This window comes from Esox lucius, chromosome 13, assembly GCF_011004845.1.
Source record: "Esox lucius isolate fEsoLuc1 chromosome 13, fEsoLuc1.pri, whole genome shotgun sequence".
Classification (NCBI taxonomy): domain Eukaryota; kingdom Metazoa; phylum Chordata; class Actinopteri; order Esociformes; family Esocidae; genus Esox; species Esox lucius.
The window spans coordinates 4,643,886-4,932,243 of record NC_047581.1 but is presented as its reverse complement, the minus strand read 5'-3'; the positions used below and the strand labels follow the sequence as shown (position 1 = coordinate 4,932,243).

The following is a 288,358-nucleotide window of genomic DNA, read 5'->3' as shown; positions in this document are numbered from 1 at the left end:
CCTCTAGTGGTAAGATGTGACATTGACTGGTCTTTTGTTCATCTTATTCTGATATCCCTGGAGCCGCTTTTTCAAAAGTTGTTTACCTGGATTTCACCTCTCCCATTCTGATAGAATTAAATGAATAAGATTTAAACCAACTCTCTATAGCTAACCTTAGCAAGGCTAAGAAGAACCTCGATTTTGAGTTAGCGCTTTTTTTGCAACAGGTAATTACATTTACATTTTTCATTAGGTAATTCTCTATGGAGCCAAATTGAGCTCAAATGTATTGACTGTAAGAAAACAAAACTGAAATAGTATGAAAAAACAAAATTCAATTGTATGAAAAAAAGAGATTCAAGCGTGGAATAAGTGTATGCTAAAATCATTCAATTGATTTTCACGTCCGATGTTAAAATGTCTTCGTTCAAACATGTTTTTTCCACGTTCGCTTCTTCTTATGATTACAATTTCTTCCCACCTTCGTTCGAATCATGTTTTTACAAAACCAAGTTTTGAGCCTCTATTGGCATGGAGGCGGGGCTTTATCTGGGCATTGAATTCTCGCACCCTATTAGCCAAAAATCACACCATTATAAGGTGAAAATCATAGCCTTTCCATGCACTGCTTTCCCAATGCAATCTGTGGAGAGAAGTTTAAGAATTATATGAACTAGGCTAAATGTGTACATTCAAAGGGCTCCTTCATCTGCACCATTCAGTGTGGCGCCTTCACCTGCCTACTTGGCAGAGCTGCAGATATGCTGGGCTGACCACCACTCTCTGTCACAACATAGCATAGATAGTACTTGCTGCTATGCGAGATGCAGACCTCACTAAACGGCCAGCTGTGGATCACTGTATTACATCCCTGCTTCTCTAACCAGATGAAGCCCTTAAAGATGAGGCCCGACCTCCTCTGTCTTGCCTATGACACTGTCGCATCGGCAATTCCTCCTCAGTCTTAATAATGGCTCAAGCAAAGACGCTTGAACCTGAGATTTTGGGTTGTAAGATCTGCAGCATGAATGATGTTACTCTACACGCCTTCGGAATAACAAAGCCGGAGCTGGGTAGGTTGATATCTGGCTGGTTCAGGCCCCCATGTCCGATTACTGTAGTCGGACACTTCTCAACATTCCAGTTATACCGGGCTAGTTGTTCGGACCTGCTGCAGAGTGTGCCTAGGAGTGCAGGCAGCAGATGAACCCACCTCTGCCAGTATGGGACCAGCAGGGCAAAGCAGCTAGCCCAACGACGTTGGAGAGCTTCGCCGTTCTCTTGACATTCACCTTCCTGGACCATCTCAGACTCCACACCAGGGTGCTACATGGCAGTGTCCAAGACTGTAGGACCAGCAGCAGCGTACCCTGGGCCAATGGGGACCTAACCCTAACCCAAGGCTACGAATAAGACCCTTACAAGAAACAGAGGGCCTGGGGCCGGCCATCGAAAAAACATTCGCTGCAGCATCTGACCTACTGGGCAACCCATATATCAGACCCCTGGGTTCTAACAACACTGGCCATGGCTTACTGGTTACAGTTCTGATGCCACCCCCTTCCTTCATCGGGGGTCAAAATGACTGTCGTCAGAGACCCCTTGAAGGCTCAAACCCTTGCTCAGAAGGTTTTCACCCTCCTTTGGAAAGGAGCAATAAATACTCAACATATTTTCTGGTACCAAAAAAGGACAGAGGGTTCTGTCCAGTTCAGTATTTAAGAATTTGTTTTTGAAAGTTCTCCCATTTCACATGCTGCAAACAATCAATGTTCTTCAGACCATAACATCAGGGGAATGGTTCATGTGCCTGGATTTACAGGATGGTTATTTTCATGTGTGCCGGCATGTTCAGAACAGTGTAGGTACCCTTCGTTTTGCTTCCAACGGTTGTTTGCATCAGTTTATTGTCCTTACTTTTGGCTTTTCGTTAGCTCCCAGAGTTTTCACAAGATGCATCAGTGCGGCACTGAGCCACTTTCAGCAGCAAGAAATAAAGATACTGCCATATCTCGACGACTGGCTGATTTGCACAACTTCTTGAGAAAACAAAGTAGCACATACAGTTTTGACACAGACCCATATCTCAGCACTGGGACTCAATAAATTACCAAAATGTTATTTCCTACCAAGCCAACAAGTCACCTTATCGGGATTACAATCGACTCTCAAACCATGAAAGTCTGTCTATCCACAGAACGTTTGAACAACATTCTACACCTCTTCAGACACTTCCAGCAAGGTGCCTAAGTAAAAGGGCAAATGTTGCTCCAGCTAATGGGTATGCTAGCTGCGGTGCCTGCCTTAATTCCTTTGGGTCTGTTGTAGCTACATCCCCTTCAGATGCGGCTCAACAGATTGTACTTGGATCCCAAGAGAAACCAAGACATTACCATCAGGATAACAAAACATCCCTCTCTGTTCTGCAGTCATGGAGGGAGAGCTTTTTGCTGAAAGGAGTCCCCCTGAGCTATGTTTCCTTAAGATGAGAAGTGGTGATGACAGATGCATCACTGGAGGGGTGGTGAGCGGTTTGTCGATCCAGAACGGAGCAGAGTGTATGGTGATCGCCGTGGAGGAAGGAACACATCAATGTTCTGGAACTCTGTACAGTGTACCTAGCCCTGAGACATTTCTGACCTTTTCTCACATCCTCATAAGAATGGACAACACGTCCACAGTGTTTAACATCAATCAACAGGGTGGAACAAAATCCCTGAAATCATTGGAGGTAACTGATAATCTGCTGACTTTGGCCTTCCCTCAACTGGCATCCCTACGGGCCATTCATCTCCCAGGCAAGGAGAACATAGTGGCAGATTTCCTATTGTGTCAGAAACTACCCTCCGGTGAATGGAGATTACATCCTCAGGTGGGGCAGATATGGGACTGATGCGGGAAAGCCAAAGCAGACCTGTTTGCTTCGGCAGAGTCTTCATATGGCATCCCTGTTCCCAGAGATTAAGGCTATACATACGGCTGCTGGAGGGGCAAACCATTGCTAACTGTCTGTGACCCCTTGGTTCTTGAGACTTTACATAATGCAAAGATTAACCTCCTGTGCCCAGTGCACATGCTGCAGTACTATATTAAGGCTACAGCAAGTTTTAGGAAGACAGACCAATTATTCATATGCTTTAGTGGCCAGAACAAGGGTCTAGCCGTCACAAAACAAAGTCTTTCACACTGGGTTGTGGATGCAATCTCCTAAGCTTACCTGGGTGCTGGGCAGGCCCCCTGCTGGAGTGCGATGCCACTCAACTAGGGGCATGGCTACATCCTGGGCAGTCCTGAAAGCAGAGTTTACGCTAGCCTTTTTTTAGTCCAATATGTCTGTTAAAATTCTAGAATTCTGGCCATATAGAACAGCTACCGGTCAAATGTTTTAAATAGCCATATAATAGCCTACATTAAAACAGCAATAAAACACAAATGCTATCCAACATGTTTTTTATTTCAATTAGTCAGCAGAATGAACTATTAAAAATCTTTGTGAACGGAGCATATATGCTACAACTAGGGCTGTCGCAATTATTACATAATAGCCTGACTGGAAATAATTTGAGCCAGATCGCAATTATTTTTATAGACAACAATCCTTTTGCACAGTATTTTGATTCCAAAGTAATGTTTCCAATCTGAATAAGGGATTTTGAGGCCAGTGTTAGAAACGTCTCAACCAATAGGCTACCATGCAAATTATGTCAGTTTCTGTAAGATATCAGCGCGTTTGACAGCTCTGCGGAAAGTTAGCCTATAGGCGCAGATCGGTCTGCAATGGAATCCTTCAGGAATCTGGGAGCCCAACACAGACGCCATCATTAAAAAGGCCAGCAGAGGATGTACTTCCTCCGCCAGCTTAAGAAGCTGTCCATGGAGCTACTTTTACATAGCCATCATCCAGTCTGTTCTCTGCATGTCCATCACTGTTTGGTTTGGATCTGCCACGAAACTGGAAAGGAACAAATTACAATGGACAGTCAGAATGGCAGAAAAGATCATTGGTGCCAACCTGCCCTCCAAATCCAGTCAGTAAAAGGGCAGGAAATATCACTGCAGACCCATCACACCCTGGATACAACCTGTTCCAGCCCCTCCCCTCTGGTAGGCGCTACAGAGCACTGTATGGCAAAACAGACACAGGAACTGTATCTACCCAGGCCATCAACTTCAGACACCTAGTGCCAGGCACAATTCCTGTTTAACAATCCAGTAACTCTGACCCTAACATCCACCTGTCTACTACTTATTTCTTTGTCACCCTGTAATTCAGTGCTGTTCATACTGTATATATCATAACCACCTACCTCATGTTCATTACACCTGCACAAAAATTACTTATTTATTCATTCCAGCATCGTTTGCACTCTGCTCCATTACACTATATACAGTATCTCACAAAAGTGAGTACACCCCTCACATTTTTACAAATATTTGATTATATCTTTTCATGTGACAACACTGAAGAAATTACACTTTGCTACAGTGTAAAGTAGTGTGTACAGCTTGTGTAACAGTGTAAATGTGTTGTCGCCTCAAAATAACTCAACACACAGTCATTCATGTCTAAACTGCTGGCAACAAAAGTGAGTATGTCCAAATTGGGCCCGATTAGCCATTTTCCTTCCCTGGTGTCATGTGACTTGTTGGTGTTACAAGGTCTCAGGTGTGAATGGGGAGCAGGTGTGTTAAATCTGGTGTCATCTATCTCACACTCCCTCATTCTGGTCACTAGAAGTTCAACATGGCACCTCATGACAAATAACTGAGGATCTGAAAAAAAAGAATTGTTGCTCTACATAAAGATGGCCTAGGCTATAAGAAGATTTTCAAGACCCTGAAACTGAGCTACAGAACGGTGGCCAAGACCATACAGCGGTTTAACAAGACAGGTTCCACTCAGGACAGGCCTCGCCATGGTCGACCAAAGAAGTTGAGTGCACGTGCTCAGCGTCATATCTTTCTTTGGGAAATAGACGCAGCACTCATACGTCTATTTCTTTGGGAAATAGACGTATGAGTGCTGCCAGCATTGCTGCAGAGGTTGAAGGGGTGGGGGGTCAGCCTGTCAGCGCTCAGACCATATGCCGCACACTGCATCAAATTGGTCTGCATGGCTATCGTCTCAGAAGGAAGTCTCTTCTAAAGATTATGCACAAGAAAGCCCGGAAACAGTTTGCTGAAGACAAGCAGACTAAGGACATGGATTAGTGGAACCATGTCCTGTGGTCTGATGAGACCAAGATAAACTTTTTTGGTTCAGATGGTGTCAAGCGTGTGTGGCAGCAACCAGGAGGAGTAAAAAGACAAGTGTCTTGCAGTCAAGCATGGTGGTGGGAGTGTCATGGTCTGGGGCTGCATAAGTGCTGCCGGCACTGGGGAGCTACAGTTCATTGAGCGAACCATGAATGCCAACATGTACTGTGACATACTGAATCAGAGGATGAACCCCTCCCTCCGGAAACTGGGCCTCAGGGAAGTATTCCAACATGATAACGACGCCAAACACACCTCCAAGACGACCTCTGCCTTGCTAAAGAAGCGGAGGGTAAAGGTGATGGACTGGCCAAGCATGTCTCCAGACCTAAACCCTATTGTGTATCTGTGGGTCATCCTCAAATGGAAGGTGGAGGAGCACAAGGTCTCTAACATCCACCAGCTCTGTGATGTCGTCATGGAGGAGTGAAAGAGGACTCGAGTGGCAACCTGTGAAGCTCTGGTGCGCTGGAAAATAATGGTGGCCACACAAAATATTGACAAAAAAATACAAAATGTTTTTGCAAACGTGGTAACTGTCTATTAACCGATACCTAAATGCAGGTCTCCTGTGGGCCACCTCTAATGTAAACACGGATATCAACTGACCTGCAGCACAACAAGTCGTTCCTTTTCAACCTTTTTTAGAGAGGAAAGAAAAAAGTGAAGTGGTCTCTTAATTTTTCCAGAGCTGTAGGTTTGCTGTTTATAATAGTCTGTATCTTTTTAAAACAATGATGGCATTTACAGACCCATCATTAATAAAATGTAATAGCTAGGGAGAAAATGTCTGGTATTTTGAGTATTTTCTCAGCATCTAGACTGATTGATTCCTTCCCACACATTTAGAGCAGTGACATAAAATTACTCAAGAATTCAATGACTCAATGATTTGAGAAGATAGTCTTTATTGAATGAAGCAAAATAATAAAATGGAAAGAATCTCTATTCCCTATATGAAAATAAATAAATCATTTGTTTTCTCATAGGCGCATCCAAACAAAGGTGATGTCCTGTTTTTTGTGCTATTTAAAAGAAATACACAGCTAAAAAGAATCCTCTGGTAATTCATTCATACACACCCTCAAACAAATTCAGAATCGTTGAGATTTTTTGGCACGGGATATAGTTCTAGCAAAACAATAGTCGTCGTCAACGGGTGGCGGGTCCTGTCTGTCTCCTCTGGATAAAATCAGCACTATAAGTACGAGAAAGTAGTTACTACATACAAAGGGGCCATGTCATCAGTTCCAGCCTTCTTGCTCTGTACTGCAGTGGGACCACAGAGCTACAGGCCATGGATCTAGTTGCCCAGAATTGTCTCTATGAACAAAATGTAACTTATACCATGAATTTATATAATACGTGTGTGCTACTTCTCACCTATTTGACATGATTTTCCTCATCCAACTATCTTCCACTTTTGCCAACATCAGCACAGGACAGAAAAAAAAGAAGTTTCTCAGCGTCACTATAATGTCACTGAACATAACTGCGGGACAGTGAATCCAGAATATATTTTGTTTCCCTTATTCAACACCTCTTCCAAAAACCATTACAAGAGTGAGTATGTGGATTCTAATAGAAAATTAAATAAAAACACACAATTGATGAACAACTGAAAAGGTAAAGCTGTTGCAAATGTTCATGTCCATAGCACTCACAAAGGGGATAGCCCTGGAGAACGCTGGGGGAGGGGGTCCAAGGGGTCCAAGAAAAGAGGGGAAAGTTATTGCTGTGCTCAGAGCAAACAGTAGAATGAAGCAACAACGTTTAGTTTGCACTTGAAATTCAGTGGTCTAACCTTGGACATAGAACCCACTCTTGGTGTATTTTACCCAGACACTACCAGAAGGTAATTCAAACTGATTGCAGTTCTTTTGGGTTATGTATCAAGCCCTCAAGTGCCTTACTGAATAACGACATAACTGAAACATCAACACAATGATCACTACTGCGGTTAATAAACATATGTGCTTTGGTAACACACACACACACGGCTAAATAAACAAAACCTAAACATTTGTGTTTGTGCGTGGAGTGTTTACCAAAAAATGACAGTTAACAATAAAAAAAAGCAAGCTTTGGATCACAGATCATTTGAGTTTACAGAGCTTTGCTTTTCAATCCATTGACCTACTGGCTGCCTCGCTACTGCTCAGTGTTCCGTGTGGCTCAGTTGATAAAGAGCACAGTGCTTGCAATTCCAAGGGTTATGGTCAGATTCCCAGAGTGGACCAGTACAAAAATGAATGCACTCGTTACGGTAAGTCAATAACAATGTCTGATAAGAGCAGCAGCAATTTTTTTAAAATAACAATAAGAAAAAGTTACATTGGGGTGTCTTATCTGGCTAATGGAAAAGGAGAGACGGAGGTCATGCAGGTGGTCAGATGGAACCGGTAGTTGTTGATGAGTGAGGGTCTTGGATAGAGGGAAGAAGCAGTGGTTTTAAATCAACAGGACTGTTGCTGTTCTGGTCTAGAGGCAAAATACCCTAGCCAGGAGAGAAGGCTTGTTCTTAGCGCTGAGTCCAGGACTTGGGGGTGTGTGTGTGTGTGTGTGTGTGTGTGTGTGTGTGTGTGTGAGAGAGAGAGAGAGAGAGTTTATGGGACGGAGAAAACAGGTCCTCTGAGCTGCAGTGGCTACGCCTTATCCTGGACCGAGGAGAGGCCGGGGCGAGCGGGAGGAGAGAGGAGTTAGACCTGGTCCTTGACGGCGTCCAGATTGAAGGCATTGTCCAGGAAGTTCTTGAGCTCCACCAGGTGGGCCTTCTTGTTCCCCGTAGCTGGGGCGGCAGCAGGTGGGCGGCCGGCGTACCTGAACACAGACCCGATGAGAGTTTAACATGCGTTTAACCAAACCAGGGGGACAAAACGCACATGAAGGGCTTTGTTTACCAGACTGGCTTGGCGCGGTGGATGGTGGTGCGGATGCGGGGCTTGACATAGTCATAGTAGCCCTGGTTCTTGTGCTCCTCCTGGCACCAAACCAGGTCAGCATCTGGGTACTTCTCGCTCTCCGCCTTCACCAGGTCGAAGGGGAATGGGGACAGCTGCAAACAGAAGGACAATGTCATGTATCAATGAAGGCAGCTCAGAGAGAGTGAAGCTTTTAAGGTTGCTACTGGGTTCACAAGTGCATGGAGAACCTTCTGGTGACTGTTTCCTAAAATCACTTTCAAAAAGGGCTGCTAGTAGTGGGCTTTTCTTTGGGGTCATCTGTTCATTTTTGGATGAAAAGCCGGAAATTGTCACAATGGTCTGATCTATAAACACGGAAGCAATAAAGGCATCCCACGTTGTCTGAAAGAAATCCGATTTAAAATTTAACAATATTCCCTGGACTTCCCAATGTAACCTACAGTATTGTCATTCCTTTTAGCTGAGAGGAATGACCTTTAAATCAAGCTCTAGATGTTTAAGCAGGTTTTTGTGTGACTAACTACCTGCTCCATACGGGTGATGGCCACTGTGTCCTCCATGCCTCGTGCGCTACGTTCCTTGGTCAGCTCGTAGTACACCTTTCCGGTACAGAAGATGACACGCTTCACTCCGGATGGGTTGTTGGCCGCAGGGCCCTTCTCCGGTATCAGGCGCTGGAATTCTGTGCCTGGAGAACAGCGTGGATACATGGCAACAGTCACCATGTGCCAGACATCCAGAATGCGTAAGCAACAGCTGTATCCTTCTCACACACACACAGGTGAAGGATACAGCTGTTGCTTACGCACGCACACACAGCAGCTTACACACACGGCAGCTTACACACACGGCAGCTTACACACACGGCAGCATACCTGGCAGCATCTCGTCAAAGTTGGACCGAGCCTCAGGGTGGCGCAGCAGGGATTTGGGGGTGAAAACGATGAGCTGGAATAGAGGGCAGATCAGAGGACAGTGAGCTCCAATAGACAGCTGTAGGTTGGAAAGGGTTCGATTTTGAGGGGAACTCACAGGCTTCCTGAATGGCGCCAGAATCTGCCTCCTCAACACGTGGAAAAAGTTGGCAGGGTTGGAGCAGTTGACCACAATCCAGTTGCAGTCGTGGAGCTGGCGAATGGCAAAGTCGTCTGTGATGTTCTGGGAAGGAGGAGATTGGTCACGTTTTCTTCCAAGTTCAGCTAGCACCTTCACCGGTCACTAGGGATCTCGCTTTACCTACCCCATGGCGCCAATGTATGTGCGCTACTACACACGTCCCAAAGTCAGTTCAGACTGCTTGGGTAGCACTACTGCCTTAAATGTTACCACAGAGAGGAGTTGCCCAATCACAGAATACATCTTGTTTTCATCCTCTCCTCTGATGTGGAAAAACATTAGACCGGGGACACATGTGGGTGCATTTAACTACCAGGCATGAACAAAAAGCCACACTGCCATAAAGAATGTTGTGGATTGTACCTTGAGGAAAACGTCTCTCTGTGACCAATGTGTACTGGAGTATGTGAAAGTAAGTGATAAAAGGCATAAAAAGGCAGTCCAGAATAAATGAGGGGGGGGTTGACATACTGGGAACACGTCCGGATCATCGTTGCACATCTGGAGGAACCTCTCTGGGCGGGCAGAGGAGTGTTCTGGACCCTGTGAAAGAGATTGGAAGTAACGCTAAATGAAAGGAAAATGAGACTGTGGAGTACGACGGTGAAGAAACTACAAGACCAGCCCAAATAACCTGCCTAATGCATTTTAGTCAACGTGTCAAATGCTTTGTGCAAGCATGTGTCATAAAAATGACAGAAATAAGAATTTGTTTGGGAATGGAGTGGTGCTCTCAGATGAGTCTCACCATGCCTTCCATGCCATGGGGCAGCAGTAGGACGATGCCATTCTGACGGACCCACTTCGCCTGGCCGGGGCAGATGAACTGGTCAATGATGCACTGGGCAGTGTTATGGAAGTCTCCGAACTGGGCCTCCCACAGCACCAGGGCGTTGGGACTGGCCATGGCGAAGCCCAGCTCAAAACCTGACCATACGGACCCATAGGGAGAGAGACGGAAAAACAGACAGGGACATTGAAAGACCAGAAAGCAAGAGAAGCTAGAGGTTCCAGACTCTGAACACAGAAAAGCCACCAAGATGTTTCCTGAAGGGCGTGGCAGTCCAAACAGCGTACAGTGGTTGTTAGAACATTGTCGAGGCTTGCTAGTGAGAACGGACTCTTTCAAACGGCTGTCACGTTGCAGAAATGTGAAACGTTTGAATGTTGGTCGTCAGCTCTCTTGTTGATGACCACAAGTCATAAGTTTGTAAGTATTTGGATAGTGACAAGTTTTCTAGTTTGGCTCTGTAATCATTGCGTTTGGAATGAAAGAATGACTAACATATTTTTGAGGGAATTTACATAATAATTGTGAACTGTGTAGGAATGCAGCGCTTTGACACATATGCCCTTGACTTGCACTGCAAACTTTTTTCCCCTTTTGTTCAGACACCAGCAACTGACTCATACTGCAAAGCTTAGACATTGACATCTAAACGCAGCTGCCCCATAAAAGACAGCTGCGAAGCCCATTGACCAAATACTTACTAGGTCTGCACGATGTATCGCTTCAGCATCGACATTGCGATGTACGCATCCCCAATAGTCACATCGCAGAACGTGCGATTTAGTAAGGTAAACATATATCAGGCTACACTATATATATACATATATATTTCAAATGGATTCTGTCTGATATAAGGTAATTTACTCAGATTTATGGGTTATTGGTTACACAGTTTATTATTATTATTTTAAACACGGTTCGTTGCTGCACTTAGTTGACATGCAGGCTCTACTTGTGCGTGATGAAATGATGAGCGAGGAACAGGCAAAAGACAGAAATGTAGAATTTAGTTGCAAAAATAAAATGCATCGTCAATTACATTATATTTTTCGGCTACAGGTAGGATGATGTTGACCAAAAATAGTTATTTGTCAAGAGTGCCTTGCAAGGAGTCCTACATAAGTCTGACAGTACACTTTATTAATGAGGACTTCCACCTGAAAAGTCGCTGTTTGCAAACTGCATTTTCCCAGAGGATCAAGTGAGAACATCGCAACAGGGATGAGAGAAGCTTTAGCTGATTGGGGCCTAGATGAGAGTCGTCTAGTCTGTATAACAACAGACAATGCCATGATCATGGTGAAGGCTGCACCTGAACAAGTGGACCAGATTGCAGTGCTTTGGCCACAGACTAAGTTATGCCCAGTTAAGTTATGCCCAATTGCGCATTCTATTTTACTACTGTTGCTATTGCTTTACTATTACGGTTACATATTATTACCTAGCAACCTGTTCTGAAATATAATTTTCATGAGTTTCATACATTTTTATTGTAGTGGATGGGGTTGGGGAAGAATGAAGGATACAGACTCTCAGGTTGATAGCCAAAGCTCTTTCTGAAGACATCCTGTATTTTTTCATATCGCAATATATATCACATAAAAACAAAATCATCGTAATGTCAGTTATTTCCAATATCGTGCCACCTTAATACTTACGGTACCCTCAGAAGGATGAAAACATACTGTCGTTTCTAAACTGTCCATCTGATATGGATGAAAATAACCCTAATTTCAGTGGTAAAGTGCTGCAGTGGTCTACATTTTTTCCGGGGCTGTATGTCGCCAGCTGTCTTGCCCAAATGCGTGTCCACGGTTGGCGGCAGTTGGAGATGATCATTTGAATGAGCTTTCTGGTAATATTTCAAAGCATCACTGATGTCACTTCCACAGAACACGGAGACACGTGAGTGACTGTGTGTGTTAGAGGAAGAGAGAAATAGGCCAGTCTTAGCGGCAGGCAGGCCCCGGATCTTAATGCACAAGCTCTTACCTACTGGGAAGTACATCATAGGCTATAAACTGTGCAGTTGGAAGAGCAAAGGGTACAGTATGGACAACCGCACCTTTTCCTGCCCGAGATAAAGACAGGAAGAAAGAGAAACTGACCCAGCACGCCGTACTCCGACAGGGAGCTGTTGCAGACGGTGTATGGGGCTTGATTGGGGGCCACGTGATTCATGGGGATGCAGACCCTCTTGTCCACGTTCTGGTCGTGCAGCACGTGGTGGCGGTGACTGGCGGGGGGGAGGAAACAACACTGCGTCAAATGGCTTCTCCGTGGCCTACAGGGTAATGCCCTAACAGGGAGTCTTTTGGCCTGCGGTCACAAGTTCGACCGATATAATCCTTGTTTGTCTAGCTCACCTGAATGTGCCTCTCTCCACATCCTGGCCGCTGAGGCGAACATGGATGCCCTCCTTGAGCAGCGAGCCGAAGGCCATGTACTCCCCCAGGGCCCAGTCCACCATGCGGTTCTTGATCATCTCCCCCCGGGCCTTCAGAATACGGCTCAGACCTGCGGAAGACCAGCACAAACGAGTGATCGGGGAGAGAAAAAGGTTATTGCACATAATCACAGTGTTGTTTGTGATGAGATCATATAGTTTGGATTAAGTTTAAATGTTTCTTTTGCACTAGCTAGTGCAGCCCTCCAGTCATTTTCCTGTTGACACTTCAGCTCCACAGCTTGCATCATGTTGCCTTCAGCAATGTGACCATCTGCCTGCGACACCAGAAACCCAACGAGATCGATTTAATTTGTGCGTCAGCCAACAGAAAATTGAACTTTGCGATTTGTGAAACTTGGCCACCGCCAGTTTACGTGACAACATGAGCAGTATAGCAGCTGTCACTGGTTTCCTTAACAGCAGATGGTGATACTTGAAGGCTCTAGTGTAGCAGTGCTGTTAGCTTGCATTAAGGCATTGGCTTCTCGGCATTGGAACCTCAGTTACCGTTTTATAATAGGAACAAGGGCACCTCAGGGGCTGACACCAAATATAAGCTCTCTAGGCACTCTGTGTTACAGGGGGCAAAGAAAAGAATGTTGGTTCTTCCGCCCTTGGGCAAGGCACCTAAACTGCTCCATTTAGTCGCTGTGGATAAAAAGGCATGCTAAACATCAAGTCTCATTTCATTCTTTAATAAGAAGAGCTTTCTTAACCTCCGTGAATGGTGAAGTCTTCCACTGGCACCGAGGAGGCCACCTGTCCGATGTGAGTCAGCTCCTCCTCAGTCAGGCCGGTGGACGGGCAGGTCATGCTCTTGGGCTGGCCATCCAGGTTGAAAAAACCTGGGCAGACACACAGGATCCATTGTATACAGACACTGAGACACACACTAACGAGCACTATGTGTCTGTAAGAGTGCTAGCCCACTTACCAGGCCAGGGGGAGTCCAGCCAGTGCTTGATGTGGAGGATCTTCTCATCCTTGGAGCGAACGTGCGCCTCTTCGCAGATCTTATCGTACTTGGCTATCTCTTCCTGGAGAGTGAGCGAAATAAGGACAAACAGAACAAATGGACAAAAAATAAATAATACAGAGAAAGACAGTGAAGACGGGGGGGCAGATGTGGATTGGTGTGAGTGCACGTGCGAGAGATACGGTGGGAGTGGGCGAATCCGGACCTCATATTCCTGCCTCGTGACGGCGCCCTCTGCGATGAGTTTCTCGCCGTACTTCTGCATCACTCCTTTCTGTTTCTTGATCTGCTTGTACATCAGGGGCTGGGTGAACATGGGCTCGTCCATCTCGTTGTGGCCCAGCCGCCGGTAGCACACCTGCCGACAAAGACATTGGCACCGTCGATGATCACACATGGACACTGGATTGGATGTTAACCCTTGTGCGCCCCTCAAATTTACTACCCTTTGGACACCTTTGTGGACAAAAATGTACATGTACAATAAATGGACAAAATATTTATACATTATTTTAATTTTTTTCAGCTTTTTTCCCCATAAATATATTTTTTTCATAGTAGAGGCATGGGGCTTTGGTGGTGATTAGAGTCTTGTATGTGTCAAAGATTAGCAACCAAATTGATTTGATTGCATTAGTATATTTTAATTAGTGCCAGATAGTCCCTCTGGACACCTTCGTGGACAAAATTGTCCCATTGACTTCCATAAAAAAAAAAATAAATGTATCTCATTAATGCATTCTGTAATGTAAGCATTTCATTTTGAAGTAGTGATATTTGAAATGTTGACTGTATTCATCACACGCACAAAAAGTCTTCTACCATATTCAAGCATTTTCCCATTGTAGGCCAATGGATGAAAATCTAGATGTATTTATTTTTTGCCATGTGACTACCAAGGTGCCCCAAGAGTTTGTGTGCACACTTGTGTGTATGTACGTTTGCACGCGTGTGCATGTGTGTGGTGGAATACAGTAAAAATGTCACTACTTTTCTTCAAAATGAAATGCTTACATTACAGAATGCATGGTTATACACTCACCTAAAGGATTATTAGGAACACCATACTAATACTGTGTTTGACCCCCTTTCGCCTTTAGAACTGCCTTAATTCTACGTGGCATTGATTCAACAAGGTGCTGAAAGCATTCTTTAGAAATGTTGGCCCATTTTGATAGGATAGCATCTTGCAGTTGGAGATTTGTGGGATGCACATCCAGGGCACGAAGGGCAGAAACAATGCTCAGGTAGGCCGTGGCATTTAAACGATGCCCAATTGGCACTAAGGGGCCTAAAGTGTGCCAAGAAAACATCCGCCACACCATTATACCACCACCACCAGCCTGCACAGTGGTAACAAGGCATGATGGATCCATGTTCTCATTCTGTTTACGCCAAAGTCTGACTCTACCATCTGAATGTCTCAACAGAAATCGAGACTCAGACTAGGCAACATTCTTCCAGTCTTCAACTGTCCAATTTTGGTGAGCTTGTGCAAATTGTAGCCTCTTTTACCTATTTGTAGTGGAGATGAGTGGTACCCGGTGGGGTCTTCTGCTGTTGTAGCCCATCCGCCTCAAGGTTGTGCGTGTTGTGGCTTCACAAATGCTTTGCTGCATACCTCGGGTTGTAACAAGTGGTTATTTCAGTCAAAGTTGCTCTTCTATCAGCTTGAATCAGTCGGCCCATTCTCCTCTGACCTCTAGCATCAACAAGGCATTTTCGCCCACAGGACTGCCGCATACTGGATGTTTCTCCCTTTTCACACCATTCTTTGTAAACCCTAGAAATGGTTGTGCGTGAAAATCCCAGTAACTGAGCAGATTGTGAAATACTCAGACCGGCCCGTCTGGCACCAACAACCATGCCACGCTCAAAATTGCTTAAATCACCTTTCTTTCCCATTCTGACATTCAGTTTGGAGTTCAGGAGAGTGTCTTGACCAGGACCACACCCCTAAATGCATTGAAGCAAATGCCATGTGATTGGTTGATTAGATAATTGCATTAATGAGAAATTGAACAGGTGTTCCTAATAATCCTTTAGGTGAGGGTATACTCTAATGGTAGTGAGATAAAAATATTTTTTTAAATGGAAGTCAATGGGACATTTTTATCCACGAAGGTGTCAAGAGGGTGCAAAATTCATAAAACAGAATATGAAAGACATGAGAGTTAAAGACATTGGATTTCAAAAATTGTCCAAAAAAAATAGAAAAATTTAGAAAAATGCCAGAGGGGCGCACAAGGGTTAAACGAGCACTAATTCATACAAAGCCTTTCGAGAGGTCAGTTTAGAGTTTTCTTTACCCACCAGGTCGACCACCACGTCCTTGTGGAAGGTTGCCCTCCACTCGGCTGCCACATTGCACACGTAGACCACGGCCTCTGGGTCGTCGGCGTTCACGTGGAAGATGGGAGCGTTGACCACCCGGGCCACATCTGTGGGGTAGGGGGAGGAGCGAGCCATACGGGGGTCGGTGGTGAAGCCAATCTGGGGGAAGGAGACAAGTCAGGTTTAGCACACCTTTTCCAGGTCAGGGGGGTCTATTACAACCAAGGCTCAATGGGTTGGTGTAATAAATAAAAAAAGTTACATTCATGTACATTAAGATGAGCAAAAAATTGGCATGGATTACTTCAGTCAAATTAAAAAGATCTATTTTGAGCTTTTTTTAAGAACCTGAGGTTCTGGACATATACCACGTAAAGAGGTAGATATGACCAGGTGTTATTTTAATAAACCTACTTCAGTTAGCTTCACGTTCAGGTTCATGGCGTCAACTGTACTATGAGGGTCCACATGATATGCCTGTCCGCAGACATGAGCCTGGAAAACTTCCTACTCAAAGTTAACCTAGGGAGGGACCATGTCATGTGGGTGTGTAACTTGTGATCTCATGATTTTAGTGATTTAACATACAGCAAGGTACAGCATCAAGGGACAGCATTTTAGGTAAACTAACACTTCTATTACATCCAGTCTTGCCCGAGCCAGCCACTTCTTATCAATAGCAAATTGCCTTCAATGCTATTTCAGGGTATCTGCAGGTTTCAGCAAGTTACATTCAAGACTTTTTTAATGCCACTACGAATTCCATTTAATACCAATTTCACAACAACACCCCTAGCAAAAAAATACACAAGGACACCAATTCGACTAAAGTAAGGCACCTAAAGACTTTAGTTGTTGATGAGCACTAAAACAAGCAGCTGTTTAAGGTGATTCCTTATCTGCAAGCAACGACAGGGGAACATGACTGTAGCACTGATATGCAATGTTAGTGAAGTAGGCTACTGCCCTATCTCCTTCCAATGTTCTTTAATTCCCTCCAGTGTGTGGACAATCAGTGTTCCCGTCATGAACATAATGGTTTACTTATTGCATTGCCAAAAGGGCATGTGATCTCTGGTTCAGTCTTGTACTAAATTTTGTTCAACTAATAAATATAATAAATAACAATTATAACAATAGGCCTATAGCCTAATATATAATAATAACAAGAATAATATTGCACACATAAATACAAAAAAAATTGGCTTAACTAGCCAACTAAATTATTTAGTGTAATTGTCTTACATTTCTATTTAATTTACAGAAACGGACATCATCTGTAAAGTAATTTTTAGACAACATACCAAGCCTAGATTCAGAGCATTGCTGTTACTATGGTAACCAACGCAAACTCAGCCGCGGTAGCTATCATGAAAACCCCTGCATGGGTGTGTACACGGTAGGCAAGAATTTCTCTGGGTTCAGTTGTCGCTTATCTGTGTGTCTGTAATTGCCAGTACCCACTGTTGCTAGAGCAGTCAGCCTCCTGCTAACAAAAACGTTACGGACTACTCCGCGGGACTATCGTCTGTGAAACGACCAAACAGAACAGAGAAATCCCGGGAGAGAAATCCCATGGTGCCTGTGGGAAGTTTAACAGTCAATATCAACTACACTGAACAAAATTATAAATGCAACACTTTCGTTTTTGCCCCCATTTATCATGAGCTGAACTAAAAGACCTAAGACTTTCTCTATGTACACAAAAGGCCTATTTCTCTCAAATATTGTTCAAAAATCTGTCTAAATCTGTGTTAGTGAACACTTCTCCTTTTCCGAGATAATCCATCCACCTCACAGGTGTGGCATATCAAGATGCTGATTAGACAGCATGATTATTGCACAGCGGTGCCTTAGGCTGGCCACAATAAAAGGCCAGTCTAAAATGTGCCTTAGCCTTTGCTAACTTGGTAATGTTGCGCTAGAGTAGCATACTGGTAGCATTTAGCCTAGCTTATTAGCCTTTGCGAACTTGGTAATATTGCGCTAGGTGGAAGTTGTTTTAGCAACCAGGCACCTCAGCTGTACCTAGGCCCCACCTCTTTGTCCATGGGGTAGTTAGGCAGAGTGATGCGCTGCCAGGATGGCGACGGCTATCTCCGCCAAAAATTTGCTTCAAAACTGAAAACTGTGGGTGATGTCACGGCTAACCCTCTCTCCCCTCGTAAAAAATATAGCATTAGCTTAGTTAATAAAAGTTAATACAGGAGAAACCTGCACCAATCAAACCTTTTTCACAGCAACCCAGGCTGTAAAAATGGTGGGTCATTTAAACAGTAGGAATGGTTTACCTGACGTTGAGAAAACGTTTATATTATTACCGGTACATTTGTTTCTGTGTTATACGCTACACTGATCCCCCATATAACCAACTGTAATTTTGGTAAATTAGCACTAAACTTCAGTTTGGCAATGAAGAATTTCTCCTTCACCTCCCAAACAATTGCATCATTGACCCATCCATCCATCTTCCGCTTATCCGGGGCCGGGTCGCAGGGGCAGCAGTCTAAGCAGAGATGCCCAGACTTCCCTCTCCCTAGACACTTCCTCCAGCTCTTCCGGGGGGACACCGAGGCGTTCCCAGGCCAGCCGGGAGTCCCTCCAGCGTTTCCTAGGTCTTCCCCGGGGTCTCCTCCCGGTGGGACGGGCCCGGAACACCTTCCCAGGAAGGCGTTCCGGAGGCATCCGAAACAGATGCCCAAACCACCTCAGCTGACCCCTCCCAAAGCTCATGACCATTGGTGAGAGTAGGAATGTAGATTGACCGGTAAATCGAGAGCTTCGCCTTGCGGCTCAGCTCTTTCTTCACCATGACAGACCGATACATCGACCGCATTACTGCAGAAGCTGCACCGATCAGTCTGTCAATCTCCCGTTCCATCCTTCCTTCACTCGTGAACAAGACCCCTAGATACTTAAACTCCTCCACTTGAGGCAAGAACTCTCCACCAACCTCAAGTGGGCAAGCCACCCTTTTCCGACTGAGGACCATGGCCTCGGATTTGGAGGTACTGATTTTCATCCCAACCGCTTCACACTCGGCTGCAAACCGTCCCAATGCATGCTGAAGGTCCTGGTTTGAAGGGGCCAACACGACAACATCATCCGCAAAGAGCAGAGACAAAATCGTGTGGTCCCCAAACCTGACACCCTCCGGCCCCTGGCTGCGCCTAGAAATTCTGTCCATAAAAATTACGAACAGAACCGACGACAAAGGGCAGCCCTGCCGGAGTCCAACATGCACTGGGATGTAATTATGTAATTATTTTTATACATCCATTAACCCATTAGTATATTTAAGTAGATGAGATACATCAATAATTTAATTGATAATGACAGTGCAATGGCTTTTGTTATACTGTCCACTGCAGAATGTATATGAACAGATGAGCTTGTTGTTGAGTCCTGCTGGACACAGGTACCTGGCTATAAAGTGGATCACATGACTTTTTATCCAATTTAGAATGAACCTTGCCAACTCCTCTGTCTCACATTGCAGTAAACCCCTAAGAGGTGCTAGATGGTTAGCTCGGCATGAGTGTGTGTTTGAATGGGCACCTGGTTATTGACGACCACATGCACTGTGCCGTGGGTGGAGTAGGAAGGCAGGTCGCTGAGATGGAAGGTCTCGTACACGACGCCCTGGCCAGCGAAGGCAGCGTCACCGTGCATCAGGATGGACATCACCTGGACCACAAACGACCCCACGCATAAAAACACGGCTCATTCACAATGCCCCGTCTGGGGAACACATGACAAAAAGCAGCTGTGTCGGCCGACCAGCACCTTGTGTCCCTCTGTGTCTCCGCAGTAGAACTGCTCGGCCTTGGTCTTGCCCTGCACCACTGGGTCCACGGCCTCCAGGTGGGAGGGGTTGGCCATGAGAGACAGGGTGATGTTCCGGTCCGTCACACGGTTAATCCTCCTGTGGTACATCCCCAGGTGGTACTTGACATCCCCGGAGCCCTGCAGCCGCAAACCCAAACGAAAAGGTCAGAAAGCAGCACGGAGACTTCACACGCTCTTCAAAGTTAGAAGAAATTAGAACAAAGGATCATGGATGACGACACAATTGGGTTAGGTGGGACTCGCCTCGTCAGCAGCCTCCAGCTTGGAGTCAAACTGGCAGAAGATCTGCTCCAATTCCTTGCGAATGACGTTGGCCAGCACGTTCAGACGACCCCTAGGGGATGGGAAGCAGGCGTTAGAAGAAGCGACATTGAAATTGCGTTGCAGAAACTCAAGCACCTCTCCCTGGTTTCCCCGTCACCCACCTGTGGGGCATGCCAATGACCACGTTCTCCACGCCCTTCTCACTGGACTTGTCGATGATGGTCTTCAGGGCGGGGATGAGAGACTCGCATCCCTCCAGGCCGAAGCGCTTCTCTGAAGACCATTTCCGCTGAAGGAACTCCTCGAACCTGCGGGGCAGAGCTCCCGATGTCAGCACACAACCGCATCCTTTTAGAGACTTGGGAAAGGGTTATTTAGAAGTGTATAGGATCAGTGCAATGACTAAAATCTGGGTTGGCACTATGACCGTGGAAACACTGACAGGAATGTTGCTTGGGGAACATTTAATATGTTATTGACTGAACATTGTGGAGCATGGCACTGACCTGGTGGAGCGGACCATGCGGGCCAGCAGGGTCCTCTTCTCCTCCAGGGTAAACTTCATGGCACCAGGCTTCTCAAACTTCTCCCTGATCCATTGACACTGGTCCAGGTCATTGATGAACATGAATTCAACCCCAATGTGCTGGCAGTAGGACATCTGAAACACAGGACAACATGATTGGTCAGCTTCCCAGGCTGAGCCCGGAACTGTACAGCAAACACCGTACAAGGGTTGACTGGAAGCCAATTATTTTGAGAGAAAAAGGAGTGTTTATTCACACGCATGGTTTCATTTTCATACCTCCAGGCGGCGGATGATTTCCCTCAGGGGCAAAGCAGTCTCCGTGCCCCCGATGAAGGTGGTGGTGGGCAGGCGGAACACTTTGTCCAAGTCTGATTCGTCCAGTCCATAGAAGCCTGCTCAGCATGCATGGAGAACAGGCAGTCCAGAACAGCGGCGGTGGTGGTGGGGGCAGTAAGAAGAGGTTGGAGGGGGTTGTTGGGGAGGGCAGATGCAGGAACAGTCAGCCCGGAGGTGAAAATACAAGAGGAAAGAATGTAGGCCACAAAAACATCCATCATGGAGAAAAGAAAAACAATAACAAAACAGATGAGTTATATCAGGATTTAGGGAGAAGAATGAGGGCAAAGGGGGATGGATAAAACACAGGAATAAAAGCAATGTGGAGGCAATGCATCAGAATCAAAAGGATGCAGCATCCCAGACAAACGGACAGGGGTGAAGGCATGCAACAAAAATAGATGAGGTTTTATGAGAAGGTCATGAATGGGTGAGAAGGGAAGCATGGTTGGGTGTGAGCAGTAGTGGTTGCAAAACAAGCACAAGATGTCAAATGAGGTATATTTTTGTGGGATTAAAAAAAGAAAAAACAAATAAGGAAATAATTATAATATTGTAATTAGAGCAAGTGTTAGTACTACTATCAACCTGATTAACTTGATTGATTCAACAGTAAAACTATTAGGCAGCCTTTCTAACAACATGCCTGAGCAATGACTAAGAATATTGCAGGTTCTAGAAGAATGCTTGTGTCTTTGAACTGCAACCCAAAATTTTGCATATGTTCTTCCAAGAAATTAACCAACTCTAGATGGGCACATCAACAACAGAATGCACAGAGTACATATACTTATAAACATCTTTTAGAAAAACAAACATTAACTGGCTAGAGACATATGAACATAATAAAACTTCACCCAACAAAAACAGCTGTAAGGGGAAAACCCTAAACCAGCCATGCATGTCAATGCTCGCTTAATTAGTGTAGATTTCCCCCATTTGTATCTACACTCTATGGAATCCCAGGAATGATGAATGTCAGTAAAAGGTTATTTGACAAGAAAATATTTAAAAGAAAAGAATAGTTCAATATAGGTGTTTAATCATTTCCTTTAAAAATAGAAGATTTACTCTTCCATTTATGATTTACTCACCCCTTATATTTTAACACCTCACTTTTACCATTTTCTCAGTCCTAGAACAGTTGAATAATTGATCTATATTCCTTATGTCATATTATAATTAGAAGGTTGTGTCTAAACTACCTGGGCAGTATCTGATACACCATTGGCTAATCATTGTGCGCAACAAACACTCGACTACTAGTCTTTTGAGAATAATACTACCATAGTCAGCCCCTAGATGTCAGTGAGATTACTTTTAGATCTAGCTATAGTTATCACTATATATCTAGCTATATAATGAATGTCTTGTGATTGTTTGGTAGCCACAATTGGGTCATACACTCAGTGTAACAAGCAAACACTCAGATCAAATATATACTGCGCTAGAATTCTTGAACGTTCCACTTCGGTGGGCTTGCACAACAATGCGCCCAATTTATATAAAATAGTTTAATCAAATGAACTGGTACATTGTATGCGGTGTCAAAATTTGAACACATGTAGCCAACTTCAAGACGTGTCTTTCTACAGTGTAATGTACACTGTACAACAGCTGGAGACTGGAATATGACAAGATAAAAATGTGTTTTGACTGCTCTAGTCGGTTTTCAGTACTGACGGTTATATAACCAATCAATCCCCTGCATGGTTGTAGGTGGTACATCTGAAACAGTTGTGTGAATAAAAAATATGCACCCCTTAGGGTCCCAAGGACCAGGATTAAGAAACACTGTTTTAGACACACTAATTATAATGTGAAACAAGGAAATTAGGAAAAGTCTCATGAGGAAAATAGGAAATGGATTAATTACACTGTGTAACACATTTTTATTTCTGGGTACTAAGTGTTATTACCAAATTGCTCATGCCACAAAAATAAAGAAAATGACATTCCCCACAACCTTTGCTTTTGTGACCAGGACAGTGATATTTTGAAATTTTGAAAACCTATGTTCCAGAACATTCCAGATAGATTCAGTGCTGAGTACACTTGGAGTAACTTCTAGAACTTACCAGCAATATAAATAGTAGTATAAAGACAGGGACCCCACAGTTCAATTTAGTTACAGCTGCCTAAGTGGATACATATGAGAACAGCTGGGAGGTCATAGGACACTTCAAAATGGTGGCATTCTTGATGGGTCTCCAAGGCGGTTTTACCAATTTTCCCTGCTATTTTTGCCTTTGGGACAACAGGGACACCAAGGCACACAACCACAGGTGGGACTGGACACAGTGGACCGAGTTCTCTGTGGGGAGGAAAAATATCAAGTGGGAGCCACTGGCTGACCCCCGGAAGGTGCTGATGCCACCACTGCACATGAAATTGGGCCTTATGAAAAAATTTGTCAGAGCTCTAGATAAAGGAGACATCAGCCTTCGAGTACCTTCAAGACTTCTTCCCTAAGCTGTCTGAAGCAAAGGTCAAAGCCTGTGTCTTTGTTGGACCACAGATACAGAAGATTCTAGAGTGCAATGAATTCCTGAAAAAGCTCACTAGTAAGGAGAAAGCGGCTTGGAACAGCTTTGCCGCAGTGGTTCAAGGCATCCTGGCCAATCACAAGACCAAAAACTATGTGGAGCCGGTTGAGACTGGTGAAGAACTATGGCACAACGGGCTGTAGGATGTCCCTCGAAGTCCTGATATCCTGATAAATTCAAGAAGAACATGGGAACATACTCGGAGGAGCAAGGCAAGCACTTCCACCAGGAAATATTGGACTTTGAATGCCGCTACCAAGGATAGTATAACGAGAACATGATGGGAGACTACTTTTGGGGGCTGATTCGTACACAACTGATTGACGTAATCAACCTATCAACAAACCTGTAGTTTGAATCAGGTGTGTGACTGCCTTGGCAAAAACAAAAACGTGCACCCCTTTGAGTCCCGAGGACCAGGATTAAAAAAACACTGCGTTAAAGTGATTTACATTATAATTGTAAATGTTGAAAAACAACTCACCTCCACCTCCTGTTTTGTAGTCATTTTTGTATTAATTTAGTATAATTTGGATTCATATGTTGTTTCTTTCAGACTTTATTCAACCGAAAAGACCACATAAACCAGGCAAGCCTAGTTCAACCAGACCGGAATAGAAAGTATTGCCCTCTTGAGATCCGAACCCACGTGAAAGGCTGTGTTGCTAACCACTACACCACAGAGCTCTACGTTCGACGGGTGTTTTAACAGCTAATTGGCCATTTGTGAATGATACTGATACAGTTAAACTGACTAATGTTTCTTACGAAGTTTACCTCCACCACAAATAGCATCTATGAACTGTTAGCTTGCCACTAGCCATTTGGACAGCTTATTAGCCAGTAATAGGCTTTACCAGTTTCTACTAACTTACTGGAATAGTCATAGGAATTGAGCAATTGCTAGCGAGTCTGCCAAAGCTATTTCATTTCATGGCATAAGAACAAATTTTTTTCTTTCATGGCATAACATACTTTATTCTTTCATTCGTGAATTACATTGATACAATAACTATCAAGAAAGGTGACGATAACTAACATTTTCATCAACTGAAACGACGAGAGAATTATGGAAATAAAATAAATAAATGGTGTGGTTCACAATAGATTTGAACTTGAGCCTTCCACGTGAGAGGCACTGTCTTTAACCATAACGCCAAGGCATTACGCATTTCACCAATCGCTAAACACTATTGAACATTGTGTTAAACTGACTAACGTTTCTTATTAAGTTTACCTCCACCAGAAATAGCGTCTATGAGCTGTTAGCTTTTGCCATTGGCCATTTAAACAGCTTATTAGCCAGTAATAGGCTTACTGGTATATACTAACTTCTTAGGAATAATCATAAGAATTGAGCAATTTCTAGCGAGACTGAAGATGAATTTTTCCATGCCAGAAACCGTCGCAATATAACCGTATACAATTTCAGGTTTTGGTTTTAGCCAGCAAAGTTTTGGTCAATATGGAATAATTCACAATGCGTACTTCGCTTCGCCTGCAAGGATATACGAACTCGGGAGCTATAGTTCACAAGTCCACTTCTCTAACCACTACGCTATTTAACAAAGGGTAGTCAGTCCGTCAGTAAGGGACATTCGCTCTTCTTATCAGACTCCGCTTACGCGGTCCGTTTTCTCATTGGAATTAGGTACATTTCAAAATATCAATGTCCTGGTCACAAAAGCAAAGTTTGTGGGGAATAATAGCCATTATCCATACTTTCTAGGCATACAAAATAACACTTACTACCTAGGAACAAATTGTTAGTTTTATTCAACTCTAGGACTGGGGTTTTGAAATATATAAAGGTGGAGTAAATAAGTGGAAGAGTACATTTCTTTGTTTATTAATTTATTTTGTTGACTTATAGTAGGCAAAGGAAATACCTAAACACTTTTTTATATTTAACAATCCTTTTAAATAATTTACTCATCAAATAACCTTTTACTGACATTTGTCATTCCCAGAATTCCATAACATTCTTCATTTAGAGATTTTTAAGGCAGTCCAGAAAAAATCCTATTCCATGAGCTGAATTTGGAATGTGGCATCTTTGAACCATGTGAACTACATTTCAATTGCTTGTTGTTTTATACCAGAGGTATTTCCTTTGACTGCCTTAAACAAGAGAAACGCAACAATGTTCTCTAAATTACAAATAACTATGGAGTAAGTAGGACAGTCAATGTAGTAACGTCAAATAAAATGGGTGTGCGCGTATCGTTGATATGGGATATTAAGAGTTTAATGATGTTAGTTAAAACAGGATGGCAGCAATTAAAATGAAGTTAAATAGAAAAGAGAAGAGCTTAGAGAAAATAATGTGTGTTCGTTTGTGCATGTGTGTAACTTGAAGTGTGATTCATGGATGGGGACTTGAGTGACACCAAACAGTATCAAGCAAAGTAACTAAGGGGCAGGCCGAAGCATCAAAAGACTGAACAGGAGACACGACATATTACAGATACCCCCATCAGACTTATAAGTAACAACCCAACAGCATTTAGCTGACCTGGGCAGACAGCAGACCTGTCATTTCAGAGCTTCTCCGAGGACAGGGAAGAGCAGGTTCCAGCTGACTCTGCTCACTGACTGCAGCAGAGTTCTCTTACAAAACCAACCCTGCTGCCCACGCAGGACGACAAACATGGCCGCTCTTTGAAGCCGCAGACAGCAGCAGCCGCATTGATACAGCAACAAATACAGGCTCTCCCAGTGCTTAGTGAAGAGGACGTGTGGCTCCTCAGTGAGCACGCCATTGCTGTTGCTAGCCAGGCACCCATCGTCCATGCTTCAGAGCCATGGGGGTTCAGGGAAGCAATCATCTCGCGTTAGACTAAGCCAAAGCATCGTGCAAAAGCATCAACTGATCGTATCATCGCAGTAACCCGGAGTGGCGGAATCCGGCTACTCAACAGTATATCGTCTCACGATGTGTAACAGCTGTAGTGCACAATCTGACAAATGCGTGCAAGGATGCCAAATAGCATTTGGGTGCGTGTTATGAGGAAGTAGTTGATTATTACCACTCTCCCAATGTTTGTCAGCTCTAAAATGTGACACACAATCAGATTCTGAAACACAAATTGGAACCAGATGAACATGCTTTCGAGAATGTTGGTTTTGCATATAGAACATGAAATGCGTATAATCCTCAACAGTGATCGAGTGGGGATGTTCCTTTAGACAAGGTAAACAAGTTCTACCACAGAGGAATGTTGCGACAGACTTTCCATCCCCTAGTCGCCCAACACTGGCTATGTTGTATTAAATACTTCTGCAGATGGGTTAAAGTATGCCTGTTGCCTGCAACTCCAACACCATAGTGTGTAAAGCAACAGCAGGAAAGCACTTTTAGGATATTGCCAGACAGCAATGTTGAAAGTATACTGGTACTTATTGTATTCAGATGGCTGTGTTCTCCTGCACCCCCACACGGTTGCTATGGAGAGACTTATCTTTCTCAGTCTTTCCTTCAGGGCGGCTGAGCAACTTATTATAATAAATAATCAAAATGTTCAGGAACACTAGCAGTTCACATTGTGCTCTGAAACGCCACAAGGGAGAAAAAGATGTGAGAAAGATAATTTCCAGTACAAACACTACAAAAGCAAGTATTTAAAACAAAGGGGCAAAGCTACAGGTGAACTTGTTACCATACCTCCAACTGTTAGAATACTGAGACGGTCCTTGAACATAGCCAGATCTGGAGGTGGTGTCAGGGGAAGAGAGACCCAAGAATAAGTTAGTGACTCATGCCCCAGCCTCCTTACAGAAATGGAAGCCATCTCTACCACTACTGACCAGCAACACCAAAGGGGTTGGCAAACTAAAGTGAAACTTTGGGTGGTTCTCGAAGCCCTTCTCTTGAATGATCCTCCCTGCAGAGTAGTTATCATCTATTACTCGCAAACCAACATTGATAGTATCCCTTTTGATGGAGATGTATCGCAGCACCTTTGTTGATGACTTGGTATTAAGTAATTTAATGTATATTTTTGATATCCAATGACCAAATATGGCCTTCGGGCCATTGCAAGAGCTCTCTAGTGGCTTTTGGAAGCAATGAAGAATTATTAGTTAGTAAAGGACATTTCCTGCACCATTTAGACCTAGCTCAGATACAGAAGGCGGGACCAAGAGCAGAAAACATTAATATCTGCAAAGTATGTTGGACGACAGCTATGGTAATATCTATCACCTCAAGACGAAACATCCACAAGTATGAGGAACGTTATAGAAGAACTTAACAATTAGTGAAGGAGTGTCATAAGAAAGACCTGAGTGCCCGAGACATTATCCAGAAGCTGTATGTATGACATAACATTTTTGTAAAAAAAAATTTGAAGTATAATACCATGAGTTGTATTGTTTCATGCAGTTCTATCTGGGATTTCTGGCCAGTGATTGGGAAAACTGGTTCTGTTAACCCCCCCAAAAAAATTCCCTTACTTTCAAACTTGAAAATCATGGCTAAGTGAGGTATGATAGTTTTTCTTTGTTTTTAATTTATTATTCACAAATGAAGCAGACGGCATCATTAATGCCAGAAAACTTGAATACTTAATGATTGTTAGGTCTTATCTAAAGCAGTATATCCCAATCCTAATCCTCGGGACCAAAAGGGGTGCACATTTTTGTTTTTGCCCAAGCACTCACACACCTGGTCTTGATGATAGGTTGATTACGTCAATCAAGTGTGTAGGTAGTAAGGTAACATTTGACAGGTATGAGAGTAATTGGGCAAAAACAAAAACGTGCACCCCTTTGGGTCCCCAGGACCAGGATTGGGAAACAGTGATCTAAAGACATTTATTGGTTAATTGTTTTGTTCTAAAGTTGATGACATACACCACAGGTGTCAAACCGGTTCCACGGAGGGCCGAGTGTCTGCAGGTTTTCGCTCTCACCTTGTACCTGATTGATTAATGAGTTCACTAATTGGTTAGTTTCTACCCCCACCTGGTTGTTCAGGTCTGACCTGGGAACCAATTTAAAGGAAAACCCAAAGACCTGCAGACACTCGGCCCTCCGTGGAACCGGTTTGACACCCCTGACATACACCATTACAGCCCAAAGTTCAAAAACATACGGTGATCTGTTTTAGGCTACATCGCACAAACTGAGCTATAGACATGAGTCCTCCAATGCAGATAATGCCAATCTGTTCTACTTGTTACCACAATGTTTGCTCAGCAATGTAGTATTTGTCTGGTAAATATGTGCTTAGGGGACAGAACATTTGTCGACCAACGAGCACGATTAGGCTTGCCGGTACCCAACCTATTAAAAGGAGCGCAACAAGAAAGGGCAGTCCTTTGCAGACATCGTACCCATCCAGACTGCAGGCCCTCTATTTGCCGGAACTTGGGATGTTAACTTATGGCTACCATGATGCATATCTACTGAAAGCAATCACTTAAAAATACTGGATTTCCATACAAAAAAATTATCTAAGGGTTTGTGGAAATAAAAAAGTAAAACAAAATATAAGGAGGATGTGTTAGGATTCTATATAAATATGTCTAGCTTTACCATCACTGTAGAGCTAGGCAGCTAGCTAGCCAACACTAGTGTAACATCTAAATATGAGTTGTTGTTTTTTTTTTTGGTAAAACTTGTAAACTGGGAGCATTAAGTTGCATCCATTTAAATGTTCATAATTTAATGACAATGCTAAAGTACAGCTACCTTGTTCATCAAAAGGTAATGTACAAAAAAGCCTATATATGCCAAATGAATTGCCATGGTAGACACATGGAGTATATTAACCTCATCACTTGACACATCTGCCCAAATACACAAAAGGTTTGGGGGCACAATGCTTCAAACTTTGCCTTCAATCAATCAATAGCAATGTGTGAGAAATTCCTGGCCCTTTAGAAATTGTCTTAATTGACTAGGGGCCTATTCACATTAACACTTGGGAGTTACTGGGATGACATTCCAATTTAAATATTATTATTCTTTATATCTAACGTAGCTGCTGATGGTTGTAGCCAGCGAGGGTTTTTCCATATCGATCCAAAAAGAATGCACAGACGCGTAAATTGACCAGAAATAGTCGCAATATAACCATAAACAGTTTTATTTTAGGCTTACTATAACATAGCTACTGATGGCTGTAGCCAGCCTATCCAGTTGTCTATCCAGAACAAATCCTAATGCATAATTTGTTTTGACGGTGACAGGATTTGAACGCGGGAGCTATTGTTTGCAGGGCCGCTTATCTAACCACTACGCTATTTAACAAGGGGAAGTCAGTCACCAAGTAAGAGACATTCGCTCTTCTTGGCCGGCTCCGCTTACACGGTCCGGGCAAAAGGTATTCAAGACCTCTGCGAACACTTCATAAATCATAGCAACATTTTTGGAAATTATAGGAATAAAAACATACGTTAAAAGTACTAGCCTCATAGCAAAGTGTGGAATAGCATGAAATATTTTGATTATTCAATTTTTCTTAGAACCAGATTTTTTTTGTTGTAGCGAGAATCACCCAAATTTCGACTTCACCACACAAAATCAATCACCGCAGCAGTGTACCAAATGACCTCTGAATTATAACAATTGCACAGCACCTACAACAGGTGGCAAACAAAGCTGAAAGAGCCAATCGCCTCTACGTAATGCCGAACCTGCCAGTCGACAGTGCACAAATGCATCACAGCCTCACCGAAAAATGGCCCATACATGACATGATCGCGTCACGCTCCTAGCAATACTTTGAAAACCACATTGACAAAGGTATGGCGGTACACTCCACAATGCAATGTGTAATTTTGTTTTAATGCCAACAAGGTTGATTACAGAAGAGCAAAAGCTCCTTGATGTGTCCCCTATCCTTTACCAGGAAACTACCAAGGGGTTGAATTGCTGGGATAATTGCTGGGAAAATCACAGCGTCTTTCTCTGCTGTACCCAAGACAGGGTGTGAGTAATGTGTGGGAAAATGTGGTCCAGTCAAGCAAGGCTTAAATTGCAAAGCAAAAATGTTAGTAGATCTAGGAGCTAAGCTGAGAGATCTGGAGGAGATTCTAGAGACGTGTCTTCATAGATAAACGGGAGTGTAATGGAACACTCATGTCATTTATACCAGAGCAGCAACATTTGCCTTAAACTGGGAATCAAGTTCTGTGTCAAATGCGGACTTCCATCTGTATTTGTCAGAAAAGTCACACAGAGCTGTCCTACAAAAAAGTGCTACTAAGAAGCTGTTTTTTTGTATTGATGCTTTTTGGGTAACCCTAAAAAGCATCAACAGAAAAAATATGGCAATTCAGGAAAACAGGGTACAGGGAAATCTTTTAACAAATGGGTACCTGTTCACAGAGAAGGCCGGTGTAGGCCGTACAAAGAACAGTTTCAGGCCAAACATAGCTTGCTTGGCTACCCAGTCCCTCCCAGAGGCTCTATAGCCAGTGGCTAATTCTCCTCACCGAGTTTATCCGAGGATGTTATAATGTCATTGGGGATGTGAGAGTCCAGATCTGCATCCATAATCCCCAGAGGGTCCAGTTGAGCAACATGGTGCCCACGGATCTAAAGAAACAGCAGGTCCGAGTGGAAATGGAACAAAACATCCGACAGGGGTGAGGGGGTGAGGGGGGCATGAGTGTAGAGAGACACACAAGTGTTGAAAGGGGGATTTGAGAGAAAAACAGTAGACGGGAGGAACAAGAGGGAGGAGGAAATGGGAAAAGCAAAATTAACACAAACAAGCTCGTTATTGTCTCGCATGGCTTTGAGGGAACATTTCTCACCGACGTTTTGAACCCCAGTAGGAACTGGGGCGTCATCAAAATTTATACAACTGATGCCAAGAGGATCGAGCTCTGCGTTGTGATGGCCATTCAACTGGAAATAAGGTAATATTAGTCACATGATAAAAACAAGGTACTCAAATCAAATAATAATAAAGTACAATACTGTATTCACATCATAATAGACCTTTCAGTTAACAACATGCCTTTATGGGTTCTTTACGGTCACAGTGGTTCCCAACCTTTTTCAGCTACTAATCCACATACTGAATTTTTGTCTTGCATTGAGTAACCCTGAAGCACCCCCTCATGTTCATATTATCAGAAAGCCAATGGTCTCAAGAACCCTGTGTGAAGAGGCCAAGTAACTCCAGGGATCCTAGTACTGCTGGTTGGGAACCAGTGCATCATGGGATAAAAACAGACTCTCACCTTTGTCCCGGGTTTAAAAAAAAAAATCATTCCAGCACAGGTTTATAACTAAAATGTTAGCATAGTTCCTATCCTTAAGTTGGATGAACAATTATCTGGAAAGAATTAGCTAAGCTTAAACACAACACAAATCTATACAGATCCTCATATATACAGGTAGAGATTAATTAACTAACAAGTAGAGACAATATTGATAAAATTCTTTGTCAACAGTAGTTTGTAGTAAAAATGTCTATCTGGTATAGGCCATATTCATAATATAGGTTTGCAAAACAGCTGAATTTGTTGTAAAGGTTAGACTACATTGCATGATTATAAAAACCTTAATATAATTGTAATTAGGGCCGTGCAGAGTACTCTGACCAAACAAGTATCAAACAATATTCAAATATACAAAATTAATGTAGTATTCGAGAACAATGTGTATACAATTTTGACCCACATTTTCATTTTGCCTATAATGTTTTTGGTTGTATATATATATATATAGACCTGAATATTATTTTTCTAAATACAATTAAATTCCACTCAAATATTTACATATGATGATATACCATGACAAAAAAAAAAAAGTTTTTGTAACATGGGCTCCTTCATGTGTTTGTTGTTTACAATCGTCAATCAAAGTGGTAGTAGTGTGGTGGGGCCCATTCAGTCAGAATGACACAATATATACAGCATAAGCCTACTGTTAGTAAGTGGATTAAAGTTAAGATTCATTTCAGTAAATATATTCAATGTTAAAACACAACGTAAAGTTAGGCTGTGGAATCTAAGGCGGTTGAGAGTGCAAATAGCATATCTGGGTAGCTTAGCTAACTAGCTTTTGTAGACTCCCCATCCAATAAACTCAGTGTTATGAGTTGATAAGTATTGTCTTTTAGTTCTGTAGCCCAGCTTTGCGCGTCTACCACACTGCTTCCTCCAAATTCGCGTTAGCTATTTTGCCACCCAAACAAATTTTGTGTAGTAGTGCTCATGTTATGGCAGTTTTTAAAAACATGTATTTCGGTTAACAGAATATTATTCGAACATTATACTCACACATACTATTCGGAGAGTAAAATCTTGTCCAACGCAAATCCCTAGTATCGATACGGATATGAGAATTTACTGGATACAAATGTGATATCGTTATTTAATGTCATTATCCGTGATGAAAGTTATTGAAAAACACTGATTTCACTCATATTGCAGAATGCCAAATGCTCAATTTGCTGTCAGTAAAGGCACAGGGTGTTCATTGAGCCATGGGCTCCCCGGTTTCCCATAAGTAACGGCTCATGTATATGCTTTCACCTACACATCTCGAGCGTTAAACTCTCCATTTCTTTCTCCAAACATGTGCTGTGTGTGAATCAGAACACCTTGATAGCCAGCCATTAAGTTAGTTATTATTAGCCATTAATCTACATAAAATGGTAATAGACATTCATAATCTGCAAAGAAATACACAAATCATCAATGCAAGCTAAGTCAGTGTGTGAATTCTATTATAACTATTTCAAGATTTTTTTTCAGAACGACAGATAAAGATAAAATTACTATTTTCATAGTAAAAAGGTTTTGGCTAAATCTAGGTGTTAGCAATGTCATGGCACTCTCCAAAGTGAAAGAGAAGGGTGAGATGAGCAAATTTAGTGGCAATTCAATTAAAGGCTATAAACATAAGTCAGATGAATATGCAATTTCAGCTTTGATAGAATTTAAGTACATCCAGCCTATAGTTTCTGCTTGGTTGTTTTAATAAGCCCCCAAACACATTGGCTCCACATTGCTTCTAGCATACAGAGCCTATCATTCCCTCTGCATTATGTTTGGGCCACCCGAAAACATTGAGCCATTGAGCTTGATCACTTTGAAACATTATTTAATAGACAAAAGTGTTTCAGTCGGCTATGTGGCATCAACTCTGATCGAGAAGAGAAAATACACTTGTGTGTTTAAAATATTCTTAAGTGATATTGTAATTCCCATACATGTTTTCTTATTAGATAATGTGCATTAAAATGCACGGATAGTAATATCTGTTATCCCACCGCATTGGCCTATCAACGTTTGAAAATGTAATTGTCATTGCTTTGGGGTCGCATTTAATAAAGAGTGATCGTTAAAACATTGATTTGGTGGTAAAGGTGGAGCTTAAAACCGCGAACACTACAAATCTGAAGAACTGTCTCTGGATCCACAGTGTATTTGTACAATGTTATTAGACATGCACTATAATAGTGGCATAAAATTTACAATATAGACAAACCGTTAATCGCAATTATTTGTTTAATAATTAATCATCAAATGACATGTCAAATGTGACAGCCCCAATTGTTAGTGACTTAAATGTGTTCATTATATATTTTCACACTGTATATTGCATAGCCTATGTAATGTCATTGGGGACAGTAGCCTACATACCCTAATACCACCAGGCATCTTTGACCCGCGAACACTATTGAAAATAAAAAGTCTGACTCTAGTAGTAGTCACCTGAAAAGTTAATATATGTTAAGCAGATTTGATGTAGTTCAGGCATTATGAAGTTTTAAGGAAATATATTGACGTGCTTGGGTGTAAAAGAAAACTATGATCCGCTTGTTTTTCCCGACTTAACACACCTCCGTGATGTCTGGATTGGTTAAGTCCTGTATGCAAAGTTCAACCCGGCCAAGCACATTATAAAAAGCCAAATTGTGGGGGAAACACACTTGGGAACACTGCCAATATGAAAAAAGGAGTTTCCTTCTTCGGTAACATTCACTGCAGTATTTCACTGGTATTTAACATGAGTGCAAAATTATGTTTTACCAATGCAGACAGAGGCTGTCATAGTCACTCTAGCTAATCTGCTGTGGTGGTTGACTGATCTGACCTGGTAGGCACGAATGAGGGACTGCACAGCCAGGTGATCCTCCACCAGCTTCTCCACGTCAGGCTGAGCCCCGACCAGAGACTGGGCTTGGGGAAGCGTGGCCAGGCTCAGGGGCCTCTGGTGGGCCATGCCCGGAGGAGCGCCCGCATTGGCATTGCGAAAGAAAACATCCCAAGACTGCAGGAGAGAGTAAACAATAATTGGGATTAATAAAGGGTGGTTCAAAAAAGAAAGCCAACAAATACAGTACCTGTCAAAAGTTAGAACACCTACTCATTCAAGGGTATTTCTTTAGTTTTACTATTCCACAATGTGGAAAATTAAGTGTAGAATAATAGTGAAAACATCTGAATTAAATCACATGGAATCATCATGAAACCAAAAAAAGTGTTAAACATATCAACATACAGTTCATATGGTAAATTCTTCAAAGTAGCCACATAATATAATGACACAGGCAAGTATCTGACCATATATACAGTTGCTGGTCATATAACTAGAATATTATCAGAAAGTTGATTTGTCAGTAATTCCATTCAAAAAGTGAAACTTGTATATTATATTAATTCATTACACACAGACTGATATATTTCAAATGTTTCTTTTTCTTTTAATTGTGATGATTATAACTGACAACTAATGAAAATCCCAAATTCGAGTTTGCTGGCCTATTAAGAACAGGGATACCATGTTCATTACACCAGGTACTGGTAGCTTTGGCACTGTGTGCAGGTGCCAAGTTCTGTTGGAAAACGAAATCTGCATCTCCATAAAATTGGTCAGCAGCAGGAAGCATGAAGTGCTCTAAAACTTCCTGGTAGACGGCTGCGTTGACCTTGGACCTCAGAAAACAGTGGACCAACACCAGCAGATGACATGGCACCCCAAACCATCACTGACTGTGGAAACTTGACACTGGACTTCAAGCAACATGGATTCTGTGCCTCTCCTCACTTCCTCCAGACTCTGGGACCTTGATTTCCAAAGGAAATGCAAAATGTAATTTAATCAGAGACCATAACTTTGGACCACTCAGCAGCAGTCCAGTCCTTTTAGTCTTTAGCCCAGGCGAGACGCTTCTGATGCTGTGTCTTGTTCAAGAGTGGCTTGACACAAGGAATTCGACAGCTGAAACCCATGTCTTGCATACGTCTGTGCGTGGTGGTTCTTGAAGCACTGACTCAAGCTGCAGTCCACTCTTTGTGAATCTCCCCCACATTTTTGAATGGGTTTTGTTTCACAATCCTCTCCAGAGTGCGGTTATCCCTATTGCTTGTACACTTTTTTCTACCAAATATTTTCCTTCCCTCTCTATTAATGTGCTTGGACGCAGAGCTCTGTGAACAGCCAGCCTCTTTAGCTATGACCTTTTGTGTCTTGCCCTCCTTGTGCAAGGTGTCAATGGTTGTCTTTTGGACAGCTGTCAACTCAGCAGTCTTCCCCATGATTGTTTAGCCTACAGAACTAGACTGAGAGACCATTTAGAGGCCTTTGCAGGTGTTTTGGGTTAATTAGCTGATTTGAGTGTGGCACCAGTTGTCTTCAATATTGAACCTTTTCACAATATTCAAATTTTCTGAGACACTGAATTTGGGGTTTTCATTAGTTGTCAGTTATAATCATCAAAATTAAAAGAAATAAACAAATATATCAGTCTGTGTGGAATGAATGTATACATTATACAAGTTCCACTTTTTGAATGGAATTACTGAAATAAATCAACCTTTTGATGATATTCTAAGTATATGACCAGCACCTGTAAAGACAAAATAGCAACTTTGAAGGTGCTGTGTTATATAATTATAATTTTTTTCCATTTCCTGAAAAGTTGCGATTTTGGTTTCTGCTTGACTACGATGATATGATTGGAAGATTTCACAGTCCATTATTTTACACTCAAAATACTGTTTTGTTAATAACTCTGTCAAACATTGTGAAATCATATATATTTTATCTTGAACTAGCATTATTTGTTACATGTAAAATTAATGACATCAAACATGAAATCCTATTTAAATATGGCCTTCAATTAATAATGTATAATAACTGAGGTGTGTTCAAATGTATTCAACACTGTCTATTTAATACAATCACTATAACAGACTTCACTGCTGTAACCTCTGATTTAAAGAGGTAAATAGAACTATGTTCACACTGTATTCTGAAAACCATTTTTTCCCAACATTCAAAAGCAGAGTGCAGAATGTTCGTTTGTTAAGATCAACCAGAAAATGAACCAGGCAAGCATAGTTCAGCTAGCCCGCAATTAAAAGTGATGAAGTTGCCCTCAAAAGTTGCCCTCAATGGATTCGTACCCAGGTCTCCCACATGAGTGGCTGTGTCTTTAACCACGACACCACGGTACTATACGTTTGCCCAGTGTCGGTAAAGCATCTCGATATTACATCATTTTGTCACGCATTAACATCATGCCAAGTTTGAATATTTTGCTAAACACTATTAAGCATTGTGTTAAACTGACATATGTTTCTTAAGTTTACCTCCACCATAAACAGCATCTACAGAATGTAGCCAGTAATAGGCTTACTAGTATTTTAACTAATTTGAATAGTCATAAGAATTTAGCAATTGCTAGTGAGACTCAAGATGAACTTTAAACTGCCAAAGCTATTTCATGGCGCAACAACATTAGTTTCTTTCATTCGTGAATGTCATTGATACAACACCTATCAATATCGGTGATAACTGACTTTTTTGTCAAGTGAAAAGACGAGAGAATCGTGGAAACCCCTACTTCTTTACTACCCAAAGGGTTTTGATCTAGCCTATATTACCCCAAAAATCATGCATGTATATGTACTTTGAAAATCCACCAGAAATAGTCACAATATAAATAGTTTTATATTAGGCTTACTATAACGCAGCTACTGAAGGTTGGAGCCATCGAAGTTTGTCTGTACAGAACAAATCCTAAAGCATAATTTGCTTTGACTGTGACAAGATTCAAAACGCGGGACCTATCGATTGCAGGTCCATATCTCCAACTACACTATTTAACTAGGGGCAGGCAAGCAGGCAGGCGTTCACTCAATAAGAGACTTTCACTCTTCTAGGTCGGCCCGGCTTATGTGGTCCGGCAAAGCAGGAAAAAATTGACAAGGGGAGAAACAGCAGTAGAGCTCAATCTATATCGAAAAGTGTAGTAATGTCCCTAGAACATAGAAATTATTTGGTTTATGTGAAGCCCCATCAGTTTGAAGCCTACAGTGGGGAGAACAGTGCCGATTTTGCAGGTTTTCCAACTTACAAAGCATGTAGAGGTCTGTAATTTTTATTATAGGTACACTTCAACTATGAAAGACTGAATCGAAAACAAAAATCCAGAAAATCCCATTGTATGATTTTTAAATAATTTGCATTTTATTGCATGACATAAGTATTTGATCAACTACCAACCAGTAAGAATTCCAGCTCTCAAAGACCTGTTAGTTTTTCTTTAAGAAGCCTAACCCTAACCCTCCTGTTCTCCACTCATTACCTGTATTAACTGCACCTGATTAAAAAAAGACACCTGTCCACACACTGACTCCAACCTCTCCACAATGGCCAAGACCAGAGAGCTGTGTAAGGGATACAATTGTAGACATGCACAAGGCTGGGATGGGCTAAAGGACAATAGACAAGCCGCTTGGTGAGAAGGCAACTGTTGGCACAATTATGAGAAAAGGGAAGAAGTTCAAGATGACGGTCAATCTCCCTCGGTCTGGGGCTCCATGCAAGATCTCACCTCGTGGGGCATCAATGATCATGAGGAAGGTGAGGGATCAGCCCAGAACTACACGGCAGGACCTGGTCAATGACCTGGAGAAAGCTGGGACCAAAGTCTCAAAGAAAACCATTAGTAACACACTACACCTTCATGGATTAAAAGGTCCCCCTGCTTAAGCCAGCTCATGTCCAGGCCTGTCTGAAGTTTGCCAATGACCATCTGGATGATCCAGAGGAGGAATGGTAGAAGGTCATGTGGTCTGATGAGACAAAAATAGAGCTTTTTGGTCTAAACTCCACTGGCCGTGTTTGGAGGAAGAATGATGAGTACAACCCCAAGAACACCATCCCAACCGTGAAGCATGGAGGTGGAAACATCATTCTTTGGGGATGCTTTTCTGTAAAGTGGACAGGAAGACTGCACCGTATTGAGGGGAGGATGGATGGGGCCATGTATCACGAGATCTTGGCCAACAACCTCCTTCCCTCAGTAAGAGCATTGAAGATGGGTCGTGGCTGGGTCTTCCAGCATGACAACGACCCGAAACACACAGCCAGGGCAACTAAGGAGGGGCTCCATAAGAAGCATCTCAAGGTCCTGGAGTGGCCTAGCCAGTCTCCAGACCTGAACCCAATAGAAAATCTTTGGAGGGAGCTGAACGTCTGAATTGCCCCGAAACCTGAAGGATCTTCGCCTCTGACAGAACAAAGTAAGCATTAGAAATAAACTGTTTACGGTTGTATTGTGAATATTTCTGGTGGATTTTCAAAAGTACTCATGCCTGCATGCTTTTTCAGGTAATATAGACCACAACCCCTTGCACAGAAAAAGACTAGTAGTTTCCATGATTCTCTTGTCTTTTCACTTGACACTTTTCACCTATATTGATAGTTATTGTATCAATGACATTCACGAATGAAAGTATAACAAATGTTGTTGTACCATGAAATAGCTTTGGCAGTTTAAAGTTAATCTTCAGTCTCGAAGTAGTAAGTTAGTAGACACTAGTAAGCCTAGTTACTGGCTAATAAGCTGTTTAAACGGCCAGTGGCAAAAGCCATACAGTTCATAGATGCCATTTGTGGAAGTAAACTTAAGAAACATTAGTCAGTTTAATGGTGTCTTAATGGTGTCTAGCTAAATATTCAAACTTGGCGTAATGTTAATGCGTGAGAAAATCTAATGTCGAGACGCAATTTTATGATGAGGTAGTATGTCTCAATCGGTCCCTACAGTAATCGCTTCCTAATTTAACGCGTAGAATCCAGTTATACCTGTTGTTGGTTTGGATGTTAGCTAACGTAGCAAACAAATTTTAAGAACCGTGGAGTTTCGTTTAACAATGCACAACACAGAGCTTAGTGGCGTAGTGGTTAAAGACACAGCCTGTCACATAGGAGACACTGGTTCTAATAAAATAAAGTCAACAAGCAAGAGAGACTGGTGTACAGGGAGGACGTTTCATGACCGCCCTATTCATAACAGATACCTACTGCACACTAAAGTCCCGGGATAATATTACCTTTTTCCTATGTTCCCCCAATCTTTTTTGTTGGAGCAAAACATTAGAAGCATGGGAGCACAGCATGTGAGACAAATGGGCCAATGCGCCAGACGGACAAGGTATACTGGCAGCTTAAGCTACGGCTTCACTGTACTGGTGCAGCGTGGGTTTGCATCCCACTTACTGCTCTCTTAGCAAAAGGCTCGATCTTTCACCACAGTCCAATAAAGCAAAAACACCTCTGAATCTTTAAAATAAAATTGAAATTGACACACTTGATGATCCAAAACATTACAACCGCCTGCCTAAGATGCTGTTGGCTCTCTGTGCTGACCTGCCGAGAAATGGCCTCTACAAGACCCATGAAGGTGTCCTGTGGTATCTGGTACAAGAACATTAGCAGCAGAGTCTGTAAGTCCTGTAAGTTGTGAGGCAGAGCCGCCGTGGATCAGACTTGTTTGTCCAGTACGTCCCACAGATGCTCAATCGGTTTGAGATCAGGGGAATTTGGAGGCCAGGAATACCATTGCCATGAATGTGGTCTGCAACAATGTTTAATTAAGTGGCAGGTGTCAAGTTGACGTCCACATCAATGCCTGATCCCAGAGTTTCCCAGCAGAATATTGCCCAGAGCCACCAGCTTGTCGTCTTCCCACAGTGTGTACTGGTGCCATCACTTCCCTAGGTAAATGGCACACACATACACTGCCACGTGCCCATGTGATGTAAACAAAAACAGGACTCATCAGACCAAGCGACCTTCTTCCACTTCTTCAAGGACCAGTTCAGACACTCACATGCCCCTTGTAGGCGCTGTTGGAGGTCACAAGGGTCATAATGGGCACCGACCGGTCTGCGACTAAGCAGCCCCATATGCAGCAGAATGTGTATGGGGCTGCGTTTTGTGGCACATTCTTCCTGTAACCATCATTAACATTTTCTGAGTTGTGCCACAGCAGACCTTCTGTTGGATCAGACCAGTTGGGATAGCCCTCATCCATTGATGAACCTTGGATACCCAACAATCTTTCACCGGTCGGGGGTTTGCCCCCCTTCGGACCACTGCTGGTAGGTACTCAAGCACAGCTGACCAGGAGCACCCCACAAGCCTTGGGATACTCTGACCCAGTTGTCTGGCCATAAAAATGTGTCCCTTGTTAAAGTTGCTCAGGTCTTTACTCCTGCCCATTTCTCCTGCATCCAACACGTTGACAATGAGAACTGATTGTTCGCTTACCATCTTATCTACCCAGTCCTTGACCTGTGCCCTTATTAGGAGATGATCAAAGTTATTCGCTTCACTGTTCATAACGTTTTGGCTCGTTAGTATACAGTTGTGCTCAAAAGTTTGCATACCCTTGGAGAACTGGTAATACATGTACCATTTGTAAAGAAAACGAGTGAGAAGGCAAAACAGGTATTTTATTTCTTATGGGATTCACATTCAACTGTAGGTCATAACAGAATGGCACAATCATAAAACCAAAAAAACGGCAACAAAGAAAAAAAAATGAACTGACCCCTGTTCCAAAGTCTGCATACCCTGTGTTCTTAATATATTGTGAAGTGCCCCCTTTAGCATCAATGACAGCATGCAGTCTTTTGTAATAGTTGTCTATGAGGTCTTGAATTCATGCAGGTGGTATAGCTGCCCATTTGTCTTGGAAAAATGTATCCAGGTCATGCAAAGTCATTGGTCGTCTTGCATGAACCGCACATTTGAGATCTCCCCAGAGTGGCTCAATGATATTAAGGTCAGGAGACTGTGATGGCCACTCCAGAACCTTAACCTTTTTCTGCTGTAACCACTGGAGGGTCAACTTGGCCTTGTGCTTAGGGTAATTGTCATGCTGGAAAGTCCAAGAGCATTTCATGCGCAGCTTTCCTGCAGAAGAATGCAAACTGTCTGACAGCATTTTCTGATAACATGCTGCATTCTTCTTGCCATCAATTTTTACAAGATTCCCATGGCTTTAGAGCTCACACACCACCAAAACATCAGAGAGCCACCACCATGCTTCACAGTGGGGATGGTATTCTGTTCACTATAGGCCTCGTTGAACCCTCACCAAACATAGCGCTAATGGATGTGACCATAAAGCTCTGTTTTGGTCTCGTCACTCCAAATTACAGTGTGCCAGAAGCTGTGAGGCGTGTCAGGCATATTGTAACTTGGCTTTTTTGTGGCATTGGCACAGTTAAGGCTTCTCTCTGGTAACCCAACAATCCAGCTCTTTTGTTCAATTATGGTCGTATTGTGCTCCTTGAAACAACCACACCAGAGCCACACCACAGCCTGTATTTCTCCTGAGGATACCTGTGGGTTTTTCTTTGTATCCCGAACAATTCTTCTGGCAGTTTTGGCTGAAATCTTTCTTGGTCTGCCTGACCTTGGCTTGGTATCAAGAGATCTTTGAATTTTCCACTTCTTCGTAAGTGATTGAACAGTACTGACTGGCATTTGCAAGGCTTTTGATATATTTTTATACCCTTTTCCATCTTTACAAAGTTCCATTACCTTGTTAAGCAGGTCTTTTGACAGTTCTTTCCCGCTCCCCATGGCTCAGTATCTAGCCTGCTCAGTGCATCCACGTGAGAGCTAACGAACTCATTGACTATTTATACACAGACCCTAATTGCAATTTAAAAAGTCACAGGTGCTGGAGATTCTCCTTTAATTGCCATTTTCACCTGTGTGTGTCACTTTTTGTGTGTCTGTAACAAGGTCAAACAATTCAAGGGTATGTCAACTTTTGATCAGGGCCATTTGGGTGATTATTGTTAACATTATGATTTAAGCCAAACAACAGTGATAATAAATGGCTTCATATGATCACTATCCTTAAATAGTTTTTTTTATGATCACTTATTTTCTAAATCAATGCCAAAATATCACAATTTCTGCCAAGGTACACTATGCAAACTTACGACCACAACTGTACATTAAAATAGGGCTGCAAGTAACGGCTATTTTGATAACCAAAGAATCTGTCAATTACTACTTGGATCATACATTATGACATTGAATTTTTTTTTTTTCAAGTAAAACACCAAGTTTGAAAGTGTTTTCCTCAATATGCACACTGCTTAAAAATAAATTCAAACCAACTTGACATACCAGTTGAATTCATCGTTTTAGGATTTATCTGTAATTCCAGTGTACTTAATAAACCTGTAAAATACAGAAATTTATAAGAAATAGGGAACAGGAAAACCACCTAGAATCTTATAGCAGGCAGCTTTAACTTAAGTACACAGACAAATGTATGTATTGACTGCTGGGGACACATTTTCGTTCAAGCTTTAAAATGTAGGGAAATCTAGAATTTCCTAACTCTGACTGACATTATGCATTTTAGGTATCTGGCACTGATTCACCATAAATAAATTCCACGTGCAGACCACCCCTTTGGTGGTGCAGGGATTACGTTAATGTGCAGCTCAACCATGCATTCAAAATGAACAATGTTTCTATGTGGGTCACGATCTTACGTATTAAAATGTTCCTCGCAAATAATTCTAAGTCTTGTTGGTGAGCTTGCTCCATTGATTCTCCCACAATAAGACTTGGGAGAGGCAGAGGTAATGTCCCGATTGCGGAGTGGGTAGAATTTAATTAAGCCAACACGAGCAGGCAGAAGTCGACATTGATACTTACAAAGGAAATCCAGATGTTCAAAATGTATTTATCAAATGCATCGAATAACAGCGTCTACCTGCACAATGAAATTTTTGTGACAACCCGATCCCCGGACACGGAAACTAGCTCTAGGGACGTGGAATGTCACCTCGCTGGCGGGGAAGGAGCCTGAGATGGTGCGTGAGGTTGAGAGGTTCCGACTAGAGGTAGTCGGGATCACCTCTACGCACGGCTTGGGCTCTGGAACCACACTCCTTGAGAGAGGATGGACTCTTCACCACTCTGGAGTTGCCCATGGTGAGAGGCGGCGGGCTGGTGTGGGTTTGCTTATAGCTCCCCAGCTCTGCCGCCATGTGTTGGAGTTTACCCCGGTGAACGAGAGGGTCGTTTCCCTGCGCCTACGGGTCGGGGATAGGTCTCTCACTGTTGTTTGTGCCTACGGGCCGAACGGCAGTGCAGAGTACCCGACCTTCTTGGAGTCTCTGGGAGGGGTGCTGGAAAGTGCTCCGACTGGGGACTCTATCGTTCTACTGGGGGACTTCAACGCCCACGTGGGCAACGACAGTGATACCTGGAGGGGCGTGATTGGGAGGAACGGCCCCCCTGATCTGAACCCGAGCGGTGTTCAGTTATTGGACTTCTGTGCTAGTCACAGTTTGTCCATAACGAACACCATGTTCAAGCATAAGGATGTCCATCAGTGCACGTGGCACCAGGACACCCTAGGCCGCAGGTCGATGATCGACTTTGTTGTCGTTTCATCTGACCTGCGGCCATATGTCTTGGACACTCGGGTGAAGAGAGGGGCGGAGCTGTCAACTGATCACCACCTGGTTGTGAGTTGGATCCGATGGCGGGGGAGGAAGCTGGACAGACTCGGCAGGCCCAAGCGTACTGTAAGGGTCTGCTGGGAACGTCTGGCCGAGTCTCCTGTCAGAGAGATCTTTAACTCCCACCTCCGGCAGAGCTTTGACTGGATCCCGAGGGAGGTTGGAGATATTGAGTCCGAGTGGACCATGTTCTCCACCGCCATTGTTGAAGCGGCCGCTCGGAGCTGTGGCCGTAAGGTCTCCGGTGCCTGTCGAGGCGGCAATCCCCGAACCCGGTGGTGGACACCGGAAGTAAGGGATGCTGTCAAGCTGAAGAAGGAGTCCTATCAGGCCTGGTTGGCTTGTGGGACTCCAGAGGCAGCTGACGGGTACCGACAGGCCAAGCGGACTGCAGCCCGGGTGGTTGTTGAGGCAAAAACTCGGGCCTGGGAGGAGTTCGGTGAGGCCATGGAGAAGGACTATCGGCTGGCCTCGAAGAGATTCTGGCAAACCATCCGGCGCCTCAGGAGAGGGAAACAGTGCCCTACCAACGCTGTTTACAGTAGAGGTGGGCAGCTGTTGACCTCAACTGGGGATGTCGTCGGGCGGTGGAAGGAGTACTTCGAGGATCTCCTCAATCCCGCCGTCACGTCTTCCATTGAGGAAGCAGAGGATATAGGCTCAGAGGTGGACTCGTCCATCACCCGGGCTGAAGTCACCGAGGTGGTTAAGAAACTCCTCGGTGGCAAGGCATCGGGGGTGGATGAGATCCGCCCTGAGTACCTCAAGTCTCTGGATGTTGTGGGGCTGTCTTGGCTGACACGCCTGTGCAACATCGCGTGGCAGTCGGGGACAGTGCCTCTGGGATGGCAGACCGGGGTGGTGGTCCCTCTTTATAAGAAGGGGGACCGGAGGGTGTGTTTCCAACTATAGGGGGATCACACTTCTCAGCTCCCCGGGAAAGTCTATGCCAGGGTTCTGGAGAGGAGAATACGGCCGATAGTAGAACCTCGGCATTCAGGAGGAACAGTGTGGTTTTCGTCCAGGCCGTGGAACACTGGACCAGCTCTATACCCTCTACAGGGTGATGGAGGGTTCATGGGAGTTTGCCCAACAGTCCACATGTGTTTTTGTGGATTTGGAGAAGGCATTCGACTGTGTCCCTCGCGGCATCCTGTGGAGAGTGCTTCGGGAATATGGGGTCCTGGGTCCTTTGCTAAGGGCTGTCAGGTCCCTGTACAACCGAAGCAGGAGCTTGGTCCGCATTGCCGGCAGTAAGTCAGACTTGTTCCCTGTGCATGTTGGACTCCGGCAGGGCTGCCCTTTGTCACCGGTTCTGTTCGTAATTTTTTATGGACAGAATTTCTAGGCGCAGCCAGGGGCCGGAGGGTGTCAGGTTTGGGGACCACACGATTTCGTCTCTGCTCTTTGCGGATGATGTTGTCGTGTTGGCCCCTTCAAGCCAGGACCTTCAGCATGCACTTGGACGGTTTGCAGCCGAGTGTGAAGCGGTGGGGATGAAAATCAGTACCTCCAAATCCGAGGCCATGGTCCTCAGTCGGAAAAGGGTGGCTTGCCCACTTCAGGTTGGTGGAGAGTGCCTGCCTCAAGTGGAGGAGTTTAAGTATCTAGGGGTCCTGTTCACGAGTGAGGGAAGGATGGAACGGGAGATTGACAGACGGATCGGTGCAGCTTCTGCAGTAATGCGGTCGATGTATCGGATCTGTCGTGGTGAAGAAAGAGCTGAGCCGCAAGGCGAAGCTCTCGATTTACCGGTCAATCTACGTTCCTACTCTCACCTATGGTCATGAGCTTTGGGTCATGACCGAAAGGACAAGATCCCGGATACAGGCGGCCGAAATGAGCTTTCTCCGCAGGGTGGCTGGGCGATCCCTTAGAGATAGGGTGAGAAGCTCGGTCACCCGGGAGGAGCTCAGAGTAGAGCCGCTGCTCCTCCACATCGAGAGGGGTCAGCTGAGGTGGCTTGGGCATCTGTTTCGGATGCCTCCGGAACGCCTTCCTGGGAAGGTGTTCCGGTCCCGTCCCACCGGGAAGAGACCCCGGGGAAGACCTAGGACACGCTGGAGGGACTATGTCTCCCGGCTGGCCTGGGAACGCCTCGGTGTCCCCCCGGAAGAGCTGGAGGAAGTGTCTGGGGAGAGGGAAGTCTGGGCATCCCTGCTTAGACTGCTGCCCCCGCGACCCGGCCCCGGATAAGCGGAAGATGATGCAATGCAATGCAATGTTATTTCTATAATACAACCACAACTGCCTTGTGACCATGGTTAGGACTGGCATGCCTGAAGCAGTGACAGAAACACTGCACGTGTGATACATGGAATTAGCCCCACTTTGCGTTATATTGTGAGAATACTAAGGAGAGGACCAAAATTACAGGCCTATTCCCTATATCGCCCAAACTCAGAGTAGAAAATATTTTTATATAAATACATTAAGGCTTTGACAGCACATATCATAAACATGTAAATATGTAGACTTTTGTTTAAAAATGCAGGGCCTTACTAGGCAACCAAAAGTGAAAGTGTGTAATGTATAAAGTTAATTCCCATTGCGATTATAATGACCACAATCTATTGCATTGTTATACAATTTTATTCAAGTTTTACAACACAGAATGTCTACTGTAGGAAGATGAAAGCACTAAAAACTAATTGTGTTCATATACAAAAAGCTAGAAAACAAACTCAAACTGCAACTGAATTTAACATTTCTGGCGTTTCAGAGGAGTAATCTATAGTAAATTTCTAATCTATAATATATAAATCTACAAATAATTTAAACAAAAAAACCTTAAACTAAATCAGGATTAGTTAGTACAGTCAAGTACATACAGTGAGGGAAAAATAATTTGATCCCCTGCTGATTTTGTACGTTTGCCCACTGACAAAGAAATTATCAGTCTATAATTTTAATGGTAGGTTTATTTGAACAGTGAGAGACAGAAAAAAAAAATCCAGAAAAACATGTTATGAATTGATTTGCATTTTAATGAGTGAAATAAGTATTTCATCCCCTCTCAGAAAGATTTGTCTCCAAGGTGTCTTTTATACAGGTAATGAGTTGAGATTTGGAGCACACTCTTAAAGGGAGTGGTCCTAATCTCAGCTTGTTATCTGTATAGAAGACACAGAAGCAATCAATCAATCAGATTCCAAACTCGCCACCATGGCCAAGACCAAAGAGCTGTCCAAAGATGTCAGGGACAAGATTGTAGAACTACACAAGGCGGGAATGGGGTACAAGACAATCGCCAAGCAGCTTGGTGAGAAGGTGACAACAGTTGGTGCGATTATTCAGTCTGGGGCTCCATGCAAGATCTTGAGAACGGTGAGGAATCTGCCCAGAACTACAAGGGAGGATCTTGTCAATGTTCTCAAGGCAACTGGGACCACAGTCACCAAGAAAACAATTGGTAACAAACTACACCGTGAAGGACAAATCCTGCAGCGCCTGCAAGATCCCTATGCTCAAGAAAGCACACTTACAGGCCCATCTGAAGTTTGCCAATGAACATCTGAATGATTCAGAGGAAAACTGGGTGAAAGGACCCCAAGAACACCATCCCCACCGTCAAACATGGAGGTGGAAACATTATGCTTTGGGGGTGTTTTTTCTTCCAAGGGGACAGGGACAACTTCACCACGAAGGGGACAATGGATGGGGCCATTTATCATCAAATCTTGGGTGAGAACCTCCTTCCCTCATCCAGGGCATTGACAATGCGTTGCGGATGGGTATTCCAGCATGACAATGACCCAAAACACACAGACATGGCAACAAAGGAGTGGCTCAAGGTGCAGCTCATTAAGGTCCTGGAGTGGTTTAGCCAGTATCCAGACCTTAATCCCATAGGAAATCTGTGGAGGGAGCTGGAGGTTCCAATTACATTTGAGCCCTTGATATTAGGGGACAATACTTTTGTTTAAAACCCCTTGAATTAAAGCTGAAAGTCTGCCCTTCAATTGCATCTTGGTTGATTCATTTCAAATCCATTGTGGTGGCATACAGAACCAAAATTATGAAAATGGTGTCAGTGTCCAAATATTTCCAGACCGAACTGTAACTATAAAACTAAGCCAGAACTCACTACCGATGGAGTTAAAACCCATCTAAGATGCTACAGTGTACATGCTGTCAAACGCATTTGGACTAAGTACAGCAATGACGTTATGTAAGAGGACTAAAGACATTAGATTACATTAAACAGGTTAATTATGTCCCCAAGTCGGAACCAAATAGAATTTATGGTGGGGGGTTGAGTGCAACTAAACTAAAAACTACTGCCAAGCTGTCTAACAACAGCAGAACAGAGGTCGGATGAGAAACATCTTACATTTCATGAAATATTCAAGTCCGGCCCATAACTGGACACAAGGACAAGAAATCTTTCGAAAACATGCCCACAATATAACCTTCAGCTATGCAGGAGAAGAAATTCTTGTCCCCCCTCCCCTCCGAATCAACTCCCCTCTGGCCCCAACAACTCCCACTGTCAGGAGGGCCCCCAATGACTCACATTTTTTGACCTTGCCTATTTGTGGAAGCAGCCCTCTACCACCCTACTGACAGGCCTTGTGCCTAGCTCTGGTCTATACTGCTGGCCAGCATTCAGTCTTAAGGCTAACCTAATAATAGCAGGACAAGCAAACTTCACATGGTCCAAGATCACAGCGGTCTTAAGACAGCATTCCCAGCAGCGAGTTATTAATACACAAAAGGGATATTAGCAATGTGACCTTGCTGGTAAAAAGGTAATTATGTAGCCTTACAAAATTAATCTGGTGTGGCAATATTACCTTGGCATTGTTTACGCATTATTGGATTAGAAAGTGGGGAAAGCTTTTTGGTGAAAGAGCAGAGGGATTGATTAAAACCCATGCTGCACTTAAAGTAGCTGCTTAGACAACTGGACCAGCCTAGACCGCTGTTTTTAAATAAATATCCACCTTTTGTGTGTGTGCGCATGTGTGAGAGAGAGATATATGAATAAAAATGCTCATGCCACAAAACTGAAGTTAGCATAGTGCGAATACTGTCAAAAAGTATTTTTGGTGCTTTACATTTGCATCTAAAAAACATTTAAAAACATTTGAACCCAAATGGGGAATAAACACTGGAGGCAAATACATTATTACTTTGTACTATTATTTAGTAGATATGCTTTCAGTTCTTTCGCTCCTTATTTATGGAACAAACTGCAGATCAAACTTAAGTTGAATACTCTGGTGTCCCTTGCCCATTTTAAAACTGTAATGGAAGAACTTTATTTTGTCTGTGATTGTTTCTGTTGAATCGTATGTCTTTGTTTTGTATGTTTAGAAATTCTCTCTAAAATGTTTTGTGTGCCTAAAACTACTTCTCAACATGTTTACACAGGGCACAGCCAAAAAAAGAGATCCAGGTCTCAGTCTGTTTTCCCTGTTAAAATAAAGTTAAAATAAATGTATTTGCCGGACGGTGTGAGCGTAGCCGGCCAAGAAGAGTTAATGTCACTGACTGACGGACTCTTGTTAAATAGCGTAGTGGTTAGAGAAGCAGCCCTACAAACGATAGGTCCCACATTTGAATCACAGTCAAATAAATTAAGCATTAGGACTTTTTTGAGACAGACAAAAACTTTGCTGGCTACAACCTTCAGTAGCTACGTTATAGTAATCCTAAAATAAAACTGTTGTTGGTAACATAGCAACTATTTCAAGTGGATTTTTGAAGTACGCATCTGTGCATGCTTTTTGGGGTAATATAGGCTAGATCACTATCCCTTGGCCAGTAAAAGGGGAGGGGTTTCCACGATTCTCTCGTTTTTTTCACTTGAAAGAGTCAGTTATCGTCACTAGGGATGCACCGATTAATCGGCCAGCAATTAGTAATAACAATAATTGGTATCAGCCGACTATAAAATAACTGATTACTTGCGACCGGATTGTGGGGTCTGAAAAGGCATCATGCTTACCTAATTTTTGTAATAGACTAACGTTTCTCCAGTCACGTATCAATGACAGGTAATATAGTGCCAGGCTTCTAAATTGCACACTAAGGTAAAATCTATCTCAGTCAATACAAAACATTGCTTCAAAAAAAACCCACAAAGAATCCCCCCACACATATAAGTATTTTCTTATTCAAATATATGGAAAAATAACTTAAAATGAGGTGAAATTAGAAGCATAATTTGAATTTAATTTATGACAGTGTAGAAAGTTACAGAAATGTAAAAACATCGGTATCGGCAAATTATGTTATATGAACATCGGCTATCGGTATCAGACAATTTTCTTATTGCTGCATCCTTAATCATCACCTATATCGATTGTTATTATATCGATGTCATTCACAAATCAAAGAAAATAAACGTTGTTGTGCCATGAAATAAAATAGCTTTGGCAGTGTAAAGTTAATCTTCAGTCTCGCTAACAATTGCTAAATTCTTATGACTATTCCAAATAGTAAGTTTTTCAATACCAGGCCTATTACTAGCTAATAAGTGGTTGAAACAGCAAGTGGCAAAAGCCATACAGTTCATAGATATGTATTTGTGGTGGAAGTAAACTTAATAAGAAACGTTAGTCAGTTTAACACAATGCGTGATGTTGAAAGCGAAATATAAAACCTGATGTGATGTTAATGTGTTACAAAATGATCTAATGTCGAGACGCTATACCAACACCCTGCAAAAGAGCAGCTCCATAGCGTAGTGGTTAAAGACAGCCTCTCATCTGGGAAACCCATGGTCGAATCCAGTGACGGCAACATCACTTCCAATTGTGGGCCTTTTCTGGTTTTAAAACCTAGAAAAATCTATCTGGGCCAGTTATTGTTGACATGCTAACCAAGGTCAGTGTGGGAAGAGCCCTTGAAATGCAAACTACAAAACAAATCCTTTCAATGTGTGGCAACATCAGTCTTGAGAAAGCTCCCTCCGGTACCCCATTTCTCCAGGAGGAAAGAGCCTTACCTTATGAACACTCTTGGGATTTTCTAGCCATGCATAGTACATCTCCTCCACGTAATTGGAGCTTGTTCCATTGAGGAAAGGCTCTGCAGCCACAGGTGCAGTGTAACACCTGACTGGCTGAAACGTCCTTGGTACGGCCGCGGGCCTCTGCTGTGAAAAGTTCTGAGCAGTCTGAGAGGCCGTTAGCGGCCGCAGCCGTGCAGCACAAGTCCTTAAGCGGTGCATTGCAGTCCTTTAGCACACACAACTCGCCCAGCTCCACACAACGACCACTAGGAGCAGAATGGAGACTCCTTCTACTTCAAACACAGCAGTCAAACGATCCACAGGAAACCAATCTCCAGAGGGTCCTAGCTTTCAACTTGTCAACTGTCTTTCTTTCCTGACCTGCAAAAGAATTGAGAGGTTGTGTGAATATTAGGCAATTCTGAATTAGTGAACAAGGACTGAGAACCACTTTTCAGGAGGAAACAGCCTACATCTCATGGAAAAAAAAACACTACAATGCACAGGTTGATGTCAAACCCACTGCTAACCTACACGCAGAGCATTATTTGCCATAAGGGCATGAACTGTTTAATGAGACATCACTGATCATGCCATGTGAACTCAGAAATCCTATCTGCACAGTCCAAGTGTTGTTAGATTTCCCATTCAAACTTATTTCAGAGCTCGCATTAATAATGTAGAGGGTTGGTAAGAGAGTGTCTAGACTCTGAATGTTTTCTCTATCCTTAGTGATGGTCAATTGAAACTGGAGCATGATTAATGTATTTTTTGATCACATGCTGTTCCAAAGCTGGTTGCAAAATGTATAATTCTAAGATTCTCCAATGACTGGACACCTTTAGCAGTTCAGGTACCTATGATCTAAACATTTGTTACTTCAGTGGTGGCACAGCAAGTATTGGCATGGGATTTAATCTTCTTCAGAGTTTAGAAAATGTTTGCAGTTGAAACATTGTTCTTCAAAGTTTTTATTTTATTTAGTGTATATTACAAAACAAATCAATCATTCAAAACATTATAATGGATGCATAGTAAAGAGATTTGGGGTACCAACCTGAATTAAAACTTATTCTGCAAGTCAATGCACTCCTAATCAACAGCCACAAATTCTTACCTAACATGCCAGGAAAAGAGGTCCAGTGTTTCCCTTTCAGTGCAATAAGAGCAGGGATCTGCTGTGGCTTAATTGTGACGTGCCGCCACAGAAAAACTATTTTAATGAAATACAAGTTGTTTACAGAGCAGAGCAACGTTGTACACGCAACCATCAACATTTGGAGTATAGTGTGCTGCATCCAGTAAAACTATATTTTCTACCCTCTATTTAACAGAGAATGCAACACAGAGTAATATACTGTACATTAGTTAATAGCCAGTTTTTATAATGAGTCTGGGAGGTGATTTACAAACTGTTTAGAGAACAACGGAGACTGATTAATTGAGAGGAAGGACTTTGATTATTATTAGGGAATGATGTTAAGAAAATTGTGAAATAATGTTAATAAAATAAAGTTGACAAGCAAGAGAGGCCAGAGGACGTTTTGTATATATTACAATTTGCAATACATTAAAAACATATTTGAAGCATTTAACACATCCAGCCTTGTGTCATTGATGTCAGCGCCCAGTGAGAGGCACTTTCAAAAGATCTACGGGATAAAGTTATGGAAAGGCACAAGTCAGGGGAAGGAGAAAAAATATTTTAAAAGGCTTTTTCTATCCCTTGGAGAACAGTTAGGACCATTATTAAATGGTAGGTGTATGGCAATACATCAACAGATTCTTGAGAACTTGCAGTCCTATGCGTGAAAGCTGAAAATGGAAAGATGGATCAGAGTTGGAGTTTGTTAGATTTTCTTCCCACTTGGATGTTGTGAGTTACTGTGTAAAAACAAAATGTCTGATTTTGTGTTCTTTTCAGCCTGTGTAAGGCAACAAAGACAGAATATTTTGAAAGGGGGTGGTGACTTTCTATACCCACTATAAATCTGATTGTAGACAGTGAGAGAAGTTTCTTTTTACGTTTTCAGAACATTACCGTTCCAGTGCAGGATTGGAGGTTCTACTTGAGTAAACCAGTGTTTGACAGACTCATTTGAACTGCGGAGCCCTGACAATGGACGGGACAAATAATGATGGAACACTGTTTGGATCTTTCCGTGTTAATCGAGATACCATAGTTCCCTGTTTATAAACCGCACCATTCATTTTAGAGCCTTATGTGTATGCAAACCCAAGCATTAACCGCACCCATATGTAAACCACATTTGACTCATTCATACAGGTGCTGGTCATAAAATTAGAATATCATAAAAAAGTTGATTTCAGTAATTCCAATCAAAAAGTGAAACTTGTATATTATATTCATTCATTACACACAGACGGATATATTTCAAATGTATATTTCTTTTAATTGTGATGATTATAACCGACAACTAATGAAAACCCCAAATTCAGTATCTCAGAAGATTAGAATATTACTTAAGACCAATACAAAAAGGATTTTAAGAAATGTTGGCCAACTGAAAAGTATTAACATGAAAAGTATGAGCATGTACAGCACTCAATACTTAGTTGGGGCTCCTTTTGCCTGAATTTCTGCAGCAATGCGCCATGGCATGGAGTTGATCAGTCTGTGGCACTGCTCAGGTGTTATGAGAGCCCAGGTTGCTCTGATAGTGGCCTTCAGCTCTTCTGCATTGTTGGGTCTGGCGTATCGCATCTTCCTCTTCACAATATCCCATAGATTTTCTATAGGGTTAAGGTCAGGCGAGTTTGCTGGCCTATTAAGAACAGGGATACCATGGTTAAACCAGGTTCTGGTAGCTTTGGCACTGTGTGCAGGTGCCAAGTCCTGTTGGAAAATGAAATCTGCATCTCCATAAAGTTGGTCAGCAGCAAGAAGCATGAAGTGCTCTAAAACTTCCTGGTAGACGGCTGCGTTGACCTTGGACCTCAGAAAACACAGTGGACCAACACCAGCAGATGACATGGCACCCCAAACCATCACAGACTGTGGAAACTTTACACTGGAATTCAAGCAACGTGGATTCTGTGCCCCTCCTCACTTCCTCCAGGCTCTGGGACCTTGATTTCCAAAGGAAATGCAAAATGTACTTTCATCAGAGAACATAACTCAGCAGCAGTCCAGTCCTTTTTGTCTTTAGACCAGGCGAGACGCTTCTGACGCTGTGTCTTGTTCAAGAGTGGCTTGACACAAGGAATTCGACAGCTTAAACTCAGGTCTTGCATTCGACTGTGCGTGGTGGTTCTTGAAGCACTGACTCCAGCTGCAGTCCACTCTTTGTGAATCTGCCCCACATTTTTGAATGGGTTTTGTTTCACAATCCTCTCCAGGGTGAGGTTATCCCTATTGCTTGTATACTTTTTTCTACCACGTCTTTTCCTTCCCTTCACCTCTCTATTAATGTGCTTGGACACGGAGCTCTGTGAACAACCAGCCTCTTTAGCTATGACCTTTTGTGTCTTGCCCTCCTTGTGCAAGGTGTCAATGGTCATCTTTTGGACAGCTGTCAAGTCAGCAGTTTTCCCCATGATTGTGTAGCCTACAGAACTAGACTGAGACCATTTAAAGGCCTTTGCAGGTGTTTTGAGTTAATTAGCTGATTAGTGTGGCACCAGGTGTCTACAATATTGAACCTTTCCACAGTATTCAAATTTTCTGAGATACTGAATTTGGGGTTTTCATTAGTTGTCAGTTATAATCATCAAAATTAAAAGAAATAAACACTTGACATATATCAGTCTGTGTGGAATGAATGTAAACATTATACAAGTTTAACTTTTTGAATGGAATTACTGAAATAAATTAACTTTTTGATGATATTCTAATTTTATGACCAGCACCTGTACATTTTACATTAGTATTAAACATTGGTCAAAGGGCACTAGCAAAATTAATTTGTTGAAGAATAAAATGTTTTTGAAAACCCTGTAACGCCAATTGTATCCTATTGGCAGGAGTACATCCATTTCTGAAAAAGCCACATCAAGCAATCTTCTGTAAAAAAAGTTAGCTAGCTTCATTTCAATTGAACAACAAGCCACTAATAGTTACATAGATTATGAAATTACTAATTATTTTTAAATATATTAGTGTCTTGTTATGATTTACCGGCTGGTAGCACTGGTCCCAACATTACTATACATTCATGGAGTAAGTGGATCCCTGCGTCACGTCACTGACGTCAACTAGAAAACCCATGTATTAAATGAGTGATAATTATTTCTGACCAGCAGATGTCAGTGCTGTGCACCGTTTAAAAGCTTCAAATAATGAACAGCTTTTAAACACATGCCTAACAGGGGTATTCAACTCTCACCTTACAAGTTCCTTAGTCTGCTGGTTTTCTGTACAACCTCAACATTAATGTCACCAACCTGATTAGAGGATTCCAATGAAAAGACACTTGGGCTATACTATGCAGGTGATTTCCGAATGACAACCAGATCAAATCAAATCAATGAGATGTACTCATGTCTCAAGGGAAGTTGATAGCCTTGTAGTAATAGTTGTAATAAACGCATGCAGTATTTTGAGTAAGACAGTTAGGCCTTAGTGACGATTTATCTCTCTCTGGATAAGTGTCTGCTAAATGATTGAAAAGTAAAATGTGGAATTGGCTGTGCAAAATTTAATTGTGGAAATGGGGATTAAGTTTCTCAGTTCCTCTGGAAAATAACTGTCTGTGTCTTGTGTGTTACATAACACTTAAAGGATAATTGATTAAACGGGTAATCTGCCACGGCATATCTGCTTAAATCCACTTCAAACTAAATACAGGAACATGCACACATGACCGATAAAGACAGTTATGTATGCTAGCTATTTGACAAGCTATAGCTGGATAACATGCTAACCAGTTATGGAGATTGTTTTAGATACAACGCTTTATCTGTCAACGGAAGGTTATTAAGAATCCAAGATAACAGTACATGAGGTCCTGAGCATAATTCCTGCTGCTACGCCTAGTATGTTTTGACCTTGTATCTACACGTATTACATTCTCTGCTCTCCTTCACCGCCCAACACCAACCCGCCCAAGATTGTGTTACCAAATACGTCATTGGTTCTCAAAACGAAATCCCACCAGAAAAAAAGGCCCAGACGATACTATTCGATGTGCAAAATGTCAATCACTTCGTCCTTTTGCTAGACATGGATTTACAAAATATCTCATGACTGGCAACACACAATGTTCAAGCTAGCCAAAAGTTTGCAAATGTTGATTTCTAACGGCAACGTTAATCAAGTTAACGTTATAAAGTTAGCAAGTTACCTAAAAAAAACGAAGGACCTGCTTCAATGACATTGTCTCATTCACGCCATGATATACTGTTGCTAATTAGCGATTTAGCTGGCTAACGTTAGCCATACCGCTAAATAATAGCTAACTAGCTTTCAGCCCATAACTACTAACTAGGTAACGTTAACTGTCTAACGTATTATTTATCATGAATACTGTTCACACAACATGTGAATGCTTTTAACGATAATTCAGCAAACTCTTCAGGTTAACTACCTACCAAGCACGAGGGTAATGTTAGCTAGCCAGCCAGCTTCTGTTATTAAGAAAGCCTCCAGACAGACAGTACACTAACGTTAGCAAACTACTGCTGTAGCTAGCAACTTGTAACGACTATGGTCCTCGTCCTAGCAACGACATTTATTGATACACTCCACAAAAGCACATACTTTTAATATCCGGTTGTTTGTAGATTGGAAGCACGGAATATGACGCTAATCCAGCGGCTCCACCTCTGCCGTGTTGCCCTCTGTGTCCTGGATGGAAATGACAGCTATGAACACTATAAGCAATCGCGGAACGTGTGGGAATCTTGGCCTACGCAACGTCATGCGGTGCTGACGTCGATTTTTTTTTTCCACTCATCGCCCGCCAAGAAGACCTGGGATTTGTGGTGAAACATGCAATCCACTTTGAGGGAGCCTTCCGTGCCGAGGAAAAGCACAACAGAATTTAAGTAACACAGCAGCAACGGTTTGGACCAACATGAAAATCACAGCAAGGCTTTAATATCTAACATTTGAGTAAATATAAGCAGACATTTACAATGAAATGAGTTGCAAAGAGTTTACCATCAGAATCACCTTTAATCGTAAATGTCAACATATTTAAAATGTTCATTGATGTAATGGGGCTGCTGGTACAGTGCTTCCCAATCTTGGTCCTGGGGGGCAGTGGAAAACCTTAGGGCTGAGTCAGGGGGGTCCAGTGACACTGTTGCCCTATACAGGGGAGGGCCCAACAGGCATGAACTCAATCCACCCACATTGCCAAGCATCAACCAAAGGGAAACCAACCAACAGCAACGACCCTAAAACAGCAGAGTTCACCCCAATTGCGCAATGGAGAGACACAAAGCCAATGACTCCACCTCCGAATAGCATTGGAGAGAAGGAATCCCAGTGGCGACGAGAGCCCACCTGACAAGACCGCAAGGGTGGACAGTATCAAGCCTTTCCATTTACCTTCATACCTCTGGGCCAGACTGCACTTATCATAGACCATGCTGAAAAGATGAGTCTTTAGTAGACACTTGAAAGTTTGCAATGAGTCTGCATTTCTAACCTTGATTGGCAGATCATTCCACATTAATGGAACTCTATGAGAGAGAGCCCTGCCTCCGTCTGTTTGTTTAGAAATTGTAGGTACAATTAAAAGGCCTGCATCTTGCCATCTAAGGTTTTACGTGTAGGTATGTATGGCTGGATCTTTTCAGCGAGGTAAGTAGGACCACGTCCATGTATTGCTTTATAGGTTAACAATAAAACCTTAAAATCAGCCCTAGACCTAAGAGGCATCCAATGTAAATTAATTTTTTCTAACTAGGATTCTAGCAGCTGTATTCAACACTAATTGATGTTTATTTATTGATTTATTAGGGTAACCGGAGAGAAGAGCATTGCAGTAATCTAATCTAGAAGTGACAAAAGCATGGATCAGTTTTTCTTCATCAGTTTTTATATTAGACTAAAGAAGCAGCCGGCGATCGTACACAGTTTACCGGGGGCAGAACCACCGACGTAGCTGCAAATCTGGGGATGGTGCTAGCGAAGTCTAAAACTGGCAAGTATAGAGAGTACAGAGATATTATTATTCATGTTGGCACCAACGATGTTAGGATGAAACAGTCAGAGGTTACGAAGAAGAACACAGCATCAGCGTGTAAACTAGCTAGAAAGATGTCGGCAAATTGTCTTTGGCCCCCTCCCAGCTAGGGGTAGTGAATTCTGCCCGTCACAGGAGGTAGAGTTTGTATAACTGGCTCTCTTTTTGGGACTCTCACAGAAATAGGGCCAGGCCTGATCTGCTGAAGAGTGATGGACTCCATCCTAGCTGGAGTGGTGCTCTTCTTTTACCTAGGAAAATGACAGGAGTCTCACTCCTATAGCCTCACTATGAGATAGGGTGCAGGTCAAGCCGCAGGTTGTTAGCCAGCCTGCTAGCATAGTGGAGTCTGTCGATAGCATAGCCAGAGTGGTTAGTACAGTTTTACCTATTGTCCACTGTGACTCGTTCCAGGCTGAGAAAGGTTGAACAAGGTGGTGCTAACAATAGCAACCTTATTAAGATAAAGCCTTCCTCCACCTCGGTCACAAATAAAAATTACTGTATCACCTCGCATCTCAAAATGGGACTCCTAAATGTTAGATCCCTTGCTCCAAAGGCAGTTGCAGTAAATTAATTAATATCTGATCATAAACTAGATTTGATTGGCTTGTGTGAAACGTGGCTAAAGCCTGATTAATTCACTGCCCTAAACAAGGCCTCTCCTCCTGGTTATACTAGTGATCATATCCCTCGTGCATCCCGAAGTGGGGGGGGTGTTGCTAATATTTATTACGGCAAATATACATTTTCTCTCAAACAAATCACTGGTTTTCATTCTGTTGAAGTTTTACTCATGAAAGTTAACCAGGCTGATAAATCATTTTAAATAGCTACTATTTATAGGCCCCCCGGGCCATGCACAATGTTCCTCAATGAGTTTCCAGAATTCTTGTCTAACCTTGTAGTCATGGCAGATAGTATTCAAATTTTGGCGATTTCAATATTCATATGGAAAAGTCCAATGATCCTCTTCAAAAAGCCTTTGAAGCCATAATTGACTCAATGGGTTTTATCCAACATGTCTCAGGTCCAACACACTGCCACAATCATACCTTAGATTTAGTCCTGTCACGAGAAATAGATATTGTAGATCTAATAATTTCCCCCCAAAATCCTGGAATATTGGATCACTGTCTTATTACATTTACCATTAAAACAAGAAATCCACTTGCTCCGCAAACAATGAGTTTCAAAAGCCGTACTATAAATTCTCGGACTACAAATAGATTTATTGATATTGTTACAAGCTCGCTCATCAACGACAGAGTAAATAAATCTGCAAACGATCAAATGGAGAATCTAAACTCAACACTGCAAAATAGTTACGATACGGTTGCACCACTAAAAACAATAATAATTAATAAATGCATGTGGGCTAATAATTAATAAATGCATGTGGGCTGAGTCCAGAGTCTATTTAAACTTAGTCAAGGTTGGAAGCATGACCAGATGGACAAGGACAGGTTCAACACAGGGGAGGGGGAGGTGTCAGCACAGTGGCAGCTGAAATCATCAGGTATTGTCTTGATCTGCAACACAACCAAGAGGACTTTGGAAAGGGACAGCAACAGTTCTTTCAAGCCAGGTACTCCTCAGGTGTGGGCCAGGACCTCATGTCCTCCTAAGTTTAAAATGGCTGGAAACAGGGAACATTTTGAAAATGCATTCCTTATATCTACAAGGATTTATAGTGGAGAAGGAGAACTGACCCTACTCCCCCAGCATAATAATATAGCAGCGTAAGGCCCCGGACAGGGCCCAACAGGCAGGAAATCAATCCACCCACATTGCCAAGCATCAACCAAAGGGACACCCACCAACCGCAACCACCCTGAATGAGGGCAGAGTATTGCCAGCAGAGTATAACCCAATTGCAAAAGTGCACAACAGAGAGACAACAACAAGCCAGTGATTCCACCCCCTAATGGGATTGGAGGGAGGGCAACCCAGTGGCGATGAGAGCCCACCTGGCAAGACAGCAAGGGTGGACAGTAACAAGCCTTTCTGGTCACCTTCATGCCCCTGGGCCAGACTACACTTAATCATAGACCATGCTGTAGAGATGAGTCTTTAGTAGACACTTGAAAGTTTGTACTGAGTCTGCATTTCTAACCTTGATTGGCAGATCTTTCCACATTAGTGGAACTCTAGAAGAGAAAGCCCTGCCTCCGTCTGTTTGTTTAGAAATTGTAGGTACAATTAAAAGGCCTGCATCTTGCCATCTAAGGTTACGTGTAGGTATGTATGGCTGGATCATTTCAGCGAGGTAAGTAGGAGCAAGTCCATGTATTGATTTATAGCCTAACCCTAACAGGCAGCCAGTGTAAAGGCTAGTACTGGAGTAATGTGTTAAAATATTCTAGTTAGGATTCTAGCAGCTGTGTGCAGCACTAATTTAAGTTTATTTATTGATTTGTCAGGGTAACCGGAAAGAAGAGCATTGCAGTAATCTAATCTAGAAGTAAGAAAAGCATGGATTTGTTTTTCTGCATCAGTTTTTGAAAGTTTCGAAGATGAAAAAAAGCAACTCTTGAGACATATTTTTTATGTTCACCAAAGGAGAGGTCAGCGTCAAGGGTAACGCCAAGGTTTCTTACATTTCTTTGGGATACGACCATGCAGCCGTCGAGGTTCACAGTGAGATCTGCTAAAAACGCTCTTTGTTTCTTGGGTCCTAAAACAAGCATTTCTGTTTTTCTTGAGTTTAAAAGCAAGAAGTTCTCTGTCATCCACTTCCTAATATCTTAAACGCATGTTTCCAAATTAGCTAATTTGGGCACTTCTCCATGCTTTCATTTAAATATATAACTGTGTGTCATCAGCATAACAGTGAAAATTGACATTGTGATTCCGGATTACATCACCCAGAGGCAGCATATACAGTATTTGATACACTGCTGATTTTGCAGGTTTTCCTACTTACAAAGCATGTAGAGGTCTGTAATTTTTATTATAGGTACACTTCAACTATGAAAGACTGAATCGAAAACAAAAATCCAGAAAATCCCATTGTATTTGATCACCTACCAACCAGTAAGAATTCCAGCTTTCACAGACCTGTTAGTTTGTCTTTAAGAAGCCCTCCTGTTCTCCAATCATTACCTGTATTAACTGCACCTGTTTGAACTTGTTACCTGTATAAAAGACACCTGTCTACACACTCAATCAAACAGACTCCAACCTCTCCACAATGGCCAAGACCAGAGAGCTGTGTAAGGGATAAAATCAGGGATAAAATTGTAGACCTGCACAAGGCTGAGATGGGCTACAGGACAATAGGCAAGCAGCTTGGTGAGAAGGCAACAACTGTTGGAGCAATTATTAGAAAAGGGAAGAAGTTCAAGATGATGGTCAGTCTCCCTCGGTCTGGGGCTTAATGCAAGATCTCACCTCGTGGGGCATCAATGATCAGGAAGGTGAGGGATCAGCCCAGAACTACACGGCAGGACCTGGTCAATGGCCTGAGGAGAGCTGGGATCACAGTCTCAAAGAAATCCATTAGTTACACACTACACAGTCATGGAATAAAATCCTGCAGCGCACGCAAGGTCCCCCTGCTCAAGCCAGCGCATGCCCAGGCCTGTCTGAAGTTTGCCAATGACCATCTGGATGATCCAGAGGAGGAATGGGAGAAGGTCATGTGGTCCGATGAGACAAAAATAGAGCTTTTTGGTCTAAACTCCACTCGCCGTGTTTGGAGGAAGAACCGTGAAGCATGGAGGTGGAAACATCATTCTTTGGGGATGCTTTTCTGCAAAGGGGACGACTGCACCGTATTGAGGGGAGGATGGATGGGCCATGTATCGCAAGATCTTGGCCAACAACCTCCTTCCCTCAGTAAGAGCATTGAAGATGGGTCGTGGCTGGGTCTTCCAGCATGACAACAACCCGAAACACACAGCCAGGGCAACTAAGGAATGGCTCCGTAAGAAGCATCTCAAGGTCCTGGAGTGGCCTAGCCAGTCTCCAGACCTGAACCCAATAGAAAATCTTTGGAGGGAGCTGAAAGTCTGTATTGTCCAGTGACAGCTCCAAAACCTGAAGGATCTGGAGAAGGTCTGTATGGAGGAGTGGGCCAAAATCCCTGCTGCAGTGTGTGCAAACCTGGTCAAGAACTACAGGAAACGTATGATCTCTGTATTTGCAAACAAACGTTTCTGTACCAAATATTAAGTTCTGCTTTTCTGATGTATCAAATACTTATGTCATGCAATAAAATGCAAATTAATTACTTAAAAATCATACAATGGGATTTTACTCTTCAACTCTTCACAGTTGAAAAGTACCTATGATAAAAATCACAGACTTCTACCTGCTTTGTAAGTGGAAAAACCTGCAAAATCGGCAGTGTATAAAATACTTGCTTTTCAGTATTATGCTGTACTATCAAGGCTAGTCTAAATACTTCCAACTTGGTGGAGCGCCACTTTCGCTCCAATTTTCTGGAGACTTGCTAAAGTTCTCTAGTATTATCTCTGTACCAGGAAGCAAGTTTCTTGTTGTGTATTTCTTCAGTTTTTAGTGGTGCAACCATATCTAAAGTACAAACCCGATTCCAAAAAAGTTGGGACACATTACAAATTGTGAGTAGAAAAGGAATGGAATAACTTACAAATCTCATAAACATATTTGATTCACAATAGAATATAGATAACATATTGAATGTTGGATGTGAGACATTTTGTAATGTCATGCCAAATATTGGTTAATTTTGGATTTCATGAGAGCTACACATTCCAATAAAGTTGGGACAGGTAGCAATAAGAGGCCGGAAAAGTTAAATGTACAGATAAGGAACAGCTGGAGGACCAATTTGCAATGTATTATGTCAATTGGCAACATGTTTGGGTATAAAAAGAGCCTCCCAGAGTGGCAGTGTCTCTCAGAAGTCAAGATGGGCAGAGGATCACCAATTCCCCCAATGCTGCGGTGAAAAATAGTGGAGCAATATCAGAAAGGAGTTTCTCAGAGAAAAATTGCAAAGAGTTTGAAGTTATAATCATCTACAGTGCATAATATCATCCAAAGATTCAGAGAATCTGGAACAATCTCTGTGCGTAAGGGTCAAGGCTGGAAAACCATACTGGATGCCGTGATCTTCGGGCCCTCAGATGGCACTGCATCACATACAGGAATGATACTTTAATGGAAATCACAACATGGGCTCAGGAATACTTCCAGAAAACATTGTCGGTGAACACAATCCACTGTGCCATTCGCCGTTGCCGGCTAAAACTCTATAGGTCAAAAAAGAAGCCATATCTAAACAGGATCCAGAAGCGCAGGTGTTTTCTCTGGGCCAAGGATCATTTAAAATGGACTGTGGCAAAGTGGAAAAGTGTTCTGTGGTCAGACGAATAACATATGCTCCCATTCAGACATCGTCTCTTTCAGGGAAGACCTTGCATTTTCCAACATGACAATGCCAGACCACATACTGCATCAATTACAATGTCATGGAAGGATCCGGGTTCTGAAATGGCCAGCCTGCAGTCTTTCACCCATAGAAAACATTTGGCGCATCATAAAGAGGAAGGTGCGACAAAGAAGACCTAAGACAGTTGAGCAACTACAAGCCTGTATTAGACAAGAATGGGACAACATTCCTATTCATAAACTTGAGCAACTTGTCTCCTCAGTCCCCAGACGTTTGCAGTCTGTTATAAAAAGAAGAGGGGATGCCACACAGTGGTAAACATGGCCTTGTCCCAACTTTTTTGAGATGTGTTGATGCCATGAAATTTAAAATCAACTTATTTTTCCCTTAAAATTGTACATTTTCTCAGTTTAAACATTTGATATGTCATCTATGTTGTATTCTGAATAAAATATAGAAATTTGAAACTTCCACATCATTGCATTCTGTTTTTATTCACAATTGTAGTGTCCCAACTTTTTGGGAATCGGGTTTGTAATTTGCAGTGTTGAGTTTAGATCCTTGATTAGATCGTCTGCAGATTTACTCACATTGTTATCGATGACCGAGGAAAAAAGAGCAACAGCAAGAAAATCAAGATATCTATTTGTAGTCTGAGAATTTATATTACAGCTTTTAAAAGTAATTGTTGGCGGAGCAAGTGGATTTCTTGTTTTAACGGTAAATGTAATAAGACTGTGATCCGATATTCCAGGATTATGGGGAATAATTATTAGATCTACAATATCAATTTCTTGTGACAGGACTAGGTCTATGATATGACATTGGAAGTGCGTTGGACCTGAGACAAAACCCATTGAGTCAATTATGGCTTCAAAGTCTTTTTGAAGAGGGTCAATTAACTTTTCTATATGAATATTGAAATCGCATTACATTTGAATAGTACCTGCCATGACCACAAGGTTAGGCAACAATTCTGTAAACTCATTGAGAAACATTGTATGGCCTGTAAATAAGGGCTATGAAAAACAATTTATTAGCGTGGTTAGCTTTCATGTGTAAAACTTCAAAAGAATGAACCAGTGATGTGTTTAAGTGTAAAACTGTATTTACTGTCATAAATATTAGCAACACCCCCCCTTTTTGGGATGCGCAAGAGATATGATCCCTAGTGTAGCCAGGAGGAGAGGCCTCATTTAGGGCAGTAAATTCATCAGGCTTTAGCCATGTTTCACACAGGCCAATAACCTCCAGTTTATGATCAGTGATTGATTTACTACAATTGCCTTTGAAGCAAGGGATCTAACATTAAGGAGTCCCATTTTAAGATGGGAGAAAATACAGTTATTTTTATTAATGACCGAGGAGAAAGAAGGTTGTCTTAATAAGGTGAAGGAAGGTCTTAATAAAGTTGCTATTGTTAGCACTACCTTGTTTAAATTTTCTTAGCCTGGAATGAATTAAAATCTCAATAGGCAGAACTATGCTAACTACTCAGGCTATGCTATCAACAGACTCCACTATACTAGCAGGCTAGCTAACAGCCTGCAGCCTACACAATATCACAACCTTGATGAACAAAGATCCATCATTGCAAACTTCATTGTTTTTAGAGAAGCAGTACAAATATGCACTCACACTTCATTAGGTACACCTTGCTAGTATTGAGTTGGATCCCCTTTTGCTTTCAGAACTGCCTTAATTCTTAGAAATCAGTTTGAGATGATGTGAGCTTTGTGATGTGGCATGTTATCCTGCTGGAAGTAACTATTAGAAGTTGGGTAGACTGAGATGGACATGGTCAGCAACAATACTCAGGTATGCTGTGGCATTTAAACAATGTGCAATTGGTACTAAGTGGCCCAAAGTGTGCCAAGGAAATCTCCCCAAAACCATTACACCCTACTGCCATCCTGAACCGTTGATACAAGGCAGGATGGATCCATGCATCCATGTTATTTACACCAAATTCTGACCCTACTATTCTGACCCTGCCAAGACATAAGGGCAGCTATACCACCTGCAAGAATTTGGGGCCTCATAAACAATAATGACAAAAGACTGCACGCTGTCATTGATGCTAAAGGGGGCAATACATAGTACTAAGAACTAAGGGTATGCAGAAATGTTTTCTTTGTTGCCTTGTTTGGTTTTATGATTGTGCCATTCTGTTATGACCTACAGTTGAATGTGACTCCCATAAGACATAAAAGACATGTTCTTTGCTTGCTCACTCACATTTTCTTTACATATGGTACATATATTACCAATTCTCCAAGGGTATGCAAACATTTGAGCACAACTGTATGTTGCTCTAAAACCAGTATATATATTGTTCAGTATTAACCTTCACAGATGTGCAAGTCAACCATTCCATGTGCACTAATGCATCCCCGTACCATCACAGATGCTGGCTTTTGAACTGTGCACTGATACAAACCTGGATGGTTCCTCTCCTCCTTAGCCTGGAGGATGCAGCGTCCATGATTCCCAAAAATTATTTCAGATTTTGATTAGTCAGAACACGGGAACGTTTTCCACTCCGCCTAGTTTCTGGCTGGTGGTTTCTGGATCATGTTAATGTATGGTTTCTTCTTTGCATGGTCAAGTTTTAACTTGCATTTGTGGATGCAGCGACGTACTGTATTCACAGACAATGGTTTTTCGGAAGTGTTCTTGAACCCATGCAGTGATTTCCACTACAGAATTGAGTCTGTTTTTAATGAAGTGCTGCCTGATGGCCCGAAGATCACGGCCATCTAATATTGTTTATCGACTTTGTTCCTTGAATACAGAGCTTTCTCCAGATTCTCTGAATCTTTTAATTATATTATGTGATGTAGATTATGAGATCCTCAAACTCTTTGCAATTTTGCATTGAGAAACTTTATTCTTAAATTGTACTATTTGCCTGCACTGACTTTCACAGTAGTGAACCCCTCCCCATCTTTACTTCTGAAAAACTCAAACTCTCTGTGATGCTCTTTTTATACGTTATATGTTACTGATCTGTTGCCAATTAACCTAATTTGTTGTGAGACGTTCCACCAGGTTCCTTTTTTGTATTACACAACTTTTCCAGTCTTTTGTTGCACCTGTCCCAGTGTTGCTAGCATCAAATTCAAAGTGGGCATATAGTTTTTCAAGGAACAATAACATTTGTCAGCTTCAACATTTCATATTTGTCTTTGTACTCTTTTTTTATGGAATATAGTATTCTAAATGATTTGCACATCTTTGAAATCTGATTTGAGTTCCATTTTACACAATGTCCCAACTTTGAAACAGGATTGTACAAAACTTTTATAATACTCTGAATTATTTGGCTATTCTAATGAGAATAATATTATCAAAGAAAATAATAGGTTAACAACTATGTAGGAAAACTAAATACTGTCAGTGGGTTAGCATATACTGCAAGGTAATGAGATATGAGTGGTAAGAATATAAAATACCATGTATTTACAATATATTTGAAATACATTCATGTAAATGATCCGAGCTATGAATGCAGTACACTGCAGTGTTTTCACAGTTTGGAATAGATGGATGTTGGTGTAGATCACTTGGAGTATGGCCCTTACAGTGGTTGTGGATTTGATACCAATGTTGAGACCAGTAAGAAAATGTATGTATTCAATATTTACAGCCATTATGGATAAGAGCATTATGTTAATGTCATGGAAGTCCTTGATGGAGGGCAAGAGGCAGGCAGTGAACCTGCTGCCTCTTGTTGACTGTACAATGTGTTGCTGCTTACCTGAGTATAGGACAGATGCAGGCCTGAACAAGATTATGATGGAGGACGTGAGCATGCCTTTTAAACACAAGGTGTTGAGCAAAAGTCTTTTTGGTTGAAAATACATCCCTACCACACTCCAATTCTGAAAAATATGGGTGTTCGTCATTGTTAGATATCTCGATTCCTGGACTGTTTTGGGCGTAATTTGGGAATTGTACAAGGATAATGCCTCAAATCACGTAACCTCATGGTCTCCCTAATTTCAGTGAGTTGAGATTAAGTTAAAATAGGATTATTTTCGATATCATCACCCACCAATATATGCAAAATACTGTCCATTGTCAGCAACCATCAGTCCTGTGTTCCAATTGCTAACCCAAGTGAATCATTTTAAAAGGCCAATTGGTCTTTAGAAAATCCTATAGCAATTATGTTAGCACAGTTGAAAACTGTTTTGCTCACTGTAGAAGCAATAAAACTATCCTTCTTTAGACTAGTTGAGTATCTGGAGCATCTGTCATTGTGGATTTGATTACAGGGTCAAAATGGCCAGAAACAGAATGTTTTTCTGAAACTCGCCAGGCTATTCCAGTTCTGAAAAATGAAAACATTTTAACTACAGTTACTGTAGGTCCAGAAATATTTGGACACTGACACAATATTAAAACTTCTGGCTCTGTACACCACCACAATGGATTTGAAATTAAACAACCCAGATGCAATAGAAGTGCAGGCATTCAGCTTTAATTCAAAGGGTTGAACAAAAATATAATATGAAACGTTTAGGAATTGCAACCATTTTTATACAGAGTACCCTTATTTCAGGGGCTCATATGTAATTGGACAAATTAACAATCATAAATGCCATTTTCATTTTTAATACTTTGTCGAGAATCTTTTGCAGGCAATGAGTGCTTGAAGTATTGGAACACATGGACTTCACCAAACGCTGAGTTTCCTCCTTTGTGATGCTTTGCCAAGCCTTTACTGCAGCTGTCTTTAGTGGTTGTTTGTCTTCAGTAAATGAAACGCATGCTTGATCGGGTTGAGATCAGGTGACTGACTCGGCCATTGCAGAATATTACATTTCTTTGTTTTAAAAAAACTCCTGGGTTGCTTTCACAGAATGTTTTAGGTCATCGTCCATCCGTAAAGTGAAGCGCTGTCCAATCAACCTCACTGTATTTGGCTGAATCTGAGCATTCAATATATCCCTATATTGTTCAGAATTCACCCAGCTGTTTCTCTAGTGAACTAGTGACCCAGTGTCATTGGAAGGAATACATGCCCGTGCAATCACATTGCCTCCACACTTTTAGAGATGATATGGCATGCTTTGGATTATGAATTGTTCCAAGCCTTCTCCATACTTTTTCTTCCCATCATTCTGGTACAAGTTGATCTTAGTTTCATCCGTCAAAGAATGCTGTTCCAGAACTGGACTGGCTTTTTTAGATGTTTTTTTGGCAAAATCTACTCTGGCGTTTCTATTCTTGAGGCTTATCAATGGTTTGCACCTTGTGGTGAACCCTCTGTATTTTCTCTTGTGAAGTCTTCTATTTATGGTAGACTTGGATAATGATATGCCTACCTCCTGGAGAGTGTTCTTCACTTGGCTTGATGTTGTGAAGGGGTTTTTCTTTACCATGGAAAGGATCCTACGATCATCCACTACTGTTGTCTTCTGTGGACGTCCAGGCCTTTTTGTGTTGCAGAGCTCACCAGTGCATTCTTTTTTTTCTCAGAATGTACCAAACTGTTGATTTGGCCACCCCTAATGTTTCTGCTATTGCACTGATGGAATATTTTGTTTTTGCAGCCTAAGGATGGTCTGTTTCACTTGCATTGAGAGCTCCTTTGACCACATGTTATGGGTTCACAGCAACAGCTTCCAAATGCGAAAGCCACACCTGGCATCAACTCCAGAAATAACAAAGCAATAGCCCACACCTGTTCATGAAACAGCTTTTGAATCAATTGTTCAATTACTTTTGGTCCCTTGAAAAAGAGGGGGCTATATATGAAAGATGTAATTCCTAAACCATTTCTCCAATTTGGATGAATACCCTCAAATTAAAGCTGAGAGACTTCACTTTAAGCCCATATTCATTATTTTGGTGAACAGTCAAAATAAAACTTGTGTCAGTGTCCAATTATTTCCAGACCTAACTGTACATCCTGCATATGTTCTATTTTAAATGGAGGGAATTAACTTGAATGTCAAAACATGCTAAATAGGTCATCTTTCAAGTACAGAATGTGACAGTAACTAATGGAAAACTGGATACTCAGTCAGGGCAACACTATGGGTAACATTCATACAAAAACTCTCAGTAAATCTAAGTCCAGGAGGCCTTATAAAATAAATCAAACACAGGACAAGACCCTCCCCAATAAATAACATTGTAGACATGCTTTTAGTACAATGTTAAAAATCTAATTTCTGTCTGCATTCATGTATGTGTACTTTTATTTCATATGCAATACCAAAATCATCAATTAACTCAGTCCAGGCAGATATTACTTTCCTTAAATCACAAAGTCCATCAGCCAGATTCACCATTTCCAGCTAACACAAAACAATAATCAGATACAAAGGGCCTGAAAGATGGAGAAAATATAGTGAAATCAGGCCCATCGATCAATCAGTCACTCAATTATTTTCACTTTACATTTAAGATAAACATTTACACAACATTCTGCAAACATAAAATGTGGCATGTCAACTGAATATGTACATGATTTTTCAAACAAACTACATTTGTTAAAAGTCTACTTCAGCATGTAGCCTACTCAAGTATGGCACGTGAGGACAATTTGCTCTTGAAGTTATTGTAAGTTGGTTGTTTATGACATTTGCTCTTGGTTGCCACTGGAAGTTGGTTGTTATTCGCACCATGAAGGAGGTGGAGACATATTGCTGTAGGATGCCCAAGGAACGTTTAGGAAGGCAGTGGTTTTAAAATGATAGAGACAAAATGCTTCTAAAGCAATGTGCCTTATTCCCTATGTAAGAATAAGCGTCATGTCTAAATATGCAGTAAATGCAACCTCAACATACATTTACTCTAAATGCAAACATGGCATGTTCTGATCACATAAAATGTTACATAGCCCTTAAGGATAAATAAATGTATATGTTTTGGGTAATATATTTTTCAGGAATGCAAGAGAACTACAGTCAAATAAAAACAGCTATACAATAGGTGTCACATTCATGACAAAACAGATTTTAAATAAATTGTTTAATTGACTGTAGTTCTTTGCAATTACACCCTATGGTAACCGCTGAATTGAAAAACAAGTGTCCTATACATTGTAGTGAATAAGAACTGTGGAAGAACTGTAAGTGTGACAGGCTATGCATACTGTTATTGGGTCACCAAATGGTGAAACCACTTGTTTGTTAAAAGGTCCAGGTATAGGATCGCTAACTCATCATACAATATGTTGACGAGGTTGTCTTCGTTTCCAAAACTGGAAAAAAATTAAGATAAAAAATCCAGCATTTTTTTTTAAAAAGCTAGGTTATCTGCAACATGAGTGATGTTGTAATAGCAATACTATTGTCCTATAGTGTAGCCATCAAGACTGCGTTCATACAGGCAGCCAAATTGAGAAATTCTGTTCACTTATTGGCCTTTTGCCCAAACAGACAAGCCCTAAAAAAATATGTAATGTGAAAACATCAGATTATTGGAAAAGTATCAGAATTGGTCTGCTTGTGTAAACGTAGCCTTATAAGCCCAACTAATTCCAACCGGTTTTAATACTGCAACACTTTATATATTTCTTGGTTATCATGACGAAAGGCTGTTTCTTTGCCATTAACAAAGTAAATATATCAAAACAATAGAGAAAAAAGTTAAGTAAAACTTGTGACCTGAATCTGATAAAGCATCTAAAAGAGTGAAAACCGTCTTTAGGGAATTACAGTAAGTACACAAAAATGAATCATACATTAAGATTAAAGGGGAGCATGAACTGCAGGCTGTATGATCCAAAACAAGGTAAAAAAAATTGCAGTCTTAGTCAAGCCGGCGCATGGATTACATTCCCACCGGTACCACCAGGTTTGTCTAAAATGTTCAATAAAAACTAAATAAACAAAACCGAAAAATACATAAGTCTCCACTACAGTCATCAAAGGGGTTGTGGTTCACCTTCTGTACATGTTACAGTGTTTAGCGAGCTGTGAAGTGCAATTGATAGCAGTGGTCCTATCTAGTCCAAACATTGTATCTGTTCTTTTCAACAACTGGTCCAGTTCATTAGATACAGCTCAGGAAGTGCCTCTTGTGTCAAGGGACTGCATTTTGGTAGGTGGATTTTGGCTGACTGTGTTTCCATAGCCGGGTGAGTGTCACAGGGAGCTGGAGGGGCATACCCAACTCTTCAACCCCTAACCCGCTTGGCTAGACTGGGGGTGGTGGTGCAGGTCTTTGAGGCACAAGCTGGGCTGCAGCAGGAGTTGGTCTAAGAAATGAAACAAAACGGTAAATAGCAGGTGGATGATAATGTGAAATCATTAGGATTGGTGTAGATACTTTAGGAAGTGATGTGAAATACATTGGTCAATGCTTAACGTGCCCAATGCTTAACGTGCCCAATGCATAACGTGCCCAATGCATAACGTGCCCAATGCATAACGTGCCCAATGCATAACGTGCCCAATGCATAACGTGCCCAATGCATAACGTGCCCAATGCATAACGTGCCCAATGCATAACGTGCCCAATGCATAACGTGCCCAATGCTTAACGTGCCCAATGCTTAACGTGCCCAATGCTTAACGTGCCCAATGCTTAACGTGCCCAATGCTTAACGTGCCCAATGCTTAACGTGCCCCACTCCACCGCCACTGCAGACTGTTGACCTTTGTTCACTTTTGGCATGGTACGTGACATGATTGCTAGGCTAATCATCATGAAATCCCATGTAGAGAGCCAGGGTGTAAATCACAATTTCTTTAGAAGTACGATATTACAAACACATCATATTTCTAATACTGTAAGTGTTCCCGTCATTAATGCTAACGTTGTGTTTGAAGATCTAGCACCCAATTGTCTCCTATTGAATCCTTTAAGGACAGCTCTCCTCATCCCATAATTACCTATAACGCACTGGGCAGTCCATTGACAACGTCACCACTTGGAATTAGTATGATTTACCAATCTCCTGAAGTTTCCAATATCCCTAAAATGTACTAAGTAGTAGGCTAGTAACAGCAACAAGAACAATCTTTACCTTGAATAGGCAGGAGGTGGTCTGATGGCATACGATGGAACAGAGGCATTCCTGCTTGTCTGCATAACCTGCAACATACAGAATGGTCACTCTCAGCGACACAAGCAACTTCAACAAAAACATTTATGGAGTGTAGGATTGTATGGAGGGGTCGGGAAATGGCAACAGACTGGGTACACTAAGGAATCAGGAAAAACTGTGGGAAGTATTGATGGAAAATGTCACCAAGGTAGTGGGCCAGATTTAAACCCATGCAGACAGAGGTAAACACTGATTTTATTAGCATATAAAAAACATATTTAGAGATGGCATTGTAACCTAAAGGTCAAGAGTGTTGGGCCAGTAAACCAAAGGTTGCTGGTTCTAATCCCAGAGCCAACAAGGTCAAAAACCCTTCTGTTCTGTCCCTTAGGAAGACATTAAATATAAAATGACTAATTGTGCTCAGGGAAATGCTGTAAACAATCTGTTTATATTATACTTACATGGTAAAATGATGTTTGTTTGTTTCCCCCCACAAAGTACATACATTTAAATGTATCATATAAAAACAAGGGATATCGGCAACTCCGTTGTGGTCCCAAAAACAAACAGTGGTGTGTTGTAGCACTAACCGCTAGACCACCACCAGAGATCATAGTATTTCACAAACACTAACGTTAAAAAAACATTTGGGTCGCTTAAAAAAATTATTTTCCTTGAAAACATAAATAGGAAATATAGCAATACATATAGCGAATACAAGGACATTTCTAAGAGATCCCAAACTTTTTAACAGCAGTGTATGTATTTGAACCAGGTCTGGTTCTTTGATTAATATAGGACTAAAAGGCAGGACAAAATAGGACATGTTCCCTAAAGCAGAAAACCGAAAAAAAAAGCCCAAAATAACCCAGAAATACAATAATAAGAAAAGGCTTTTCCAGCAGAGCCCCAATAATATAAAAAAATAAATATAAGAATGCAAGGGAAAGCAAGCAAGGAAGCCTCATGGAACCACTTAAGAGTAAATGTGAGTCATTTACCTCCTCCGGTGGTAATAACTGAGCCTGGTGCTTTATATGAGAGAAGAGGAAAAAGGAGCCTTGTCATTACCAAATAAAGCATAAATCCATACATGACAACACCCCAAATGGATCTAGCCCCGACCAGGATCCAGTGTTCTATTGGGCAATGTGGACCCTGTCCAAAAGTATTGCCCTATGATATTAGGGCACCATTTGGAATTCAGGTCAGGTTTATGACTTTGCCAACTGAATTTCCCCAAGACCTCAACTTAAACCCAAAGAGTAGTTATGGGTGCCAAAAACACCTGAATAGAAGGTACTATAAATGTGCCTTATTGTAACATGCGGAAGCTACCATTTGCTTGCCAAGTAATAAAAAAGGCAATTCTGTAGATGGTGAGACAGGTCGCTCTTCAGATGACCTGGGGCGTACACCCAATTTCATGTTTCTCAATCTAAGGCAAATAAGTAGTGAGATATATGGATACTATCTGCTAGAACTTAAGTCTAGGTAATTTAATTTAGGTTAAATAAATATTTCTTAAAATATGACCATAGGTTAATATAATTTAGTCTGCTTTTAAATAATATATATATATATTTTTTATATAAAAGAGTCTGAAAAATCTGCCTGTAGATGCAATGTTCATAATATTGACCACTGATAGAGATGGGAATTTGGGCTCTCAAAATACTGTTTCCAAAAAAAACTGCTGTTGTTTTTATTAGCAAATTTTTCTAATATGGCATATGCAAGCACAACATTGATGGTGAAAGTGTGAATGAAACTCACTCCGTCTTTGACGATGGCATTGGGGTTGGCTCTTGGAGGAGGGGGGCCTCGGGTGGCATTGGTCTGAGGTCTGCTGTTAGCCCTGTGGCAACAAAAAAAAAACACCTACATTTGAAGGTCTAATATATTGTATTGTTTCAGCTAAATATGTATTTTCTCTGTTGACAAGATTTTGGTTTTGAACATTAGTCTGAAATTCAGCTGCATACTCTTGCTTTTAACACCATTTTGGATGGTACAAATATTCTCTACATTGTACTGCGCTGTTATGTCACATATACTGGAATCAGTCAGCCATTTTTGAAACCACTAAATGATAGTGAGTAATAATGAAATAAATCTGGTCCATTTGGCAATGACTGTAAAGAAAAGAATATATCCAGCATGTATTGTTTATAATGAAACATAATGAGGTCTGAAGTGGTAAGGGTCCTTCCAAAATTGCACACAGTCAATAAAAAACAGGATGCTATTATTTGGTGATTCACTCTGAGAGAACATAAAGGAGACTCACTCGTAGCCCTGGGATCTCTTCCTCCGGCAAAAGCGTCTCTGGAGCTCATTCCTCCTGAAGAAGACAAAGAGGCCCAGCACTATCAGGGGAAGTACCAATAAGAAGAAGACCAGCAGGCCATCCCGGGTGGAGGTGTCCTTGTCTGCAGGAAGTAGGAACCAAGATTTAGGAATGAAGAGTCAGTGGTAGAAACCAACAGTCTCAATGAACCAAGGCACATGCAACAATGCAGTGTGTGAGTGCATCCTGGGCAATAACACAGAACGATTTACAGAAGGACTCGCATCTCAACTGGCTTCAAATACTTCCTTATTGTCCACCTTAAAAATACAGTATCTCCTTTTTATTTCTGGTCAACTGATTTAAATGCCCAAAGGATTTTGGACAGCCCAAATGACAAGTCACAAAATGTCAAATTAAATGGCTAAACCATGTCTTATAAAATGATTTTAAAGAAACTGCATTATTAGATGAATACAAAATGAAAACAGGAAGAGAAAATAAGTTTAAAGGTTATTCATTATCATCGCTGATATTAAAAACTGGACAGGGGTAATTCAAGAGTTAAAGGGACAGATTGTAGAATCCTGCTTCTAAACAATAACATGACTTGTCTCCTCTTCTTCCCTTAACGAAGAAGGCCAGATTTGTTTTTAGCGCAGTCCAGGGTGGGAGGGATAGTACTGTGAGTGAGTATCTAAAGCGAGTATAAGGAGACTACAATGCAAACCAGCAAGAATGTTTTAATGGGCGAATCCCTCAGGCACTTGGATCAATTTTGTTGACATTTATTAGACACATTAACTTCAAATATTAATGGCAGATGTTTACTAGTCAATTTTACTCATGTTTATGCTAGTAGTGCATTAACATATTGCCCCTTTAAAAATTGACTTTTGTGTTGGTGACTCACCATTCCACGTAGGTCCACTATCCACGCTGCCTCCATAACCTTTGGCCTCACAGTTGGGCGGAGCCCAGCCATTGTCGCAGTGGCAGTTCTTGTTGCTATTGCAAACCTAAAAGCAGAAAGGACGATCGAAGCGAGTGCTCTGAACAATGGTCAGCAAACCCATGTCGGCCGTGGGCCAGGGCATGGTTATTTATTAAGTGACGGGTATTTACCCCGTGGCCGTGGCATTTCTTCTGGACGTCACAGTCGTAGTTCAGCACGTCAGCACTCTGGCAGTCATAATTCAAACAGACCTGCGGAGCGGGAAAAGACGCTTAGAAATATGTTGTACATACACTTCCGTTCAAAAGTTTGGGGTCACAAAAAGTCCTTGTTTTGGAAAGAAAAGCTAATTTCTTGTCCATTAAAATAACATCAAATTGATCAGAAATACAGTGTAGACACTGTTAATGTTGTAAATGACTATTGTATCAGGATTTCAAGGGAATATCTACATAGGCGTACAGAGGCCCATTATCAGCAACCATCAGACCTGTGTTCCAAAGGCACGCTGTGTTTCCAATGTTATCATTTCAAAAAACAAATTCATCATTAGAAAACCCTTTTCCAAGTATGTTATCACAGCTGGAAACTGTTGTGCGTATTAGAAAACGTAAGAATAGTTCAGTATCTTCAGCATCAGCGTTGGTGAATTAGATTCAAAATAATCTGCTGTCTGGAGTTAAACTACAACTAACAAAGACCGATGATAGCTGTTAAAATGAACACACTCTGAGACACTTTGCGAACACAATTACTTTTAACAGACTAAGTAATTTAGTAGAAGCTCTAAACCAAAGTGGGTTTCAGGAGTTTTTGTTATGTCACATACAGAATGACTTAGTATGTTACTGACCCCGCGTTTGAATCGGACCTGCAACTTTGGCATTTTACAAGATATGCTCTTACAACCAAGCTACATAGGACCCCTTGTTTGACTTGGTCCTCATACCTTGTTGTCGTCACACTTGGTCCCCTCGTTCACCATGCCTGGGTCAGGGACATCTGACCCCAGCAGGAAGTCCACCCCCCAGCACTTGGTGCCTGCGATGGGCGTCTGGATGATGGAGGGCTCGATGCCGAAGACTGTGACCGTCTGGACGTTCTCACACTGCAGCTTACCACACTTGGCATTCCTGGACAGGTTCGCAAACAGAGGGTGCGCATGTACACGTTGTGAGCACGCAGTCGACATAGTTGCTTGGCAGACAAGAATGCAATACAAGAATGCAAGGCGTAGAATTTGTCTTACTTGCTCTCACACTTCTTGTAGCCGTAGTTCTGATAGCCGCAGTTCCCGAAACGATCCCCTTTGGAGTTGACATCTTTGAAACAAACCTCTGGGGCGGCCTTTGCCTCTGTGGCAAAGAAGAGAAAAACACACTGGTTTGTTTTTGCATTTATTTGTCTACTGCCACAATAGTAGCGGTTGGAAGGGACTACACCAATCCCACCACCAGAGGTCACTCAAATGCAATTTTTCCAGACCCAGATCATTGAGAAAGCACTGCAATTTCTCTTATGGCCAGCGATGGGGTAACTCACTAGGGCCAAAGATAGCCTGGCACTGTCCGTCATAGTGCTGGCACTTCCCATTGTAGCAGAAGGCCTTGTCTTCTTTACAGGGGTGGCCGTTCTGTTTGAACACGTCACTCTGACACAGCGCCGATGAGCCATTGCAGTACTCAGTGAGGTCGCACTCATCGTTGCTGGCTCTACACACTGAGCCACCAGGTAGAAACTGAGAAAGAGGAGAATGAGAATCACAACATAGAAATCCGGTGAAATCATCTTAATGCTAGGCTTCAGAAACATCAATACTATACGTGGGCTTGAAAGTTAGTCAAAAATGTAAGCCCCGTTCCCCCCAAATTCATGTAGGACGCCCTGTGTTCTGTTTAACAGAAACATTTCACAACTGAAATGTGTTTGGACAGAATGAATACAACCCAAAGCAGAGAACATAGATTGTTTTGAAAAATAGAATTTACCTGACAGCTTTTACAGCAAACTCCATAGGCACATTGTGCACCAGACTTGAGCTTGCAGGTCTTCGCTTCACAACACGGATCCTTCTCGCATTCCTATAGGAGGGTACAAACAAAGAACAGTAGGTGAACAGGAGGCCATTGTCACAGACTACACCAGCATCCTTCCAAAGCACTGCTGTACTTCATATGACTAAACCTCCCCCTCCTACACTGGCGTGTTCCCATATCTTTATAACGTTCACAGCTCAGATAATATGCTAGGGCTGTCATCACTGTTCACACTCAACTAAATATTGGTCATTTTTGTCAGGCCGCGTAAGCGGAGCCTGCTAAGAAGAGCGAATGTCACTGACTGACTGACTCTTGTTAGCGTAGTGGTTAAAGAAGCGGACTATATGTCCCAAGTTCATATCTCCTCGCAGGAGAATCCATTTTTATTACGTCCATCAAAAGAATTGAACCCGATCCTACAATTGAGATACGGCGCCAACACAATGGCCGACGATCACCTTGTCTGAGCCACAGTCGCACTCCTCCCCCACATCCACCAGTTTGTTGCCGCAGTAGGGGGCGCTGTAGGCCTCTTCCGGGCGAGGGATGTTAAGCAGGCAGCTGCCCCCTGTGTGCAGGATCATCTTCTCAAAGTCATCGGCGCTGCAGCTGCTGAAGTTCCGCGAGCCACTGAGAGACAGGAGAACACTAGTTAGCATCAGGACAGGTGACGGATCTGTGTCGCCTCTTGATGCTGATCCTGGGTCAGGTTAGCATTTCCCCCTCTCAATGGTTTAGGACCCCAGAGGATCAGCGAAAACTCACGTGGCGCCCGAATTCATGATACAGCTGCTGACCCCGCAATGGCAGTTGCGCCCGTCATCATGGTTCATGCCCAGGTTGTGACCCAGCTCGTGGGCGACGATGGACGCAAATGATGGGATGTTGTTGTTGGTGAACTGGAGATAAAAGTAAGACATGATTCACACAGGTCATAGAAGCTAGATTGTGTAGTCCCAAAGCCCAGATGGATTTGTGTTTCCTGCATAATGCACCAGGGCTCCAGTCAGAAGTAGGGCACTGTCCTATCAAACTGATGGGTGCCGTGTGGGACCGACACAAGGTCCGACTTTACTCCATCTGCATGTAATGCCAAAGTACGTGCAATTCAACTTGCAAAGTCAAGGGGCCAGCTTACCTATTATAAAAGTATGGTAATTATCTACTGAAAAAAGCAACAACAGAAAAGAATGGTTCAATTAAAAACATTTGATCGATGGGAGTTTGTGAATGAAGTGGCACTTGAGATGTATCTATTAAAGGAAAACTGACTTTGTTCATTAGCCCACTTTGAGTAAAATGTAACATTTCTGTACATCAGCAGTCTAGATGTCAAGGAAAGGCACTTTCAGTACAGAGCAAAAACTGTTGATGGTGTGTTTTGGAGATGGCAGAGAAAATTCCAGGCCAGAGAAAAAGTGAGCCACATACTGCGTTGATACCACCCCCATGACTCCGCGAGCAGACTGTGCTGACAAAGGCCATCCCGGCGGTGCCACCAAAACTTTTCTTTCTGGAGAGGCAAACATACCAAGTCATAAAACATTATCAACCCTGTGCTATATTTCTAGTTGGCCTTATCTGTGCCCATCATGCATCTCACAGTAAAGGAGTGGATTGGGTCAATCAGAGGAAAACATAACACTTGGTTATGCTAGTGCAAGAGTAAAAGGTGAATAAAAGTGTAAACATAAAATCTTTACAATTGAAAGGGCAATGCAGATTGTTTTGGGGAGAAAATGGGCTTCATCGTCTATGTAATTCTGTGTGTCGTGCTCAAAACGTCATAAGGGTAAGTTATAAAAATCGAAGTTCCCCCTTGATACAGTTCAAGTATGTGTTGTTCAACTTTCGTCATGTAAAATGCATCACGATGCAACACCTGACTCACAGGATGAGCTGAGCACTGTCATGGCGTCGCCGGGGGACCAGTTCCTTCTCCCTCCATTGAACAAAGCGACTGAGCACCTCTCCAGCGCTGCCCTCCGTGCTGATGGGATTCCCATTAGCCCAAATGTCCAGGCCCACCAGCACCACTCGGATGTTCAGTTCAATGTACATCTGGATGTTACAAGAAGTCAGAATAGACTCTAGTCTTCTTCACAATGACATCTGAACATTCCTTAAAGGTATACATTTAAAACCAAAGCATTTTACATTAATCTTTATAGACATTTTGACTTGGTATGTAAAAACAACATGTGTACATGAAGAAATTACTGTGAAATATTATTTTTATCTGCTCTGGTTTCTTAGTGAAATGAAGCTCTTGCCAATACCCAGCCTAAGGGGATCTGACCAGCAGTGTTTTGTGTCAACTTACACTGTCGATATAGTTTGCCAGATGAACCATCTCTTCTCGCACCGCCGTCTCATTCCTGTTCATGTGGGTGAACTATTGATGAGGGAAAAGAGAGGTCAGAGGTTACTGAACTACTAGGTGAACTATAGAGAAAGAAGAGATTACAAGTTACTGAACTACTAGGTGAACTATAGAGAAAGAAGAGATTACAAGTTACTGAACTACTAGGTGAACTATAGAGAAAGAAGAGATTACAAGTTACTGAACTACTAGGTGAACTATAGAGAAAGAAGAGATTACAAGTTACTGAACTACTAGGTGAACTATAGAGAAAGAAGAGATTACAAGTTACTGAACTACTAGGTGAACTATAGAGAAAGAAGAGATTACAAGTTACTGAACTACTAGGTGAACTATAGAGAAAGAAGAGATTACAAGTTACTGAACTACTAGGTGAACTATAGAGAAAGAAGAGATTACAAGTTACTGAACTGCTAGGTGAACTATAGAGAAAGAAGAGATTACAAGTTACTGAACTGCTAGGTGAACTATAGAGAAAGAAGAGATTACAAGTTACTGAACTTCTAGGTGAACTATAGAGAAAGAAGAGATTACAAGTTACTGAACTACTAGGTGAACTATAGAGAAAGAAGAGATTACAAGTTACTGAACTGCTAGGTGAACTATAGAGAAAGAAGAGATTACAAGTTACTGAACTGCTAGGTGAACTATAGAGAAAGAAGAGATTACAAGTTACTGAACTGCTAGGTGAACTATAGGTGAGAGAACAGAAGTCAGAGTTGGCTACAGGGTTCTTGAAAACAATTTACGACAAGCTATAATCCATGGCAGAGAATTTGTTTATATTGACTGGGTGGTGACATGTAGGTGCTGGTCATATAATTAGAATATCATCAAAAAGTTGATTTATTTCAGTAATTCCATTCAAAAAGTGAAATTTGTAAAATGTTTATATTCATTCCACACAGACTGATATATTTCAAGTGTTTTTTTCTTTCAATTTTGATGATTATAACTGACAACTAATGAAAACCCCAAATTCAGTATCTCAGAAAATTTGAATATTGTGAAAAAGTTCAATATTGAAGACACCTGGTGCCACACTAATCAGCTAATTAACTCAAAACACCTGCAAAGTCCTTTAAATGGTCTCTCAGTCTAGTTCTGTAGGCAACACAATCATGAGGAGACTGCTGACTTGACAGCTGTCCAAAAGACGACCATTGACACCTTGCACAAGGAGGGCAAGATACAAAAGGTCATAGCTAAAGAGGCTGGCTGTTCACAGAGCTCTGTGTCCAAGCACATTAATAGAGAGGCGAAGGGAAGGAAAAGATGTGGTAGTGTACAAGCAATAGAGGTAACGGCACCCTAGAGAGGATTGTGAAACAAAACCCATTCAAAAATGTGGGGGAGATTCACAAAGAGTGGACTGCAGCTGGAGTCAGTGCTTCAAGAACCACCACGCACAGACGTATGCAAGACATGGGTTTCAGCTGTCGCATTCCTTGTGTCAAGCCACTCTTGAACAAGACACAGCGTCATAAGCGTCTCGCCTGGGCTAAAGACAAAAAGGACTGGACTGCTGCTGGGTTATGTTCTCTGATGAAAGTACATTTTGCATTTCCTTTTAGTTTTAGAGCACTTCATGCTTCCTGCTGCTGACCAACTTTATGGAGATGCAGATTTTCATTTTCCAACAGGACTTGGCACCTGCACACAGTGCCAAAGCTACCAGTACCTGGTTTAAGGACCATGGTATCCCGGTTCTTAATAGGCCAGCAAACTCGCCTGACCTTAACCCTATAGAAAATCTATGGGGTATTGTGAAGAGGAAGATGCGATACGCCAGACCCAACAATGCAGAAGAGCTGAAGGCCACTATCAGAGCAACCTGGGCTCTCATAACACCTGAGCAGTGTCACAGACTGATCGACTCCATGCCACGGCGCATTGCTGCAGAAATTCAGGCAAAAGGAGCCCCAACTAAGTATTGAGTGCTGTACATGCTCATACTTTTCATGTTCATACTTTTCAGTTGGCCAACATTATATATCAGTCTGTGTGGAATGAATGAATAAATTAAACAAGTTTCACTTTTTGAATGGAATTACTGAAATAAATGAACTTTTTGATGATATTCTAATTTTATGACCAGAACTTGTAGTCTCCTCATACTTGCTTTATCACTTGCAGTACTACCCCCCCCCAACCCCACCCTAAACCACCATGGACTAACTAATACTATTCCGGTTCAGTAAGGAAAGAGGAGACAAGTCATGCTATTGTTCAAATTCAGTCTTGTAAACGTGACAGGCAGGATTCTACAAAGTGCCCATTCAAAATATATGAACGATACTATTTACTATATACACTGATGAAAAAAACATTATGACCACCTGCCTAATCAGAATCAGCTTTGTTCGCCAGCTACAGTGGGACAAAAAAATGTTTTGTCAGCCACCAACTGTGTATGTTCTCCCACTTAAAAAGATGAGGCCTGTAATTTTCATCATAGGTACACTTCAACTATGAGAGACAAAATGAGAAAAAAAAATCCAGAAAATCACATTGTAGGATTTTTAATGAATTTATTGGTAAATTATGGTGGAAAATAAGTATTTGGTCAATAACAAAAGTTCATCTCAATACTTTGTTATATACCCTTTGTTGGCAATGACAGAGGTCAAAGGTTTTCACACACTGTTGCTGGTATTTTGGCCCATTCCTCCATGCAGATCTCCTCTAGAGCAGTGATGTTTTAGGGCTGTCGCTGGGCAACACAGACTTTCCAAAGATTTTCTATGGGGTTGAGATCTGGTGACTGGCTAGGCCACTCCAGGACCTTGAAATGCTTCTTACGAAGCCACTCCTTCGTTGCCCGGGCGGTGTGTTTGGGATCATTGTCATGCTGAAAGACCCAGCCATGTTTCATCTTCAATGCCCTAGCTGATGGAAGGAGGTTTTCACTCAAAATCTCACGATACATGGCCCCATTCATTCTTTCCTTTACACGGATCAGTCATCCTGGTCCCTTTGCAGAAAAACAGCCCCAAAGCATGATGTTTCCACCCCCATGCTTCATAGTAGGTATGGTGTTCTTTGGATGCAATTCAGCATTCTTTCTCCTCCAAACACGACGAGTTGAGTTTTTACCAAAAAGTTCTATTTTGGTTTCATCTGACCATATGACATTCTCCCAATCCTCTTCTGGACCATCCAAATGCTCTCTAGCAAACCTCAAACGGGCCTGGACATGTACTGGCTTAAGCAGGGGTACATGTCTGGCACTGCAGGATTTGAGTCCCTGGCGGCGTAGTTTGTTACTGATGGTAGCCTTTGTTACTTTGGTCCCAGCTCTCTGCAGGTCATTCACTAGGTCCCCCCGTGTGGTTCTGGGATTTTTGCTCACCGTTCTTGTGATCATTTTGACCCCACAGGGTGAGATCTTGCGTGGTGCCCCGGATCGAGGGAGATTATCAGTGGTCTTGTATGTCTTCCATTTTCTTATAATTGCTCCCACAGTTGATTTCTTCACACCAAGCTGCTTACCTATTGCAGATTCAGTCTTCCCAGCCTGGTTCAGGTCTACAATTTTGTTTCTGGTATCCTTTGACAGCTCTTTGGTCTTGGCCATAGTGGAGTTTGGAGTGTGACTGTTTGAGGTTATGGACATGTGTCTTTTATACTGATAACAAGTTCAAACAGGTGCCATTAATACAGGTAATGAGTGGAGGACAAAGGATACTCTTAAAGAAGATGTTACAGGTCTGTGAGAGCCAGAAATCTAGCTTGTTTGTAGGTGACCAAATACTTATTTTACAGAGAAATTTACCAATAAATACATAAAAAATATGATTTTCTGTTTCTCATTTTGTCACTCATAGTTGAAGTGTACCTATGATGAAAATAACCGGCCTCTCATCTTTTTAAGTGGGGGAACTTGCACAATAGGTGGTTGACTAAATACTTTTTTGCCCCACTGTATGTTTATTTGACTGTGGATTATACAGGCTCAAGATGTGCTTACTCGTAAAAAAACCTACCTTCATGTCCTGTAAGTTGTGAGGTGGAGCCACAGGGGATCGGTATGAAGGTAAAACAGCTACATACGTTTTTTATTTGTAATTTTTTTTGCAACACTTGTAAAAAAGATGCTATATTAGAATTGCTTTTGTAGTTGAAGAAAAGATTTGCATCATTTTAACTAACTTGATATTTGGAATCATGTACCTCATTAATAACACTTGCCAATGTAAAATATGGACACTCAGAGTTGTCACTCAAACTCCATTTTCAACCGGAGATATCCATGAGGTCTCTGATTGGCAGGACAGCATTTCTGACCAATGAAACAGTTTTCACATTTTAACCAATCTGAGTAGATTTTGGAACATGCAGTGTTTCAACTGATTTCAAGGCATGATGATGCTGAGGAAGAACAACATGGCTAGGCACAGTCGGCTTCACGCAACTCCGTTGTTGATAGGATAACAAACCTTTCAGACAATTTCTCCACCTAGCTAGATCAATGCACAAAGTTTGTTATGGTTCACATAACATGTATTTCTACTTTGTCATTCAACACATTTGTTTAATTTGCTAGAGCCTGCCTGCCTGACTGACTAGAGAAACGGACTTGTGAACTATAGGTCCCGAGTTCGTATATCCTCACAGGCGAAACGAAGTACGCATTGTGAATTATTCCGTATTTGCTAAAACTTTGCTAACTGAAACTGTATACGGTTATATTGCGACTGTTTCTGGCATGAATAGTTAATTTCATGTCTCACTAGAAATTTCTCAATTCTTATGATTATTCCTAGGAACTTAGTAGATACTAGTAAGCCTATTACTGGCTAATAAGCTGTTCAAACGGCCAGTGGCAAAAGCAATACAGTTCATAGACGTTATTTGTGGTGGGGTTAAACCAAATAAGAAACGTTTGTCAGTTTTACACAATCCTCAATGGACTCTGAAACGTGTAATGCTGTCACGTAGTGGTTAAAGATAGTGCCTCTCATGTGGAAGACCTAAGTTTAAATCTATTGAGAGTAATGACGATTCTCTTGTCTTTCCACTTGATGAAAAAGTTAGTTATTGTCAGCTTTATTGATAGTTATTGTATCAATGTCATTCACGATTGAAAGAAAAAAATATGTTCTTATGCCATGAAATGAAATAGCTTTGGCACACTTTCTAGCAATTGCTAATTTCTTATGACTATTCCAGTAAGTTAGTAGATACCGGTGAAGCTTATTACTGGCTAATACGCTGTTCAAACGGTCAGTGGCAAACGCAATACATAGTAAGAAATGTTAGTCAGTTTAACTGTATCAATGTCATTCACAAATGGCCAAGTAACTTAAAACAGCCAGTGGCAGAAGAGGATTTGTTCAGGATAGACATAAGAGGCTATACTGACACCCAGCAGCAGTACAGCTCTGTGGTTTAGTGGTAAATGACACAGCCTTTCGAGTGGGCGAATTGGGTTTGAAGCTCGAGGTGGCAACAATTTCTATTGCGGGCTGGCTGAAGTAAGCTTGCCTGGTTTCTTGGTTTATTTCATTGGAATTTCGGCACTAAAGAGAACAGGGCACAGTTTCAGTATGAAAAATCATGCAAAATGGTAGCCAATTCCTAGCTAATTACTATTTTTCCATTTTAGTAATTTAGCACGTTATTTTTACAATAACATATAGTTTTCATTCAAAACAGTTGTTATTATTTTTCACATGGTTTGGTATAGCATCAAAAACGTACGAGTGGGTAGGAGAAGCCGACCATGCTGAGAACCGTTTTTACTCCTGCGTCACCATGAGTGTAAACACTAATGCAGCGTGTTCCAGAATCTACTCAGATTGGTTATAAGGTGAAAACGTGACGCACTCACCATGCACTCAGTTCATTGGTCAGAAGAAGCTATGCCATGCCAATCATAATGCGCATTCTGATCTCGGCTTGCAAACGCTGTAAAACGTACGACCGCAGACTGTCATTTACAAATAAAAAACAGGGTGCATGTTGGGATGTGTGTTGTGACACATTCCTCCTGTAACAATCATTAACATTTTGTGAGTTGTGCCACAGTAGACCTTCTGTCGGTATGGACCAGATGGGATAGATATTGTTGCCCTTGCACACCAATGAGTCTTGGGCGCCCAACACCTGCGTAACAAGGTAATGGAACTTTATAAAGATGGAAAAGGATATAAAAAGATATCCAAAGTCTTGCAAATGCCAGTCAGTACTGTTCAATCACTTATTAATAAGTGGAAAATTCGGGGATCTCTTGACACCAAGCCAAGGACCAGCAGACCAAGAAAGATTTCAGCCAAAACTGCCGGAAGAATTGTTCGGGATACAAAGAAAAACCCACAGGTGACCTCAGAAGAAATACAGGCTGCTCTGAAAAAAGACGGTGTGGTTGTTTCAAGGAGCACAATACGAAGATACTTGAACAAAAATTAGCTGCATGGTCGAGTTGCCAGAAAGAACCCTTTACTACACCAATGCCACAAAAAAGCCTGGTTACAATATGTCCGACAATACCTTGACATGACTCACAGCTTCTGGCATACTTTAATTTGGAGTGACGAGACCAAAATAGAGCTTTATGGTCACAACCATAAGTGCTATGTTTGGAGAGGGGTCAACAAGGTCTATAGTGAACAGAATACCATCCCCACTGTGAAGCATGGCGGTGGCTCACTGATATTTTGGGGGTGTGAGAGCTCTGAATGCACAGGGAAATCTTGTGAAAATGTATGGCAAAATGAATGCAACATGTTATCAGAAAATACTGTCAGACAATTTGCATTCTTCTGCACGAAAGCTGCGCATGGGACACTCTTGGACTTTTCAGCAGGCCAAGTTGAGCCTCCAATGGTTACAGCAGAAAAAGGTTCTGGAGTTGCCATCACAGTCTCCTGACCTTAATATCATCAAGCCACTCTGGGGAGATCTCAAACATGCGGTTCATGCAAGACGACAAAAGACTTGACCTGGAGGCATTTTGCCAAGATGAATGGGCAGCTATACCACCTGCAAGAATTCAAGACCTCATAGACAAATATTACAAAAGACTGCATGCTGTCATTGACGCTAAAGGGGGCAATGCACAGTATTAAGAACTAAAGGTATGCAGACTTTTGAACAGGGGTCAGTCCATTTCAAAAAAATTTGTTGCCATGTTTTGTTTTATGATTGTGCCATTCTGTTATGACCTAGAGTTGAATGTGAATCCCATAAGAAATAAAAGACGTGTTTTGCCTACTCACTTGTGTTTTCTTTACAAATGGTACATACATCTCTGGAATAAATGAAGAGACCACTCCTAATTTTTCTTAAATCAGCATCTCTACAAGTATGGCAGTCATTCCATTCCAGTGTCTGTTAAATTCCAACACAGGCACACCTCATTTTAGTTAATGAGGTACTGATTAGGTGATTACCTAATCAACTAATTTAACGAGGAAACGTATAAAAACCACTGCTGTGGTCATCACTATTCCTCTTGCAATAGGTCAAGCTGGATGGCAAAAGTAGTACCTCAAAGGTCATTTGAAGAAAATAAAAATTCAGCATGACAGAAGAGTTGAAAAGAAAAGCTTTGAGTGAGGAAAAGAAGGGTTCAATTCTGGCTTTACTGGCAGAGGGATACAGTGAACGTCAGGTTGCTTCAATCCTGAAAATGTCAAAGACGGCGGTTCATAAAAACAGGGTCAAGCAACAAACACTGGGGACAACAAAGCTACAGACTGGCAGAGGGCGAAAACTACAACTGTAGGATGACATCAAGTGACCTACAAAAAGAAGGGCAAACAGCAGCTGGGGTGAAGTGCACGGCGAGGACGGTTCGAAACAGGCTCCTAGGTGCAGGGCTGAAGTTGTGCAAAGCTAGAAAAAAGCCCTTCATCAATGAGAAGCAAAGAAGAACAAGGCTGAAGTTAGCAAAAGACCATAAAGATTGGACTGTAAAGGAATGGAATAAGGTCATCTTCTCTGATGAGTCAAATTTTCAGCTTTGCCCAACAACTGGTGGTCTAATGGTTAGACGGAGACCTTGAGAGGTCTACAAGCCACAGTCTCGCACCCACTGTGAAATTTGGTGGAGGATCGGTGATGACCTGGGGATGCTTCAGCAAGGCAGGAATTGGGCAGATTTGTCTTTGTGAAGGATGCAGGAATCAAGCCAAGTACAAGGTTATCCTGGAAGAACAACTGCTTCCTTCTGCTCTAACAATGTTCTCCAACTTTGAGAATTGTTTTTTCCAGCAGGACAATGCTCCATGCCACACAGGCAGGTAAATCAAGGTGAGGACGGTGGACCACCAGATCAAGACCCTGTCATGGCCAGCCCAATCTCCAGACCTGAACCCCATTGAAATGGAATTTGATCAAGAGGAAGATGGATGGTCACAAGCCATCAAACAAAGCCAAGCTACTGAATTTTTGTGCCAGGAGTGTCACGCCCTGATTGGTTTCACCTGTCTCGCTGTTGTCTCCACCCCCCCCACCAGGTGTTTCCTATGTTCCTGTTACCTCTTGTCTATTTATGCCTGTGTTTTCTGTTCGCCCGCTGCCATTGTCTGACCTCTGCCTGCCTGCCAACCATGAGACTGCCTGTTCCTACAATAAACATCTGTGCACGACACCTCCTCTCTGCCTGTGTCCGCGCTTGGTTCCACACCCCAGCCCTGTCAAGGAGTGGCATAAAGTCACCCAACAGCAATGTGACAGACTGGTGGAGAGCATGCCAAGACGCTTGAAAGCTGTGCTTTAAAATCAGGGTTATTCCACCAAATATTGATTTCTGAACTCTTCCTAAGTTAAAACATCTGTTTTTTGTTGTTAAAAAATGTGTGAATTTGTTTTCTTTGCATTATTTGAGGTTCGAAAACATGCATCCTTTTTGGGTTATTTTGACCAGTTGTTATTTTCTACAAATAAATACACTCAATAACAATATCGTTATTTGGAATTTGGGAGTAATGTTGTCAAATAAGTGCACTATATAAGGTGCCTTATAAGGTGCAGAACATTATATATAATATGGCACTACATAAGGAATAGAATTACATTTAGTACTCATAGAAAACGCATAGAAAACATTTCTGGACTGACAAATTGACTAAAATGGGGACTTCCATGGTATTCATTCTATTTCTACATAACTAATCCAAACACAGCGCCTTGAAAAATCACAACAAAAATGTATTCCTAGGTCGGAGCTAGTTTAGGGATGCTTACTCACCCTTTCGCTGTCCACCACTAGCAGGAGCTCTACATAATGTGTCTGATGGAGTACTGCCCGCTTCCTCTGATAGGAGAGAGCATATTCAGAGCATCAGCAGATGGTACAGCAGCACGAAAGCAAAGACACACGTAATGCACGCCCACACGCACACCCACTCCCCAACCCACCCCATGGAAACTCACCCTGAGGTAGTGGCTGACAGGCTGTCCGTGTGTGTCAGACTGGATGTTATCCTGTTCAGATGGCGTTTCTATGTGGGGCGTGCCGCACACCAGCGGCTCAGACACCACATCCTCCAGCCGGTAAACCAGGTGCTGAAAGTCTGAGGATGAAGCCAGCGGCTCGATGCCATAGCTGGAGTTGCCCATGCGGAGGACCCCTCTGAAAGTTTAAACACAAAAAAGGCAGATCCAACCAGGTTCACTTTATTCATTAGAGCACAGGCGTTTCCTTTTGAATCAGTGTAAAACAAACGTGTTACGTGTTAATGTCCATGCAGTTTTTCTCAATGGTTTGTCAGTCATTAACACTACCTTTCTTTTTGTGACTGATCTCAGTTGGCTATGTTAAAAACACCACAGATGTTTTTCCTTCTAAACACAAAATTTTTGATGGGAGGTCAACAGAAAATTTTCATTTTCAACTTGAACGTTACGACAGGTCTTCTTTCCTAAAGACAGCCAATAATCAATCATTACCAGAAAGGAACGCTCCACACCCACATATGGAATGCAATGACCTCACTGCAAACATGTGGCATATCCTTGCTGTGATACGAAAGCATAATCATATAGTGTGTGGGAGGTCAATACGGAGCCTGTTAATTACAATCCATTACATCTGAGAACGGAGCACTGGCCACATTAGTCCTCTGCATCACAGGGTTTTTATTGCAGGTCCGACAGTTATGTTTGTAGTTGTACAGAACAAAATATTTATGTATGAGACTAGATGTAATCTTAAGTGGGAGAAGAGTGCATGGACCAGAGAGGACTTAGTGGCCAGTATATTGAATATAGCGCGTTACTTTAACTCTGGTCAAAAGCAGAGCATTAAATAGGGTTCAAAACATACTCACTCAGAGAAATAGAAGTATTTCAAGTGATGCCATCATTGAATGAGAATAAGGACAACAATTTAATTCATACCTATTTCGAACCGCTCACTGTCTTGAGTAGAGACGTACAGTCAAAACAAAGATTACAGAGATTACCATTTGAAAAGATTTTCTTAAATATTTCTCAACTTGGGTAGCAACTGAATAATTAATAAAAAATTGGATCTTAACCAACATTAACTTGGTGCATTTAAAGAGCACACTGTCCTTCTGTCCAGGGCCTGTGTTCTTTAGCCCATCTTTCTCTTTTCTTTTTATCGACCAGTCAGAGATATGGCTTTTTCTTTGCAACTCTGCCTAGTAGGCCAGCATCCCGGAGTCGCCTTTTCACTGTTGACATTTTTGGTGTTTTGCGGGTAATATTTAATAAAGCTGCCAGTTGAGGACCTGTGAGGCATCGGTATCTCAACCACAATCGTAATGGCACACTCAGCCATCCATATATAAAAGGAAACATTATTTTTAGACCAGGCCACCATCTTCCATTGCTCCGTGGTCCAGTTCTGATGCTCACGTGCCCGTTGTAGTCGCATTCTGCAGTGTCACAGGGGTCAGCATGGGCACCCTGACTGGACTGCAGCTACGCAGCCCCATACACAACAAACTGCGATGCACTGTGTGTTCTGACACCTTTCTATCAGTACCAGCATTAACTGTTTCAGCAATTTGAGCTACAGTGGCTCATCTATTGGATCAGACCACACGAGCCAGCTTTCACACCCCACATCAAATTATATCATGGGGGTGGATTACCCCTTTAACACTTTTCTTACCCCAGAGGGATGTCACCAATCCTCTTACCTTAGCCCAGAGCAGATACTCATGGCTGCAGATGATCCCTCCACATCCTCCACATAGCCCCGGTAATGACAATGATCCTGGGAAAGAGATAAGCGAATCGTGGCTCAGTTTGATAGACCCAATAGCCAAAATGCAAAAACACAGGTTTAGGTGCAGGGCCAAAGGTTTGCATGGACCTCACATGGACAATTGAGGTCAAGCCAAGATCACCTGTGTATCATGCCACTTTCAGCTAAGACATGATTGGGCCTACATCTAACGTATGCAAATATTGCGGTATTAAAGATATTGGGATAAGTGACAATGTCAGTTGAAATGCTTTCCTGTGAACTGCCAGCGTGGTAGTGGTTACGTTTCTATATAAACAACACCATGGTCTGTCTGCGGTCACGCCTTCTATCATCTACAGGGTAATGATGTGTCTCCTATCCCTTTGAGCATTCTTAGCAGTGCCATGCGCTCTATCAATAGCATGAGCTAATTGCCTTAGCCTTGATGCCCAACACATGTAGATAATTAGAACTACTGTCTGGGAGCTGGCTGAAACAAGGTTTCTGCACAGACTTTGAATTAACAGATTAGTGGGCCTAAATGAGACCCCAATTTCTCAAGCAACAGGAAGGTATGGCAGACCAATGTATCAGGCCTGTCTTTTGTCAATATAATTGCATTTATTATGATATTAAAGGGATTGTTTGAGATTTTGGTAATAAGGCCCTTCTACCTCCCCAGTGTGGTGAACTTGTGGATGAATGTGCGTTTAGTTCGAAGGAAGATGCCGTCAATCAGTGGCATTATAACAAATAAGCATTAGCACAATTAGTCAATCCCTGGAATAGCTTGTAAAATCCAGTAAATCACGATCAACAACAGGACAACTGGAATCTCCTCCATGGTTACTGTGCTGGTACAGTGTTGCTTTGTATGGCGTCCGTGCACACGTCAGAGGGAGAACACACGTCAGAGGGAGAACACACGTCAGAGGGAGAACACACGTCAGAGGGAGAACACACGTCAGAGGGAGAACACACGTCAGAGGGAGAACACACATCAGCAGGCTAATTTGCCAAATTGTCACAGGTCATTAGGCTGCAGTGGAAATGCACACAACATGGGCTGAAGGAACCTTTTAGTTCCTTGAAATGTTCGGGGTACCTTTGGTGGAAATGCGGCTTTACACACAAATCTATTCTTGTAAACCTCTGGTCATTGTGCTAATGCTAGCCTAACTACCATTGGTTTGGGAACTTGGTTTTATAAAACTAATATATTTTTAAATGAACAACATGGAAAGTCATGGAACGAGAATGGGATTGACCACTACCCTCCAAAATATACAAACATTTTCACCTGACTGGTGGAGTATTTGCCAAGAAAACAACCTTTATTTGTGCAATTGCTTACTGAAATAGCCTAGAACTAGCCACCAGAAGTGCTGTTTAAAGCTGACTAACAGGCTGCAATCTTCATCACACTGTCCTCTTAACACTAAAACCACCAAACACCTAAGCCAATTAAAATAAACTCCCATTTTGAAAGCTACACCCTCCTCCTTCCTAAATAGGCATATATTACATTGTTCTGTTGTTGGAATTCTTACTGACGAACAGAAAACTATTGAGATTATTTACCTTTTTTTTTTTTTTTACCCTGTTTTCTGACTTAATCCACCAACAGCCCACGCCACGTAGTGTTGGTACCCAAATGGTACCCAGGCGCTAATCACACCTCACTGAATCCATGATGTCAATGGATGAATGTGCAATACTCCCAGATGAATGATCAGACCTTGGTTGAATTTGAATGAACTTACAAGATTTCCATGACCATTCAAAAACTTAATTAGGCTATTATCACACGTTACGGTTTTTCAAGAGGAGATTCTTATTGTGTAGGCTAATTCATCAAGTGTAAGTCTAAAATGTATTATGTTAAATAATTATTCACCAAACAAAATACCAAGCAGGGGCGTAGTTTATGGGGGGGAGGTAACCCCCTCAATATTCAAATCCATCAGTTACAACCCCCCCAATATTTCGACATGAGAATTACAGTAGATCAAATGAAAAGTATGAAGAATTCATATATTTTGTAACAATAATTGTTCCTACTCAAATATGAGTTTGTCATAATCAAATAGGAAAAAAAATAATAGTACTCCCCTCCATTGAACCGATTGGTAACGGCCCAGGCGCACTTTTTCCAAAACAACGCGAGTGGAGAGCACACGAGTCACGACGACGGGTAACGTTCAAAAATGAAGAGAAGCGCTGCACAGCGGACTTTATTTAACTGCTGGTCAGAGAGGGATGTAAAAAAACAACAACCATGTACTGAGAATGAGGTATGAGAATATTGTGTAATAGCTAAGTACACACCAGTGAAACCAGATATATTTTAGCTAGCTAATCTCCATTTCAATGTATTTAACTTATAGCTCACTTATCAGTATAACAAGTTACCAAATCAGCCGTCTGTTTTGCTAGTTCATTTTTCAATAGTGTCTGTAATTATCAATGACAAAAGTATTCACATCAGTGTTTGTTTTCTTCCTAAATTAATCAGACTTTTTAACGAATTGGATGAATGAACGATTTACTGGCGGTTTCTGTACTTAAGGCGAGACACGGTAGGCAAAAACATAGTTTTTTTCACTGGTCAATGTTGAGATTTGGGGCTCTATGGGGGCTATTTGTCTTCAATAACATGACTTCTTTCAGACTTGTGGTGTAAAAAAAGTCAAAAATACACATTAGGTCTTTATTTTACTACATTTCTTGTCTATTTGAGTCTCTTGATTTCGCCTAAATTCATCAAAAGTTGTCGTTCTAAATCAACTTGCTGCTCCGCGCGATCGCTGTTTGTACCCTATCATATCATATATCACTGGAAAGGTCTCTCTCTCATGGTGAGTGCTGTCGGGTCTAAATATGCTAATTTCCTTTTTATCAGCAAGCAATCGTCAAATTAAAATTGGGCATTTTACTCTAAAAGCGGATCTCATTGGCTGATGTCAATTTCTGACAACGTGATTCGTTCAGACGCATCACGTGACATGCTCGGAGTGTGTTTTTGCCTTTTCTTTTCCTATTCTGTTCAGTTAAAGGCTATAAATGCTGTGTTATAAGTGTTGAAGTTTTTTTAGATGGTTTGTATTGTTGATTGCTAATGATTTTATAAGATATTATGTTTGTAAATAGTTTTTTCCACAAAAAAGTATGCATTTTTACAATACAAATCTTTAAAGGCTGTTTTCTCTAAATGGGTTTTTTCTCATACTCTGAGCCAGAAATCTCCACTTCAGCAGCACTTACATTCACCAAATTTTCCATGTGTATTCCTATCCTTATTCTCAAGGTTTTTACAGAGGGGTTTGTTTATATATCATTCACATTCTGATTTATACAACATTTTGTACCTAAAAGAGGGGCGAAAATAGATTTTTTATGGCTGTTGGCAGTTTTTTCTAATTAATGGAGTGATAAAAAGAGATTCCCTCTGTAAAAAGAGGATCCAATAACAATACACATGAAAAAAAAAACAGGCAGCACACAACTTTAAACCCCCCCAATGTTCAAACCAAATCTACGCCCTTGATACCAAGGATAACTTTTACCAGTCACAAAGGTATTACACATTACTGTTTTTATATTAAGAGAAAGGATGTGTATGCGATTTAGTTTCTCTATCATGTCTCTTTGAATTCTCTCAGCTTATTTTACTGAAGATTAAGCATAGCATAGCATAGCATAGCATAGCATTCTTCACGAAATGAAATACCAAGGATATTGTTGACCAGTCACCAATTCAAACGTATTACAAGTTACTGCTTTTATTTTAGGAAAAACCAAATTGCACACATTGTCTGTCTTTGAATTTTCTCTGCTTAGCAAACTGAAGATGAATATTCTACAAATGTATTAGTCTAAACAATTATTCACAATATTCTTTACCACTAGAGCTATGCATTGCATTGAGATCAATTTGATAGCCCCACTTCAACCCGCGAGAGAGACCTGCAGAAACGCACCGTTCACATAGCCTATTAATTTTGGACCTTGTCTGTTTCTGATAACTCCTCTTGGATTGTTGATAATTTATTCATGTCACCTATAGACAATTCATGTCACTTATAAATTGGCTTAGTAATTTTCATTTTGTACATTTGGATGGCCTAATAAATGATTGAAAATAATACAGCCTGTGTTCTTAGAAATAAAAGTTATTTGTATTCTTAAGCTTTGTTTCATATGATAGGACCTTCAATACAAACACATTCTTGTATTCTTCAAATTGCTTAACAATTTTAAATAAAATCTGTAATTCATTATTTTATTTTGTATTCTGTATTCTATATAGTTTCATAACGAACCCAGTAGATGAACTGATGCTCTGTCTGGATGGCGATGCTGCGGAGGAGAATGTCCATGCTAATGAGGACGATTCCAATGCTAATGACGCCAAACAGCGTAAGGCTCTGGCGGATACTGGGGTTCTGAAAGGCCTGGTGGTTCTAGTGTTAAGAACACAGAGCTGACCTAACATAAGAAGTGCCGAGCCCTTAACCAGGGCTCGCCTTCCTTTTCCCATATTGTTGCTGAAGAACTAGTCCAAGAAGAGAAGGTAACATTGTGTTTGAATTGAAACAGAGCGCCTCTTTCACAATATTCTCTGGATACCGTGGTTGCGAGGGAGTAAATATTGACTTTTTACTGTCCTCATCATTCTCATCCATGTCACGTAATGCCTAATCCTCACTGCGGAACGGGTTTCAATGTAAACGCAACGTGTCACCATGGAGAAAAATTAACAAAGGTTAGTAGAGATGGAGTGAGGCCACACTGGAGCAGCATGGAATTGCACCACTGTATCAGGTAATCAAGTGAACACAATATTTACTAAACTGTGGTTAATTAACAACCGATGCGGAATCGCTGCTTGGTTTTAGGTGGATATGTTTCCTAAGAGGAGGGGTGTTTCAGTGTGCATGCAATGGGGATATGAAACTATATATTTACTGTCAACTTCACATTGGATGGGCATTGGACTTCCAAAAGGGCCCTGTCTGCATTTCCAGGGGCTATTTGAAGTTTAACTGAAGTCATGACCAAAAATCATCATGGGAAAGTGTTCCCTCTGCTCTTTTATCTCCGGCTCTGGTCAGCGCCACTTTAAAGGAAAAGTTCAGAATGTCATAACTTGATGTTTGAATTATTCTTTAACCTCAAAGTTTAGAAGTATAAAAAAGTTTGGTTCTGCCATAAACTTCAGTTTGGCTAACTAAAGTTACCATAAACTTGCTTGCAAGCTGAAAATGTCAAGGAAATGAGGAGTTAAATGCGTAAAAACATCCCCTTTAATCACTGCATATGGTAGAGCAAAATGAAATGCATTGTTGCTCACGGGCATGAGCTTGGCTTGCCTGAGCTTTTGTCTGAGCTGCCAGTGAAAGTGGAGCTGAGGAGTTGTAACATAGCCGGTCGCATGCACCGCACTTACCAGTGTTTATTGCTTGCATAAGATGTGGCTCAACTACATTTGTGAGGCTGCTGCATGTTTCAGAGTGGAATTCACACACACACTTCGCATAAGCACTTCCTGTGGTGCGCTGGAGGACGCCTCTTTCTCAGCCTGTGGCTTGGGAACCATCCTTCTTCCCTCTCTTTCCCAGCAGGCCTCTCTCACCATGACAGGGTGAAATGGAATCCTTCTTCCTTGGAAGGAAGTGTCTTATGAACTTTTAATATAAGGAGTGTATTACTGACTGAAGTGTTTCTCTTTCTTTCCGTTCTTCTGACGAGGCATGTGCTGGCAACAATGGCTCTGTAGTACATACTCTGCTTTATGTAAAATGGGATACAGAACTAGGGATGCACGAATTGATTGGCCAGGGATTGTAAATTGTCAGATTTTCAGTTAAAACAAGTGGCAATTGGCTGATCTTCCCCTCTTATGACAACTGGGAGAACCGATCGTTGATGTACAAAATGCCGCTCAAATTATTTGAGTTCTTTGTTGTGAGTTCTTATTGTTGGATACATTTGTAATATAGTAGGCATTTATCAATATTAACGAGAGAATTGTGCTTATGTGACTAACATTTGATTAAACTTTGTGAGGACCTTATTGTCATCCATAGATAAATGCTTGCGCAAAACTGTAATTCACTTAATGTTGCTCATATTCGCTGGCTTTAACCAGTTTAGCACCTTGACTGTTTTACTATGGAGCCATGCTGTTCTAATATGTGCAGAATATGGTTTGAAATCAGAAAGGCCTTCCCTCAAAAAGACATCATCTGGATGGAAGCTTATGTTGCTCCAAAACCTGTATAAATTCTTCAGCATTAATGGTGCCTTCACAGATGTGCAAGTCACCCATACCATGTGCACTAATGCACCCCCATACCATCATGGATGATGTCTTTTGATAAGAAGCCATGCACTGATTAGCCAGATGGTCCCCTCTGCTCTTTAGTCTAGAGGACACGGCATCCGTGAATCCCAATAATTATTTCAGATTGTTTGGTCAGACCACAGGACAGTTTTCCACTTCACCTCAGTCCATCTTAAATGAGCTCAGGCCCAAAGACAGCAGTTCTCGATCTTGTTCATGTATGGTTTCTTCTTCATTTGGTTGAGTTTAAACTAGCATTTGTGGATGCAGTGACATACTGTGTTCACAGACAAAGTCTTTTGAAAGAGTTTTAACGAAGTGCCGCCAGAGGCCACAAAGATCACGGCCACCCAATATTGGTTTTCGGCCTTGTCCCTTGTTTTTAACGAGATTTCACTGGATTATCTGAATCTTCTAATGACATTATGTACTGCTGATGATGAGATCCCCAAAGTCTTCGCAATTTAAGCGGAGAAATGATATTCTTAAATTGTTGCAATATTTTCCCCGCACAGTCTTTAACAGAGTGGTGAACCCCTCCCAATCCTCACTTCTGACAGACCCATACTCTCTGATATGATCTTTTAATGCCCAATCACATTACTAACCTATTGCAAGTTTACCTAATTAGTTGTGTGATATTCCACCTTCTTCTCCAGTCTTTTGTTGCCCCTGTCGCAACTTTTCTGAAAGTGGGCATACATTTTTCAAAAAACAAAATGTCTCAGTATAACATTTGATATGTCGTCTTTGTACCATTTTCTACTGAATATAAAGTTTAAATGATTTTCATATCTTTCAGTTTTTATTTACATTGTGCGCAGCGTTCCGACTTTTTTATAATTGCGGTTGAATAGAAACAAAATATTTTACTAGATGCTAAAATAGTTGAGTATAGGCTATTAAGTAATTTCCATAGCAAATAGGGAGGGTATAATATGCATCCGAGGCGCTATGTTTGCTCTAGTATGAGTCCACAACAGTTTTACTTTACCATGGATGTATGGGCCATGGGACAATACAATCTATAAACAATGACTGACAGCCATCCTTGATGGGAACTATTTCACTATGAAATGGGCATACTGTTATTTCCCTCTCTAATATGATGAAACATACAATAACTATATTGGCTAAATTTAGTTAGATTTTTGATTGTCATTTGTGAAATAATGAGTATCAAAATTTGCATTCAATAAAGATCAATTATGTTTAGATATACCTGGTAATGTTTTGCTTTTTAAAAGATGAACTAATTCCTAATGAGGTCATAACACTAGTACAACAAAATCCAAATTATTCTTTGGAAAATGGATGCAATCATTTCTGCACTTTGCAATGGTCAATTCCTATAAGCCACTGTGAATAAAGTGTCTACTAAAGGGAATTTAGAATATTTGAGAAATTAAAATGGGTTTGGGAGGAAGCCTGGTGTTAAGAGCATATGACCTCTTTGCTGCTGACAGCTAAACACAATTTCTCCCAGGTCATTGCTATGTTCTAAAATCAACTTACCAGGTAAAATACAAGATAGAAATTATGTAAAGAAAAGAAAAGAAAAATCAGGCCATATCAGTTATGTTCAAGAACAAAGCATTAGCAGTGTAAAATTAGCTATGTATAAATGTGCAGGAAACTTGCTTTAAAATGACAACACCTACTCATTGCTGCCAAGTTGAAGTGGTTTAATGTTCCTACCCACTGACATAATTCTGCCTATTGCTGGGCTCACACTCTAAGCAGCTTTTAAAAGGCAAAATTACACTGTAAATCTCTCAAAACAGTTAACAAGAATCTGTACTCAAACCTATTTCGATACATGTTTTGAAGCTGGTGGAATTATATCAACTTTTACTTTTGCTCAAAGACCATGGTTTTTGGGCTGGAAATGTTTTCGATTAAATCAACCCTTAAATTAGGATCTGACTCGAGAGACCAAATTTTGCTTTCGACACCATAAAAAAACATCTCCTTCAGGCTCGGAGTACAGATGAGTAATACAACTTTTTTCTATTTGAGGCATGGCATGGAAATACACAGGAAATGAAGTGGGAGTGAAAAATAAAACACTATTGCTCCACAATCCGAGTGCTTTGACCTCATGACTATCAGGTGAAGCAATGTGAGTATGTGTTACCCTAATTTAACTTGTCTAAATTTCAAGCATGTTGTTACAATAAGCATCATTATTAAGAAGCAAGCACCTAATATTTCACACACTATGTAGAGAAAAGTGCAGAGAGGAAGAGAGCAGAGAAAAATACAAAGGAAATGTGTGACACTCTCTCAAAACACAAATTAGATCTTTGTAGAGAAAAGAACCCATTATATAAACCAGTTGTTTACCAACCCAACTTCAGTTCTTGATTACACCCAAAAGCACACTTTTCTTGTTGTAGCCCTGGACAAGAATACTCAATTCAACTCATTCAGAGCCTGAAATTTACTTCAAAAGTTGAGTTGTGCTTGGCTGGGGCTACTACAAAAATGTACTGTTGGAGGTACTGGAGGACCGAATTTGGTGTAAACAACTGCATATAAAGCAGAATTGTCCCTCTAAATCCATTCAATTTGATTACATACATTTCCATAATTGTCTTTGTACAATCATTAACAAATGTAAGATTAGCGAATAGAAAAGCTAAAACGCTATTATGCAGCTCATTTTGTATTTGCGTATGGTAATGTATTGTCTCATGATGACATTCCACTGATACCGGTCATGGTGCATGTTCAATTGTTTACCCGCATCACATTTTGCAGACAAGACAAGGCAAATCTCCAAATGGAAATGCAGGTGCTTCTGGCTTCATTTACAGTCACATTATTTTCCGTAGCTAACTCCAGTCCTCCTCCAGCATCTGAACTCCTTGCTGGCAGAGCAGTTTAGAGACAGCATCCTATTCCAGCACTACATTTTCACCTCCAAATCCAGTGACTACAATATTATTTCTTAAAATTTGCTCAGGTTTGTGGACATCTCAATCAATAATATATCAAGATGGCACTGCAGATGCCCGCTTTGGTTAGTTGGTGAGCAATGTTTTGTCTGGACTCTCAGACCACTTCATGGTCCATCTACACCATCTAAGCCTGTTGTGGAAAAGTCAAAGATGTGGAGCAGTAAAGCAACAGAGGATCTGCGTGTGTCTAGAATGCACTGATTGGGACATTTTTAGATCTGCCACTATTGGTCTGGATGAGTAAATTGATGCTGTGACATCATACATCAGCTTATGTGAGGACAGCTTCACAGCCAAACTCAGACGGCAGTGTTCAGGAGCGGGGCCAGAGATCGGTTCAGAGAGGCCAAATATAGCGTTGGTAAGGCAGTGAAGGAAGCCAAGTGCCTGGCACAAAAAGCAACATCTTCGAGCAGGGTAGAAACTGCAAATGTATTTTGTGCATATTATTGGAATATTTGAGTTGTGTCAGGGGAAGATATCTAAGTCAATAACGCATTACAGGAAAATCCTTCTTTTATAGACTTCCCGCATTGACGTCGTACCAGTAATTCTACATCAAAAGAGCCTTCAGGTTTCTCTAGCATTGCTGTGGAAAATCTTTTGCATAATGAAACAGTATATTAAAGTACTTCACTAGAGCAGACAACGCTAAAGTAGAGGACATATTCACATTTTGTTCCATTACCCTTTAGTTTCTTCTCAAATATTGGGCATTCACATGGTTTCAACAAACTAATAATTTTACCTCAGACGTTGATTTATTTTTCTATTCACTTTGTGCAATTCTATTTCTGAACATAGGATATGGCGTGTCAGGACTGTCAATAAAAATAATTTTTTTAATAAGATCCCCTTCCTCGGTATCAAACAGGATTGGAAATGTTGATTACATAGCATTTTGTATCTTGGTTGATTTGATATAATCTAAGCTCTGAAGCATTTCCAAATACTTAGCATCAGTCATTAGAAAGTGATGTCACAGCATACAAACAGCCTATGATCCCTTTATCCACACTCCCCCTTTCTGATTGGCTCTCTAGGGACCCTGTGATTGTCTGTTGCTGTGATAAGGAAGAAATGGAAACCATGACTACCAGACAGCACAGCCTTCTACAGTCCCACCATTGCAGGGTCAAAAACATCCCTATGTCTACACATGTCCAGAGCCAATTGCTGTACTCTACTGATACATGAGTAAAGTAGCCAATTACTACTTTACAAAAAGATATGGTCGCAGTGCTTAGCGGCATTTGCCATAGGTGTTATGATTATACTGTATTGTGGTCCAAACCCATAGCTCACCGTGTGTGCTGTATCAGAAATCCATGACTTTTTTTTTATGGTTATATGTATTAACAAGTCATGTAATCATTTTTGGGCAGTCAAATTACAACGGCAAACTTAATGACGTTGTCAGCAGTGGCTTTTTCCTAGCAACCCTCTCATGAATGCCATTTTGATTCAGTGTTCATCTTATTGTTGAAGAGTGCATAGTGACCTGAGATGCAGCAAGGGATAGCTGCAAATCTCCAGATGTTGTGTGGGTTGGCATTTAACAGAATTTTTTTTTGTCTCTCAGGGGGATATTTTGGAAATGTGTCCACTTCTAGGCAGAGTTGCGGTCATGTTGAATGTCCTCCATTTGTAAATGATTAGCCTGACAGTGGCCTGATGGAGCTCAAATACTATTGAGATGGTGCTATAGCTTTCCTCAGACTAATGTGTTCTCACTACCCTCTTCCTGATTTCCTCTGAGAACTCCTTTCCTTGGAATGGTGTGTTTTGCATTCTGCTGTATGGGTAAAACCAATACAGCTGCTATTGGATTTACCCATAAAAAAAACACAATACAAGCGCTTTCTACCTATAAGAATCATGCCCAAACTCTAAAAGATCCCTCCATTAATTGGTCCATTTGGTACCCAATAATTCACCCACCCGATTATAATTAACTACTTTATTTAACCAATGTATGTTGGGGTTCACTAATTTTTGCACATGCACCACAATTTTTCATTTTGTTGTCCTACTACACACAATTTCCTCTAAACCAACATATGGAATTGGTAACAAACAAATTGAACAAGGGGTTTAATTCACATACTTTCAAGCAACAGTGTAAATATCTTTCAATTTCTATAAAGCTAACCTATGGAATTGTTTTAAGACAGTCATACCATGGATAATTTAGCAAATTAGATTGATTGTCTTAGGAGATCTAAATGTTATATTATCTTAAAGTTACAGAAAAATTTCCCTTTAGTGCTATGGTACATTATAAATGCATTCTAAAGCAAAATGTAACTTGACAAAAAATATATTTTGTTTTTAGCTCCAACTGTTAGGTCCCAAGTAACAATTTATGTTATAACAAAAAATATATATATTGGCGATATTGTGTGTATATATAAAATAAACGCTACATGGTCAAAAGTCTTACCAGTTTCTACTGAAATTTGAAAGTGAATAACATGAAATGGTACAACAGTAAACTGCGAGAGAGAGAAAAAAAGATATAGGCTACCAAAAACTAAAAAAAGTATGGATATTCCAGGTACAAAAAAATGACTTTTTCAGGGAACAAGTAATGGGTCAACAACTGGCTATTCTGCAGCAATGGAAGTAAATTAAGCCTTGAAATTTGATGCCAAAAATTCCTACAGGTGTCCCAACTTTTGTTGATTACTTACAAACCCTCCATCTGTATGAAAGAAGCGTTGGAACACAGAGGTGTTGTTAAGCATTAGGACAGTATTGTACTGCAGGAATTACCATATTTCTATCATAATGACGGGTAAAAGGCAATTAACAAAGGATGACAGACAGAGCATTATAACCCTCAAGTGTAGGTCTTCCCTTTAGAGAAATTGCACAGAAAGCAAAGGTGTCAGTGAGCAGTTTCCCACAATCAAAAAGCCCCTTGGAAACTGGAGGAAACTCAGACAGGAAGAGGTATTGCAGACCCAAAGCCATAACAGAAACAGAAGATACGTTTCTGAGAGTCAACAGCTAGCAGGATGGGCGTCTCACAGGATAACAGAATCTAGCACAGCTTCACACTGGTCAAAGAAAACAAGTCTCAGTTTCAACTGTGAAGAGAAGACCTCTAACCTGCAGGTCTGACAGGTAGAGTGGCAGCAAGAAAAGCAATGCTAAGATGGCAAAATACGAAAAAGAGGCTTGCCTGGGCCATGAAGCACTGCCAGCGGGCTACTGAAGACTGGAAGAACATGTTATGGACAAAAATGTGACATCTTCGGTTCATCATGCAGGGTTTTGGTACGCAGTCAGGTAGGCCAAAGGATGGTTCCTCAGGGTGTCCCCAACTGTCAAACACGGAGGAGGAAGCGTGGTGGTCTAGGGTTCTTTTGCTGGCGACATGCACAGTGAGTGGCACCCCAAACCAAAACAGCAGGGGTCAGGGGTTCATCCTACAGCAAAATAATGACCCAAAACATACCTCCAAGCTATGTCTGAACTACTTCAGTAGGCTTCAAAACACGGAATGGCCAGCACAGTCTCCAGACTTTAACTCCATCTTGGCCAACAACCTCCTTCCCTCTGTAAGAGCATTGAAGATGGGTCGTGGCTGGGTCTTCCAGCCTTACAATGACCCAAAACACACAGCAAGGGCAACTAAGGAGTGGCTCCGTAAGAAAAATCTCAAGGTTCTTGAGTGGCCTAGTCAGTCTCCAGACCTGAACCCAATAGAAAATCTTTGGAGGGAGCTGAATGTCCGTATTGCCCAGCGACAGCCCCGAAACCTGAATGATCTGGAGAAGGTCTGTATGAAGGAGTGGGCCAAAATCCCTGCTGCAGTGTGTGCAAACCTGGTCAAGAACTACAGGAAACGTATGATCTCTCTAATTGCAAACAAAGGTCTCTGTACCAAATATTAAGTTCTGCTTTTCTGATGTATTAGATACTTATGTCATGCAATAAAAAGCTAATTAATTACTTAAAAATCATACAATGTGATTTTATGGATTTTTGTTTGTCACTCACAATTGAAGAGTACCTATGATAAAAAATGAAAGACTTTTACATGCTTTGTAAGTGGGAAAACCTGTAAAATCAGCAGTGTATCAAAAACCTGTTCTCCCCACTGTAGATAAATGTATTTTCCTTCCAAAAACCTCTGTCCAAAATGTAGCATTTAAGTTATATTCTTAATTTCTTAATTTCTTAATATTAGGGATGACAAGGTTTACAGTGCCCTCCATAAGTAGCAGGCTGCTCATCCTTTATCACAATGGAAGTGCTACTTCAAGTAGTCAGAAATTGGAACATCTCTCCATGTGTCCCTTATTCCCATCTCCCTCCAAAAATCCATCAAACGAGGGCCAGCAGTGCCCCCCAAACTCTGACTCTGTTCTCTAACTGATACAGAGACAATGGGTATGCACTAAAAGCTTGATTGCAACGTGGTAATTCATGACAATTTAATGTATTTGCTAGCCTAAGCTTAGTTTTAATGTTGTCGCCAGTTGCTTTTCCACCAAAACATTCCAATTATCAAACAACTTTGATGTCCTGAATTTGTCTGCCCTCAAAGTTTACAGACAAACATCTCAAGCCACCTTGCCTACCTTATGTCTTGGCCTACTAAAGTAGCCTAGAATTTGCATTTGGTTGAATTGAATTTGGGAATCCTATATTAAAAGAAAAGTATTTGGTTGTGGCCAACCATCCATCAGGAAATTACAGTTAACACCTGAATCCCATTCGAACCGCAGTTCAGCCTAAACATCAAAGGACAATAACTTTGAAAAAGCATTAGGTCTGATTCAATCTTAGATCAAATGCCTGCACACCCAGAAGCATTCCATAAGTATCCTAACATAGCAGTTATTGTACTTTTGTAGTATTTTGTAGATAAAAATTGACATTAAAAAGGGAAGAGAAAGTCACCAGCACAGACACACACAGAGCTATTTCCAACAATACTGGTGACGTTTTCATGGTGTCACAGTGAACATAATCTCTGGACATAAGATGGAGGTTCTGGTTTATCATCTACATTCCACTAGCTCCAAACTAGTGTCTTTTTTAACGGTATAGCCTGAAATGGTGTTTTGTTTGTTTTTAATATTTACTCCAAAGGCAAAGGCCTTCATTTTCAATACAGACTGAAATTAGTTCCCTGAAAAAAACAATTTGGAACTGTTATGTTCCCCACAGAAGAACTTCTCCAAATAGACGTCAAGTTGGAATTAGCAAGGAAGAGAGATAATTGTATGGCCTTCAAAAGACTACATGACGCCAGGCACAGAGAAGCAATAAACATAATGCATTACATCCTGTACGGGGTACTTGTGCCAAAGAATGGATAGTTGTATAATGAAGTGTGATATAACTTGTCGTTTAAACTATAAATAGTTATGGGTTATGATAGTAACCAGTGGAACCCTACTTATGTTATACTTAAACAATTGCTAGCATGGACATTGTTCATTTTTGGTAACCAAATAGTGGAAGTGAACAGTATGAATACTTAAAATGTTGTACCTCTAGTTGGGGAGAGTAGTTAGTGTAGGGTATAATGTGTCAGAATTGTGATTTATTGTGATTTATTCCATATTGATGTGACAGGTGGGCGGGACATCCGGTTTGTAGGGTGGGACTTCCGTTATGACGTATGTTAGGGTGGGACTTCCTGTATGACGTATGTTAGGGTGGGACTTCCTGTAATGACGTATGCATGTCCGGTGATTTATGATTACAACGCTTGATGAGCAAACCAGACTAGTGTTATAACAGGTGGGTTATGTTTGATGATTAACAAATGGGGCTTAGGGTTCCGGAATGTTAATTAACAAATGGGGCTTAGGGTTCCGGAATGTTAAATTCCCAGTGTTGTGTCAGCGGTAAGTTGTTTGGTGTTCAACAAAAGGGTGCCAGGGTTCCAATGCCATGTGGCACAGCCAGAAGAGGACTGGTCACCCCTCTGAGCCTGGGTCCTCTCTAGGTTTCTTCCTAAAATTCAACCTTAGGGAGTTTTTCCTAGCCACTGAAATTCTGTTGTTTGCTCCTTGGGGTTTAAGGCCGGGTGTCTCTGTAAACCACTTTGTGACAACTGCTGTTGTAAAAAGGGCTTTATAAATAAATTTGATTGATTGATTGGTACAGATGTAAACTTCCATGTTTTACAATGTGGTTGTAACATGGTGTTTTTCCACAAGCATGGAGTTACACATGAGATATGTTTTTTCTGTAACATATAAAGAAGGGGGTGGGTAGAGACTTACGATTTTGGATAGTTTCAGCCCAACATTCATTTTAACAAGAGATGGGCTTCAAGGTTATATCTGCCCTGTAGTAATGGTCCCTAAATAACCACTAATACAAACTGTAGTATATGCAGGTTAGAAATCATCCCGTGTCTCACAGTTTGTAGTCCAACACAGCATTACAGCAAATTAACATCGCATGAGCAATGCTATTATTTTGAAGGAGTATCCATGGCCCAGGGCCAACCACACATTACGCAAAGGTGGATTGTGTCGCGGTTTGGGTTTTAAAATATTGTTATAAATAAAAACAAGTGTATGTATGAGCAATGGTGAGTCTTGTAATAAAAATGGTTGTTTAAGTCAGCATTAACTTCTAAGTTGCATTATAGGGCAAAACGTTACAAAGTTACCCGCAAGGCAGCATATAAATCTGCATGAACAACGGCGAATCGTTGACAGGTAAGGATATGTTATTTCAGGTAATTAAAACATTCGTAAAGACATCTTTTGAAATTGTACAAAAGAGATCAACAAGATTGTTTTCCACACATTGGTAGAAATGTTTAATAATAGGCAACGTTGGTTAAAAGAAAATACTGTAGTATTTGTGTTAGTATGGGGTTATGCTGTTACTTCCGGGTGAAGATGTGCTGCATTCTCTTAATGACCAACTCGTGAAATCTGATTTTGTATTGCTGTATTACGGTCCTGTGTTTGTTAAATGCTGAACTGATTAATGGCGATATGGTGACAATAGCAAGCGTTTATATGTAAGCAGAGGAGTTTATCGTTAATATATACAATTATATGAAGTGATGTCACGGCTGAGCCGCGAAAATTAACGAGAACGGCGGTTCTACCAGACAGGGTGTATCAATATATTTGGTTGCCAAATGGCTACAATAATCAGAACTAAATAGTTACGTTTTATCCTGAATTTGTATCATTGCAGCATGTATAGTTCTAACACAATTTGAATCTAACGTGAAGAACGATGACATGTAACCAATGACAAAGTGAAGAGGCGTGACTTGCTGGAGGAGCCCCGGCTGCGATGTGAAGACAGTAATTAAACCCTGAGCATCCACAAAAGTCAGCTGGTGTTTCAAGCGTGGAGTATATCGTCTCTGTTGTAAGTACAAATTATTTTATTTGAAGTAACTTATTTGAATTGTGATGGAAATACAAACGAGACATTTTAACTTTTTAAGAATGTGTAAATCAATTTTACGATTGCGCAATCCATTAATTTTTAGCTGTCTTTCATATTGCCTGTTTAAATCTCCGGTTTAGGTTGAGCGGAATTAAACACCGACCGTGTTTGGTAAACACATTTTTGTGTTTAACTTTTTACATTATTGTTAATCAGCTTTAATTACCTGTATACGCTTGTTAATCCTATTTGTATTTAGTTCAATTGACCAGCATCTGCGTCAGTTGGACTGGGCGGTCAGACTGTGATCTTACACAACCTGAGCAGATACTTTGTGTAAGTTTAATTATTTACAGACATTTTTAGTCTTTTTCTAAAGTGTTATTAACAATTATGACTATGCATACTGACCCTTGGTACAACATTCTATATTCCAACAGATTGAGGACAGCCGGGTGATGATACAAAGTACATTACTACAATGGGGTCAGTTACGGACACCCTTCCTTGTGGCTGCACAGCGTGAGGGGATTTTTGTTTTGTTTTCTTTCATGCTTGAAAGCTGAAGGTAATACAGCCAACTCTTCAAAACTGCGCTGTATGTAAATGTATGTTTGAGTTAGAATATTTAAATCTGAAAAGTGGATTGTTATTTACACGTTAAACCAGAGAAATGGCGAAAGATAATGCTATCAACAGACCAGACACGGAACAGCCAACAACCTCTACACATAATCAATCGACCACACCCCAAAATACAAATGAACCAACCATTACTTTGTTACACAGCGATGCGCACAATAATCCTCAGATACAAGGCATGTTAACCGAGCTTAGTAGCCCCCATTTTTGCGTTTGACAATGTTGAATTACGACAGTTGATAAATTTACAAAATACTGGTGAAGTTGGTGATTTTGGCACATTCTACGCAAGTATTATGGCAGGCTTGGATACTTTGATTGTTAGAGCCTCAGACTTTGTACATGGGCCTGGTGATCGTCTGCAGATTGAGTTGATTGGTGAATCTCTGATAGACCCCGTACATGTGACCATGAGAGCGGATGAATATAATGAACACACGTTTGGTAATTTACTTGAAAGTGTTATGCAGAGTAATGCCGAGATTATGATTAATGAATCACTAGAACTGGTGGTACAAATTGTCAAAAACCGTGAGGGTGGTGCCCCGCGACGTAAAGCTCAAACATTGTTGATAGATCAGATTATCAATAAAAAAACAAGACATTTATATGTGGCTGTGAATAATGATTCTACGTGTTTTTCTGTTTGTTTGATGGGTATGTTGAACCCGCAGCCCTGGTTAGTGGTCGTGAGTTACATAAGGGCGCTGGTTTAGCATTAGCTGATTGTGTGGCATTCACAGATATTGTTCGGTTTGAAGAAATGACAGGGTGTAAAATTGTTGTCTTTCACCGAACACAGGATGGTCGCTTTACCAAGTTTCAAAACAGCGAGGAAACCCACCCTAGAACTGTCTTTATGTACCTCCACGATAACCATTTCTATGGCATCATGAATCTGAAGGGTTTTCTGGGTGTGTCTTATGTCTGTAACTGGTGCTATACCGGTTTCAACACACTTTGTGATCATGGTTGTAAACGTAGCTGTAGTGTCTGTCTTCATGAAGATTGTCATACCCAACCCCGTAACACAAAGCAGTGCCCTGACTGTAAACGGATATGTTATTCAGATTTTTGTTATAGCCAGCATAAACGTTTGAAGCACCACAAAAGTGTGGATCGTTGGGTTAGCAGGTGTCACCAGAAGAAATACTGTGTCGATTGCGGCCGTTATTACCATGTTAGTATTACCAACTATAAAGTGCACAGGTGCATGGCTAACATATGTCACAATTGTAACATGGATCTGGCGGTTGAAATGAATCATCAGTGTTTTATAAAACCCTCCAAGCCCGAGGACCCCAGTGAGCGCTACATATTTTATGATTTTGAGACTATTGCCAATCCGGTGAATGGTGTACACACTGCAAATTTTGTGTGTGCAATAAGCTTTGATAACAAGACGTGGTGTTCAGCCGGAGATGGTTGTGTCACTGCTTTTTTTCAAAAGTTTAGGCAACCAAAATATAATGACTACACATTTATAGCACACAACTCTAAAGTTTTCGATCTTGATGCAGTACCTTACTAACAATGCTAATGGTAGCAAGCTCATGATTTTTACAGACAGCACATTCAATCAGAGATACATTGATAGTCATTGCTTTCTACCTATGAAGCTGTCAGCCTTGCCACGTGCTATGGGTTTTAAGGATTCGAAAAAAGGCTACTTTCCTTACAAGTTTAACATCAAGGAGAATGAGAACTATGTTGGCCCCCATCCGGAACCGCATTACTGTGGTGTGAATACCATGATGGCTAAAGAAAAAGATGAGTTTTTGCAATGGTATGCAACTGTTTCCACAGACCCCTTTGTCATGCAGGATGAAATAAAGGCTTACTGCGTTAATGATGTGGTCATCTTGAGAGAGGGTTGTATGCACTACAGACTCAAGTTCCTGGAGTATGGTGGTGTTGACCCATTCCAGTCAATTACGATTGCTTCGGCTTGCATGAAAGTCTTTTGCAACAGATTCCTCACCAAGTACACCATTGCATTGGTCCCCTCAGACAACTACAACCGTTGTCAGAAGACATTCTCAAACAGCTCAATCCAGTGGCTTGAATATGTGGCCTCCGATGACAATATATCAATACAGCACGCCCTGAACAGGGGTGAAGTGAAAATCGGTGCCTACTACGTTGATGGATATGCTGAACGCGATGGTTTTAGCACGGTCTATGAATTTCTATGTTGTTTCTGGCACGGTCACCCAAAGTGTCATTTTTCAACAAGCATCAATCCAATGACAAAGATTCAGTATGGGTTGATGCACCAGCAATGGTTGACAAAGCTAGAGGCTTTGAAAGAACAACACAACATACATGTTCAATACATATGGGAGTGTGAGTGGAACCAGCTTAAAAACACATCCGCAGATGTCAAAGCTTTCTTGAAGACCTTTGGTGCTCCAGAGCGCCTTGACCCTCGGGATGCTCTTTTTGGCGGTCGTACTAATGCGATTCATCTGAAGTTTACGGCTCGAGAAGGGGAGATTATTCAGTATAACGATGTCTGTAGTCTTTACCCATTCCACAACAAGACAAAGACTTATCCGATTGGGCATCCAGACATAATCTTTCGAGATTTCAAACCACTAGACAACTACTTTGGTATTGTTAAGGCTACAGTGTGTCCACCGAAAGGCCTTTATCACCCCGTTTTACCACACAGGGTTGGCGGTAAACTGTTCTTTCCATTGTGTAGATTATGTGCAGAGTCTGAAAACCAGGTAACTGATTCAGAAAGATCTTTAACCGGTACCTGGGTTTCTATTGAGCTGGTTAAGGCTGTTGAGAAAGGTTATCGCATTGTGGAAATATTTGAAGTCTGGGATTTCACCAGGACATCAGATGATCTTTTTGCAGATTACATGAGAACATTCCTGAAGCACAAGCAGGAAGCTAGTGGCTTCCCACCATCTGTGGTTGACGATGAGGCTAAAGACCGGTATATCCGTGAAGGAAAACATTGTTGTAAACAGTGCTAGGCGATCTTTAGCTAAATTGGCAATGAATAGTCTTTGGGGTAAGATGGGTGAGCGGACTAACCTTATGAACACAATGTTAATTACAGATCCGGACGAGTTTAGCCACTACCTTTTTTCCAGTGAAATAGATGTTGGTTATTTCTCGTTCATCTCAGACACTGTTGCGATGGTACAGTGGCGTTACACTAAACAGACACCAATCAAACCACGTAACAGCGACATTTTTATTGCCGCGTTCACAACCGCTTATGCTAGACTCGAGTTGTATTCACTCTTGGAGAAGTTGGATAGACGTGTACTCTACACAGACACTGATTCTGTGATCTTTGTCACACGCCATGGGGATTGGGTACCCCCACTGGGCCCGTTCTTGGGTGACTTGACCGATGAGTTACCGGATGGTGACAGCATAGCTCAGTTTGTTAGTGGTGGGCCAAAGACATACGGTTACAAAACCGTTAAAGGTCTGACCTGTCTCAAAGCAAAAGGCATTACGCTCAACAGCTACAACACAACCATTGTTAATTTGGAGACGCTGACACGACTGGTTGATAACTTTGTACGGGGTGAGGGCGGTGATGATGATCATGTCCTTGCTAATGCAGACATAATTGCTAGAGATAAAAGAACATTCACGTTGAAAAACCGAGTAGTGTCTAAGCATTTCAGAGTTGTGTACAACAAGCGTGTACTGCTCTCTGATTACAGCACAAGGCCATCCTAGACTGTGGTTTAGTAACGGGTACTAAACCACAGTCTAGGATGGATAGCGGTTTTGACCCGCGACTACAACACCCGTTCAGCTGTGTCATTAGTGGCCCCATTAACTCTGGTAAAACATATTTTGTGAAGATGTTGCTGGATAATGCTGAGGTTGTTTTCTCCAAAGAAATTCAAAATATCGTCTGGGTTTATTCATGTTGGCAACCGCTGTATGACGAAATGTTGAAGGTAAGGGAGATACATTTTATAGAAGGTCTACCAACATCGCTGTGTGATGACAATCTGCTACCGATTCAGAAAAACAACCTTTTAATTATCGACGATTTAATGAAAAGTGCATCAGAGAGTTTGGAGATGGAGTGAGTTTTCACACAATATTCACACCACCGTAACCGGAGTGCAATTTACCTTGTCCAAAACATGTTTGTTAAAGGCAAATCTAGTAGAACTATTAACTTGAACACAAACTACCTCATCTTGTTTAAAAACCCCCGCGACAATCAGCAGATTAGTATTTTAGGCAGACAGATATACCCCGGTTTTTTTCGATTCTTCTTGGAGAGTTTTAAAGATGCAACACATCCGCCTTTTGGTTATTTACTTATTGACTTTAAAGCTACAACACCAGAAGACTACCGTCTGAGAACAGGGTTATTTTCAGGGGATTGGCCTGTCGTGTACATTCCTAAGAAAGTTTGATCATGTCTAAATGCATTCGTAGAAATTTACCACTTTTGAAAATGATATTTAAGGCACCGGCAAGTCAACGAAAAGTTATTTTAGAATCACCATCCACCGACCTCATTCTATCACTCTGTGAAATAGCGCTTAATCTAAGGCGCGGCAATAAACCCTTAACCGAGTTGCAGCTCCGAAAAGTAAAGAGACAAAATCTGGAGGTTTTCTACTGCCGTTACTAAGCGTTGCAGTTCCATTCTTAACCAGTCTAATTGCATCGAGACAGGGTTAAACAACATGGAGCATGCACAGAAAATATTTCTGGTGAGGTAAAAGCTGAGGTAAAAGTTACATTCCTTATGTTTATATAGCATACTGTAATGGTTAAAGAGTCTGCCATATAGAAAACCGCGAATTCAAACCAGCCAGGGACAAAAACATTCATCCCTTCTAAACACGGGTTGGCTGAACTAGGTTTGCCTGGTTCTTTTTCTGGTTTCTAAACTAGCTCAGAATGTAGTTATTGCAATTATAGAGCATATCCTTCAAAGGGTGTGATTCTCTACACTATTCATGGGTTTCATATACCTTCAGTTAAAGGTCAACAGTTTTAAAAATGTGAAATGTAACAGAAATAACACAGCCATAAGAGACTGCAGTGCAGTTTGACTGACAGGATGAAACATTCATATTTGTCAACACCACTTCCATATTTCTGACTTGTTGATGAGTTTCCTAGAAGAACTGTGGCATCATAAAAATCTGTTAAAATAGTTTTTTAATCATGCCCAAAAATGATCATAGTTTGATCAAACTGTTAGATAATTTATTATTGACTTTTCAACTGCTGAACGGATTCCTTAAAGTGGTCTTACTTGCATTGGAGGCCTCTTTGTTACTAGAGATCCATCCTTGGCGTACGTGTACACGGTGAAGTCGTCAGGGAGCAGAAGCCTGTAAAAACACACTGACGTTACACTCTCATTCAGGAAATACACAGCCAGTGCAAAACAAGTACCAGTAGACCTGGGCAAACGACCAACATTGCCCGCTCTGATAAAATTGTAATGGGCAATCACGCCAAAAAAAAGGTTATGATGGTTGTACGATATTGTATAACATACCCTGATACGCAAGTATTTATTATTCTTTCCTGACGTCACTAATAACTTCTGCTTCAAGTGCACACCTTGACCTAGTCAACCAATGAAGTACTACTATTGTTTGGTCATTTGGCAGTCACCGTTGTTCAGAGCGACATATAGCCAGTGCTTTTATCTTCTGATCGCTAGGTGGGTTGACCACACTGCTAGGGGCAACCAATCAGTTAGGAGCATAGCAAGTATTATAAAACAAATCAATCAAGGCTGGGCAGAACAGTAAGCAACACAACTGGTCCCTCCCTTCTGGTCCTCAATGAGGCTCACAAGGCGAATGCGCAATTTCTCCTGAGTGTCACTTGGCTCAGCACAGTGGGTCATTTTGGCTCAGTCTGGGCTGGTTATGATTAATCCACAGCAGGGCCCCCTCTCTCTGGCTCCCACATACTTTCTCTCAGTAGTTATTGGTGGCAGTTTCATTGTGGTGCAGAGACTAAGCGCTTTGGGACGATGCTGGAAACACAAACCAAACTATAGCTCCCCACTCGGACAGAAAACAGCATCTGAAACAAACTTGCGCCAATACACAGTAAGGTAGAAAGCCACTCAAACAAAGCTTCGCAACACCAATAAAACAACTAAAGATGCCCAATTTAGTTGGAATAAATATTTACAAACCCCAGGAGTAGCTGCTCTTTGGAATGTACTTCCAGGGAACCAAGTAAGTAAGAAAATTCTAATGACAAGACATATAAGAGGTTCTGATACAAATCTTTTCTCAGATGCTAAAAGCAAGAAACTAGTCTAAATGTGCTGTCCAATGATTTTAAGGTTCAGAGCATGCTTCTCTTTGAAGTGCATCCATAGTCTGGCCTATTTTTTGGCTTATGACATCTGCACTGACTAATAATCAATCAATGGCATAATGTCTGAACAGCAAAATTTTATTTTAAATAATCAAATCTGCCTCTGGGGCTGAAGCATCGGGTCATGCGCTGAAGCTAAAGGATAGATTCCGCGTCATGGAGACAGATCGCCGAATTGGTAAAAGCGTTCAGCGAGATATCGCACATGGCAGTACAGTCGGGAGGTGAGAGCCCTAGTGAGCCAGCCAGTGTTGCTGTGCCTCCCGTTGTCAACCGTGTGGAGTATAGCTGCACCTAGGTCAGAGAACAGAGAACCCAGTCACTCACTTGCACCATCAATGGCTGCCATTGAGAGAGACTGGAATTAATGGAAATGTCATCCATAAACCCCATCATCCTGGGTCTTCCGTGGCTCTATAAACAACCCCTACATCGCCTGGATCAAACGGAAGATCCTGGGATGGTTCCTGGAGTGTTAGAAGACCTGCTTGAACATCATGTGTGGAGATATGTCTGTGGAAAGCCCGAAGTGCGTCCTCCCAGCGAATGTGGTGGTGTACATCGACGATAGACTCCCCAGCATACCTGGCGCATGTGGCCCATGTCCACGCTGTCCTACAATGACTGCTCAACCATCAGCTCTAGGTCAAAGGCGATAAGTGCTCATTCCACCAGCCCACCGTGTCCTTCCTGGGATACCACATCCAGATGAAGGAGATGAGGGTGTCCAGATGAAGGAGATGAGGGTGGAGGCAGTGAGGTCATGGCCAATCCCAAAGACCATCAAGGAACTACATACATGCCTCCCTTGGATTTCCCCACTTCCAGTTCACACTGATGCACTGACCCAGCTTACAACAGGGCAGATGGAACGGGAGGTCCCTCGTGGACAGAACTCTGGAGCGTCGCTCCGCTGCAGTTCTGCCTGCTCTTTCTGCCGCCGCACTGCCTCCCGCAGGCAGACATGGGTGGTGGACCAGACCTTGTCAGACTTCCTGAACCTCCACAGCTTGGATGTCACTGGAACCCCCTACCCAGGAACCCCCTACCACCTACTCCACCATACACTAACATCTCTCCCTCTTTCTGTGTGGGGGGTGGGATCTGGTCCTGCAGTAGCGCCTCTGCCTCCAGTGGAGGTAGCTGGGGGATAGGCATACAGGGTCAAGGCGATTCTGGACTCCCAGCTACAGTGGGGCCGGGTTTAGTACCTGGTGGAGTGGGGAGGATACGGTCCCGAGGAACAGAGCTGAGTCTGGGCGGTGGACATCTGTGATCCCTCCCTGACAGCAGAATTCCAAATCGGCTGGCTCCACGCCCTCGGGTTCGCCGGCAAGTGGCGTTTTCAAGAGCCGCGTTTAGGGGAAGTACTGTGAGAGCTGCTCCACGTGGCACTGCATGCTCTCTCACTCCACCTCGCCAGCGTACTAACCGCCGGCTAGAGCACATGGCAGCAGCACACCCAACACACCCTCACACCTGGTATGAGTTAGTCATTATGATGTCTATTTAGGTTGCTCATTTTCACCCACACCTCACAGGTTATTGTGTCTATATTTGTTTTGAGACCATGTGGTGCCATAAGGTTTTTATAAAGTCAAGAAACATGATTCTTTGTGTCGCCTGGACATCCATGGAAGACAAGTGGTGGATGATCGTAGGATCCTTTCCATGGTAAACCCCTTCACAACATCCAGGCAAGTGAAGACCACTCTCCAGGAGGTAGGCATATCTTTATCCAAGTCTACCATGAAGAGAAGACTTCATGAGCGCAAATACAGAGGGTTCTCCACAACTAGCAAACCATTCATGAGCCTCAAGACTAGAAAGGCCAGATGAGACAAAAAACATATTTAAAAAAAACCAGCCCAGTCCGGGAACAGCAATATTTGGACAGATGAAACTAAGATCAACCTGTACCAGAAAAAAATGTAGGGAAAAGGCTTGGAACAGCTCATGATCCGCAGCATACCACATCATCTGTAAAACACGTAAATGTCAATCTTGATGATTACGGCTTACAGCTCATGGAAATCAAAAATCCACACCAGAATTGGCAGCCCCGCCATTGTCGACCCGTACTCTTCACAGATGAGAGCAGGTTCACACACAGCACATGTGACAGATGTGAAAGAGGCTGGAGAATCTGTGGTGAACGTTATGCTGCCTGCAACATCATCCAGCATGACCGGTTTGGCGTTTGGTCAGTGATGGTCAGGGGAGGCATATTCTTGGAGGGTCGCACAGACCTCCATGTGCTAGCCAACGGTATCCTTATTGCTGTTAGGTCCCGGCATGAAATACTCAGCCTCATTGTCAAACCTTACGCTGGTGCAATGGGCCCTGGGTTCCTCCTGGTGCAGGACAACGCCCGGCCTAATGTGGCCACAGTGGGTATGCTGTTCCTGGATGATGAAGGTAGTGATGCCATTGACAGGCCCTCCCGTTCCCTGAACCTGAATCCAAAGAGGACCTCTGGGAAGTTATGTATTGGTGCATCCGACGCCCTGATCCAGGTCTGGGAGATCTATTTGATTGTGTGATTTAAGCGTTCCCTTAATTTTTCAGCAGGGTACACGTGCGCATGCTCACACATGCACAAATATACAACTATATTTATTAGATATGTATTTGTTTTATAGTTTGGAACAAAAAAAAAAACAAACATGAATTTACAGTTTGAGTGAAAAATTATAAAACTTTTCATCAAGGATTATTTAATTCAAAAACTTACATGCAACAATTATTGGCAACCCCATATTTAATACTTGTTGCACCTTCAATTTTCCAAGATAACAGCTATGAATGGTGCTATAACGCTTGATGAGGTTTAGGTCAGGGGAACGCCATTGCAAATGCTTGATACTATGGTGAGTGAACCATTTTCGTGTGAATTTGTTGTCCTGCTGGAAGATCCAAGGACGACCAATGTTTCCAAATAAAGGTTCACAGGGCCTTTCGAACTACAACAGCCCCACAATTTCAAATGCACCAGCATACTTCCCAGTATTAGCCAGTATCTACTAACTTACTGGAATAGTCGTAAGAATTGAGCAATTGCTAGCTAGTCTACCAAAGTTATTTCGTTTCCTGGCATAAGAACTGATTTTTTTCTTTCATGGCAAAACGTAATTTTTTATTTCATTCGTGAATTACATTTATAAAGTAAGAGTTATAAACGTAAGAGTTACTTTATACCCCCAGCCAATCGCAGTCACTATTGAGACATATTGCAGACTGGTTGAACAAGATGTTGGGTTACTTTTGAAGAAAAATAATTACCATAGATAATTTCAAAATGTATCTAAGGACGAAAAATAAGCTTTGCTTGATCTACAGTCTGATCAGACAGTCCTTACCCGACCTGCTGATAAGGGAGGTTCAGTTGTACTCCTGGATAGGACAGATTACGTTAATGAGTGTCATAGACAACTGTTCGATTGCACCTTTCATAAGAAACTCTAAAGTGATCCTACTGTCCAGTTTCAGGAAACCATTGTTGGTGTTTTAGATGGGTTTCTTAGCATTGGCCATATCACTAAGAACGAATAATAATTTTTGGCTATCAAAAACCACCAGGACGTCCTATTGTAGCAGGTATTGATGCGGTAACCACACCATTATCCACCTTTGTCGATTATTTTATTAGACCTATTGCTGAACAGCTACCCTCCTTTGTTAAGGATACTGACAGCATGATTACTGTAATCGAATCTCTCGATCCCCTTCCCGAGAACACGTTATTGGTCACGTTTGATGTTGAGTCACTCTACACTAATATTTCACATGTTGGTGGAATTGAAGCTATGGAACATTTTCTCTCGCAAACGCAACCCTCTTTTACGACCTTCGAATGCATGTATTGTAACCCTGGCCGAGATAGTGCTCACACACAACCGTTTCATGTTCCAAAATGATTTTTATATTCAGAAAAGGGCACTGCTAAGGGATCTCCTATGGCTCCTAATTATGCTAATTTGTTTGTGGGCTACATGGAAGAACTACTCATTTTAAATCCCTTAAAAATCCCTTTCTGTCTGATACTGATCTGAGATTTACCATGCAGTTTAACACAAGACAAATAAGTTTTCCTGAACTTTTAATAATCTGTGAGGACAACATACTATTTACTGATCTCTATACAAAACCCACTGATCGTAATAGTTTACTAAGAGCAGACAGCTATCATCCTCTTCCACTGAAAAACAGCTTGCCATACAGCAAATTCTGTCGCATTAAACACATTTGTAAACATAATTCTGGCTTTGACAAAAACATGACTCAAATGCAAGGCAAATTTAAAGAAAGAGGGTACAGCAACAACCAAATTAGTAGGGCTGTGGAGAAAATACCAAATAAATCTAGAACTGATCTCTTTCTAAGACAGCCTCATAAAAAGAAACATTCTTGTGTCTTAACCACACGCTACTCCAAAGGCTCTGAACGAATTAAGCAAATTGTTCAGAAACACTGGCACATCCTCAAATCAGATACCGCTATTAGTAAGGTGTTTCAGGACCCTCCCCTGGTGGTATTTTCTCGCGGTCGAAACCTCAGAGATCAATTAGTACACTTTACCTTCTCTAACTACCCATGGTCAACGACTGTTGGCTCCTTTACCTGATGGTAACTACAAATGCAATGCCTGCGCTCAATGTAATGGAACCTTTAAGTGTACATCTTTTAACCCTTGTGCGCCCCTCAAATGTACTACCCTTTGGACACCTTCGTGGACAAAAATGTACACGTACAATGAACTGACAAAATATTTATACATGAATATTCTTTCCAGCTTTTTTCTTCATAAATCTCTTAACTTGAAACCTGCTCAAAACAACCAAACATTCAATAATTTTCAGAATTGTAACCCTTTAAATGCCAGCTTGATTGTTTGAATTACCTCATTATTGAATTACTGTACACGCGCCCGCACAGAAACTCTTCTACCAGATTCAACCATTTTCCCATTGCAGGCCAATGGAAAAAAAATATTGTGTGGGTGTGTGTGTGTGTTTGCGTGTGTGTGTGGTGGAATACAGTAAACATTTCAAATATCACTACTTTTCTTCAAAATGGAATGCTTACATTACAGAATGCATGGTTTTATACTCTAATGGCAGTGAGATAAAAAAATAAAATTTAATGGAAGTCAATGGGACATTATTGTCCACGAAGGTGTCAAGAGGGTGCAAAATTCATAAACAGAGTATGAAAGACATGAGTTAGACATTGGATTTCAAAAATGTAAAAAAAAATAAGAGATCTGCCAAAAAATCATGCCCCTAGCTGCAACACAGACAAAATGATCCCCAAATCAAAAAAAATAAGTGAGAAAAATGTACAAAAATGCACGAGGGGCGCACAAGGGTTAAACATCCACAAACAGGAAAACCTATCCCTATAAAAGGTGTAATCACGTGCGTTACCAAGGCTGTCATTTATTTGTTAACGTGTCCCTGTGGTAAGCACTACGTGGGCAAAAAGAGAATTAAAGGTTCGTATCTCAGAACATCGTAGCACCATTAGGTGTAAAAACACGACGTACCCTGTTGCTGCTCATTTCATTGAGATTAATCATTCTATTGCATCTCTCCACTATATAGGCATTGAACATGTCACCCTTCCTAAGAGAGGAGGCAGCCTCCACAATTTATTGTTAAAAAGGAGGCGGCTTGGATCTTTAATTAAGGACCCTTGCTCCATTAGGTCTCAATATTGATTATGATCTCAAACCATTTCTTTGATTTGTGTATTCATTTTTAACATGGTTTGCTCTTGATTATTGATAAAACTTAGTGCCATTGTGGCCTTTGGTGTATTCCTGTTTGTATATATCTATTCTTTATTTTGTTTCCCTATTCAATTTTGACACACTACTCCTTTATTGTCCAATTAGATAATCTCTCTGACTGACATACTACAAGCACCTGTATGTGTCCCACAACACCCTATAAAAGCATGTGATTTGCATTGTTTTTCATTGTACCCTGATGAAGACGTTGGTCGAAACGTTGGTCTTATTAAAAGAAATTGGTTTATGCATTTGAGTTTAGAGTGTGCAGCTTTTTCATTCCTTTTATTGACATTTATAAAGTAACTATCAATAAAGGCTACGATAACTAACTTTTTCATCAAGTGAAAAGACGAGAGAATCGTGGAATCTACCAGAAATAATTAATAAATATCATCGCTCTCAATAGATTCGAACTTAGGTCTTCAACATGAGAGGCACTGTCATCAACCACTACGCCACAGAATTACATGCTTCAGCAGTCGCTAGACTCCATTGAGGATTGTGTTAAACTGACTAACGTTTCTTAAGTTTACCTCCACCATAGCGTCTATGAACTGTATTGCTTTTGCCACTGGCCGTTTTAACAGCTTATTAGCCAGTAATAGGCTTACTAGTATCTACTAACTTCCTAGGAATAATCATAAGAATTGAGCAATTGCTAAGCGAGACTGAAGAACTATTCCATGCCAGAAACAGTCACAATATAACCGTATACAGTTTCAGTCAAGGCTTACTATAACATAACTACGTTGTTAAGCCAGCAAATGTGTTTGTCTATCCTAATCAAAAATCTTAGAGGAGCGTATGTGTTTTGATCATATAAAGGGTAAAAAAATTACTTCAAGCGTTTTACAAACGCTTTAAAACTACTGGACCAGCCTAGGCAACATAAAGATTAACCTACAGTGGGGAGAACAAGTATTTGATAACCTGCAAAATCGGCAGTGTTTCCCACTTACAAAGCATGTAGAGGTCTGTAATTTTTATCATAGGTACACTTCCACTGAGAGACAGTATCTAAAACAAAATTGTATGATTTTTAAATAATTAATTTGCATTTTATTGCATGACATAAGTATTTGATCACCTACCAACCAGTAAGAATTCCAGGTAGAAGAAGGATGAGTACAACCCCAAGAACCCATTCTAACCATTAGCATGAAGGTGGAAACATAGTTCTTTGGGGATGCTTTTCTGCAAAGGGGACAGGACGACTGCACCGTATTGAGGGGAGGATGGATTGGGCCATGTATCGCGTGATCTTGGCCAACAACCTCCTTCCCTCAGTAAGAGCATTGAAGATGGGTCGTGGCTGGGTCTTCCAGCATGACAACGACCCAAAACACAGCCAGGGCAACTAAGGAGTGGCTCCGTAAGTGTGTGCAAACCTAGTCAAGAACTACAGGAAATGTATTCTCTCTCTAATTGCAAACAAAGGATTCTGTACCAAATATTAAGTTTTGCTTTTATGATGTATCAAATACGTATGTCATGCAATGCAATGCAAATTAATTACTTACAAATCGTAATGTGATTTCCTGGATTTTTGTTTTAGATTCCGTCTCTCACAGTTGAAGTGTACCTATGATAAAAATTACAGACTTCTACATGCTTTGTAAGTGGGAAAACCTGCAAAATCGGCAGTTTTAAAATTGTGAGACTCTAGATTATTATTTTTGTGTAGCTTGTGTTTTTAGTTAGTTGCGATTGTTCATCTTCCCCTAACGCGCAACATTCCCATTGCGGATCCCACACACTACAGGAATATACAAATTATAAAACAGAGGAGTCATCTTCCACTTCATTTCAGACAACTCAAAATAAGAAGGAATTGGAGAGTTTGAAACACTAACCCACTGCCAATCATCAGCAGCTTTCCATCATTTGGGACACCATATCGGTACATCTTATTTTACACGCAATGCGTACAAGAGAATATCTAAGGGAAAATGTATGTGGACAACACTTACTCATTCTTTTCCAGGACCACAACATGTTCCTTTCCCATGGCATTGATGATGTAGGACACCTGTAAGAGCAAAGAAATCCAGGGTCACACCGCTGTTGGTTTCAGAGGTACAAACCAAGCCTTGTAATCAGGTTTATTTTATAAAGCCCTTGTTACATCAGCTGTTATGACAACAGGATAATAATACACATAGCCAGCGTTATAACACTAAAGCGAAATCAAAAAGAAGTTGAAGCATAGTGGCTTTCTTTTTATTGTCAGTTAAATTCAGGTTTGTCCTTGGTGTATCAGACTAGAAACCATATGGAAACAGTGAATATATCTAATACTTAGGTTTGCAACAGACCTCAAAGATTTGTGGTTATGAATGTGATGTATTTATCTCACCCTGCTACCAAAAGACATATGAACTTTTCTTGAACTGGACTGACAGCACACCAGTACCCACACACTCTTTACTCCACACACATTTCAGAAGTGCTACTGTACTTGTGCAGTATAAAATACCAGGCCCTGAACAACTTAAAACATTCCCACCTGATCCTTACGTACATACAGCATATTCAGAATTCACTACTTTGATTGCAACCTTTATGTTTTAATTGTATGCCCTTTACAGTGATGTTGCATTGTCTTGAGGGGGAACCCGCTGGTAAGCATTCAGTTGAATGGCCCATACATTGTCTATCCAGTTATACGACAAACAATTTGCAAGTAACTGAGTAAGTACCGCAGCTAAATGACTTAAACGTGAATGATAAATGTATGAATATAAGTAACCCCACCAAATCAATGAAAGGGAAATGAAAGTGTAGCCAAAACCATTTGCACACAGCTTCCGGGTTCGGTCTTTGAAGCAGAGGAATAAGAAGCCGGCCACTCACAATCACCGGTTGAGAGTTGACCTCCGACTAACCTTAACGTAACCTACCCTACAGCATAGTGACTGCAGGGCTGTAGGCAAGTTGCGCAGTGAATGCTGCAAGAGTGATACATTTAACCCAGTTATTAAGAGTAAATGGCTACAATAGCTGCAGGGCTTGACGCCAAATGCGGGTAGAATTTGGCTGTGGCGTGTAATGCAGTCACTCTTTTGTGGATGGCATTCTATATATCTATTCACAGCCTTTTTCCTGTGTTCAAAGCTAAAAGGCGCCACAGCCTTCCCAAAATCTCGTACAGCTTCTGTGTGTCGGCATTGTAAAACATAATTTTGCGTTCATATATAAAATACCAGCGAAACACTGCCGCTAAAATGACTGTAGGTGGAAACTTTTTCCATATTGAGTGTTGCCAGGTGGGATGCGTTTCCTACAAATTGGGATATTTTTAATGGGCTTCGGCATGTAGATTTCTTTCTTGAGGTCTGCAGCAGAATACAGTTTACAGTCAATGACATCTGGCAACCTTGCATACAGGACCACAGGGGTCCAGACATTGTGGAGATGAGTAATGTCGGAAAAACAAGTGGATCCTAGTTCTTTTACACCCAAGCATGTCAAAATATGACATATTATAATTTATAATCTCAAACTACATTTAATCCACATCACATTTTTCTTTTTTTCAGGGGACTTCTAGTAGCCTAAAATTACAGATGTTTTTAAAGAGAGATCGCAAAACAAACCAAGATGACTGGTGAAAAGACCATCAGATTAGGTTATGTACTACCACCAAAAACATTATGCTATATATGCAATATATAATTAACATATCTAAGTTACTAACAATATAAATATATGAACGTGAAGACGCTGGATAAGCGACAACAGCAGAGCCTGGTACAGCTGAAGGAAGTCGAGGGAGATTAACGATGTGGCGTCATTGCAATGACAGTGACACAATGAGCTACATCCCTACAACTCCCATGAGCACTACCTGCATACAGTGTTTGATTCTGGTCCATTTGTGGACCGCCTTGCGTGCCAGTGACTGAATCAGTGAACAAAACACGCTAAAATGTAGCACACCATAGTCACATTTTATAAAGCGTAATTCCCCAACAACAAAATGGTGGCTAGTAAAAATGCTGAGTGGCTAGTAACTTTGGAAAACCACTAACCATAGTGGCTAGTGAGCAAAAAAGTTAATGTAAAGCACTAAATAGCTTGTTAATACAGTCCACACTGCCTTTCACACAGGCACAAACCCAGAGCAGCGACACAGGAGACCACAGAAGTGACTTGAGATTGTACAACCAATTGGTTAGTTGGGTTAACGCTGCATTTGGTCCGTTCTGCATCCAGGACACCAGCAGCTTAACAATAAGAATGACTTAGTCTCCGAACAGATCAGGGGGATAGAACTGGCTGTCCTCCCGACTGTTGGGCAAAAAATACTGCCCCCACACTCTCATGGCTGGAACAATATATAAATGGGTGCTTGTATGCAAGTGTCTGTGTTAGTGATTGAGTGAGTGAATGAGTGTGAGTTTGAGAGAAAGAGGGAAATGCCATTATTACTGTGTGTGTATGGTTTAGTTATTTCCATATTTATTAATTTACCAATTGCAATGTAAACACATGTTTCCCAGGATAATATAACCCCTTTAAACTGACATTTTAAATTTACTAAGAAAAGCAGAATAATACCAGGTCTGAGGATTGATTTACTTGCCTGGCATCAACTCATATGAACTCCATCTATTCAAATGATGGAAGGGGAAAAACCCCTTGTTTGTTTGTGCCATATAGTGGGTATGACACAAGGTGAAGGCTAACCGCAGGTACTGGCACTCTTTCACAGACTGTTCCTGCATCCTGTAAAGCACAGGCATCTTCTTCCCACAGATGGGTTCCCATGGCATTTCAACAGCACCACTGGCAGAGGTGGAATGGGCTGGACCCCTTCACTTGGGACTTTCTAGTACCAGGCTACCTGAGGCAGCACCACACATGACTGCAAAATTACATTTAAATCTGTCAACTCCTCTGTGCAAGGGTGCACACATACTTAAACCATAACATCAGTTGGACGTCTACTCAACCCAACCCCCCTTGTCTGAACACACCCTCACACAATGAAATGCAACCTTCTCGGGTTTCACCCACTCACTCTAGCCTCTACGGAGGAAGGGGGCGTATCTGGAAGGCAGCGTGCTCCAACATGCTAGCCAGGGGAGAACAAATGTAGACAATTCCTAAAAAGTCTAACTGAATCATCGACTCCCGAGGGAGAAAAATAATTTAAAACCATATACGTAATGAACAAAGTAAAACATAAAATGGTGACTTGGAGAGTGGAGTTTATTTTAAAGAATTACACGCAAATGAAACCAAATAACAGTTACTGATCATTTGTTTCCATTTAGATTATTATAACCGTACTGAAAATTAGCCTAACGAATGCTAACGAAATACTAATGAAGGTGAAATTAAAAGCAAAAAAATTTTTTTTTTAATTAAAAAATATACTTTGTCACCGTATTGAGGGGAGGGTGGATGGGGCCATGTATCACGAGATCTTGGCCAACAACCTCCTTCCCTCAGTAAGAGCATTGAAGATGGGTCGTGGCTGTAAATTCCAGCATGACAACGACCTGAAACACACAGCCAGGGCAACTAAGGAGTGGCTCCGTAAGAAGCATCTCAAGGTCCTGGAGTGGCCTAGCCAGTCTCCAGACCTGAACCCAATAGAAAATCTTTGGAGGGAGCTGAAAGTCTGTATTGCCCAGGAAATGTATGATCTCTGTAATTGCAAACAAAGGTTTCAGTACCAAATATTAAGTTCTGCTTTTCTGATGTAGCAAATACTTGTCATGCAATACAATGCAAACTAATTACTTACAAATCATAATGTGATTTCCTGGATTTTTGTTTTAGATTCCATCACTCACAGTTGAAGAGTACCGATAATAAAAATTACAGACTTCTACATGCTTTGTTAGTGGGAAAACCTGCAAAATCGGCAGTGTATCAAATTTGTTTTCTCCACTGAAAAGGAAGTGGCAGTAGGATACCTGGAAAACGTACTGTCATTGGTTATTAAAGGCAGTTTATTAACATCATCTTCCCCTGAAGAAATGTTTCCCATGCTAACAACACCCTTGAATTGAAATGGACAGAGTGCAAAGAGACAAAGTGGACAGAGAGATTGAAATTCAGGGGAGTGGGGGAGAGAGAACAGGAATCCAATACAGTAGGGCAGCCATGAGGAAACTCGCTCACTATCAGCAGCTCTCAATGACATTGCCACACTGTGACAACTTGCAAGAAAGGCAATTAGACCTTTCCTAAATGTGAACAACAGCTACAGCGGCAATGCATTTAGTTGGCCTCTTTCTCTCAGTCTGCCTGTCACCCGACAGTTTACCTGGTTGGAGTCCGAGTGGTCGGCGTCTCTCCTCTGCTTTGCGATACGCGTGGGTATAGTGATCTCATACGAAGAGAACTGCGAGGTCTGATGCGATGCTGACCCTACAGGAAGATAAACACTGTTGTTATAGAATTTACAGTTACTGCAATGATCCTCACCAGCCAGTTACAGTAGTCTTTACTTCAACTGGAAATTCATTTACACTCCCAAATACAGCACCAAAACAAACAGACCTTGAGAATTCTACTATGCAGCAGAAATGAGAACGGTTTTCAGTAGATGCTAGGAGTGTATGGTCAGGTTTCTACTTTATTGTAATTCATTTATTTTAAGGTTTATAGTTTACAGCACTTGTTTTCACTGCAAAGCCACATCGCTGTCAGTGAGGCACAGCATTCCCACAGAACCTGTGGTCGCCTGCATCTTCAAAAAGGCCAAATCTCTCTGCAGGATAGGGAGGGGAGAGAGAGACTGCCCACATTTCCCTGGAGGTCAGGGCAAAGGGCGGACAACACAATGCACAAAGGCCATCCTCCACTCACCTCACACATTCAGGAAACCTCTCTGAAAGCTAGCAAAATCAGCACTTCTCTCTGCAATCCCACCCCCCACCCAAACATCTCAGTCTCCTTGTAGCTCAAACCGGTCAGATGCCAAGCCTATGTCTGAACTCCACTGCCAACACTGCGCTGGCTCACAATTGACAGCCAGGTCTCTGCTGCGTGAGCGAGTGTCCTTCCCAAGCCCACACAAGGATCACAACGGGGACCATACCTGAGCTGGCCAGTTGTGCCTTTCCAGCAGAGTATGAGTCATAGAAGGACTGCACACATTTGCTGAAACTTGACCTCTTGCCAATTAGACAGTTGTCCTCAGGCAGAAGCAAAACTGTTCAAAATAGTAATTGCTAATGTGGTTGTGGTTCAGGGAAAAAAAGTTTCTTGATTATATCAATTGGGGTGGAGTGTTAATAAGAGAACCTTTTAGGTGGGTCATTTGCCAGACGCTGTTATCCAGAGTGACTTGTAGTGCATTTATCTTAAGGCAGCTGGGACAGACAACCACACATCCCAGTAGTAGTAAATACAACTAACCCACTGAAGTAGCTATTAGGCAAAGACAGAGTTTATTTATTTAGATAGTTTAAAAAAGACGTTTTTAATATCACAACCATAGACCAGAATTCCACTTGGGGCACTTAACAGGTTTTCATACTGGTCTCACCATAGCTCTGTGGATCCTGAGGGCATCTCTTCTGACCAGCCCTGTTTTTGTCCTGGTCTCTCACTGTTCCCTACCAACCTGTCACCCAGAATGAGCCATTGTTTCCTTGGCCTCATCTGATCTACTGTCTATGAATTCCTCAATGTTGTGTTTCTACAGTTTATCCTTGCCTGCCTCGTGGAACGGTTTACGTTCAGAATGCTCCATCTGTGTTGATTACACCCATTTAAAAAAAATCTTCAAAATGTATACATTTTATATTACTCTGGTTTCTCTTCATTAAGTCTTTCACTTTTGTATTATCACCAATATGCATACAGAGTATACTGCTGCTGTTTTCTACCAATACTTTATCAACCACTTTATTACTGCTTGTGGAACAACACTTACACCATCTAACATGTCAGTTGTGGATTCATGGTCTAACTTTAAATACTATTTCCTTCAAGTTTGGAATGAACATGCACCTCTCAAGGATGTCTGCACTAAAAACTATTACAGCCCCTAGTTTAACACCAGGGATTTTCCTGCTCAAAGGCAGCTGCCTTGCACAAAATCTTGTGTAGGAATGGCAAAACAATTATGCGCTTATATGCTAAATAGCTTTCATACTTTTTATGTGATTCCTAGATCTTCTAATAAACATAGCTTTGATGATCAATAGCTAAATGTTTTCGGGTGACCCAGACATGCAAACTCAGGCGATTAGCAAAGCATAGGCAGGTTTTCACAAAAACTTGTGATCAGTGGTTTGGTTGCAAAGAAACTTCTGGACGTTCTGGAATACAGTAAAATCTATGGAAATCTAAACAACTGTTACCTACATCATTCAGGTATGATAATCAAATATCTACTGACAAATCTAAAATAGTTGATTTCAATGAGATGGACCCCTATTTTCTGAGACTGTCTGCCCAAATGGTCTTAGTCCCAATCACCAGCTTTTTAAACCTCATGTTACTATCAGCAATAATCGCACAGGATTGGAAGGTCACTACCGTCATTCCTCTGTTTAAAGGCGACAAGTCTGACCCTGATTGTTATAGGCCATTCGCAATTCTTCCAAGCCTTTCTAAAGATTTTGAATACCTGGTCAATAAACAGCTTACTCTGCGTCGACTGGAATGCTACACTGTTCTCTCTGTGGTTCACTCAGGTACAAGGTGTCAAATCTGAGGGGCTGCAATCAACTCTTCTGTGGGGTCCCATCAAGGTTTGATACTTGGGCCCTCCTTTCTTACATTTGTCGTTGCCCTTGCTGCCGGTAACTCACTCAACCACCAATATTCAGACACTATCTTGACCATTACTGAGCACTGTGCTGTCCACCCTTTAGCATAGCTTTAAACTAGTGCTGTCAAAAGATTAAAATACACTGAACAAAATTATAAATGCAACATTTTTGTTTTGCCCCCAAAGATCTAAGACTTTATGTACACAAAAGGCCTATTTCGCTCAAATATTGTTCACAAATCTGTCTAAATCTGTGTTAGGGAGCACTTCTCCTTTGCCGAGATAATCCATCCACCTCACAGGTGTGGCATATCATGCTGTCTAATTAGCGTCTTGATTATTGCACAGGTGTGCCTTACGCAGGCCACAATAAAAGGTCACTCTAAAATGTGCAGTTTCACTGTATTGGGAGGGTACGAAAACCAGTCAGTATCTGGTGTGACTGTGGAATGCTGGTCCACTCCTCCGATTTCCTGAAAGATGTTAGCCACAACCAATCTTTCCCAAATTCAATCAAATGCATGACATAGGCTACTTGAATAGGCAATGGCATAAGGTAGTCATGGTGGCTAGAGATGTTATACACTCACCTAAAGGATTATTAGGAACACCTGTTCAATTTCTCATTAATGCAATTATCTAATCAACCAATCACATGGCAGTTGCGTCAATGCATTTAGGGGTGTGGTCCTGGTCAAGACAATCTCCTGAACTCCAAACTGAATGTCAGAATGGGAAAGAAATGTGATTTAAGCAATTTTGAGCGTGGCATGGTTGTTGGTGCCAGACGGGCCGGTCTGAGTATTTCACAATCTGCTCAGTTACTGGGATTTTCACGCACAACCATTTCTAGGGTTTACAAAGAATGGTGTGAAAAGGGAAAAACATCCAGTATGCGGCAGTCCTGTGGGCGAAAATGCCTTGTTGATGCTAGAGGTTAGAGGAGAATGGGCCGACTGATTCAAGCTGATAGAAGAGCAACTTTGACTGAAATAACCACTTGTTACAACCCGAGGTATGCAGCAAAGCATTTGTGAAGCCACAACACGCACAACCTTGAGGTGGATGGGCTACAACAGCAGAAGACCCCACCGGGCACCACTCATCTCCACTACAAATAGGTAAAAGAGGCTACAATTTGCACAAGCTCACCAAAATTGGACAGTTGAAGACTGGAAGAATGTTGCCTGGTCTGATGAGTCTCGATTTCTGTTGAGACATTCAGATGGTAGAGTCAAAATTTGGTGTAAACAGAATGAGAACATGGATCCATCATGCCTTGTTACCACTGTGCAGGCTGCTGGTGGTGGTGTAATTGTGTGGGGGATGTTTTCTTGGCACACTTTAGGCCCCTTAGTGCCAATTGGGCATCGTTTAAATGCCACGGCCTACCTGAGCATTGTTTCTGACCATGTCCATCCCTTTATGACCACCATGTACCCATCTTCTGATGGCCACTTCTAGCAGGATAATGCACCATGTCACAAAGCTCGAATCATTTCAAATTGGTTTCTTGAACATGACAATGAGTTCACTGTACTGAAATGGCCCCCACAGTCACCAGATCTCAAACCAATAGAGCATCTTTGGGATGTGGTGGAACGGGAGCTTCGTGCCCTGGATGTGCATCCCACAAATCTCCATCAACTGCAAGATGCTATCCTATCGATATGGGCCAACATTTCTAAAGAATGCTTTCAGCACCTTGTTGAATCAATGCCACGTAGAATTAAGGCAGTTCTGAAGGCGAAAGGGGGTCAAACACAGTATTAGTATGGTGTTCCTAATAATCCTTTAGGTGAGTGTACACAAACATTATATCAGGGAACATCTGTAATCATTGCAGAGCACAGTTGTTTGCTAATTTCACAATGAGAATATGCTTTGGTGGAAACATTAATGCTTAGCTAAGATTAGCAAAAACATTAAATAATGACAACTGACCATGCTGCAAGAAAAGTGGATTCATGCAACAGAGCTAGGGGAGCCATGGCTAGCAGTCTCGTTTGATATGGGTTTTTGTAGTGAGACTGGGGTATGGGACGCAAGGAGAGATATTCCCATTTCCTCACATCCATTGCACAAACGCATGTGTACTAACATGCTTTTAGGCAGTTGTTGTAAAACTTGTACCGAATAAACACTATTCATGACATGAATGCAAACTCTCCAATGATATATTGAAAATAATGCCTGTGAGGCACTAAGGTCAAGTCAACCGGCAATAAAGTTACTGGTAAACCATAAATGCGTGATAGTAGCGCGATCCTGTCAGCTCCTGCTGAAGTCAAGCCTGAAAAATAAAAAACTGCATTAATGGCGACAAAATAATTATTTTAAATGAATTGCACGCGTTAACTTTTACAGGCCTATTTTAAACACATCCGGCATACCTGGGCTGAGCTCCTTCTACACTCAATCATAAAGAACAATACTATTTTTATTTTATTTTATAAATCTTACATTTCTTCATGCTTGGCCCAACATCCTAGCCCAGGATGGGACTGGGTTCAGTGGGTTGGATTAGCCTATGTCAACACCTGCAAATATTTTGGTGTTTGAATTATAAAAGGTCAACCAACCCTTTTTTTGCTGTTATTTTATCTATTTTTGTACTGTAGTGAAACAAGAATGAAAGGGCCTCAATACAATTCCTTAAAGCAGATTAACATAAAAATAAAAAACTGAACGTTGATGCAGATTTTTTAAAGAATCCTTAAGCGTGCCTATCACTTTGACATTTATTATTTTGAGAGAAAAAATACACAATTTTAGAAATAGCATTAGTATAATATAAAGGTGCAGTTTTCATACATTTATTTAGCATAAAATGTATCGTTGCAGTTTATTTTATTGAATCTTTTTTGAGGAAGCCAATCTTTTGAGGTGACTACATTACATACTTACCATATCTCACCTTATATGCTAACAATGCACTTGTATATTACTTTATGTAAACTGTGTGTATAAATATTGCGTGTATTCTCTTCCTACATGGTGTTCACCACTAGCCACACTAATACACAAGTAATGCTAAACTGAAAATTATTGTGGTAAGAGTAAATTACAATTTCACAAGATTAAAGGTGATTCTAATAACCGTACCATGCATGCCTGGTCAACAATAACAGAACTGTCTCTTGTTTTTTTCACCTAGGAGTCATAAGCATAATTAAGGGTTGTGTGGGGAAGAAGAGAGAGGGACAGCTGAGTACATACTCTCAGCCTGATGCTTTGTTGTGGGTTTGAAGGTGGCAGACAGGGGTCTGTGTGGACGGCAGTAACCTTGGCAACCCCTTGACGGCTGAAAACAAACTTCCATCCAGCAGGTGTGAACATCTTTGGCAGAGGATTTGAATCTTACTGTTCATCTTTCCTTATAGTTTCAGAAACAATCAAATCCACACTGGTTACATTATAGACACAGATTAATAAATGCACTAATCCTGATCAACTTTAAACACCACCACAGCCCAGCCCGCCTGGCTCGGAAAATTGGACGCCGTCATGGGGGCTTTAAACAAAATTCTGCTCACCTTTAATAAGAGATGAGACGGCAAACTGTCTTGCAGAGTTTACAAAAACTACCATGAACAATCAGACAGAACTGTATGCCAGTGGGATGTCGCCAAGCTGTTGTAATTCAAACGTTTGGCACACAGAATATTCTAAAATGATTGCCTTCCTATCAGGACAACTAAATACATTCAAAGGAGAGGGACATTTTCAAAAAAAAAAGGCAGAATGCGATTATAACAGGCACTGAGGAGGGTCAGGAACATGCAGAACATCCAAGAGAATTGGTTTTGCTCAGTTCCACCACCTCCCGGATGCAGAGACCGTATGAGAGATAAAGCAAGATGAATGACAGATAAAGCAAGAAGACGCCATTGGAAGCAACAAAGGGGTCTGGTTTGGCCTCCATTACCAAGCCAGACTGCAAGTGACCTATACTGGAACTGAATCCTTCTCTGACCCTAAATTGGGAGAAGGCACTTCGGACAAAAGCAAGTGGTCTGGCGATGTGTGACTGAATACCAGTTGAACGCTAATTCTAGGCCTTTGGAGATTTTTTTTTTGCCAGACCGCGTAAGTGGAGCCGGCTAAGAAGAGCAAATGTCTCTTCCTGAGTGGCTGAATGTCTGACCTTGATTAATTGGCGTAGTGGTTAGAGAAGCGGATGAAACAGTTTGCGGTTATGTTGTGACTGTTTCTGGTGGATTTTCGACATACGCATCCATGCATGTGTTTTGGGACAGGATATACAAACATTTGCTGGCTACAACATACAGTTGTTACGTTATAGTATGCCTTAACTGAAACTGTATACGGTTATATTGCGACTGTTTCCGGCATGGAAAAGTTCATCTTCAGTCTTGCTTGCAATTGCTCAATTATTATGACTATTCCAGTAAGTTAGTAGATACTAGTAAAGCTTATTACTGGCAGATACGCTATTAAAACGGCCAGTGGCAAACGGTATACGTAGACACTTTGTGATTGAGATAAACTTAGTAAGAAACATTAGTCAGTTTAACTGTATCAATGACATTCACGAATACTGACAGCAGGCAAATGTACATCTCCATGGTGTTGTGGTTAATGACGCAAGCCTTTCACGTGGGCGACCTGGGTTCGAATCTCGAAGTAGCAACTCTTTCCATTGCTGGCCGGCTGAACTAGGCTTTTCTGGTTTCTTTTTGTGGTTACACACCTGTGTAATCACAACTACATTCCAAATGTGAAGGAGTATGTCACACAGAGAAGACCTCCACTATTTAATCAATGTCATGCATATTGCACTTAAGCAACTGTATGGTAAGCCGCTTTGCTCCCAAAATCATTGCTAAAATGCCCCTATGTATATTCAAGTGAAGCTTATTCCACAATAGATAGGATCTGCCCAACCAATGATAGCTTCTGATTTTAAGCTTATTTGAACAAATCTGAAGTGGAAAAAACTAATGGCTCACTTCCCATAACCCATCTTCCTGTTGAGCCGGTCCCAAGTGGCACGTAACATAAGCAAGAAGGCAAAAGGGTGTGCAGAATATGTGTAACTATGGCTAAGAGCTGTTCTCAGGGATGCAGCACTTAGCTGTGGTATACTGGCCCCATACCATCAAACACTAAGGGGCAGTATTATAAACCTGTTACGAGTGAAGTCATTTTCTTTTCATCTTGTGATCTCATACTCCACCACTCAGCGCTCAGGGTTTAAACCACCCAGTTTATAAAATTACAGAGTTAATAGGGTCCCATCTGAGTCTGTCATTGATGCCAAAGAGGCATTAAGACAGAAGTTATAATGTAATTGGCACGTTTAGGTTGTACAATATTGAGACTGGTGTACGCTAGAGCTATCAAAATTCACAAATGTACAGTCACCACCGAAGATAAGCAGCTTAAAGCTTGTACATAACGTCCGGTTGAACATCCGCATAACCGGCCTGTGTTTTAATAGAAGCCTACAGAGACTACAAATAACTGATTTATATTAGCTTTTCCACAGTCCGTACGATACAAGTCCGTAAATATGCAATAAGTATTCAACCTCGATCGATATACCTGTTGACATATTCATTTTAAGTTTTAGCTACCAAAGCAGTATTAGGTTTCAACGCCTTTGATGCCCTTGACACAAGACAACATTCCTAAATTGGACGTAAGAAGTAATACAAAACAGCGTTTTAGTTTCAAATTGGTCTAAGAACTGGATAACCTGCTAGCCAACTTAGTAGTAAAATAGTCACACTTCCATTACTAAAATGAAGGCGCTGTACAGTACTGTATGTATAGAATAAAATGGTTAGCCAAGTTATAGAATGCATCTTCTACATTGAGTAACCCATAAGAAAACCTGCTAGATGTGGTAGCCATAGCTCACTACAATGTGTTTACTCACCCTCGTTGCAGTGTCCGAGCCCATGGAGTAAAGAAATGACACAAATTATTTTGAAGTACGGGTGGGACAATGATGCCATACCCATGTTTGTTGAATAGTCCATAAACAACATAAGTAGGGACAACTATCTTCTTATCCAGGCGTTACCTTCCAAGCAATTACGAAGTGCCTATTCAACATACTGTAAAAAGCCTTTTTGACAATTAACTTGCCATAATTCTTTCACTAACGTTAGCTCACAGACAAGCGATAACCTATCCACTGCTGGCTATGGTTATTTTAAGACGATTGATACGCACGACCAGAAACCATAATAATAAAGAAAATTGTGATTGAGTAATCTTTCCGAAACGACTTTTGTTTAACATTAAGAGACCCAACGGAATATGCAGTGAACCCAGATGGAACGGGAAACAGCGCATGCGTGTTATATAGCACGTAGTGACCTTTCCGGCGTCGTCCTCGCGTCGACCTAGAGCAAGACAGTTACGCCTTCAAAATAAAAATAAATATATTACATAATACACGTGCATATACACACTGCTAAAAACCCCATAATCATTTAAATCACATTCAATTAAGTAAATATATTAAAGATAATCTTTACCGTAGTACATTGTATAATTCGTTGAGAACAAAATGACGTTTATCCAGATGGGCCGCATAAGCGATTGTGAATCAATGTCACTGGTTTCGGTGCAAATACAAGTGAAAACAGGTGCACTGGAGAGGCAACAGCAAGACATACACATGTAGTCCAGCTCCTCTAGGATGGCACATCCACACATGCCGTCACAAGAAGTTTTGCTGTGCCTTCCAGTAGTCTCAAGAGCATGGAGGATATACCAGGAGATGGGCCATTACACGACAAGAGCTAGACAGGGCCGTAGAAGGGCATCAACCCAGCAGCAGCACCAGAATCTGCTCCTTTGTGTGAGGAACAGGTGGAGCACTTCCAGAGCCCTACAAAATGACCTCCAGCAGGCTACTGGTGTGCATGTTTCTGACCAAACTTTCAGAAACACACTCCATGAGGGTGGCATGAGGGCCCGACATCCTCTAGTGTGACCTGTGCTCACAGCCCAGCACCATGCAGCTCGATTGGCATTGCTGAACACCTGAATTGGCAGGTCCACCACTGGCATATCATTCTCTTCACAGATGAGAGCAGGTTCACACTGAGCACATGTGACAGACGTGAAAGGGTCTTGAGAGGCCGTGGTAAATGTTATGCTGCCTGCAACATCATCCTGCATGACTGGTTTGGCGGTGGGTCAATGATGGTCTGTGGAGGCATATCCTTGGGGGGTCGCACAGACCTCCATGTGCTAGCCAACAGTAACCTGACTGCTGTTAGGTACCAGGATAAAATCCTCAGACCCATCATCAGACCTTATGCTGGTGCAGTGGGCCCTAGGTTCCTCCAGGTGCAGGACAATGCCCGGCCTCAGGGGCCAGAGTGTGTAGGCAATTTCTGGATGATGAAGGCATTGATGCCATTGACTGGCCCTCACATTACCCAGACCTGAATCCAATCGAGAACCTCTGGGACATTATGTATTGGTGCATCTGATGCTGCCAAGTAGCACCACAGACTGTCCAGGAACTCACTGATGCCCTGACCCAGGTCTGGGAGAAGTTCCCCCAGGACACCATCCACTGTCTCATCAGGAGCATGCCCAGACGTTGTCAGGAGTGCATACAGGCACATGGGGGCCATACATGAGTCACATTATGAGTTGCCGTGATGAAATTCACACAAGTTGGAACAGCCTGTGATTTCAATTGTTTACTTTGATTTTCAGTGTGAGTTTGAATCCAGCCCTCAATCGGATGGTGATTTTGGTTTCCATTGACCGTTGTTATGTCATTTTGTTCTCAACGAATTACACAATGTAGAGTAAAGATTTTGATTATATTTCATTCATCGAGTCCCAATGTTTGATTATAGTGTTCCCTTCATTTTTTTGAGCAGTGTATATACAACATTACGTATCCAGCCAGAATCTGAGGTTTTCCAAAAAAGTTATTTTCAGAAGTCCCAGAATGCATCTTTAAGTCAGCATAAATGACTATGGCAAAATGTGTAGTATTGCAGATATCTATAACATATCTATAACAATGTCCAAATGGAATACATGTGCTTTAAATGGGTAGCATTTAGTCTAACATGGCCAAGAGGCATTCAACAATGTTGGCAATTGCCATTGCAGATCATCCTGGGGTAGGCTTCCTGATAAGAGGTATTTCAACCGGTTGCTAGACAACATATCTGTTCTTAATTATATTGGGTAAATTACGGCCCCCCTCATCATTAGGAACTGTATTGAAATGTATTTTTCATTAGATTTTATACATAAGGAATCCTCTCTCAGTTAATGCAAACGAGTTCAAGAACCTTTCCCATCCTGACAGCACACATGGTCTTTTAAATGTTTGGCTTGTGACGATAGATTAGCTGACTCCGTGATAGGAGCTTCTGTTAACGATATACCAAATACAAATTTCACTTCCCGTCTCCCATCAGTGCCTAAACTATGTTATGTCCAATGCAATTGTAATGTCTAATACATTTACATTGCGATTTAAATAGTTTTTCCCTTTATGTGTCAAACGATAAAACTTTTTTTTTCCTTCGTTTAATTAAAAACAACAGTGTGAACACTGAAGAATTGTCTAGTCATGATTCCAGAACGTTTATCTAATGCTTTTATTTTGAAGCGCAACCGCACTTTCTACTATTCTGGCAAAGAATGTTGCTGGCTTCCTATGTGTAGCTAGCTAATCCTTCTTGAGACCTGCTAGGTGACTGCGACGCTCAAAGTCGATTTCACTGAAGGTAATTTATATTTTTCGTGCCATATAGCTACGCTACGTTTGTCAGTGGATGAGCGGTTGTATTCAACATATACAACAACTCATCCACGCCAAAACTTGCATGAATGTCTTGTATGTTATATAGCTACGATATAATTATGAGCTAGCTAACTAACGTTGGGCAACATTGACAGTGACACACAGTCTAAATAATACTTTACATGTTTGTGTGATGATCTGTGTTGAAAAGAAGAGCTAGTTAAGAATTTAAGTTACCCACAACATTTGTAGTTAGTCTCATGAAAGGCACTTAGAAAAAATTATACTGGAACTCGAGAGATTTCACTCCAAAGATCTGCGTTAAGGGGGATTCACAAGGTAGAAGTCGGTGTATTCTGTTTTCATAATCGTATAATTGGACCACTTGTAGTGTTAGTTTTATACTTGATTTTCGGTTTCTCTTGTCAATAGCAATTTAACGAAGCATTCCAGAACTATAGAAAATAGGCTGAATCAGTGGAGGATTGACTAATACAATCCACAACCCTTTCGATTATAATAATTTATATTTAAAATCTGTATAAACCTCTGGAAATTCAATGCCTACAAAAAGTGTGCCGTGACTCAAAATGTCAAAAATAAATTATTTCTGATTTCAATTTTGGTAATCAAATTTGGGAAGGCCACTACTCGCCCCTCTTAACGAGACATCCCACTTTGGGGCAGTGGGTATTGCACCCGTCTGGGGAGTCTACGGCCACGGGTTCAAGACACGGGACTGCCGAACCGTACAATCTTTTATAAATTCTGAATCAGGTGACTATGGACTTGCTACGATTCACACCATTTTCTATGTTCATAATTTACATTTAAAATCTGGACTTTTAGCAACTCCTCCAAAAAGTGTGCCACGACTATTAAAATTCTATATTCTGAATGAATTACAATACACACCTTTTTTTTTATTTTTTCAAAATTGTATTTTGTTGTTGTGATTTCAAAAAAAATAGACAATGCCAGAATACTTGACCAGTGTGATCGACACTGATTTCTTTAATGTTTACCCTATTTTCCCCCCCAATTTTGGGGTATCCAATTTGTGATTAAGGCCCAGTTCCAACACAGCAACTTCCAGCCAAATATGGACATGTAGTGTTGATGTCTTCTGAATCACACCCAATGTTGTTCTGGTTCATATCTTGCTTAAACAAGTCTAGAACAGAATCCTTAAATGCCAGAAGGATTGCACTCTCTGGCCTTCTACCTTGATTGAGTTTAAACACCTAAGCCACCATACAGTAGAGAGTCTCTAGAGGCAAAGGCACATTAAATTGTTACTCTTCTAAACCTGAACGGTGCTGGCTGTTGGCATCATCCTCATTAGGGAACACAATATAAAAGTATTCAGACCCCTAAAACTGTTTACACATTTTGTGTCCAATCTGACAGTGCTTGAGAGAATCTGCAAGAAATAATGGGAAAAACTGCTCAAATCATGGTGTGATCTCTTGTAAAATGGCTTCAACAAAGAACTGAATAAAGGGTCTGAATACATATGTACATGAGATATTTTAATTTTTAAGAAATTGGCCCAAATTTCATTAAACATGTTTTCACTTCATTATGGGGTATTGTGAGTGTGTGTGTTATTTTTAATCATTTATAAACTAAGTCCATAACACAAAATGGAGAAAGTTAACCTTAGGCTCTGAATACTTTCGGAAAGTAATGTACCTTTTTTCTTGCAATGTTACACTTTCTCTTTGCAGGGGTCAGGCTTCTCCATTGAGTTCATCAGCAGTTATGAATGTGGATGATGATGTGGAAAAACTTTTAAATGGTGAAGGACTAGAAGTAAACAAGGAATTTGATTCAGCACCAGCACAGGTTCGAGCAGTGGTTTTAAGGAAAACTGTTACCTACATTGTCAGTGCTGTCATCTTCAATGAAAAGGTACTGACCAGTGAACTGTGTAAGGACAACAGCTTATTTAAGCAAGCCAGTGAGTTAAGTAAGACAATTAGGTTGCTTACTAGCTCTCAAAAACATTCTTATCCATTGGCTCTTTAGTGGTTAGCTCCACCCGCTGCTGACCCTGTGTGAACAACAATCCAAAAATGTTTTCAAGGTACATCAAAAATAATGTCATGCGATACCATATTTATGATGCCATTCCATATTAGTGATAATTGTTCAAATAGTCTCCAAAAATGTTTGCACAGATACGCATGTAATCCATATGCCATACACCGTCCTGGTAGCAGAATATCCACAGTGCAAGGTGGTTTAGCAGAGAAGGGATGGTAAATTTGCACAAGCCAAAATAGGGGGTGCGGGGGGGTGTGTGGGTGACCTATTTGTTGTCATGTTTTTAAATCCCAGCTGTGAATTGGTGTTAAAGGTAGTTAGCATCCATAAATGGGCTTGGTCCTTTACTAGCGCGGTACCTGTCTATTCTTCAGAAGTCAGCATGGTCTAATATCTGTCATCTCTACACCTGCAGCCAGACTCAAACACACTTAACTTAAGTGGCTCAGCAGCTAGCATTTTCTCCTCATATTTTGTGACCAAATACTGGCCTCTGGTGGCAAACTTTCCAGTACAAAATAAACAGAAATTGGTAAGGCCACATATCATCAATTACATCTGGGCAATTTTGAACTAAGGTCAACCTGAGCATGAAAAAACAAAATTATATTCTAAATAAACTATGTTCATATTAACCATGAATGTGAAAATGCTCATGTGCAAACTTCACTTGGCCTTCATAGTTTTCCATAGATATTACCAAGGACACATTTGGTGTCTACATTTACTCCATAGGGTTCTACAAATAGATTCATTTAAAAGTTATTTTAGGCAAATGTCACATCCATAACATTGGAATTCCTTTGTCATACCTTTTTGAAAGTATGTGTGCCAGTCACCTGAATAAAATGCATTCGCAGAATGAGGTGCTCATGGTGCAAGAGGCCAAAGAGAATTGCTACCAAAAGTGGTACCTCCCTGCTGGTCGAATGGAAGAGGGAGAGAGCATTGTGGAGGCAATGAGGAGGGAAGTGAAGGAGGAGACTGGGTTCGAGTGCCAGCCCATCACCCTGGTCCTGGTCCAAGAGCAGGGGCCGGAATGGATCCGATTTGTTTTCCTGGCAGAGATTACAGGTAAAATAACAGTTTTTAATGATAATCAAATCAATGTTCAAATGACAGCTTGAACAGCTGATTGAACAGTCCAAAATACAAATTGGAAAACAAAGGTGTTAGGGGGAATGTTGAATTATGTTGACTGGAATCACTTTTATTTATCTGGTAAATTTACAAACGGTCAGAATTTTGTCTGTGTGGTCTAAACTGCTTCCTCCAGTACAAATGTACTGCTACAGCACGAGTTTGAATCGAGCCTTCCGCTCTTTCAGTGGAAAACTGTCATACGTCTTTCCCTGCTTACCTAACAAAACAAGGACCACCATAGACCACACAATTACCTTTTTTTCACTGACCTTTCACATGTTCCCATGTGCTTTTTCTTCCACAGGAGGCTCCCTAAAAACAACCGCAGAGGCTGACACAGAGTCTCTACAGGCTGGGTGGTGGGACCAAGAATCCCCACTCACCCTGAGAGGTCGCGACATCCTCCGGCTCATTGATGCCGCCCTGAAATACAGAGAGAAACCCTGGCATCCCGTAGCCAACCCTATAGACATGGGCTGCCACGTCATCGTGCAGAGACTGCTCCTCACCTTCAGCAGCCCAGACGGGACTCTCTGGCTCCTGCTGGGTAACGCCAAGGAGTTGCACCTACCTGTGGCTGTGTCCAATAAGACCCACACGGTCACGTGGGCAGCCAACAGACTGGTTCAGGAGACCATGCCCTCAACCTACTACGAGCTTGACGTCAACACCAGGGGGATCCTGGGACTGCAGCACAGTGGAAGTGTACCCGGGAAGACGGACGGACTGTGCTTCAACACCCTGGTGACCCTGGAGCACACTCGGCAGGGGCCTCACACCAGTCTGCCTCCACCTCTGGAGAACCCTTGCTTTCAGTGGAACAAAGTGGAGAACCGTCGGCTGAGAGAACAGATTCAACAGAGGCTGACTACTGGGTCCCTCCTTCCGGTGCACAGTCTCTATTAAGGAGGGGGTGAATGGACATTATTCCAAAGGAAATACCCTTTTTACTGCACAAGAGACAAAGTTGCCCTAAAATTGCCCTGGGAGGCACTGGAGCCTCCGCCCATTCTTACGAATCAGCCAACCAAATTCTAATATTCAATACTACACCAACATGTAAGCTTTTTTACAGGAAGCAGCAGCTAGCCTTGCGGTTGTGGCATCCAACTATTAACCAAAATGTTTCAGATCAAATCCCAAGTTGGCAAGGGGAACATTTTTAACTTAGTCCCTGAACATAGTGGCTACCTAAAATGTGACTATGGATGTAACTGTCTGCTAAATGCCTAAAATGTACATTTAGAATATTTAAAAGCAAATACGCCAACTTTGCATTGTTACCTACATTTTAGCTGCCTATTTTAAGGTTATGGTTGTGTGTTTACCTGTTTGATATTTGAATTGAGAAGGTAGAAAAACAGGTTGTCTAAACATCAGCCAGTGAGATGACAGGCACATTTCAGGGCACCTTTATCATGCAGGCCTTTTTAGATGATGACTTTAGGAATGCATTCATGACATTGGTTGTATGTCACTGTGTGGGACCCATTTCTGTCATGTTGCAACCTAAAGACGTGTACAGGCCTTTTGGAAAGGCAGGTGAAATTAAGCCTTTATTTTCAATGGGGTTTAAGTACAGAAACCCAATTTGCTAATTTAGCACTTCAAAGAAACTGTAAAGTATATAATACTTGAAATGGACTGCAATAGTTTTGCAACCATCTTACCGTAATGTCCTCTATCAAGCTTGCTGCTATTAAACACAGTGGATTTATAAGTCATGGCTACAAATCACTGTAGTTTTCATATGATTTCATATGTTACCAGTATAGCATTAAAATATGTAAATATCTCCACAACTCTGTAAAACCATGACAAAAAAGAATATGAATCACAAAGTGAGTGACCTTACAGCCAGATTCAACAGAATGATGTACTGGGTTAGCAACAGGGCAACTTCTGACAATATAAAGTGGGTTGCAATTGCATATACTTAAAATTATACACTGGTGCTTCTGGTTACTCGAAGTAAGCCAAGTAACTTTGAAACTCATCTCAATGCAAATTAAGAAATGACAGTAAATGTACAGAAACTGATGTAAACAAAGTTTTTATAATAATGTATTTAGACCAATGGGTGGTTTGGCTCATAAGACATCCAACATTGCCACTACCCAAAAATAAATTGTCTCAAATGTAATAAAAATGTAACTTAACATTAGTTCTGTAGAAAGAAAGGTGCACTTTTAGGTTGTATTTAATCCAGTCTTTTATCTCCTGGCTCTTAAGAATCACAGCCGTATTTATAATCTCAGACATATAGGATCAGTTTACCATTTAATCATGAATAAGATAAGGATGATTGGGGTCTGATCCTATCTCAGAACTAGGAATGCCACCTCAAAACTTTGTGTAGTTGCAGATTCTTAAGCAAATTAATGTGAATCAATAAATCTTGAACAACTGTAAAAAGATGAGGTGAAACAATCTTTGACATAGATTTTTGGGTCAACTGCATAAACCACTTCCAGGAGGCACAATTTGATTAAGATAAATAAAATATTATTACATTTGATTAAAACTCCAAAACAAAGAACAAGCAAAACATTTCAGCAGTTACATACTTAAACTTACATACTGTGCAAGAAATCTCAAATTTTCTATTCTCACAAATACCACTGCTTCTATCTTTAGAGAACAATTTCATAGTCCTTGCATCTTCTGTCAACTATTGCCTCATTTACTTGTGCAACCAATGCACATAAGCAGCTGTTGTCATCCATCTGATAGAGAGCATTCTCCATTCACGCAGTGTTTGTGTTCTGCCAGTTTGAGCTGTCATCAATGCTGGGAAGCTTTACGAAGGCAATGGCGGCCAGCTCCTTACAGAACTCCTCTAGAACGATCACTCCCTGAAGAAGGGTCACATGGTCCACTCTGGGGAAGGAAGACCCACAACCATAAAACCGGTATAATTTCCACAGTCTGCTTCTGAGAAGGACCACAGTGCCTCTGTTATTAAGATAAGCACATGCATTGAATTACACAGACTGCTCTATTGCTCTCTTAGCAAAATCCTCTTGGAATAATTGACAATCTGGGACCAGGCTACTCAGTCACCACATAATTCAAGAAAACAGTTTAAAGTGGGGACAGAATATTTGTTACTTTGCTAATTAAGGTGAACAAAAATGACTATATAATGAATATGCTCATTGACACTGCTTAAGTTTTTTTTTTTGTGTGTGTGCAAAATACATTTACAGAATTTCTTATTCAATTTATTTTTTATTCAGCAGAAAATAACAGAAAAGATCCAATACATATGGTAAATATATGGTGGTGGATCTTTCATGGATCCACATGTTTTATTTACATGTGGCGCTAAGGTCAACCACATCCCAAAAGTACCAGTTACAGAATATTTTTGCCAAAAATCTAGTGTCAATGAACAAGCAGTGACTGCTTGAAGTCTGGAACGCTTGGACATCACCAAACACTGGGTTTCCTCCCTGTCTTCCGTTGTTTGTTTGTGGATCTTTCTGCCTTACGTTTTGTCTTCAGTAAGTGAAATGCATGCTTGATCGGGTTGAGATCAGGTGATGGACTCTGCCATTGCAGAATATTCCACTTCTTTGCCTTAGAAAACCCATGGGTTACTTTTGCTATATGTTTTGGGTCATTGTCCATCTGTAAAGTGAAGCGCCATCCAATCAAATTCACTGAATTTGGCTGAATCTGAGCAGATAATACACTGATCAGCTATAACATTATGACCACCTGCCTAAATATTGTGTAGGTCCCCCTTTTGCCTACTGAAAGAGGCCAATGCCATCAGGGAATACCGTTGCCATGAAAGGGTGCACATAGTCTGCAACAATGCTTAGGTAGGTGGTATGTGTCAAAGTAACATCCACATGAATGGCAGGACCCAGGCTTTCCCATTAGAACTTTGCCCAAAGCATCACACTGCCTCCGCCAGGGCTTGCCTCCTTCCCATAGTGCATCCTGCTGCCATGTGTTCTCCAGGTAAGATGCACACACACCCGACCATCCACGTGATGTAAAAGGAAACGTGATTCATCAGACCAGGCCAAATTCTTCCATTGCACTGTGGTCCAGTTCTGATTCTCAGGTGCCCATTTTAGGCGCTTTCAGCTGTGGTACAGGGGTCAGCATGGGCCCCCTGACTGATCTGCGGTTACACAGCCCCACACGCAACAAACTGCGATGTACTGTGTGTTCTGACACCTTTCTATCAGTACCTGCATTAACTTTTTTAGCAATTTGAACTACAGTAGCTCATCTGTTGGACCGGACCACACAGGCCAGCCTTCACTCCCCACGTGCCTCAATGAGCCTTGGCCGGCCATGACCCTGTCGCCGGTTCACTGCTTTTCCTTCCTTGGACCACTTTTGATAGGTACTGACCACTGCAGACCGGGAACACCCCACAAGGGCTGCAATTTTGGAGATGCTCTTACCCAGTCGTCTAGCCATCACAATTTGTCTTGTCAAAGTTGCTCAGATCCTTATGCTTGCCCATTTTTCCTGCTTCTAACACATCAACTTTGAGGACAGACTGTTCACTTGCTGCCTAATATCCCACCCACTGACAGGTGTCATGATAATGAGATTATCAGGGTTATTCACTTTACCTGTCAGTGGTCATAATGCTATGGCTGATTGGTGTATATCCCTATACACTTCAGAATTCACACGGCTGCTACTGTCTTGTCAAATCATCAATAAACAATAGTGACCCAGTGCCAATCGGAAGCCTTGCATGCCCATGCCATCGCACTGCCTCCGTGTTTTGCATATGATGTGGTAAGCTTTGAATCATGAGCCGTTCCAAGCCTTCTCCATACTTTTTCTTCCCATCATTCTGATACAGGTTGATCTTAGATTCATCTGACCAAAGAATACTGTTCCAGAACTTGGCTGGCTTTTTTAGATGTTTTTTGGCAAAGTCTTTCTATTGTTAAGGCTTATGAATGGTTTGCACCTTGTGGTGAACCCTCTGTATTTGTTGTTGTGAAGTCTTATCTTTATGGTAGACTTGGATAATGATATGCCTACCTCCTGGAGTGTTCTTCACATGGCTGGTTGTTGTGAAGGTGTTTTTCTTTACCATGGTAAGGATCTTATGATCATCCACCACTGTTGTCTTCTGTGGACGTCCAGGCCTTTTTGTGTTGCAGAGCTCTTCAGTGCATTCTTTTTTTTTTGGCCACTCATAATTTTCCTGCTATCACTCTGATGGATTACATTTTTTTGCAGCCTAAGGATGGCCTGTTTCACTTGTACTGAGAGCTCCTTTGACCGCCTGTTTGTGGGTTTACAGCAACAGCTTCCGATTGTGAATGCCACACCTGGAATCAACTCCAGACTTAATTGATGAAGAAATAACAAAAGGAATAGCCCACACCTGTCCATGAAACAGCTTCTGAGTCAACTGCCCAATTACTTTTTGTCCCTTGAAAAAAAGGGGGCTACATAACTCATATAATATGTAATTCCTAAACCCTTCCTCCACTTTGGAAGTGAATACCCTCAGATTTAAGCTGAGAGTCTGCACTTTAAGACCATATTCATTTTTGAACTGTAACTTATATATTTTGGTAAACAGACAAAATAACAACTTAAAGTGTCCAATTATTTCCGGACCTAACTGTATGTTCCATACAATGTTTGCAATGGTTTAACACTGAAGGCTACCGTGTTAAGGCTAACATAATGTAACCATAGCTCGTAGTAGTAGGTAACTGTCCTTACTGTTCGGTCTGTCATCTATCATCAAAATATAACGTTAAATAATTATTTCCGGACTAATGGTCTGTCACCATGTCAGTCAATTTAAACTACTGCTTGTACTCTGAGTAGAGATGTGTGTGTGTGTGTGTGTGTGTGTGTGTAGCCTCCGCTATTTTCTTAAGTACATGGGATTTTTTGTTTTGTTATAGTTTTTTACCGTGGCATCGAATTTGGAATTGAGACTTGAGGAATTACCCTGGTATTAGTATTGACTACTAAATATTGGGTATCGTGACATCCCTACACCCACTGTAATGGTTAAAGACACAGTCTGCCACATAGGAAACCGCAGATCAAATCAAGCCAGGGTATCAACCTTCATCCCTTCTAATCATGGGCCAGCAGCTTTATCTCAGTCCGTCCGTAAACAGAGACATAGACGTATGTTATCTAACTCAGGACAATTTTGAACATCATCACCAGTAGCATTATTCTATATTCAAATCAAAGGCTGAGAACAGGTCTACATCATTCTATTCTATACTCAAATCAAAGGCATTGAAAACAGAGGTCTACATCATTTTGATCCCTACAACTTGAAGGAAACGTATTACTTGTTAAACAAAAGCCACCTCCAAGTAATTGTGTTAAACCAAAGTATTTTTTTATGACGACGACAGCTTACAGTAAGTATAAAAATGCAGAACTGTTTGAGTAAAGGACCTGCTAAATTATGAGTAAAAAAAAACACAATTGTTTAGATTAAAGTGCTCACTTCCATTTTGGTTTGCATTTATAAACAATGTAAAAATGTCCTCAACCCACGTTTTACTGTACATCCCTGTGGCACTTACCCCGTCTCCCCATCCAGGCCCATCAGCTGTCTTCGAACATGCACCAGTTTCTCCGTAAAGTTTGGGATCAGCTGGATCCTTTGCATCAGTTCTCCAATCACCTGTCAAACCAGAGGAATCACGATAACTAATACATTAATTCAATGAGGGAATCGTGTACACAGTGAGGGAAAAAATTATTTGAGCCCCTGCTGATTTTGTACATTTGCCCACTGACAAAGAAATTCAGTTTATAATTTTTATTGTAAGTTTATTTGAACAGTGAGAGACAGAATAAGAACAAAAAAATCCAGAAAAACGCATGTCAAAAATGTTATAAATTGATTTGCATTTTAATGAGTGAAATAAGTATTCGACCCCTCTGCAAAACATGACTTGTTGTCAATCACAGAGGTCAGACATTTCTTGTAGTTGGCGACCAGGTTTGCACACATTTCAGGAGGGATTTTGTCCCACTCCTCTTTGCAGATCTTCTCCAAGTCATTAAGGTTTTGAGGCTGATGTTTGGCAATTGAGCCCCCGGCTGAGTACCGCTATGTTGGAGTTTCCCCCACGGGTTGTGGGGGGGGAATCTCTGACTGTTGTTTATGCATATGCCCCAAACAGCAGTTCGGAGTACTTAGCCTTCTTGGAGACCCTGAATGGAGTCCTGTATGGGGCTCCAGTAGGGGACTCCATAATTCTGCTGGGGGACTTCAACGCACACGTGGGCGATGATGGAGACACCTGGAGAGGCGTGATAGGGAGGAACGGCCTCCCTGATCTGTACTCGAGTGGTCGTTTGTTGTTAGAGTTCTGTGCTAGTCATGGATTATCTATAATGAACACCATGTTCGAACATAAGGATGCTCATAAGTGTACGTGGTACCAGAGCACCCTAGGCCGAAGGTCGATGATTGATTTTGTGATCGTGTCATCGGATATGAGACCGCATGTTTTGGACACTCGGGTAAAGTGAGGGGCGGAGCTGTCAACCGATCACCATCTGGATCTCTGGACAGACCAGGAAAACCCAAACGGGTAGTGCAGGTGAACTGGGAACGTCTGGAAGAGGCCCCCGTCTGAAAGATCTTTAACTCACACCTCCAGCTGAGCTTTTCTGGCATCCCTGTGGAGGTTGGGGGCATTGAACCTGAGTGGTCGATGTTCAAAGCCTCCATTGCCGAAGCTGCGGTGGGGAGCTGTGGTCTAAAGGTCTTAGGTGCATCAAGGGGCGGTAACCCTCGAACACCCTGGTGGACACCGGTGGTCAGGGAAGCCGTCTGACTGAAGGAGGAGGCCTTCCGGGATATGTTATCCCGGAGGACTTCGGAGACGGTTGCAGTGTAGTGACAGACCCAAAGGACGCAGCGGGTGTGGGAGGAGTTTGGGGAAGCCAAGGAGAAGGACTTTCTGTCAGTACCAAGGTGTTTCTGGAAAACCGTCCGCCACCTCAAGCTGTGTACAGTAAGAATGGGACACTGTTGACCTCAACTGAGGAGGTAATTGGGCAATGGAAGGAACACTTGAGTCACTGAGGTAGTCAAACAACTCCACAGTGGCAAAGCTCCGGGGATTGACAAGATCCGTCCAGAAATTTTGAAAGCTTTGGGTGTGGAGGGGATGTCTTGGATGACACGCCTCTTCAACATTGTGTGGGAGTCGGGGAAAGTGCCTAAGGAGTGTTTGTAACTTTTATGGACAGGATATCGAGGCGTAGTCGGGGTGGGGAGGGGTTACAGTTCGGTGGGTTGGGGATCTTAACGCTGCTTTTTGCGGATGATGTGGTCCTGATAGCATCATCGGTCTGTGACCTCACTGGACCGGTTCGCAGCAGAGTGCGAAGCGGTTGGGATGAGGATTAGCACCTCTAAATCTGAGGCCATGGTTCTCAGCAGGAAACCGATGGAGTGCCTCCGCCGAGTAGGGAATGAGGCGTTACCCCAAGTAAAGGAGTTTAAGTATATCTGGGTCTTGTTCGCGAGTGAGGGGACAATGGAGCGAGAGATTGGCCGGAGAATCAGAGCAGTGGGAGCGGTATTCTATTTTATTTACCGCACCGTTGTGACGAAAAGAGAGCTGAGCGGGAAGGCAAAGCTCTCGATATACCGGTCAATTTTCATTCCTACCCTCATCCTTGGGATCCCCCAGTCAGAGCTGGCAAATGTGGCTCGGGAAAGGGACGTTTTGGGGTTCCCTGCTGGAGCTGCTGTCCCCGCGACCCGATACCGGATAAGCGGATGAAGATGAAATGATGAGATGTTTGGCAATTGGAACCTTCAGCTCCCTCCACAGATTTTCTATGGGATTAAGGTCTGGAGACTGGCTAGGCCACTCCAGGACCTTAATGTGCTTCTTCTTGAGCCACTCCTTTGTTGCCATGGCCGTGTGTTTTGGGTAATTGTCATGCTGGAATACCCATCCACAATCCATTTTCAATGCCCTGGCTGAGGGAAGGAGGTTCTCACCCAAGATTTGACAGTACATGGACCCATCCATTATCCCTTTGATGCAGTGAAGTTGTCCTGTCCCCTTAGCAGAAAAACACCCCCAAAGCATAATCTTTCCATCTCCATGTTTGACGGTGGGGATTGTGTTCTTGGGGTCATAGGCAGCATTCATCCTCCTCCAAACACAGCGAGTTGAGGTGTGTATATCTACAATCTTGTCCCTGACATCCTTGGATAGGTCTTTGATCTTGGCCATGGTGGAGAGTTTGGAATCTGATTGATTCTGTGGACAGGTGTCTTTTATACAGGTAACAAGCTGAGATTAGGAGCACTCCCTTTAAGAATGTGCTCCTAATCTTTAAACCTGGGAGCCAGAAATCTTTGCTATTGAGAGGGGTTGAATACTTATTTCACTCATTAAAATGCAAATCAGTGTATAACATTTTTGACATGCGTTTTTCTGGATTTTGTTTGTTATTCTGTCTTTCACTGTTCAAATAAACCTACCATTAAAATTATAGACTGATAATTTTTTCGTCAGTGGGCAAATGTACAAAATCAGCTGGGGATCAAATAATTTATTCCCTCACTACATATGGTGTTCAAACAAGCACGTCACTGTAGAAGCCCCAAAGAAATGCGGGAGTAAAACATGTCAGGCACCCACCCTGATGAGCACAGAGAACAGGGACCGGGCTCCAGGGACCAGACTGATGTAGGGATCCAGCAGGTACTCATGCAGTTGGGGGTGAGGGAACAGGGCCAGTCTGGACAACACAGAGGTCACCTGCAGGTTCAGCTCGTAGGGCTGAAAGAGAGATTTCAGAAATGAGGACAGTTGCAAACTATTTTTGTTTTGTGGCCAGACAGGCAGACCTCAAGGAACATTTTAGATTCCAAATAGTCAATGAATTAATACAACAAATGAATTTAATATATAAAGAGTGTATTACAATTACAGTGTAAGTATCAAAGATAAAAGTTATCCGGAAATTCAAAATGTTTGCAAGAACAAAGAAGCAGGTAGAAGGTAAGTAAAAGCAAGAGGGACCTTTTCCAAACTCCACTCTGATTTATATCCCCTAACCAAAGGTGTGGAGGTGGGGGTTGGTTTACTGTCTTAAGGATAACAAAACTAGTCCTGAGGAATAGACACCGTATCAAAATGTTATCTTATATGACAGAGTGGTGTTGTCTCAAGAAGCAAGCAAGCTAGGCAATAATAGGCAAATCTTTTGTCCCTATATTCACAGCTTAAAGAAACATCTGGTAACCATTAACATTCCAGTGATTGCCTACTAGGATAGAAATTAAGGAAATTAATAGGTATACATGTCTAAACTAGATAATGAAGAATCATGGAATACGTAAATACACATTTTTTCGGTTCCTTCAGACAGTACAGTCATTATTCATCATAGTCATTTCCATTTTTTCTTTGCTGCCCTCTAATCAGGAAGTTATTTAGAGCTGGGACACCAGGTGTGTGCTCTGGACCTCATAGAGTAATATTTAAATACCACAGATTCTCTCTGGTTTTACTTGTTCACAACTTACCACAGCAATAAAGTAAAGTTGCCCTGTTCTAGGCTATACAATTTGATATAAATGTAGGAATTGTGCTTATTATGAGTCTAAGCTAGTTAAAACAAACACAGAATTTGAAATAACTGAAGTAACTAAGTTGATTGCCAGTTAGCAGTGCACATGTGTCAGCTTGAAAAGAGGTCTTACAAATAGCACTTTCATGTGTTTTCAAAGCAACATGATGGAACTTAAGAGGCCAAATAGTCGATGCCCGAATTGCAGGTGCATCGGTAACAAGAACTGCAAAATGATTTAATGTGTAAAGAACAGTCTAAAAAAATACATTGTTGTTATTTAGCAACATGTAGATGTCGACAAGCACTCATTTCTCACAGTATTCAGATGATCAAGAAAATAGTATTCCAGCATATCTGCAGCAGCGGCTAATCATATTTTGGCAACAGTTGCATCCAGTTAAAATGTTCTTGTTTTATTAGAAGCTGTGCATGGTGAATTTGAGATTGTTTCTAGGTAGTTTTATGATTATTGTCCTGGCTCAGGAACATACTGATTAAAAAAATAGACTAAAAGTGTACAATAACGCTATAAATAAAGTTTTTCGGTGTAGCACGCCTCAATTGATCTAAAACTAACCAGAGGCATTACAATGACATGACATCTGTGGCATGACATACCTGCTCAAGAATCCGGCCTATTCTGTCAAATAGGATTTTGAGGAAGTGGCCTTCAAAAAAGTCTGAACTGGAAATGGCCGACTCAGTTGGTTTGAGCACTTCTGACCAGTCCCAAGCTTGCGTCAATGCAGTGCACTCTTTAAACTAGACGTTAACAAAGAAAGAAGACAAGGAAAATATAAAGTTATGTCAGATCTGGGGCCTTAAATTATGCACAATGACTTTCATAGCTTGAAGTTCTCCAATAACCTGCTTGTTAGCATCGTGGACGTATGTGTCATATCCAGCACCTTGAACGTGTTGAGACGTTTTTGCTTCTTGAGGAACCAAACACAGAAAACTGCAAGACAAGGCGACAGCGTCACAATTCCAAACTGCTAAGCAAGTTTTAGATGCGGCTAAAATAAATCAAGTATCGCCTGAGGAATTAGTGAGGGATGTCCTACAGGCGCTGAATGGTGTGTGACTGCAAAGAGACTCAAGTAAATTAGTTTTATGTTTAATTCTATGGTTAACGGCCCCACCTGTTAACAATCTCCACTGCTTGAGTTTGCCCACTGCAGCGAGGTTCCCGAGTGAGCTGGGACCGTGACAGAAGCTGCTCCTCAGAGCTGTTGAATTCATCCTCAGTAAAAAAAGGGTCCTCCTCCAGTTCACTGTTTGCACACAGAGGGTACAGGAAGGCTTTGAGATTACAAGCTACTTCTGAATTCTTGCTTTTACAGATGACTGCACACTGCTTTTGATCAATCATGAACCAGTTTCAGTCATGACAATGAAAGCGATTTTCATTTTGGCAAACAAAAGTTTGGTCCATTTTGAGCTTTACCTACGGATTGTAACTCACTCGTTCTCCCCATCATGATCGGGGTCGGTGAAATGCCTGTTATCCTCTACTCCACCTGGAGTGTGGGTCACGTAGCAACGATTCTCCAAGTTCCTCAGGGCCAGGTTAAAGAGAGTGTCCCTGTAGGGCTTCTTTAGGAGCTCCTCAAACAGGCGCAGAGTAGTGATGCTGATCTAGAGTCAAATGTTTTGTACATTATGGGGTAAGTCTTGGACGAGGACTAATAAGCACAAATTACAAGTTCAACATTATCAAAAATTTTTAATATCTAATATGTTAGATTGTATCCTTCTTGAATTATGACATTACATACTTAAGAAAATGTCTCAACTAATACCATGTCTTTCTATAAGGGACAAATCAACGATTAGCTTTCCAATTGCATTTCACATCATGAAAACCTAAATTTTACACCGGAGCATTATACACACCACAATTCATTGATCTTTTTAAGATTTATTTAAATTAGCTAACATCATGGTAGCAACCTACCTCGTCAGAGATGTGGTCGCAGTGCTCTATTAGGTGGTATCGCAGCACATGAGTCTCTGTGTCTAAACATAGTTCGCTCTGCGTGTCCCTGCCGAGGAGGAACAACACCAGCTCTTCCACCAAAGCAGGTGATTGAACGTTGCGTACCATGCAACAAAGCAGAGCCGTGTTAACCAGCACGCCCATCTCAGACCTAGAACATAAGCCTATGATCAATATTAGTCCATATGTTTCAGATTGTAAATTGGCAAGTGAACAGGGCACCAGTAAGCATTTTGTCAAATGGTCCATCCAGTAACCAGGACATAACATATCCCATTGAGAGAAAATGTAGAGAGCCACTTACAATTGGAGTAGTTCTGGCTGCAGTACACCGATAAGCCAGTTATTGTGAATTTCTTTGGCCAACTTCGTAGCTAGGATCTAGAAAAACAAAAAGGAATCCACTTGACATCTTTTCCTGGTTGAAACTCAAAACGTTGTAGGGCTTAGTTAAATTTTAGGGTCATGCATTTTAGCTTTATTATTATTTCTTTTTTACCTTCGGAGCCTCTTTCAACAGGTGGTCAAGAAAGTCCAGCCAGGCGAAAAATCTCTTCATGTGCTCGCTACCAGGAAATGACTGGCTTTCTTCGTCCTGGGTGAACGGATCACTGTACAAAACATTGAGTTATATCTGACTGTGTACCAGCCCTAAACACTAGCCAGTTAATGAGATGCCTTTGAAAACCATCTAAAAAACCATCCAGGACATTGGATTTTGCAGGGCCACCACACACACCTCCAATTAATCTGGGGGAAACTGTGAATTTCGGTGGGATCCAACATGGCTGGGAGCTGGCTGTAGAGCTCGCACAACCTCTCGACCAGCAGCTGACACAGCGGGGTGCTTTCTGCCAAGCACTCTGCTGCCTCTTCCTCTGGCAGACTGGCCAGGAGCAGCAAGCTCTCACAGGCTTTCCGTGCAACTCTGCATTTCTGAAGGCCAAGACAAGTTTGTGAACAGTTGATAATTTCATGTTTTATTTCTTAAAGCATTAGGGTTGAATACTGAAAGATATGTTGGTTTGCTGTGAGTGGTTGCGGCCGAACTCACCTGGCTTTTGCTCAAGTGGACTAAGACGTGGATGAGGCCCGTGTTGGCTGGGAAAATAACAGAGGAAGAGCCGGTCGGTGAGTGCTGTGTAGGGGTGCAAGCAAAGCTAGGGGCAGCTGGGTAGCTGGAAGGCACTGTCTCTTCGCCTCTCTCATTCTCTGTGTCCTCCAAGGTTGAACTAGACTGCTTGGAGAGCTTTTTCTTTTCAATCTGCATGACAAATAATAAAAATTATAAAGTAAATACATACAGATCCAAAATGTACAAGTCAATGACATGTTAACTATAGTAAAATGTACTGTGTGAAATGTTGTATTAAGGAACTACTACCTGTCCTGCTACTACTCATTATGCCTACCTGGTCATTCAATTGTTCATAAAAAAAATATCAAATAAAAAAGGTAGTATGCTAACATACCTCTAAAATGTAATTTAGAACATAGGGATCTTGTTTCACTCGAGTGCAAATGACGAATAGGAAGTGAACCTCCTCCTTTTCAGTCTGTGATCCCAGGAGGCCACACAGACGAACCAGTTTCTGTTAAAAGAAAGATCAAGAACTTTTAGAATCCTACATGCAAGGACATGTTTACGGTATGGAAAATATGTTTGAAACTCCCCTTGGTAAAAAGATGATAGAATTGTATTACCATGCCAAAATGTGGACATTGATGCATGCACATTCAAGTGACATATAAAGCCTACCAAGGGAAAGTTGTGCTCAATAGCTTGCATACCCTTGGCGAATTGGTAATATACAAACCCGATTCCAAAAAAGTTGGGACACTGTACAAATTATGAGTAAAAAAGGAATGGAATAATTTACAAATCTCATAAACTTATATTTAATTCACAATAGAATATAGATAACATATCGAATGTAGAAAGTGAGACATTTTGTAATGTCATGTTAAATATTGGCTCATTTTGGATTTCATGAGAGCAACACATTCCAAAGAAGTTGGGACAGGTAGCAATAAGAGGCCGGAAAAGTTAAATGTACAGATAAGGAACAGCTGGAGGACCAATTTGCAACTTATTATGTCAATTGGCAACATGATTGGGTATAAAAAGAGCCTCTCAGAGTGGCAGTGTCTCTCAGAAGTCAAGATGGGCAGAGGATCACCAATTCCCCCAATGCTGCGGCGAAAAATAGTGGAGCAATATCAGAAAGGAGTTTCTCAGAGAAAAATTACAAGGAGTTTGAAGTTATCTTCATCTACAGTGCATAATATCATCCAAAGATTCAGAGAATCTGGAACAATCTCTGTGCATAAGGGTCAAGGCCGGAAAACCATACTGGATGCCCGTGATCTTCGGGCCCTCAGACGGCACTGCATCACATACAGGAATGATACTGTAATGGAAATCACAACATGGGCTCAGTAATACTTCCAGAAAACATTGTCGGTGAACACAATCCACTGTGCCATTCGCCGTTGCCGGCTAAAACTCTATAGGTCAAAAAAGAAGCCGTATCTAAACAGGACCCAGAAGTGCAGGCATTTTCTCTGGGCCAAGAATAATTTAAAATGGACTGTGGCAAAGTAGAAAAGTGTTCTGTGGTCAGACGAATCAAAATTTGAAGTTCATTTTGGAAAAATGGGACGCTGTGTCATCCGGACTAAAGAGGACAAGGACAACCCAAGCCTGCATCTCTGATGGTATGGGGTTGCATGAGTGCGTGTGGCATGGGCAGCCTACACATCTGGAAAGGCACCATCAATGCTGACAGTTCTAGAACAACATATGCTCCCATCCAGACGTCGTCTCTTTCAGGGAAGACCTTGCATTTTCCAACATGACAATGCCAGACCACATACTGCATCAATTACAATGTCATAGCTGCATTGAAGAAGGATCCGGGTACTGAAATGGCCAGCCTGCAGTCCAGACCTTTCACTCATAGAAAACATTTGGCGCACCATAAAGAGGAAGGTGCGACAAAGAAGACCTAAGTCAGTTGAGCAACTAGAAGCCTGTATTAGACAAGAATGGGACAACATTCCTATTCATAAACTTGCGTTCTTTTGTAATAGTTGTCTATGAGGCCCCAAATTCTTGTATAGCTGCCCATTTGTCTTGGCAAAAAGCCTCCAGGTCATGCAAAGTCTTTGGTCGTCTTGCATGAACTGCACGTTTCAGATCTCCCCACTGTGGCTCGATGATAGTAAGGTCAAGAGACTGTGATGGCCACTCCAGAACCTTCATCTTTTTCTGCAGTAACCATTGGAGGGTCAACGTGGCCTTGTGCTTAGGCTCATTGTCGTGCTGGAATGTCCAAGAGCGTCACATGCGCAGCTTTCCTGAAGAATGCAAATTGTCTGCCAGTACTTTCTGATTACATGCTACATTCATCTTGCCATACAGTTTCACAAGATTCTCTGTGCCTTTAGAGCTCACTGCCCCCCCAAAACATCAGTGAGCCACCATGCTTCACAGTGGGGATGATATTCTGTTCACTATAGGCCTTGTTGACCCCTCTCCAAACATAGCGCTTATGGTTGTGATCAGTCATATTTTCAAAATCAATGCAAAAATGTCCCAATTTCTGCCAGGGTATGCAAACTTGAGCGCAACTGTATAGACAATGCCAACAGCCATAAACAACAACAAAACAATGAACTAGAATCATAATAAATGACTGCTTACCTGCACTGGCCTATACACATTGATTATGTGAAGCATTGGCTTTTGGATTTGGACCAGGATTTTAGAGAAGAACACCAGGACTTGGTGATTCATTCCTGGGGGGTACTGGTATGAGAAACAGATTAGTTTTCAAGATACTCCACACATTACAACATTTCACTTGTAGTGTGTGTCTGTGTGTGTCTCTGTGTGTGTGTACATAGGTTTAACTATTCTGGTAAAAAATTAAATACAAAACACCTTTCAACTAAGAGGTTTAGGGTGAAAGTTAAAATTGGCGTTAGGGTTTGAATTAAATGTGGTATAAACAGTTAATGGGATAGTTCGATTCATATTTGAAATTTCACTTACCCTGAGTTGGAATTAGCATTATTAGCATCGTCCAAATTCATGAATTCAAACTGTGCGTCACGATCAACAAGAGCCACACTGCATGCGGAAATCGACTCAAAAATACTTCAAACTAAGACTTGATGTGTTGTTTACCTAAAGAAACCTGTCAATGTTCCTCAAAATAATGTTTTCAAACGAACTGTTATTTCCTATGTTTACCTGTTCGTTTTTTAACATATGCTATCAATCTGCGTTTTTCCCAAGTTTCTATGTAACTTCAGAACCAGGAACAACCACTTAGCATTCTCTAGCTACCACAGACATCATTGCCGAATAACAGAGGTTGTGTGAGGTGGCTAAGGGAACACTTAAATCACACATCGGGTCTTGATGAAGGAAATATATTTAAGTTTGTTACTGTACATTTCATTGAGAACAAAATAATGTACTTCGATGAGAACAAAATGCTTGTATACACTCCCTACAATGTCTGGGCACGCTCCTGATGAGACGGCAGATGGTGTCCTGGGGGATCTCCCAGATCAGGGCATCAGTGAGCTCCTGGACAGTCTGTGGCAGTACTTGGCGGCATCGAATGCACCAATACATAACGTCCCAGAGGTTTTCAATTGGATTCAGGTCTGGGGAACAGGAGGGCCAGTCAATGGCATCAATGCATTCGTCATCCAGGAACTGCCAACACACTCTGGCCACATGAGGGCAGTAGGAACCCAGGGCCCACAACACCAACATAAGGTCTGACAATGGGCCTGGGGATTTCATCATCCAGATACCTAACAGCAGTCACTGTTGGCTAGGACGTGGAGGTCTGTGCGACCTTCCAAAGATATGCCTCTCCAGACCATCACTGACCCACCGCCAAACATACTAGATGATGTTGCAGGCACCATAACGTTCACCATGACATCTACAGACTCCTTCAGGTCTGTTACCTGTGCTCAGTGTGAACCTGCTCTCATCTGTGACAAGAACGGGGCACCAATGGCGGACTTGCAAATTCTGGTGTTCTCCAGTGAATGCCAATAGGAGCTGCATGGTGCTGGGCTGTGAGCACAGGTCTCACTAGAGGACATCAGGCCCTCATGCCACCCTCATGGAGTCTGTTTCTGACAGTTTGGTCAGAAACATGCACACCAGTAGCCTGCTGGAGGTAATTTTGTAGGTCTCTGGCAGTGCTCCTCCTGTTCCTCCTCCATGTAGTTTTGTGGCTCAGGAAACACAGTTCCAATTCTTGAATTTGGACAATTCTAATAATGATAATTTCAGACTGAGACAGAGGGGAATAATAGCTTGTTGTGAAAAATGATTCCATAGGTCTTCGAAAACAAATCAGGGTAAGTGTTATTTCACCAGGGCTCAACGTATTATTTATTCTTTTAAACATACTGGCCCCACAAACTTAACATGTTTAATCCTTTATGAAATGCATTCTGGATATTTAAACAAAAAATATTATATACTTTCATAACATTTCTAATTATAAAAATGTATAAAAAGATAACAGTCAACAAAACATTTGACTTTTAAACAAAACAGTAACTCATTCATCCCCAGGGAACATGGCGGCCGAATGGTCCTTCTTTGTTAAGCTACAATGAATGCGGTTGTAATAAGTCGTGCAATCACCCAACAGGCATTTACATTTCACACTAGAATCGCTAAATGCCTATGCCAATTGGCGTTTGTGTTTGTAATTAAAATAAAACTGCTATTTTGAAAGCTACACCCTCCTCCTTCCATGACTTTTCCTAAATAGGCGTATATTACATTGCTCTGTTGTTGGAATTCTTACTGACGAACAGAAAACTATTGAGATTATTTACCCGATTTTTTTACCCTGTTTTCTGACTTAATCCACCAACAGCCCACGCCACTTAGCGTTGGTACCCTCACTGAATGCATGACGTCAATGGATGAATGAGCGATACTCCCAGATAGATGATCAGACCTTGGTTCAATTTGAATGAACTTACAGTGGGGATAATATGTATTTGATTTTTATGTAATTCATTTGCATTTTATTGCATGACATAAGTATTTGATACATCAGAAAAGCAGCACTTAATATTTTGTACAGAAACCTTTGTTTGCAATTACAGGGATCATACGTTTCCTGTAGTTCTTGACAAGGTTTGCACACACTGCAGCATTTTGGCCCACTCCTCCATACAGACCTTCTCCAGATCCTTCAGGTTTCGGGGCTGTCGCTGGGCAATACAGACATTCTGCTCCCTCCAAAGATTTTCTATTGGGTTCAGGTCTAGAGACTGGCAAAGCCTCTCCAGGTTCTTGAGATGCTTTTTACGGAGCCACTCCTTAGTTGCCCTGGCTGTGTGTTTCGGGTCGTTGTCATGCTGGAAGACCCAGCCATGACCAATCTTCAATGCTCTTACCGAGGGAAGGAGGTTGTTGGCCAAGATCTCGTGATACATGGCCCCATCCATCCTCTCCTCAATACAGTGCAGTCGTCCTGTCCCCTTTGCAGAAAAGCATCCCCAAAGAATGATGTTTCCACCTCCTCAGAGGGAGATTGACCGTCATCTTCTTCCATTTTCTAATAATTGCGCCAACAGTTGTTGCCTTCTCACCAAGCTGCTTGCCTATTGTCCTGTAGCCCATCCCAGCCTTGTGCAGGTCTACAATTTTATCCCTGATGTCCTTACACAGCTCTCTGGTCTTGGCCATTTTGGAGAGGTTGGAGTCTCTTTGATTGAGTGTGTGGACAGGTGTCTTTTACACAGGTAACATTTCAAACAGGTGCAGTTAATACAGGTAATGAGTGGAGAACAGGAGGGCTTCTTAAAGAAAAACTAACAGGTCTGTAAAAATACCCACATTTGTCCCCTCTAGCTGGGAACTTATGACAAAAGACAAATTGCATTTAAGTTCCACTGAAGTTGAAACAGGTAAATTATTGCACTGAGGTAAAGTTGTTGTTCACTTTCGTTTGAGCTCATGGTTATCTTTCGCTGCCTTCTTCGCTTGAGTGACTCATGCAAGTTTGGAAATGTTTTATTGAAAAACAATACCAGACAGCCACGCGTCACATCACTGCTCAACTCTTGACTGGCCAACAGCACATGCAAAGAGCTGCAAGATAGTTATTTGTGCGTGTGCCAGATTACGAAAACAACTGGAGGATGTTGAGTTTATAATGCGATTCTTTTTTTCAATCTCTATTATTTTTTGCAGTTGCCCAATCGGGACAGTGACTTGCTAGTTTTATTAGTTTGACTTGACTTTTTACTGGCCCGGGGCCATCATTATTGTCGAGCCCAGATTGTTGGGGTTAAGGTTTGCCACATATGTTAAGGGAAAATAATACTTACATATCGTTTTTAAAGATATGTCTTGGAACATGTTATGCTTTAACGATGTATGAAAGTGGAAAAGGGAGGAGAGTGTGTGCTTAAACAGCAGTATGCCAGAATTTAACCCATGATGTGAACTGTGTGATCTGGAAACAACAGCTTAAAAAAATTATCAAATAGGAGTAAAGAGGAATGCTTTTTGGGACACCCAGAAAAATAGTAAAATAAAATGTGTGTGCGCGGTACCTGCGCTTTGCCTAATGTGCAAAGGGTCTCGAGTAGTTTGTGCTGTAGGAGGTATTCCATGCAGGGGCCTGTCTCCTCTGGCCCTTGCTGGCCCTCCTCGTAAACTAAGATATCCAGCATCTGCTTCAGTCGCCATGGGATGTCTGTCTGCTTTACCGGCCTTGTTTCATCTGGAAAAACATTATAGCTGAGTGCACTCTTAACATGGGCCTATATTTAAACATGAACAATATTTCTGCAGTAGTGAAAGGAAATCAACATAAAGGTTACTGCCAAAATAAAGGCCACTTCAACAGTGTCTTACTTTGGGGCAGGACCCACCACAAGCCGTCAAAACAGATTCCATGCACTTTGGCATAGATTCTACAAGTGTCTGGAGCTATATCCGGGGAAGAAACTAAATAATTTGGTATTTTGTTGATGGAAAACACTGTCTCAGATGCAGCTACTAAACCTCCTATAAGTGTTCAATTGGGCTTGAGATCTGGTGACTGGGCTGGCAAAGGAATATCATGATACAGCAGAGTAAGCAGTCTTTGCCACAGAGGCTTCTGCTCTGTGGCAAATTGTTGTGATCCAACAATTACCACTCTTTCAAAGTCCATGAGCATCCACATGATTTGCCTGCCCAAAGTTTTATACTGAATGACAATATAGACACAACATGTTAAGTGTTGTTCCCAAGTTAGTAGAAACTTTGAGAATCAACGTTTTTCACCATAATGAATACACCACTACTTTCTACTTCACATCCCTTATTTACTTAGGCAATTACCTGTACATTCAACAGCAGCCTGCAGATATGTTTGTCTTACAATTTAAAATAACTGGGACAGGTTTACTTGGATAAGTGGCAGAACCGGATTATTCAGTAGTTTCTCAGGTACAAAAACTCTTAATCTTACCAGTAGTTTCAATGTAATAATTGGTAATCCCTTTCCAGTGTTCCACAAAAGAGTCCAATAAATTTACTGATGGCTCCCTCTAGAAATGGAAGAATAAAAACATTTGAATTGTCAATGCCATGTAATTTGGTACTGAGCAGGTATTTAATATAAATGTAAATCATGACGTGGTATTAATCAAATCTTGTGTTTCCCCAAGTCAACGGATATTTTCTTGTTGACATCCTTGTGTGTCGTTGCATATATTGTAGGTGGAGACGAAATACAAAGGTTTTCGTGCTCATAATTGTCACTCGATTTTAACTGACGTGTTAAAAAACTATTTTTTCAGGTAATGCCTTTCTGATGGCGAACTAAGGATATTGCCAAGACAATTCCTTATTTGCAAACTGTTTTCAATAAACGTAAACAATGTTTCCTCGTTTTTTATGTGCCCCCACCCAATGGAATGCGGTAAGATGGTATGCAGGATCGCTTCCACGTGAACAAATTGAAAATGGAGTCAGACAGCGGAAGCAGGAGGTTGTACCAGATAGATACCGTATACATTTCAGTACCCATGCCTTATATGTAAATAACTACTGTACAGTACAGTGAATACTACGCAAACGTCATATATGTCAGAATAATTAACAGTAATGTTTATATGAACCAATTAGCATCTTACACGGAATAAATGGATAGTCGAAATGGTCACCATTTGGACTAATCTGGAGTTTTACATGGTTAAGTAACTATTACTAATTTGGTAACGCGTTAAAGACGTCACATTTCACAGGCTGTTGCTGAACTTGTTGCGGTATCGCTCCAGTTTTTAAAATGTAAATGTCAAACAGGTGAATATATTATCAATATACCCCATATCTTTTGGAATAATATGGCATATTATTTCTCATGTAAGGTTACCAGACTGGCTAGCAAAATATGGGGCACAGTAGCGGAGGTGGAGTAGTGTGTGCAAAATACGTCGCCGGTTAGCAACAAGTAGGTAGATAGCCTTGGACTGTCAAGAAGTATTACTTACTGTCTCCAACGCTTGTTGAAAGAGATTTGTCAGTTTACTGAACATATCCATTATTTTCGTCAAATTAATTAATAGTTCCACTATTCAACATTTTCACGGTCAACATTTTCCCTTTTGCAAACACCTTGCTAGGCTAGCTGGATGAGTCGAAATGCGATAGCATATCCATGTTGTTGTGTCGTCAGTCATTGGCTAGCCTTGGCGAACCTAGGTAAAGCTAGGATTCAGGATTAGTCGCAAAAGTGGAATTTGCTTGTCTCCTTCAAAGTAAAAGTAACAGTTGGAAAGGGTCCAATTAGATAAAAAATACTAAAACTACCATGCCATTATAACAGAGATGGGACAAGTCGTAATTTTTGTAAGTCCTACGCAATCCTCAAGTCCTAACCATAGATTTGAGTCACGTCCCAAGTAATAATAGTCATGTATCATGCAGTGACGGTTTTAGAGAATTGGGGGCCCTACACAGAGACTGGTTTAGCAATGGGCAATCTTAACTGAGTGATGGCTGGCTTAATTAACGGCAAATGTTTTTTTGTTGTTTTTTTTGTATTTCAAGTAGTGCACAGTCGATATGATGAAAAGTCCCTCTGAGTTTGCAAACGTTTCTCTTGACTACTGTAGGTTTTTATGAGTTGGGGAAGGTAAAATCGGAAAGGTGCACTGTCACGGGAAGTGTGAGATTGACTCTTATTGTAACAAAGATGTTGGAATACAAGGAGAGACATAGGCACAAATGCCGAAATGAATAACAAATAAAAATGTGGATTCTAAAAATAGTTAACCATATTGGATGTAACAGTGCAAGTATTCAAACGATTCAGTACAGGACGTTTGGTTCGGTATGCGTTGTGATCCCAATGAATATGGTCTAGTTTTAATGACACACATTACTTCTTTGTTAGCAGAACTAAAATTCTTGGACCTTGGAGCCATAACGTAGCAACTGGAGTAGCCTTGCACATGTGATGGAGCTTTGTAAATAAATATGATAAATGCCAAACCAAACCCATGTGCATTCTTATGTTCAGGGAATTATGGCCATTAGCCACTGTTTACATGTTTATAACTTCAAAATAATTTTAAATAATCATTATGTTTTGCATGTCTTGTCCTATTGTCCTTATCAAAATCATACCGGCAGCATTTTGAATATCTATTTTTTACTACATTGAAAAATGAGTTTGCCAGAAACATCTCAAAACACGTTAACCCCATCAAATGTATTGCTTGGGCTAACACCACAGAACACGTTAACCCAGTCAAATACATTGCTTGGGAGGGGCTTATGCAGTTGCTCACGAAAAGAATGCCTTGAGTGCAACAGTAGGTAGCTAAGTGAAGATGTGGCTCCTGTAGCAATCTTCTGCTATAATATAAAATACATTTGGAAGAGGTAGAAAGAATTAGCTCTTTTGTGAGGGGAAAAGGCAAATTCTAAACTGAACGAAAAGAGATGGCACGGCAGTCACAACCCCCAGATGTACCAAAAGATTTTTGACAAACAAATTTTCTGGTCATCCATCTCGTTTTGACCTGCATATGCTGCTGCGATTCCATTAGCTTTCAGAACACAAACCGGATCCTCGATTATTGAAATGAGAGGAGTAACCACTAGTATCATTGACCTGTCCGTTTTCAACTTCAATAAATCACAGACTGTTGGCCATGATTGATAAATTAAACTTTTACCATAACCTGTAGGAAGGCATGCCAAAATATGTTTTTTTCAGAACAGCATTCAAGCAGAGAAGTTGTAATGTCTTTATTGACTAGATCTTATGAATAGAGCACAGTTCTTCCAAAACAGAATTACGTTTTTGGCGGACTGCAAAACCTTGCAGGCTACAAGCTTGAATAGCTATGTTATAGTAAGCCCAAAATAAAACTGTTTGTGGTTATATTGCAACAATTTTTTGTGGATTGTTGAACTACGCATCAGTGCATGCATGCTTTTTGGGGTGATATACATCACAATCCCTTGCGAAGTAAAAGAGGATGGGTTTCCATGATTCTCTCGTCTTTTCACTTGATGAAAAAGTCAGTTATCGTCACCTATATTGATAGTTGTATCAATGTAATTCACAAATGAAATAAAAACTAATGTTGATGTGCCATGAAATTAAATAGCTAAAGTTAATCTTCAGTCTCGCTAGCAATTCTTATGACTATTCCAAGTAGTAAGTAGATTCTAGTTGGCCTATTACTGGCAAACAAGCTGTTACTGGCTAATAACTGTGGCAAAAGCCATACAGCTCATTGATACTATTTGTGGTGGAGGTAAACTTATTAAGAAACGTTAGTCAGTTTAACACAATGCTTACTTGGCCTCTAGCAAAAAATTCAAACTTTGCGTGAGGTTAATGCTTGACAAAATGAACTAATGTCGAGATGCAATTTTATGACGAGTTAATATGTCACAATAAGTTCCTAAAGTAATGTCTTTCTAATTTAAAGTGTTGAATGTAGTGTATCAACCCTGTTATACCTGTTGTTGGTTTGGATGTTAGCTAATGTTGGGAGCTAATTTCGAGAACCATTGAGTTTCAACTAATTGGTTTAACAATGCAGAACACTGCACATATTTAGTTTAGTGGCGTAATGGTTAAATCAACCCACTATCTTCCTTTTGCGTACATTTAACACAGATTCACGCTTTACAATTTCGTGCTATGCATACGCCAAATTCCTTTTTTGCGTGCAGTTGAGACGCGATTTACTCCCATTAATAATTATGGTGAACAAATTATTTTTGTTGACATACACCAACTTAAACCTACTGGACGTCACCATCATCAAGGCTCGGATTTCCCAAAGATTGACGATTCGTTTAAAAGCCGAAGATTAACTTTTTTCTTGCAATAACATCAACGGGAAGGGTAAATTTAGAACAATATTGTTGCATTCTTTTCATTTACGTGTAAATATTTTGATACTTGTATATAGATAGAAATGTATCCTGAGGGAATTGTTCAATATCTACACTTGACTACATTAGTTGCAGTATTTGCTTTTGTAGTAAAATAGCATAGCGGTTCTCTAGTTAGCGAACGCTGCTAGCTAGTTTGCAAGTACATCCTACATTTTCAAGATTCAGTGAGATGTGCTAGAAAATGTATTATTAATAGATTACCCAGACCTGGATTTGATTATTATATTTTGCTTAATCATACCGTAGCCAATGTTTTTATTTTACTTTTTCTGATAATGTGTATTACATTTGTAATTAAATGCATTGTTCCCAATGAAATCCTGCTTTTACCATTACAGTACTTTACAGTACTCTAATTTATTCACATTTTGTATGTATTATCTATAAATATAGCATCTTCCTAAATTGCATATAATTTGTGTTAGGATTTTATTTAATGTCATTGGTCCCTGCCTTGCTGCTTCAGACTGCGTTCTGCCGATTCGAGTTCGAGCTTACTTGGAAGGGTAAATGTTGCAGCCCAAGTTGACTGTGCATACAGGCGCTCCATTGAGCAGCATAACAAACAGGTACGTTCTCAGTTGTATTAAACTGTGTGGAAAATGTGAAACTACACTGCTGGGCACAACGAGTCAGTGGATTCCCTGAATCCTGGAATATTCAGATGCATTTTCGAGACTGTGTGAGGGCGATTCGAGACTTCAAAGGCACTATGACGCTCAGCCCATCTTCAAAGGGACATCTAGCACTGTACAAAATGAACTGTTAGACTATATGTATGAAGTGTACAGGGAGGAGATAGCCAAACAAGTGGACGAGACATCAGGCAAATGAGACAACTGATGTCTCCTGTAAATCACAAATGGTGGTTGTGTTGCAATACATGTTGCCTGACAATAGTGACAGAGAGGTTTTTGGAGTTTGTGGAAGTCAAAGATAAAACTGGACTCGGCCTCTCTAATAGCATCAAGGGTGTACTCGAACCACTGAAGCTGAGAGAAAATCTGATCGCTTATGATGGTGCGGCTGTAATGAGTGGAAACGTCTGAGGGGTACAGACGCTAATGAAAGAGACCCACTTGCCCAGTTTGTTCAGTGGTATGCTCACCAGCTGAACCTGACCTTGCACCAACTATTATTCACTAATAATACATTTTCTAGCACATCTTAAAACAGGGTTTCTGCATGGTTTAATCAGTCAAATGTATGACTTTTTAAGACCTTTTTATGACCATTATTATTTGAATTTATGACCTACACAAATTATGAAAAATAACGTCAGTTATCGAGTCATTAAAATTCCTTTCAAAGGTATTTTTTTTATTAGTGATTTTTATTTAATTTTATCATTGAAAAGTAACAAGTTTTATTATTTTAAGGTTCCAATTTCTTAAGAGTGCGAGTTGAGTATCAAGAACAAGACTTAACAATTGTAACATTGTAAAGTAACATTGTAAATTAACAATTATTTTATGGAATTACTTTCCAAAATAACAAGTCAGTCAGTGTCTATCTACATTTTTCTCAGTTCGTCCCCTTTAATGGTGATCTCCTCCTCAACCTTTTTCAGCTCAGCCAATTTCTCCTTGCTTGCCCACCTGAGGGCGTTCGAGTTTGAAAGGAACTCTGCCAGCATGTCGGCCTCTCTGGTGAGACAGGTGGAAACCTCTTGAACAGTGGTTTTCTTTCTCTTAAGGTTGGTCAAATACTCCTTTGCCAGCTTTCTTTTCTGTGTCCATGCTTCACTCTCCTTCCTTGCACGCTGCTGATCAAGGAAAATACGGTAACTCAACCTGGCTGCACCCACAGATACCAGCAGTTCTTTTATGAGGGGAACTTTGGTCACCCCACCGTGCAAATCTACATAATCACATACAAGTCTATGTGCAATCATTGTCTCTTCCTGCATATTGTCAGTCTCAACCTCCTTGTTCACAGAGAACCCCATTTCAACTGAAGCTTGGCCATGAGAAAGGAGGAGCAGCTTCTGGCAAAATGCCCAAGCCACTGGATAGGCACAGCTTAAACAGCCACACAAGAAGGTGTCCAGCCGTTTTACCATTGGCTGGAAGGAGAAAAGCTCTTCATTCCTACACTCAAGCGTCAGGAGAGCCTCAAACTGTTGTAGAATGACATCCCCTAAAAAAACATTTAAAAAAATTTTACAAAGGGAATTAGTTAGAATTATATTGATATATTGATCCACTTTAACCTCTATAAAGACTACAATAACATTTGGTTATGATGGCTTAAATTCAGGTTTTTTCCTAAGATTTCAGAGGACATAGAAAACTCCACTAAACTCAGATAAATACAAATTTAAACTCATGACCAGACAATTTGTTAATCTGCAACACCTACATGTTTGCTCATCCAGTTTGTTTTATTGATTACTGTTGTCAGGATACCTTTCCATTTGAGACTAAGCTACCGTATTTTCCGCACTATAAGGCGCACCGGATTATAAGGCGCACCTTCAATGAATGGCCTATTTTAGAACTGTTTTCATATATAGGGCGCACCGGATTATAAAGCGCATAGAATAGAAGATACTGCAGAATTTCGAGACCGCCTCGAAATTCATCAATGTTCATGTCCCGTGCTAGCGCTGTTGCCTTCATTCGAATAGTGACTGTAGAGACGCTTCTACTTGCTGCTCTCTGTTCAACAACCCACTGTTCGAGTTTGTCCTCTAACTGTGGCCATCTCGCTTTGTTCCCATTGGAAACTCTGTTCAGTCTTCTTTACTTGGCGCAGGTCATCTTCTTGCTTCCTCCACTTCCGTACCATTGATTCATTCATGTTGAATTCGCTCACTGCTGCTCTATTCCCATATTCTACTGCGTGACCGACAGCCTTGAGCTTGAACTCTGCGTCGTAAGCATGTCTCTTGAAAGGTGCCATGTTGGGGTCTTTATACACACAAGTGGTGTGGGACTGTGAGTAAGCACAGTACCGGTGTTTACTGACTACGGTAGCCGTAATGCTGCAAGCGGTGCGGCTTTGTAGTTTACCAGTCATACTGAAACAATTTATTATTATTAAATTGGTTTTTCATACGGAAACATTTTGACAGAGCGCCTTGAGCGCCATGTACAACCAGTATGGATCAACCAATTAACCAATTTATATATATATAAGGCGCTCTGGATTATAAGGCACACTGTCGTTTTTTGAGAAAATTAAAGGCTTTTAAGTGCGCCTTATAGTGCGGAAAATACGGTACCTTCTGATTTTTACATTTATTTTCTCAAATGTGTTAACACTTAGGTGATGCACCTAAACTTTATATTGTAAGCAAGGAAAACCTTATGTAAAACAATTCTAAATCATGAGACACTGCACACGGAACAGGTGCAGGACCATTACAAGAGGAAATGACAAAAGCTAGAGATCCACACTAAAAAATACCCCTGATGGGAAAAGAGAAAAGGTATATAAATGTAGCAAATGTCTGCAAGATGGCACAGTTAAGTACAATGCTGTAAACACAGTCTAATATAATTCAGTGTGGTACTCTAACTTTGGTCAAAGCCCCTTCCAGAACTACTCCTACCAGCAGATACACCTCCTGCCAGCTGCTTGGCCTGTAGAAAGGTCTGCACCAGACATTTCATTTGTTCCTTCCACCTGTCTGGGTCTCTGAACATGTTAGAGGGGTCCAGACAGGCCATCTGCCTAACAGTGGCGTATTTGAGTGGGCTCTTCTCCTGCACTTTTCTGACTATATTAGTCAGACCCTGAATGCATTGCCTTCTAAATTCAAGGACTCTGAGATCTGATATTTTAGTGTCCTAAAGAGGGATGTACAATAAAAACACAAGTAAGTAGAATGTACAACACAATGATTCCTGCTTCTTGTATCCTGACCACAATTTCTAAAATTACTTCAAATACAACTTCAAAATTGACCACAATACCTTCAGGGCTTTATCTGCAGCTAGGCCAATGTCAATTTTCTGTGGGAGGAGCAAATTCTCTCAAGTCCAGCTTGGTGAGCTGTAGTTTTGTAATGTCCTGCAGGACTTCTCGCTTCACAAACCGCCTCAGTACACTCTGTCAGAAGAAAAATCCAGATGAAAAATGTAAGTGCCCTACATCCATATTTTTTATGCAGTAAAGTCACAGTTTTAACAGTTTTAACAAAAAAATGAACAAAGGTTGAAGAATTTCATCCATTAAACACAGTGTACATAATACATCATACTCATACACATATATAATTATAGTAGCTGAGGAGCCAGACAAGCACAAAAGTTATTTTTAAATTACCTTGATCAACTCAGCCAAGTCTTTGGCAAGGAATGGCATTACTGGCTCATCCGTCTGGTACCTTTTCAGGAAGGGGTCAAAGGTACGGGCGATGGTCGTGAAAAAATTAAACTTTGCCAAGATCAGGGGATCCTTTTGAGCGGCCTCTATTGTATCATATGAGCCTGTACCAGGGTTTGGCAGCTCCTTTCTTTTCACCGCATTCACATACAGCTGAAGTGAAGGCCAGACCTCCAGAGGTCTGGTTCTCCAACCATCGATGTCCACAGAATGATAGGGGGAACACTGATGACTTGGTGACTGTCACGTAGTCTTCCCTCCTCGCTGGAACATTGTTAAAGAGTGTGTGCATTGCTCTTAACAGCTTTTCCACCTGCCACATTGAGAAACCTGCCTTGAAAGCATTGTGCAGAGTATGAAGCCCACAGCTCCCCTTGGACACCAGCTGAGCACCCCCATACATTTCATTTAAGTCGGATTGGAGAAGCTCAAAGAACTTTAAATTTACATTGGGCCCATCCATCGATACAGAGACCAGCCTGCGGAGATTCAGCTGCTGCACACACTCCTTGAGGGAAAACAATAAAAAGATGAGGATAAATAAATATACCACGTAATTGATAACATACACACATAACATACACACACACTTTTGCACTTTTCAAGTTCAAGCATCACCATGTTTGACTAGGCCTACATGTCTGTTTCTATTCAAGTTATCCATGTGGGCTGTTTCTGAAAATACAGCCACGCCATGCAATTGATGAAACAAATTAAACGATTTAGTATATAGTTATATTATATATAGTTATTTTTCTATTTTCTCAAGAGTATGGCTAGAGTGGTGCATAGACCATTAACGAACATTATATAACGGTTTCCCTACTCTCCAAATTGGTTTGAATAAATGGATCAAACACAGGTTTTAGGCTATTCATAGTCGTAGGTTTGAAGATATAATTATTTCAAATATTACATGCAGCATTAGAAATCATATTTGTTTTAAATATTAAACTTTAATTACTTACTTTAAAGTGCTTTAGCAAATCCTGGGCCGTGAAATGGCCAATGAAGTGTGATCCCAGGTACCGGGAATGCACCTTGTCGTCATTCCAGAAACGAACGTGTATGTCCAGCTGTTTCTTCTTGCTTGTGTGATTTAAGCTTTCATCAAACATGAGAACATAAGGCCCCGATACCTTGGAGACGAGGTATTTTTATATACTCTTCCAAGCCAAACCAGATGAGGTCTTATCTTTCCCGCACGTAAAAGTTTTGGCTATGTCAGAGTCTGGGAACATTGCTCGGAAAAGTTCGGCAATTTCTTCGTTCCCGTTGTAGGATTGGTGTTTAGTCACAGTATTCAACACCCACAGGACCTCCGCTTTTAGTGTGGATCATGGGCGAGGCTAGCCCCTTTTTAGGGGTGCTTCAGCACCCCTAAAAAGGAGCTCAGCACCCTTAAAACTTGGAGTAAGAAATGATGTTATTCTATAACATTTTTGTTCGTCTTTGACAAGGTTAAATAATGTCCAAAACATACTCCGTAGTTTGTGGTTTAGAATGTATGTGTTAAGGATGAAAATGAAAACATCCCGGCTTAGCAAATGGTGTAATCCTCTTCTCTTCTACTTCTCCTCTGTACCCGAAACAAACGCAGAGTGAGAAGCCGTTATGTAGTGTTGTGAATCAACTAAGTTGCTCCAAAGCTGTGTGTCACACTTCTTTCCTTTTACCTAGAGTTGTTCCGATTCCGAAACCATATCGGTGAGTATTGGAGTCAGTATCCTGAATCACGGTACACCTATAATAAGTGTTTATTTTCTGCCTATTTTAGTCCAGCGGGTCGCCGCCGCTGTGGAGTAGCTGGGTGACTCGTCCATAGTCATAAACGGAGAGAAGTAGCGCTGGTTACAATGTTCTTTTGCAAGACGCATGCAGTTCTGTTTATTAACTGCTAGAGCGTGAAACAAAAACAGCAGCGCGACATATAAACTGCGTACCTGTGTAGTGCGTACGTGTGTCTCTGTTAAAGTTTATCGTTAATTTGATACTCATTTTAACAATCAGGTCATGTAAACATGACATCACGTGCGTCTTTGGACCAGAGTGAAAACAAACATCACTGTATACCACCAGTATGTGTGAATACACTCACTGTGGCTTTTTAAATGAATTGTTATTGCTAGATTTATATCTGTTGTTTTTCAGTTGTGGCTGACTATCAAACTAGACAATAAAAGAAAGTTGAATGTTTTTATTTTGCTGTATTTATTCATTCCTCACACACAGAGGATTTAACCTGAACCAGGCTTAACTCCTGAACTCCTAGCATTACTCTCTCTGTTCAGGACATGGTAGCAGTGTACAAACTCCTAGATTCAGTAATGTTCGCTTCACTGAAAGCTGTTATGCAGGTTGCCTTGACAATACCAGTTAGCAGCTGTACATGTGAGCAGTCTTTTACTGCCTTGCGTCGGCTCCATACATGGCTCAGGAGGACCACAGGCCAAAGCAGACTCCAGCACCTAGCTGTGATGTCTATTGAGAAGGAGTTGCTTGAAAAAATGTAACACCAAAGGGTCATTGACAGGTTTGCCACCCTCAAAGTGCAGAGACATAGATTAACTCTCCCAAAGTACAGCCAAATGGTGATTCGGGGGAAGTACTTCAAAGATTTCCCTCTCTTTCTTTATATCTTTACTTTCTAAGTATTTTCAAGATCTCTGTAAATAATCTGGATATTTTGGACTTTTTGGTTTTACCTTCTTTTTTTTCTTGCTCTTGATGTGAAGCTTGTTTTATTATTATTTATTGATGACTTATATTGGTTTATGAAAGTTCAGACAGGCGTGCAACTAGATATGTTAGAGATGGCCATTTGTAAATTATTTACAGAAGATGAATTACATTTTGTTGTCCAAGTACCTGTTACTTTGTTCAATGACAATAAAGTTGAATCTAATCTAACCAATCTGATGACTGTTGATACAAAAGGAGGCACATGGAGTTAACGTTCAGGAAAACCAGCTGAGTGAAGGTTTTGTGTTTGTTACAGGGGGCTGTCTGTGTGAACCATAGACTGTATATATAATGGACGACGCCCTTTCGCTCTTTTCCATTGGTGAAAAATGAAGCCACCAGTGTCCTGATACGACGCTGACATCTTGGACTTGCGTCTGCGCAGATAGCGATCTTGGGACCAGTTCTGCGCAGTAGTTATGCGCAGTAGCGAGAAGGAAGTAAAGCCGTAAAGCCGCGAAATCAACGGCCCCACCCCTGTGCCCCGCCCTCAATCTCCCTCGCAGAATGCGCACACCGTAATCAATCGCAAGTCCAAGTACAGTACAACCTTTGCTTGTTAAACCTAGACGATATGTTATAGCCTAACTTACATCATGTTTAACCTTAATTTAGAATAGGCCTAATACAAAAATAATTGGTAACTTCTAGCTAACGATCACCTGCTAGCTATTAACATGGCTATTAACGAGGCTTGTTGTCTTTTAGCTAACGTTAGCTAGCCCATTACATTTATTTACTAATTAAATAGCTTATAAATTTAACTTACCGAAAAAAATTCAAAGATCGATTGGAAATGCCAGATCGGTTAGCACAATGTACTGCAGAACAACCCATTATGTCCGTGTGAAATTATATTAATTATAGAAATTTAGAGATTAAATGTAAAGTTCCAATCTCCTCAGTCCTCCGAAGATTCAGTGGCTCCTCGGCTCAGATAGCTGTCAATCACAGCTGTGAATCACACCACCGTTTTTAGAGCATTAAATAACTAACTAAAAACAAACTTATTTTAAAAACAAACTCTTGAATTTACATTAGCGTGATACAAACTACAGTAAATGACAGAAACCAGCTTCGGAAAAAATATATTTGAAGGGTAATTTAATTGTTTAGTTGGTCTCGCGTCCCATTGAATAACATGGGGAGGGCGGGGTTTATGACCTATACTGGGACCACTCACCAGGGGGCGATCGAGACGTTTTGGCTTCACTTTTCAGGGCTTGTGCGGCACGCTTGGTGTGAACTCTCACAATTAAGCTGGTGCTCTGAAAAGGTCTCAAAAAAAAATTATCTGGATTTTAGAGCCAATGTGAACCAATGTTAAAATGATAAACTGACGGATCGCCTGCACACGCTGCAGGCCTTTAACAGCAACGATATGCTTTTCCGATTTAGCATGCGACTTCAAGGCTTTTATGCCTAAACTACACAGCTCCAACGCCTTCTTACACAGAGTGCAATAGGCATGATAACGATTGTTTGCGACGGGCTTGAGCCAACTACTAAACGCTACGTCTTCGAGCCATAGAACGTTAAAGGTGCATTTTCCCATTGTGAAAGCAAGGATGATTTCCGTTAAACTAAGCAGTGACTCGGTATGATACAGTATGTTCGGAGTTCGCGCGGGTTTCTTTCGACAAGTCTGTTTGCTGCACTGCCGCATGGACCTTGTAGTTCTGGGACGCTGTGATACTACTTAGATTCCTCAGACAGAACTACAACAGGTGAACCCAATGAATGCCATTGCCGCCGCCAGCGCATTTTGATGGAAGAACAAATGAATGGACGAGCATATACATTTTAACCTGTTTTTAACCTGGATTTAAAAATGTATACGTTTGGGGGAGAGATCTCCGGTTCGAATCCTGGAAGAGCCCCCACTTGTCCCCGCCAGAGAATTTCAGGTCTGCAAAGCCAGCCTTTGAAGCCACTCCCCAGGTGCACCCAATCTGGCTCCAATTATGCAAAACAAGCAGAACACTAACAGGAAAACAAGGCAGGAAGAACATCACACACGTCTAAGATCTTGTGGTAGTTTATTCCAGTTGTGTGCAGCATAACTGCTAAACCCAGCTTGGCCATGTTTTGTTTGGTCTCTTGGCTCTACTAGCTGACCTGAGTTCATGGATCTAAGAGCCCTGCTAGGTTTATATTCTTCAAATATATCAGAAATGTATTCGGGGCCTAAATCATTCAATGATTTATAAACTAAAAGCACCACTTTAAAATCTATTCTGTAACTGACTGGAAGCCGGTGCAAAGATTTACGAATCGGAGTGATGTGCTCTGTTCTCTTGGTCCTGGTTAACATTCTAGCAGCAGCATTCTAAATGAGCTGCAGCTGTTTTACAGACTTTTTGGGGAGTCCAGTTAAGAGGCCATTACAGTAGTCAACCCTACTAGAGATAAAAGGATGGATGAGCTTCTCTTGGTCTTTTTGGGACATAGAATGCTATTTTTAAGATGATAGAATGCTGTTTTGGTGACCGCTTTTTTTTACTGCTAAATGTAAGGTCTGAGTCTATCAGAACACCAAGATCATGCACTTGGTCCCTGATTTTTAGCTCTTTACCCATACTAGTTCATTTATTTTTGTTGCCAAACACAATCTCTGTTTTATCTTGGTTTATTTCTAGACAATTTTAGTTCATCTAGGTATTTATGTGCTCTATACAGTGAGTCTATTGTTGTCATATGTTTCTAGAGCCATATATATTTGAGTATCATCTGCATAGCTATGGTAGTTAGTGCTGTTGTTCTGTAGAATTTGGCACAGAGGTAGCATATAGAGATTGAACAGAAGCAGCCCGAGAACTGATCCCTGGGGAACTCTGCATGTCATAGCCACCCTATCAGATTCATGATTACCAATGGTGACAAAGTAACTCCGGCAAATCTAGATATGATCTGAACCAATTAAGGATTGTCCTGGAGAGTCTTATGCAATTCCAGCCTGTCTAGAAGTGTTCTATGATCTACAGTGTCACATGCTGCACTGAAATCTAATAGAACCAGAACTGTTATTTTATCACAGTCAGTATCCAGCCGTACATCATTTAAAACCTTTATCAGGGCTGTTTCAGAACTGTGGTGAGGTTGGAAGCCTGACTGAAATTTGTGCAAGAAACCAATGCAGTTCACAAAATTGCGGAGTTGATTGAAGACAACATTCTCAATGATCTTTGCTATAAAAGGGAGATTTGATAAAGATCTATAGTTGTTTAATATAGATGCATCCAGTGTTCTCTTTTTTAATAGGGACTTAATGGCAGCTGTTTTTAGAGAGGTTGGGAAAATGCCTGATTGTAGAGAGCTATTAACTGTTTGCTGTAGATCCATTGTTACAGAGTAAAAAAAAGTCTGATGGCTGTGTGTCAAGACAACATGTGGAAGCGTTAAGATTTCAAACTGTTTCTTCTAGGGATTTCTGATCAATTGTATTATATTGCGAAATAATAACCAAGTTGTCTTGGTGGTCGAAGTGACAGTATAGTGTCATTATTAGACTGTGTAGTTCTGATGGTCCATCTAATACTTAAAATTGTTTTACTAAAGAAACACGCAAATTCATTACATTTCACAGTGGACACATTCTGATGCTATCTGCTTTAGGGGGTTTGTAAGCCCCCCCACCATGGCAAATAGAGTGCGGGTATTGTTGATATTTTTGTTGATCATTCCCGATAAATGTTGCTGTCTGGCCCTGCGTAACTCATAGTTGAAGCTACCAAGGCTTTGTTTATAGCTGCCATAGTGAATTTGAAGTTTAGTTTTCCTCCACTTACATTCCGCTTTCCTACATTCTCTTTTCAGGGCGCTTACCATCATGGTGGTTCTCCATGGTGCTTTCTGTTTGCTCATAGTTTTCTTTACCTTTACAACACGATCGAAGACATTCAATATTTGGGCATTAAGATTATCCAGGAGTAAATCAACTGAGTCAGCACTTATTGTTGGAGAGATAGCTATGGCTTACATAAACTGAGCATTGGTACTCTCATTAATGTACCGTTTCTTAACAGAAACAGAGTTTACTTGAACATCCGGGGTGATGAGTGATTGAAAAAAGACAGAAATGATCAGACAGGGCCAGGTCTTTAACCATGACAGAGGAAATATTAAGTCCTTTAGGGATAACCAGATCTAGAATGTGGCCTTGAGTGTGTGTACACTCTTTCACATGTTGAGTCAGATCAAAAGTGTCAAGTAGTGCAAAATGTTCTTTGGCATTATTGTCTGTACTATTATCCATGTGGATGTTAAAATCCCCTGTTATAATAAACACGTTATAATCAACTGATATAACAGAGTCATTACGCAAAATCATCAATACAATTTGCTAAATATTGTGGTGGTCTTTAAATGGTAAAAAATAAAAATTGGGGGCACCCTTCAATGTAAAACAGAGGTATTAAAAGAAATAAAATTACCAAGTGTATTTTCTTTGCACTGGAATCTATCTGTCAATAGGGCAGCATGAGGGCAACAACATCTATTCCTTCTAATTGCAGGCCGGCCTAACTTGCCTGGTTCCTTTTCTTGTTCCTCCATCTTTGCTTCTTTTCTGATATGTTGCAACCTCGGTTGGAACTAAAAACTTTCAGGGAATGTGTTCTATCCTATTAGAAGAAATAGGAAACCACGCTAAGCCCACCTTCAACAAGCCTGTGAGTGGAGGCTTATTTTAAAACTAACATCCTATAGAAATAGGCAACTTTCCAGACGAGAGGCCAGACGAGATTGGAAGTGTGGCCTCACGAGACTACGGTTATGGACACTCACACTATTTTCCTCATTTTTTTCTACCCCTGTCACATACCAGTGTTTCGTCTTTTAAAAACGTTGCATTTCAATCTCGTGTAGTGTAGCAGGCTCAGGCTGACTGAGTAAGGTACCTAGCATCGGCTTGCTGCCGTAAGAAACGTGGGAAAATGTGGGACACAATTTGAGTAAAAGAGGGGGGTTCGGTGTGAAACATAAATAATGTATTAGAAGGCATGATTTAATTTGAGCATCATTTTGAGTAGCACAATCAATGACAGGATCAGACAAAAAATTATTATTAAAAAACATTTATTTTTTTCACAGGGCCCTAGGCCTTCAGAAGCCATAGGCCGCTGCCTACCTTGCCTAATGGTAGTGACCGCCACTGGCATCATGTAACATCTAATGTCAAGTCAATGGTTGAGTTTGACACCTATTATTAACTTTCTGTTTTGTTTATAACTCAATTACATTTAGAAAATGCAAACACTTTTGCAATTAGTGTTTTATTACCACAGTTATTAGTTTACAGCAATTTGTAGGCCATCCAAAATGTAACAAACAAATTAAAAAACAATACTTGAAAATGTATTACAAAATATTTCACGGAGGTAAAACATCTCAGTGATACGAAGCGAAACGTAATGGTACAAAAAAGAAAATGATGATGCCATCTTATTTTCATGTTGTAGACTGCTGTTTAAATCATACCACAGAAGTGTATAAGGTGAACATGACATAATTTAATATCTATGTACATATGTGATTTTCCTGATTTAAACATTGTATATTTATTGTAACTCAAGTGGTGATAACAGTGCAAAGTCAAGTTTTGTGAATATTTATACATACATAGACAAAATTAGACATACTATGCTTTAAGACAAAACAACAAATGTTACACCTCAAAGAGACAACCTGAATTCTTTAGTCAGTCCTCGCAAAGGTTTTCAATAGAATTGTATTTATCATATTTCCCATGAAAAAGTGTTTTTTAGAGCAGGGGGAAACGGGTCTAAGACCCCTAGCAAATTACTTGATGTATCAATTTAAAAAAAGAAATACAAACCTTAGTGCATGATCCACATGCACGGTTAATATGTTGTTCAGTGCAATATATATATATATATATATATATATATATATCTACTAATACAAATCAGGCAATATATACAAGGTAATTGTTATCGTAACGACCAGTATCAAGTTGAGGCCTTTGTCTCCCACTCCTACAAAATAATAGAAAAAAATGAAATCTGATTAAATTGAACAATTACATTTGTTGAACAATTTGACTTACATGTCCATTTAATGGTGTTGATAAAACTGTATCACTGACTGATGCTGAGAATGGATTACATATCCGTTTTCCTCCATATTAATATATTACTCTTACCTTCTTTCTCTGAAACACCTTGCCGTGCTCAATAAAGAGGGCAGACGGTGCCCTTTTCAGTGAGTTTTTAGCTGAGGCAGTCCTACGTAGTAGTGGAGTGAAGAAACCGCCCTTTAGAGACAAATTCAAAAAATGAACAACATTGTGCTTTTCCACAATCCAACTTAATAATTGATTGCACTTATAACACTTTTCTAGCACTGAAGTGAGAACTCTGTGTTTGGCCCTAAAAATGTGGCCTCATGAGAAGAATCATACGGTAAGCTATTTTGACTTCATATCAGTGTCACAGTGACATAGCCAAAAAGAGCAAGTACACACTCTTGACACAATTATGTACTTGTAAGGAGATCAAAGATCTGTTTTTCCTGTCTGAAGCTTACCAAGCTCTGATATGCAGCTTATGATAAGATTAATTTGTTTACAATGTGTCAAACAACTTTGCTAGGCCCAAGAAATCTTTCAAGCTTCACAGGAAGATGTTATTTGAAGGTAATGATAACGAGGACCTCATCTTTGAACTGGCCGTTCTGGTCATTATTGGTCATTTCTGTGCCCTGTAATTGCTTCTAAACAGACATATTTACGGATGGAGAGGAGGCAAGGTCATTTCATGACATATTGTTAGAAAAAAATAATTGTGTTTAACCTTTAACTGGATAGAACATGCAATGTTTCCTTATTTACGTTTCTTTCCATGATTTATTAATGAGTTGCCTTACGTATTTGACCAATTTTATTAGCCAACTCATGTCACACTAAAGCCCTTTGTATTTCTAGGATAAAACATGTTTGTTGTGTTTAGTATTCCAAACACCAAGTGGCAGCATTGTACCATGAAACATCTCTGTAGGCTATCTGGACTCGTCTTCATAAAGCTTTTCCAAGGAGAGCTGGTCAAAGATCAGCTTTCCTTTTTAGATAATTATGAATACCACTATTTGGAAATGAAAGGCCTGATAATAGATTAGCACTTCTACTCTGAGACATTATAAAACATGCAATCTGACCATACAGACATCTGTATACTATTTAGTATAATATACAGTTCATTCCTACTTTGTGGTGCCATTTGGACCTCAAAATTCTTACATAAAAAAAAAAGTATTTTAAATGTTTCTTATTGTTCACATGGGATCATGAGATATTTCCACCTTGTTAGGGACAATGTTTGGTCAACATTTCTGTGTGCATTAAATCTGATGGTTTTGTTAAATTATGATTGGAAAATATTAACCTAACAGGAAGTATTGAAGCACAACAGGGTGGACAGCCATACCAACAACTATACTTTAACATATAATGTGAATAAACACAGATATGTATTAACTGTATTTTCCTATTATCAGCAACCATCAGTCCTGTTTTCCAGTAGCACAGTGTTTGCTAATCCAAGTTTATCATTTTAAAAGAAAATCCCTCTGCAGTAAAACTGGCCTTCTAGTTGAGTATCTGAAGCATCAGCAATTTTGGGTTTGATTACAGGCTCTAAATACAGAGAAACAAAGAACTTTCATCAGTCTATTCTTGTTCTGAGAACATTGTATTGTTCCTCTTGCTCAGTTGTGCACCGGGGCCTCCCATTCCTTTTGATATTCTGGTTAGAGCCAGTTTGTGCTGTTCTGTGAAGGGAGTAGTACACAGTGTTGTACGAGATCTTCAGTTTCTTGACAATTTCTCACATGGAATATCCTTAATTTCTCAGAACATGTATAAACTGACGATTTTCAGAAGAACGTTCTTTGTTTCTGGCCATTTTGAGCCTGTAATCGAACCCACGATTACTGATGCAGCTGATAGTTAACTAGTCTAAAGAAGGATAGTTTTACTGAGAAATGTAATTGTTTCTTGAAAAATATATGCCCAATTTGAATTTAATGCCAGCAACACGTTTAAAAAATGCTGGGACAAACTGGAAAAGTTGTGTATTGCTGAAAGAAAACCTGGTAGAACATCTCACAACTAATTAAGTTAATTGGCCACAGGTCAGTAACATGATTGGGTATAAAAAGAACATCCCAAAGAGGATGAGTCTTTCATAAGTAATAATGGGGAGGGGTTCTCTGTGTTGGCAAATAGTTCATCAATTTAAGAATAACATTTCTCAATGTAAAATTGCAAAGAGTTTGGGGATCTTATCAATGGTACATAATATAATTAAAAGATTCAGAGAATCCGGAGAAATCTCTTGTACACAAGAGACAAGTTCAATGGATGGCCGTGATCTTCGGGCCCTCACAGCATTGAAAACAGACTTGATTCTGTAGTGGACATCGCTACATGGGGTTAGGAACACTTCCAAAATCCATTGTCTGTGAACAGTTTGTCACTGCATCCACAAATGCAAGTTAAAACTCTACCATGCAAAGAAGAAACCAGATACAAACAAGATCCAGAAATGCTGTCACTTTGTCGGGGCCCAAGCTCATTTAAAATGGGCTGAGGCGAAGTGGAAAATTGTCCTGTGGCCTGAAAATATTTCAAATGTAAATTATTTTAGGGAATCATGGACACCGCGTCCTCTGTGCTAAGGAAGAGAGTGACCATGCGGCTTGTTATCAGCGCACATTGCAAAAACCAGCATCCATGATAGTATGGGGGTGCATTAGTGCGCATGGCATGTGTGACTTGCACATCTGTGAATGCACCATTAATACTGAACAATATATACAGGTTTTGGAGCAACATATGCTGCCACCCAGAATATGTATTTTTCAGGGAAGGCCTTGCTTATTTTAGCAAGACAATTCCAAACCACATTCTGCATGTATTACAACAGCATGGCTCCGTAGTAAAAGAGCATGGGTGCAAAACTGGCCTGCCTGCAGCTCAGACCTCTCACCCATGGAAAAATGTGGGCCATTAAAAAACAAAAAATATGACAAATGAGACCCCAAACTGTTGAGGTACTATATCAAGCAAAAACTACAGTAATCCATCTCCTCAGTTCCCAAACGCTTACAGAGTATTGTTAAACGAAGAGGTGATGCAACACAGTGGTAAACATGCTCGTGTCCCAATTTATTTTTTAATGTGTTGCTGGCATCAAATTCAAAATGGGCATGTATTTTTCCAAAACGATACAATTTCTCAGATTAAACATTTGATATGTTGTCTTTGTACTATTTTCAATGAAATATAGAGATTAAATAATTTGCACATCATTGCATTCTGTTTTTAATTGCATTTTACAAAGTGTGCATACTATTTTGGAAGTGGGGTTGTAATTGCAAAAGGGTTTTCTGATGATCACATAGCCTTTTAAAATGATAAACTTGGATTAGCAAGCACATTTGTGCCATTGAAACACAGGATTGATGGTTGCTGATAATGGACCTCTGTACACCTATGTACATATTCCATTAGAAATCTGCTGTTTCCAGCAACAATAGTATTTCCAACATTAGCAATGTCTACACTTTATTTCTGATCAATGTGATGTGATTTCCTTTAGAAAACAAGGACATTTCTAAGTGAGCCCAAACATTTGAACGGTAGTGTATATTAGGGACACGTTCTACCCTCTTAGTGCATATTACTAAAAGGGTGGACACTTCAAGGCCATGGCTCTGAGTGAGCAAAATGGAGTTAGAATTTGAACTTCACCAGGATTTGAAACTCACTATTAAATATTTTAGAATACATTTTCTTCAGAATATACCCTAATAGAGTAGACATTTACACTCACCTAAAGGATTATTTGGAACACCATACTAATACTGTGTTTGACCCCCTTTCGCCTTCAGAACTGCCTTAGTTCTATGTGGCATTGATTCAACAAGGTGCTGAAAGCATTCTTTAGAAATGTTGGCCCATATTGATAGGATAGAGATTTGTGCTTGCAGTTGATGGAGATTTGTGGGATGCACATCCAGGTCACGAAGCTCCCGTTCCACCACATCCCAAAGATTCTCTGTTGGGTTGAGATCTGGTGACTGTGGGGGCCATTTCAGTACAGTGAACTCATTGTCATGTTTAAGAAACCAATTTGAAATGATTCGAGCTTTGTGACATCTGAATGTGTCAACAGAAATCAAGACTCATCAGACCAGGCAACATTCTTCCAGTCTTCAACTGTCCAATTTTGTTGAGCTAGTGCAGATTGTAGCCTCTTTTTCCTATTTGTAGTGGAGATGAGTGGTACCCGGTGGGGTCTTCTGCTGTTGTAGCCCATCCGCCTCAAGGTTGTGCGTGTTGTGGCTTCATAAATGCTTTGCTGCATACCTCAGTTGTAACGAGTGGTTATTTCAGTCAAAGTTGCTCTTCTATCAGCTTGAATCAGTCGGCCCATTCTCCTCTAACCTCTAGCATAATCAACAAGGCATTTTCGCCCACAGGACTGCCGCATACTGCATGTTTTTCCCTTTTCACACCATTCTTTGTAAACCCTAGAAATGGTTGTACGTGAAAATCCCAGTAACTGAGCAGATTGGCACCAACAACCATGCCACGCTCAAAATTGCTTAAATCACCTTTCTTTCCCATTCTGACATTCAGTTTGGAGTTCAGGAGATTGTCTTGACCAGGACCACACCCCTAAATGCATTGAAGCAACTGCCATGTGATTGGTTGATTAGATAATTGCATTAATGAGAAATTGAACAGGTGTTCCTAATAATCCTTTAGGTAAGTGTATGAGTGAGACATATGGACAAACGTCATGAAACATTGAAATATAGATTGAACTAAGATGATGTAGTTATTACATTTTGAGCAGTTTTTTCCCACAGAAGAAGTTTTTTTTTATGATTACACTTCTTTTACCAGGTAAGTTGACTCATTTACAGCAACAATCTGAAGAGCAATCAGGGTTAACTGCCTTGTTCAGAGACGGAAAATGTTTATGTCCTTGCTGGCTCTGGGATTTGATCTAAGGATTTTCTTTTCTCATCACTCTATAGCAACTCCGTTAAGCTTTTCAGGCACCTGCAAAAACTGAACTGCTCTCATACACACTGATTGGCTTACTGGTTGGACAAGTGTAGAAAAAAGCAGAATGGCATATTGGTGGATGACATGGCACAATCTTCAAGTTTTCTGAACATGCTGGAAGTTGTGCCGACAATAAAGGTCATGAATAAACATAACAGGAAGTCTTGATTTTGACTCAAGTATGGTTTGAAAAATTTTATAGAACAACATTTCATTTAACCCTCAAATGGGCAGTGGGGTAGCCTAGTGGTTGGAGAATCTGACCAATGACTGAAAGGATGCTGAATTGAATCACAGAGTTGACGAGAATGTTTTCTTTGTTGTAGAAAAGAAACTCAAAACCAACTTGTTTTTACATGAAACTGTAGATGTCTAGGTGGAAATATCTAATATTTCAACAAATACTTAAAATATTTAGACTGTGATATATTGCAATAAAACAAATTTAAAAAACTTAATATGGACCCTTGATATTTTTAGGGATGAGAGCTTCATGGGTGGCATAACAAACTTGTGGCAGAGAAGAGTGGCCATACCTGTGCCCGATCTGTACAGAAGGCCAAAGACTGTCTGAAGGAGGTGCGTTTGGGCTTCCCTGCAGTGACAAGATTCATCTCTGACCCGGCTCTCAGCTGCATCCGCCTCTTCCCAGTCAAGTCCAGTTTCTGAACTCCCCGCTCAACTTCACAGGATTTCCTAGCTGTCACAGAGCAGTCATTGTCACAAATCTTCAATATAGTTAAAAATATATTTCTAAAATAAAAAACTAACAAGCAAAACACCAAAATGATTATCTGAAAATGGAAATCAGATTTGTTCCAAGAGTGACATTAAAGATGTTTTAAGAGTAAAACATGATATCCTATGTTTTTAAGGAGACGCTTAAACCCTTAAAATTACATTCTGCCATGAGGTTACATCCCGCTGCCATGACCAAACCACCAAAAACGACCATTAACCACCAGTGCTCTCAAAACTTAGAGCACATGGGAGCATTTCCTTCCACAATTCCAAGAAGGAATCCAAGCTCACTGCTTAATAGTAAGAAAGAGCTTAGAGTAACCACGACCTGACATACCCTCCCAGCCTGCATACTCAGCACTGCTCAGATCGTCCACATCCTAAGTAGCCTGGTGAAGTAACTCTTATTGTGCTGTCATGTCAACTCCTTGTTGCTCATTGTCATGTTTAAAATATATTTTTTGGGGTCTACTGTATTATTTTTATTGACAGAACAGTAGCTTGGAGAGGCCAAGGAAACTGGGGAAAATGGCACAAACAGTCAACCAAGGTGTGGCTTGAACCAGGAGGCCTATGTGGTTTGGAGTCAGGATCTTAGACCGCTACGGACTCCATTGTCATGTTTGTCATCATGTCACAAACCGACCTGAGACCAGATACTTTCTTCAAACCTTAGCCAGGGTTTGAAAACTGCTCAAACTAATAAAACACTGTGGGGTAGTGTTAGTGTTCCCAAAACTACAATGCACTGTGTGTTTGTGTCTGCATAGGCTTTTACATTAATGCAAACGCATGCAACAGCAATCTAACCAATATGGAATGATGATGGAAAAAGATGTGCAAGAGAATCTGTTTATAACAACCATATAATTATATAGACACTTCTAATTGAAGCCAGATGTAGTGGCATTGTTTCATGATAGTCCACAGCTATAATACAGAAGAATGCAAAGATCCCAACTAGAGCCACATAGTTTTTCCTAATAATATGTTTTGCACAGATTGGAGCATGAAACTAGTTGTCCATACAAATAAAACATTTAAAAAATGTTGTCTCCCATTTGTAAAGTAACTACTAGTGTTTCAAGATGTATATGAAATAATAACAATCTAAGTTAGTTCTCCTTCCAATACAATATCTTTTTTTAAAACATTCTGTTTTGGAACTGCAATGACAGAATGGTTTGGGTGTATACATACTATCACCCATAGACCACTGACTGGCCAGCTAATCCTTCTCTAGACAACAGATTGGCCAGCTAATCCTTCTCTAGACAACTGATTGGCCAGTCCATTCTTCTCAGGAGTATGACATCATACATATAGCACTTTTTTAGAATAGTGTATTTGAGAGAGAATCTGGAGTGGGGTTTTGAAATGTTTTCTTAAATTCTGCTTTGGCCACATTTAAATATAGGATGAAGGTTATTTGAGTAGGGAAATTAATATTCACTTTTGAAAAGGCTAGTTTATTAGTGTGGAACAACATATTGGGCAAGAGTTGTTGTAAAGTTAAAATGTTAATGAAATCCTCACAAACCCTTGTGTCTCCCTGTTTTAAGAATAGGGAATATAATGTGTACAATATAGTCTAATGCAGGGGTGGGTAAAACTTTAGGTTCAAGGGCAACTTTTGGGATTGTTTTTATGTACAATTTGTTTGTCAAAATCAATTTGTGGGCCAGAAAAGGGACATAATAGTTTCTACATACGTTACATTTAGTTTTAGATAGATAATTTGGGATATTTTTCATAGTTTAAGAGTAAGCTGAAGTATTTTTAATAACCACAAGAACTGTATCTTATTATAAACTGAAATCTACCGTGGGCCGGACTGAATCGGCTTGTAGGCCGCATTTGGGCCCAGGCATTAGTTTTCCCACCCCTGGCCTAGTGCTTGTTTTCTGGATACATTGTATCTGATTAGCCAATAGTATGTCTGCGATGTTTTCGGAGAAAGAGTATTAGAGTATACCTGGTGGCGGGAATGTAAAATCCGACTCACTGTGGTTGTTAAAGATCTCAGAGTTGCTATAGTTGACTGTATCCTTAGACGACACTGAGTCTTTTCCGCCAAGGTTTTGGGAATTCTGGAACTGATGAGAGTAAAGAATTGGATATTGTAAATTTCATATTTAAATACACAATAGCAAAACCATGACAATCACAGACTTCTGTATCCTTATTCAAGCCTAAATGTTCTTTTGTAAACCCTGAATTACAACGCAGTAAATTGAGACTCAAGTGAAAATCACCCTTGAAAGTGAATGAATTTACACAGCCATATTATTAAGAAGGGACTTCAGAACATCCTTCTAAATAAAGTAATTCACATACCAGCTTCTACTCAGTAGATCCCCCCAAAGAAAAAAAAGAAAAAAAAGAAATGGACCGTACCATGTGCTCCAGTATGGCAGTGTTGGAGTAGACTGGTTGTGAGAGGCCACTTCCACAGAGCTGGTTAAAGGGGTCGTCTATGTACATGTTTGAGGTTGGGAACCTTTTTTCCTTCAAACCACTGATGGTAGGAAAAATAACGTTAACCGAGTAGGGTAGTCGAAACGTTTCAAAACATAGGTCATTTATTCACAAAGCAATTCAAAAGTTTGAGTACTGATGTGGGATCCAACTATATAATTTAGCAAAATGTATCCCAGATTAGTACTTTCTAGTCGGAAGTAACTTTGTGTACTGTTTATGGGCCCTAATTTGCACAAAGTACATAATTTTCCAAATAAAAATTAAATACAAATTAGGATGTATTAATTGTGATGTCATCGCAACCCCAGTATGATACATTTTTAAGTATTGTGGTGGCAGCATCATGCTATGGGTATGCTTGTCATTAGCGGACACTGGAGAGTTTGTCAATTCATTAAAAAAACAGTTAAATAGAGTTCAGTTTGTAGGTAAAATGTTGTTGAAAAGGTCTTAAAGCTGTAATGGTTTCCAATTGTGCTTACACCAAGTTTGAACTCCAGGGTGTGAAGACATTCCTAATAAAGACATATTTTTATAATATTGTAATTCACTGTATTTTATTCCTTTTGTGCTTATCTATTTTTTTGCATAGGGTTCAGAAGTAAGGCCTTTCACACCCAAGTCTGCGTCTCATTTTCTAAGTGTGTAACGAAGACATATAGATTTTAAACCTGAGGGCTCCAGCAGGCATTGCATCACGGTGGTAAAGAGGGTCAGAGTGATCATGACTAATACACCCCTCCTGTAGGAGCTGGATCCACTGCTCTTTTTCATCCGCACAGCTGGCCTGTTAAGAAACGCAGATTAGCAGATCAAGGCAGTGATCTTGTGACAGAGATATACAGTATACAAAACTTGAAAACAATAGTTCACAACTTCTGCTGCAACCGCAATTTGAATCCCGGAGACAGTCTGTAGTATTAAATAATAATTTAAACAACTGATAACAATGTGTGTAACACAATTACAGTATAGACCTAAATGTATAAAAAGCACTATTTAGCCTATATTGTGGTCTCAAACAAGTGAGCTTGTCAACATTCTTCATCAGAAATGACTACTATTGAATAATTCAAATGAGAAAAGATAGGAATGTTAATATGTGCCTAATTGCTTTATATCTATTCATATAGAATATTTGTTTTCTCTCGATAATTATTCTGCCTAAAACAATTCAGATGCAAATATATATTAGGGTCATGACTAACACAAATAGGTTCAATCTAGGTCCTTAGACTAAACTTTCTTCACAGTTTCAACTGCTGACTCATCCCCTTTATATAAAAATGCATTCAGGTGAAAAGTTTGTTGAGTTGTTCCAAAATATAAATTTTAGAGATGGCAATGTTGTTGCTACACTTTTCAGACCGCCCTGCATTGGTAAAGGTCTAGCGACAAATTCTTTCCAATGAATTCTGGACAACCGCCTTTCATTCTGAGTGACAGAGATGTGTTTGGCAGAGATGTATCCTAATTACAGACCCGCTCATTACTCTCTAGTTTACTTTAGATATCGGCGAGCAAGATGAGATCTTTGGGAAAAACCCTACCTTGATTAGAACGCGATTTAGGAGAGAAGTAGCTGAGCTCTTACCTCCAGTACAGCGACTGGGTCTCCATGTTGGACCACAGTGATGCGATAGGCCTGAGGCGTGTCGAGGCCTGGTTGGACCTGGCAGCCCCTCAGCTGTACTGTGTACTGGGGACTCTCCTGGCAGCCCTCCTCTCTGAACATCTTCAGTACACTGTTGTCCACCTGGCACCAAAGGCTTTGCCACTGGCAGTTCATCAGAACATTCAGAACCCCTGCAGTGCAAACATGAGAGGGGCCAATGCTGGTGAAGGCCTTGAGGTACATAACAGAGACCACGCTACCAAACGGAGGCTGGACAAAAAGCAAATTCAACACATAAAGCAAATATAGAAAGTGTTTGGTAGGCAATTCTAACCTTATCAGAGGCTAAACTGTTATGTAATAAACATGAGTTTTGATTTTGAATGACACAGTCAAGACTGCAAACAAGGTTTTTAAGTTAAGGCCTATTGCTGGCATTAAAAACATACCCCATTCCCCATACAGTATACTAAACAAAGATATAAACGCACAACAAAACAATTTCAAAGACTACTCAGTTACAGCTCATGTAAGGAAATCAGTCAACATTAACTAACAGGAATGTAAACAAATGTGTACACAATTTTTAAAGATTCTTGTGCACATGCTAAAATGTCTGGGATCTTTTAATTCAAGACAAGCAAAAGTAACGACATAACTCTGGTAAAGTACTTAAATATGTGTGGTGAGTGTTGAGCCAGCATTTGATCTAATATATATTTTTGTTCAGTAAAGTTTAAACAAATAGGTTAAGAGGCATGCAACATTGCAAATAGTGTGCCACTCTGTCTCAACATATATCTTTTACCCCCCCCACCCCCAATTTTAGTTCCTCTGCTCCCCCTTATGTTGGCCTGGCAAGAATCAGGCGGTTTGCCAACCTCTGTGGCTCACTTCCAGACAGTGTCAAAGGTGACAATTCAATACCCCCAGGAATTCCCTGTTCACAATGAGCCAGTGTTACACCAACAAGGTGCTACGACTTAAAGGTGGTCCTCTGCTAACTAACTAAAGAGGCTTACAATACCACACTGTCTTCTCAGAGTCCTTGGTGACGTGTCCGGTCCGTAAGGAGCAACTTAGGATCAAGCTATTGATAGTTTCTGAAACAGAGGGTCCTCTGATGCGGACCAGAGGAAAACAGGGGAATTGGGGAACGTTCTTGGCCTTCCTGTGCTAACCTTTATCCTTTATTTCCACACTGTTGTGAGCAGAGGGCAACGCAGACAGTTTATCTTCATCTGAGTCCGAAGTGTGAATGACTGTGCTTGACTGTAGAGGAGGAAAAAAATATGTGTGAAAGAGCAGCATTAACAGAAATTCAGAGCCACCCAATTTTGTGAAGAGGAAGTCGATTGAATGCCGATGTTACCTAACAACAGGAGTAGCTTTCATTTCTTCTGGTTGGCAGACAACTTACCCTGCAAGAGTCCAGTCTCTCACACTTGAGGAACGAGGAACTCTGAGAGTCCAGCCCATAATAGGAGGAGCCGCTCACCTCCTCGATGATCTATGAGACCAGCCAGACAACCAGCGAAAATTTAAAACATCACAAGAAAAGCTTTTAGTTTCCCTAGAAACAGTTTAAGCCTGGCCCTGGCCTAAAACAAATTTACAACAGAGATTCTTTATTGATCTTCCCTATCAATTCCAGGGCTTGAATCAATCTATATCCAGGAAACATTAACGCTAATCCAGCCATGCCCATATCCTAGTATATCTTGAATCCCAAATAACTGTCTAATCCTCCCAGTCTGATAATAACCTGATAATACCAACATTTTTCTCAGACTACGCATGCCTGTTAAGACAATCATAAACATTATCCATCTGAAAAGGCATTTCCTCTTACTCCTCCCGCTAGTTCTCCAGCAACCTTTCCAGCTGGCTATTTTTCTTCCTGCTTTCCATTCTGTGAGACTATGGTGGCCTTGTCTGAGTAACTACTACCCACAGGGCAGAAGCCTCTCCTCTGTTTGTGTAGCGTGAGGGCAGCTTGATGTTCAGTACAAGAACGCCGTCTGGGAAGCTAATCTATGCTGTAATGATAAACACCTCCAAACCTTCCTCCACTCCTCCGCTTGCTGGCAGCTCTGGAAACCCATCACCACCGTGTCGGAGCCAGCCACCACCTTGAGCTCATGCTGCATCTTCTTGTTGTGCTTGGACTTGTAAACCACCTGGCAGCCATGCAGGTTCATCTCCACCAGCGGGTGGAGGTCCTTGGCACATTTGTAGCACTAGAATTTGAAATAGGAAAATCTTATCTGAGTTTGTTGCAGCTGACAAATAATTCAAGGATAATAGGCCGGTACTGACTCAACAGAGAATTTGCCCTGGCCTGGTTTTGACTAAATTCGGGTAAATCATTAATTTTGTCATAGAGGTCCACTATTTAGAAAATGACCATGATTGTTCCAGGGGAGTCAGTTTAAGAGTCCATCTTTATTAGCCACAACCACTTTTAAAAGCAGTGCCTGGTATATATATACACTATGGCCCATATTACTATATAACATTACAATTGTTTTTGTTAATTTCCAGCCACTTTTATAACTTGAATTGTTCTTTGTTTTGTTCTCAGGGAAATGCTTACCAAGAGCAGATTGTTGCGAATGAGAAAGAGCTGTTTGGTCCACTGGCCCAGCCATTTCTTCCTCCATAGGTATCCACAGATGCGGGACTCAGGAGCAGGCCTCAGACAGGGCTGTGAGGAACTCCATTGGATATAATGTGCCCGGTCCTTCACAAACTCCTCCTCGTCTTCCTCGCCATATGACTCGTAGTGACTGCTGTCAGAGTCAATTTGGTCTGGAGGGAACACAAACAAAAAAACAAATGAACACACGTAGCTGATTTATTTTATTTTATCTTTTACCAGCACTGTTCAATACCACTTCAAATTGGGGAGACGTGCTTTTTATTTATATTGATTAAAGTCCAAAGTATAGAAATCAATGAATTTCACTTTAGAAACGACACATGCATACATATATCCCGTTGAGCGGGAGCCAGCAGACGAGAGGTAGTATAACAGAAAGTGAAGAGACTAAAACAAGTTAAGAGAGATATAGAGTATGAAAAAGAGGGCAAGACAGAACAGACAGTGTAACAGATAGAGTTGTTGTTATCAGGCTGATAGACAGTTGTAATTAAGGACTTGTTGAAGCATACCTGTGGGGTGATTGATTGGAACAAACGGCTCAGCCTCTTCATAGCAGTCCTCATCTAAGCCCTCCGGGGGGTGGGGTGGTACAGCAGGCCCCTTGCTCTAAAGTGAGCAAAACAGGAAGGTGTAATGAGATGGGGCCTACATGACCACATGACTATCTGTGGGTACTAACACAATGTCACCCCTATTCAGTGCAGTACATCTCACTATATCAAACATTTGGGCACTATAAAGGAAATAAGGCTCAAAATGGATTTGAGACACATGTTCTACCTGAGCTTCATATTTTTGTTTCAATGTTCACAACATCACCTAAATCAGATGCAGGATAACAATGTTATTAATTAAGCCAGGCTGAATGTAGTGAAAGTTCAAAAGCAAAAGGCAATTTTTTTAATTCACAACAAGGACACAGGACTAACATTTTTAACTATGAAGTACATAAACGATATTTCTTCCCTGATTTCATTCATTTGTACCATGGACCTCAGGGAACTACTCCAAAACCAAACACTTGGAGGAGAAAAGAGCATATAAAAAAAGGGTATTCTCTCAAAATTGTTCCATGAAATAAAAGATCACTGAAATGTTCCATTCCACACACAAAAGCTTTTTTCTCCTAAAATATGTGCACACATCTTTTTACATCCTTGTTAAGGAATTCTCCCTTCCATATATAAACTGTAACTGAGTAAAATCAGTAACTTGAAAGTGACCAGAAAAGGAACCAGGAAAGCGTAGTTCAGACGGCCCACGATTAGAAGGGATGAATGTTGTTGTCCCTGGCTGGTTTTGATTCACGGCAGACTGTGTCTTTAACCATAATGCTATTTAAACAGCAGGAATGCAACTTGTACCTCAGCCATTACATTTATGCTTAAATAATGTGGACAACAGAATGTTTATTAATGGAACTAAAAGTGTACTCTTGTACAAAGATTACTGTAGATGGCTAGCTAATAGCTATACAGTACGCATAACAAAAACAACGACTCCAATCACTCCATGGCTGGTTTGTTTCTTTCAAAAACAATAACAATATAAAAGGGTCACATAAAACAATTACTTTTTAAATACTTGAGATTCATGGTATAACAGAGTGGATATATTGTTGTGCGACAACTGAAAAGTACTGAGTGGATACATCTTTCTGAGAGACAGATATTTGAACGTCTGAAAGGGGGAGCCCTGAGGGGGTCAAAATATTGAAGGTCAGGGAAATTCCCACAAGACCACATGGCCTGCTGGTACTCAGTTCAAAATGAAACTTTGACCCCAGCCATTACATTTTTGCTGAAATAATTTGGACAACAGAATGTTTATGAATGGAACTAAAATGTACACTTGTACAAGGATTACTGTAGATGGTCGTCCATATAATAACAGTTGAATAGCTAACCACTACACTATGTGAACTACGAAGAAATCAAAAGCATTGGCTGAATGTCAAATCGCACACCACAAACAACATACTACAAGTTCGTACTTCGAGGATGATGGTGAAGTACGTACTGTTTTGTATATAGTAAGCTAGTATGCCAGTATTGGGACTGATTAGGACTACCTCGTCAGACATTGGGACTGATTAGGACTACCTGCCAGGTCCAACCAGGCCTCGACACGCCTCAGGCCTATCGCATCACTGTGGTCCAACATGGAGACCCAGTCGCTGAGCATTCTGTTATGCATTAGAATCATGGCAAGTTTGAATATGTAGCCATTAATCATTGTGTTAAACTGACTAAAGTTTCTTATTAAGTTTACTTCTACCACAAATAGCATCTATGAACTGTGTGGCTTTTATTAGCAAGTAATAGGCATACTAGTATCTAATTACTAATTAGAACAGTCATAAGAATTTAGCAATTTCTATCAAGACTGAAGATTAACTTAACACTGCCAAAGCTATTTCATTTCATGGCACAACGTTTGTTTTTCTTTCATTCGTGAATGACATTGATTAAATAACTATCAATATTGGTGACTGATCTTTTCACCATGTGAAAGGACGAGAAACCCCTTCTCTGTTTCTGAGTAAGGGGTTGGGGTCTATATTACCCGAAAAAGCATGCACAGATGCATATTTCAAAAATCCACCAGAAATAGTCGCACTATAACCGTAAGCAGTTTTATGTTAAGCTTACTATAATGTAGCTACTGAAGGTTGTAGCCAGCAAAGTTTTTGTCTATCCTGAACAAATCCTAATGCATAGTTTGTTTTATCAATGGCATGGATTGAACACTGGTCAACCACATGGCATTCCACGTCTCTAAGCACTACGCTAAGAGACATTTGCTCATCTTGGCCAGCTCCGCTTACACGGTCCAGCAGAAATAATGATGACCTTCCAGTAAGATGCCAACTTTTGGAGGGTTCTCCTAGCGAATTTCACTTCCAAGAGGATGGTGGTAACAACAGATGCATCCCTGGAGAGCTGGGAATCTGTCTGGAAATCAGTTAGCAGATCATTCACAGTAAGGACCATAACACTTATCAGTGAGCGTCTGAGTGAGTTCTTACAGATGAAACGTTCAAAGGCGTAGGTTTGTGTTGAATATTGGGAGGGACAGGGTCAATGAGTCACAGGATTTTCCCGATTTTCCGGATGGGTCAAATTGACCTGTCTGTAATATTGTGGGAGTCATTACCCCGCTATACTCCCCCAGATCTGCTCTTGCTAATGTTATATAACGTTTGTTCTTTCTTAAAAAATGATCTGTTAATATCTGTCAGAACAATGTGGCTGGCTCAGGCTGGATGTAATCAAAGTGTATGTTTACATTCTGTTTCATGATGCCACACCTCATTGTATTATGATTTGCTAAAATCAAAAGATGACAGACACTCCTACAGAATGATACAGTTGCTGCTTAAGGTTAACTTTGAATGGAAGGTGGGGAAGCTCATAAGTGCTGTGCACAATAGCCTGGGGACCATGTTACACTGAGAAAGAACGGGAGGAAGTTGGACAAGGAGATATAGAATATACATTATAAATGCCTTTATCCTAGCTGCTTTGGCAATGAAACATTTCTCATGACAGCAAAGCCCATTTAAATTAAGAACAGAATGAAAAGAGGACCGAGGAGAGTATGAGAGTACCACAGATGGAAAGACAGATAGAGATACAGAGAGGGGGGATATAGGGGGAATCTACTGTTGAAACATTGTGGGAGCCATGACTGGAGCTTGTAAATGCTCACTGCACATTCTTTACCAGTTATTGGGAAAGCCAGCTCCCTTTTCAGAGGGAGTTTGCAGACACCACTACCATGCCACAGGCTTTGTTTAGCACAAACAGTCATAAAGTGGAGAGTGCTGGCAGCTGTGTAAGCTCGGTAACCAGTCGACACTGCCACTGACAACTAGCTCAGTGCCTGCCCCGTGTCTATTAGCTCTGGTAAGTCGCAGGTTGGCGTTTAGTGTCTCAAGCCTTGTTCTAAATGCAGATCTGCCTCCAATTGTCCCTACGGAAAACCGTAACCCCTACCCTTAGCTGAACCCCAACCTCAAACCATACAAACCATAAACATCACCCTTACTTTACCTGATTTAAATGTTAACTGCAACTGAGGGACTTCAGATTTGGGATGGAAGCCCCGCCCCCAATAACATAAATAATGCATTCTGGGCAGATCAGGGCTATAAAACTAGATTCAGGTTGAAAAAGGCTAACTTGCAGACACATCTGTTGCACTTCGCCAGTATTCCACAAACACACTTTCTCCATTACTCTTGATTGCATCTGAAGTGGCACACAATAAAACCACATAGTCCACATGTTTTGAGCAGGAAAAGTGTGTTATTCTCAAACGTAGACCATGCCATCATTTAGACACACATTTGAAATGGCCTCACGAACATCTGAATGGACAGGTCTTTGGCTATGCCATCTTAGGGCAACAAACTATAAAGTACTGTGCTAAGAAACTCCACCAGTGTTGAGTGGATTATGGAGAGATTTGTTGGCAGTGTTTCAGATGGTAAACACAGCGTCTTCCTATGTGGTCTTCCAAAGTGCCCCTTCTCCTGGGGCTCTGACCCCGCTGGTTGTGTGCATGTACTTCTCAGTGTGTGTCCCTGTAGAACGGAAGGCCTCAGCTGAGCTCATGGTCCCTGGAGGGGGGACAACATGTGCCGTCTGACTTCATCCTCTCCCTTCAGTGTGGGTGTTCTATCCCTTCATCACGTAGACAGATGTAATTGCTTTACCAACGTCCACTTCCTCTCAGCCTGGCTCCGTCTCCACCGACGGCCTCACTGATGAAGAGGAGATGGCCTGTTGCGTAAACAGAGAACTTCCTCTCCTTGCTGATACGGCCCCCGACTTTCCCTCAACCGGTCTTTCCCTGCTTTGATCCTTACTGAGCATGAACCCTGATTATGAATCCCCACGGCGGGGATTTGGTGGCCCTGGCAAATGGCTGCAGGAGGCCGGAAGAACAGAGTTTCATGGAGAAGAGACGAGGGGTGCCTCAGATTAGACACAAGTGGCTGAGCGGATGGTCTCCAGATAAAGGGGGTAGGCCACTGCGTTGTTTTGTTCACGTCTTTCCCCCTGACCACTTGAAAAGCGACTTTTAAGGCAGGAACAAGCCCTCCGACCTCTAGCACACATTGGGCCTCTGCGAGACGTATGGTCAGACGTCGCCAAACCTCAGCAGGGCCTGGTACCCTCTCATTAGTGTCCCACATCACAGACCACCACCCCACCAACCCTGCCTCCCATTCTTGCCCAGCACTCCCCGTGCTACCGGTAGTGTATGGCTCTACGCTTTACCATGTCATTATGGTCAGAACTTCAGGGCAAAGGCCGGAAAATAACTGGAACTGCTACTCCTTCAACTTTCTCCAGGGACTCAAAAAACCTCCAATCAGGTCACATAGAACAGGGTCAAAATGAGTGCAATGTTGCCAATTTGGGAGTACCTCAGGGTATTGGTATTCCAACTGAGTGTACTCCCAAAACGTTCCTTCAAACTGTGAATCGAAAACATTTCTACCATATTATATTATCAAAATGGTTTGAAAGTTATTCAAATATATGTTTCTGAGTTTAGAAAGTGAAACCCTTTCTTACAACCTCAGTAAGGTAGGCATTTCATTTTTAGGTGCCTTTTATTTATAAGGTAGACCAAATCAGTCCCTCAAATGTTCACCTCACATTCACTTGATAACAGAATGATGGCTTGGAATTAAGGCAGCTATTTAAAATATTGCAGGTATTCAAATTCCAGACCCCGGGTTTCACATCTGTCACAACACAGTTGAAAATAGCTACAGTACTGCATTTGTGTACACTATTAAATCGACCCTAACCAGATCCAAGCTTTTCAAATAATTTGATGGACTACTCAGGCCAAATGAACTTGATTCACTATTTCTATCTAAGTGAGTAAATAAAAAAAAGTTAACATCTACTGAAAATACCAGAGCAACCTGAGCTCCACCACTTACATATTTGGCAACAGCCCATAAAAATAAAAAAAAGAGGAACTCAGTGAAATTTTTTGTGCGGAATCCAGCTGCTAAACAAATATGTCTGTATTAACAAAGAAGTCTGTAAGTTTTGCATACTGAGAACATTTTTCATTTTATTGTTCAATACGTGGTGTGGAGAAAAGCCTGTCATTGCCCTGGATCAGAGTTAGCATCAGCGATGACAGTAATAAAAAGAATTACCCCTTTCCGTGGCCATTCAGTAGAGACGAAGGACAAAGGCTCCACAGCTGAGTCCAGGTCAGATCCTGACTGGAAAAGGTAATCTGTGGTTTAAGAACACAGCCAGGTTACATGTCAGAGTAAGCTAAACCATTATTACCACCATTTCAATACCTGAGGAACAAAAGCAAACCTAAGTTGAATCTGGTTTTCTACAGCGGTGCTGGGACAGGAGTACAAAAAGTAAAAAGATATAGAAATGCAGTCTTGTACCTGTTCTTGACAGCTGGGTTTCCCTGAGATCGTTGCTTGGGGCCCCTGAGGGACAGCTCATGATCATGTACTCAGCATCCTCGACTGGTAAAACAAGAAAACAGACAAACAAAATGTCTCAGTGGGTAGGGTCATCAGATCATCCCAAATCACCAAATCCTTATCAGCTAATCAGATTAGGGTCATCGGATCAATGTCCAATTTCTAAACAGATGGTTCCAAAATAGAAAATTATTCAGAATTCAAGGTGTTCAAAATTAGATGAGACAGTTTGTTAAGAGTTTAGAGTATATACTGAATTACAATAGTGTGGTACTTCTTTGAGATTCTTCTTTATTAAAGCATTTTATTTGATTTATTGTGAGCGTCCTTTGGCCATTGGAATGCTCAGTCTGATCATGTGGGCATTAAAAGAAGATATTTATATTCACTGTCCTGATTGGCCGATTGTCTAGTGCCCACCTCCTTACCCAGATGACAGGTCATTGGTAGTTTTCCATCAGATCAAGTATGTGATGTCACAGTTGTTTAATGTTTAGTAATTCACATGATTTCTGAAGAAAAGCTGTTTTCACAAGGCAACGGTTAACCATGAGCACAAAGAGCTTTCTAAGAACTAAAGACCCACAGATCAAGGGATGGGAATAGAGAGATCTCAAAGGCCTTGAATATCCCTTGGAGCATGGTCAATATGTTCATTAGGAAAGTACATGGCACCCGCAACATCCAGCAGAGATCAGGTTGTCGCCCCAAACAGGGTGACTGAGCAGGTAAGGAGACTGATCATTGAGACTAACAAGAGACCAATGGTCCTTCAGTGATCTAAATCCAATAGAAAATATATGGCATGACGTAACGCTTGTCATCTTACTTTTGGCCCCTTAAAGCTAGTGTGGAGTAGGTATAATGGAGTATGTATACAGGTGCTGGTCATATAATTAGAATATCATCAAAAAGTTGATTCATTTCAGTAATTCCATTCAAACGGTGAAACTTGTATAATGTACAGTATACATTCATTCCACACAGACTGATATATTTCAAGTGTTTATTTCTTTTCATTTTGATGATTATAACTCACAATTAATAAAAATCCCAAATTCAGTATCTCTGGAAAATTTGAATATTAGACCAATACAAAAATAATATTTTTAGAAATGTTGGCCAACTGAAAAGTATGAACATGAAAAGTATGAGCATGTACAGCACTCAATACTTAGTTGGGGCTCCTTTTGCTTGACTTACAATGCGGCGTGGCATGGAGTCAATCAGTCTGTGGCACTGCTCCGGTGTTATGACAGCCCAGGTTGCTCTGATAGTGGCCTTCCGCTCTTCTGCATTGTTGGGTCTGGCGTATCGCATCTTCCTCTTCACAAGACCCCATAGATTTTCTACAGGTTTAAGGTCAGGCAAGTTTGCTGGCCAATTAAAAACAGGGATACCATGGTCCTTAAACCAGGTACTGGTAGCTTTGGCACTGTGTGCAGGTGCCAAGTCCTGTTGGAAAATTTTATCTGCATCTTCCTAAAGTTGGTCAGCAGCAGGAAGCGCTCTAAAACTTCCTGGTAGATGGCTGCGTTGACCTTGGACCTCAGAAAACACAGTGGACCAACACCAGCAGATGACATGGCACCCCAAACCATCACAGACTGTGGAAACTTTACACTGGACTTCAAGCAATGTGGATTCTGTGCCTCTCCTCTCTTCCTCCAGACTCTGGGACCTTGATTTCCATAGGAAATGCAAAATTTACTTTCATCAGAGATCATAACTCAGCAGCAGTCCAGTCCTTTTCGTCTTTTGACCAGGCGAGACGCTTCTGACACTGTGTCTTGTTCAAGAGAGGCTTGACACAAGGAATGTGACAGCTGAAACCCATGTCTTGCATACGTCTGTGCGTGGTGGTTCTTGAAGCACTGACTCCAGCTGCAGTCCACTCTTTGTGAATCTCCCCCACATTTTTGAATGGGTTTTGTTTCACAGTCCTCTCCAGGGTGCGGTTATCCCTATTGCTTGTATACTTTTTTCTACCACATCTTTTCCTTCCCTTCGCCTCTCTATTAATGTGCTTGGACACAGAGCTCTGTGACCCGCCAGCCTCTTTAGCAATGACCTTTTGTGTCTTGCTCTCCTTGTGCAAGGTGTCAATGGTCGTCTTTTGGACAGCTGTCAAGTCAGCAGTCTTCCCCATGATTGTGTAGCCTACAGAATTAGACAGAGCCCATTTAAAGGCCTTTGCAGATGTTTTGAGTTAATTAGCTGATTAGAGTGGGGCACCAGGTGTCTTCAATATTGAACCTTTTCACAATATTCTAATTTTCTGAGATACTGGATTTGGGGTTTTCATTAGTTGTCAGTTATAATCATCAAAATTTAAATAAATAAAAACTTGAAATATATCAGTCTGTGTGGAATGATTGTATACATTATACAAGTTTCACTTTTTGAATGGAATTACTGAAATAAATCAACTTTTTGATGATATTCTAATTATATGACCAGCACCTGTAAGGGCTGTAATTCATGCATGGTTTATTGATGTAAATACCCTCAAATTGAAGATGACAGTCTGCCCTTTAGCTTCTTTTTTAATTTCAAACCCAATGGTCTGGAGTACGGAAGCAAAACAACTAAACTTGTATCAATGTCCAAATACTTATAGACTGCATTTTCTGCTGGCCAACAGAAACATTGGCTACACCTGTGACGATCCCAAAGAACAGTGCCCAGAGCAGGGTTAGCTAGGGAGACATTGAGGATGCTCAGTGCTCCTAATTTGGGTCAATGGGCAAAATTTGTACAATAAAGTAGTTAAGTAACCAAGTAAGTCAGTAATTCAGCAGGTAGGTTAATAAGTAATTAAGTCAGTAAAATAAGTAAAAGTCAATTATTTAAGTAATAAAATAAGTGGGTAAATAAAAAAGTAATTATGTGAGTTCAAGTTCAAGATCAAGTTCAAAGTTCAAGTTCAAAATGAGAATGTAAATAAAAGAAAATAAGTTTCTACGTACTGCAGATCTGCCAAGGTATGTCAAGGTGAAAATTGTGAAAGATTGTGACATACCAGGGGTATCTTGCAGCTTGGACAGCAGCTCTGAGATGGACTTCTTCTGGGCCTGGGCAATGTAGCTGAGGTTCTCACTGTCCAGCACAGCCAGGAAGGAATGGAGGTCTGTGATGAGCCGGTTCAGCACTGGGAATTCAGCACAATTATACAGTTCAACGTAAAGTTTATGCTAGCAGTGCTGATCTGGATTAAGGTCCATATTAAGCTATTCATTGTGATCACAAAGACAAATGTGAGCCTGGATCAGCACTTCACCGAATATATAGGCAACAGAAAACAGATATCCTTGCTTCTATAATGTCAAGGTCGGATCTTATGAAAGTGTACACAGAATATTTTTCAATCAGTGAGCATTTTAGCGTTATAATTCATTTATTTTCCCTGCTTATTAGGAACCACTGAGTTCTAGAAAACATGTGATTTGAAAAGTGCTGATTTGAGATTTCAATGAGAAAAGCAGAGCTATCTTATGGCTTGAAAGAAAATACCTTTTGGAACAACAAACAATGGTAGACATAACTACAGCCCTGTTTCCAAAATGTAAATAAAAAGTAAAATGTAAATAAAAACAGAATGCAATGATGTGCAAATCTTTTAACCCTATGTTCAATAGAAAATTGTACAAAGCAAAATATAAAATGTTGAAACTGAGACATTTTATGGCTTGAAAAATATTATCAAGTAAGGTCCGGAAATATATACAGTTAGGACACGGACACAATATTCCTAAATGTGGGTCTGAACACCACCACAGTAAATTTGAATTGGAACCACCAAGATGCAATTGAAGTGCAGACTTTCAGCTTTAATTCAAGGGGTTAAACAAAAAAACTAAACAAAAATCGAATGAAACCTTGGAATTGCAACCATTTTCATACACAATCCCCTTATATCAAGGGCTCAAATATAATTGGACAAATTAAGACAATCATAAATGTAAAAGAAAAGTATTATTTTTTTATCCTTTTTTTAATACTTTGTTTGTTCGTGGGTCTTTCTGCCTTAAGTCTTGTCTTCAGCAAGTGAAATGCATGCTCAATCGGGTTAAGATCAAGTGATTGACTTGGCCATTGTAGAATATTCCACTTCTTTGCCTTAAAAAACTCCTGGGTTGTATTCACAGTATGTTTTGTGTCATTGTCCATCTGTAATGTGAAGCGCCATCCAATCAACTTCACTGAACTTGGCTGAATCTTAGCAGACAATATATCCCTATACACTTCAGAATTCATCAGGCTGCTTCGGTCTTCTGCCACATCATTAATAAACACTAGTGACCCAGTACCATTGGAAGCCATGCATGCCACTGCCTCCACCATGCATCACACTGCCTCCACCATGTTTTACAGATGACGTGGTAGGCTTCGGATCATGAGCCGTTCCAAGCCTTCTCCATACTTTTTTCTTCCCATCATTCTAGTACAGGTTGATCTTAATTTCATCTGTCCAAAGAATGCTGTTCCAGAACTGGGCTGTTTTTTAGATGTTTTTTGGCAAAGTCAAATCTGGCCTTTCTATTCTTGAGGCTTATGAATGGTTTGCACCTTGTGGTGAACCCTCTGTATTTGCTCTTGTGAAGTCTTCTCTTTATGGCAGACTTGGATAATGATATGCCTACCTCCTGAAGAGTGTTCTTCACTTGGCTGGATGTTGTGAAGGTGTTTTTCTTTACCATGGAAAGGATCCTACGATCATACACCACTTTTGTCTTCCATGGAAGTTCTGGCTTGTCTGTGTTGCAGAGCTCACCAGGGCGTAGTTTTTTTCTCAGAATGTACCAAACTGTTGATTTTGCCACTCCAAATGTTCCTGCTATCTCTTTGCAGCTTAAGGATAGCCTGTTTCACTTGCATTGAAAACTCCTTTTACCGCATATTGTGGGTTCACAGCAAAAGCTTCCAAATGCGAATGCCACCCCTGGAATCTACTCCAGACCTTTAACCTGCTTAATTTATGACGAAATAAAGAGGGAAGTCCACACCTGTCAGTAAAACAGCTTTTGAATCAATTGTCCAATTATTTTTGGTATATATATTGGAGCTGTAATTCCTAAACCCTTCCTTCAATTTGGATGAGAATACCCTGAAATTAAAGCTGAGACTCCAATTTAAGCCCATATTCATTATTTAACTGTAAGGTAAATATATTTTGATGAACAGCCAAAATAATATTTGATGCATTATGAAACGAAATATACGACAAAGTAGACCCTGAACTACTGAGCAGCTGAAATCGTATATCAAGCAAGAATGGGAATAGGCTACATATCACATTCAAAACTACAGCAATCGGTCTCCTCCCTTCCCAAATGCTTACAGAGTATTGTTAAGAGAGGTGATGCAATAAAGTGGTAAACACGCCCCTGTCCAACAACTTTTTTGAAATGTGCTGCTGGCATCAAATTCAGAATTTCTCATTCAACATTTGATCTGTTGTGTTTTCATTTGATTAGTTTCATTTGTTTTTATGCTATTGTATTTTTATATTTTTTCTTCTTCTTTGTAAAGCACATTGAATTGCTTCTGTGTATGAATTGTGCTATATAAATAAACTTGCTTAATTGCTTTGCACTATAATCAGTTAAATATAGGAATAAATGATTTGTACATCATTGCATTCTGTTTATATTTGCATTTTATGCAGCCTCTCAATTTTTTGGGAAATGGGGTTGTACTTAACATTTCAGAATTAGCTGTCACAGTAGGCATAGTTATTTGACAACATTTAGCCTAAGTACTTAAGGTTTCTCAATTGAAAATGGAGACAGAGAATCTCTGTTGAAAATAAATTTTAGTCCAAGACTACACTTAAATGTTTGTCCAGTAAACTACCCCCTTACCACCTGCGGACCTGTGACTTTTATTGTAGCCCTTGATAAACCTAATTTAAGTAAACTTATTGTGGGCTTGATAATTAGTTGACAAGACAAACCAGGTGTGTTTGTCCAGAACTACAGTAAAACATTTTACTGTAGGGGTACTTGAGGACTGCCAGGCTACCAAAATTCCTTACTCTGGCTGAAGTGCCTACAGACTTTAGTTTCTTCTTCACAAGGAGTGAAAATCCATCAAACCACCTGATAGTCCCATTATTCAAATGGTTCGGTCTGATTTGTCTAACAAACCGATGGGTTGGGCCAGACTGCAAGTGGGTAAACTGACATTGATTAGAAATGATCCAGACAAAAATATACACAAGCTAAGCTAAATGTGCTAAAGGACAGAAATGTAAATGCAACAAAAATCTAGTGAATGATATTCCAGCATAAGATTCTCGTTTGAGTTGTTTACACTTGAAGACTGGAGAAGGCAACTGCTGCCAAGTACTCATTCGATTGCTTGGATCTCCATCTACTGCTGAATCAACAGCTACTCTTCCAGGAGTGTGAAGAAAACACCAAACATAATAAAACACTGACCCATTGACAGGCCCAGTGCCCTAACAGAAGAGGACTGTACTAAACTTAAAGGATGTAATGAAATCATTACAAAAGACTGAAAGAGCTATGTGACTATTAGATGATCCTGTGTGATGATTACTAAGTACTTTTCTTATGTAGAAGAGAATCAAAGGGAAAAGAGCAGTGCTTCTGTTCTAATCACACAGCGAGGCCCCAGTCCAACCACCGCAGCACAGATCTGCTGCCTGCAGTATGTGGGCGCTGCAATCAGAGGCTCTTTATGCTTCAGTAGTCCCATTATCTCTGGATGTGTTTACAAAAAGCGGAAAAAACAACGGGAGGGGCTTGGGGGTCTTTCCATGTACCGCCGCTGCAACGCCGGCCACATAAAACAAGTCTCTTGTTATGATGTTCCCAATGGTCTTTAAATGGCTTCATGAAAAGAACGCCTTAGTGGTTGGGTGGCATTGAGGACTAGTCTTGAATGAAGTTCTCTGACTCTTGAGCTCCGTTGTTTTTGATTCAAATTTTAGGCATCAATTCAAGTGGGAAGATGGAGAAAAAAAACACAAAGACGTTTTCTCATAGTGGGATCGACTTGAATGCTGAATTCATGCAGGGCAATAAGCATTATTTTTGCCATGTTCAACAACTACTGTATGTCCCTCTTTCTATAGCTCCTCTAAAAGTGTTGGTGTTTCTACAGGAATAAATTAGTTTAATTCATTCTTTGCTTCCACATGTCTCCCACTGCTAGCAGGTCACAGGTCAAAAACAATGTTCATTCACATACAAGGTCACATACATAGACAATTGTCATTGAAAACATACACTTCTGCAGTATAATGTAGGGAGGGTCTTTCAGTGTTAGCAGTGTGATTGACCCTCCAACGTGGTGTTAACCCTTAGTGATAAAGGACTTCATTACTTCACATAGTGACCTTCAGAAGACAGATTTGTCAAAAAAAGCGCTAAAACCAAGTTGCTAAACAAACACTGTCTGTTAACCTGGCGCTAATGTTTAGCTTGGAGGGTGAACAAAGAATACTGTGTGCCAGTATCTGTCTTATTTGGAGCAGATCCTACTATAGTATCTAGACAGGGGGCTCTGTGGGTTCAATATGGCACCCTATAAAGTGCACTGCTTTTGACCAAGGCTCTGGCTTAATCTAGTGCACTAAATTAGGTAATAGGGTACCATTTTGGACATGGCCCATGATACACTGGCACCTGGCACTATGGGTTAAAGCAGGAGGTAACAGACATTGACCAGTTCATCCTTGGCAGCAAAATTCCATGTGGCTTTATTAACTTCCCCCTTTGCTTTCTTACTTCCCTTTGTTCCTCACCATATTGGGACAACGCTTTCACAGACCTCCCTAATGACAACCCTTTACATATATTTTACGTATATTTTGGTGTCCGAAATAAATATTTTCAAAACTCAACAACTAATGTATCTACATGTTATGTTACCTAACTATGCAATTTAGCATTTATTGTGTCCTACAAAAATTAATGCTGAATTTTTTTTTAAAAGGTTATTTTTGGGGCTAAAAAGTAAAAAAGTTGTTCAGAGCAACCATCCATGTTTGTAAAACATCATCAGTCACAATAAAACTGTCAAAAGCATACACTGGCATGATTTTGCAATGGTCTACTGTATTTCACTGAATTATTAAATGGGCAAGACTTAAAGCAGAAACGTTGTCTGGGAGAAAATTATATTTTACATAAAAACAAGCCTTTATGTAGAATAAGGATGTCTGTTTTCTGCAGTTTTATAGTGCACATCAACTGCTTATATTAAAAATACTATCCAATTAATGTAGCGATGAATTGCAAATGTTTTTAATACATGCTTAACCCATTAACTGAGTTTCGTATTTGCTGATGACTTTATCAAGCAAATGTCTGTCAAAATTATGCAGAGATATAACAATGAATGCACTGTACAAGCATTTACCATAATTATAAGCTGCTAGTAGAAAGATACACTTAAAAAAATAAAGAGAACATGTAATCATCACAGTATGACACCAAGTCAATTAAACTGGGACATACAGGATCTCACAAAGGTGAGTACACCCCTCACATTTTTGTAAATATTTGATTATATCTCTTCATGTGACAACACTGAAGAAATAACACTTTGCTACAATGTAAAGTTGTGAGTGTACAGCTTGTATAACAGTGTACATTTGCTGTCCCCTCAAAATAACACAACACACAGCCATTAATGTCTAAACTGCTGGCAACAAAAGCGAGTATGAATACTAGTATGATGTTCTGCCATATGTATTTGGCCATATCATGGATATCATGATAGATTAATAAATGCATTAAATAAAGCGTTTTTGTTTAAACTATAAGACAAGACGAGCAGTGGAGCAATTCCCAAAAATTCCACAAGCCAGACCAACACTCAGTTATCAATCAAGGCATCATTTGTACTTCTATGACACAAAGAGACAGAAGTGGAATGAAGTGCAATTACTTATCACATAGCAAAAGACAAGCTACCAATTCAAACAGTGGAGAAAGACGGTTTCAGAAACTCTAGATACGAGATCCTGAGCCGTAAATTTCTTCAGCAATCATACACAGGGCATCTTTCAAACCAAATACTGTCAATATGCTGGTGTTCTTGGCACTTGTAAAGAGGGAGGCAGTGAATTGTTGTTAGTTAAAAAATTTGAGGTTTTATGCTGAAAAAAGAATGCACTTGTTATGTTTGGCAAGAAAATGTGTCTGTTTTACACTTATTTATAACCTGTAAACTTGAAATATTATTTAATTTTACTGCATATTTCTTTAACTTTCATACCTTTGTTCATGTTTCATGTTCGCACAGGAAAAAACAAAAATAAATGTACATTGCCTTCCTTTGCCATTGACCGGCCCTCAGATTCCCCAGACCTGAATCCAATTGAGAACATCTGGGACGTTATGTATCGGTGCATCCGACGCCGCCAAGACTGTCCAGGAGCTCAATGGTCCCCTGATCCAGGTCTGGGAGGAGATCCCCCAGGACACCATCCACTGTCTCATCAGGAGCATGTCCAGACGTTGTCGGGAGTGCATTCAGGCACATGGGGGCCATACACACTACTGAGTCACATGATGAGTTGCTGTGATTAAATTCACACAAGTTGGAACAGCCTGTGATTTCAATTGTTTATTTCGTTTTTTGGTGTGAGTTTGAATCCAGCCCTCAACTGGTTAGTGATTTTGGTTTCCATTGACCGTTCTTTTGTCATTTTGTTTGCTATGTACAATGTGAACAAAATGACTGTGAACAATATACAGTAAAGATTTAGTTAATCGAGAGCCGATGTGTGATTTAAGCGTACCCTTAATTTCTTTGAGCAGTGTATTTTCCCAGATAAACCACACACATATATACATACATATATATATATACACACATATATATTATATATACACATATATACATACATATATACACACATATATATATATACATATATACATACATATATACACACATATATATTATATATACATATATACATACATATATACACACATACATATATACACACATACATATATACATACACACATACACACATACACACATACATATATATATACACATACATATATATATACACACACACACACACACACACACACACACACACACACACACACACACACACACACACACACACACACACACACACACATATACATATATATACACATAAACTCACCTAAAGGATTATTAGGAACACCTGATTCAAGCTGATAGAAGAGCAACTTTGACTGAAATAACCACTCGTTACAACCGAGGTATGCAGCAAAGCATTTGTGAAGCCACAACACGCACAATGGATGGGGTACAACAGTAGAAGACCCCACCGGGTACCACTCATCTCCACTACAAATAGGAAAAAGAGGCTACAATTTGCTCACCAAAATTGGACAGTTGAAGACTGGAAGAATGTTGCCTGGTCTGATGAGTCTCGATTTCTGTTGACACATTCAGATTGTAGAAAACAGAATGAGAACATGGATCTATCATGCCTTGTTACCACTGTGCAGGCTAGTGGTGGTGGTGTAATGGTGTGGGGGATGTTTTCTTGGCACACTTTAGGCCCCTTAGTGCCAATTGGGCATCATTTAAATGCCACAGCCTACCTGAGCATTGTTTCTGACCATGTCCATCCCTTTATGACCACCATGTACCCATCCTCTGATACATACGTACACACATACATACACACACACACACACACACACACACACACACATATCACAAGGTGAGCAAAAATCCCAGAACCACACAGGGGGACCTAGTGAATGACCTGAAGAGAGCTGGGACCAAAGTAACAAAGGCTACCATCAGTAACACACTACGTCGCCAGGAACTCAAAACCTGCAGTGCCAGACGTGTCCCCCTGCTTAAGCCAGTACATGTCCAGGCCCGTCTGATGTTTGCTAGAGAGCATTTGGATGGTTCAGAAGAGGATTGGGAGAATGTCATATGGTCAGATGAAACCAAAATATAACTTTCTGGTAAAAACTCGATTTCTGTTGAGACATTCAGATGGTAGAATCTAAATGAACTGCCACCATTCTCCTCCATGAACTGCCACCTTAACGTGGTGGAGGGGTTTGAGTACCCGAGTGAACCTAGGAGCTATGTTGTCTGGGGCTATATGCCCCTGGTAGGGTCTCCCAAGGCAAACATGTCCTGGGCGACGGGTCAGACTAAGAGCGGTTCAAAAACCCTTTAATGATGATAAACATTTTGAGGACCATGACGTCGCCCGGTATGGCGCAGCCGGGGCCCCACCCTGGAGCCAGGCCCGGGGTTGGGGCTCGTATGCGAGTGCCTGGTGGCCGGGCCTTTCCCCACGGGGTCCGGCCGGGCTCAGCCCGAAGGAGCGACATGGGGCCACCTTCCTGTGGGCTTACCACCTGCAGGAGAGACCATAAGGGGTCGGTGCGTAGAGGATCGGGCGGCAGTCGAAGGCGGGGGCCTCGACAACCAGATCCCTGGACACGGAAACTAGTTCTAGGGATGTGGAAAGTCACCTCCCTGGCGGGGAAGGAGCCTGAGATTGTGCGTGAGGTTGAGAGGTTCCGACAAGAGGTAGTCAGCATCACCTCTATGCACGGCTTGGGCTCTGGAACCACACTCCTTGAGAGAGGATGGACTCTTCACCACTCTGGAGTTGCCCATGGTGAGAGGCGGCGGGCTGGTGTGGGTTTGCTTAGAGCCCCCCAGCTCTGCCGCCATGTGAGTTTACCCCAGTGAACGAGAGGGTCGTTTCCCTGCACCTACGGGTCGGGGATAGGTCTCTCACTGTTGTTTGTGCCTACGGGCCGAACGGCAGTGCAGAGTACCCGACCTTCTTGGAGTTTCTGGGAGGGGTGCTGGAAAGTGCTCTGACTGGGGACTCTATCGTTCTACTGGGGGACTTCAACGCCCACGTGGGCAACGACAGTGACACCTGGAGGGGCGTGATTGGGAGGAACGGCCCCCCTGATCTGAACCCGAGTGGTGTTCAGTTATTGGACTTCTGTGCTAGTCACGGTTTGTCCATAACGAACACCAGGTTCAAGCATAAGGGTGTCCATCAGTGCACGTGGCACCAGGAAACCCTAGGCCGCAGGTCGATGATCGACTTTGTTGTCGTTTCATCTGACCTGTGGCCGTATGTCTTGGACACTCGGGTAAAGAGAGGGGCGGAGCTGTCAACTGATCACCACCTGGTGGTGAGTTGGATCCGATGGCGGGGGAGGAAGCTGGACAGACTCGGCAGACCCAAGCGTGGTACCGGCAGGCCAAACGGACTGCAGCCCGGGTGGTTGTGGAGGCGAAAACACGGGCCTGGGAGGAGTTCGGTGAGGCCATGGAGAAGGACTATCGGCTGGCCTCAAAGAGATTCTGGCAAACCGTCCGGCGCCTCAGGAAAGGGAAACAGTGCCCTACCAACGCTGTTTACAGCGGAGGTGGGCAGCTGTTGACCTCAACTGGGGATGTCGTTGGGCGGTGGAAGGAGTACTTCAAGGATCTCCTCAATCCCGCCGTCACGTCTTCCATTGAGGAAGCAGAGGCTGAGGGCTCAGAGGTGGACTCGTCCATCACCCGGGCTGAAGTCACTGAGGTAGTCAAGAAAATCCTCGGTGGCAAGGCACCGGGGGTGGATGAGATCCGCCCTGAGTACCTCAAGTCTCTGGATGTTGTGGGGCTGTCTTGGTTGACACGCCTCTGCTGCATCACGTGGCGGTCGGGGACAGTGCCTCTGGGATGGCAGACCAGAAAATCACATTGTAAAAATGTTGTATTTTTCAATAATTAATTAGCATTTTATTGCATGACATAAGTACTTGATCACCTACCAACCAGTAACAATTCACACACTCAATCAAACAGACTCCAACCTCTCCACAATGGTCAAGACCTGAGAGATGTGTATGGACATTAGGGATAAAATTGTAAACCTTCACAAGGCTGGGATGGGCTACAGGACAATAGGCAAGCACTACTGAAATTCAACACTACTGTTGTTTGCTCCTTGGGGTTTATGGCCGGGTGTCTCTGTAAAGCACTTTGTGACAACTGCTGTTGTAAAAAGGGCTTTATAAATAAATTTGATTGATTTGATTGAAGCAGCTTGCTGAGAAGGCAACAACTGTTGGCGCAATTATTAGAAAATGGAAGAAGTTCAAGATGACTGTCAATCTCCCTCAGTCTGGGGCTCCATGCAAGATCACACCTCGTGGGGTATTAACGATCATGAGGAAGGTGAGGGATCAGCCCAGAACTACATGGCAGGACCTGGTCAATGACCTGAAGAGAGCTGGGACCACAGTCTCAAAGAAAACCATTAGTAACACAGTACGCCGTCATGGATTAAGATCCTGCAGCGCACGCAAGGTCCCCCTGCTCAAGCCAGCGCATGTCCAGGCCTGTCTGAAGTTTGCCAGTGACCATCTGGATGATCCAGAGGAGGAATGGGAGACGGTCATGTGGTCTCATGAGACAGAAATTTAGCTTTTTGGTCTAAACTCCACTCGCCGTGTTTGGAGGAAGAAGAAGGATGAGTACAACCCCAAGAACACCAGCCCAACCGTGAAGCATGGAGGTGGAAACATCATTCTTTGGGGATGCTTTTCTGCAAAGGGGACAGGACGACTGCACCATATTAAGGGGAGGATGGATGGGGCCATGTATCGCGAGATCTTGGCCAACAACCTCTTTCCCTCAATAAGAGCATTAGAAAATAGAAAATAGAACCCAATAGAAAATCTTTGGAGGGAGCTGAAAGTTCATATTACCCAGCGACAGCCCCGAAACCTGAAGGATCTGGAGAATATGGTGGAGTGGGCCAAAATCCCTGCTGCAGTGTGTGCAAACCTGGTCAAGAACTACAGGAAACGTATGATCTCAGTAATTGCAAACAACGGTTTCTGTACCAAATATTAAGTTCTGCTTTTCTGATGTATCAAATACTTATGTCATTCAATAAAATGCAAATTAATTACTTAAAAATCATACAATGTGATTTTCTGGATTTTTCTTCACTCACAGTTGAAGAGTACCTATGATAAAAATTACAGACTTCTACATGCTTTGTAAGTGGGAAAACCTGCAAAGTTGGCAGGGTATGAAATACTTGTTCTCCCCACTGTATATATATACACACACACACACACACACACACACACACACACACACACACACACACACACACACACACACACACACACACACACACACACACACACAACTGATGTGATACACAAACAAAAATATAGATAATTCTTTTTGCAAATACTTTACAGCTTTATCATAAATTTTTAATGAACAGAATAATTAAATTCTGATATTATAGTTTTCAACCTATATTGTTTTCAACCTACAGTTTGGGAGTAACAAATGTGTTGTTTTGAATATTTAGGCTTGATTTGCAAAATCCTAAGACTACAGCTGAAGACGAATCTGTTTTGGTTGTGTGAGTTCAGGTAGCCAAAATAACACCAACACTACTTCTGTGGCTGCTTAATAAACCATTGGACTAGGAAAAACGCACCTCTCAGAATTCCTCTGTATAAAATGTGCATGACATAAACATGGGAGCTAACAGTTCTATGTATATACAGTGCCCTCAGCTAATAGTTATTGATTATCCTCTTGATATTTCATGCAAAATATTAATAAATATCTAACCTTTAAATTAAAAAATGTAATTCTTATTATAACAAGAAACCAGGCAAGCCTAGTTCAGCCGGCCTGCAATAGAAAGCATTGCCGTCTCAAGATTCGAACCCTGGTCGCCCATGTGAAAGGCTGTGTCGTTAACCACTGCATCCACAGAGCTGTAAATTTGCCAGCTGTTAGTATGGCCTCTTGTCTATACTGACACCCAGCATCTGTATATCCTGAACAAATCCTCTTTTGCCACTGACCGTTTTAATAGTTAATTGGCCATTTGTGAATGACATTGATACAGTTAAACTGACTAACATTTCTTACTAAGTTTACCTCCACCACAAATAGCGGCTATGTATTTTGTTTGCCACTGGGCGTTTTAATAGCGTATCAGCAAGTAATAAGCTTTACCGGTATCTACTAACTTACTGGAATAGTCATAAGAATTGAGCAATTGCTAGCGAGTCTGACAAAGCTATTTCATTTCATGGCATAAGAACTTCTTTTTTTCTTTCAGGGCAAAACAACATGCTCTTTTCTTTCATTTGTGAATGAAGTAACTATCAATAAAGGCGATGATAACTAACCTTTTAATCAAGTAAAAAGACGAGAGAATCGTGGAATCTACCAGAAATAATTAAATAATGTCGTTGCTCTCAATAAATTCAAACTTAGGTCTTCCAGAAACAGAAACAGTCGCAATATAACCGGTAACTGTTTTATTTCAGGCTTACTATAATGTAGATACTAATGGTTTAAACCAGCGAAGTTTTCGTCTATACGGAATAATTCAGAATGCGTACTTCGCTTCGCCTGTGAGTAGATACGGACCTATAGTTCACAAGTCCGCTTCACTAACCACTACGCTATTTAACAAGGGTCAGTCAGTCACACACTCACTCAGTAAGAGACTCTTAGCAGGCTCCGCTTACACGGTCCGGCAAAAACAAATACTTTCTCAAATGTGTTTCCCACAATTATTGGCGTGAACCATTTTGGTGTGGATTTTGAGGTTTGATTTGGATAATTGTCCTGCTGGAAGCCCAGTTTAAGATTCCTGGCAAAAGTAATCTTTTTTTTTTTTATATCTTCTGGTACTTGATGGAGTCCTAACAAGTTGTCCTAGGCCTTTGTATGAAAAACAGCCCCACAACAAAGATCCACCATCATACTTCACGGTGGGGATGAGGTGCTTTGATGCATATCAATCTTACGGTCCACGCCAAACTCATTTCTGGTGCTGTTTCCAAAAAGCTCAATCATATCTGACCATAGAACCTGGTCTCATTGAAAGTTCCAGTAATGTTTGGCAAACTGTATGCGCTTCAGTTTGTTGTTTGATGACTGCAAAGGGTTTTTTATGGCAACCCTTCCAAACAATGTGTGATTATGCCGCGGAAAGTCTGATAGTAGTTTTGGAGACTTTCTGACCCCAAGGCCTAACTAACATCTTAAATTCTACAGCGGTGTTCCTTAGAGATACTTTGGCCTCTTGAACCATTCTCCTCATTGTGCATGGGGTCAATGTAGACACGTCCTCTTCCAGGCCGATTGTTAACATCTCCTGTTGCTATACACTTCTTAATTATTGCCCTGATAGGGGAAATGGGCATTTTCAACAGTTTAGCTATTTTCCTATAGCCTCATATTTCCTGATTTGTGCAACTCAACAACCAATCGTCACACATTACTGTATTCTCAGGTTTTTCCATAGTGAATTTGGGTGTACCCTCATATATATACCCCTGTGAAACAGGAAGTCATGGCTTACCACTTAATTGTTCCTAATCACTCAGGTGAACTTAAAAACATAAAATTTTAATGGGTATATACATTATGACCACCTGCCTATTATTGTGTAGGTCCCATTTTGCCACCAAAACAGCCCTGACCCATCAAGGCATGGACTCCACTAGACCTTTAAAGGTGTGCTGTGGTATATGGGACCAAGACGTTAGCAGCAGATCGTTTAAGTCCTGTATGTTGCGAAGTGGGGCCTCCATGGATCGGACTTGTTTTTCCAGCACATCACACAGATGCTCGATTGGATTGAGATCTGGGGAATTTGGAAGCCAAGTCAACACCTTGAACTCATTGTTGTGTTCCTCAAACCATTCTGAAAATTGTTTTGCTTTGTGGCTCATTATCCAGCTGAAAGAGGCCACCAGGAAATACCGTTGCAATGAAAGGTTGCACATGGTCTGCAATAATGCTCAGGTAGGTGGTACATGTGAAAGTAAAATCCACATGAATGGCAGGACCCAAAGTTTCCCAGTAGAACATTGTTCTCCAGGTAAGCGATGCACACACACCTGCCCATCCACATGATCAGACTAGGCCACCTTCTTCCATTGCTCTGTAGTCCAGTTCTGATGCTCACATCCCCATACTGTGAAGCACTGTGTGTTCTGACACCTTTCTATCAGCACCAGCATTAACTTTGTCACCAATTTGAGCTACAGTAGCTCATCAGTTGGATCGGACTACACGGGCCAGCCTTCGCTCCCCACGTGCATCAGTGAGCCTTGGCCACCTGTGACCCTGTCGCCGGTTCACCACTTTTCCTTCCTTGGACCACTTTCGATAGATACTGACCACTGCAGACCGGGAACACCCCACAAGGACTGCAGTTTTGGAGATGCTCTGACCCAGTCCTTTAGCCATCACAATTTAGCCCTTGTCAAAGTCGCTCAGATCCTTACGCATGGTTCCTGCTTCTAACACATCAACTTTGAGGACAGACTGTTCACTTGCTGCCTAATATCCCACCCACTGACAGGTGTCATGATAATGAGATTATCAGTGTTATTCACTACAACTCTCAGTGGTCATAATTTCATGGCTGATCGGTGTACTTCAGTCTGACTTTACTAATAAGAATTTATAGGGGTGACAATATTTGTGGCACAATATTTTTAATTTACTTCACATTAATTTATTCAATGATTTTACAGTGAGGGAAAAACATATTTGATCCTCTGCTGATATTGTACGTTTGCCCATTGACAAAGAAATGATCAGTCTATAATTTTAATGGTAGGTTTATTAGAACAGTGAGAGACAGATAAATTGATTTGCATTTTAATGAGTGAAATAAGTATTCGACCCCTCTGCAAAACATGACTTAGTACTTGGTGGCAAAACCCTTGTTGGCAATCACAGAGGATTCTTGTAGCTGGCCACCAGGTTTGCATACATCTCCGGAGGGATTTTGTCCCACTCGAACCTACATATTTCTTTGTAGTTTAACACTTAAAAACAGTAGCTGTACCGAATGATAACTATGTTATATTTCTTTCAGACTGCAGGATTTTTGCAGTATTGTTTACAAAAATAATTATCATGTTTTATGATGCAAAGAACAGCTCAGTTTTTGAGATAATGTATTTGTGAAAAATTTCATATAGATTTCATTTTCTGAACAGAAGTTGTTTCATTCAATATTAGGGTATATCCAGTGAAAAGTCCATGTAAAAACAATATTCCTTATACTTCACAATTTCATAAATGTAATTTTGAATATTTTTTTACATGTATGTATCAATATTGTATTCTGCTTCTTTGAAATAATCAGAAAATATAACATTATAATAATCATGGTTGCATCAGATTAAATTTTTCAGGAGGAAGATTGAACAATCCTGTACAAAATACAAATTTTGAATAGCAATGTGTTGTTAAACCTATTTCCATTAACATTGAGTGGCATTGAGATAACTGATCCTGTTGTTTCTGGTTTTCAAAGTAGGTGAACATTCATTTTAAAACAGAGCGAGCATTGAACAGATATGCTAAATTAGTGGACACTAAAGGTCATTATACAGAAGTCATTTTCCATGTGGGAGCATTTCAACTACATTAATTATCAAAACTAAGCCTGCTTTAAGCAGTAACATTTTCCAGATTTCAAAAATGCTTGAAACGCCCACTTCACAATTTGAAAAAAATGGGCTACGGTGACATACAAAATCTTGTTGTTGTTGTAAGCTATGAAGTCTTTACTGTGACAGATGTGTTTCTGGTCTGTTATGCCTATTCTTAAAAAGGGGATTCTCTTGAAAGAGTGGGTTGGTGCATCTCTCTCTGTGTGTATGCTTTTAGAAGCAGTAAGATGGGGAAAAGCATCTGTAAATGAGTGAAGAATCTTGATCTCCCAAATTAAAGAGGTCTCTATCCTACCATCAACACAACATCCTGTTCCTGGGCTGTTATGGGCTTGGCAATGCAGCCTTTGAAGTTGCTGCATGTTTGCCACTCAAATTTTCACATGATCAACACTCAGATGTGCAGTGTACCCAATCTGCGGCAATGTGACAATAACTGACAGTCAGCTTAGACATGATAGCAAGTACACAATCGCCTACCGAAAGAACAGTTCAGACCGAAAGAAACGGGGGGGTTGTTGTTTTTTGTTTTGCAGTTTGCCTTTCTTGGGTGGAGAGGCTAGTCTTCTAAGCCTTTTCATCTAGTGATGAACAGGTCATAACAACAAAGGAAGAAAGACTGAAAGAAAGTAAGAAAGAAAAAGGAAAAGAAAGTGATAAAAAAAAATCTAGTCTGATAGCATGTGGTAAACACTGAAAAAGAGCCAGAACATGTGGCTGGCTAGGATGTAAAATTATCCATGATGTAATTTTGTTTCCAAGCAGGATGGGTTTGGGGCATTCGAAACTAAAGAAAAATACTATTAAAACACGCCAAAATTTCTTTGCTGCTTTTCAGAGACTCCTTGAGAAGTGGGACAGACTAACACTAAAATAAACAATTCTACTGGCGGTTGTTTTAGGAGATTTCGTAGTGGCGGTGGAAATAGAGTAGGGTATTTCCGGTCACTTTTTTTTGCTATTACATACAGTAAGCTACACTCCCTATGCTTAATTGAAGTGACTTAGTCATCCAGCCTCACTGAAAACACGATGGATTCATTCAGGGACATTCACCACAGCTCTTCATTGGACTTCAAGGGCGTCAATAATAAACTTACTCTATTGCCAATCTCAATGAAGTAAGTGGCAAAATAAAAATGATTAATGTACTTATATAAACAGGGAGAAAGCAGAACTCTAATTACACTTTTCTTTTTCAATTTTTGCAGTGTTGCAGCTGGCACTGTTTCGCGCTCTGAAAATCACACAACCTGAAACGTCGGTATTGAAATATTTAAGTAACTATTACACATGTAAAATGTAAATAATTATTAAACATATGGTAATACTTCATTATTTAGCCTAAATTATTAAGATTTAGTAATTATGCGATATTTAATAGTATACACCATAATTATTAAAAGGTATTTATATAATGAATAAAGCTTGTAAAATTGTATGACTCGTTAACTGTGCAACTATAGGACGTTTTGCTTGTTTACAAAAAAAAACCTGCTAAACAAATACGGTGGTTAGGTATTGCCTGAACATAATTTAGCTTGGAGGAAGACTCGCCTCGAATCCCCCTAGCATTCCACTCTTATGCCCTACCTTTTTGTTTGTCCATCCCTGGCAATGATCAAAGAGTCCCGGAGAAGTTAATTTCTTTTCCTGATGTCATTGCTGTTTCCAAAATGAAATGATAAACGCTGAGGTGCTGAGCAGACAAGCAACCAAAACTCTGGTCAACTCAACTCGTAAGGACCGTAACACAAGACACACCCCTTCGCGCTTATAAAAGCACTGGTTAAAGCGACCACTAGGGGCAGATAACTACTAGTGAAGGGAGCGTGTTCGTGTGCGCGTGTATTTGTGTGTAATTTCCCTATTTTTTTCGGACATAAATTCAGCAAAATGTCCTAAAAACCATAAAATACTTATATATGCTAAGGGTAGGGATGAGTGTTAAGGTTTATTTGTTAGGTTTGTGTATAGGAAAAGGTGAGATCAGACTTAAACTCTTTTGCTCAATTGATTTAGGCTACACATAGATTATCCTCAAACCAAAAATAAATATTTTATTTCCACTCATCATTGATCATTTCAGTCCTTTTTCACCTCAGTTTAAATATGAGTGTGCATTCATAGCTGTGTAGGTACATACCATGTTGTTGCATCAGACTACACAATGTAACTTATATTGCAATAGTACGCAATGCATCTTATCATTGGATGAATCAAATCAATATGGGAAAAAGTAATAAAAATAATTACAAAATAAAAAACACAGAAACAATATCTTAGTCACATAATACCAGTCAAAAGTTTGGACACACTTACCCATGCATTTGAATGGTTAAATGTGTCCTAACATTTGTCTGATACTGTATATCTACAGGTGTATCTAAAACTACATCTAAAAAACTTATTTTCTCAGTATTTTATTGACTTACTGATTCTAAATACCTAGAAGGTACAGATCAATTTTTCAAACTAATTCATTTTGTAACCCCTCCCCAATGGCCACTTTCACATTTATAATGCATGAGAATAAGCTTATAAGATGCTGTGACATCTTTTTACAAAGCTGAAATTGTTTTAATACAGTGAGAGCATTCAAAAGCATCACTTATGACATCAGTGAACATAAAATATGGTTCATCCTCAGGTATCCCATTTGTGAAGAAAAAACAGGACTCTGTGTATTTCAAACTCAATAGAAGCATGGTAACTTGGTAATTGTCAAAGCCCCTTACTATCAAGTGAACAGTTTCCGGTTCAAGGATTTCTTCAAAATACGTCAAAGAATGCCAAGCAAAGCGGTCATAAAGTTGATATGTGCATTGACCACTGATATATGTACTAAGAATACACTGATGTTCCATTTAGGTGACATTCATTCATCTTTGTTTGAGACTCTAGAAGCACTACAGACGTCAGCAAACTCAAGGCATTTTGTAACAATGTCATTGCCACCTCGACATCTGATGATCGGAAAAACAACTTGAGTGAGGCCTGTTGGGTACTGGTGCTGCTGAACAGAGCCTGAGCACTTTTAAGTCCAAAATGATTGCGTTCAAAGCACAAACAATGTAACAGACAGACAGGCCAGCCCTGAGTCCATTAGCCTGCATCCACCCAAGGTTTTTGGGATTTCTGGTGCATGACATCATCTGTAAGTGGCAAGGTGAATGAAGCCGCCCTAACAGGCGAACATGGAGGAGGATGTGGTCATAAATGGTCATAAATGAACACAGGAAGCAGAGTCTAATCTCTTGATACCACTCCCTGCTGAATCTCGTCCTCCGGTCTTCCTTTCCGATGTAGTGCGTTTTAGGTAAGGCATCGTCTATCTTCTTTTTTGTTAATCAAAATATTAGTTTGTTTACTCAAAGTTATTGTACTGACATGTGAAATTAAGATTTTCTTTGTGTGAATATTAACATGCCACTTTCAAGTTAGAAAAAAATAGCTGCACATCACTAAAACAACAGAAAATGTCTAAAACCCCTTCAGAATACATTTCCCGCTCAAAAATCCCTCCGGGGTTATAGAGGGGAGAGTGGCGTTCAAACCTTGTACATAAAAACAGGGCAGTGGCCAGTTCTGTAAAGGTAAGTGACCCACATCATTTCAATTTCTAACAGCCTATAGATACTCCTTTAATATCCGCTCAATTAAAACAGGAAAACTGCACTTCATCAAACATCATAACAATAGTTAATAAAAATGCAGATAAAGAAGTGTTTAAGTGGCCAATATGTACTATTTAGGAAATCTTTTGGTTAGAAATTCTTATTTGCCATAGCTGTGGATGCTTTGCTAATTTGTATATTTGAAGGATTGACTGTATAAAGATTTGATAAGATGTAATGTTTTTTAAATCTACTCCTGATGTATCAAAAAGCGGAGTCTCACAAACACCAACAAAACAGCTTAGCTAAAACATTGCCTGAAATGGCAACTTATTCTCAAGTGCAATATTTTTTAACAGGGTCCCATGCACTCTGTAGAGAATAGTGCCCTATTTTCTCCTCTCTGTGAGTATTGATTTACACTTTCAATTGTTCTTTCTATGTACCAAAATTCCATGAATTTAATAAAAAGGCTGAGTAGACTATTCCCACTTAGTGCAATATCTGTGTTTTAAAATCTGTAATACTTCAGAAATCGAGGCATTCATGCAGTGTTTCTCAACCCTGCTCCTGGACACCCCCCAGCCCTGCATGTCTTAGATCTCTCCTTGCCTTAACATACCTGATGTAGCTCATGAAGGACTTGATAATGAACTAATCATTTGAATCAGGTGTGACAGAGCAGGAAGAGATCTAAAACATGCAGGGCAGGGGGGTGCCCAGGAGCAGGGTTAAGGAACACTGATCTAATGCTTCTGTTCTACAAACATTTTGTGTATTTTGGTTGTTTAATGATTACATTGCTATGGCTTTACTTCTGGCAGTTGTCTAGTGACTGAGAAGTGTGAAGTTAAATTAACCATCGGCAACTCTGATTTACACTATCTACAATAGCCTAAGTTAGCTTAGAGTAGGTTTAGCCATGGCCAGTCCAATCAAACTCTGTTGGAGAGTCAGTTGTTTGAACCTAAATAAAATATTTCATAAACTCTACCTATGCCAAGCCTCCTCTACACTGTGGCAACAACCAGAGTATATGAAAGCTCTGACCCTTTACAGAGTTGGTATATGGAATGGGAAATTGAAGGATCCGATATGGCTGATATACTAGGCGATAATTGCTTAAGTCTTTCTTGGTTGTTGCATTGGACTTTAGAGTTGATGTTAGTCAAATTTCCCAAGGAAGTGCACTGGCTTGTGACGATTAGGTAGGTCCCCTTATGCTAAAAAAGGGAAACCCTCTTCTTTAAGTCATTCTGCTTCCAGAGGGAGAGGCAATCAAATTCCTCAATGGTCATCCCGAATAGATTCTGGAAATCCTCGGTGGACAGGTGTCTCTGCAATGGACATGGACAGATCATTAATTAGACATCACTATTTAAATGCTTTACTATCATTAGATTTTTTTGTGCAAAGGCTTTCTGTGTATTTAGGCTATCGGATTGGATTCTATACACAGCAATATAAGCAGAGATGGAAAAAGTACAAAGTAAAAGTACTCGGCTATGTTCACCAGTTTTTGGAAGTTCCTAAGTTAGAGCAAAATGGCCGTGAAACAGAGTAACCAGTGACATTAATTGGACATTTACACTCTTCCTTTTTATTTTATTTAATAGGCAAAAAACTATATACAGTGGATATAAAAAGTCTACACACTCCTGTTAAAATGCCAGGTTCTTGTGATGTAAAAGAATGAGACAAAGATAAATCATGTAGGAAGTTTTTCCACCTTTAATGTGACCTATAAAATTAACAATTCAATTGATAAACAAACTGAAATCTTTGAGGGGAAAACATTTTAAATAAAAAACTCACAATAACCTGGTTGCATAAGTGTGCACACCCTTAAACTAATACTTTAATCACCTTTTGATTTATTAAAGCACTCAGTCCTTTTGGGTAGGAGTTCATTAGCATGGCACATCTTGACGTGGCAATATTTGCCCGCAATTTTTTGCAAAAGCGCTCAAAATCTGTCAGGTTGCGAGGTCTCCTGTGCACAGCCCTCTTCAGATCACCCCACAGTTGTTCAATTGGATTCAGCTCTGGGCTCTGGCTGGGCCACTCCAAAACGTAAATCTTCTTCTGGTGAAGCCAGATTGAATGTGTGCTTTGGGTCATTGCCGAAAGGTGAACTTCCTCTTCATCTTCAGTTTTCTAACGGACGCCTGAAGGTTTTGTGCCAAAATTGCCTGGTATTTGGAAATGTTCATTATTCCCTCCTCCCTGACTGAGGCCCCGGTTCCAGCTGAAGAAAAACAACCCCAAAGCATGATGCTGCCACCACCATGCTTCACTGTGGGTATGGTGCTCTTTGGGTGATGTTCAGTGTTGGTTTGAGCCAAACATACCTTTTGGAATCATGGCCAAAAAGGTCAACCTTGGTTTCATCAGACCATAACACATTTTACCTCGTGATTTTGTGGGACTTGATGTTTGTTTTTGCAAACTTCAGCCGGGCTTGGATGTTTTTCTTTGTAAGAAAAGGCATCCGTCTTGCCACCATACCCCATTCATATGAAGAATACGGGAGATTGTTGTCACATGTAGCACACAGCCAGTACTTGCCAGAAATTCCTGCAGTTTCTTTAATGTTGCTCTAGGCCTCTTAAGCCTCAGTGACCAGATTCTTCTAGTCTCTTCATAAATTTTGGAGGGACATCCAGTTCTTGGTAATGTCTCTGTTGTGCCATATTTTCTCCACTTGATGATGACTGTCTTCACTGTGTTCCATGGTATATCTAATGCTTTGGAAATTATTTTGTACCCTTCTCCTGACAGATATCTTTCAACAATGAGATCCCTCTGAGGCTTTGGAAGCTCTCTGCGGACCATGGCTTTTGCTCTGAGATGCAACTAAGAAAATGTCAGGAAAATCCTACTAGAACAGCTGAACTTTATTTGTGATTAATCAGAGTCAATTTAAATGATGGCATGTATGTTATGACTTCTATTTAACATGAGTTTGAATGTGATTGGTTCATTCTGAACACAGCCACATCCCCAATTAGAAGAGGGTGTGCTCACTTATGCAATCAGGTTATTGGAAGGTTTTTATTTTTCATTTTTCCCCCTCGAAGATTTCAGTTTGTTTTCAACTGAATTGTTCACATTATAGGTCACATTAAGAGTGGAAAAATGTCTGACATGATTTATCTTTGTCTCATTCTTTTACATCACAAAAACCTGGCATTTTCATAGGGGTGTGTAGACTTTTTATATCCACTGTAGGTATCTAATTTGCTGCCTTTTTGATAATCCTGCACAGGGTGACTTCAGGCCGCACCCAAAACCCACCCACTGCTGAAGTGTGGTTGTTGTCGAATGACTTAAGAGTCATGCCCAGCAACATGTACAGTGGAGGTGTTCTAGTCAAGAAGAACTGACCCTAACCTCCAGTCTTGTTCTGTCCACTCCTGGCAGTGGTCTCCTCCTTCCTCTGTTGGTCACTATGAGCATTTCATATGGATATATCTATGGAAAACACAATTAGCTGTCGCAAAAGAGGGAAGGTAGAACAAATAACTCCCCTCTTCTACAGAGGCTTTACATTGTTGGCACAAAGCTTACAGTAGTCCTTCTTGAATGAATGCGTTCTGTATTTTGATAGTTTTGTAGCTGTGAAAAATGGCGACTTATTACACACACAATTACAGGCATAGTGGAAAAAGAGAGAAAATGAATTCTTGACAGATTATAAATGGATTTCCAAGAACAGACTTTCTGACCTTCTCGTTCAGCCTACTGGGCATTGATCTTCCCCGATCCATTCTTCTTCCCGGAGGATCTCCGTTCTACAGAACGACACCCAGCACAGCCATACTGTTAATGGGACTAACCACGCACAGGATACAGTGAAAGTGCAGACAAATGGAACTTTATGTGGATATGAATATGTTTTCCGATTAGATTGGTACAAATATTCTTACCTGGAGGTCTGCAGAGAAAAAGAGATTGATGTGTTAGAATGTCACAATGACAACCAGTTGTAGTGAGAATCAGTTATAGCACATCATTTTACAACAGTTATTGCTCGACTGAAAATTATACCTTAAAAACATACCTGCTAACATGCACATGTTCTGGGATGCACTAATCAGTGCACTGATCACAGTGGTTCACAAATCTCTCCACATATTTGATCTACATTCAAACATTGACTCAACCTAGCACACCTGACTTAACCTTTCCAAGCTTCTTTAAGCCCTTGTTTAAATCTGGTGAGCTAGTTCAAGGCTAAAACAAAACTGTGAGAAGTCTGAGGGTCCCAGCTAAAAGTCTGTATATTATTACTTTAACTTACCAGGTGCTCCTTGGTCCTTGTCAGACTGGGCAAATTCAGCAGACTGGAGCTGTGAGCAGAATGCAAAGTATTCTTTTAAAAAACATTTTTTATTTAGGTTAACACAATGAGCACTGCAATATAATGACCACAGCCAGTGCTTACAAAGCATCTCAGAATATTGCTGATCTGGGATAAGTTATTATTTTTAAATTGTAATGAATATGATACATAGTCAGGGAAAGGGACCTTATCCTAGATCAGTACTCCTTCTCTGAGACACTTTATAAAAACTGTCCCAGATGCTTACACCATTTACTCACTCTGGTCAGACTGTTGGGAAATGTTGCTGGGAAATGTATGTTTTTGGAGGCATTGGAGGATGAACCTAGAAAACAAAATTACACTGAAACCATTTAAATCACTTGTAAGTGAATCAATTTCACAGGCACTGCACTGAATAATTAAACTGATTATATTAAACGGTGTATTTAATGCAACCAAATGTTCCACTCTGACAAATCTGGGATCAGCTTTGCCTCTCACAAGCCTATGAAGACTTGCTCCGTAGACCAAAGATCTGTGTTGAAGGGAAACTTTAACTAATAACGTAGCTCTCACTGGGTATAGTTTGAATATGACTGAAAATATATACACTTACTGCTTTAGGTTACTCCGATTCAGAGTATCTGGTAAACGTCTTAAATAATAATGTATTAGCAGCTTGGAACAGCAGTAGCAGCACTTTTCCACCAGAGGTCATAATGTGACAATCTACAACATCCACATATGATATCCACTACTAAACCTGTCTTGCTGACAAAATAGAACTGTGCACAGTAATGATCATTGATAAAGACTGTAAACAAGAGCACTAGCCTGCTATAGGCCTGTCTGTCTGACAAGTCAATATGTATTGTCACAGGATAATAAAAGCCTTCAGAGAAATGCTGCAGAATAAAGTTGAGAGTGAGTGATGGCGAAGTTCCAAAATAGCATCTTACAATGTACAGTACATTTGACCAAGGTTCATGCCGGGGATAGGATGCCCTTTCAAAGACAGCCGTGAGGAAACCCATTTCTACAAAGGACTCTAAATGTGGCATGTGTGACAGAACTGTGTGTTTCTTGCTATTTTACCACCACACTCACAGGGTCACAATCAGACAATCAGTGTTTGTCAACTCTATATCTGGGCACTTTTCCCAGTTCCTGGGATATTTGCCTGTGGTCCCTTAGATTCCTACCATCTTTGTGTACAAACATGTTTGAGAAACATTCTCTAATGGACACAAATTGACTCTGTATTACCCATGTGAATTGGTGTCTGGTCCGGCAGCGAGCGCGTTTTCCTGCGAATGGGCACGGCTTTATCCAGCTCCTCTTTCAAGATGATCTTACCCAAGTTTGACTGAATCTGAAGGGAGGACATTTACAATTTAAAACAGTTTTACAGGCAGCTACTGTCCTCATTTAAGTGTGTGCTCTAGCCAAATTGGGTGAAATATTTCAAAATAAAACCGGTTCCTTACTTTGCTGAGCTCCTGTTTCTGCAGTTGACGTAGCTTCCACATATCGTCAGATAGATCTCCATCGTCGTAGTCTTCATCGTCCTCATCCTTCTTGCCTTGCTCCCTCTTCTGGGACTCAGCTTTCTTTCTCCACTCTGACTCTGTGGTGAAAGGGAGAAATGTATTAAACCCTGGAGCTACTGAGCAGGTTGGGGTCCATTTTAAATCTAGTCAATTGAAAAAGTGAACAAAACTCAATCATATTTTTCTTGATTTTCCTTATTGAAAAGCACTGAAGACAATTGGAATTCCACCTACTACTAATAACCAGAGTTTTTTTTGATGTAGAAGCACATTAAAAACAAATGTTCCAGGAACAAATCATAAATCACACTCAACAGACCAGACCAGGGTTTGGGGTTTCACAGTCAATGGGAGACATAAACATATTATGTCCTTAATCCGTAAATTGTCTCAAATCCTAAAAGCAAACACTAGATTTGAGCCAATGTCTCAAGTAGCTGAAACTGTCATTACCACAACCTAAAAAAGTAGTAAACATAAATGTTTTTGTCAAAATCATCTAAAGTTGTTGAGGGTTTAAATCCAGCTAAGGGATTAGCCCAGGAGTTCCCATAGAGGGCAGTGCAATTGGCCAAAAGCATCCTGGTTTGGTGCTTAGTAACTGAATTTGCACCGTCACACCCCAGTGACACATGTGAGGAAAATATAGGTAGAAGAGAATTATTGGTTAATGTGTGTAATGATTCTGGCCTAAAATTCTTTGCAAGCAGCATGATAAGAACAAGAATGGCATGGGATGTGCTTTAGAGCAGTGGTTCCCAACCAGGGGTACTAGGACCCCTGGGGGCACTTTGCCTCTCCACAGGGGGTACTTGAAAACACTCATGACACCATAGACTTACTAGTGAAATTAACATGAGGGGGTACTTCAGGGGTACTGAAAGCAGTGCAAAAACATTTAGGGGGTACAGTAACTGAAAAAGGTTGGGAGACACTACTTTAGAGGGCACTTATCTCAACAGACTGCACCAGTTGCTGCGATAATATGATACTTGTGAAACCAACATTAATGTGCTGCTGAAAACCCTTTAGCTTCCTTTACTGACAGAACACTTGGCCTGGATTTGGCTTGAACCAGTGATCCTCTGCTTCGCAACATACACAACCGCCCACCTTGACAACATTGAAATCCTTTGAGCTATACAGATCGTACCAGTTGAATAACCACATTGGAAACATTCCAATCTAGCTGTGGAGTAAGCTTGCGGTATGTTTTTAACTCCTTCACACCTGCTAGCTAGGATCGTTCACTAATATTGGCAGTCGTGGAGTTAATTGTGTGAAATGTACCGACTGCAGCCAGGGATGGGGGGCAGGGCCAGTACTCTGTTTCAATCTTGGAGGGTTGGTTGGGATCAGGTGGCTGGGCAGCAGGAAATTTAGATGACTCAATGATAAGGTCCTCAATGTGTTTTCCCTGGGGGATGGATGCTGTCACATCTAAAGAGATGGATGGAGAGAGAGATACACACACACACAGAGACAATTTGAAATACAGCAAATGTCTGCAGAAAAAATCCAGTGTTAAAGTTTTTTAACCTAATTTTAATCCATTAGCTGTTGTGAGATTATGCAATGTTATCTTTTATGTTATGCAGGTACTATAAGAGCATACAGAGAATTAAAAAAAGCATATACACAAATACATACAAATGCATACCTTGTTTGTAAATTGGTGGCTTCTTGTATATATTCATTCCATTATCTACAATGCAAAAGATAGTCCAAGATGAAAAGAAAATCTTCAAAACCGAGTAGAAAGAGTATAAAAATAAACAGAGAAGGGAGCTGATAAAAACGGTGTACTGATGAATTTTAGTACCTGGCCTGTGAAAGTGCTGTGTGGGAAGTTTAGTAATGGAGGCAAAGCTGGTTTTGAGTCGGAGGGTTGAACCTGGCGATGACCCTATAGGGGACGCCCTGCTCTCCAGCCACTCCCTCGGATCTTTGGAGAGAATGGTCTATGGACACGAGAACAACATTATGGTCAGGATCCTAACTGAGATGTATTGTGTATTCATAATCAGGGTTTGAGTATGTCAGGGTTTGGAGTGAGTGAGCCAGTGAGGACACACCAAACACTCCACTGATGAGAGTGTAGCGATTGGTCATTGTTACCATGGTTGCTGTTTTTATAATGCCAACATGTTTTTCTGCTTTTGGGCTTGTGTGTATGTGTAGGTGTGTGCTTTGTTACCATATCAGCGGCGCAAACAACCTTTGACGATTCCATAATTACAAATTGTGTGTGTGCATATGCGTGGTTACAAGTGACCGTGTCACCCGTCCCAATTAAAGAGCGCCTTGGTTATTAAGAATAGAGAATAAAATCCAGAGCAGAGAGAGAAAGGTAGGGTAGCAATAGAGGACTTGTGTGAAAGAGAGAGCAAGAGAGCACTTTATGGGGCACTGGGCAGCGTAATGAGAATTAACAGCCTGAGTGATTGTCCACCCAAGAGCACAGATGCCGTCCATTCATCACCTCAGGAGAGGGTGGAGGGGAGATGGAATGCGGAGACATGGACCTCTGAAGGAGAGAAAAAGAAAAAAGGGAAGTAAGAAAGAGAGAAACAGAGAAGTTGTTTTTCCTCCTGGCTGCATTTTCCTTCGTCGTCTTAGTGAGACAGATACTATTTGACAGTCGCTGTAACAAGTCTAATAGGACCTAGTCAATTCCATAACCCCAAACAGAGGAATTACCAAATTCCAGTAGCCTAAAGAGGTGTACTTTTCTAAGCTGATTCCTCTGGTGCACATACTGCTTCGGCATGGGTTCAATTCCAGTTCACAGCTACCTTAGCACATTCTGTTCTTTCTCATTTCCACTGTTTCTTCTCTATCCAGTGAAGCACGAAATGACAAAATATATGCTAATATACAGCTGATATGAAAAGCCTAAATGCCTACATGCCTTAAGCATCATCAAGATTTATGTGAAAATTAAGTGGAGGCAAGATAAGACCACCTGGCCATTACAAAGTCAGTATGAAAATGACAATTTATTTCTCCAAATATCAAGATATTTTAGCAAAAAAACCCTGCTGACATCTCCCAGAAAGCTGAAGTACTATTTCCCTTTTCATCAATCAATTAATCAATCAAATGTATTTATAATGCCCTTTTTACATCTGCAGTTGTCACAAAGTGATTTTATAAAACACCCAGCCTGAAACCCCAATGAGCAAGCAACATCAAAGTTAATGCCCAGTGGCTAAGAAAAACTCCCTAAGAGGGGCCGAAATCTAGAGAGCAACCTGGCTTGGAGGGGTGACCAGTCCTCTTCTGGCTGTGCCGGTTGAACATTTTAAGAGTACAAGTTGTAATAATTAGTAAATGCATATGGGTTGTATCCAGAGTCTATAAAACCTAATGACCAGAAGCCTGACCAGATGGACAAGGACAGGGACAACCAGGTGGAGGGGGGGGGGCTGGTTATCAGACTGGGAGCTGGAATCGTCAGGTATCGTCTTGATCTGCAACACAGCCAGGAGGACTTATTTACATAAATGTATGGGCCAAGACCTCCTGTCCTCCTAAGTCTGAATGGAGCAGGAGACAAGGACATTTTGAGAGTGCATTCATTAGGTTAGCAAGGATTTACAGTGGAGAAAGATAACTGACCCTACTCTCCCCCGCACATTAATATAGCAGCGTAAAAACTTGGGGCTGAGACAGGGGGGTCCAGTGACACTGTGACCCTATATGGGGGAGACCCCAGACAGGGCCCAACAGGCAGGAAATCAATCCACCCACATTGCCAAGCATCAAACAAAGGGAAACCAACCAACCGCAACCATCCTGAAATGAGGGCAGAGTATTACCAGCAGAGTTCACACCAATTGCACAATGGGCCCAAAGGAGAGACAACAACAAGCCAGTGACTCTGCCCCCGAAAGGCATTGGAGAGAGGGCATCCCAGTGGCGATGAGAGCCCACCTGGCAAGACAGCAAGGGTGGACAGTATCAAGCAGTATTGTGCTTCAGATTGTTCTTTTCAACAGAACGATCTGAAGCAGAAAGCCAAAACAACCAAGAAATGTCCTGCAAAAAGGAAGGTTGATGTCTTTTTATCTAGGAACATAGACAGGAGCCTCACTGTGTGTTCCCGGTCTGCAGTGGTCAGTACCTATCAAAAGTGGTCCAAGGAAGGAAAAGCGGTGAACCGGCGACAGGATCATGGGCAGCCAAGGCTCACTGATGCACGTGGGGAGCGAAGGCTGGCCCGTGTGGTCCAATCCAACAAACGAGCTACTGTAGCTCAAACTGATGAAAAAGTTAATGCTGGTACTGATAGAAAGGTGTCAGAACACACAGTGCATCACAGTTTGTTGTGTATGGGGCTGCGTAGCCACAGACCAGTCAGGGTGCCCATACTGACTCCATCTACTGCCAAAAGCGCCTACAACGGGCACGTGAGCATCAGAACTGGACCACGGAGCAATGGAAGAAGGTGGCCTGGTCTGATGAATCACGTTTCATTTTAAATCATGTGGATGGCCGGGAAGTAAGGGATGCCGTCAAGCTGAAGAAGGAGTCCTATCAGGCCTGGTTGGCTTGTGGGAATCCTGACGCAGCTGACGGGTACCGACAGGCCAAGCGGGCTGCAGCCCGGGTGGTTGTGGAGGCAAAAACTCGGGCCTGGGAGGAGTTCGGTGAGGCCATGGAGAAGGACTATCGGCTGGCCTCGAAGAGATTCTGGCAAACCATCCGGCGCCTCAGGAGAGGGAAACAGTGCCCTACCAACGCTGTTTACAGTAGAGGTGGGCAGCTGTTGACCTCAACTGAGGATGTCGTCGGGCGGTGGAAGGAATACTTCGAGGATCTCCTCAATCCCGCTGTCACTTCTTCCATTGAGGAAGCATAGGATGAGGGCTCAGAGGTGGACTCGTCCATCACCCGGGCTGAAGTCACTGAGGTGGTCAAGAAACTCCTCGGTGGCAAGGCACCGGGGGTGGATGAGATCCGCCCTGAGTACCTCAAGTCTCTGGATGTTGTGGGGCTGTCTTGGTTGACACGCCTGTGCAACATCGCGTGGCGGTCGGGGACAGTGCCTCTGGGATGGCAGACCGGGGTGGTGGTCCCTCTTTTTAAGAAGGGGGACCGGAGGGTGTGTTCCAACTATAGGGGGATCACACTTCTCAGCCTCCCCGGGAAAGTCTATGCCAGGGTACTGGAGAGGAGAATACGGCCGATAGTAGAACCTCGGATTCAGGAGGAACAGTGTGGTTTTCGTCCGGGCCGTGGAACACTGGACCAGCTCTATACCCTCTACGGGGTGTTGGAGGGTTCATGGGAGTTTGCCCAACCAATCCACATGTGTTTTGTGGATTTGGAGAAGGCATTCGACTGTGTCCCTCGCGGCATCTTGTGGAGGGTGCTTGGGGAATATGGGGTCCTGGGTCCTTTGCTAAGGGCTGTCAGGTCCCTGTACAACCGAAGCAGGAGCTGGTCCGCATTGCCGGCAGTAAGTCAGACTTGTTCCCAGTGCATGTTGGACTCCGGCAGGGCTGCCCTTTGTCACCGGTTCTGTTCGTAATTTTTATGGACAGAATTTCTAGGCGCAGCCAGGGGCCGGAGGGTGTCAGGTTTGGGGACCACACAATTTCGTCTCTGCTTTTTGCAGATGATGTTGTCGTGTTGGCCCCTTCTAACCAGGACCTTCAGCATGCGCTGGGACGGTTTGCAGCCGAGTGTGAAGCGGTGGGGATGAAAATCAGTACCTCCAAATCCGAGGCCATGGTCCTCAGTCGGAAAAGGGTGGCTTGCCCACTTCAGGTTGGTGGAGAGTGCCTGCCTCAAGTGGAGGAGTTTAAGTATCTAGGGGTCCTGTTCACGAGTGAGGGAAGGATGGAACGGGAGATTGACAGACGGATCGGTGCAGCTTCTGCAGTAATGCAGTCGATGTATCGGTCTGTCGTGGTGAAGAAAGAGCTGAGCAGCAAGGCGAAGCTCTCGATTTACCAGTCAATCTACGTTCCTACTCTCACCTATGGTCATGAGCTTTGGGTCATGACCGAAAGGACAAGATCCCGGATACAGGCGGCCGAAATGAGCTTTCTCCGCAGGGTGGCCGGGCGATCCCTTAGAGATAGGGTGAGAAGCTCGGTCACCCGGGAGGAGCTCAGAGTAGAGCCCCTGCTCCTCCACATCGAGAGGGGTCAGCTGAGGTGGCTTGGGCATCTTTTTCGGATGCCTCCGGAACGCCTTCCTGGGAAGGTGTTCCGGTCCCGTCCCACCGGGAGGAGACCCCGGGGAAGACCTAGGACTCGCTGGAGGGACTATGTCTCCCGGCTGGCCTGGGAACGCCTCGGTGTCCCCCCGGAAGAGCTAGAGGAAGTGTCTGGGGAGAGGGAAGTCTGGGCATCCCTGCTTAGACTGCTGCCCCCGCGACCCGGCCCCGGATAAGCGGAAGAAGATGCGATGCGATGCGACTGGATGGCCGGGTGCGTGTGTGTCGAAAGGAGGTAAGCCGGCGGAGTCAGTGTGATGCTTTGGGCAATGTTCTGCTTGGAATCCTTGGGTCCTGCCATTCATGTGGATGTTACTTTGACACGTGCCATCTACCTGAGCATTGTTGCAGATAATGTTCACCCTTTCATGGCAATTGTATTCCCTGATGGCATTGGCCTCTTTCAGCAGGATAATGTGCCATGCCACAAAGCAAAAATGGTTCAGGAATGGTTTGAGGAACACAACGAGTTCAAGGTGTTGACTTGGCCTCCAAATTCCCCAGATCTCAATCTAATCAAGCATCTGTGGGATGTGCTGGGCAAACAAGTCAGATCTATGGAGGCCCCACCTCGCATCTTACAGGACTTAATGGATCTATTGCTAACATTTTTGGTGCCAGATACCACAGCACACCTTCAGAGGTCTAGTGGAGTCCATGCCTCGATGGGTCAGGGCGGTTTTGGTGGCAAAAGGGGGACCTACACAAGATTAGGCAGGTGGTCATAATGTTATGGCTGATTGGTGTAGGTTAAGCAAAGTAAAACAAGGTGGTGTTCACCATAGCACTCTTACTAGAATAGTCTTCCTCCATTTCAGGCATGAACAATAAATGCTGTTATACCACGCATTTTAAAATGGGACGACTTAATGTTAGAGCCCTTGCTCCAAAGGCAAATACAGATAATGAATGAATAATAACTCAAAAATGTATTGTATTGCGCTTTTCTAGTACATTATTTTAATGTAGAAATACATTAAAATAATCATAAAAAAATATATAAAGACACATTATTAAAAAATAAATAAAAGAAGTAAAAATAATAAACAAAATTTAAAATCACAATGATAAAATATTCGTAAAAGCCATCTTATAAAAATTTGTTTTTAGGTTAGATTTAAAAGAATGCACAGACGTGCATCTCTGACATTCTGTTCCAGAGTCTAGTGGCCCGTGTAGCAAAGGCCTGGTTCGCTTTAGTTTGCAGTCTAGACTCTGGGACAGCCAGAAGTCCTTTTAGAGCTGATCTGAGAGGCCAAGCAATCCAGTATGGGTTGGGCATGTCACTAATGTAATCAGGTGCCAGACTATGTAGTGCCTTAAAAGTGATAAGTACCTCTTTGCCATGAAAATGAATTTAATCCCCCAAAACATTTCCATTGCATTTCAACCCTGCCACAAAAGGACCAGCTGACATCATGTCAATGATTCTCTCATTAACACAGGTGAGAGTGTTGACGAGGACAAGGCTGGAGATCACTCTGTCATGCTGATTGAGTTAGAATAACAGACTGGAAGCTTTAAAAGGAAAGTGGTTCTTGGAATCATTGTTCTTCCTCTGTTAACCATGGTTACCTGCAAGGAAACACATGCCGTCATCATTGCTTTGCACAAAAAGGACTTCACAGTGAAGGAAACTGCTGCTAGTAAGATTGCACCTAAATCAACCATTTATCAGATCATCAAGAACTTCAAGGAGAGAGGTTCAATTGTTGTGAAGAAGGCTTCAGGGTACCCAAGAAAGTCCAGCAAGCGCCAGGACCGTCTCCTAAAGTTGATTCAGCTGCGGGATCGGGGCACCACCAGTGTAGAGCTCAGGAATAGCAGCAGGCAGGTGTGAGTGCATCTGCATGCACATTGAGGTGAAGACTTTTGGAGGATGGCTCGGTGTCAAGAAAGGCAGCAAAGAAGCCACTTCTCTCCAAGAAAAACATCAGGGACAGACTGATATGCTGCTGAGAGCTGCATATGCTGAGGACTGGGGTAAAGTCATTTTCTCTGATGAATCCCCTTTCCGATAGTTTGGGGCATCTGGAAAAAAGCTTGTCCGGAGAAGACAAGGGGAGCACTACCATCAGTCCTGTGTCATGCCAACAGTAAAGCATCCTGAGACCATTCATGTCTGGGTTTGCTTCACAGCCAAGGGAGTGGACTTACAATTTTGCCTAAGAACACAGCCATGAATAAAGAATGGTTCCAACACATCCTCAGAGAGCAACTTTTACCAACCATCCAAGAACAGTTTGGTGACAAACAATGCCTTTTCCAGTAAGAAGGAGCACCTTGCCATAAGGCAAAAGTGATAACTAAGTGGCTCTGGGAACAAAACTTAGAAAAGTTGGGTCCATGGCCAGGAAACTCCCCAGACCTCCCCAGAGAACTTGTGGTCAATCCTCAAGGGGCGGGTGGACAAACAAAAACCCACAAATTCTGACAAACTCCAAGCACTGATTATGCAAGAATGGGCTTCCATCAGTCAGGATGTGGCCCAGAAAGTTAATTGACAGCATGCCAGGGTGGATTGCAGAGGTCTTGAAAAAGAAGGGTCAACACAGGAAATATTCACTCTTAATGTTATTGTCAATAAAAGCCTTTGACACATATGAAATGCTTGTAATTATACTTCAGTATACCATAGTAACATCTGACACTGAAACAGCAGACTTGTGTCATTCTCAAAACTTTTGGCCACGACTGTACAAAGCATTACATGGATTTTCTCCTACTTACCACTATGAATTGGTCCAGCCATAGATATTTCTATGTACGCTAACATCAGAAGATGCAGTCCTCCTTACTGTACCTACTGTACAATTTCTAAACAAACAGCTGGAGGCAGGGCTTTCTCCCATAGAACTCCACTATTGTGAAATGATCTGCCAACTAAAGTAAGACTTTCTTCAGCAAGGTCTATGATTAAGTGATTAATCTAGCCCAGGGGTGTGATGGGAAACGGCAAGGCACTAGATTTACAAACCAGTGCCTTTGCCTGGTGGGCTCCCATCTTGACTGAGGTGTCCTTTGTGCAATGCCATTCGGGGGGCGAATCACTGGCATACTGTTGTTCTCCTTGGCTGTTCTTGTGCAATGGGAGTGAACTCTGTGGGCTATATTCAGCCCCCTTTCAGGGTGGTTGTGGTTGGTTGGTGTCTCTTTGGTTAGATGCTTGGCAAAGTTGGTGGATTTGCATCCTGAATGGTGGGCACTGTCTAGAAATACCTTAGGATGTGTCTCTGGGACCCCCTGTCTCAGCCCCTAGTTTTATGCTGCTATATTGTTGTGCCAGGGGGCTAGGGTCAGTCTGTTCTTAAGTCCCAATTGTTTATATTGCATTTATGTGATGGGGGAAAATAATCATTCTGAAATATATGCCTTTTGAATCCAAAGAATGCACTCTCTTTCCTGGTGTCCTGTTTAACTTTAGGACTTGAGCCCTTGGACCATGTCTCAGGACCACCAGGCCTGAATGACTCATAGCTGTTCCTGTCCAAAGTCCTCCTGGTTGTGTTGCAGATCAAATTCCTACCTGATGATTCTTGCTGCAACTGCCCACCCCCAACTGGTTGTTCCTTTGTCCATTTGGTTATGCAACACATTTTATTTACGTTTAAAGACTCTAGGCATGCATTTATTGACCTGCCGTCATCTGAAGATGCAAAAACATCAGTGTGGCCCAAAAGGTCATGTACTCTTATAAACTGACACAGCCAGAAGAGGAATGGTCACACCTCAGAGTCTCGTTCCTCTGTGGGTTTCTTCCTGAGGTTTGACCCTACTATAGAGTTTTCCCAGCCCCTGTGCATCAACTTTTGTTGTAGCTTGCTCTTTGGGTTTATAAGCTGAGCAAGCACTTTATGACAACTGCTGATATAAAAGTACATTTGAGTGATTGATGACTGGAATGGCCCTGATAGATCCCGGACCTCTGCACTATAGAAAATCTGTTTTCTGACCTATAGAAAGCAAGAGATCCCCTCACAAGTGGATTGAGATTGTACTGTTCTGCAGAGTGTTATTGGGCAGGAAAGTGGGGAAAGACATGTGAGAGAGCTGTTGCTTAAAGATCATTGGGCAGGATTTGAAGCCATGCTGCAGCAAAAAATGTGCACCAGAGTCAGCGTCCCAGAACACTGGACCACCCCAGGCCACAACAAACCGTTTTTGCAATTAACACAAACAACATCAATAATGGCAGTTTAAGACTGAAATAGTGAATAGTGAATACTGGAGCAGCTGAACATTTCAGTTTGAAGCATCAAGCAACATTTAAGCTCCATTGATCTCTTAGATATGCTATACCCTGTTTTTGACCATGGTTTCTAAGGTGCCTTAATGTCTGCACAAAAGAGAACTTAGCACACTTGTCACAAAGGTGCACATAGGAGCTGTTTTGCATATCAATTCAAGAGCTACTGAAATACAAGAACCATATTACTGCATGTATATTGTATGTAGAACACTTATTTGTTATCACATGTAATAGGACACATTGCAAAAAGACTTGAATCATCTTAAGACATTTAGCAAAAGCTTTTACCCAGAGCAATTTACAGGAACTTTAAGGATTACTTGCCCTGCTCAGGGACAACAGATTTTTCATTGTGTGGACTAGGGTATTCAAACAGGTGACCTTTGGTTACCAGGCCAATATCAAGTATGACAGATGAAAACTGCCACGATACTTAACTACTAATTATGTAATGTCCTGAATGCAATAACCGATTCCAAACAAGCCAAGGATTATGCCTGCATTAAACCTGGATTGTAAATCATTAGGACAGAGAGGAGCCACATTATCCCACAGAACTAATCATCCCATTGTGGTGAAAATGATGTAGACCAATGATGTGATGGAAACTCTGACCTCTCTGCTTCGGGGGAGCTCCGACAGTTCTAATGGCGTGTAATTAAAATGGGGTTCGTATATCATTAAGTCCGGCCTCTCAATGTCTAGAATGGCCTTGTCTTTGGGGATGGCTGCCAAATCCTTGTAGCCAATGACCTGATTGTCCATTTTGGCCTGGAAAGAAAAGAACAACACAGTGAAAATGTTTTGTGCATTAGAGGTACATTGTCAGGTGCCTTTGTGTGTGTGTGTGTCTGTGCATAGCTGATGGTGCATACTCACTGTAATGGACACGGATGGGGATCCTGGGATGCTGGTACTCCGGAGGGAACACACACTCCCAGGGGATGTGCGGGTCAGCTGCTGCTTCCAAACGCACAAGGTGTCAAAGGTCACAGGGTCAGATGCACAACAATATCATGCAGACTTTTGTTCATTTCATACAGCAAGATGGTATGTAACAGAAAAGGCAAACAAGCATTTCTTATTGGAGCAGATAACACCTCATGATTTCAGTTTATATACAGAAGTACAAATATTCTTACTGCCCCTACATGAGAATCAGACCCACATTGGCATTGCAAACACCATGCTCTACATGAGCTATACTGGACCCTTTATGAAGCATTGCTTTGTTCTAATACTGACCATGATGAATAAAAACCTTACCTTTGGCATCATTTTACAGGATGACCGAATAGATTTTCCCAGCAAGGCTTCCCTAACAGAGAGAGCTGAAAGTTAATCATGGAAGAGATGTACAAATTGTGCAAAAAGTGTTATGTAATCTGATAGTTTTTTTGGACCATATAGACATTACAAACAATTTATATTTTTTTATACATATCTTTAAAAAAATATATGTAGTTTATAAAAATGAACATACACCCAATAAATTATAAGACGACAAGACAGTGGATGATCCATTAAGCTGTCTAAATCTAAGGTCGCCCAAAGTACAGACTTATTTTCATTAACAAGAGTGTTTCTTTGTGTTTACTTGAATGTAGGTGTTTTTTTGCTAGACAGCTTAAACAAAGCCGGCCAAGAAGAGCGAATGTCTCTTACTGAGTGAGTGAGTGAGCGAGCGGCCGACCGACTGTCCCTTGTTAAATACCGTAGTGGTAAGAGATGTGACAAATTATGCATTATGATTTGTCCCAGATAGACAAAAACCTTCCAGATAGGCTACAACCTTCAGAAGCTATGTTATAGTGAGCCTAAAATAAAACTGTTTACGGTTATATATTTCAACTATTTTTGGTGGATTTTCGAAGTACGCATCTGTGCATGCTTTTTGGGTCAGGAAAAAAAAACTTCTCTAGCTACAACCTTCAGTAGCTATGTTATAGAAGCCTAAACTAAAACTGTTTACAGTTGCAGTATCTCACAAGTGAGTACACCCCTCACATTATTGAAGATATCTTTTCATGTGACAACACTGAAGAATAATAACACCAAATTTAACACACCTGCTCCCCATTCACACCTGGGACCTTGTAACACTAACGAGTCACATGACACCAGGGAGGGAAAATGGCTAAATAGGCCCAATTTGGACATTTTCACTTAGGGGTGTACTCACTTTTGTTGCCAGCGCTTTAGACATTAATGGCTGTGTGTGGTGTTAATTTGAGGGCACAGCAAATTTACACTGTTATAGAAGCTGCACACTCACTACCTAACATTGTAGCAAAGTGTCATTTCTTCAGTGTTGTCACATGAAAAGATATAACCAAATATTAGCAAAAATTTGAGGGGTGTACTCACTATTGCGACTATTTCTGGTGAATTTTTGAAGCACGCATTCGTGCATGCCTTTTGGGGTAATATAGGCTATATCACAACCCCTTGGCGTAAATGTAAGGTTTGTGAAGGTGCCGTGTTGTCTGGTGTCTCAACTCAGTGGGACATCCTAATCTCAGGCCAATGGGCCTATTTGCTTCCTGAAAGGAACAGACATACACGGTGGGGGCCAAGGTAGCCCCATCCACTCAGACAGACCAGGTGTGAGGATGGACAAATCAACAAAGTAGAAATATGACTTTCGTTGGATTAACCTCACTGATATTTGGTCTTTTAATGCGTGTCCCATAAAGGGATGAACTCTCCAATAGGTTTCAATGCTGTACATGTTATGCATCATTTGTTCTAGGTACATGTTTACCAGATGAAGAATCCTGCAAGTGTCTTGCTTTGGGTGGTGCTAACTGAATATATGTAAATGTGTTAATGCCGGTTTCTTGGTTTTCATTGTTTTAGCCAAGGTGAGGTGATCCTATTACAGATGCAATGGGGGAGATTGGAATCGTTCTGTGTGGGTGGGATAAGTAGAGAAGCCTGACTTGGTTCTTGGCATCCAGAACCTCCTAACACACCTACGTGCTATAGTGTCTTAAATAATTATGGTATACTTAGTAGACTGTTAGGCTATTTGGGAGGATGTTGAATTGTGTTGGTATGTAACAATGTTTTGTATTCTAACAATTACTTGATTGGAATAAATTGTATTACTTTGGAATACAGATTACTACGGCATCTTCATACTGAAGCTCATAGGGCTACTTGTAATTACACACACATAAGTACAGTACAGGCCAAAAGTTTGGACACACCTTCTCATTCAATGCGTTTCCTTTATTTTCATGACTATTTCCATTGTAGATTCTCACTGAAGGCATCAAAACTATGAATGAACACATGTGGAAATATGTACTTAACAAAAAAGTGTGAAATAACTGAAAACATGTATTATATTCTAGTTTCTTCAAAGTAGCCACCCTTTGCTTTTTTGATAGCGCTGCAAACCCTTGGTGTTCTCTCAATGAGCTTCATGAGGTAGTCACCTGAAATGGTTTTCAATTCACAGGTGTGCCTTATCAGGGTTAATTAGTGGAATTTTTTCCCTTATTAATGGGGTTGGGACCATCAGTTGTGTTTTGCAGAAGTTAGGTTGATACACAGCTGACAGCCCTATTGGACAACTGTTAGAATTCATATTATGGCAAGAACCAATCAGCTAAGTAAAGAGAAAAATTGACTTTGAGAGGGAAAAAGGTCAGTAGGCTGGATTTGAGCCTACTCCAATGCTGCAGCATTACCACTTGACCAGTCACACTGCTATGTGTTGGGACAAAAACCTTAGAACAAATGAGCCAAAAGTAGAGGAGCAAACAAAGCCATGGTAAACACCCTGGATACGTTTAACTGTTTTCTGGAAACTTCTAGATACAAAATCATCTAAAAGCTCATTAGTCTCACCTTGTTTTTTACAACAAATGTCACAAAAAATGTGAAGACACGTTTTCTGTGTCTGAGTGGATTGAAAAGCTAAAAAGTGCTGTAATTAGACATGGAATGAAAGAGGATATAACAAAAGACTGACCTTAGAGTGGGTACATTACAGTGCGCTGGCACCTTTGCATTGTGTGTTCTGCTAAACTGAAACACAAAAGGCTTATTCAAGTGCTAAAAGAGCTTTGTTTGCCATAGAAACTCTGTTCACATTTCAGGCTGGTAAAACTGTATCACTCTGTGCACTAAGTCTTCATAACAGAGGATGACTAAATGTATTACTGAATACGGAAGAGGAATAAAAACCCTTTCACTGGGTCTATTTAAGGACTCTTATCACAAACCCTTTCCTACATTTATGTGTCTTCAGATGTTTTGTTGCGTGGTATAATGACTTTGTCAAACATCTACATGCAGTATATGATGTTACTGAGACTTGATGAAAGCTAATGTTATGTTTTATTAATGTTATGCTTCCTGGGCCAATATTGAATAAATGGCATGTGTTTTCCTTACCTCAGACGGAAAAAGGAATCATGGTCTGTAACATTGGGGTCATTCAATCCGAGCTGAGACCTGACAGACAAAATAGAAAATATGTGATCATTTATCAACACTGCAAGATACCAATGTTAGGTCTATTCCTGTAATTATTCCACAAAAAAAGCATTTGCGAGTTAAACAGGAAATGACATAAACATTGTGAAATAATGTACTTCAGGATACACAGTCAGGTCCGAAAATATTTGGACACTGACACAATTTTCATATTTTTGGCTCTGTACGCCACCACAATGGATATGAAATGAAACAACCGAGATGCAGTTGAAGTGCAGACTTTCAGCTTTCTTTCGAGAGGTTGTACAAAAATAACATATGAAATGTTTATGAATTGCATCCATTTTCATACACAGACCCCTTATTTCAGGGGCTCAAATGTAAATGGACAAATTAACACAATCATAAATAAAATTTTCATTTTTAATACTTTGTTGAGAATTCTTTGCAGGCAATGACAGCTTGAATTCTGGAATGCAAGGACATCACCAAACACTGGGTTTCCTTCTTTGTGATGTTTTGCCAAGCCTTTACTGCAGCTGTCTTCAGTTGTTGTTTGTTTGTGGGTCTTACTGCCTTAAGTTGTATTCAGCAAGTGAAATTCTTGCTTGATTTGGTTGAGATCAGGTGATTGACTCAGCCATTGCATCACTTCTTTGCCTTAAAAAAGTAATGCGTTGCATTAACAGTATGTTTTGGGTCATTTACCATTCTCTAAAGCTCACCAGTGTATTCTTTTTTTTCTGAGAATGTTGATTTGGCCACTCCTAATTTTCCTGCTATCTCTCTGACGGATTTGTATTTTTTTCAGACTACAGATGGCTTATTTCACTTGCATCAAGAGCTCCTTTGACCGCATGTTGTGGGTTCACAGCAACAGCTTCCAAATGCAAATGCAACACCTGGAATCAACTCCAGACCTTAATTGATGAAGAAATAACTAAGGAATAGTCCACACCTGTCCATGAAACAGCTTTTGAGTCAATTGTCCAATTACTTTTGGTCCCATGAAAAAGAAGGGGCTACATATTAAAGAGCTGTAATTCCTAAACCCTTCCACCAATTTGGAATGCTTGCTCCCTTTGTGCCTTTGCACTGATAATGCCATTGGATTAGGGTTAGGGTTATGACGCGCTGTTTTTGTAACCTACAAAAAGACCTCTGGATTTTTTTATAGGCTAACTGGCATACATTGCATTGGTCAAAGTAGTAAAGTCAAGCCAAACGGAAGCACCCTACCAAGCTTTCTAACTATTTTTGCAGTCTGCAATGTATTAAGACCGAGGTTACTGCTCATGCGTGCTTCCTCACTACTACCAGTATAAACGCTGCCTTGTGTAGCCTACAATAGGCTACTCTTGAGGCAGTCGGCGTGTATAGCTGTCAATTAATAAAGCAATTAGTTATACATTTTTAATTGAGATGGAGGGTTATGTAGGTTGTTTAAAAATTTTTTGGCGTTGACATGTTAGGTGTATATGGTTAAATCTAACAGAACATTGCAGTTACTTCATCTTTTATACTGCAGGGCAATAATTCTATTATACTTTTTCGCAGTTTTTCAAACAGGGACTGTGACCATGTTATCCAGATTTAGTTTACTTTTGATTTGCCACGTTCAAAGCTTGTCAATATAAAAGAAAATTTATGGAGTTCATTCAATAGATTTTTCTGTTCACTGCATGGTTTACGTTAGCTGTCAAATGCTGGCTTTTCACCAGTATTTGAGTGTACGATATCTCCATTGTTGTTCTTGTGTGTGTCACGCTGGAGGTGAAGTCACTATGGGCGGGTACAGGGTACTATCTGCAGTGGAAAACCAACCAAGGCGAGCTGGTACCATGCAATGGAAAAGCTCCCAAAGCGGGTAGAGGCGAGGCAAGTAGATTCAAGCCAGTACCATGCAGTGGAAAAGCGCCAGTGGAATGTCTAGTCTTGAAGGTAGGCTTTATATTCCATTTGGAGGCTGCTGTTGGTGTCTGTCAACATGAGGAACACAGAGTTTCCGGTGAAGATCAAGGAAGCCATTGTGAAGCTTAATCTGAAACTTATACAAAATCTTAGGCTAAAACAATTGTTTGGAATGTACACTGAACAAAATTATAAACGCAACACTTTTGTTTTAGCCCCCATTTATCATGAGCTGAACTCAAAGATCTAAGACTTTCTCTATGTACACAACAGGCCTATTTCTCTCAAATATTGTTCACAAATCTGTCTAAATCTGTGTTAGTGAGCACTTCTCCTTTGCCGAGATAATCCATCCACCTCACATGTGTGGCATATCAAGATGCTGATTAGACAGCATGATTATTGTACAACTCTATGCGATCAACTCTATGCGAAGGAGATGTGTTGCACTGTGTGAGGGAAATGGTGGTCACACCAGATACTGACTGGTTTTTGGACCCCCCCGGACTGCCGCAATACAGTGAAACTGCACATTTTAGAGTGGCCTTTTATTGTGGCCAGCCTAAGGCACACCCGTGCAATAATCATGCTGTCTAATCAGCATCTTGATATGCCACACCTGTGAGGTGGATGGATTATCTCGGCAAGGGAGAAGTGCTCACTAACACAGATTTAGACAGATTTGTGAACAATATTTGAGAGAAATAGGCCTTTTGTGTACATAGAGAAAGTCTTAGATCTTTGAGTTCAGCTCATGATAAATGGGGGCTAAAACAAAAGTGTTGCGTTTATAATTTTGTTCAGTGTAGTTTAGCCGTAGTATAAATACGAGGACAACCCAAAGGTTTTCTGATGCTGTACCTTGCATACTACCTTAGAAACCCTTGCACCACTAAAAACTAAAGAAATACGCACCAAGAAGTTTTCTCCCTGGTAGACAGACATTATTAGAGCACTGAAGCAAGCAAATTGGAATGGAAATTGTGCTCCTTCAAGTTGGAAGTATTTAGACTAGCCTGGAAAGACAGTACAGTCTGAACCCGAAAAGTGCTCACAGGTGCTTAATCAACCTATTTTTCCAACCTGACTGAGGTGAATTTTTTTCAATAATGTATGTTTGATATTGTGGCAAAGTTAACAAAAAAGCAACATTCAACATGTGAAGTGGGTCTTCATTAAAAACAAATAACAAACAAATAACAAACTTCCATAAATAAGCATAGTCCTCAAAAACCCAGACACTCAGGCACTGACCTGTCCTGTCTTGGAATCTCAGGGGACACTTGAATTTTTAATCCTGTATTGCTCGAGGCATTCACTAAAATAGTTATGCGCTCAAAACCCACTAGTTGTCAACTTGACCCTAAACTAACTAAAGGAGCTACTTCCTGTGCTTGGTCCACTTATGTTGAACATCATTAATTGTTTCCTATCCTCCGGATGTGTACCGAACACACTAAAAGAGGCAAAAATAAAGCCTCTTCTCAAAAAATGAAATCTTGATCTGGATTCAATAAATAATTACTGGCTAATAACAAACATCCATTCCACTCAAACATTTTTGAAAAAGATGTTTCACAGCAACTCGTCCGCAAAGACAAATAATATTTATGAAATGCTCCAGTATGGTTTCAGACCAAATGACGAGAGACTGCTCTCATGAAAGGGGTTAATGACCTTTTAATGGCATCGTACAAAGGTCTTGCATCCATCCTTTAGCTTCCAGACCTTAGTGCTGCTTTTGACACCATTGATTTCTCCCTTCTTTTGTAGAGATTAGAAAACCCATGTTGGACTATGCTGTCCCTGGCTGAAATTCTCCTGGTTGTGTTGCTGATCAGGATGACTCCTACGCAGGGGCGGAGCTCAGCTTTCTCTCTCATGGGTGCGAACCTTAGCTGTGGAGCCCCCCCCCAAGGGCACATATCATTACATTACATTTTTATAATGTTGATTGACTTTTATGTTCCATTTTTATGTTTTGTTACTTAAGCTAGCTATCTTTCACAGTTCCATACCATAGCAAGTGAGCCAACAAGATCCGAAGCAATACCCAGAGTTGCAACGTCATCGACAGTATACTGGCCAATGACCCGCAGATTCCACATAAAAACAACACAAATGCTATTTCTTCTATACAACCCAATCTGGAAACCTTCACATTTGGCAACACTAGTTACAGCCCCACGGTTTCATATTGGTCAATTTAACAAATGCATTAAGGAATAACAAAACAAAAGTGCATGTTTTATCACTTCAATGTCAACTAAACAGTATCTAGTGTCAATCTTTTTTCAACTGTAAGATGAAGTTCTTGTGGGCCCCTCTGATTGGCTGCCATGGGTGCTGCACACCAATCACACCCATTTAAGCTCCGCCTCTGCTCCTGTAGCCACTGCCCATACCCCACCCAACTGTCCCAGTCCAGTCCACCTGGTCATGTTGTGGACTTGGATTCTGTTTAAGGAGTCTGATCACAGCCCACTTGCATTCATTGACCTGCTAGTCTTCTGATTATGCAAAACAATTGACTTGGCCCATAGAATGGCCATTCCTCAGAGTCTGGTTCCTCTCTAGGTTTCTTCCTAATTTTGGACCCTACAAGGGAGTTTTTCCTAGCCATTGTGCATTTACTCTTGTTGCTTGGTTTGCCAAAACAGACCTCTGCACTGGAAGGTCAAAGAACGCTCAAAATAATGAAAAAGACAAAAAAAATATGCAAAAGACCTCACCTGCCAAGCTGCAGATGCTGGACAGCAAGTTGCAAAAACACAATTTACAAAAATGACAAGTTTACCACCCCATCTGTGAAATATGGTGTGGTGAATGGAATATTATGGCTTGGTCACATATGGCTGCTACTGGAACTGGGGACAATGGTAAGCTTGTCTAATATAATTTAACCATTTATTTGTTGATTATGTTCACTATTTAAGGTTTACTTTGTAAATCACTTTGCCACTTTGCAATAAAAGAGTAATCAGGACAGCTCAGGTGAGATTTGAACACATTATCTACTACAGCCTATGCAGTTGGATCTTGAATGAATGACCAGTATGTTCAAATACAAATGCATGTAGTTTTTAATGTTAGACTAAGGTTACGGAGTCTAACATCACCAAACATTTACAGAGAAGTTACTAGTTATTTACTTTAACAGAAACACTGCCCATCTCCAGATTTATAATTTTCATATCTTGCCTCTCCCCAAATCCTACCCATTCCTGAGAAATGCAAAACGGAGTGTCTTCACCTATCCCCCATTAATTCTGAAAATATATTTTCTCCATCCTCCATGTTTTTATTGATCATCAGATCAAATGGTCCAGCTAAAAAACACGGAAAGACGCAATACTAAGAAAAATACACCAGGTAGTAAATACAGTATTGGCCCAGGGTGATTGTTAAATAGGGCAGATTTTTCATGCTCTAGTCACTCTCTGTGAGTAGAGTTGAATCGTGGTTGTTGGCCTGGCAGTACCTTTGTCCGTGAGCATGTCTGGTTGAGCAAGCAGGGTGTTGAGAATCGTGAGGCCAGATAAAAAACATATTTTTTAAACATTGCAATATTAGACATTTCTCCAGGATGTACAGTAGGGATTTAAAAAAAACACATTCCCCAGTGCCGGGGTCCCAGTTAATACCATTCCTCCATTGCTGTCCATGATGCCTTGGTCAGATGCCAACCAAACCTTACAATGATTTGATGGTTCACAGTTGACGTTGAAAAGTCACTTCCACTAGATACTGCTATTGTATACAGAATAGGGTTTTCAGCTGACTGCTGCCCACACACAATTATTTTTGGAATGGAAGGTGTGAAGCTTGGAATGAAATGCCTTTTTTGTAGCCAAATATAATGGAGGTACATTTGTGTCTTTTTACTGAGAGCAAAACATTTTTCTTTTCAATCAAAAATAATTGGTCTGAAACAAAAAAAACGAGGCATCAAAGATTTGTTCTTTTTGTGCAGTCAAAGATTTTGTAATACAGTGCCAAATGCTATGGATTTTATTTCCACAAAAGATTTTGAGAACAAAAATGTAGTAGATTTTTTATTTAACTATCAACCACCCTCCATTATGACTAGACTGCCCTCTTTGCTGGCAGTGCTTCTTTTTTTGATTTTGAAACTTTTTTTGATTGAAACACTAGTTTTTCGTTTGCACTTTTAACCCCACAACTGTGGGAGGGCTTTGGTAAGAGGTGTGGATGATGCTTCTCCATTGGTCAGCCACTTTTTGAGTGTCAATTTTGGCTACAACCAATACTGTTGAGCCCTTCCTTCTGATGAAAAGGAATTCATAGTGGACACCTACAGTGGATATAAAATGTCTACACACCCCTGCTAAAATGCCAGGTTCCTGTGATGTAAAAGAATGAGACAAAGATAAATCATGTGAGAACTTTTTCCACCTTTAATGTGACCTATAACGTGAAAACTCACAATAACCTGGTTGCATAAGTGTCCACACCCTTAAACTAATACTTTGTTGAAGCACCTTTTGATTTTATTACAGCACTCAGTCTTTTTGGGTAGGATTCTATTAGCATGGCACATCTTTACGTGGCAGCATTTGCCCACTCTTCTGCGGACCATGACCATGGAGTTTCAAAATCAGGAAAATCCTACTAGAACAGCGGAACTTTATTTTTCATTAATCAGAGTCACTTTAAATGATGGCATGTGTGTAATGACTTCTATTTAACAGAAAGGTTAAAATTAAGGGAGCACTGCAAATGAACGCTTCTGTTCCTCATTCAAAACTTTCCTTTTCAACTTTTTTGGAAAGGAAAGAAAAAGGTGCAATGGTCTCTTAATTTTTTCCAGAGCTGTAATCTTAACTCTAACCTTATCATATCAATCTTTCGATATCATGGTTAGATTATTATTTTTTTTTTACGTATGATATGTTTTGCAAATTAACACATTGTATGACTGCTTTTTCGTACACTAATACAACAGAATGTAGTGTAACAAATCAAAGTAAGTGGTGCGTGTGAAATACATACAGAATTTTACTAGATGGTATGAGGCCAGGTTGCATGATGACAGACCATGAAACAATCCACCTTTCAGCCAAACTTGGCTGTAGAAAAACACAAAACTATTGCAAACCACTTGGAATAGAGTGAGGCTCTAGTGCCTCGAGCATAGTAACCGTATCAATAGAAGTTTGAGCATGTTGACTGTGGAGGAGTGGGCTCTGCACTGTGTGGGCACAGGCGGGGTTGTGCAAGGTTATGTTTCCCCTGTGTGTGCAGCTCAAGGCCTGTGTAGGTGATTGAATGTGTAGCTTCAATGGTGCACTGTTCCCTACAGTGTACTTTTTGTATCCCGAGATCCATGGACACTGGGCAAAAGTAGTGTACTTGATAGGGAATACGTTACCATTTGGGATATAACCAAATTTCAAAGTGCATCATTCTGACCTGCTTGTTCTTGGCAGGTATGGACCCAACATGTTCTGGAGAGGCTTTACAAGCTCAAACTGTGGAGGACTTTACAGTGCAAGAGCTACCCACGCGGAGAGTGCTGGTCGTGCCGAAGCTGTTACAATGGAGCTCATACACATTTCATAATGAGGCATGAACAAGCAGCCATGCAAAATAGTACATCAATTTAACAGAACACTATTTTCTCTTATGTCGGCAAACAAAGTAACACCCAACAAGAAGCACCCCATTTTCAGCATGGTTGTATGCCTTTTGTCATAGTGAATGTTAATGTCTTAATTACCGCACATACAGTCAAATGTGTTTTTTCTGTTAAAATCTAAATATATTGAACTTTTAACATCTAACAGAACATCCAAACCTCTATCTATATATTGGCCTTAATTCCAAAATATATATTGGCAAATAACGAAAAATGGCTAATCCCCTAAGTACACAGTAGTTATTGTCAAGGATGATGGCAACAGCATAATGCATCCAAATATGAAGATATTTTGGGGAAAACCATGCTGTCCTTTTTCAAAAACATTTTAAGGTAAATAATTATTTCGCTCTTCAACATGACAATGATATCAAGCACACAGCCAAAAAATAATCAGCAAAAACAAAGACAAACATCCTGAAATGGCCAATCCATCCAACAGACTTCCTCTCATCCAGACTTGCGATCAAGCAAAAGGTGCTTCCATAAAGTTTTAGCTGATGGAGAACCATACTTATGTAAACAGATGACAATTATAATTATTGATTTGTTTTTCAATCAAATATTGTCTGGGGTGGAGCTTGGCTTTCAAGGTATAGCCAGTCCCACCTCTAAACCTGTGTAAACTCTACAAGATTTCCCACTTTGATTTGCCAATTATATAAGCAAGTTTTATCTACCATGATCCAAACCTTAGTCAACAGAAATTGGTAACTGTATTACAAGTCCTCACTACCAGCTGCTGTCCGACCTGGGTCATCACTGTCTTCCCTCATTTTCACACATTGCCATGCCGCTGCTGGGGTCATTGTCACTGTTAGTAGACCTAAAAAAGCTTGTTCTATCAATCTTCTCATGCTGCTGCTGCTCAACACCTTTACTAAAGGAATTGGTCAAGGGCACATCAGACAACTGTAATGTTCTTGCTGTTCTTTTTTGAGAGCCAGACATCTAAATTCCATTTTTGTTAGCTAGCGATCTTCCACTGCCCAAATGTTTAGATAACTAGCAAGCTATAACGTTACGCCACTGTTTTTTAAACATTTATTTCACCTTCACTTAATTTGTTCATGTCTTATTCATCAATGTTCGTTCAACGTAACTACTGCATTTGTTAATTGTTGTTCATGTACCCTTATCGGAAAGTGTTACAAAAGTAGGATTGTTGAAAGTAGTTTTTTTTTTTAGGAAACATTTGTTGTGCAAAAACAATAAAGGAAATGTATTGCTTTTGTTAAGGTATTTAAAAGCATTTGACAGAGTTAAGTACATATTTTTGACAGTATTTGACATCTTTATGATAAGTCTAAATTGTGCCCCTTTACTTGAGGTCAAGAAAAATATTCATGACACAATTATAATAGTCTCATGACAACCAATGTCAAAACCAACCACATATGACAGTTGTATTTAATGCTAACACATAAAGCTACATTGTTTCTTCAAGTTTGATAATCAGGTCTGCTATGACTTGTTTATGACAGGTAATGTTTCTGACTACCTGCATCACAGCATGGTTTGGCATTTGCTACGTAGCTGACTGGAAGGCCCTGCAACGGGTCGTGGAAACCACCCAGCACATCACTGGTACCCAGCTCCCGGCCATCGTAGACCTCCAGCACAAGCGGTGTCTGTGCAGGGTGTGTGGCATCATCAGTGACCCTTCACATCCATGCCACAAACTGCCCTCCTTCCATCAGGCAGGTGGTACAGGTCTCTTTGTTCCCGCACCAGCAGGCTCAGGAACAGTTAATTTCCATCTGCTGTAACCCTGCTGAACTCTGTGACCCATCACTAACCAGATCCACTCTTTGCACTAATGGACTCTGACACTGCCTTGCAAAGTCTGACATTTTCAGTTGTTACAGGTACATGTCTATCTCGGGAACCTCATTGCTGCTATCCCTGCATTTCAGTTGCACATTTCAGTTACCCTACTCCTTCAATTTAATTGTACTGTACTTGTAACTTACAATAAAGTTGAATCTAATCTAATGTTGTCGTGGTTAATGTCAAGTTGTCATAACAAAGATATTGACAGGATATTTTGTCTTAGTTAATGTCAAGTCATCATAACAAAGACATTGAAAGGTTGTGTTGACTCAGTTAATGTCAAGTTGTCATAACAAAGACATCCCAAACAATGTCAACCTTGCATAAAAAATTACATAATCAACCGAATTACACCTAATGACAACATTCATAAACGTTCATAATGATTCTTACATGTGTCATGTCATGGCTATGACAGTATCATGACAATGTCATGACACTTGTATGCACACCCCTTCAAATAAAGTGTTACCAAAATGTCCTTGGTTTTGAAGGTAATTTTTGTCCATTAAAATAACATTTAACTGACCAGAAATACAGTGTATACATTGTTAATGTTGTTAATTACTATTGTAGCTGGAATTGTGTGATTTTTCAATGGAATATCTACATGGGCATACAGAGGCCCATTATCAACAATCATCACTCCTGTGATCCAAAGGCACGTTGTGTTTGCTAATTCAAGTTTATCATTTTAAAAGGCTAATGGATCATTAGAAAACTCTTTTGCGATTGCTAGCACAGCAGAAAACTCTTAAGGAAGCAATAAAACTGGCCTTTAGACTAGTTCAGTATCTTCAGCATCAGTGTTTGTGTGTTCGCTCAAAATGGCCAGAAATAAAGAACTTTCTTCTGTAACTCTTTAGTCTATTCTTGTTCTGCGAAATTAAGACTATTCCATGCGAGAAATTGCCAAGAAAAACTGAAGTTCTACAACAATGTGTAGTAGTCCCCACACAGAGCAGTACAAACTGACTTTAACCAGAGTAGAAAGAGATGAGGGAGGTCCTGGTGCACAACTGAGCAAGAGGACCAATACATTAGAGTGTCTAGTTTGAGAAACAGACACCTCACTGGTCCTCAACTAGCAACTTCATTAAATAATACCCGCAAAATACCAAAAACGTCAGCAGTCAGGGGTCGACAATAATGATGGCCTGGGCCAGTATAAATGTTTTTGGGGCCAGTAAGTTTCAAAACATGTTAAAGTTGCCCTGACTGTGAGGTGACTCCGGTATTACTCTGACAGATACAACAGTACCAAAAGCTAATCCAAAAAGTACACATTTTACCACCTCCACCAAAAAAGATAAGGTATTTCAAATGGCACAAAACTTTTTATTTTCTTGAAGCAGCACTGGATGTGTTTCCCATCCTCTATGCTGAAGTCATTTCATTACGGCAAGTGAGTGAGATTGGCAAGGCCAGGGGACCACCTCTATCTGTGGGACCCAGAGGCCTGGTGAACGCAACAGGGCTGACCCACTTGACTCATACATCTTTCCCCCCTTTTGAGACAAATGTCACGGGCTGACATGGTTGGTGAGAATCTACAGACATGCCCTCCAGCACGGGTCCCTCTTTTCAACGGCAGCCTTCCAAAACAGTGCACAGGGATTAAATCAGGCTCGCACTGAGCTGCCCATTGTTTTTTCACCAGAGCTGCACATTACATTGATTTATTGGCGGCCAGGTGGGCGGTATGAGCTTGGTGTTTTCCCTCCAAGTCAATTGTCTATGGCTTGTATTCAGTTTTTTTTTCTGCTGACTGCTCTTTTCCGTACAAACACTAAACAGGGCCAGATTCAAGTGCAATGGGCCAGTAGCATTTCCACTGGTGCTTTACCCCGGTACCAGGGCTACATCTGTGATTTATGCTAATGTTGGCTCTAGACTTTCCTGTTTCGACTATACATTTGGTACCAAGGACCTAAGGAGGGGCTCAGGTGGGGAGGGAGGAGTAAACTATCAACGCAATTTGGTTTTGTGGTTACAAAAAAGAAAAGGCAATCTTTACTGGTAGTAAAATAAACAATAACGCCATGCTCCGTTTGTTTATAATACGGCATTTGAACCTGAGTAATAAAACTAATTTCTTCCTCAAACCCCTGCGACTGGCTCCTTCTCCACACTCGTGACACTGCAATTGTAAGCCAGTGTATTAGTTATTTAGTTTAATAAGTATTTTGTCAAAACTATCTACCTGTAATAAAAGGATTTGGTAGAATTCGGAGGTAATTTTGTGTTGTTATAGATTATGTAGGCTACGTCTCAGTCTAAGCACTCTGTTTTTCTATTGAGTCAATGGCATCGTACCACCTTTGGTCGTTCCAACTACTTCCCTGTACTGTTGCTTTATTTTCTTTATTTCATCAGAGATCTGCTTGTTAGATCGGATGAAAACCATTACGAGAAGCCTAAAGCAAATGGTACACATCGCTATTCAAAATGGACAATATGCTGCGTTTTCACCGCACATAACGCATCAACCTGCAAACCCCCTAAGTCCTAAAGTCCGGTGTTTGGTACCAAATGAGACCCGCGCTACTAGGCCATGGCCTAGTGACTGGTGCTGGCCTGTGTCAGTGGAAACAGAAACAGAAACGTTTCCACTGGAAAAACACCAGTGGAAACGGTTATAGGGGCATCTCCTCTTTCTGATTGTTTCGGGTTGTGCCGGGTCTTAAAATAAGTAATCAACACAAAGTAACCCCATTTAGAAATGGCAATTGGTTTCATAGGGTTTTTGGTTAGTCAGATGTGTTTAATTACATTCATTATGCTGGGCTACAAGATCTTGTCTTGACTTGATTCTAGGCTTTGCCTTTGTATTCTGCTGTTGGTGTCTGTTAACATGAAGACCAAAACAGTAACAAGAAAAAAATGACTGAAAAATGCTCAGTGTAATAAAAAAACAACAACTGTCAAATAAATCTGGAACAGGAGGTAGGTGTGGATGTCAGACCCTAACATCTGTAGAAAAGAGAACTTGAAGAAGGCGAGCCTTCAGAGTTCTGGAAAAAGGTATTGTGGGCATATAGAAAAAGACAAACATTTACTAAATGTTGATTGTGCCCAAAGATTGGGGAAAATCCCTCTCACCCTGGAAAGTGACTATTCAGAACTCAACTCTCTGGCAAATGTCTGAAGTCTGTAAGGACCAAAACCTCTCGCCACAAGAGCAGTTTATTTCCTACTGCAGTAGGCACCATGAACATGCCCCAGAGCCAAAATGACTATAGCCCACTCCCCACATACACACATAAACCCTACCCACATACACATACAACCCTCAACTGGACAATTATTGCACCTTACATATTTTAAAGGTGACCTGTCCAGCATTTTCCATTTAAAATATCCGATAATAACCCTTACATATCATTAGATAATGTTAGAAAACAGTCTCTGGCAGAGTGTCAGGACTGACACTACCCCACTGCCATGGTTGTAGGTAAACCGTAGAAGGCCGAGATGTTTGTGGGCTTGTACTTCCTTGAAGGTGTGTGAGGTGAAGGCCAATGAAAAGTTTTGTTTGGGTTCATTTACGCCTACACCGAGCGCTCCATAAACGAAGATATAAACGGAAGCAACACGTGCATCAGGCAAAGCACGGAGTAAAACCAAGCGTGCCGCACAAGCCCTGAAAAGTGAAGCCAAAACGTCTCGATCGCCCCCTGGTGAGTGGTCCCAGTATAGGTCATAAACCCCGCCCTCCCCATGTTATTCAATGGGACGCGAGACCAACTAAACAATTAAATTACCCTTCAATTATCTTTTTCCCGAAGCTGGTTTCTGTCATTTACTGTAGTTTGTATCACGCTAATGTAAATTCAAGAGTTTGTTTTTAAAATAAGTTGGTTTTTAGTTAGTTATTTAATGCTCTAAAAACGGTGTGACGTCGTGATTCACAGCTTTGATTGACAGCTATCTGAGCCAAGGAGCCACTGAAGCGCCATCCTCCTTCGGAGGACTGAGGAGATTGGAGCTTTACATTTAATCTCTAAATTTCTAGAATTGATATAATTTCACACGGACATAATGGGTTGTTCTGCAGTACATTGTGCTAACCGATCTGGCATTTCCAATCGATCTTTGAATTTTTTTCGGTAAGTTAAATTTATAAGCTATTTAATTAGTAAATAAATGTAATGGGCTAGCTAACGTTAGCTAAAAGACAACAAGCCTCGTTAATAGCTAGCAGGTGATCGTTAGATAGAAGTTACCAATTATTTTTGTATTAGGCCTATTCTAAATTAAGGTTAAACATGATGTAAGTTAGGCTATAACATATCGTCTAGGTTTAACAAGCAAAGGTTGTACGGTACTTGGACTTGCGATTGATTACGGTATGCGCATTCTGCGAGGGAGAGTGAGGGCGGGGCACAGGGGTGGGGCCGTTTTACGGCTTTACTTCCTGCTCGCTACTGCGCATAACTACTGCGCAGAACTGGTCCCAAGATCGCTATCTGCGCAGACGCAAGTCCAAGATGTCAGCGCCGTATCGGGACACTGGCGGCTTCATTTTTCACCAATGGAAAAGAGCGAAAGGGCGTCGTCCATTTCTTATGAGTAAAACAAGGGCAAATTTGACATTTATTAAACGGCGAGAGCTGACGTTTGTATGAACAGTGATGCATAGTTGGGCTTCTTTTCTACTTGACAAGTAAGGTTACATTAGATACCAGATTAAGCTAGTTGGCTAGATAGTCAAGGAAAGCTAAGTTAAAGTTACGAAATTGATGAAAATTATTCGAAGTAGAAAATCATTCGATATTCTTGTTTATTTTATTTGTATGAGTGCAGATACGTTTTAGTTAGCTAAGTTGTGTGTATACTCCTTGATTCCATTTACTGGTGGAAAATTCTGTTACAACCTGGTGTTCTCTGCTAAAGATAAAGAAAAACTAGCATGCATTGTGGGTTGTTTGACCAAATCTAATACATAAGCATCTATTGCGTGGAAGAAGCAATTACATTGCCTTTTAGCTAGATTTACCCTTGTGCAAACTGGTCAAAAAGCGGTTTTGTACATAATTGCTGCACTAACGGACCAGAACAATTTCCTAGTTTGTCGTGAAACTTACTTGGCAATAGAAGTCTTTATGATTCTGATTATCTGTACTCTGAATTAATTGGCTTGCACATACTAAACCGTGTTATCATATGGAATATGTGTTTATGATTATGGATAAAAAACTGGATCATTTCACTCATTTTGAGTTTCGTAGAACAAACAGTTATACAACATATTTAATAATTGAATACAATAACAATCTACACTCACCTAAAGGATTATTAGGAACACCTGTTCAATTTCTCATTAATGCAATTATCTAATCAACCAATCACATGGCAGTTGCTACAATGCATTTAGGGGTGTGGTTCTGGTCAAGACAATCTCCTGAACTCCAAACTGAATATCAGAATGGGAAAGAAAGGTGATTTAAGCAATTTTGAGCGTGGCATGGTTGTTGGTGCCAGACTGGTCAGTCTGAGTATTTCACAATCTGCTCAGTTACTGGGATTTTCACGCACAACCATTTCTAGGGTTTACTAAGAATGGTGTGAAAAGGGAAAAACATCCAGTATGCGGCATTCCTGTGGGCGAAAATGCCTTGTTGATGCTAAAGGTCAGAGGAGAATGGGCCGACTGATTCAAGCTGATAGAAGAGCAACTTTGACTGAAATAACCACTCGTTACAACCGAGGTATGCAGCAAAGCATTTGTGAAGCCACAACACGCACAACCCTGAGGCGGATGGGCTACAACAGCAGAAGACCCCACCGGGTACCACTCATCTCCACTACAAATAGGAAAAAGAGGCTACAATTTGCACAAGCTCACCAAAATTGGACAGTTGAAGACTGGAAGAATGTTGCCTAGTCTGAGTCTCGATTTCTGTTGACACATTCAGATGGCAGAGTCAGAATTTGGCGTAAACAGAATGAGAACATGGATCCATCATGCCTTGTTACCACTGTGCAGGCTGGTGGTGGTGGTGTAATGGTGTGGGGGATGTTTTCTTGGCACACTTTAGGCCCCTTAGTGCCAATTGGGCATGGTTTAAATGCCACAGCCTACCTGAGCATTGTTTCTGACCATGTCCATCCCTTTATGACCACCATGTACCCATCCTCTGATGGCTACTTCCAGCAGGATAATGCACCATGTCACAAAGCTCGAATCATTTCAAATTGGTTTCTTGAACATGACAATGAGTTCACTGTATTGAAATGGCCCCCACAGTCACCAGATCTCAACCCAATAGAGCATCTTTGGGATGTGGTGGAACGGGAGCTTCGTGCCCTGGATGTGCATCCCACAAATCTCCATCAACTGCAAGAAGCTATCCTATCAATATGGGCCAACATTTCTAAAGAATGCTATCAGCACCTTGTTGAATCAATGCCACGTAGAATTAAGGCAGTTCTGAAGGCGAAAGTATTATTATGGTGTTCCTAATAATCCTTTAGGTGAGTGTATAACTGACCTGAGTCACCAACAATTTCCACTATCCTCCAATCCTTATTGTGCTTATTGTCATCACCAGCTATAATTTGCTTTTGCTCCAGTTGGTAGCAGAACGTTTCACATGGAGCAAAAATATTTCACATGTGCGGTTGCAAATACGGACCAACAAGGAAGACCGTCTCTTGTTTATGAAAGGCTCTACTTCCATTGGATAAACGCCTCGCGGTATCCGGTTTAATTTGCATAATATTGACAGTGGCCCAACTTCTTGACGCGCTCAAACGGCAGCGCTGCCTTCCCGATGCTTTTCGCAACCCTAAACAACGCCTTGACGCTGTTCATAGAAAATTAGTTGTATCCGTCCGAAGCAGCTGGCGTGCCGGAACAGTGGACATCCACGAGATATTCTCTCTTCTTGGCCAGTTCCGTTTACGCGATCCGGCAAAAATAATCGGACAATTGAATGCTGGTCAGATAAGATAGGCCGTACATAATGTTTCTTATGTGCAAATAAAAACAAAAGATGATGCAGTACAACAGACAGGAATGTGGTTGGTTTTTATATAGATGCAGTTACTCACGATACACTAATTTACATTAAGCACAAAAAGTTAACTTGTAACAGCATTTCATAAAAAAGCATGTTATTAGATTTTAATATTATTTGTGGATAGTGCATAATGGTTCTATGAAAGGTAATCCAATATAGAATATGTCTGCCCCCTATATAGAACCCGAGGACACCCTCCTGAGTTGCCGGAACAGGACTTGCACAGGTTGTATGTTTTCCTGCCTGGGACTGGCCCATGCTCGCGAGGGTCTTACCAACCTTACAAGTGTAGAGAGGGCGAACTTCTTTGAGGAGGAAATTGACATCTCCGCCGTGCTGGACTCCAGTGCTGACAACAACTCCAATAAGATGTCTGAGGATGAGGAGGAAGGTCCTATGCAGGACCCGAATCATCTGACACCATCAAGACCTGCTCCCTCCCCACGTGGGGTGTGGTGGCGGTTCTCCTGCTTCTCCCTCTCTCCCGGGAGACTTAGAGGACGACCTCTCCTCTGCCGCTTCCCTCTGCCCGCCCCCTCTCCGCGTGGAGTTGGCATGAGGGCATGACCAAGAGGGCTGCCTTACGGATCTGGTTGCCTGTGCCTCCTCTGCCAACACAGAAGGAACCTTAGCTACACGGGACAGCTATAGGACAAGACATACGACTTGGGATCACAGGCCCTGGCCGTGGCGAACAACACTGCTCTCCTAGTGTCAGCAGCCTCCCATATCTTTAGACTGTTCACCTACTCCGTCGTCACGTGACGTCGGGGAGGTTGCGGGGTATCTTTAAGCTATCCTCCACCTGAACCAGGTGCGAACATTTTGTGCCGGGCGATCAGTGGCTACATCTGTGGTCGGACATCGGCACCTTTGGCTGTCTCTGTCTTCCCTGCGCGATTCTGATCGCACACCCCTCCTCAACACACTGTTGTCCCAGGAGGGTTTTCTCGGCGACGGCATTCACTCTGCCATTGCCTCTTTTAAGAAGACTGATGAGGGACGGTAGGAGCTGTCTCGTCTCCTTCCCTTGGCTGGCCTGCTGATAATTCGTCCTCACGACCCTCTTCTCATTGCCTGGGTTCCTCCGCTAAACGACGGCAGCGCCGCCAAGCCTCTGCTGACGTTTCTTCTGCTGCCCCGGCTCCTCCTCCTACGGCTGTTTCTTCTGCTGCCCCTGCTCCTCCTCCCGTGCGATGCAGACAACCCGCCCCCAGACTGGATACTCCGTTTTGTGACTGGATGGCTTTTGAATAGGGGCCTGTCCGCTGTGGTGGTCCGCACCATCCAGGGTGCTAAGACAGCATTTACATCCAAAACGTATTCTACTTGGTGGAATATGTTCGTGACGTGGTGCGCGCAGGTGTCTTCTGACCCTTCGTGTTGCCCTGTGGCAGTGTTCTCTTAAGCTGCTCTCCCTTAAGACTGCCTTGCTCCTCACTTTATGCTCAGCTAAGCGAGTGCGTGATCTCCATGCGCACTGTGTGCGCCCAGGCTGTCTGGCTATCAGAGAGGACTTAAGCTGTGCTACGCTGAGACCTAACCCGTTCTTCGTACCTAAGGTTATCACCAACTCTTTTCAATCTAGAGTTATTAAATTACAGGCCTTCTTCCCTCCTCTGCACATGCATGAGGAGGAGGATAGTCTCCACCGTCTATGCCCGGTATGCGCTCTGGCTCTATACTTGGAGCGCACCAGGTCTATCAGACTGACTCCCCAGCTGTTTCTCTTCCTGGGTGGGTCATCTGCTTTCTAAGCAGCGTGTCTCCCACTGGCTTTGTGATTGCATCACTTTGGCCTACAAGACGTCTGGCTCTGTTGTTCCAGAGGCTCTCCATGCACACTCCACACGTGGTGTCGCAGCCTCCTCTGCCCTTTTTCACAGGATCAGTGTAGATGGCATTTGCACCGCGGCGGCGTCGCCTTCTGCATTTGTCTGTTTCTATTTACTAGGCATCTTTTTGCACAGCTGCCAGAGACCTCTGAACTATTCTATGGAATCTCGTGCTTTGCCTTGATTCTATCACTGCTTAAGATGCAACAGAATTCGGTAGGCTCTTGGCTTGGGGTATTGTCGCTACCTGCCAACACACTTGGCTTGGGTTCGCCTCCTCATTGAGGCTTCCCTCCCTTTTTCTGTATTCTCATGCCCCTCATCTAGTGATGTGTGAGTTATATTTTGGGCTTTGTGTGAAAAGGATACGTTGCCTTTTCGCTTGAGCTCATCATTCCTTCCTTTTTCCTTGGGCGGCTTATGTGTTCATAGGAGGATTTTCATTGTTAACGCATTCGATCATCCCTTCTTTGACTTCGTCAGCTATCAGGATGTTTCGTCTTGGGGTTTTAGGGGCCGGTTTCTTAACGGAACACTGCTTGCATAATTCAATAAGGCCGCATAAGTTTTCAATAAGGCCGCTGACGCGGCCAGGGTAAACCACTAGGAGCTAAAGCCCCTTAAGGGGGCTCATCTCCACTAATATAACCAGAGATACATTCCTGGTAACTAACGACTTTTTACGTTTGAAGAGATTGTTTCTGTGTTGTTTGATGATACTAGGTTAAAAACGTCCTTGAAAGCGATAATGATGTCGAGGTGAGTAAGAAATAAACTGTGGCTATATGTTTTGTGTTTTTCAAACTTTATGCTGTAAAATGTTGGTAATATCTTTTAGATGACAACAGCAACCCTGTCGTGATAACTCAATAGACAAGCACATCAGCTGTGGAGCTCAAATGGTTGCTTGGTCAGTCTTGTAATGGAAAGCGTTGCAGTAGCTGAATCGACGTCTGACTAGTTGGTTGTTTTCTCACGTTTCTTGGGATTTCATTCAAATATGGAAAATGCCATTGCTAATTAGACAACTAATTGTCCGGTTTGTTTCGTCTGTCAGACACAAATAAAGTTGTCTGCCCGCAAATGTTTCGCTTGTGCAGCAACATGCTCTTACTTTCACTAGCTAGCCAGGAAGCAGTAATGTTGTGCTTCGTTGTCACTTGATCACGATGATGTCCTGCATCTGTTGAAAGATGTACGCCACATACTTCCCCATATAATTTATAAAAACTTGTAGGTCTTGAGATTTGCCTTGTGCTTACTTTATAATGATCCCATTAGCTGTACAGATCTAATTTGTGTGCTGGCTGAATCTCGTCACAGTATTGTTTTATGCAAACTTAGACGTTATTTCTTTCTATTGATTTTTAATGGGAGAAAACAAATTATATTATTCCAAGTTACATTAATGTGTTGACAAGAAAGTGTGTACTTAAAACAAAGTTAACTTGTAATTGTAATTTGGTTTTGGTTTTTGTTCTGTCTGTTTGTTTGAAATGTGTGAGAAAATATGATTTATTTTGAGAATTTTCAGTCATCCACAGCAGCATTCTAGAATTATATTGGGGTCTAAGAGGTTACATTTAGAAGTTCTAAGTCATTTCAAATTGAGTGGTTTTATTAGGAGTTGCTCCTGGGGATTAGCTAAAGATTTTCCTTTAAAGTATATAGCCTAATATTACTTGAGGTTTTCTTTAGCACTTCAGTAAGTATCGTGATTCAGTTGTGATATCGTGATGAATTGTGATGTATTGAATCGTAACATTTGTATCGTGATATACAGTGGGGGGAACAAGTATTTGATACACTCCCGATTTTGCAGGTTTTCCTACTTAAAAAGCATTTAGAGGTCTGTCATTTTTATCATAGGTACACTTCAACTGTGAGAGATGGAATCTAAAACAAAAATCCAGAAAATCACATTGTATGATTTTTAAATAATTAATTTGCATTTTATTGCATGACACACGTATTTTATCACCTACCAACCAGTAAGAATTCCGGCTCTCACAGACCTGTTAGTTTTTCTTTAAGAAGCCCTCCTGTTCTCCACTCATTACCTGTATTAACTGCACCTGTTTGAACTTGTTACCTGTATAAAAGACACCTGTCTACCACACTCAATCAAACAAACAGACTCCAACCTCTCCACAATGACCAAGACCAGAGAGCTGTGTAAGGACATCAGGGATAAACTGTAGACCTGCACAAGGCTGGCATGGGCTACAGGACAATAGGCAAGCAGCTTGTTGAGAAGGCAACAACTGTTGGCTCAATTATTAGAAAATGGAAGAAGTTCAAGATGACTGTCCCTCGGTCTGGGGCTCCATGCAAGATCTCACCTCGTGGGGCATCAATGATCATGAGGAAGGTGAGGAATCAGCCCAGAACTACATGGCAGGATCTGGTCAATGACCTTAAGAGAGCTGGGACCACAGTCTCAAAGAAAATCATTAGTAACACAGTACTCCGTCATGGATTAAAATCCAGCAGCACACGCAAGGTCCCCCTGCTCAATGTCCAGGCCCGTCTGAATTTTGCCAATGACCATCTGGATGATCCAGAGGAGGAATGGGAGAAGGTCATGTGGTGTGATGAGACAAACATTTTTGGTCTAAACTCCACTCGCCGTGTTTGGAGGAAATAGAAGGAGGAGTACAACCCCAAGAACACCATTCCAACCGTGCCGCATGGAGGTGGAAACATCATTCTTTGGGGATGCTTTTCTGCAAAGGGGACAGGACGACTGCACCGTATTGAGGGGAGGATGGATCAATCAATCAATCAATCAAATGTATTTATAAAGCCCTTTTTACAACAGCAGTTGTCACAAAGTGCTTTACAGAGACACCCGGCCTTAAACCCCAAGGAGCAAACAACAGTAGTGTTGAATTTCAGTGGCTAGGAAAAACTCCCTAAGAAGGTCGAATTTTAGGAAGAAACCTAGAGAGGACCCAGGCTCAGAGGGGTGATCAGTCCTCTTCTGGCTGTGCCGGGTGAGATATTAAGAGTCCAATTGGAATAATAAATACATTTCTCTGGGCTAAATCCAGAGTCTATTTGATTTTAGACTAGGTCAGAAGTATGACCAGGTGGACAAGGACAGGGACAGCAACGGGCCCCCCAAACCAGGTAATCCGCAGGTGTGGACCAGGACCTCATCTCCTTCTAAAATGTAAAACTGGAGGAAACTGAGAAAAGTTAGTAGTACATCCCTCATATCCCCCAGCACAATAATATAGCAGCGTAACACCTTGGAACTGAGACGGGGGGGTCCGGTGACACTGTGGCCCTACCCGGGGGAGGCCCCGGACAGGGCCCAACAGGCAGGAAATCAATCCAACCACATTGCCAGGCATCAACCAAAGGGACACCCACCAACCGCAACCCCCCTGAATGAGGGCAGAGTATTGCCAGCAGCGTACAGCCCAATTGCACAAGTGCGCAACAGAGAGTCAACAACAAGCCAGTGACTCTTCCCCCGAAAGGCATTGGAGGGAGGGCATCCCAGTGGCGACGAGAGCCCACCTGGCAAGACAGCAAGGGTGGACAGTATCAAGCCTACTGGTCACCTTCACGCCCTCGGGCCAGGCTACACCTAATTATAAACCGTGCTGTAGAGATGGGTTTTTAGTAGACACTTGAAAGTTTGCACTGAGTTTGCATTTCTAACCTTAATTGGCAGATAATTCCACAGGAGTGGAGCTCTATGAGAAAAGGCCCTGCCGCCAACTGTTTGTTTAGAAATTCTAGGTACAATTAAAAGGCCTGCATCTTGCGATCGTAGGTTACGTGTAGGTATGTATGGCTGGATCATTTCAGCAAGGTAAGTAGGAGCAAGTCCATGTATTGATTTATAGGTTAAGAGTAAAACCTTAAAATCAGCCCTAACCCTAACAGGCAGCCAATGTAAGGACGCCAGGACAGGAGTAATGTGTTCAAATTTTTTTGTTCTAGTTAGGATTCTAGCAGCCGTGTGCAGCACTAATTGAAGTTTATTTATTAATTTGTCTGGATAACCAGAGAGAAGAGCATTGCAGTAATCTAATCTAGAAGTAACGAAAGCATGGATAAATTTTTCTGCATCAGTTTTGATAGAAAGTTTAAAATTTTTGCGGTGTTTCGAAGATGAAAATAAGCAACTCTTGAGACATATTTTATATTTTCTTCAAAGGAGAGGTCAGGGTCAAGGGTAACGCCAAGGTTTTTTACAGTTTTTTGGGATACGACCATGCAGCCATCGAGGTTCACAGTGAGATCTGCTAACAACGCTCTTTGTTTTTTGGGTCCTAAAAGGAGCATTTCTGTTTTATTTGAGTTTAAGAGCAAGAAATTCTCTGTCATCCACTTCCTAATATCTGAAACGCATGCTTCCAAAATAGCTAATTTAGGGGCTTCTCCATGCTTCATTGAAATATATAACTGTGTGTCATCAGCATAACAGTGAAAGTTAATATTGTGATTTCGGATTACATCGCCCAGAGGGAGCATGTATAGTGAGAACAATAATGGGCCCAGAACCGAGCCTTGAGGAACTCCAAAGCATACCTTTGACTTGTCAGAGGATATGCCATCCACACTAACGAACTGATATCTTTCAGATAAATAAGATGGGGCCATGTATTGCGAGATCTTGGCCAACAACCTCCTTCCCTTAGTAAGAGCATTGAAGATGGGTCGTGGCTGGGTCTTCCAGCATGACAACGACCCGAAACACACAGCCAGGGCAACTAAGGAGTGGCTCCGTAAGAAGCATCTCAAGGTCCTGGAGTGGCCTAGCCAGTCTCCAGACCTGAACCCAATAGAAAATCTTTTGGAGGGAGCAGAATGTCCGTATTGCCCAGCGACAGCCCCGAAACATGAAGGATCTGGAGAAGGTCTGTATGGAGGAGTGGGCCAAAATCCCTGTGGCAGTGTGTGCAAACCTGATCAAGAACTACAGGAAATGTATACGCTCTGTAATTGCAAAAAAAATATTTGTTTCCTGTACCAAATATGATGTCATGCAATAAAATGGAAATTAATTATTTAAAAATCATACAATGTGATTTTCTGGATATTTTTTTAGATTCCGTCACTCACAGTTGAACTGTACCTATGATAAAAATGACAGACTTCTACATGCTTTGTAAGTGGGAAAACCTGCAAAATCGGCAGTGTATCAAATACTTGTTCTCCCCATTGTATATCATATTGCAAGGTACCTGCCAATACCCTACACAAAAGGCTAGTGAATATCAAATATTTTAATGTTAATATTAAATCGTTTTTGTTAACATTAAATATTTAACAAGTGCTTTAAGCTAAGACCACTGGGCTGAAAAATCCATATGCCAGGTATATTCATGGCCCCAGATATTTAGGCTCTTTTTGAGGCCAGGTGACAGTGGTGGAAACATGAAACTATGATGGCACAGGTGCAAAGCATGACAGTGGAAAAAGACAGAGCCAAGAGCGTATTTGCAATATCACTGCCGACCGATCTGGTCTGACGTATTGCTGGAGGGCAAATGGGGTTATCAACATCATGGCAGCAACAAGTGAATATGGTAAAGTATCATAGTACTATTACATGATATTATCATTCAAACAAACCATTAAGATATCTTATTTACCTGGCAGTCAGAATGAATACTGCATTTAAGGTAACAGTGCATTTAAAACTATCCCCACCCCAATCCAAACCATTAGTGTTTGGTAAAACTAAAGAAATCTCCCTAGGGGCAACTTAACTATAGTTCTGAATCAGTAGCAAGGAAGTCGCAAAAGTTATTTTTGACAACATGCAAAGCTGTGTGCGCGCGTTGGTGACATTTTGAAGATCCGTCGACCCCTCGCAGCAAAGCACACTTATCTTAGCAGAGCAAGATCTGCCCACACCCAGTCGGCGTTGGCACCGTGGCCACACTCCCCTGTGATTGGTTCTTCCATCTGACAAACGTTTCCAAATTACCTTGGCCTGGCCCCCTTTCATCCTGATGGCACACGTGGTTCATATACAGCCCAGCTGCAATCGTAGATAAGGCATAAGTCAGTCTTTCTTGAAGCCACATGCAATGTTCCATCTATTTCTTTGGCACTGAGAACTTGACAGTTTCTGGTAATGGCCTTAGTGTCACTTGACAGTTGTGAGAATTCTGTGTAACTCCTGGCCCCTGGTTACAACGAACATTGAGAGAATGCCTACTTGAAGTTACAGGTTTAGACAGTATCATGGCGTTTTGAGTATTATGCAGGCTTATGAGAGTGCCCTGTAAACAAATCTGGGGGTGTAACTGCTGTAACATTTTCATGAAGAAATAGTTTTTCTATGGCATTTGCATGTACATTAAACATTAGCTTTTGATTTCTATGTAATATACATTAACATTCAGAAATAGTCTATATTAGTCTATGTGGTATTAACTGCCGGCCTTTTGTTTACTGTCTGCAAAACCATGGGCCAATTTGATTTGCAGATGTGATACAGAGAATTAGACTATGTAGGTTGGTACTCAAGTATTCAAGCAAGTAGAACACTGTCCCAGCACTGGTTAATGTTAGGATTGGGGGATGGGATATAGCCTAAAATGTGTTAGCCCCCTATTATTTCTCATTCAGTATTTATTCTGACTGCCCGCTCAATAACATACATGTCATGTGGAAAAAGACCCTGCAAGTATTTTTTTCACATTTGGACATATGGATATCTGAGCTAAATTCCAACCACAATCATTGATAAAGGTAACCCAATTTAACAAATCACACAAAAACATTTTACTCTTAAAACTTTGATACAAGTAAAAAAAAAGATTTACAAAATAATTAGAAAGTAACTTGGGAGGGTCTAGCCTTACATAAACAATATAAACTAGGCCTTAACCACATGGGTGTGTGGTAAAATATCAAACAAATCAATTGATGCTTATTTGTCTGGAAAGAGTTACAGTACAATTTCAAAGTAATTCGAGGACTGTGATTCCACTGTTCATAAGATCACAGACAAATGGAGAAAAGTCTAGACCACTATAGCAAGCTACATAGGACAGGTTGTCCAACCACATTCAGCCCAAAAGCTGACCAAAAGATGCTCATAAAAGTCTCTAAGAATCCCAGGGTATCATCAAAGGATCTTCAGGACTCTCTTGACATAATCAATGTTGAAGTTCATGAGTTAACAGATAGAGAGTGAACAAAATTGGCTTACGTGGGAAGTTAGGAAAGAAAAAGCCTCTGATCTCAAAAAGATAATCAAGGCATGAGGGACGTTTGCCGGGAAAACTCCCTGGGTAGAGAAAACTACTTGCACAATGTGCTCTTGACAGATGAGACAAAGGTGAAGTAGTTTGGCTGCAATGTCATACCAACCGTAAAGCATGGAGGCATTATGGTTTGGGGCTGCTTTGCTGCGTCAGGGCCTAGCCAACCATATAGTCAACCATGAATTCCAAATTGAGTCGACCAGAGAATGTGAGGTCATATGTCAAAAAACTGAAGCTAAAGCAAACATGAATCTTGCAAAAGGACAGTAATCCAAAACACATGTATGTGCTTTGGAAGACACATATATCCACATTGACTGTCCCGAGTCAGCAGGGAGTTGCTATGATGAAGCAATCCTCAATTGTGAATTTAATATTACCTAAAATTGTGGAGAAAACTGGGAAATGGTAAAAAAAACAAGAACCTAGGCAAGCCTAGTTCAGCCGGCCTGCAATAGAAAGTGTTGCCATCTCAAGATTCAAACCCAGGTCGCCCACGTGAAAGGCTGTGTCAATAACCACTATACCACGGAACTACACATTTGCTGGGTGTCAGTATAGCATCTTGTCACTATCCTGAACAAATCCTCTTTTGCTACTGGCCGTTTTAATAGGTAATTGGCCATTCGTGAATGACATTGTTACAGTTAAACTGACAAACGTTTCTTACTAAGTTTACCTCCATCACAAATAGCGGCTATGTATGGTGTTTGCCACTGGCCGTTTTAACTGCGTGTTAGCCAGTAATAAGCTTTACCTGTATCTAATAACTTACTGGAATAGTCATAACAATTGAGCAATTGCTAGCGAGTCTGACAAAGCTATTTCATTTAATGGCATAAGAACTTATTTTTTTCTTTCATTTATACAATAACTATCAATAAAGGCGAAGATAACTAACTTTTTTATCAAGTGAAAAGACGAGAGAATTATGGAATCTACTAGAAATAATGAATACATGTTGTTGTTCTCAATCGATTTGAACTTATGTCTTCCACATGAGAGGCACTGACTTTAACCACTAAACCACGGCATCACACGTTTCAGCAGTCGCTATACTCCATTGAGGATTGTGTTACACTGACTAAAGTTTCTTATTAAGTTTACCACCACCATAGCGTCTATGAACTGTTTTGCTTTTGCCACTGGCCGTTTTGACAGCTTATTAGCTAGTAATAGGCTTACTAGTATCTACTAACTGCCTAGGAATAATCATAAGAATTTAGCAATTGCTAGCGAGATTAAATATGAACTTTTACATGCCAGAAACAGTCGCAATATAACCGTATACAGTTTAAGTTAAGGCTTACTATAATGTAACTAATGTATGTTGTTGCCAGCAAATGTGTTTGTCTATCCTGACCCAAACCGCATACACGGATGCCCATGTCCATCTTCTTCCGCTTATCCGGGGCCGGGTCGCGGGGGCAGCAGTCTAAGCAGGGATGCCCAGACTTCCCTCTCCCCAGACACTTCCTCCAGCTCTTCCGGGGGGACACCGAGGCGTTCCCAGGCCAGCCGGGAGACATAGTCCCTCCAGCGTGTCCTAGGTCTTCCCCGGGGTCTCCTCCCGGTGGGACGGGACCGGAACACCTTCCCAGGAAGGCGTTCCGGAGGCATCCGAAACAGATGCCCAAGCCTCCTCAGCTGACCCCTCTCGGATGCGTACTTCGTAAATCCACCAGAAACAGTCGCAAAATAACCATAAACAGTTTTATTTCAGGCCTACGATAATGTAGATACTGGAGGTTTCAGCCAGCAAAGTTTTCATCTATACGGAATAATTCATAATGCCTACTTCGCTTCGCCTGCGAGGAGATATGGACTTGGGACCTACAGTTCCTTTAGTGTACACGTCCGCTTCTCTAACCACTATGCTATTTAACAAGGTGCATTCAGTCAGTCAGTCACTCACTCACTCAGTAAGAGACATTCGCCCTTATTGGCTGGCTCCCCTTACGCAGTCGGGCCAAAAAAAAACCTGCATTTAACAAAATGTTAGAAAAATTGTCCAGAAGCATGTGTGGCTTCTTGTCAAATAACAGCAGAATGACACCAATTCAATGAAAACAGACCGCCGTACCCATACTAAAATTAGGCAATGACTCACACTCATGCACACTCACCAATACATGCACACATGAATGTACAGAACACACAAACACACAGACAGCTGACACTGTGGATTAGTATTATTTTTCAGTAATCCATACATATGTTTTCCAACCTCTGTGTTGACTACTGGAACATACTCTCTATCTCTGTGTCGCTTTTTCTCTCTTCTAGTATGCTTTGATTGTTCTCCACAGAGCACTTCAGAGACTCAGCTGTGTCAAGCAGAGGTGGGACACATTTGTTTCATTAGTATGAAGTAGGTAGACAGATCTAGGGCCTGCTCTCCTCTCCTGTTTCCTTCTCATACCATACCGCTTCTCCCTTCTCCTCCCCTGTTCTCTTCTTACCTCTTTCCTCCTTGTCTCTTCTCTCATCATACCTCTCCTCTTCCCCATTCCCCTCATACCACCCCCACCTGTTCTCTCCTTACATCCTCCTCTCCTCTTCCCTCCCCTCCATAAACTCTCTCCCACCTCCCCTATTCCAATACCTTCCTCCCCTCTCCTCTTCTTTTCCTTTCCCATAGCTCTTGTCTTAACTAGTGTCCTCATACCTCCCCTACCACTTCTCTCCTTATACACTCTCCTCCTCCCTGCCAGGTCCCATCTGTCACTGAGCCACAGCCATTCCACCCTTCCAACACACGGCACCTCCGCCTGGTGTCTCCTCTCCACTGATCTGGCAAACCTCTACGGTTCCACTAGTAACATGGACCTAAAGTAATCTCTACTATCACATTAGAACTGCTGACAGCCATGTAAATATTACTTTGTGGAAAATAATGTGCTCTGTCCGTAATCTTGCCAAGAATAGATTTTTAAATGAAAACACTATCCATGCTGCATTTTCACTTACACCATATCAAAATACTAGGTGTAAATGACAAATACTGGATTATAAAACTGAATGGTTTGAATGCTGAATGCTGATTGGTTCAATGGCATGTTATACAAGGCTGTATTCCATGAGTATGAGAAAACATGACTTTTATTATTCAAACTGCGTTGGTAACTGGTTTATAAAACCAACAATGCAATAGCTAGGCAATATACCTTATGGTTTTCTTACCATATGACATACCAAATGCTACTGAGTGAAATCAGCTTTCTCTCCTCCAAACGTAAACCTAACCATTAATGGGGAGAATTCTAAACTGACCCAAGGTCAGAGTCTACATTTTACTTTACTGACAACAATTTACAGTTGCTGAAACATGACAAAAGAAGACCACTCTAAAGGTTTTTTAAACAAAAATACTTTCAAACAGTGGTTTTCGTCCAGGCCGTGGCCGTCGATTTACCAGTCAATCTACGTTCCTACTCTCACCTATGGTCATGAGCTTTGGGTCATGACCGAAAGGACAAGATCCCGGATACAGGCGGCCGAAATGAGCTTTCTCCGCAGGGTGGCTGGGCGATCCCTTAGAGATAGGGTGAGAAGCTCGGTCACCCGGGAGGAGCTCAGAGTAGAGCCGCTGCTCCTCCACATTGAGAGGGGTCAGCTGAGGTGGCTTGGGCATCTGTTTCGGATGCCTCCGGAACGCCTTCCTGGGAAGGTGTTCCGGTCCCGTCCCACCGGGAGGAGACCCCGGGGAAGACCTAGGACACGCTGGAGGGACTATGTCTCCCGGCTGGCCTGGGAACGCCTCTGTGTCCCCCCGGAAGAGCTGGAGGAAGTGTCTGGGGAGAAGGAAGTCTGGGTATCCCTGCTTAGACTGCTGCCCCCGCGACCCGGCCCCGGATAAGCGGAAGATGATGGTATGGTATGGTATGGTACTTTCAAACAAACTTCCTGCTTCAAGTGAACAAATAAATTAAGTCTGTTTCACTTGAAGAAGTTAAATAGGCAAATCTTTATTATAGTTGTTCTATAATATAATATATAATAGTAAATTAAACTCAAGCTAATACTACTTTATTCAATTATGTGGGATAATTTGATGGGGTAAGCTAGCAGTGGGATAATTGTCCTACAAGTTTCTGATTGGCCTGGCATGCTTCATGATGATGGCAAAATACATGATACATTTCAAAATGGCCCCTTAAACCCTGGGTCACATTAGGCCATAATACTCATCAGCCATTTCAAGGGGAGTGGGTATCACCTTTAGGCATTAGGAAAAGATGTTTACCATGCAAGCCCTGAAATTAAACACATTTGGGATGTAGCGGGTCTGAAATAAATCCTATGAATTAAATACAAAGTGACTTGATACAATGGCATGGCCATCTGGGTTTTATTTTCTTGATTCCGATGCTTTTATAAAATAATAATTGGCATTAAAAACTATTTTTAATAAATATAGACCCATTTGGAGTGGATGTCATGGTTTTCACTGAAGTGGAAGGAAAAAAATTATTGTTCTGCAAATGGATGTCAGAATAGGAATGCAAAAAAAAATGTTTGACTGTTGTCGAAGCCACACTTCGAAGCTAAATGTAGACGTTTATAGTTGCAAGCCATTAAACAGACAGACTGGACTGATGAAATCACGTTGCGTAAAATGTAAATAAAAACAGAATGCAATGATGTGCAAATCTTTTAAACCCTAACTTCAATAGCAAATAATACAAAGACAACATATCAAATGTTAAAACTGAGAAATGTTATTGTTTCTTGAAAAAAATATGCCCACTTAGAATTTGATACCAGCAAGGCATTTCAAAAAAGTTGGGACAGATGCAACAAAAGACTGGAAAAGTTGTGTAATGCTAAAACACTAAACCTGTTGGAATATCACACAACTAAACAGATCAATTGGCAACAGGTCAGTAACATGATTGGGTATTAAAAGATCATTCCAGAGAGGATGGGTCTGTCAGAAATGAGGATGGGACAGGGTTCACCACTCTGTGAAAGACTGCATGGGCAAATAGTGCAACAATTGAAAAATAACCTTTCTCAATGTAAAATTGCAAAGGGTTTTGGGATCTCGTCATCTATTGTACATAAAATCATTAAAAGATTAAGAGAATTCAGAGAAATCTCTGTACTTAAGGGACAAGGCCGAAAACCAATATTGGATGGCCGTGATCTTGGGGCACATCTGTGAAAAAAACATTAAGGCCTTCCCTGAAACCACATTCTGCACATACTACAACAGCATGGCTCCATAGTAAAAGAGTCTGTGTGCTAAACCGAACTGTTGAGCAGCTGAAATCCTATATCAAGCAAGAATTGGAATAGGCTACATTTCACTTCCAAAACTACAGTAATTGGTTTCCTCAGTTCCCAAACGCTTACTGACATCAAAATCAAAAAGGGTATGTATTATATCAAAAGTAATAAAATGTCCAAGTTTCAACATTTGATATGTTGTCTTTGTACTATTTTCAATTAACTATAGGGATAAATGATTTGCACATCATTGCATTATGTTTTATTTGCATTTTACGCACCGTCCCACCTTTTTTGGAAATGGGATTGTATATCGACATAATTCAGTTGTGTATCGTTTACTCTGGCCATCATTTCTGTGCTAGCTACATTAGTGCACATTGCCTATGAGAATGCAAGAGTTTAGAAAAACTGCTTTTAGGAAGCGGCCAAAACAGACACATAGCCAAGATATGCAGCCCCCCACAGACACAAAGCATTATAGAAACTACCTGGTATGATAAAAAGGCAATGAATATTATTGATTTTAAATGTCTGGTCAATTTGTGTTGCCAGGACCATTAAAACATTTCTGTTGACTCGTTGAGAAAAAACAGTGGTAGATTTCCGGAGATTCCCTGGTTGTAAATTCCAAGTAAGTATTTTCAATAACAAGTGACCTCACACAAGGCCACAACCCTTAGTTTGGAAAAAACTGCACTATTTTATAAAAAAATTTAAAATGTGGGTGGAAAGGGAGTCCTATAGATCCTGTTGACTGGCTAAGTTGACTGAGTGGGATGCCAGGGTTGCTGGTTTGATTCACACAACATAGAACAACTAAAACACCAAACATATGCACTCTGAATAAAAGTATCAACCAAGATCTCAATTAGTTAGTGAGCGGTACTTAAGAATCGTTGGAGCTCATGCTGTTAATTTCTGACAGAGTGAGTGGGAAAAGTGCATTTGTTTAATATAAAGACAAAGTGAAGACTTTCACCACTGATCCATCATTGCAATAATGGGTTTTTAGTGTGGAGTAGGTGTGAAGCTTTCCTCTATATAGGCCTACTGATATAGCATCTGTTCTATTCTATTTCCCCCTAATGGTTAAGGTTGGGAGCTGATCATCAAGCAGTATCTCTAGGGGTAACTGTATCAGGAGCCTTGACCTACTGAATAAATGCTGGCTGGAGATAGATGTGTTTATTTGGCTACATAGTCAATGCTCATACATTTTAATTATCTGTATAATATGCGAGATTAGAACTAAATACAACAGGTGTTTTTTTGTGTTATCCCTGGATTTTGTCATGTATGATAATTTTTCCTGCAAAAAAATAAAATAACACAGAGGAAAATGTATCTTCATGGTCAACACAAGTTAGGGAAAATTCTGACACAGTCCATTGGTTGATTCAGTAACCTTTAATCCTTAAACATTAGCATGTGGCTCTTCTGTCCCTCGAATTGCCTCACTAGATTGTAATCCTTGCATTGTGACGATCATAAGTACTGTTCTAAAAACAGATTAGTTAGCTGTTATTTACACAGGCATAGCTCACCCTCTAAATTACAGCAATTGAGGGAAAATATTATAATTTAAAAACCATCACTGAGATCTGGAACTGCAATAATGGATAAGCTTATTTTTCTTCAACGTTGAAGTGTGATGGAATATCATCCAGCACATCACAATCTTAACTAAAGGAATTTCATAAAGAATACTGCTTGACCCGAGGGAAAAGCTCAATAAATGCCAAAGCTTCTAGTTGCTTCATTAATTGGGAAGGCATTATGTCAGAAGACACTGGCTTCTCGTTGAATGGGACCTGTCCCACGCCATCCATCGCAGATGCTGTTATGTAAAAGCATAGAACCGTCTCGCATAATCCATCTATATGCACAACAATATACGTATACGATTTGCGACTTTATTAGGTCGTAGGATTTTCTATTTACTAGATATTTTGGTGTCATACTACCAGTGTTAACGTTTATAAATGACAGATTGTTTTGATAAAATTCAGTATTGCATTTACCACGGTAGGCTCCAGACTAAGCTAGCATGTCTGCATGATGCGCGTCCAAAAAGACTTGTACAAGCAGCATCATAGTATTATTCCCAAACCGGGTACCACAATCAGCATCCACGGTCAAAATACGTATTTTCAGTAGATATAATACCAATTTGGCCCCTCAAAAAACAGCCTGTTTGCTATGCATAAGACATGAAATGAAGTATTAATAACGCACTCACCTTAAAATGTTCCTCTTCCAGTCAGTTTCTTCCCAAGGGGTATTGAAGTTGATCCTCTTTTAATTTCTCTTCACTCTGGTGAAAAAGCAACCCAAACACTGAAAGTACTCGACGCAGTATAATTTCATCTGGCAATATTTGTGTACAGCGGGTGATGCCTTAGAACGGGAAACTAGCTGAAGCTGCTGCTATGACAGATAGCAGCAATGTGCGTTTTTGCCGTTGCAGCTCTGGTCCAATCCACTTTCAGGATCCGGGGGATTTGCTCTAGCTAGTCTAACATGACGTCGCACTGTATTTTATTAGAATGGTACTAGAAAATATGGGCCGTCAACATTTTTTTTTCGACTTCACAACTCAACTGTTGAGAGGGTGTTCGTTTTTCTTAACGCGTGTGTATCTTTTCATACATTGTATCCTTATAGAATAAAAGCAACACGGGACACATCCTCATGTTCCCCAACAATACCGTAATAACACTTAGACATTCAGTGTAACTTCAGTGACATTCAGTGTAATGACACATCTGTAATGCTTAGTCCATAAGGGCAACATAACGTTGTTAGTTTACAACAAAGGCTACCAACAAGCTAGCAGGTATATGCATTAATGTCATTATTACGGTATTTTAAGTAATCTTTCTAATCAAATGTATTGTATGCAAGTAATAAAACAATCTCACAGATTGTGTGGGTTATTGTTTTTTATGTTTTTAACATTGTTTTAGTATTATTATTATTTTGTATAAATAATAAAGCCAATAAATGATCCTAGCAACGCCTCTGCTTCTACACAAACAAGTATGGTGACAAAAGGCAGCAAGAGGGAAGGAAGATGCACTGGAAACATGTCACCATGGGTGAAATGCTGAACTACACTCACCTAAAGGATTATTAGGAACACCTGTTCAATTTCTCATTAATGCAATTATCTAATCAACCAATTACATGGCAGTTGCTTCAATGCACTTAGGGGTGTGGTCCTGGTCAAGACAATCTCCTGAACTCCAAACTGAATGTCAGGCTCGGAAGTGTTGCATCCATTCAGCGGCTTTATTAAAATAGCGGCTCTTAAATGTATTTTAAAATAATTTAGAATTTTAGCCTACTGTAAAAAGATAATGTAGGACAATATGTATAATACAGTATCATTTATTAAAAAGTACATTCAAAGTATTTTACCCCATTGTGTTTTTTTCTCTCGCAAATTTGGTGATATCCCATTCGTATTGGATAAGGCCCTGCTTAACACAACAACTGCCAGTGGACTTGGGACAGTAGACATGTCTTCCACAGCAGATTTGATGCCGTTCTGGTTCTTACCATACTGCTTGCTCAACCAGGAAGTCTAGACCAGAAACCTCATGCAATGGATGGAACGCAATCTCCTGTCTTCCACCTGGATTTAGCTCACAGACACCTAAGTCACCAAATAGAATCCCTACAGCGCAAGAAGGCAAGGGCACATTGACTCAGTTACTAACCCCCAAATGTGGACTGTGCTGGCCAATTTCACCGTCACCTGTGGGACGCCTGCGCTAACCCAAAGAGCAGGACTGGAACCCTGCAGTTGGTGTGCAGCTGTTGGTAGGTTCACATTTATTTCTTCAAAAGCATGGTTCATGTTGGTTGAGCACCGATGTCTCATGTGCACATGTACTGCTGCAGTATGGACTCGAATTCGGCCCAACGCTCTTTCTGAAAAAAATATTTTCTCGTTGTCTGTCTGATAAAGCACAAAATGCTTAAATATTTGTAAAATAATAATAACTGAAAAGTATAGAATTCATATTAGGGGTTGGGGGTTAGTTCTAGGATTAAAACAAATATTTATTGGGGCTCCAACAAACATTTTAAAACCAATGTGGGTTTGTTAGGAGGAAAGGAGTGAGAAAGCCCAGGTATGTCTCTCAAGGGGTCCAGGAGATGACACGGATGGCGGTGGCAGCTGCCCGGTGTATAATGGAGGCTGGGTGATTGAGCCTTGCCTCCAATAGGGGAAGATGTTCCCGAAGCTGTTCCCGAGCACAGGGGACTTCAGCCAGGATGGTTAAGGCACGAAGCGAGTTAGCACACACAGCTCTGTCCTTGCTTTCCACAAGTTTCAACAAGGGTAAGACGGCCCCTGCTTCCAGGGCCTGGAACTTCCCTATGAATGACAGAGGGTGGAAAGGGAGCATTAGTGAGTTACATTTACATTTTAGTAATTTAGCTGATGCCCTTAACCAGAGCGACTAACAATGGTGAGAGCATACATTTCCAACCTGGTCCCATGTGGGACTCAAACCCACAATCTCTGGCATTACAAACACCATGCTCTACCAACTGGACTACCCAGGAGTTTGTGGTGAGGTGGAGGTTATGACAATATCCATTGAGACTTGTGTGGCATCTATTTCTCAAACCACACACATTTATTTGTTCTCTTGTTCAGTTGTGCACCAGGGCCTCCCAATGCTCTCTCTATTCTGGTTAGAGCCAGTTTGTGCTGTTCTATGAAGGGAGTAGTACACAGTGTTGTATGAGATCTTCAGTTTCTTGGCAATATCTTCGCATGGAATAGCCTTCATTTCTCAGAACAAAAATAGACTGAAGAGTTTCTGGCCATTTTGAGCCTGTAATCGAACCCACAATCGCTGATTCTGAAGACACTGAACTAATCTAAAAAAGGCCAGTTTTATCTCTTTAATCAGCACAACAGTGGTAATATAATCACAAAATGGTTTTCTAAAGATCAAGGGGCTGTGGTATATAACCAATATACCACAACTATACAATGCAGAAACCCTGAAAGTGCCTTATTGCATATACAACATTCTACAGCCAATTAGCATTCAGAGTTCAAACCAGACAGCTTATAATGCTGTTCCCTGCTGATAATATATAGATGAGCTTGTATTGTCCACATCACACACATCTTAACTCTTCTAAAACTACTACTAATACTGATAGTCACAGTGGATAACTAAAATGCAATTTCTTTAATGGTCAATCACTTCCCCACTTACCTTCAGTGATAATAGCTGTGTTCATGATAGTCCCAGCAGCACTGGCGGTCACTTCTGCATCCCAGTCTGACAGCAACTTCACAAGGACTGGAAGCACTCCCTCGTCACACACCTTGTGCTTTCCTTCCAAAGGTACACTAGCAGGGCAAAAAGGGGTCTTCACATGGAATAACAATAATGCCCAAAGTGAGGGCTTTCACCCTGAATTTCAGTTGATTTGAAATGTTTGCTTTCACATAATAAGGAACAAGAATAGAAACACAATAGAAACACAAAGTGTAAAGAAATGTTCTATATGCACCAAAACTATCCATCCATCCATCATCTTCCGCTTATCCGGGGCCGGGTCGCGGGGGCAGCAGTCTAAGCAGGGATGCCCAGACTTCCCTCTCCCCAGACACTTCCTCTAGCTCTTCCGGGGGGACACCGAGGCGTTCCCAGGCCAGCCGGGAGACATAGCCCCTCCAGCGTGTCCTAGGTCTTCCCCGGGGTCTCCTCCCGGTGGGACGGGACCGGAACACCTTCCCAGGAAGGCGTCCGGAGGCATCCGAAAAAATGCCCAAGCCACCTCAGCTGACCCCTCTCGATGTGGAGGAGCAGCGGCTCTACTCTGAGCTCCTCCCGGGTGACCGAGCTTCTCACCCTATCTCTAAGGGATCGCCCAGCCACCCTGCGGAGAAAGCTCATTTCGGCCGCCTGTATCCGGGATCTTGTCCTTTCGGTCATGACCCAAAGCTCATGACCATAGGTGAGAGTAGGAACGTAGATTGACTGGTAAATCGAGAGCTTCGCCTTGCGGCTCAGCTCTTTCTTCACCACGACAGACCGATACATCGACTGCATTACTGCAGAAGCTGCACCGATCCGTCTGTCAATCTCCCGTTCCATCCTTCTCTCACTCGTGAACAAGACCCCTAGATACTTAAACTCCTCCACTTGAGGCACCAAAACTAAATTTGTTTAATTTAAATTGCCTCCATAAATGAACTCTAACTTGTCGTGGGGCTTGGGTAGCAAGATTCCTCGGTTTCAATCTTCAAATTATTTATTCTTTTTACTATTATTTGATACGCTACTCCTCCCACAGTGTTTTAAGCAATAGACCCCAGTCCCACTTTCAAACATTCAGTATAGCAGACAACAAGGTTGCTCATATACAATCCTTGATATCTTGCATAAAATCCTTGATAACTTATACTTAAAATATCTAGACTAAATATACTTAAAATATTTAGACTAAAAATATTTAGTCTAATCTAGTGCATTTGTGGGTTTTTTTCAGTGTACAAAATAACCTATTTTTCTATCATTCTTGAGTACCAAACATTCTAATATTCAAATCAAACTTTTTTCCAGTAAGGCTAGCATGCGTGTGGGTTAGCCTACCTGATGCCAACCATGGCGGAGGCTGCGGCTCGGCGGATATCGGCAGAGGGGTGAGAGAGCTGGTTCCGCAGCATGAGCACACCGTCACTGTCCAGTGCAGGAAGGGCATCCACCCTCACACAATAGCTGAGAGTGGCAAGGATCAATGCCCGGATGCCGTCCTTCTCCACAGGTAGCTTCATCACCAGCCGGGGAACAAGGCCTAAAGTCACAATATATGCAGCTCCTGCCACAGAGACAGGAGGTCTTAAGGGTTACGAGGCTTTATGTCATTAGGCTGCATAAAACATCCATCATAGATCTGGATTTATAGCATCTTTATCGATGAATACATTTTGTTATACATTTTTCGTTTTTAAGAGCTTGGTTATGAAAAGGTAACTGTGTTGAACTTGTGTTTTTAATACTTCTATATGTGTACATTTATGGTAATAACTGTTTGAATAGTGTTGAAATCACAATGTCACTTGTTATGATGTCCTGTAGCAGACAGGAGTGTCACTGTAAAGGGGGAAGTGGAAAAAACAAAGACTTGACCGACGTACCTGTAGGAAACTCAGCCACCCTCTTCAGTACAGAATGCATGATTTTACGGCAGGCATCGACTGGCTCGTCTAAAAGATCAGAAAGCGGAGCCACCACATCCCGTTGGAGGAAGGCCTCTCTAGACGAGACAGAGTACACATGTAACTCACACCATTTGCCACCCAACTCCAACTCCAACACCCAGCTGCCTTTCATATGTAAATCAAAAAGTCTAGGGGTGTTTTATGGAAGCAGAAGTAAGAACAATTATTTGTTTACTAATCAGTGAATTACTTTCCAACAGATAGGCCTCAGCCACATCAGAAACCATTGATACTGACATTGCTGGTAAACAATAGTACTAGGCTGCCACCTACTGCCTGCTTTAAGCATAGAATGTTTTCAATATTTTTTCAGGTTCACACTAAACTATAATCAGGATTGAATTGCTTACCTGCCCACATTATGGGCGGCTAATAGGTAAAGGACTTCTGTGGTTTTGATTCTAACTGAGCTGTCATTGTCCTGCAGCAGGACCTTCAGCTTCTCCAAACAACCTAAAAAATATAACAAATATGTTACCCAATACCCACAGTTTGGAGAAATTTACTTCCCTATTTTAAGCAGAAGTTTTTTGAAGAATTTAACATGAATATAACCCTAGATTTGTTCTTCCCCTTATGTTGACTTCTGCCAGTAAACAGGCTTGCCTAAAGTCACTATAACATTAGTGAGACATGGTTAATCTGAACAGCTGAATGCATTTCATCCCAGAACACAATTACAGCACAAGAATCAAGAATGAACAAATGCATTTGACTTTACTGTTGTACATTATCTTGTTTGGGGAGTACCTTTTTTGACCGAAAACACCTCTCATTTACAGCAACATATTTGTAGTTTGTGACATAGTGGAACATTCTGTCAGCTCCAAAAACATTTGGACACTTGATTATGTTGAGCAAATAAGCTGTATAAAATAACACAGGCAATGTCTATATTGTAATATGTGGAACATATTTCACTACAGTCCCCAAAATAACACCTTCCTCAATCTATGTATTTAGAAAAATTGTAGTGTCAAAACTATCAGTACCCTTGTTTTCAGTACTTTTTTCTACTTGAGGAACAGCACTGAGCCTTTTCCTATATTTTTTGGAATGATTATGGACCATCATAGAAACTTTACATTTATTATTTGTTATTTTATGCAGGGGAGGATGTGGAAATGTTTAAATTTCATGTGGAAATGTGCATGGTTGAGAAGTGAGTTGCATTCGGTTTATTTGCATCTTACCGTTGTGAATAGCCTCATATGCCCTCTCTGGGTCATGAACCAAGTCGCACAGGGCCGCAAGAGCTTTCTGCCGCATGTACAGCTCAGGGTCTTGAAGTTCCACAGAAAGCCGCGGAATTGCTCGGTTACCGAAAGCAACAGGTGCTTGAGTCGAGTCAATATGTGGTGGTAATTGCTCTGAAATACGCGTGCTAGCCATACTCAAGATAGAAATAGTAGTTCCTATTACCGGAATATTGAATATAGGTATGTGTATATCCGTATAGTTAAGCATAAAATAGCCCTTCTATGCCTTAAATGAATGTAAATGATTGAAGTACCGCGGGCTGGGCGCTACAGCGCAGTCTACCATTGTTGCTTAGTAACTTGCTGTACACATACGTATCGACCTCTTGTTTCTATAGACCTGGAAAGTGTTCCGGAAGTAAAATATACAAGGTTTTAGCCATAAAGATATTAAAGGAAACGTATGTAAGAAATCTTTTTCAATTAATCATAAAATGGCCCTGATGTGTCACTGGACATTAAGAAATCATGTTCATTTCAAATACTTATATCACTGACAACAGTAGTCTGGCCAGGATATTGTCATTTAAAAGTGAGAGTTGCAGCCCTCAACTGATGTTGATGTTGTGTTTTGGCCTGATGCGCCACCCTCCACCTATCTACCTATCACGAAGTCAGTAGTGTTTCAGGATCCGGGTTGCCAGCTCTGCTCTAACCTACCCTAACTCTAGTCGGATAAATAGTGTCTAACGTTACGAAATCTAAAAGACCTCATTATAATTCCGAAATACGTCGTGACAAAGTCCGAAATAAAACAAGAATTTGTATAGGAGATGCCTTTGAAAGATGGAGACGGCTGAAAACGGAGAAGAACTTGAAGACAGACGCCAACGTTGCTAATTTTCTCCTGGACAGGTAAGATTCATCTATGTTTGACTAACTTGTACTTGATGTCAATGGACATTTCATATATTCATGACACTTATAGCGTCAACTAAATGAATAGCTGTATCTTTGATATCAGTTACACATAGTGACATAGGCTTGTGCTTTTACTTACGTTAATGGCAGATACCTAACGTTACAAGTTAGACTAACAGCTACTGTTCTAACAATGTACTGTCACATACGAGCATACATCTTTACGATTATATTTGACTAATGACAATTAGTAATTTTTTGCAATACATAATTACTTCGCAAAATATCTCTTTCTGTTAATTAAGCATAAACATAATTAACAGAAAAAAAACTTACTGTGTACGACTCGTCGTCACTTGCCATTGGAAGCTCGTAGAAGCAGCCTACGTTTCTGCCCAATCCTGCAGTTTGTCTGGCAACCTCGAGTCAGGGGGAGGGGATACACCGCTCTACAGTATTTTTAAAGTGATTGCAGTACCAGTTTTGGCCACAATCCTACATACGGTTCCTTTAAATATTAAGGATTCCTATATTACTCTGCATATTACTGATAAGACTTATTAAAACCAGATACATCACGCCTGGTTCAGGCCAATTTATATTAGCCTCTCAATAAGAAATAAGGGGTCCACAGAGTTGAATGCCTTGGGCAGGTGAATTAAAAGGGTTGCAATTTTTTTTCTTTTTGTACCCACATGCCCCACTAAGAATATGGGAACTGCAAGCCCCCCACTAAGCTTACTTTTCCTCTGGTAATGCATTTATTTAGCAAGAGTGATGACAGACACAAGAAGAAACTTACAATGGATTGAATAAGTATTTCTCCTGATTGTGGGTTTACAAAGTGAGATTACATGTAATGTAATTAGGATTTATGTGACTGATCTACAAAATATATAATTTTAATTAATTTACAAATTAATTTAAAATGACAAACTATTATGTAGTTGTTGTGCAAATAAATTGTAAATATATTTTGTGATTAAGTCAAAATAACACACCTGATCTACTAAATGTGCAAAATGTGTTGATTTGACAAATCATGCTGAGTTTACTAAAACTCACTCAAAATCTGTAAATGTAAAATATAAATTTCACTTAGCATATATCTATTTGTTCACTTAACTTGCAAATCAGAACCAATAAGTCAAATTGACCAAAACAAGATTACAGTTGTGTTGACTAAAATGGCAAGTTATAATGACTACAAGTTATTATATTTTCTTAACATACAAAATCTAAATCAGCTATGAACTATGTGTTAACCTTGACTTTCAAATGAGATACAGTATGTCCAATCATCTAAAGTAAGACAACTGTTGCTTTGACTACAAATGTTAAGTTATGATAATAACAATTTAGTAAGTTATCTTAAAATCAAGATTAATTAGCTAAGAACTCTGTGTTGACTCAACTTCCAAATCAGAGCCTAAAAGTCCAATCAACTTGTTTTAACTTACAAAATCAAGTTGAATCAGCTAAGAACAATGTGTTCACTTGACTTGCAAATCAGATTCAAGAAGTCAAATCAACTAAAGCAGGACAACAGTTGTGTTGACCTTAAATCTTTTAATAAAAAAATGTATACAGTGTATTGACCCTATAATTTATTTAGGACAAACATCTTGTTTAATATATCAGAAAATCATTGACATGGACTCATTCTTTGTGAAATAATATTTTTTTTATATAAATTATTATTCTTTAATTACTGCCCCTTCCTCTGCCCTTCATACACATTCATAGTCTGTAGGGCCCCTCAAGTATTACATTTTAAACTATCAAGACAAAGGAGTTTTTTAAGCCTCAAAAGAATGACAGTGATTTGTAGATGGGTACTAGTAACAAATAAGACATTTATCACTTTAAGCATGGTCAAATAAATAATTGTGCTCTAGCACAAAAATATAGACACATCAAAAATACAGTCCTCCTTCTGAACTTTGCAGCAGGGAAAGAAGAATACACCCCAAGGATTTCACCATAAGGTCACTGTTGACATTAGAACGGCAACAGAATTACATTTTATATTGCATAGAAACTATAAGATCAACTGTACACTATTTAGAGCAGATGTATACTATGTGCTCTGTCCCTGAGGCCTGGGTAAACAATGTGGAAATGTTTATTTGTAGACCATTTATTTGTGAGAATATTTGTTTAACTTTTAAAAAACGGACACACAAATGCATACACAAGTAAAACTGGGCACAAAAGCAGTAAAAAGGAAAAGAACTGGCCCCTGAGAGGCACCTTGGCTTACCTCACTGCCATGTGGTACAGCTACTTAATTGGTGCCAGGTGTTTGAATCCTGGTCACATAAAACCAACAGAGGCCCTGGGTCCAGCAGATATCAATTGATTTGGTTCAGCACAACACTCATCTTTTCTTTTGCAGTCAAAGAAGGAAATCATAAGCATTCAGTATTTTTTGAAGAGGAAAAATAGGGTTGTTGGACCTTGCCAGTTTGGCATAGGAAAAAGGGAAATTTCTAAATATGTTTCTGTCTTTCACACACATTTTCCATTGACTTGTCAAGGTGCATTCCGAGGTTGTGTGGTCACCTTTACAGGTTTTACAAATAATGGAAATCAAGATGAGACCAGATGGCTTAGCTGGCCAGTTCTTGCACAGTTTTGGCATGCTGTATCGGATAAAGCCCCTGTTTCCCTCTCATGTGCTGGTATTTTCATGCTCGAGTCCTGACGGTGTCTTTGTCCTGAACCCTGGTAGCCAATGATTTGAGGGTGGTGTGTCTGTTTAAACAAATATGTATGTTGTTGTCTTCAATGCTTTCATTGTTTAACTGGACTGAAATAACCATAGATCCTGTGTCTGAGAGAACATGTGCTCTGAATCTATTGAGGGGGGACTGATTGAGACTTCTGAATTTTGACAAAAGTTGTTCTAGCAATTTGACAAATGTGTCAATTATTTCAAATAACCCTGGGGTGTTCAAGAGGCAGTTTAGATAAGATGGCACCATGCCCATACCTCTCTAGCGAACTCCAATTTATTTCCAGAAAGGTCAACTGCAGTGTGTCAATGTTTTTTAGCGACGCATCACTCCTGGATTAATTCTGATAAGCCTGTGTTGTTGGTTGGAGTCAATTGTTCTGGATACTGAGGTAAAGGTGTGTACAGGTTAGTCCATGGACTAGGTTGTTGGGTCAGACCACGGTCAAGCCACTGGTACCTGTCCTTCTCCGTAATCTTTTGTCCTTGAACTTGGGGGGACTGTGTTAGCGGCGGTCAAACCATTGTCTAATCCGTCAGATAAATGATGAGATTTAAGAGAGAAAATAAAATACAGAGAAAACAGTGAAAAAAGCCAGAGTGGATACTGTCTGGATTCTCTTCACTGCCATCTTGCGTAAAACAAGAATTGTTTAAGGGGACCTGCAGAAAGGCATTGAAATTAGCACAGCGCAGCGTGATGTCAAACGGCTGCTTTGCTTCATCGTACTCTAGCGAATCCTTGTGGTTGGCCAGGGAACGCTTTCACCCCCATTGGGAATGTGCTGCCGTATACCTGGCAATGTGATAAGATGTTCATAACAAGGTACTGGAATTTGTAAAGATATAAAAAGATATCCAAAGTCTTGCAAATGCCAGTCAATCACTTATTAAGCATCTCTTGATACCAAGCCAAGGTCAGGTAGACCAAGAAAGATTTCAGCCAAGACTGCCAGAAGAATTGTTCGGGATACAAAGAAAAACCCACAGGTAAACTGTGGGGAGATCTCAAAAGTGCTGTTCATGCAAGAAGACCAAAGACCACCAAAGACTTTGCATGACCTGGAGGCATTTTGCCAATATGAATGAACAGCTATACCACCTGCAAGAACTTGGAGCATCATTGACAACTATTACAAAAGACTGCATGCTGACATTGATGCTAAAGGGGGCAATACACAGTATTAAGTATTAACTATGGGAATGCAGACTTTTTTAATAGTCAGTTCATAGTTTTCTTTGTTGCCATGTTTTTTTATTTTTTATTGTGCCATATTGTTATGACCTACAGTTGAATGTGAATTCCATAAGAAAGGAAATATGTGTTTTTCCTGCTCACTCGTGTTTTCTTAACAAATGGTACATATATTACCAATTCTCCAAGGGTATGCACATATTTGGTAAGACCCTATGTAGTTGGGTTGTTTACTGATTTGGATTTGCATGAGATTTAAAAACAAGATTTAAAATGTCCAATAAACGATTGTACTGGAAAGTGTCTTTTGTTCCTTGAGAGTCTACTCCAAGGGTATATTCCACAGGTTCAATTAAAGAAAGTTTGCTAACACAACATTTATCAAGTTGATAGGTGCTACTGACAGAACTAAAGCAGTGTTCCAGCAAATTAAATTTTCATGACATTTTGCCAAGAGTACTTGATAATTTTGATGAAAGAATATTGAAAAGTGCTTCATTTATGACAGTTGTGTGTACTACAACTTGTTTTTTCTTGAGGTTTCAAAAGAAAACAATGCCAACTGGTCGACTTTGTTAGATTTTGAAAAGTATCACCAACTGTAAACTCTGTAATTTCACTACCTTAAAAAAGATTGAAATTAGTAAGTCAATGTTATGATCCAGTGTGAGTTTGTCTTTATTGAGCGGGAGTGCACTTAAGAGAAGCCCCTGAAATCTGTCTGTAATAGATGCTCGCTTTGGTGTGCTTTCTCTACAAAATCCATTCACAAAATAATCAGCAAAACCATTATACTAACATTGATAGCTAATATTACATTAAATTTATACAGATTTGGTAATTTCAATGTTACACAGCGGACTGCTGGACAGCAAGCTCACATTAGCAATGTTGCTAACTAGCTACACCAAGACAGCGTGCCATGAGGATGCCGCAAACTATTCCCGCCATAATGTTAATGCTTCCTATGAAACAAACTGAGAATTGGCCAGCCAATAAATTCCACCATATATTTCCCTCATCAACAACAACCCACATTAACTAATGGTACTATCTAGTTTTGTGTACGTCTAGCTATGGTTAAGTCAGCTTATTTAGTTTTCAAAACAGTTGTTGGCACCGTAGCTAGCTAGCTGCACACAATTGCAGACAAATCAATATTAGCTAACTTTTAGCTAGCTAGTTTTGTATGTCGTTATGTAATTCTGTATAACCTGAATTATTTGAACGTTATTAAAACATGTTAAATTTGTGTTTGATATTGTTTAGCCTAAGCATTTAACAATTCAAAATGATTCACTTACCGTTTTTTCAAGTTGTGAAGTGCCAGTTGATGCACAAAGCAATTAGAAATTCAGTCTTCATGTATTTTTTTAAGTGTAACAAGCTCCACAATGAAAACTGGCGCATTATATCCTGCCAACTGGGTCCTGGCTGTTCATTACCTGTAAATTAACCTTGGTAGTCAACAACTAAGTTAGCTTGCCAGTTATTTGTATTTATATTGAAAGCAGGGCATACACAATGTATAATAAAAGTAGGGTTCAAATAGATGAATATACAAATGAGCAATTAACTAAGCCCCAAATGTATTGTGATCCTAGCAATACCTCTGATAATTAGTGATGGGGAGCAGGTTTTTTTTGGGGTTCACATAGAATACAATGCTAGTTTTGGCACAGTTTTTTCAGGAGAACATACGGAGACCTATATATACCATGGCCTTCCCATTTTGCAAAACCAAATGTATCATATATTTTCAGACACTACATCAGTTGCCCAGTTCAGTTACATTTTAGTCTAGACAGAGCCTGCATGAAAAACCATAAACTCTCAAAAATGTATTAATTCCCAAAAATAATGTCTCCGCAGTCCAGGATTAGGCTAGATAATCTGAAAAGACGCCCCAGGATCAAAAATAGAAAATCTTTCCTTTAACCTTCATGTCAATCCTGTTTCCAAAAAAGTTGGGATGCTGTGTAAAATGTACAGAAAATCAGAATGCAAGGATGTGCAAATCATTTAAACCCTATATTCAATAGGAAATAGTATAAAGACAACATATCAAATGTGGAAATTCAAATGTTTTATTGTTTCTTGAAAAATATGCCCACTTTGAATTCGATGCCAGCAACACGTTTAAAAAATGCTAGGACAGGGGAAAACTTGTGATGCAAAAAAAAATAAAATTAGGTTAAATTAGGCAACAGGTCAGTAACATGATTGGATATAAAAACAGCATCCCAAACATCGCAGTGTTGCCAACTTAGTGACTTTGTCTCTTTATTTAGCGAGTATTCAAACCCCTCTAGTGATTATTTTTCAAAAAAGTGACTAGCGACAAAACTAGCAACTTTTTCTGGTGTTACTGGAGAATTTTGGAGACTCTGACGTGAAAGCATGTATCGTTTTTACTCTTCTCAATGAGCAGCAGATGCTGCCGTGGGCCGCTCCCCCGTCCCAAAGCACTTACAGGCTGCCCAGTCCTCACGCAGCAGTCCCTCCCAGCTGCAGTCAGAGC

The 288,358-nt window shown here is 41.2% G+C and overlaps 7 protein-coding genes and 1 long non-coding RNA gene across 40 annotated transcripts; 1 reads left to right on the top strand and 7 right to left on the bottom strand.

The window, feature by feature from the left end:
* Positions 1–6,404: 6,404 nt before the first annotated feature.
* Positions 6,405–56,928, bottom strand: ogdha (oxoglutarate (alpha-ketoglutarate) dehydrogenase a (lipoamide)). 5 transcript variants are annotated; one of them, XM_020052636.3, is made up of 25 exons: positions 56,800–56,928; positions 51,075–51,461; positions 34,416–34,592; positions 30,794–30,896; positions 27,016–27,060; positions 26,381–26,428; positions 20,746–20,861; positions 20,447–20,601; positions 20,102–20,248; positions 19,920–20,010; positions 19,614–19,793; positions 19,386–19,514; positions 15,807–15,986; positions 13,699–13,851; positions 13,452–13,554; positions 13,234–13,362; positions 12,435–12,585; positions 12,177–12,304; positions 10,027–10,205; positions 9,750–9,821; positions 9,195–9,320; positions 9,038–9,110; positions 8,687–8,850; positions 8,139–8,293; positions 6,405–8,058 (listed from the first exon to the last, which is right to left on the bottom strand). In XM_020052636.3, exons 2-25 carry the CDS (start codon positions 51,297–51,299, stop codon positions 7,938–7,940), a joined length of 3,150 nt encoding a protein of 1,049 aa, XP_019908195.1. In that variant the 5' UTR covers positions 51,300–51,461; positions 56,800–56,928; the 3' UTR covers positions 6,405–7,937. The 5 variants fall into 5 exon arrangements, with proteins under 5 accessions (XP_019908195.1, XP_019908196.1, XP_019908197.1 ...); XM_020052637.3 differs by lacking the exon at positions 56,800–56,928 and adding an exon at positions 56,631–56,736; XM_020052638.3 differs by lacking the exon at positions 26,381–26,428.
* A 12,880-nt stretch (positions 56,929–69,808) lies between these two features.
* Positions 69,809–136,009, bottom strand: adam9 (ADAM metallopeptidase domain 9). 5 transcript variants are annotated; one of them, XM_013136613.4, is made up of 24 exons: positions 135,598–136,009; positions 130,845–130,901; positions 127,233–127,336; positions 122,923–122,981; positions 114,068–114,146; positions 91,412–91,488; positions 89,676–89,874; positions 89,491–89,556; positions 80,235–80,306; positions 79,803–79,972; positions 79,343–79,424; positions 78,677–78,810; positions 78,370–78,541; positions 77,861–77,953; positions 77,415–77,610; positions 77,122–77,227; positions 76,822–77,005; positions 76,043–76,123; positions 75,831–75,936; positions 74,918–75,059; positions 74,404–74,485; positions 73,629–73,658; positions 72,604–72,671; positions 69,809–71,832 (listed from the first exon to the last, which is right to left on the bottom strand). In XM_013136613.4, exons 1-24 carry the CDS (start codon positions 135,707–135,709, stop codon positions 71,772–71,774), a joined length of 2,532 nt encoding a protein of 843 aa, XP_012992067.1. In that variant the 5' UTR covers positions 135,710–136,009; the 3' UTR covers positions 69,809–71,771. The 5 variants fall into 5 exon arrangements, with proteins under 5 accessions (XP_012992067.1, XP_019908425.1, XP_012992068.1 ...); XM_020052866.3 differs by having other exon boundaries at positions 74,918–74,971; XM_013136614.4 differs by lacking the exon at positions 73,629–73,658.
* Positions 136,010–138,346: 2,337 nt separating this feature from the next.
* nudt18 (nudix (nucleoside diphosphate linked moiety X)-type motif 18) lies at positions 138,347–143,672 on the top strand. 3 transcript variants are annotated; one of them, XM_010905933.5, is made up of 4 exons: positions 138,347–138,436; positions 140,184–140,301; positions 141,363–141,576; positions 141,950–143,672. In XM_010905933.5, exons 2-4 carry the CDS (start codon positions 140,218–140,220, stop codon positions 142,549–142,551), a joined length of 900 nt encoding a protein of 299 aa, XP_010904235.1. In that variant the 5' UTR covers positions 138,347–138,436; positions 140,184–140,217; the 3' UTR covers positions 142,552–143,672. The 3 variants fall into 3 exon arrangements, with proteins under 3 accessions (XP_010904235.1, XP_010904234.1, XP_019908099.1); XM_010905932.5 differs by having other exon boundaries at positions 140,184–140,367; XM_020052540.3 differs by lacking the exon at positions 140,184–140,301.
* Positions 143,673–143,687: 15 nt separating this feature from the next.
* Positions 143,688–164,158, bottom strand: fam160b2 (family with sequence similarity 160 member B2). Of its 2 annotated transcripts, XM_010905934.5 has the most exons (17): positions 163,778–164,157; positions 162,754–162,832; positions 161,849–162,018; positions 157,938–158,042; positions 155,704–155,823; positions 155,286–155,495; positions 154,971–155,167; positions 154,731–154,842; positions 154,536–154,612; positions 154,190–154,382; positions 153,698–153,870; positions 153,375–153,506; positions 153,100–153,190; positions 152,851–152,994; positions 151,296–151,436; positions 148,200–148,300; positions 143,688–144,525 (listed from the first exon to the last, which is right to left on the bottom strand). In XM_010905934.5, exons 1-17 carry the CDS (start codon positions 163,826–163,828, stop codon positions 144,393–144,395), a joined length of 2,229 nt encoding a protein of 742 aa, XP_010904236.2. In that variant the 5' UTR covers positions 163,829–164,157; the 3' UTR covers positions 143,688–144,392. The 2 variants fall into 2 exon arrangements, with proteins under 2 accessions (XP_010904236.2, XP_010904237.2); XM_010905935.4 differs by lacking the exon at positions 162,754–162,832 and having other exon boundaries at positions 163,778–164,158.
* A 5,703-nt stretch (positions 164,159–169,861) lies between these two features.
* Positions 169,862–173,010, bottom strand: LOC109616511. The gene is made up of 3 exons (XR_002197653.3): positions 172,010–173,010; positions 170,982–171,549; positions 169,862–170,765 (listed from the first exon to the last, which is right to left on the bottom strand). It is a non-coding gene; the product is annotated as an uncharacterized LOC109616511 (long non-coding RNA).
* Positions 173,011–178,884: 5,874 nt separating this feature from the next.
* On the bottom strand, positions 178,885–219,054 carry si:dkey-220o5.5 (actin filament-associated protein 1-like 2). 2 transcript variants are annotated; one of them, XM_020052518.3, is made up of 17 exons: positions 218,958–219,054; positions 209,232–209,288; positions 201,887–202,015; positions 198,823–198,906; positions 198,571–198,653; positions 192,890–192,986; positions 192,312–192,526; positions 191,779–191,955; positions 191,136–191,225; positions 190,897–190,987; positions 189,695–189,906; positions 188,772–188,887; positions 188,017–188,137; positions 187,625–187,715; positions 185,415–185,578; positions 179,947–180,057; positions 178,885–179,779 (listed from the first exon to the last, which is right to left on the bottom strand). In XM_020052518.3, the coding sequence occupies exons 1-17, from the start codon at positions 218,971–218,973 to the stop codon at positions 179,753–179,755; spliced, it is 1,881 nt and encodes a 626-aa protein (XP_019908077.1). In that variant the 5' UTR covers positions 218,974–219,054; the 3' UTR covers positions 178,885–179,752. The 2 variants fall into 2 exon arrangements, with proteins under 2 accessions (XP_019908077.1, XP_019908078.1); XM_020052519.3 differs by lacking the exon at positions 209,232–209,288 and having other exon boundaries at positions 178,886–179,779; positions 218,958–219,044.
* A 2,596-nt stretch (positions 219,055–221,650) lies between these two features.
* LOC105031471 (dematin) lies at positions 221,651–274,991 on the bottom strand. 21 transcript variants are annotated; one of them, XM_034296562.1, is made up of 20 exons: positions 274,764–274,991; positions 245,374–245,594; positions 241,744–241,803; positions 241,319–241,369; positions 238,603–238,654; positions 238,216–238,299; positions 237,952–238,107; positions 229,341–229,385; positions 228,681–228,819; positions 228,519–228,563; positions 228,149–228,298; positions 226,796–226,935; positions 226,575–226,680; positions 225,587–225,651; positions 225,285–225,333; positions 224,911–224,918; positions 224,710–224,775; positions 224,552–224,599; positions 224,369–224,455; positions 221,651–222,318 (listed from the first exon to the last, which is right to left on the bottom strand). In XM_034296562.1, exons 2-20 carry the CDS (start codon positions 245,406–245,408, stop codon positions 222,205–222,207), a joined length of 1,500 nt encoding a protein of 499 aa, XP_034152453.1. In that variant the 5' UTR covers positions 245,409–245,594; positions 274,764–274,991; the 3' UTR covers positions 221,651–222,204. The 21 variants fall into 21 exon arrangements, 19 of the variants coding, with proteins under 19 accessions (XP_034152453.1, XP_034152464.1, XP_028980694.2 ...); XM_034296569.1 differs by lacking the exon at positions 245,374–245,594 and adding an exon at positions 266,002–266,055 and having other exon boundaries at positions 221,653–222,318; positions 241,319–241,374; positions 274,764–274,989; XM_034296573.1 differs by lacking the exon at positions 245,374–245,594 and having other exon boundaries at positions 274,764–274,794.
* An 834-nt stretch (positions 274,992–275,825) lies between these two features.
* rsph14 (radial spoke head 14 homolog) lies at positions 275,826–281,537 on the bottom strand. The gene is made up of 6 exons (XM_010905919.2): positions 280,979–281,537; positions 280,136–280,238; positions 279,702–279,820; positions 279,157–279,382; positions 277,771–277,907; positions 275,826–276,911 (listed from the first exon to the last, which is right to left on the bottom strand). Exons 1-6 carry the CDS (start codon positions 281,250–281,252, stop codon positions 276,673–276,675), a joined length of 1,098 nt encoding a protein of 365 aa, XP_010904221.1. The 5' UTR covers positions 281,253–281,537; the 3' UTR covers positions 275,826–276,672.
* Between the last annotated feature and the right edge of the window lie 6,821 nt (positions 281,538–288,358).

What these genes read in the sequence shown, in the direction of transcription:
- ogdha (XM_020052636.3), bottom strand. Translation starts at nt 51,299, where the DNA reads ATGCACCGCTTAAGGACTTGTGCTGCACGGCTGCGGCCGCTAACGGCC. An exon ending in ATCCCAAGAGTGTTCATAAG is followed by an intron (nt 34,593 to 51,074) that starts GTAAGGCTCTTT and finishes TCTCTCCTGCAG; the next exon opens with TCTTGGGATGTTTTCTTTCG. An exon ending in CCCTCATTCGTGCCTACCAG is followed by an intron (nt 30,897 to 34,415) that starts GTCAGATCAGTC and finishes CTGTTTCTTTAG; the next exon opens with ATCCGTGGGCACCATGTTGC.
- adam9 (XM_013136613.4), bottom strand. Translation starts at nt 135,709, where the DNA reads ATGTTGTTTATGGACTATTCAACAAACATGGGTATGGCATCATTGTCC. An exon ending in AGAAATGCCACGGCCACGGG is followed by an intron (nt 75,937 to 76,042) that starts GTAAATACCCGT and finishes TTCTGCTTTTAG; the next exon opens with GTTTGCAATAGCAACAAGAA. An exon ending in ATGCCATCGTCAAAGACGGA is followed by an intron (nt 73,659 to 74,403) that starts GTGAGTTTCATT and finishes TCTCATATAAAG; the next exon opens with CACCAGGCTCAGTTATTACC.
- nudt18 (XM_010905932.5), top strand. Translation starts at nt 140,218, where the DNA reads ATGAATGTGGATGATGATGTGGAAAAACTTTTAAATGGTGAAGGACTA. An exon ending in CTGTCATCTTCAATGAAAAG is followed by an intron (nt 140,368 to 141,362) that starts GTACTGACCAGT and finishes ATGCATTCGCAG; the next exon opens with AATGAGGTGCTCATGGTGCA. An exon ending in TTTCCTGGCAGAGATTACAG is followed by an intron (nt 141,577 to 141,949) that starts GTAAAATAACAG and finishes TTTCTTCCACAG; the next exon opens with GAGGCTCCCTAAAAACAACC.
- fam160b2 (XM_010905934.5), bottom strand. Translation starts at nt 163,828, where the DNA reads ATGGATATGTTCAGTAAACTGACAAATCTCTTTCAACAAGCGTTGGAG. An exon ending in TCCACTTGAGCAAAAGCCAG is followed by an intron (nt 155,168 to 155,285) that starts GTGAGTTCGGCC and finishes CTTGGCCTTCAG; the next exon opens with AAATGCAGAGTTGCACGGAA. An exon ending in CAGCCAGAACTACTCCAATT is followed by an intron (nt 154,383 to 154,535) that starts GTAAGTGGCTCT and finishes CTTATGTTCTAG; the next exon opens with GTCTGAGATGGGCGTGCTGG.
- si:dkey-220o5.5 (XM_020052518.3), bottom strand. An exon ending in TCTTCAACTGTCCAATTTTG is followed by an intron (nt 202,016 to 209,231) that starts GTGAGCAAATTG and finishes CTGAATTCCCAG; the next exon opens with TGCTGAACCGGCTCATCACA. An exon ending in TCTGTACAGATCGGGCACAG is followed by an intron (nt 180,058 to 185,414) that starts GTATGGCCACTC and finishes TTGTCTCTAAAG; the next exon opens with GGCGGTTTCTTCACTCCACT.
- LOC105031471 (XM_034296559.1), bottom strand. Translation starts at nt 242,271, where the DNA reads ATGTCCTTGCATTCCAGAATTCAAGCTGTCATTGCCTGCAAAGAATTC. An exon ending in CCAGACACCAATTCACATGG is followed by an intron (nt 225,652 to 226,574) that starts GTAATACAGAGT and finishes TTTGTTTTCTAG; the next exon opens with GTTCATCCTCCAATGCCTCC. An exon ending in GAACAAGACTGGAGGTTAGG is followed by an intron (nt 222,319 to 224,368) that starts GTCAGTTCTTCT and finishes TGTCCATTGCAG; the next exon opens with AGACACCTGTCCACCGAGGA.
- rsph14 (XM_010905919.2), bottom strand. Translation starts at nt 281,252, where the DNA reads ATGCTTAACTATACGGATATACACATACCTATATTCAATATTCCGGTA. An exon ending in TCCGCCATGGTTGGCATCAG is followed by an intron (nt 277,908 to 279,156) that starts GTAGGCTAACCC and finishes TTGCCCTGCTAG; the next exon opens with TGTACCTTTGGAAGGAAAGC. An exon ending in CACAGCTATTATCACTGAAG is followed by an intron (nt 276,912 to 277,770) that starts GTAAGTGGGGAA and finishes TGTCATTCATAG; the next exon opens with GGAAGTTCCAGGCCCTGGAA.